We start from the raw sequence: 288,358 nt of genomic DNA, 5'->3' as shown, positions 1-288,358 counted from the left end.
AAGCTAATACAATACTGCAGATCCTAACCACTGAACTCTGTACAGAATCAAATATGTTTGACTGTTTGAACTCATTCTGTTAGTGTTACCTCCATCTTGATAAATGGCATGCTTATATAACCACTTATTGATTTTTCAGTTTTAGCCCTTATCTATGAACTTTGTAGCATAGAAGATGATAACTGAACTTATGTTTTCTTACCTCAATGTTATTCTCTGTCTCAGACAATTACACAGACAAACAGACACTCCAGTTCAACTTTCAAATGTAGTTATAACATATATTTAAAACAATATTGAATTCTTATTACTCTATTAGGTACATTGTATTTTGCTTACTATTTTTTCAAATTTTTAGTTTTCCCCTAGCACTTTTAGTAGCTGAATATATAATTATTCATTTAACCCTCATAACAATTATATGAGGTGGTATTGTTATATTTTTATGTGTACCTTATAGATGAAGAAAATAAGTCTTTATTAATTGTCCAAAGTCACACAGCTAGAAAATGGTATAACGGTATTGGAACACAAGAATTCAGCTCCAGAATCCACTTGCGTGCTTAACCACAATTTTATGCTGATTCTTAGTTGTGATAGCTTTTGCTGATATTGTTTTTTTATTTTCTTAGCTTTAGCAGTCATCCTATATTTACCTTAAATTGAACTCCAATTATGTAAATCTCTCTCTACTCTTCCAAACCCATTATGTGTTCTATTAATTTTATCTTCTGACTAGAGCCTTCTCATTGTCTTTAGTCAAAACTGGCTGTTCTTGAATTTTTCCTGTCTGTTATACATTCTTAAATTAAAATAATTCTTTCTCGTTATTTTTTACTTAAACCCTTTGCTCTATGTAAACTGCATATTTTTAAATTGTGTTTTTTAATGGTAACTCATTATTTCAATGAACTTTTATTTTTTATTCTATTGTGGTTTGGGTGTGTTTTATGCCATTTTTTATTAGAACTTGATAATCTTTCGCTATTTCCTCATATGCAAGGCGGGATTTCTGAAAGTTAAATGGAAGTTCTGGTGTGTCTTTGTCTTCCCTCTGGTCTCTGCTAATAGGTGATCTCCTTAAAGTTTTACTCACCGAAACTCTGATGTTACTCTCATTCCAGTGTCTGTTTCTGGGGATCTCAAGCTCTTTACACAGTATAGTCACTTTTACTTAATCTTCAGTATTGAAATAGTACCCTCTCCCTAAACTTGGCAACTTTGAACAATTTTCTATGAAGCATAAACTTTCTGCCTTTGTCTCAGTGGGTGTCTTCATTTTTGTGCTGCTATAATAGAATACTTAACATTTGGGTAGTTTATAAAGAACAGATTTATTTCCTATAGTTTTGTTGGCTGCAAAAACCAATATTAAGGCACTGACAGGTTTGGTGTCTGGTAACGGCTTGTTCAAACTTCTAAGATGGTGCCTTGAGCACTGCATCCTTCAGCAGGGAGAACACAGTCCCTCACGTGCCAGACAGCAAAAGGACTGGAGAAGGTAAGAGAGGCAGAATTCACCCTTTTACACCAGCATCAATTATACTTAGTTTTATGAATCACTTTTTTTCAACACTAAGATGTAGGTTATGTGTGGAGTTTCTTTGTTTCCCTTTTTTAAAAAAAAATTATCAAATTGTTTCTATACCTCTTGCTGAAAGAATTCTTCCTCTATTCAATTGCTCTTATACCTTTGGAAAATTCTTTGTCTTGTTTGTTTACCTATTTCTGGGTTCTCTATTACTATTCTTTGCTCTATATGTCTCTCATTTGTCCAATATCACTGTCTTGACTGTTTTAGCTTTGCAATCATTTATTAAATCAGATAATGTGAGTCTCTAAAATCTTACTCCTAAGAATTATTTTGGCTATTCCACTACTGATGCTATTCCATGTACATTTTAAAATCAAAATTTTTATAACTAAAAAAAAGTGTTCTGTAATTTTGAATATGATTTCACAGAATCTATAGAATAAATGAGAAAAACTGACATACTGACTATGTTGTCTTCCAATCCATGAACATGGTATGTATCTCCATTTATTTAGATCTTCACTGATTTCTTTTATTAATGTTATGTTACTTTATGCAAAAAATGTTTATACATATTTTGTTAGCATTATACAAATAAAGTATTCCATAGGTTTTAATGTCATTGTAAATGGTATATTATTTTCAATTATCTATTTTTATTTCTGGCATATAAGGATGTAGCTGGATTTTGTATATTGACTTTATTTTCTGTGACCTTGCTAAACACACCTAAATTGTTTAGATACTTTTAGCTGCCTTGTTTGTTTTACAGTATCCTCTTTCTCACGTCTGTATGATTTGTAATAATGTCACTTTTTCTTTTCTTATAGAAACTTTTTTCTTTTTCTTTTTTCTCTCTTTTTTCTTTTTTTCCTTTTTATACATTAGTGTTGCTTGAGGGTTATACCTTTATTAATTTTTCAAATAATTAACTTTTGACTGTGTTGCTTCCTCAGTTAAATTTTGGTTTTCTATTTTATTGATTTCTACTATCATCTGATTTATTGTTTCTTTCTAGTCTTAACATTTGATTTATTGTTGGTTTTTTTTAGATTTTTGACATATAGTTAAGTAATTGATTTTTAGTCTTTATTATTCAAGGCTACAGATTTCCTGCTAAACACTTTCTTAGCTTCATGCCACAAATTTTAATTTGCTGTATTAGTATCTAATTTGTTTATTTCACTACTGAAAATCCAAGTAAGATATCAGGTAAAAAGCTAGGTTCATAAATTTATTGTGTACATGAGCTGTCTTAACTGAGATATAAATTTGAAAGTCACCAGCATAAAATATTAATTAAAGTCAATAGAATAAATATGATTTTAAAACAGTACGTGTAGACAGAAAATAAATTTTTTCAAGCATTCATTCCTATAACAAATCAACATTAAAATGTCAAGGAGGTCAAATGAACCAGCAAAAATGTCTAAGAATGAACAGCCAATGAAGAAGGAGAGAAATCAGAAGAGTGTAATGTATTGAGAGCTTAACTGTAATTGTTTAAAAATAAAGCCTTATTACTTTTCTCATTAAAAAGTTCATCCTATTTTTCATCTGCTTATGTTTGAATTGGATCTGTGACTTGGTTTGACTACTGAAATTGGCAGAATTCATAATTTCAGGCTTTTGAAGGTATGTTTTAAAAGATTTTTGAATGCATCTTGATGGTCTTCAAATGCTTACCTTAGGACCATTGCCTTGAGACTGCCAATTTGTAAGAATACTCAAGCTATTTATAAAGAGAAACCATGTGGAGGTGACCTTATGCACTTCAGCTATAGTCCCAGCTATATGTTTGTGTATGTGTGTGTGTGTGTGTATGCATCACTTCCAATTTGCAACCTGGAAATATACATATGTATTTTGCTCTCCTTGGAAAGCTGTGGTATCTTTTTTAAAAATTACAACATTCTCTTTGTTTCACACCCTTTTGTGAAATTGTTGTGAAATTATCTATATTTTTAAAAGATTGTTCTTTGCATTTTATCTAGTGTTTCTAGGTATTTGCAGCAGGGATTTTCAAGTTATTTTGTCAATGATTTTGCCAGACATAGAAATTCTGTGTGTGAGAGATATTAGGAAAGTTATTTTTTATTTTGAGCCACTGTTTCTTAATCTGTGATATTGAGATAGCAATATAAACCAAATAGAACTGTTGTGAAAATTAACAAGATGATGCATAAAGATTAGTTCATTAAATGTTAGTTTATTTATTTATGAAAAATTTTGTTCCCTACATTTATACTAAGTGACCAGTAACTACCAAATGTGAATTGTGTTATATAATTTGCAAATCAAGAAAGTTAATACACTTTAGTCATGCCTTTTTTCTCCAAAGTCCCAATAGATTTATCTTGTCACAATATGAATTTTGAAATACACATCAAGTGTATTTGGATAAGACTTGGTAAAATTTGTTATAATAACCTTCTTAAGTGATTATTCAGATCCAATGACACCTGAAGTCACTGAGGTAGAGGTCTCCATTGCCATAACTCCATGTCTAATATCTGTTGTGTAACTGTCAATTTATAACATAAGAATGTGTGACACACAGTGAGCACCCTGAGTTTAATGAAGATGTGGGCACAGTACCACAGAATATTCATGAAATTTTATTTTAAATATGCTTTGAAAATATAGTGAAGATTACAAGTATAATGATAATGATATTTTTAAAATTCTGATTTTCTGTTACAGGTTTCCTACTACATTTACATAATTTAGAGTCAGATGATTTTTTTTTTTGAGGCGCAAATTTTATCACTTACAGTCTGCAATCTGGAAATCAATAGTGTTCTCTTGGCACCTCCTAACATCATAAGCAATTAAACACTTGAAATATAAACTTAGCTTAAAATTGTGTTGACAAGTGAGTTGGCCACAGCTGTCTTAGAATCTGCAGCCAACAACAGTAAGAACATATTTTTGAGGAAAGTGATCAGATGTGACTAAAGTGCAAGACACATCAGAAACTAAATTATTCAGTTACTGAACAGAGAAGTAAAATTTTAAATAAGTATTTTTGTCCCTCGAATTCATCTTGAAGAAATACAAATGTGAGAGGAAAGCATTACTGTGCATTCTCATACTCAAATTTCAAATGTCATCAAAAATAAAAGAAGCAACTCTGTCTCACAGTAAATGTTGAATAAACATGCATAAATTTATTTACTGAGCACAAACTAATGCTGTCTTTTACATAGGTAATCATTAATTTAAACAAATGTGAATTAATATTTATTTTACTTAATTTGTTTAAAAGTTAACAGTCACTCTGTGAGCATTGACATTTCATTTTCCGTGTGCCTTATTTCATTTAGTCCTCATTACAAAACTATAAGTTATATAATGAGGCACAAAAGTTTAAGTAATACATCCAAATTCATATAATGAATAAATCATAGAATAAAGATTTCTTCCTGGGCAATATGGCACTTACTGTCTTCACTTACTGTCTCCATATGAAAAGGAGATACAAAGAGAATAATGCCCTAGAGAAGCAGATACATTGCTAAATGAAAATGATGACAATATTTCTAATCCTGAAGATTACTGTTTACATTGGGAAACTTGGTATATGTATTGTGATCATATGGTGTGTGTGTGTGTGTGTGTGTTCGTGTCTATGTGTTTGTGTTTTGCTCAAGCCGTTGCTCTCAGGTTATCGGATTTTGACAGGAGGGCCTTTCCGTACATATACTGAAAGACAGACTATAAAAAAAGTACTCTCCCTTATGCAGCATAACGTTAAACAAGTTTTGCTACTAAACATGGGGTAGTGCCTTAAATTGAAGACCAGCCACGGAAAGTGGACTGTCACATGTTGAAATTGTCTTAGTATCTGTGAGGCTGGCACATGCACCCTAAGACATGATAAGGTTTTTCCTAGCAACAAGACTTCAACTAGCAATCACTCTGTGAAGAAGTTCATAGTGAGGTAGGGCAAAAGAAGAAAAAGATTTATTTTTCTCTCCCTGTCAACTATACATCTATAAGGCTTAGACTCCTTCCTAGCAATATGGAGATGCCAGGAGTATGCCTGGAGGTAGGTCTTTTCAAATTGGTAACATCAAGAGACAGAGAAGGAGCTAGAGATTCTGTGATCTCCAGATCACAAATTACACAAACGGGCTTCAAGAGTGACCATTTCTAGGAGTATATGAAAGCATTTATTAGATTTGTATGCCTACATCATGTTTTCATTCAAACTTTTGACTATTAGAGAATGCAGTTTTCCCCCTCTGAGTCATGCAGATGTGTTAGCAGTGGCCATTTCACAGGAAGTGTCTACGGGATGCAGAACTGTGACCACACAAGGACAGTGGCGTTTAGAAGCAAAACAACATTTAAATATTAATCTATTATATTTTAATGGAAAAGTACAAATGTTTGCACTTACAGCTTTTTTAAGACTTATTGACAATGTATTAAATACAAAAAAAAAGAAACTGATGTTCAGAAAATGTAATGACAGTCTAAGAAAGCATATGGATTTAGTAGTGGTGGGCCCATTAAGAAGGCTCACAGTACTCTTATCCATAGCCATATATTTTTATCGAAATTACTGAAGTTTAGATCTCTGGTGTGTTTTGAACTTATAAATTAATAAATCTAACATTGGACCTTCCATCAATAAGAACAACAAATCTCTGTCAATTCTAAGTTTGAGCTTTACTTACTACTCAGTAGGAAAGAAGGGGAATATAACCACTGACTGTTTCATCAATATTTAAAAATGCTAAAGTGCTGTTTTTACTCTGCTTTTAAACATGTCTAGGAGTCAATTTTTTTTCTTTTCTATTTTTTTACAATGCATCATTCAAAGATCAATTTTGTGTGTTAATAAAAGCATTTTAGATGAAATAATTTCTACTGGGCTTTAAAATTATTTATTGAATTTCACTAGATTTTAACAAAGCACATTGTGAATGATTAGATTATAGCACTTACATTATTGTGTATTTTTTGACAACTTCACTGCTAGCATAACCAGCATTTGAGAAAACCAACACACTAAATAAATCTATTACGGTAATTTTTAATCTAAATACCCTTCCCTTCATTGTTTGGTAGGCCCCCGAGTAGAATGGGAGAGCTCCAGATGCAACTGACTAACTGAAGATGTCACAAAGGCTGAATCTTCTATGCTACACTTTGGATCACTAGAAGGACCAGAGTGTAGTCAACGATGTGTAAACAACTGAGAAAAACTTTTCTCTGGAAACAACTGTGATTTTGAAATTCAGTGTTTCTTCTTTCTAGCTGAGAAACATTGAGCAAGTCACTGCAATAACATGGAATCCAGCTGCTTTATCTGGTGAATTAGGATAATTCATAGTGTACAACTAGGATTACAATTAATTTATCAGTTAATATTGCTGCAAAGAAAATCATTCCATAAGTTAATGGCTTAAAACAACGATTATTTAATACACTTTTTCTCTGTGGGTAAACCGTGTGGTTTCTCTAGTCTGGGTTAGTTAGTTTGGGCTTGGATGACTTAGAATGTTCTCAGTCACACATCTCTGGCCTCTGCTGGGGTGTCTGGGAAAGCTGAACTCCTTGTTTTCATGGGCTGTCACTCTGGGAGTTAGCTTAAGGTTATACTTATGATAGAAAAGTTCCCAGAAGCAAAAGCGAGTCAGCCTTAATGTGCAAGCACTTCTTAGCAACCTGCTTCCATTAGGGTTGCTAAAATCCCGTGGGCTGAAGTAAGTCATAGGACCAAGCAGAAATGAGGTGGGAAAATAAACTAATTTTCTTCACAGGAGCAGCCTCAAAAAGTTTGTGGTCACAAACTCTTCACTTTTTTTTTTTTTTTGCAGTTTCCAACAGGGTAGATTTGAGTATTAGTGAAAATGAATGCAAAGTGTTTGTCATGTAGTAAGAACTAAATACATTTTATAATTGTTAATGTGTTTTACCAGCCATACTTTTTATCATCCTATGATTTAACAAACATGCATTAAGAAAATGTGTGGGTAAGGCTGCTTCAATTATAATCACTTGAGTCCTTTAAGGTTCTGCTTATGTTATAAAGGATATAGAAAGTCATCCCAACATACTGACTCTCCCAAATGTATTTTGTTTTGGATTTCCCAACTATATCACAGCCTGTTACGAACACTTAGTTACATAAGTACATTCCATCTTATGTCTTCATTTACTTATTTCATGACTTAAGTTTTATACCAACTCCTCCCCAGTTAGATTTTAATCCCGTTGAGTAAAAAGACGGATTATATTTATCTGACATAATTAGGACTACCTAGTACAGCACTGGATCTGAATTTTAGATTCTAAACAAGAATATGAATATCAACTTCCCAACTCTATTATATATACCACTACATTCAATATATACCAATCTAGTACAGTTAACATCGTAGGTAGCATTGTGACATGAGCCCTCAAATAGGTAGACAATCCTGGGATTGAGTACTGGGTCTGTGAATAGCTTTGTGACCATGGACAATAGTAAGCTTCTCTGAGCTTGTTTTCTGTTATAGCAAGAAGAAAAATATATTTTATAATGATAATGTTAAAACAAAAATGTCTTGCTAATATGGATTGGATTTGTGTCCCTGCCCAAATCTCATGTTGAATTGTGATCCCCAGTTTTAGAGAGGTACCTGGTGGGAAGTGATTGGATCATGGAGGAGGATTTCCCCCTTGCTCTTCTCATGACAGTGAGTGAGTTCTCATGACATCTAGTTGTTTAAAAGTACATAGCACCTCCCCTTTTTCTCTATTCCTCTATCTCCAGTCATGTAAGACATGCCTGCTATGCCCTCTCTCACCACTCCTATTCAACATAGTGTTGGAAGTTCTGGCCAGGGCAATTAGGCAGGAGAAGGAAAGAAAGGGTATTCAATTAGGAAAAGAGGAAGTCAAATTGTCCCTGTTTGCAGATGACATGATTGTATATCTAGAAAACCCCATTGTCTCAGCCCAAAATCTCCTTAAGATGATAAGCAACTTCAGCAAAGTCTCAGGATACAAAATCAATGTACAAAAATTACAAGCATTCTTATACACCAATAACAGACAAACAGAGAGCCAAATCATGAGTGAACTCCCATTCACAATTGCTTCAAAGAGAATAAAATACCTAGGAATCCAACTTACAAGGGATGTGAAGGACCTCTACAAGGAGAACTACAAACCACTGCTCAATGAAATAAAAGAGAATACAAAGAAATGGAAGAACATTCCATGCTCATGGGTGGGAAGAATCAATATTGTGAAAATGGCCATACTGCCCAAGGTAATTTATAGATTCAATGCCATCCCCATCAAACTACCAATGACTTTCTTCACAGAATTGGAAAAAACTACTTTAAAGTTCATATGGAACCAAAAAAGAGCCCGCATCGCCAAGTCAATCCTAAGCCAAAAGAACAAAGCTGGAGGCATCACGCTACCTGACTTCAAACTATACTACAAGGCTACAGTAACCAAAACAGCATGGTACTGGTACCAAAACAGAGATATAGATCAATGGAACAGAACAGAGCCCTCAGAAATAATGCCACATATCTACAACTATCTGATCTTTGACAAACCTGAGAAAAATAAGCAATGGGGAAAGGATTCCCTATTTAATAAATGGTGCTGGGAAAACTGGTTAGCCATATGTAGAAAGCTGAAACTGGATCCCCTCCTTACACCTTATACAAAAATTAATTCAAGATGGATTAAAGACTTAAAGGTTAGACCTAAAACCATAAAAACCCTAGAAGAAAACCTAGGCATTACCATTCAGGACATAGGCATGGGCAAGGACTTCATGTCTACAACACCAAAAGCAATGGCAACAAAAGCCAAAATTGACAAATGGGATCTAATTACACTAAAGAGCTTCTGCACAGCAAAAGAAACTACCATCAGAGTGAACAGGCAACCTACAAAATGGGAGAAAATTTTCGCAACCTACTCATCTGACAAAGGGCTAATATCCAGAATCTACAATGAACTCAAACAAATTTACAAGAAAAAAACAAACAACCCCATCAAAAAGTGGGCGAAGGATATGAACAGACACTTCTCAAAAGAAGACATTTATGCAGCCAAAAAACACATGAAAAAATGCTCACCATCACAGGCCATCAGAAAAATGCAAATCAAAACCACAATGAGATACCATCTCACACCAGTTAGAATGGCAATCATTAAAAAGTCAGGAAACAACAGGTGCTGGAGAGGATGTGGAGAAATAGGAACACTTTTACACTGTTGGTGGGACTGTAAACTAGTTCAACCACTGTGGAAGTCAGTGTGGTGATTCCTCGGGGATCTAGAACTAGAAATACCATTTGACACAGCCATCCCATTACTGGGTATATAACCAAAGGACTATAAATCATGCTGCTATAAAGACACATGCACACGTATGGTTATTGCGGCACTATTCACAATAGCAAAGACTTGGAACCAACCCAAATGTCCAACAGTGATAGTCTGGATTAAGAAAATGTGGCCCATATACACCATGGAATACTATGCAGCCATAAAAAATGATGAGTTCATGTCCTTTGTAGGGACATGGATGAAATTGGAAATCATCATTCTCAGTAAACTATCACAAGGACAAAAAACCAAACACTGCATGTTCTCACTCATAGGTGGGAATTGAACAATGAGAACACATGGACACAGGAAGGGGAACATCACACTCTGGGGTCTGTTGTGGAGTGGGGGGAGGGAGGAGGGATAGCATTAGGAGATATATCTAATGCTAAATGATGAGTTAATGGGTGCAGCACACCAGCATGGCACATGTATACATGTGTAACTAACCTGCACATTGTGCACATGTACCCTAAAACTTAAAGTGTAATAATAATAAAATAAAATAGAAAAAAGAAAAAGAAAAAAAAAGACATGCCTGCTTCCCTTCAGCTTCTGCCATGGTGTAAGTTTCCTGAGGCCTCCCCAGCTATGCTTCCTGTACAGCCTGCAGAGCTATGAGCCAGTTAGACCTTTTTTAAATAAATTATCCAGTCTCAGGTAATTCTTTATAGCAAAGCAAGAATGGATTAATACACTGGCAAAGTAAGAATGGACTAATACTCTGGCAAAGTAAAAATAATTGATCCCACTACATATTTGTTCTCACATTACTTTTCTTAACATATCTTATAGTAGCTCATCTATTTGCAATTGTTCATATAATTTCTTCAACCCCAAATATGCACATTGCATCTCACACCCTTCAGTTACTTTCACATCCAAGTAATCTTTATGCCTCCTCTACATTTCAAGCTGATATTTTTTTTCTGCTTCCAAACACCTAAACATTCTAGTAATACTACTTAATGCTATAATTATGCTCTCCATATACTTTAACATTTAAAAATAAAGTTAATAAGGTTGCGATGCATGCTTATCTTAAAAGTAATGGATTAGAAGCACTTCCAGAATAATATAGTAAGGGCAATTGACTTACAAGCAATGAGAACACTAGCAAAAATTGTCAAAATTAACCTTCAGAACTCGGTAAACTAACAAAGACTTGCAATAGTCTGGTGAGCCTTCATTTAAGAAAAATGGCTGAACTTCAGTCGAAACAGTTTGCTTTTTAGTGTTTTAACTTGTCCTGATGCCAGCTCCTTCTCCTCAGCTTTGGGGTAGTTTTGGAAGCCAACAACTTTGCAACCACAGTGCTTGCAAAAAGAGCAAACTAGAAGCCAGAGGAGGAACTAGAATTCATATGAACCTTCTCCAAAAGCCAAAACACTAACGAATTGTGATTATTAATCCTTTCTGGAGTCTTCCTGTAACAATGACATTCATAAGACTTATCTCTATTTATCTTAACTCTGTGCTTGCCCAGTGCAAACAGTCCTATTCCCAGGAAATTTGTTGAAAAAAAATCAGTGGCAATTGTTTAATACTGTAACTTAATGAAATGGCAACCACTTGGGGCAGATGAAACATTGGCCATAAAACTTCAAACTCAAACTTGAAGACTGAGGTGTCCACAGAGGGCTTTGGATAACTCTGACATATTCCCGAGACTATAGAAGACTACTCACAAGTGCACAGGTGTATGCATGTCCTGAAAGACCTTAGGAGGCTGTAATCTCTCACCATGGGCTGACTTGAGGAGTTTCACACGAGAAGTGAAGGTTAAAGAATCGCAAACTGCTGGAGCACTGAAGGCATGCCCCAGCATCCACACAGAGCCCCTTAACAAGGGCTAGTGACTTACTGGGTCAAGAAATTTAAAAACGTTATTGTCTAACCATTATATGACAACTAATATAACAATTAGAAAAAAAAGGAAATAAAATACGTCTATATTGGAATGGAAGAAGTAAAACTGTTTGCAGATGACATGATTTTATACATAGAAAATCCTAAGAAACCCACAAAAAGAGTTTTAGAAGTAATACTATTAGACATATTAGAATAAATTATGTCCACAAGATTGTAATATACAAGATACATATACAAACATCAATTGTGTTTCTATATATTAATCAATTAACAACTTAAGATAAAATTAAGAAAACAATTTCCTTTTAATGCCTTCAAGAGATTTACATATTTGTGAATAATCTTAACAAAACAAGTTTAGTTCTTGTGCATAGAAAACTATAATAATCATCAAAATAAATTAAGAACCTATGAAATAGAAAGGCATCCCATTTTCATTATTCAGAAACAAATATTATTAAGATAACAATACTGCCAAAGTTAATACAAATTCATCACAGTCTCTGATAAAATCCCAGTTGAAATTTTTGCAGAAATTTCATAGCTGTCTCTAAAATTCGTGTCAAAACTTAAGGAGCACAGAATGGCCAAAGTAATTTTGACAAAGGATAGAGTTGGAGAAGTCATATCTCCAAGTTTCAAAACTTACTACAAAGCTGTGGCAATTAAGATAGTGACATATTGGCATATGGATAAAAATACAGAATAAAGAAATAGAATTAAGTAGTCAGATAAAAATCTTTACATTTTTGATAAATTAATTTATAACAAGGGTTCCAAGACCATTCAATGGGGGAAGAAAAATCATCTCAACAACTGTTGCAGGTATATCTGGATATCCACATATAAAAAAATAAATTAATTAAGTTGGACCCCTCACTTCATTCCTCAGACAAAAATTAACTTTAATTTAGAAGCAAATTAATTTTAAATTTAATTTAAAAGTTTTAAATTTAATTTAAAAATTTAATTTAAAAATCATATATTTGATAGTAAAATTTAGTATCCAGAATATATAAAAAACTCTTCTATTAAACAATAAGAAAAAAACTCAATCAAAAAATGAGCAAATACTTTGAAGAGATAATTCACCAAAAAAGATACACAAATGGCCAATATGCACATGAAAAGATGCTCAACATTATTAGCTATTAAAAATGCAAATCAAAACTACTATAAATTACTACTTCACACACCACTAAGTAATTAAAAAGAAAGCATTAACAAGTCCTGGGAAGAATGTTAAAAAGTAAATTCCCCATATGCTGCTGGTCTGAATGTAAAATGGAACAGTCACTTTGAAACACAGTTTGGCAATTCCTCATTAGAATAAACAGAGTTGTCATATAATAAATCAGTTTCATATCTCAGTATAGCCCCTAAAGGAAGTAAACTTTATGCCCACAAAGTTTTTCTACACAAATGTGCACAGCAACATTATTCATAATAGCCAAAAAGTGCCAACAACCCAAATTTATAAATTTAAACTAAACAAAATTGGGTTTATTAATTTAATAAGATTAAGCATAAAAATGAAGTACTGATACAATTACAACATATATAAAAACATTATACTACATGAAAGAAGCCAGTCACAAAAGGCCACTCATTTTATGATTCCATTTATATAAAATATTCAGAATAGGAAAATTCATAACGACTGAAAATATATTAGTGGTTTCCAAGGGCCATGGGGAAGAGGGAATGGGCAGTTACTGCTAATGGGTATGGGGTATCCATTTGAAGTAATGAAAACATTCTCAATTTAAATATCAGTGAGGTTGGCATAATTCTGTGAATATAGTTATACCCAATACATTCTCAATTATAACAGTGAATTTTATGGTATGTAAATTGTATATCAATAAAATTGTTATCAAAAAATAATAAGATTATTTATCTTCTGATCCAATCACTCCACTCTGGCTAAATTCATTCTAAAATATAATACTTTTTTTATATACACCTCCAATTTTTGCAGTTATAATATATGTAGACATCTTTCTATATATGTGCACACTTAAGTCTTCCTGCAGAAGAGACACTGAGAAGTGTACAAAGTTATTTTAAAATAAAGAATTTATAGGAGACAATATTCCTTCGTTGTTTTCTATGATTTCCCAGTATTTTTTCTTCTGAAGAAATATTTATTTACCTTTGGACTCATGACTGGCATGTATTCAGAAACTTTCTAAATAACAAAGGGTATCTTTTCAGGATTTTAAGAGTTTTAATGGTTGAAACTTGCAATCTTCATTGGGACTCCAACTTTTCCAAATCAATGTCATTTATAACATTAAAATCTCAAACTAAAAGTTACAAATGAAAGTTATTGGACTACTCATTCCAAATGGGTAGATGTCGCTGAGTTGAGTGAAATATTTTCTCCCTGGGTGATTTCACCTAGTCTCATGTCAGTAAATATCAGGTTTAGACTGTCCACCTCCAAATTTTAGTGTTAGTATAGGTATCTCTCCTAATATCCAGATTTCACCTAACTAGGCTGTACTATTTTTGAATTATGGTATAAACCAATTAGAATATAAACAGATAAAAAACCCTGAATGTTTCCCACTCATCTTTACTTCCACTAGACTACAGCACAGTAAAAGACACAATAATAGACCATTTTATATGATATGCTAAGCAGAAATATTTAAAATGAAAATTGCCTGAGGAATCTTTCTACCAAATTCCTTCACTTCAGTGATTTAAAGAGCTTCTAAGCTTTAATATCATTCCAACACCATCTAAAGTGACATTTCCTAATCTTGGCTTACAATCCTCTTTGTCATTTTGGTTCTTGCAAATCTCAGAACTTAATCTCTGATTTTGCCAAAGACTACTCTGCAGCTGGATTCTGCTACAGCCGAGAGACCAGATGCAAGAAGACACCCTGGCAGGTCTCATATTGGTTGGCTACAGAATCGATATTCTTTTCTGTAATGTTTTATTGCATACAGAAGTGTTTGTTCTTTCCTCTCTTTTGTGAGACAATTACTGCATTTTTGTACTTTGGATTGTTGCTTAAATATTAATATTGATACTGGATTCTTCAGCGACTTTCTTCATGCATATTTTAGTGAATGGATAATAACTACCTCATAAGGTAATGATGAGGATTATAGATAAATTAGACTCTGAATGTTACATTCTTCCTGAAATGATACAGTGCTTATATTTGTTACCTCAGAATTCATTTAGTAAATTCGTCTGAATTAACTTTACTAGTCAATTTCAGTGTAGTGAACAGCCCTGAAAATAAATAAATAAACAAACTTAAATACTATATCTCTTTCTTTGACGAGACTTACAGTTTAATAATCCATTAAATTGCATTAAATATCATCTCTTACATGCACTATCTAGTGAGCCCCTCCCAACGAATCAGTGAGGTGGACAAAACTCATTTCCCTTTATTGTTTAAAAATAGCAATTACTTACAAAAGATGTCAAATATAACATTACGTTTATATAGTATTAGACTATTGTATTTCTATGAAATAGATCTGTGCTTTATCTACAAGAGAAGACATACTTTATAAAAGAAAAATCAATTTTCACTTGAAGAAAGAATATTTAACATATGAATGATCTAAACAAGATTGCACTGTCGAAAAGGAAAAATAAATAACAAAAATAAAACCCCTTTGTTTTATTTTAGTATTTATCAGTTCTATATCCCATATCTAACTTGATCATGATTGCATTTATGCCCAACACTAAGTAAATTATTTATCTTTATGTTTCCAATCAGGGATTTAAACTGAACAGTTACCTGTTAAAACACTAGTTTATTCATCATATGAACCTGAGTAAATTGCATACTTTCTCTGCTCATTAATATGTACTTTTACATTTTTTGAAGTATATCTTTGGAAATGAAGATAATCATTTCCAACGTAGAAAAATGTTATGGTTTACGCAAAGCACCTGGTAAATTATAGTCACTCGATTCATATTTTTCCTAATTTATTCACTTCTCTCCCTCTCTTCACCCTCACTCCAAATATACAATGCATTTGTTTTGTATTTTGAGCTCCAAAGAGGAAGCTTATTATGCAAAGAAGTGAAATTTTGTGATAATCAGATGGGCACTATTTTGTTTAAACAACCTTTATGATAATGCAGGAAATGTATTTAATGGCAAAGCAATCAATAACTTTAATATAAAAACTTTCAGACATTTCAGTCCTACTGACTACATTCTGATAGCCAAAAATAAGAATAATGATTAGAAAAATATTTTTTATATATCCTGTGTCTCAAACCTGGTACATAGATACAAAACTTCTAGATCCAAGAGTTATATTTATATGAACTGCAAATGATAGAAATATTGACTTGGATTTGTGTCACTTCTGAACCATCTATGCGAATTGAGTAAACTGGCAGTCTCCATTCGCATATTCTGTAACTTAAAGTCTGATTTTAGAGACACATAATCCTTACAAGAGTTTACCAGTGTTGATTTGGTGATGAGTCACTACGATTGGTGAAACCTAATAATATCCCTCAAGAATCTGGTAAAATGCTCACCCGCTCAAGCCCCAAAACAAGTAAGTAAATAAACAAAGTGATCTTCAGATAGAAAGGACTACTAATTTATAACAACAACAAAACAATAAGCTAAAATTTCCACTGAAGTATAAGTTTTGAAGGCAGAACAGTCCAAGGCTAGAGACAAGAGACTTGAGAGAGTACACAGAGGAGGGAGCTATGGCTATCTATGCTCTGCATTCTAATTGGCAGTCTCCTCCCACTGCTCTGAAAAACTCAGATAAGCTTGTAAAGCTTCCAACACTCCTTAAGAGGCAAAATCTCACCCCACTGAAAATCATAGCCACCATTATAATCTCTGTCTTAATTCATGCCTCTGAGTCTGTTTAGGTGAGGCTAGGTATTTACTACGTTGTCTCAAAGAAATTTGCATAGATGCTTCTCTATGCAAGTTCACTAGAGATGAAATATCTGACAGTGTTCATAATAAATGGTTATTATTGATAATATTTAATTAAATTTTCTTCTTTATTGTATAATTTATTTAAATGAAAAAAGTGCCTCTCTGATGATTATGAAATCCCACTCCATTATCATACTGTATTTTTCAGTAAATCTTATATTTGAAGTAAAAATACCAAAGGAAATTATGTAGAAGTATCCCTAAACATTTAAAGTAATCCAGGAAACATTAAAAAAAAAACCCAAATATATAAAATGTCTTTTTTCATTTATGAACTACTCATATGTGTAATTATTTTACCAACATATTTTATTTTGGAAAGTAGAGCCAAAGAACAGAAACTTAAAAAAAAAGTGATAGTTATTATATTCCATTCATTAAGCATGGTCTTTGTACATTTCCTCTTATTAATCAATCCACACATAAAATTATTAACAAATGAAACAGCTCCAGGCTTTAATGCAATCTAAGAAAATTAATTTTAAGCAATAAAATTCCAGTAAATATAATATTTATTGAGTTCTTACTATGAACAAACACGGTGATAATGCCAAAAATAAATAAGACATGCTTCCTGACTAATTAAAATATATTTTTATATTCAGATGAAAAGATATTGGAAAACTATCAAAACTTAGGAAAATAATTGTTATAGACTTAATGTCAATATTAATTGTTTTGTTCAGACTAAAAACTGAAAGAAATGCACCTCTGAATGACATCAACCGTGTAAATGGGAGTTCTATTACTCATGAGAAGCTTCTTTTAACCTTCTCAAGGAAGATTTTATAGCTGTATGTATTGTCTTCTTGTCTGACTATACTAGATAGAGTCTCTGGCCAGGCCCCTTCCTTCACCGGCAGCCACAAGTAACACTTGCATAAATAGCCACTACCCAATTCTAAGATTTGTGGCAAGACGTGATGAACCATTGACCAGTTTCTCAGAACTCATATCAGACTCAAGATTTAAGCCTGCCTGAGGCATACTTCTGTACAACCAAAGTCCTTTCTAGTAGGAATCAAGAGGGAAGTGGAATGGGGGAAAGAATGGCTGTTTTTCTCAGTGAGCCTTGTGGAATTTTTTACTATTTAAGCTGCACATGGCTCTATAAGCTCTATAGCTTTGCTGAAAGAGACACCTTTAAAAAATCAACAATAATTTAAATATATTTAATTATTCTTCTAACATGCTTGTGTGAAAGGAAAATAAATCTTGGGACCTCAAAATCGCTAAGCTAAAGGGAAAAGTCAAGCTGGGAACGGCTTAGGGCAAACTTGCCTCCCTTTCTATTCAAAGTCACCCTTCTGAGGTTCACCTGAGACAAACGCATATCTGATTGCTTCCTCTCTCCTGTTGTCTATGTAAAAATACAGATTCATTGAGCCAGGCTAAATTGTGTATTCAGTGCAAGGCTGACGAAGGAATCTACCAAAGAACGCAACCAAAGAATGCAACCTTTTGTCTCTTATCTACTTATCTACTTTGTCTCTTATCTACTTTTGTCTCTACTTCTAAACTGGAAGCCCCTACTTCCAGTTGTCCTGGTCTTACCAGACTGAACCAATGTACATCTTACACATATTGATGGATGGCTCATATCTCTCTAAAACGTATAAAAGCAAACTCCACCCCCTGATCACCTTGGGCACATGTCTCAGAACTTACTCAGGCTGTGTCATAAATGTGTCCTTAACCTTGGCAAAATAAACCATCGTAAACTGATGGAGACCTCTCTCAGATATTTGGGATTCACACGTGTAAGAGTTTAATCTTACCCTGTGATTCAAATCTAGTTCCTCATACAAGGGCTCATAGGAGAAAAGTATGTATTTTATTTATTAAATTGCTTTGTCAAGATAAATGAATCATCCATTCATTTGTGTTATAGTTCACCATCACAAGTGACTTCAGAGGGAAAGGAATGCAGTGATTTAAGATAATAAACTCTAATCACAGACAGATGAATGTTCAAATTCTTTCTTTAACAACTACAAGTTGCATAATCCGAAGTTACTTAAACACGCTGAACTTCAATTTGATTTTCTGTAAAAACGACAACATATTATTTGCTTCAAAAGGTTTTGTAAGTGGAAAAAAAAATTTGAACTCATTGAGATAGAGAGTAGAATGATGGTTACCAGAAGCTGGAAGGGTAGTGGGAAGGGAGGAAATAAGAAATGGTTAATGGCACAAAAATAGAGTTTGGTGGAAAGAATGAGATCTAGCACTTGGTAGTACAATAAGGAGACTATAGTTAACGATAACTTATTGTATATTTCAAAACAACTAAAGAGTGTTATCAGAATGCTCCTAACACAAATAAATGATAAATGTTTGAGGTGATGGATGCCCCAGTTGCTTCGATTTGGTCATTACACATCGTACGCTTGTATCAAAATATCACATATACTTCATAAATATGGACAAAAATGGCTTTGTAAGAATTAAATTAAAATGTGTTTAAATCTTTTAGTTGATATATGACACAATATTTTGTCTGGACCTGCTTCCTCTTCTTTAGAATACACCTGCTATTGTTTTTGTACATGCCTTTTATCTTTAGTACATGCCTGTTATTATTGTTCTTTCCATTCCTTCTAAATATCCTTAAGGTACATTTTTGAAGTAGTATTAAGGTATTTACTTAGATTTATACAAATTTTAGTTAGCATGGATTTATTTCCTACATTCTGAAAACAAGGCATTATCAAGGAACTGACCTAGGCCAAGTTCAAATAACTTCTGCAAGCATGGCAATAACTTTCAAAAACTTAAATCTTTTGTCCACTTCCTGAGTCTATTACATTGTTCCTGTAAAAGTAAATAACATATACAATTTTATGTTTAAAAGGTTATTTGTGTCTACTTTGTATTATGTATGGGGCAAGAGGTGATTTACAGACCGAAAAATTATCATTTTTCAAAACGTTAACAGAAGTTTCTGGAAGAGAAAACAACTCTAGATAAATATTGTATCATATATTTTAGTAGAGATTCTGTCTTCTTCAGTGGTTTTCATCCTTGCTTTCACATTGGATTCACTTTGACAGCTTCAAAAATGCCGATGTTGTTTTTTCATCATCCAGAATTTCTTGTTCTGTCAGCCTAGTACATGTCCTGGACATTGGGCTATTTAATACTTTTTTAGCTGATTTTAAGCTGTACCCAATTTTGAAAGCATCAGCTTCCCCCTTTAAGTTGCATGCCATTTCAACAAGTGTTAAAATATTGGGGATTCTGAAAATCCCTAAGTCTTCACACTCTGAAATGTCGCTTTATTTATTTATGGACAGCTTCATCATATAGTTGGGGAGAAAGCATACGGAAATCAAGCACTAAATATTTTCATGCATATGCCAATAAATGTATGTATAGAGAGTGTTAAAGCAAACTAAATATGGCCTGAGAAGGATTGCATACTCCTATTTTTGAGCCCTTGTGGATGAACTGTAAGTAACCTAGCTTAATAGGCAGACAAGATTGAAAACCTAACTTAGTGGTATGCACCCGTAACAATAGCTAGGTCTCGGCCAATCCAAGCAGCCATACTTCAACCATTCATACACTACTGAGTGTTCAAACTGTGTTCAAATAAGGCATACGCCAAGCTGTAACCAATCCAGCCATTCTGTACCTTGCTTCCAATTTCTGTAAATCATTTCCCTTTTTGTTTTTTTTGTCTATAAATATTCTTCCACTATGTGGCTGTGCTGGAGTCTCTGTGAATCTGCTCTGATTCTGAGGCTGCCTGATTTATGAATCATTCATTGCTCAATTAAACTCCTTAAATTTAATTCAGCTGAAGTTTTTCTTTTATTAGATGGTGTCAGAAGTGGGATCCAAAGTGGAGCTTCCAGCAACCCCCAGGTGTGCAGAGTGAACACGCAAGGTAGCTGCAGGACCCGCTTAGGTCCATTGATTTCAGAGCTGCTGGGGATTGTGGGTAAGCTCCCTCTTGGATTTCAGAGTTCCACAGATTTGTGTTTTGAGCTCTCCAAGTTTCTTTGAGCAAATTTCTGATCCAAACTGGGTTTGGAGTCATGACAGAAACTGGACAGGGTCTAGGAATGGATTTGTTTTGGGAATTAACTGGCTTGGATCCAGTTAGAGGCCTCTTACATCTGACTGGGTCAGAAAGGAACTGGTAGTAAGCAGTAATATGGCAGGGGTTATAAAATTTGGCTTTTGAAAATTCACAGGGATTTTTGTGTTCTACCCCTTTGTTTCATTTTATTGTGCAGCTAGGTAGGAAAAAAAAAATCACTGGCTAAGTTAATTAAGAGAATCTAAGAGTAAAGCCAATATTTTAGGTAAAAATAGGATCCTTAATTTCTGGAAAACTGAGCTCTTTCCAGCTTATACATTAGACCTGGGAGGCAGTGATGTCTAAAGAAATGGCGACATCTTACTAAAAATAACTCACAGTGGAGTGTTCCAAATGAACAATGCACCACTGAAGTACATTTTTAAATGAGGACTCTCAGTAAAGACCTTTTTGGCTAAAAAGGGATTTGGTACTATGGGATGTTAACTGCTATTCTCTTTGAAATAATCTGCATTGCACTCTTTGCTGACAGCTGTGGGTAACAGAATTAGACATGTATAGGATCGTGGGACATGGGGAGATTTTTTTCTCCCTAAGTGGAAAAACTTGAGAGCTGATGGGACTGCAGGAAAGGATCCCTTCACTAGTAACAAGTGGCCACCTAAACTTTTCAGTGTTGCTGAAATGAATGGATTTTGCTTTGATCTCCCTGAGCTCTTCACCTTCTGCATCCTGCCACAGGCAATACTTTCCTTTTTCTTCTTTTCCTTTTCTATCTTTTCTGTTACTCAGGGTGGCCATCTTGCCCAAAGGCCATGTGTTAAAACTCCTAGTCAGAGGTTGGGTTAAAGATGACAGGGCCCATCTGAGGGCAAATCTAAACCTTGCCAGTTTGATACTGAGTGCTAAGCAGAGTGGCTAATGTCTGTGCTTTATCGCATGTATTTTGCTTTGGCCAGAACAAAAAAAGATCCTTTCCTTTATGATGCAGTGTGACCCCAGGGCGATGATGCAGCAAGCTGGGTCACCAGGCCGCTCAGGGAAAGGGAACCTGGAAGCCTAGCATGCAGGCAAAAGGGTAAGAATTTCTTACCAGTCAGATTTCTGGATTCTCTCTCTCTGTGCAAACTCATTGAATAAATGGCAAAAGTCACTGTGTACTTTCTCTGTCAAGTTTTAGTTAATGTGAAAAAGAATTCTGAGGCTAGTCTCAAGCTTTTGTGAATCTGGTGTATTTTGTGCTATGAATTTGTTTTTCTGTGTGGAGGGATACCTTAGGATAAAACATGCCCTTACGATAAAACATGCACTTAGGGCCCCATAAGATCTCTGCTCAAGATGGTCCAGCAATCTGGTCAGTAACAAACTTTGCTGCAGGTCCCTGAAACAAACAAAAAACTGAATGATGTCTCCATCTTGTTTTATGTCCTTGGGAGTCCGACCTTATAACCATGTGGAGATACTTTCTGTTGGTCTCTGCCTTCCAGGGAACAGGAATTTTAGGATTCAGGTATTAGTTATCTCTAAAAATTATCTTGAGTAGTTAAAAGTCTTTGAATGCTCAAAATTAACTATTCTAGACTCCTTCTGGGAAGTATGATGGCAATTGCCCTATGCTATGGCTCAGTAGTTATGGTTTTTGCCGTATCACAGGGGCAGTCTGGGTTCGATTCCCGGCACAGGAAGTAAGTCTTTTTTGGTTTAATATCTGGATAACCTTTTCTATTCTCTTCTCCTCAGCAGACTATCTTAAATTTTTCGTTCTCTGCACCTGGGAGGTTACCTTCAGTAAAGTTCAAAAGCCAGAAATATTGGCCATTTGGCCTGGCTAAAGTCAGGTAATAAGAAATTTTAAAAGGACTTTATTAAAGAGTGCTATGGTTAAAAATCAGCTTAATTAAAAGTGGATATTCAAGCTCTAACAACCTGTACTCCTTGGGAAAAACAAGAGGCACCAGAGAACTTTCCCTGCCCCTGTTATTCCAAGGACTCCACCCTAAAACCAATAACCAATTAGGAAACTTAAAACCTGGCAAATGAAAACTCTTACAACTACTGTACTAATCTTCCATCTGTCTGTGTAATTATACATATGTGTTGCGTGTAATGTTTATATAAACGAGCTCTAATTGGCTTAAATAAAAATAAGCACTTAAATCAAATTATTTTGTCAAAAAAAACCCGAATGCCTTTCAGTTCACGTGACGCTAGCAAGTTTTTGCAAATAAAGATAGTTTTAAAAACTGTTGGTAACATTTTTAAAAAGTCTTCAAAATTTAGACATCTGGTCTCACAGAGCCATTAGATTCTAGATAAGACCTGGGGACATGTGGAATTAGCCATGTCCCCTAGCTATACAAAGAAGGCTAGAAAGAAAGAAATTGTACATAAGAAAGAATCTTGTATGGTTAATTCTTGTCCTAAAGTAAAATGACTGATTGTTTAAAAAGAGGGATATTTAGGGCAAGTCAGAAAGTCCAAGAGTGTCTTAGATGATCTGTATAGTCAAGAAAGAATTTATGAAAGGAAATTTATGCAAAAAATGTTGAATAACTTAAAGGTGATTAGGCCTCCTAAATGCTTCATAAAATGCCACTGTGACTCTTAACTGTACAATTTGCCTGCTTTACAAAGTTAGGTAAGGCCTGAGACACGTGGAGTGAGATGCCGGAAAGGGTCAGACCTAATCTGCATTTGTGTCTGGGTCCTAGGCTCCACACTAGTACACAGTTAAAATTCTGAACTTTCCAAGGTTTTCACCAAAAGTCGCTAAAAGTTAGCATTGTAACATGTAATCGAGACTGCCGAAGAAACAGTTTTACATGCAAGGTGTGTAAGAAAAGTGAAATGTGTTTTTGGTAAACATTATAAGAAATCACGGGAATGTGAATTTTTTTTTCTGCCTAGATTAAAAGGTTAAAGGATTGTATTAAATTAAATAAAGCTAAAGTTTAAAAAAGTTGTGGAAGAATTTATAAAAACTAACCTTGTAAAAAATTCGATGTGTGAAAATATTGACTAATTTAAGGGGGTATTATTTGGTTTCTCTGTAAATTGAGCATTGAAATACAAGCACAACAGATTTTCTTAAAGCACTATTCTGTTCTTTAACAAAAATTGTAAGGAGTTATAAAAGGTTTATAAAATTCTTACCTTATGGTCAAACTGATTAAGATTGAATACATTTGTCTGTAATGTTTCATTAAGAATTGGGTTTAACATCAATAATGCACTAATGCAACAGTGACATTGGCTTATTTGGTATAAAAATCGTGAGAAGCATTGTCAAAATAAAAATAATGTTCAATCTTCAGGTTATATTTTAGTGAATGATATTAATATATGTTCCAAATTATATGAGATTTCTAAAATTCTAATATGTCTGAGTATGTGCTATCGGTCATAAGTAAGATTATTATGTTAAGTTATTTTAGACCATAGAAATAATCAAATTTCCTAGTTTATTGTGTTTTTAAATATAATTATTTAATTTCCACAGTTAATTGCTTAATGCTGATACAGTTTCTGAAAACTTCACAAGCACACAAAATCCTAGAATATGGTGTCTTTTAAAAGGTTCAGGAGGCTGGGCTCATGCCTGTAATCCCAGCGCTTTGGGAGGCCAAGGTGGGCAGATCACGAGGACAGGAGTTCAAGACCAGCCTGGCCAACATGGTGAAAACCCATCTCTACTAAAAATACAAAAATTAGCCGAGCACAGTGGCGGGCGCCTGTAGTCCCAGCTACTTGGGGGGCTGAGGCAGGAGAATCGCTTGAACCCGGGAGGCAGAGGTTGCAGAGAGCTGAGATCACGCCACTGTACTCCAGCCTGGGTGACAGAGCGATGCTCTATCTGGGACAAAAACAAACAAACAAAACAAAAAAACAAAAGATAAACAAAAAAGTTCATGAAAGGATGTAAAGGAACCTGAAAAGCACTTTTATCCTATTATGGGTAAGAATTCCCCATGAATTCCCCAATTCCTCTAGAATTGGACTGGATAAGAATTCCTGAAATTTTAATAAGAATACTGACTGGTTTATAAAACTGCTAACCCAAGAGAAACAAAATTAATTATGTACCAAGAAAATACTTTGCCAGATTATCATGTTAAATTAGCCAATACTAAAATTGTTTAGATATACAATTTGATTAAACTCCAAGGTCTAAGTCAAATTACCTATGATAATACATCAGTTATTAGTGCTATGAACCTAAATTGGAGAAACAACTGTCGCTCAAGAGGACATAAGTCCGATGTTAAGTATGGACTCATGGAGAACCAGGGCGGCCGCCTTGTCCTTCTCGAGTTCTTAAAGCTTTTGTTATTAAAGGTCTGCATTCCATGAGTCATCATGGAAAAGATAAAATAATCCAAATTAAATATATTGATGTAGTGACTTATACATTGCGGAAACAGTCTAAAACCAATGTTTGATTCCATATTCCTGGGAAGACAATCAAAGCTTCAGGTACATTTGGCTACTGAATGGGCCATTTAAACATTTATAAAGGGATTTCATTCAATTTTCATTTTCATTGCATGTTTTCTGGTTGTATAAAAGCTTTCCTATGCAAGAGGGCTGATGTTGTAACAGTAGATTATTATGCTACAGTGTATTTTCACCAGGTAAATAAAGCTTTCTATGGTTTACTGAGGACAACCCCTTCACAGTCTGGAAGCTGAAGATCCTATCTTCTGAGAACGTCAGAGAGAGACTGTCCTCGCCATCCACATTGCAGCACAACTTTGGAAACTTGAACTTTGGGTTCATAATCTCACAACGAAGAAGGGTCCCTCCACACTCTTGGAACTCTACACCCATTGGAACCTTAAGCTAAAACTAACCAGGGAAGGTAAAACTTCCCCAGGAGAAGATGGCATCCTTGATGTGAACAGCTTTTCCCAAGATCACGGATCAAGACTTTTCTATTACTATGAGACCTCTTAACTTTGAATATTTTTTTCTTCCTTATTCCCCTACGAACAATAGAAGTGGAGCACTTATGGGACATACTTTTATTTGTAAAGGAATTTGCAGCCAGCCTTAAACATGAATGAACTTATACTTTAATAGATAAAAGATGAAGGCCCAATGTAAGTGAGAAACTTTAGTGGTACTTATGTTGCCTCATAATCAGTCAAAACTCCTCTTAACCCACATCATGGGTTAAAGAGAACATTGCCAGGTGGCCTTCTCTCTTCTAGATGGACATCATTTGTTAGGTCCTTTTTCCATGGTTTAGAATAAAAGAGACAATAATTAGAAATGAATCCCTCATAATAGGCTCTATAGCAAATTCTACTATAAAGGCTATGGTTACACAACAGACTTTAAATTCTCTCATGAAAGTCTTATGCTGAATAATAGAATTAGCTAAACAGAAAAGTAACTGAACAGCCGCTGGCCCTTGTGGCCTATGAAGAAATACATCAAATGTAAATTATAAAAATTCAGTTGTAGGTGATTAATGAAAACACTACTTAGTCAAGCGAGTAAACTCTTCATCCAGCTCATTCTTTAATCTATTTATTTTTGGGTGATTTGGTTTACGGGGGCCCTGTGTAAGGAGCATACTCCAAACTCTTGGTATTTTCCTCCCCATAGTCATAATAATAGTCTCCCTTGCATGCTGTATTCTCTCAAAGGTTTTAAATGTTTGCATGCAGCCCTCTCTAAAATGTCAAATGGTCTCTCTTCAACTGGAATGACAAAAGCTGAAAGAAATTTGTGACCATGAGGACACCATAACATATGAATGACATGCTGAGACTGGAAACCCAAAATGATGGTAACTCAGGGTGGCGCTAAGGCCCTAAGGTCACACTCTCACCTAAGTATGACCCTTGCCGAAAAGGAAGGATTTTTTAAAAACAAAATTCTGGGAGGCCATTGTTTTGGACTGAGTTCATACCCTAGGCTCCAACAGACCAAACCAAACAAAATGGAGTCACTTGTGCTAAATGTGACATAATCAAACTAAGACTTTAAGGAAACACATAGATTCTGGAACAGATCAGGTTTTGGTTTTCTCCCATAAACAGAACATTCCAGCATGAAGACATACCCTCTACTTAGTCCTTTTTCCCTCCTTACAAAACCCACTGTTCTACTGAGTCCCAGTGGGTTTCAAGACCATATAAGTACATTTGCGATGGAGTTAGTGACATCAATGACTAAGGTTTTGGTCAATCTCTGAAAATTGAGAAAATGACCAAAAGTGGGGAACTGTTAAAGCAAACTAAATATGGCCTGAGAAGGATTCCGTACTCCTATTTTTGACTGCTCGTGGATGAACTGTAAACCTAGCTTAATAGGCAGACAAAATTGAAAACCTAACCTAGTAGTATGCACCTGTAGCAACAGCTAAGCCTTGGCCAATCCCAGCGGCCATACTTCAACCATTCATACACTGCTGAATGTTCAAACTGTGTCCAAATAAGGCATACACTGAGCTGTAACCAATCCAGCCATTCTGTACCTCACTTCCAATTTCTGTTTGTCATTTCCTCCCCCGCTTTTTGTTTTGTCTATAAATCTTCTTCCACCATGTGGCTGCGCTGGAGTCTCTGTGAATGTGCTGTGATTCTGGGGGTTGCCGATTCATGAATCGTTCATTGCTCAATTAAGCTCCTTTAAATTTAATTTGGCTGAAGTTTTTCTTTCATCAAGAGCTTCAGGAAAAAATAGAGAGCTTAGTTTCCTTGTTAGGATAGTAAAGGGAGAGGTCACCAAGAATATATGACTTGAACTGGGAGGATTTTTTCTTTTAATAACTTAATGGCTAGTTTCTTTTTTTTAATGATATATATTTGTTCCTTTAAAAAATAAACAATTTTTAAAAATAAAAATTAAAGTTAAAATAGGATGGGTGTCGTAGCTCACACTTGTAATCCCAGCACTTTGGGAGGCTGAGAAGGGAGAGTCATTAAGGCCAGGAGTACAAGACCAGCCAGGGCAACATAGAGATACCGTGTTTCTACAAAAGTAAAATAAAATAAAACAATGAGCTGGGCATGGTTGTGCACAACAGTAATCCCAGTTTGAAACTGCACATAAAAATCACTTTTTTGGTTTACCAGTCTCAGATTAGGAAAGCTAAACTACTATAAACCTCTCACTACGTAGGAGGAAGTGGGGAAGTTAGGTATGAAAGGGGAATTGAAGGGCCATAGAAAATTCATTCCCTCATATGAACAAGTTGGAGATGACAGAGAAATCTGGAAGATAGGCAGTTCCAGCCACCAGGTCAGCATCATCACGGGGAGCTGATGGAATGGCTCTTTGTGGCTGACGTTCAGGGTGAAAAATCAGGGCGGGCCTGGAGACACCTGCTTAGGAATATCAGCCCTCAGACAGAGAGCTCGATATGTAGCAAATGGAGCAAACATACAGGGGCCAGGCAGAGGATCTTTGTCCCTTTCTTACTATCTCTAATGAATTATGTTTCTCTGAGCGTGATGACTGATACTCTATTTACACCTTCCAAATCTCATAAACAACTCTTCGGCCACTTTAACTCAGAAAGATAACATATGGAGAGCTTTTCAGAAACACAGGGAAAGGTGATTATTTATTTTAACTGTGAAAGGTAAACCAAGAAACTTATGGGACTTATAATGGAAATTAATGATATTTGGATAAGCAAAGATTTCTCAGCTACAAAGAATGCTAATCATAGAGAAAAATACTGGTTGACTGGACTATGTTAACATTAAAAGATTTTATTTACCAAAAAACAACCTTAAGAGGGTGAAAGAAAACTTTGTGAAATATATTTATAATATTTATAACACATGAAAACTCATATTCAGAATATTTAGAGAATTTTTAAAATATAATAAAGAAAAGAGTCCAATCAAAATTTAAACAAAAACATCCCCTCATGTCACACAAAGAAGTAACATCAAACTGCCAATAAGTATACAAGAAGATGCTTAATCGTATTAGTCAACAAGAAAATGTAAATTAAAACTACAATAAAATACCACTACATATCCATCAAATTTTCTAAAATTAATAATAGTCTGGCAATATCATGTGATTGTGAGGATGGAGAACCTTTGAAAGTATAATATACTACTGTTGAGAGTGTATATTTGTACCACTTTGAAATGTTGGTGTTGTCTACCATTTTGCATGTCCACATACATATAATTCATCCAGAAACTTTAGTCCTGCATATATACTCCCCACAATGAGTGTATATATATTCCAAAAGTGTGTAAAAGGATGTTTCTAACACTATTAATGATAATAGTCTCAACTCACATATCAATCAATAGGGAGTGGAATGAATAGATTGTGGAATATATACATGATGGAATATTCTACAGCCATGGAGATGAACAACCTATTAATGCACGCAACAGTATAGAATGAATAAAAGAAATCTTCTAGAAGAAATACATTCTATGCAATTTACCACATAGAAAATTTAAAAATCCAAAACTACACTATGATGTTAGAAGTCAAGGTGGTGGTTTTCTTTTGACAGAAAGGAGTAGTATAGGTGGGGATTGAAGACAGCCTCTGGGGTGCTGATAATTTCCTACTTCATTTGTGGTGTTACACGGATTTGTTGACTTAATGTACTTTTATTATTTATGCACATATTACACACTTTAGTGATATGTTTGATACAAATATTATATCCAAGACTTAATAGTCCTAGAATCGGCCGGGCACGGTGGCTCACGCCTGTAATCCCAGCACTTTGGGAGGCCGAGGCGGGCGGATCCCGAGGTCAGGAGATCTAGACCGTCCTGGCTAACACGGGGAAACCCCGTCTCTACTAAAAATACCAAAAAAAAAAAAAAAAAAAAAAAAAAAAATTAGCTGGGCATGGTGACGGGCGCCTGTAATCCCAGCTCCTCCGGAGGCTGAGGCAGAATGGCGTGAACCTGGGAGGTGGAGCTTGCAGTGAGCCAAGATCGCGCCACTGCACTCTAGCCTGGGCAACAGAGAGAGACTCTGTCTCAAACAAAACAAAACAAAACAAAAAACACCACGACCACAACAACAAAACTAGTCCTAGAATCACACTCTTTGGACTTAAATGTCATTTCTCCAAAAATTGCAGGTGAGAAGAAATCAGCTGAAAAAGAATTCATTCAAAGACAAAATAAGCACGAATCCTCACCAGTAGAAAAAAGGCTTGGAAACGCCAAGGAAGTTCATAGAAGGCAGGATGATTAAATATAATTAAATGCGCTTTTCCAGAATAACCACGCTTCACTCAAATGTCACCTGCTAACAAAGAAATTGCTTGATTCTCTATCAAAAGTAGCACCTCTTTTCTTCCTTTCTTCTTGCTTTGCTCCACTGTTTTCTTCCTAGTACTCATAGACTAATAGCATTATAATAAGATAGGCTTCACTTCGTGTGGCTCTCATATGCATGGATTTTTCTTACTACAGTTTAGTTAGATAGCAGGAGTCCCCCAACTACATTGACCAAATTTCAGTTTTCATGGGATAGTCACTGAGAATAATTACGTAAATAAAAACTTCACCACTACCTCTTCATTGCATAAATCACGAAATCAGTGACATTGAAATAGAATAAAACAGATTTATAGAAGAAATAGCTGACCATGGAAATATTGATACTGAGTTGTTTCAGGGACCCTAAACACACAGCGAGAGGAATCTAGTGAAGGCAAATTTATTAACATAAGTGAGAAAAGTGGCTATGACAAAAGAATAAAGATGTCCCAGAGGAAGTGGTGCCAGGAAAAGAAAAAAAAGTTGAAACTTTGCATTAAAGGAATTCTAGAGACACTTCATATTATGGAAAACACAAAGGATAGCTTGATGGAAAATGATGCAAACTTAGAAAGAAACATGATAATTTTTCAAGGTGTAGAAACATGTTCACTCCATTTTGTAAATTATACAACTTGAAGAAAAGAACACTGTTCAAAACTACTTCTGGTAAGTTTTTTAAAAAGCAAAACACATTAATTCTCAATGTTTTTAATATTTTATAGCATACTAGGTGTTACATTTTATACTTTTTATTTTCCTACACATTTAAGGTGGGCAGTAAGACAGTTTTTAATGTTTAGACAAAATTTTTAAAGGTAATTGAATAATAATAATTTTTATATTAATTATTGGGGCTTTTTTCTTGTAAGGAGGAAGGGGAGTTGGCACTATCAGGAAAAGCAATTCTGCCTATAGTATACTTGTGTTTTTCTTGTTCTTTTGTTGTGCCTTTTGTCTCTCTATAATGTAAGTAAGGTACATAAAGAAAACTATGATCATCTATTTGGTGTACTGATGAATCCCAAGGCCCTGTAGTTAATATTTATTTTGTGGGAAAATAAGTGAAGGAAAGAGGAACAGTAGGAAGAAAAAAAGTAGATATATGATAATACAGAATTATCTAGATAATATAGGGTCTTGTCAAGTTTGAACTTTATTTGAATGAATGGGAAGTCAATGAAGGGATTTAAGCAGGAGATTAACATAATCTGATTTATATTTAAAGAGATACTTTTGGCTTGTCTTTAAATAATTAAGATGATGTGAACAAAAGTGGAAAAAATTGGAACAGTTAAGAGGTTACTGTGGCGGTCCATGGGAGGATGACAGTGAGTTGATTTAGCATGATATTAGTGCAGAAACAAAAAGAAAATGGTGTGAGCTTTTTTTGTGTGTCTGGCAAAATTAAAGACTTATTTATAAGTTGTAAATGAAAAGTAAAAAAAGAAAGAGGGATTAAGAATAACATCTAGATTTCTGCCTGACATAGCTGAATTAATGTTGATTGTATTTACCAAGATAGAAGAATCTGAGGGAATAACATGATTGAGGACTAATGGAGTGGATAAGAATGTCGATTTTATCTGTGTGAAGCCAGAAATATGTGGATGACATTCAAATGGAGATATCAACTAAACAACTAGATAAGTTAGCTCAGAGCTGAAATGTGCATTTGTGGGCATAAATTTGAGTATATTTTGCTGACATTGAAAGTTATAGGAATGGACATTATCTTGTAAGAAGAGGATAAGGCTCAGGCCAGCCTGGACTATTCCATAATTGCACCGTGGGTAAAGGAGTAATAAAAAAGTAAAATGATCCCTAAATAGGAAGTCAGTGTGGCGATTCCTCAGGGATCTAGAACTAGAAATACCATTTGACCCAGCCATCCCATTACTGGGTATATACCCAAAGGACTATAAATCATGCTGCTATAAAGACACATGCACATGTATGTTTATTGTGGCACTATTCACAATAGCAAAGACTTGGAACCAACCCAAATGTCCAACAATGATAGACTGGATTAAGAAAATGTGGCACATATACACCATGGAATACTATGCAGCCATAAAAAATGATGAGTTCATATCCTTTGCAGGGACATGGATGAAATTGGAAATCATCATTCTCAGTAAACTATCGCAAGGACGAAAAACCAAACACCGCATGTTCTCACTCATAGATGGGAATTGAACAATGAGAACACATAGACACAGGAAGGGGAGCATCACACTCTGGGGACTGTTGTGGGGTGGGGGGAGGGGGGGAGGGATAGCATTGGGAGATATACCTAATGCTAAATGACGAGTTAATGGGTGCAGCACACCAGCATGGCACATGTATACATATGTAACTAACCTGCACATTGTGCACATGTACCCTAAAACTTAAAGTATAATAATAATAAAAAAGAAAGCAGAGTTACAAAAATTAATAAAGATGTGTTTTTCAAGGAGAAGAAGGTCAACTCAGTCAAATATTGTTAAAACACACTCAATAATATAAACACAGAATAGCCCACTGGATTCTTAGATGACAATTTTAGTTGACAATTGCAAAATACAGACAAAAACAGTTTTAGAAGAATGGTATGGATTAAGCCAAGATGTAATTTAAATTAAATGTAATTAATGATTGAGCCAGTTTTATTCTCATATTTTACTATTTGTTTTCTATTTGTGCCATGTGTGCCTTATTCCTTTATTGTTTCATTCCTGCCTTGTTTTGCATTACTTATTTTATTTGGGGATGCTATTAGATTTGCAAGAAAATTGTGAAGATATTATAAAGGGTTTGCATACATCTGACATCTGCTTTCCTAACATCTGTTGCAAGGCTTAACATCTCGCATTGGTATGGTATATTTGTCTCAATTAAGGAACAAATATTGATACATTATTATTAACTAAAATCCATACTTTATTCAGATTCTCTTGGGTTTTATCTAATTTTTCTTTTTCTTACAGGATTCCATCCAATATACCATATTACATTTAGTCATCATGTCCTTAGGAGTTCCTTAGCTGTAACAGTTTCCTATATTTCCTTGTTTACATGAACCTGACGGTTTTGAAGAGTGCCAAGTCATGTATTTTGTACAATTTATCTACATTTGGATTTGTCTGATGTTTTCCTCATGATTTAGATTGTTATTAGATAGATATGTATTATCAACATGATTTATCGCTATTGATATTGATCTTGATAATGTAGATTAGGTAGTAGTATTTTTCCACTGTAAGATGATTCATTTTGAGGCAATTTTGAGAAATCTATGATGTCTGGTTTGAGAGTGTTTTTTTTTTTTCCTTCTTAAGCAAGCAGACCTCCAATCATTCCATCTTCGTTTGTTAAAAAGATTCTCATTTTTCCATTGAATTGCCTTGGTTCTTGGTCTAAGATAGTTGACTATATTTGTGTGGATCTCTTTCTGGGCTGTCTATTCTGGTCCATTAATGTGTTCATTATTTGTGTATGTATTATTTCTGCAACACTATGCTGTCTTGATTACAATAGTTTTACAGCAAATCTTAAAATAAGATCATGTGAATCCTTTTGCTTGGTTCTTCTTCAATATTATGTCAAATATTTTTAAGTTCTTGTTGCTCCATTTAATTTTAGATTCAGTTTATTGATAACTACAACATAAATTGGACTTTAATGGGGAGTACATTCAACAAAGACCTCAAGTTGTAAAAAAGTGAAGTTTAAATAATGCTGAGCCTTCTAACATATGAGTATGGAGCATCTCTCTTATAATTTACGTATTTGATTTCTTCCATCAGTTTTCCACAGATATGTCATTTACATTGTACTTCATTGTTTTTTATTCTAGCATATGTGATTCGTTATTACTATTTTGAATTCTAATTGTTCATTGAATTGTTTATGATCTTAAGGAAAAATCTATCTGCCCTCTGAAAATATTTATGGAATCATACATTTCCTTATGGACACACGACATTTGGCAAGCATGTATTGTCAAAAGCCCAGACTTCTGCAATATGTCCATGTAACAAATCTGCACTTGTACCCCCCTAAATTTATTTTAAAAATCCATATTTATTAACGTGGAAAGTAAGGTCATGGTAATTGTTCAATAAAAATAGTAATAAACAGCTTTAATAAACTTCCAATTTCTAAAAACATACAAATTTAAGAGTATGAACAAATGAACTCCAAATCATTAATAAATGAACTTTTGGAGAGTGGGATATGAGCTGCATTTTTCTTTGAGCTTCATTATAATTGATAATTATTCCATATCAAATAGCATTATTATATAATAAAAATTAAGCAAGAAGATATTTTTCATAAACTAGAATTGAGACTTATTTGTGCCACAAGCCTGAGAAATTTTAGCCCCATCATCCTAAATCAACTTACTACAGACAGCCAACACCAGACCATACAATACAGGCAAGAGGAAGTCCTGACATAATCATAACAGCTCCAGACTTAAGAGCAAAGAAGTTAGTTTGATTCCTTGTACCACCTATTTGATGTTCTATGATGTTGTCCAAGTTACTAAACCTCAATAAATCCTAGTGGATTGGGATCAGGAGGCAACTAGAATTCTTAGAAGATTAAGTCTTCTTTCAAATATACATTCAGTTTATGCCATGAAATAATTTAGGTATTCAGAAAACATCAATAACAACTAAGGTACTAAATATTCACAATGTGAAATGCTCAGGCAAAGGCATGCCAACTTTGTGTGGTACTGCTGCCAAATACCAGCTTAGCATATTGCCTAAAATAAGGCACTTTTTCTCTACCTTGTTTGTGTTTACAAATAGAAAATATATTACTGTCAGTCAGATAGACATCAAACACATGAGTACACATATTAATGTACACATCTTTTAAAACTCAGTATTTGTCCCTTATTATGTAAATATTTGTGTGAATTTCAAGGTATTTTTTGTCAGGTTTATAAGATTTACATACACAAAAATGCATTCTTTTAGGGTTAGTTCTATGAATTGTGACAAATGTATATAGCAATGAAAACACCCTCACAATCAAGAAATTGAGTATTTTTATTAGTACCTCAAAAACTTCCCTTTTGTTCCTTTATAGACAACCATTACATCATCTCCCATTCCCTGAGTATAGCTAAACTGATTTTGATCCTAACAGTTATGCCTATTCCAGAATTCCATATACATTGAATCACAGAGTTTGTCATTTTTTATATTTTGTTTCTGGCTTCTTTCACTTAGTATCCAGGTCTTGAAAATTAATGTTGTACATGTGTCAGTAATAAACCTCTTTTCATTGCCAAGTAAGTATGGAGGCGTTGAATTACTTCCTTCCAACCATGATAGATATGAAGATAGTTTCCAGCTCGTGGGGTGTGTGTGTGTGTGTGTGTGTGTGTGTGTGTAGTAGGGGTTGGGGGGTGTTTGTGTGACACTAACTAAAGCCCCTGTCAATATTCACGTAGAGATCTTTTTATGGACATATACTTTTCATTGTCTTGCATAAATATATATAAGTGGGACTGAGTTTTATGGTACATGTTTAACTTTATTAGAATCTATCCAAACACTTTCTAACATGGTTGTATTATTTCCCGTTCCAAGAACCAGTGAATGAGAGATTCAGTTTCTCTGTATCCTCATCTCCACTTAGTACGGTCAGTATTTTAGCTGTACTATGGTTTGGGTCTGACATCTCATCATAGTTATGATGCCTAATGATCTTATAATGGATAATTATTCCATATCAAATAGCATTATTATATAATAAAAATGAAGCAAGAAGATATTTTTCATAAACTAGAATCAAGACTTATTTATGTCACAACCCTGAGAAATTGAGCATGTTTTTTCTCTGCTTATACAAAATCTACATAATTCTTTGGTAGACTGTCTATTTATATATTTTTACCATTCAAAGGGGTTATCGTCTCATTATTTAGTTTTGAAAGTTTTTCACACAATCTGGATACAAGTGCTGTGTCAAGTATGTGTTTTGTAAATATTTTTTCATAATAGCTCTTATTTTAGCAATGTTATTTAAAGAAGAGAAGTTATTAAACATACAACATTTTTCTTCTCTTTCATACATGTGTTGGCTATCCAGTTCCTTTGCATTTATATATTCTATTAGTTTTCCGGGACTGTCATACAAAATATCACAAATTGAGTGGCTTAAAATAGCTTAAATTTATTCTACAATTCTGGAAGCCAGAAATCTGAAATCAGTATCGTTGTCCAAAATCAAGTTGTGGGCAGGGTTATACTCCATCCAGGGCTGTAGGGGAGAATCAACTTTTCCCTTCCTCCAGCTGCTGGTGGATGCTGTCCTTCTTTGGTTGGCTGTATCACTCCCATGTTGAAGGCCAACACCATCAAATCTCTCTGATATCATCTTTTTCTCTGTAGGTCAGTATCAAATATCTGTCTGTTCCCATTTATCAGGACACCTATGATTGCATTTAGGAACCACCTGGGTAATCCAGAATAATCTCTCCATCTAAAAATTCTTAATTTAATTTCATCTGTAAGATGACATTCCTCCATTTTTTTTTCTACATATGGTAACATTTCTACATTCCAGAAATAGGGCTGTGGATATTTGCTGAGGGACCATTTTTTAGCCTACCACATATACAAATTTTAGAATCAGCTTGTTTCTATCTAAAAAAGAGTCTTGATTGTTTTGCATTATGTCTATAGATCATGTTGGGGAGAATTGGCATAATTACTATATCTACCAATCATGAATATAAATATAATATGTCTAGCAATTTAAGTACCTTTGATTTTTTTCCATCAGTGTTTTGTAGTTTGTGGAATATAAATTTTGTATGTATTTTATTAGAGTTTACTTAATGCATGAAATAAAAGTTGAATTCTCAATCAAATATAATATGTAATAATTGAAACTAAAGGATAGCTGTGCACTTATCTAACATGTTGTCATATGTTGTAGTATAAAACCAGATGAATACTTCAGCATTATATAAGCAATAATATTAAGATACATTAGGCAATGCTATATTTTTGGTTGTCATAGCAGTATAATTTGGTTAATATTTATACAGAATCCAATAATTTTAATATATTTTGATGCTTTGACTTCTGCATCATTAATACCTGTGAGTAAAATAAGTATGTTTTCAAAGCAAATACCAATCTCTCTTTGGAATTAAATGCAGTAATAACAGAGGGTCTCTGAGGCTGTTTTCATTTTTTCTTGTACTTTCTACATCAAGAGAATAACACCTTTTTTCTTCTTTTTGTTTCTGTTTGCCTGCTTTTTTCCCTTTTTCTTCCTTTTTCATTTACTGTCCTTTCTGAAGAGAGTAGGGTGAAAATGAAGGTGGTCAGAACTCTTCTCATACTTAGATTCTGAGGAAAATACATAGCTCAGATAACCAGCAAAGAGACTACATATATGTACAACATGCACTAAAAGATATCATTTCATCTAGGATATGAGTCTCCAATTTAGGTTCTGTGGATTTGTTAAAGGTAGCGAGAAAATGGCCATGCACTTCCTGAAGGCTTACCTTGAACCTGGCATGTGAGTGAACATTATATAAGTATAGGAGGTTTTTAACGACTACTAGCAAAACTTGTATTTATAAAACATTTGTATTTGAAACATTTGTAACAATAATTTACAAATAACTGAAATAGGAAGGTTTTTATGTGGTAAGACAACCAGATGTAATTAATATGTGCAACTTCTTTGCTGTTTCCGGAATGGAATAAAATTACCGTTAACACTAGAAATATACTAAATAGAATTTTAGGTTTGCTTAAATATGTAAATTTAAAGGACAAAAGCAAACAATAAAAGTTGGCAGCTCACTATAGCAGCCATCTCCTATCTAATTTTGAGATCATCATTTCCTCTACTACATTTCTCACCATAAGCTTACAAAGCAGCAGTGGATGGATCTGAAGATTCATTAGATTAATTAAATTGATTAAAGTCACCAAGCCATCAAAAGTTCAAGCGAGAAGTCAAGTTCACCTCTAACACATTTTAAAGGCCAGACTAATTCCATAACAGCATGCCATTAGCTCCCCACAGATGTCTGCTATACAGAGAGCCTTACAAGTATGGTATATATAAAGGAAAGCAGAGTTGGAGGAAATGAGAATGAAGAAATTTATTGGTAATAAGAAGTTGGAAATTCTTCCCAAAGTCTTGATTTAGCTTTCTTCAACGTCTGCCAACCAAGATGGGAAATCAGATAAAAATGACTAAAACTAACTTCGACTCAGAGCAGCTTTTTATTCAGGCAAAGGAGTGACAGGTATATTTATTGCCTAACCAAAGAAGAATAGACTCATAATTGACCTTTGTTTAGAAAATAACTTTTCCTTTCCATAAAATGACTTCGTTTTGGATAACCATATACAAACACTGCTTTACATTATGTTCCTTATCAAAACTTAAAGCAATTTATGCCTGTACAATACATTCATAATTTACAACACATTGGTACACTTTTGTATTGATATTTTACTGTAAACAGCCTATTTCCAACTTAGGGTCTATTATTATGTCTGAAAACAAGTGAAATGAGAGCATTCAAAGTGGGGATTAGTGAGCTCTGAGACTCTTAGGAGCTGTAAAATGCCTTCTTAAAAAGACAGATCCCATATAGCACTGAATTACTCCAGCGACCTTGAGAACTTGCATGTTCTGTATTTCACATAATCTTATTCACAGCTCTTGTTTATATATAAAGTTGAGAGACTTATATAGCTAATATATCTGCCTTATTTAAAATACATAACAATTTTCTTTATTTTCTGTTAAAGTTAAGTTTTATCATATTAAATACACTGAAATAAAAGCCTTTGCTACTATAATTTCTAATATTTTTGTAAGTATTCTGATAGGTGAACAGCAACATCTTTCTCCCTTATGCACAATTACCACCTGAACTTTGTTTATTTTAAAAGATATTTTCTAATTTATAATAATTGTATGTTTAGATAAAAATTAAAAGAATATTTACTAATCAAAAAACTTTCCTCAAAAGTATATTTATAAATAGAATTTATTTTTAATAACCTCTTATGGATTTAGTATTTCAGAGTTTATCTCCACAATACTATGTAATGGAATTAATAAGAATATAAATTAAATAATAGCTAGATATACAAATCTAATAATGTAATCTAGTAATGCCACCTAATGCATTTACTCACTGGCCTTTGTAAGTTTACTTTAATGTGTCTGAAGTTCTAATATATGTATTTTTCAAAAATAAATAAATGTGCCCCTTAATTTTTTTTTTTACAATACTAGACAATCAGAATGCATCAATGCTTTTATCTTTCATTTTATTAGATATATCCATATCTGTTTTTCTTAGGCTCTTTTACTCTCAGTTTTGGGGACGTTCTCATTAAATCAGCCTCTCATATTAAATCCATACTGTTGATAAAACTAAGAATAAACATAAGTTCTTTAGTCTTTCTCATGAAACTAGGAGAATTTTTCTAAAATGTTCATAGATAAAACCACTGACCATTTTGAAAATGAGACCAATATTGAAATAAGAGATTCATTCTACTATAATGACATTAAACTTAATCTCCCATTTGAATTCACCCAGACCAAAGGTTTTTGTAATGAAAGACATTACAAAGTTAATGGTTAGCTGTCATTTTGGGGGCACATTTTCTAATAGAAGGTTAACAGGTAAGTAGAAAAATCAATATTTAATTTTTCTGACAGTCCAAGGCAATTTAAATATTTTTTTCTGAATGTACGATATGGAAATGCACTCACATAAAACATAGTTTGAAGATTGGGAAGCTGGAACTAAGAGTCACGAATGCACTGAGGCATGGTACCGAGCAAAGTTTAGGAAAGAAAAAATTAATGAGATTATCTTTACAAGTGGAAGTTATACAATTGAACAAGGGGAAGTTATAGCAATGTCATGGGAATGCTTTAATGTAGAGTCTCACCCCAAATATTGAGGACCATCTGGTGGACCATCAGGCCTCTTTCTGGCTTATGACTTTAGTGATAGGAAAGGTAAGAAGAGCTTGGAAGCTCAGATTTCAGTTCCCAGGTCAATAAGATAAAGACTCAGACAAAATTCTAACTTCAGGAAGAGAAAAGGTGCCACAGGGAAGCATCTTGGGATGTCAGAGTAGTCTCCGTGAGGGCATAAGCAGATGGCATTAGCTCATTTCTTCTTTAGAAAAACTTCCCTAGAGATTTTTGTTCATAGCCAAATTTCAAATGCTTTATTTGATATCTTTACAGTGTATCCAGTTTCCTGAATTTAAGAGCAGAGAGTCTATCCAGAGCTAGAGAAGAGAGAGACAATGGGAAAGGTGTTATCGAAGACAGGAACAGAAACCAAGTAGGTGAGAGAATGTTCCATGGAGTTCAGGCTAGAAATGGGAAGAGATGTCGACCGACAAGAACATGGTATACTTTTATTGTCAAAAACACATGGGAGCTTGTCATCTAAATTCATCTGCTCTAATCTTCAGAAGATGACAAGCACATCTTTCAGCCTAATTGTGTTCACCTGTTACCATATAGGTGGGAGGGCTCCCTGGGATTGCATGAATGGAATGGAGACTGGAGAAAAGTCATTACACTCAGTTCAAACAGCTGAAAAAAAGTTTTTTTGCAAGGGTTAACATTAACAGTGTAGTTAGAATAATTCAGAATGTTAATAGAAATAAGAACAATGAAGATAATATTTGCCTAATTAATTAACTCCTGCCAATCAGGCTTCTTCACAAATACCTTTAATTATGTAGCAGTGATATCTGTCCAACCAAATCATTTCCAGCTTTTAATTGCTCTGAATGTTGGAGAACTCTTAAACATACTGAGACAGAAGTTTCTTGCTGGGTCTTTTTATCGGCTATAATTATTATTATAATGTTTTACAAACACAAAAATTGGGCTACTGTGTTAGATTATTGTACGTATTTGGGAGAATAGACTAGTTGTAGAAGAGGAATTACTGGTAATGGATTTGTAAAATGCTCTTTCCTGGGAAGACAGGAGGAGAAGGAAGTGCTCTCCCCTGGTCCTGATTCCTGATAAGTGGCTATCCCCCCCGCCACCCCCAAAAGATGAAGACCTCTAGTTTCCATACCTGACTTAATCATATAGAATCAAGATCAGGGAGTCCAGACTGTAGTATGAATCCCACCAGCCCTTTGCTCACTGAGATTTCTTTTTTTTTTTTTTTTTTTGAGACAGAGTCTTGCTCTGTCGCCCAGGCTGGAGTACAGTGGCGCAATCTCAGCTCACTGCAAGCTCTGCCTCCCAGGTTCACGCCATTCTCCTGCCTCAGCCTCCCGAGTAGCTGGGACTACAGGCACCTGCCACCAAGTCCGGCTACTTTTTTTTTTTTTTTTTTTTTTTGCATTTTTAGTAGAGACAGGGTGTCACCGTGTTAGCCAGGATGGTCTCGATCTCCTGACCTCGTGATCCGCCCGCCTCGGCCTCCCAAAGTGCTGGGATTACAGGCGTGAGCCACCACGCCCAGCCTGCTCACTGCGATTTCTAAGCACAACATGTAAAAATGCAAATGTGAGTTTTGACTGAAAACAAAGGTAGCCCACCTATATTTCAAAACAGCCCAATAGGCTAGAAATACGTATTCATGTATTGCTTCTGCACCTAATGATAGGATTAGAAGGCAAAGCCAGTTGCCCCAGTATAGATCACTGGGGATCACTGGTATCACTGGGGTCCAGCGTGGTGGAGTGTTGGCTTTCCTGTTGGCTAAACTTCCAGAGGGAGCAACAGATGAAGGATCTGCTGACCATTACGCTTTTGTGACATGTCCAGACCTCCTTTGTGAAAATGTATCTTCCCCCTCAGGTTGTTCTGTTTCTTCTCTCTCTTCTTCATCAGGTCTTTATGTGCTATCGTCTTCAGCTTGCACTTCCTTTTCATCTAGTTTGCATATTGTGCTCTCTGTCCCAAGTAGGATAATCTTGACAGGAACTGTCAGTCACTGCTCAAGAGCCCTGCAGCTCCAAGGAGGTGCAGATGGATTTGGAGTTCATGGCTGTGTTCGCTGTTCTTTTGTAACTGTACATGAAATTTTAAGACACACAAATATATATTTGCACGTGTACCTTTCGAAGCGAAGATACTTGACTGCTTACATCTATTTATATAACATGTATTCTATGTGTTTATAAATAGTGCTTTTTTTCCTTTGTTCTGCTGTGAATTATTGTTTCCTTGTCAGCTTCCAACATAGCTGCCTTTTGTGCTAATGACTCAAACAGGCAAAATAAATATCCATATTTGTTTTATTTTTTGAGAGATGTATTTTCTAAGTGTTTCTCACTGTCATGCAGTTAAAAGGCTTGTAGAATTACTTTATGGAAAGTATTTTTTAAGACTTTGCTTAAATTTGCTAGGACTGAAAATTCATATCAACATGTCAGACCCATTCTTCATGCTCCACTTTGCTTTATTTGGTTTAGAATTTCCAGGTCACTACAAAGCCAGTGGGAACTAGTTCTACAAATTTTACTTGTGAGGCTACTGAGTTGAATTTTAACTATTTTTAAAAAGGGTAGAGGCATCAAATACATGTTACAAATGGACTAACTTCATGGCCAACTATTCATAAGAGATTAATTATAATTTGCAGCGAATATGCTGCCAACCTAGAGCTTTCACACGAGAAATGGTGCAGTACCTGATTTCACATGCACCTGATTTCACATGTCAGGCTCTTCTTCAAGGGTCTAAGTGGTCATGTTTCTCCTTCCACCTGTGCATCCACCTACCAAGAAGCCAGAAAAAAAGAGATTGCCATTTGGGCACTTCATTTTATAAACTCCCCATCCTTTTGGATTACCTTTGCACATTTAAAAACATAAATATGTGCAATACATTCAAAAACCTTTCCAAGGAAAAGGTGCAACAGCAAAATGTGGCCAAAAAGCAGCAGAATTTTCTGCACTATTTATATTTGGAAATGCGTGGTCTGGATGTCAAGTTGTAGCACCACTGTCACTCCGCATGACCCCTTGGTCCTAGTGCTCTTAGGAGCAAGGTATGGTGATAAAATTCCCTGGCAATATAACTAATTTTAAAAATCAGTTTGAAGTGTGCATTTTTGGAACAGTGAAAATCATTAATAATAACCAGAATTAACAGACATCTCTTTCTGTCTTAATGGCATTTAAATATGTCATTTAAATGCCAGTATAACATGAAAATCACTACTATTAATATAATTATAATTAAAATGGCTATCCTGTGCTATGTGCTGTGCCAAATTTATATATAAATATAAATACACATTTATTCATGCATATGAATTTATTTTACATTGTAAATTTTTGAGGTTACACACACATATACATATATACATTTAAATATGTATATGTATATGTATATATGTACACACACACATATATATATATGGTCTTTCCACTTTATTGAAGATAAAAACTGAATGAAAACAACATGACATTGGGCTCTTCAGAGATTTTATTATCTCCATTAATGAATGTGGAAATGGAGGCAAGAAAGGATACACGCTCATCTAAGCGCTGGCATCTAGGCAGCTGCAGAGCCGGCACCCAGCTCCTGGAGGTCCATAGACACAACTGGTAACTCCTCTCACATCCCACAGTCTTCATGAAAATTGTCCCCTCATACTTCCTAATGTGATCACTTGGATCAGTCCTCTTGGAAAACATTAAAGTAAAGGCATAAGACAACCTGGCTCACAAACTAGAATGGCTGATCTAAAGAGATCACTCTAAGGACAAAATGGGTTTGGCATTGACTAAGTGCTGCACAAGTGACTGCCTTAGGCAGGGAGCTATGGCAGCAGGAGCTGACAAAGTGGACTGCATACACAGGCCAACTCCTACCTCCTGAGGGTTTCAAACTGCTGAAAAGCCAAGTAATTATTTCAGGTGAACTACAGATATAATTAGGGAGCAAAAAGTGCAGGCATAAAGAAGATTTATATCATCCTAGAAAGAAATACATTCATTTGAAGAAGCATCTTGACAAAGATCTCAGATATACAAAAGAAAAAGCTTATTCATGGAGTTACTTTAAGTGAAATTGCACAAAGAATAAGACTTGTGACATCAGAAAGATGAAACTCTTTCAGTTAGAAACCATGAAAAGTAAGTGGCCTGAAGACTTTGTGGATAAGAATATGCATTCAATAATGGAGTCATATCAAAAAAAAAAAAGATAAAATAACTGCCCAGACCAATATCATAGAGACTTTTTCCTATGTTTTGTTCTAGAAGTTTCATAAAATTTGGTCTTATATTGAAATTTTTAATCCATTTTTAGTTAAGGTGTGAGATAAGGGGTTAATTTCATTCTTTTGCATGTGTATATCCAGTTTTACTAACATAATTTATTAAATAGAATATCTTTTTCTAAAATAGAATATCTTTTTCTAATAGTGTGTTCTTGGTTCTTTTGTTGAAAATCAATTGGCTGCCAATTTGTGGATTTATTTCTGAACTCTCTATCCCGTTCCATTAGTTTATGTGTCTGTTTTAATGCCATTACCATGTTGTTTTGCTTCGGTTACTATAGTTTTTTTATTATGTTGATTAATTTTTATTTTATTTTATTTTATTATTATTATACTTTAAGTTTTAGGGTACATGTGCACAATGTGCAGGATAGTTACATATGTATACATGTGCCATGCTGGAGTGCCACATCCATTAACTCGTCATCTAGCATTAGGTATATCTCCTAATGCCATCCCTCCCCCCTCCCCCAACCCCACAACAGTCCCCAGAGTGTGATGTTCCCCTTCCTGTGTCTATGTGTTCTCATCGTTCAATTCCCACCTATGAGTGAGAACATGCGGTGTTTGGGTTTTTGTCCTTGCGATAGTTTACTGAGAAGATGATTTCCAGTTTCATCCATGTCCCTACAAAGGGCATGAACTCATCATTTTTTATGGCTGCATAGTATTCCATGGTGTATATGTGCCACATTTTCTTAATCCAGTCTATCATTGTTGGACATTTGGGTTGGTTCCAAGTCTTTGCTATTGTGAATAATGCCGCAATAAACATACGTGTGCATGTGTCTTTATAGCAGCATGATTTCTAGTCCTTTGGGTATATACCCAGTAATGGGATGGCTGGGTCAAATGGTATTTCTAGTTCTAGATCCCGAGGAATCGCCACACTGACTTCCACAATGGTTGAACTAGTTTACAGTCCCACCAACAGTGTAAAAGTGTTCCTATTTCTCCACATCCTCTCCAGCACCTGTTGTTTCCTGACTTTTTAATGATTGCCATTCTAACTGGTGTGAGATGGTATCTCATTGTGGTTTTGATTTGCATTTCTCTGATGGCCAGTGATGATGAGCATTTTTTCATGTGTCTTTTGGCTGCACAAATGTCTTCGTTTGAGAAGTGTCTGTTCATATCCTTTGCCCACTTTTTGATGGGGTTGTTTTTTTCTTCTAAATTTGTTTGAGTTCATTGTAGATTCTAGATATTAGCCCTTTGTCAGATGAGTGGGTTGCGAAAATTTTCTCCCATTTTGTAGGTTGCCTGTTCACTCTGATGGTAGTTTCTTTTGCTGTGCAGAAGCTCGTTAGTGTAATTAGATCCCATTTGTCAATTTTGGCTTTTGTTGCCATTGCTTTTGGTGTTTTAGACAGTTTTGCAGTATATTTTAAAGTGAGGTAGTGTAATGCCTCCAACTTTATTTTTTATGTTCAAGATTGCTTTGGCTAATTGGTATAATTTTGTGATTCCAAATGAATTTTAGAATTGTTTATTCTTTCTATTAAAAATGCTATTTAAATTTTGATAGAATATTATCAAATCTGTATATCACTTGCATAGTATAGAAATTTTAATTACATTAATTCGTCCAAACCATGAACATGAGATATATTCCCATTTATTTCATCTTCCTCAAGATGTTTTCTTTTCTCCCTTTCTCTCTTTCTTTCTTTCTTTTTTTTTTTTTTTTTTTGACAGAGTCTTGCTCTGTAGCCCAGGCTGTACTGCAATGGCATGATCTCTGCTCACTGCAACCTCCACCTCCAGAGTTCAAGCCAATCTTACGCTTCAGCATCCCAAGTAGCTGTGATTACAGGCATGCACCACCACGCCCAGCTAACTTTTTGTATTTTTAGTAGAGATGGGGGTTTGCCATGTTGGCTAGCCTGGTCTTGACCTCCTGGCTTCAAGTCATCTGTCCGCCTCAGTCTCACAAAATGCTGGGATAACAGGTGTGAGCCACCACATCCAATCCATTTTCCTCAATTTATTTCATTGATGTTTTATAGTTTTCAGTATACAGTGTTTCATTTCATGGTTGAATTTATTTTAAAGCATTTTTCATAGCTATTTTAAATGAAATAATTTTCTTTGTTTTTCAGATCGTTTGCTGTTAACACATAGAAATGCTGCTGACTTTTGTATCTTGAATTTGTATCCTATAACTTGACTGTATTCGTGTATTGCTTTGTATAGTTTTTTGGTGGAGTGGACTGTCTATATTTAAGATAATGTGGTCTTCAGACAGTTAAATTCAACTTTTTCCTTGCCAATTTGGATGCCTTTTATTTTCCTCTTGCCTAATTGCTCTAAGATTTCCAGAATGTGTTTAATAGAAATAGCAAGAGGAGACTTCCTTGTCTTGTTCCAGATCTTAGAAGGACAGCTTTCAACTTTTCCTTGGTGCATATTAGGTTAGTCATCAGTTTATGATATATAACCTATATAGATTCTTAAAATTTTTCCAAACTGACCTACCTGCTTCCAGTATTATCACTTCCTAGGTATTCTGCAAAGTGGTACCACATTTGTCTTTCTTATAAAAAGTTTGATTTTTCACTCACTTCTGCAAATTAAATATATGCACACATATGTATATACACGCACATATATACACACACACAGACACACACACACATACATACCACACAAACACACACACACACGCACACACACACACACACTCTTTATCTTGTCTTAGGTGGCTTTTCATGATCTGATACCTACTTTTCTTTTCAACTTCCCTTCTTGACTTTTTTCTCCTTGCACTAATTCAATACCACTCTTTGAAGAATATTTGCCTCAGATGTATTTCCTTGTCCATCATCTCTCTACACCCAATCAAATAAACTCATTTTTCAAGGGTCTTAAGATAGGTGACCTCTTTAAACTCTTCCTTTACTCCAGATTTTGCATCCTCATGTTAGCTCTTTAAACACATTCCGTGAATAATTTTGTTACTGTATTTGCTAAATTATACTGAGTTGTATCTGCTTAGGTTTCTGTTTCTTTCAATAATATCTGAGTGCTAAAAAGGCTAAGATTACTTTATTCCTTTGTTTCTCAGATTAGCAAGGGATCTGACACACAGTAAACATTCAATACTTGCTAACTGAACAAATGGATACATGACAAAAATAAATAATAGCTGAAAACCACAACAATCCATTGAATGCTTACTCAGTGTGAATGGATGAGCCAGTCACTGCAGGTATAAATACCAATGGGGAAGGTAATTGAAGCATTTATGTAAAGGTTTAAATGCTTCAATAAATTTTTTTATTTATTTAAAATATGTTCCCAACTGAATGTGAACTTCGGTTAATTTGTACTCTATTATTAACTATGCTTTTTTCTTAGAATTGTCATCTAGGGTTTTCTAGATGTCATTGTATAAAAATCACAGAGACGAAAACAATTTTATTATGCGAGAAAATCCCTGCAAGCATCAAGTCTCAAGCTCATTATTTATTTACTTGTAGAGGATGTAATATTTTCTCTAAAGAACTGCCAACTCATTTAAGGACCTTAAATCCATTGCTTAAAATTAGCCTACAAACCAGGGATTGGGACCTGCAGGAATCAAATTTGGCTTAAGACAAACCTGGGTCTAGTCGCATTAAAACAACAAAGGAACAGGAAGAAACAGACACACTGATCTTCCCATTCCAGGCAAGTGATCCTGACCACCCTTAAGCATTGTTGCTAGACAGTTGTCTTAGTGACAGCTATATATAATTGTAAGACCATTGTGGTTTGTAACAGAAATGGCATGTTTGTGAAAGATGAAATATTTTGGTACTTGAGATTTCGAAGAATTAAAAAGTTTTCTGAAATATATTGCAAAGTTGTTGATGTAGCGTGGACAGAATCATCATTGTATTGAGAGTCATTGGCTTTAGAAACTGATGGTGTGATCTTGAGCAGTTATTTAAGCTTTCTGAACTTTAAATCATAATCTGGAAGATCACCTCCTTCTCTTAAAGACTATAATTGAAATGATATTACTCTTGTATTAAACACACACACACACAACAAAAAATGAACTAGCCGGGCGTGGTCACTTATGCCTGTAATCCCAGCGCTTTGGGAGACCAAGGAGGGTGGATCGCTTGAGCCCAGGAGTTGAAGACCCACCAGGGCAACATGGTGAAACCCTGGCTCTACAAAAAATAAAAACATTATCTGGGCATGGTGGTATGCACCTGTCCCAGCTACTCAGGTAGCTGAGTTCGGGGAATTGCTTAAGCCCCGGAGGTCAAGGCTGCAGTAAGCCACGATGGCACCACTGCACTCTAGCCCAGATGACAGAGCATGACCCTGTCTCAAAACATAAAAATCAAGAGAAAAGAAAAGCTTGAAGATAATAAGTATTTGGAAGTTAGAAATCGAGATGATAAAATGTTCCTTCGAATATTAAAGCTGTGTGTGTTCTTACTGTTATCATTAGAAATTAATTCTTAAACTCATCCACTCCTTTCCTATACCCAAAATAAGATGTGATTAAATACCCTTCCCCAAAACAAAGCAATGAATATTTTTGTATCTTTTGAGAACAGCTAAATCATTTATAATGCAATATGGATTATAAAGAAACATGATGTCTAGTTTGTGTCAAAAAGGAAATATGTACCTCTAAAAATATAAAGTGACATATGAAGAGAAAATTCCTCCTGAATATTGTGAGTTTCTTCTCCCTGCTAATTTTGGAGGTGTTACCACACTTAAAACCTGCCTTCATTCAAGACGCACTGATTGCCAGTGTTGGAATCAGATGGTGCAGATAGAAGTGTGATGAGTGTGTACCAATAACATATTCTAAAATGATTTTTACTAAAAATACCCTTTGTAAGACTTAATTAACAACCACAGTTCCCAGTTTATACATGAGATATAAACAGAGAATATATTTTGAAATTTTTATTGCAAGTTTGTATGGAAATTGGATGTTCTAATGAAGATGGTTGTACAAGGCAATATTCTAGTTGGACAGCTTGGCTGCAAGGGAAGTAAACCAGGAGAGGAGTGGGTGGCAAATATGATCCTTTATCACCTGTGACTTTGTGCAAAACACTTAACAACTCTATCAGTAAGTAGGCCAAGTCACCCTAGATTCAAATTCGCTCTGTCTTACATGGTTGGCTCTGAGAATGCGCTGTAATCAGTACTGTAACTAGGTTGTTATACCTGGGCATTTGCAACCTAGGAAAAAAAGGTAGGAAGAGAGCATTCAGCGAATTCTTTTTTAAATATATTTTATGTTATTATTATTATACTTTAAGTTTTAGGGTACATGTGTACAACGTGCAGGTTTGTTACATAGGTATACATGTGCCATGTTGGTGTGCTGCACCCATTAACTCGTCATTTAGCATTAGGTATATCTCCTAATGCTATCCCTCCCCCCTCCCCCCACCCCACAACAGACCCCAGTGTGTGATGTTCCCCTTCCTGTGTCCATGTGTTCTCATTGTTCAATTCCCACCTATGAGTGAGAACATGTGGTGTTTGGTTTTTTGTCCTTGCGATAGTTTGCTGAGAATGATGGTTTCCAGCTTCATCCATGTCCCTACAAAGGAGGTGAACTCATCCTTTTTTATGGATGCATAGTATTCCATGGTGTATATGGGCCACATTTTCTTAATCCAGTCTATCATTGTTGGACATTTGGCTTGGTTCCAAGTCTTTGCTATTGTGAATAGTGCCGCAATAAACATACGTGTGCATGTGTCTTTATAGCAGCATGGTTTATAATCCTTTGGGTACATACCCAGTAATGAGATGGCTCGGTCAAATGGTATTTCTAGTTCTAGATCCCTGAGGAATCGCCACACTGACTTCCACAATGGTTGAACTAGTTTACAGTCCCACTAACAGTGTAAAAGTGTTCCTATTTCTCCACATCCTCTCCAGCACCTGTTGTTTCCTGACTTTTTAATGATCGCCATTCTAACTGGTGTGAGATGGTATCTCATTGTGGTTTTGATTTGCATTTCTCTGACGGCCAGTGATGATGAGCATTTTTTCAAAGCTGGAGGCATCATGCTACCTGACTTCAAACTATACTGCAAGGCTACAGTAACCACAACAGCATGGTACTGGTACCAAACCAGAGGTATAGACCAGTGGAACAGAACAGAGCCCTCAGAAATAATGCCGCATATCTACAACTATCTGATCTTTGACAAACCTGACAAAAACAAGCAATGGGGAAAGGATTCCCTATTTAATAAACGGTGCTGGGAAAACTGGCTAGCCATATGTAGAAAGCTGAAACTTGATCCCTTCCTTACATCTTATACAAAAATTAATTCAAGATGGATTAAAGACTTAAATGTTAGACCTAAAACCATAAAAATCCTAGAAGAAAACCTAGGCAATACCATTCAGGACATAGGCCTGGGCAAGGACTTCATGTCTAAAACACCAAAAGCAATGGCAACAAAAGCCAAAATTGACAAATGGGATCTAATTAAACTAAAGAGCTTCTGCACAGCAAAAGAAACTACCATCAGAGTGAACAGGCAACCTACAGAATGGGAGAAAATTTTTGCAATCTACTCATCTGACAAAGGGCTAATATCCAGAATCTACAATGAACTCCAACAAATTTACAAGAAAAAAAACAAACAACCCGATCAAAAAGTGGGCGAAGGATATGAACAGACGCTTCTCAAAAGAAGACATTTATGCAGCCAAAAAACACATGAAAAAATGCATTCAGCGAATTCTAAAGTCCTGCAGTACCAATAGCTTTTATAACTCTGTAGTAAACCCATGTTAGTTTCATGTCATTCCCCAACAGCAGGGCCCTCTGCTCTGCCTGTTATCCCATTCTCAAGATGCCAAGCAGATTAAGAGCCACAGAATCACAAACACCTGCTTGGTAGTGGGAAATGCCCCTGCAGACCAAGAAAATATTCTTGTTCTCGTGGGGAAAGCATGTTTGAGGTCTTTCAAATCCTCCCTTCAGAAAAGTAAATTCTCCCTCAGTTACCCTACTAAAGTACTTATATATGTTCAACTGGCTTTATTTTCTAGTACACATTCTGTGGTCTTCTCAATGGTAGGAACCACTTAACTTCAGGCCTGGCATAAAATAGTACACAATGAATAGAGAAAAAGGAGAGTGAGAAGAAGAAAAGAAAGTAAGAGAAAAATGCAAAAATGAGAATATGGAGAGAGGAAAGAAGAAATTTAAGAAGAAAATACTTTAGTTTTGATGCCCAAATTGCCATTTCTTTTCCCCAAATTTCTCTTTCCTTTCTGCTTGTAATATTAGAAATATCCCAAAATAACATCTGTGTAAAAAGATCTTTTAAAAACCCTTTGTATGTCAATTACCAGATTTAATTTTAAACAATATAGCAACGCTATGCTGTATGCTATGCTATAGGTATTGTAGGGAAGGTAAGTATTATCTTCTTTATAAATAAAGAGACAAAAGCTCATGGAGTGTAACACTGGATTACATTTGCTGTGCTACTTGTGTCTATTTAGCCTTCAAGGTTCTTTTTCATCTCATCTCCATCAGGATGTTCAAACCAAAGTCCCAGATCACAATACTTCATTGAATATCTGAACAAACAATTTTAAAAAGAAAATTTAGTTCTGTTCCAAATATTGTTTCTTAGCTTTAATTATGTTTTGTATATATATCTTTTCTCCATCTAGATAACAAATCCCTAGGTTATGCCATATTTCCAAACAGCTAACAAAATCTGATAAGAAAAAGGTACTGAATAAATAGTCATTCTTTGATTGTTAAAACAGAGAGCAAAACGCGATAGAGAACTATGAGGGAAAGGTATACAATTTAAATCTATTCTGATTCAAATGCTTAACAGGGGCATGGAAACCAGCATGTTTTAAAGTTCAGTGAGGGTTTGCTCCCTTACTTATCTCTACTTTAGGCATATATCAATATCCATATACATATGCAAAGATTTAAAGTATGTTTAATCTCTGCCTTATGCTATAGGTTGAGTGTCTAATCCACAAATCTGAAATCCAAAATGCTCCACAATCCGAAAATTTTTGAGTGCTGACATGGCAACACAAGTGGAAAATTCCACATCTGACCTCATGTGACAGGTCTTAGTCAAAATGCAGCCAAATCTTTGTTTCATGAACAAAATTATTAAACATATTATTTAGAATTACCTTCAAGCTACGTGTATAAGGTGTATCTGAAACATAAATAAGTTTTGTATTTAAACTTGGGTCCCACCGCCAAGATATTTCATTACATATATCCAAACATTCCAAACATTCAAAGAAATATAAAATCCAAAACAGTTCTGTTCCTAAGCTTTTTCAGATAAGAGATACTCAACCTGTGTTATAGTTGTGTCCCATGATTCTCTCTTTAACTGTGTCTTCTATTTGGCTATCAGCATGTTCTTTCTATAATTATTTCTGCAATTCTCCCTTGCTTCAATATTCTCAATGTTACCGAGTGGGTAAAGGATATTTTAAATCCTTTGTTTATCATCCATAGAACTTGCCATTCTCAAAATATTTAATCTATTTCTACGCTTCTCTGCCTTCTTCCTGTGCCCAAGATATTTTTCATTATTTGGGAAACTTTTTCTATTCTTAAAGGTCAAACTTAAGTGTCCCTTTTTTTCCTAAAGATTTCTCTGGGCAAATTTTATCATTTTTCTCCTGTAATATAGAACTTGGTATAGGCCTTTATCATTCATCTTTTTTCTCTGGACAGATTAATACTGTGCTTGAAATATCATCCATCCTCAGTAGCTATACGTAAGTATATAAAAAGTGAACAAATTAACTAATTAATTAAGCAGTTTTCCCTTATTTGTGTCTCATTTTTATATGCCATGGAATGATAATTTCTTTAGAATATACTGAGTCCCTTTTAAGTGATAACATTCTAAGTAACTACATTACTAGGATGATAAAAAGGTTAGTGTAGTATAGTGAATTGTTTCTTACCCATCCTGCAAAGAATTGGGTTTAGCAAAATCAAGTAATGTTGAAGAAGATTACACACTGTATGTCCTATGTCTCTTCAGATGTGTCCATTAGTACATAAAAGGCTAGATAAGGCTTACAGTAGTGAACATGTTTAATTTCCTTACACTTTTTTTTTTTTTGATACAGGGTCTCCCTCTTTCACCTAGGATGGAGTACAGTGATGCAATTACAGCTCACTGTAGATTCAACTTCCTGATCTCAAGCAATCCTCCCACCTTGGCCTAGCCAGTAGCTGAGACTACAAGCACACACCACAATGCCCAGCTAATTTTATGATTTTTGTAGATATAGGGTCTTGCTATATTGCCCAGGCTGGTCTCAAACTCCTGGACTTAAGCAACCCTCCCACCTCTGCTTTCTAAAGTACTGGGATTACAGGCATGCACCACTGTGCCTGGCCTCATTAATTTCTACATCTGTTTAAGTATGTTATAATTGTTTCATATTACCCACATTAATGTGTAAAAGTCACACCAAAAATTTTTCTTTATTAATGTAAAGAAAAGACCAATTAAGTTGCCTTTAAGTTTTTAGTTAAGAAAGAAAATTAGACTGATAGATTCTAAGCTCTTATGTGAGCCAACGTTGGCTTAGGTACAGCTCATCTCATAAGGTAATTAACAACTCTATGAGGGACTCAAGACTGACCACTATAAAGAACAGGTGACCTAAAGAGAGGCAGAGAAACTCAGGAATTACTCAAAGTCACCAACTTTTAATTGGGGAGACTGGAATTGGTTGCTATTGTTTTAGATCCTGTTCCATTTGATACAGAGGTTGTTTTTGTTTATTTTCATGTTGCATCTCATATTTTAACAGTTTCCAGTGTGTCTTTGCATTTTAAAGTAATTTATTTGCATTTGCTATGTTTTTTCTTTTTTTTTCAGAAACAATCCAAATTAAGAGCCATTCTGGCTTTTTTTTATTTTCCAGAAGGGCAAAACTACATTAGGCACAAAAACATTTTTTTTTAAACTGTGGAATTATTGCTTACAGAAGAAAAAGTGACAACCAAGCATTTTATAAATCTTCAGAATAATATGCTTAAGACATTAAAAACAATGGGAACAGCATTTCAAACTTTGATGAGATTAAAACAAATTATAAATTCAGCATCTAAACAACATGCCTGTTGGGGATTACCTAGAGTGGAAATAATTTTTCTGTATAATAATAATTTTAATAAAACATACTGGGGAAGGCAAAGTTTTCAAGCTTAAACATTAATGGTGGAGATAATATGAAAGCTTTGATTATATTTGCATTTTTCTTTGAAAGTCTCTGCACTAAAATCACATTTGAAAGTAATATGTAAAAAGAAATAATAAGTTTAAAATAATACAAAATAATATGTAACAAGAATAAAATTCCAGTTAAAAGCCTTATTGGGTTTACTTTATTTTTGGAAAAATAAATTTTTTCTTAGTCTTCTTGTGGCGGTATAGTCTCTGGCTATGTCAGTCAAAGCCCAGCCTTCACCTGCGAACCTGCTGGACCATGCTGTACACACAGGTGAGATGCAGCAACTCTAGAGAAGCCACTTGAAAGAAAGCAAGCAAGCCAGGGGGTGGTGAAGGTCTTCATTCCTATTGATCTCTAGTCCCCTACCAGTGCAGTTGGCAAATAAATTTGGAAAAAATAAGTTTTGGGGGTCAGCAGTCCCCTGAAGAGCAGAATGGAGCGGAATGGAGAAAGGAAAGGCAAAAAATAGATCTGTGAGCAAACTCGTAAATGAGCAGCATACTTCCCTATCATTATAAAATTACTGTTCTGATCAATACGTGCTCATGATAGTAATAATCTGCATGTACCTAGAACTTTACAAAGCATAATTACATTTTCATTAATTTGTCCTGATAAATATGTGAGGTCATTGTCATTAACAAGCAAACATGCTCGGAGAGGGGATTTGATTTATATAAGATCACGCAGAGGTAGAGAGTGTAGGATCTTAATCCAGACCAATCTCTCCTCTCTCTGCCTGTGCTTCTCTCACACACACACATCTCTATTAGAGATCAATAGAGAGAATATCTCTATTCTCTCTCTCTCTCTCTGTCCCCCCCACCCACACATCTCTATCTCCATCTTTATCTGTATCATCTCTCTAAGAGTAATATTTTATGCTATCTCGTTTACTAATGGCCTAGAAGTATATGAAAAAATACTTAACATCAGTAATCATAAGAAAAAATGCAAATTAAAACCACAATGAGATATCATCTTATACCAGTCAGACTGGCCATTTTTCAAAAGTCAAAAAGTAATAACGTGTTGGTGAGGGTGCAGAGAAAAGAGAATGTTTATACATCGTAAACATTGGGAATGTAAATTAGTACAACCTCTGTGGAAAACAGTGTGAATATTTCTCAAAGAACTACAAATTGAACTACCATTTGATTCAGCAATCCCATCACTGGGTATCTATCCAAAGGAAAAGAAATCATTATATCAAGAAGATAACTGTGGCCGGGCGCGGAGGCTCATGCCCGTAATCCCAGCACTTTGGGAGGCTGAAGCAGGTGGATCACGAGGTCAGGAGTATGAGACCAGCCTGACCAACATGGTGAAACCAAGTCTCTACTAAAAATAAAAAGATTAGCCGGGCATGGTGGGGCGCGCCAATAATCCCGGCTACTCAGAAGGCTGAGGTAGGAGAATCGCTTGAACCCGGGAGGCGGAGGTTGCAGTGAGCCAAGGTGGCACCACTGCACTCCAGCCTGGGTGACAGAGTGAGACTCCGTCTGAAGAAAAAATAAAAATAAAAATAACTGCACTTGCATGTTTATCATAGCATAATCCACAATAACAAGATGGGGAATCAATCTAAATGTCCATCAATGTATGACTGTATAAAGAAAATGATATACATGTATATATGTGTACAATGGAATACTATTCAGCCATAAAAAAGAATAAAAACATATATTTTGCTGCAATATGGATGGAAATGGAGGCCATTATCTTAAGTGTAACAACTCAAAAACAGAACGTCAAATAAGATGTTTTCTCACACTTGTAAGTAGGAGATAAATAATGTGTACACATGGACACAGAGAGTGGAATAATAGACACTGGAGACTCAGAAGGGTGGAAGAGTGGGAGGGGATGGAAAATTATTTAATGGGTACAGTGTACTTTATTCAAATAACATTAGGCTAAAGCCTGGACTTCACCACTATGCACTATATCCATGTAAGAAAATTGCCCTTGGCCCCTTTAATTTCAACAAATACAAAATTAAATAGGGCCGGTCGTGGTGGCTCACGCCTGTAATCCCAGCACTTTGAGAGGCCAAGTCGGGCGGATCACCTGAGGTCAGGAGTTAAAGATCAGCCTGGCCAACACGGTGAAACCCCATCTCCACTAAAAATATAAAAATGAGCTGGGCATGGTGGTGCACACCTGTAATCCCAGCTTCTACGGAGGCTGACACAGGAAAATCGCCTGAATCCAGGAGACAGAGGTTGCAGTGAGCCGAGATAGCACCACTGCACTCTAGCCTGGGTGACAGAATGAGACTCTGTCTCAAAAAAAAAACCACTTAAATAATATTTATAACGCTATAAATATATCTCAATGAACTGTTTTAGCTTCATTTAACAATTTTTGTTTTGTTGCATTTTTATTTATTATAGCTGATCTTATTTTCTTATTTCCCTTGTGATTTATTTTCAACATGAGTTGTTTAAAATATATGGCTTTATTTCATGTTATAGAATTTTCTTTCTCTTACTAACTGATAGTTTAAGTGTATTCAGAGAACATACTGAAAATAATACCTATTATGTTAAATGTATTTTGTTTTATGGACCAAGAAGTTATCCGTATTTTTGTATATTCTATATGCATGTAAAAATGTATATTCTTTGTTGTTAAGTGAAATATTTATAAATGTCAATTATTTTAAGTTGATTGATACTATGGCTTATGTCTTTGCTATTGTTATTGATTTTGTCTATTGTCCTGTCAAGGAATCTTGAAACCTTCAACTATAATTCTGGGTTTCCTTATTTTTTCCTTTTATTTGCATCATTTCTTGCTTCAAGTATTTTAAATCTATGTCAGTAAGTACATGTACAGTTACAATGATTATACCTTTACTTTGTCGTTGTAAAATGTTCTTTTAATCATTGGTGATATTTCCTTTTCTGAAATATATTTTCTTCTAATCTTAATATAGCCATCCCAATGTAGTTTGATTAGTGTTTCTATAGTGGTTTTATTTTCATATTTTCATTTATAATCTATCTACACCTTTATGTATAAAGTAGAATTATTTTACGGATCATACAGTCTGACAATCTCTGCTTTATAATAGAAAGCTTAAATTATTTCATTACTTATTTATTGAGCGTAAATTTACCATCTTTCCATTATTATTTATTTATTTATTTATTTATTTATTTATTTGGCCCAATCTCATTTTGTTCCTTTACCCTTCTCGTATTGCTTTCTTTGGGGCTGAGTATATATCTATATTTCATTTTGTATATTATCTTATTAACTATAATTTTATATTTTTCTAGCATTTAATATATTATGTCTTATAGTTTAACTTAAATAACATTATGTAACTTTAGGATTTCAGGCATAATAGAAAAACTTACAACGCTATTATTACAACCTCTTTCACCTTGTTTGAGTCATTGATACATTTATTTTACTTCTATATATTATATAAAAGCTACAGTGCATTGTAATTGATTTTGCTTGAAAAAGCATTGTTTGTTCTTTTCATTTCTTTATTGTGGGGAAATACACATCATATTTACTGTCTTAACTATTTTCAAGTTTGTAGTTCAGTGGTATTAAGTACATAGGTAGGAATGTTTTAACTGCTGGGACTTAAGTTTATAAAATGGAGAAAACAACATATATATCATAGAGTTGTGGGAGAATAAAAAGAAAATATGTCAAATCTTTAGCATTTTATTTATTATTATTATTGTTATTATTATTATTTTGAGATAGAGTTTCACTCTTGTCACCTGGGTTGGAGTGCAATGGCACAATCTCGGCTCCCTGCAACCTCTGCCTCCTGGGTTCAAGTGATTCTCCTGCCTCAGCCTCCTGAATAGCTGGGATTACAGGAGCTTGCCATCATGGCCAGCTAATTTTTTAAGCATTTTATTAAGCTGGTATGATTTTTATTCACCCGATGACAGGTACTAAAATTATAGACACAATGTCTAAAATAAAATGCTCATCATTTTAGTTTCTAAACCATTATTAAGACTATCACAAAATTTTCTTTGACTACTTTTTCTCAGTTTTGAGCTCCTAGCATTTTTAATTTTATGATTTATATGAAATATAGTATAAATGCCTTGACATATTTTGTATGATTGTCTAATGTTATTTTATTTAATGTGTATATATCTTGTCTCTGTATCTAGATATTGAGTTCAAATACAAATTGATTATAATCTTACTTTGCATAGCTATAATCCTCTGAACGATATCTAATAACGTATTTCTCAAAGTGTTTTTCTGGAAACACCAGTCCCTGGTGAGGCTTTCTCTGAAAGAGATTCTGTAGTCAAATCTAAGTTTAGAAAGTTTTATGTGCTGTGAGTTTTATAGGTTCATAACATTTGTTAACTGATTAAAACTTTTGGCATACAGCTGTCCTTATAAGTAATGGAATCTCATGATTTATGTGCTTTTTAAATTGTTTCATTGTTTTCATAATTTATACATTTTATTAAGTTAATAAAACTAATTCTATAAGTAATATAACAAACTATTTTATTTTGCCTCTCCAAATGTACCAAAAAATTGTATTTTGATTCAAAGATCTTACTTGACATTAAGCTAAAAACCATATATCCTTTGATAATAAACTTACCTTCTAGTTTACCACTTTACTTAACATTAGGAGAGGCAAAGAAGGAGAAGGTAAAGCAGGATAAGAGCAATTTCTTCTTTATGGGAGACTCTGTGTTATATGTAAAATTAGTGTTTATTGGATTGAATGTAAATATTTACTGTATGCAATCTATCACATTATAAAGCAACACATAGAAAATGTGTTTTTCTAAGGGTTTCATCTTGCTACTGTTATGTAATTAGCAATGTCCTCAACAGTGTCACTGCAGTATTGTTACAATCAGCAACATTAATAATGACTCTATGTATAAACTGAAAACACTACACCAGTGCACAGTTCACTTAAATCAAAGAGACTAGCTTTTATGGTATTACTTTCTATATGTATAGTTGATTCATAATTTTATGTGATATAATAAAAAATATACTATATTGGACAAAGAAAAGCTTGATTTGCTATTTTTCAGTTATGTGACCTTGACTAGTTTACTTAACTCTACTCATAGGTTTCAATTTCCACATCTACTAAGTCATGGAGTTGGATTTCACCTGTAATTCTTCATTAAAGCCAAATACCAAGAAACTGGCCATAGTGAAAATGAATAGTTATTCCAAAATAGGGTCTAATCTAAACTATCATTGGCAAAGGTAGCTTTTTTTTTTGGTAGTATTACTTGATTGAGGTAATTAGTCATAAGAAGTAAATATGAAAGGTACTAAAATTTAAATAACTTGAAATTTTGGGTATCATATGTCCTCAGTATGTGACATGGATACATATGCTGGCAACTTAAAATTTTACCTCATTTTTATTGATATATAATAGATGTTACATATTTGGGGATACATGTGATAATTGAATGCATTCATATAATTATAAATATTTGTATTTTCTTTATGCTAGAAACCTTCAAATTATTCTCTTCTAGCTATTCTAAAATATGCAATAGATTATTGTAAAATATAGTCACCCTACTGATTTATCCAATACTAGGTCTTATTTTTTCTGTCAAACTATGTTTGTTTACCCATTAGACAACCTCTCTTCATCTGCTCCTCCCCCCAATCTTTCTAACCTCTAGTAACTACCAGTCTACTCTCTACCTTCATGAAATCCACTTTTTTAGCTCCCACATATGAGTGAGAGCATGCAATGTTTCTTTCTTTGCTTAGTTTATTTATAACAACTTCTAGTTCTTTTATATTGCTGAAAATGATAGGATTTCATTCTTTTTATGACTGAATAATATTTTGTATATATATATATACACATATATATGTATATATATTTATATATATGTGTATATATAAATATATACACATATATATGTGTATATATTTATATACACATATATATGTATATATATTTATATATACACATATATATTTATATATACATATATATGTGTATATATTAATATATACACATATATATGTGTATATATTTATATATACACTATATATGTGTATATATTAATATATACACATATATATGTGTATATATTTATATATACACATATATATGTGTATATATTTATATATACACATATATATGTGTATATATTTATATATACACATATATATGTGTATATATTTATATATGTATATATATTTATATATTTTGTATATATGTGTGTGTATATATATATATATATAACATATTTTTATGCATTCACCCATTGATGAACATGTAGGCTGATTTCATATTTTGGTTATTGTGAATAGTGCTGCAATAAACATGGGAGTGCAGATAATTTCTTCAACATATTGATTTTGTTCCTTTTAGATACTTATGTAATAGTGGAATTGCTGGATCATATGGTAGCTTTATTTTTAATATTTAAAGAAAGCTCCATACAGTTTACCATAGTGGCCATAATAATTTACATTTCCACCAAAAGTGTATGAGGGTTCCCCTTTTATCACATCCTCGCCAGCATCTGCTAGCTCCTGTCTTTTTAATAGAAACCATTTTAACTGAGATGAGATGATATCTCATTGTGGTTTTGATTTACATTTCTCTGATGATTAGTGATGTCAAGCATTTTTCATATACCTATCAGCTATTTATATGTCTTCTTTTGCAAAATATTTATTCAGATCATTTTTTCATTAAGTTATCAAATTATTTGGGTTTTGCTATTGAGTTGTCTGAGTTCCTTACATATTTTGGTTATTAATCCCTTGTCAGATGAATAGTTTGCAAATATTTTGTCCCATTTTGTAGGATGTTTCTTCATCTGATGATTGTTTCCTTTGCTGTGCAAAATTTTTTAGGATATAATTTCATTTGCCTATATTTATTTTTGTTGACTGTGCTTTTGCAGTTTATCCATAAAATCTTTGCCTAGACCAGTGGCCTGAAGTGTTTCCCCTATGTTTTCTTCTAGAAGTTTCATAAATAGGGGTGTAACATTAAATTATTTAATCCATTGTGGTTTGATTTTTGCATATAGTGAGATATAACAGTCTAGTTTCAGTCTTCTGCATATAGTTATCCAGTTTCGCAGTACCATTTATTAAAGAGATATTTCCATTCTATTGTATGTTTGTGATGCCTTTGTCAAATATCAGTTGGCTATAAGTTTGTGGATTTGTTACTGAACTTTTTATTATTTTCCTGTGGCCTATGTATCTGTGCTTATTCCAGTACCATGCTGATTTGGCTATTATGGGTTCTTTTCCACATAAATTTAAAAATTGTTTTTCCTATTTCTGTGAAGAAAGTCATTGGTATTTTGATAGAAATTTCATGGAATCTGTAAGTTGCTTTGAATTGTGTTATCATACTAACTGTATTAATTCTTCTAATTCATGAACATAGAATATCTTACCATTTTTTGCATGTCCTGCTTAATTTCTTTCATTGATGTTTTATAATTTTGCTTGTACAGACATTTCACTTCTTTGATTAAATTGATCCCCAGGTATTTTATATTATTTGTAGCTGTTGTAAATAAGATTGTTTTTATGATTTCTTTTTCAGATTGTTTGCTGTTGATGTATGTAAATGGTATTGATTTTTGTATGTTGATTTTTAATTCTGTAACTTTATTGAATTTCTATATCATTTCTAAGAGTTTTTGCTGGAGCTTTTTCTAAGTATAAGATCATGTCATCCAAACAAGGCTAATTTGACTTTTTCCTTTACAATTTGGATGCTCTTTATTTCTTTCTCTTTTCTAATCGCTCTGGCCAGACTTCTAGTAATATGTTAAATAAAAGTGGTGAAAGTGAGCATCCTTGTCTTGTTCCAGATCTTAGAAGAGAGGCTTTCAATTTTACCCCACCTGACATGTTGTTAGTTGCGAGTTTGTCAATATGTTATTTATTATTTTGAGATTTGTTCCTTCTCTACCCTGTTTGTTGAGGATTTTTATCATTAAGTGATGTTGAATTTTACTGAATGCTTTTTCAGCATCTATTGAAATAAACATATGGGTTTGTTAGTGGTTTTGTTACCATAATGTATCAAGTTTATTAGTCTGCATATGCACCATCCTTGCATCCCTAAGATGAATTCGATTTGATCATGGTAAGTGATTTTTTTAGTGTTTTGTTGAATTCAGTTTGATAGTATTTTGTTGAGGATATTTACATCTATGTTCAGTCAGTGATATTGACTTGTAGTTTTCATTTTTTGTTGTATCCTTATTTGGTTTTGGTATCAGGGTAATACTGACCTAATAAAACAAGTTTGGAAGTATTCCCTCCTCCTCATTGTTTTCTTGAAGAGTTTGAGTTGAATTTGTATTCGTTATTTTAATATATAGTAGAATTCAGCAGTGAAGACATTAGGTTGTGAGCTTTTCCTTGCTGGGAGACATTTTATTACAGTTTTGATCTTGTTACTCATTATTTTTGAGGTTTGTTTAGGTCTTCTATTTCTTTACAGTTTAATCTTGGTAAGTTGTATGTGTTTAGGATTTCATAAATTTCTCCTAGGTTTTCAAATTTGTTGATATACAGTTGTTTTTAATAGTCTCTAGTGATTCTTTGTATTTTTGTCGTCTTGTTTTCTGTGTCTCCTTTTTCAATCTGATGTTATTTATTTTGGTTTTCTCTCTTTTTTTTTTCTTAGCTTATCTACCAAATATTGACTCCTTTATTATTATAATATAGTGATATTCTTTGTCTCTTTTTACAGTATTTGATTTGTGTCCCATTTTATCTGTTGTAAGTACAGCTACTCCTTCTCTTTTTTGGTTTCCAGTTGCATAAAGCATTTTTTCTCACCCCTGCATTTTCAGTCTCTGTGTGTCACTACAGGTGAAATAAGCTCCTTATAGGTAGCATATAGTTGGATCCTGTTTCTTTATTCGGCCACTCTATACCTTTTAATTAGAGAACTGAGTCAATTTATATTCAGTGTTATTATTAATAAATGAGGACTTTCTACTGCTTTTTTGTTTCTTGTTTTCTGGTTGTTTGTAACTCTACTCTACTCGATTATTCATCCTTTGTGGTTAGGTGATTTCTCTGGTAGTACATTTTATTTTGTCACTTTTTATTTTCAGTGAATCTACTATAGTTTTTGCGTTGTTGTTACCATGAGGCTTATAAAATTCATCTTATAGCTATAACACATTATATTAAAGAAAGGACAACTTAGATTACCAAGAAAAGGATAAAAACAATGAATAAATTGAAGAAAAAATCTGTACAGTAACTCATATCCCTTCACATTTAGACTTTTTATGTTGTCTAATTTTATGTATTTGTATATTGCCTATCTCTTAACTGATTGCTGTAGCTATTGTTGTTTTTGATAGACCTGTCTTGTGGGCTTATTTCCAGAGTTATGAGCAGATTGCAGGCCACAATTATACCACTAGAGTATTCTGAGTATTCCTGTGTTCTTAATTTTACCAGTAGGCTTTATACCTTCAAATATTTTCCTTTTTCATAATAGTCCCCTATGATCCTTTTTTATTTTCAAGGGATACATTGTAATGCCTCCTCTTTGCTTCTTTTATTTAGAATTTTATTTATTTGAGTCATCTATATTTTTTCTTATTTAGCCTAAGTGTTGATTTATTTTGTTTATTAAATAAACTATTAATTTACTTTTTAAAAATATTTTATTCTTTATTTTATTTACTTCTCCTCTAGTATTTATAATTCCCTTCCTTATCCTCACTTCGGGCTTCATTTGTCCTTCTTTTTCTAGTTCCATGAGCTATAAAGTTAGATTGCTTATTTGAAATTTTTTTTTAAGCAGGCATTTCTCACTACGACTTTTACTCTTCGTATTGCTTTTGCTGAATCACTAACATTTGGGTATGCTATGTTTCCATTTTTATTTGTTAAACTTTAGAAGGGACAAAACACAATGGGAAAAAATAGTGTTGTCAGTAAGTGGTGCTGGGAAAACAAACATTTGCATGTAAAAACGAAATCAAACGCTTATCTCACATTTTATACAAAAATGAATTCAAGATGAATTCAAGATTTAAATGTAAGACCTGAAACTGTAAAATCTGTGGAAAAAAACATAAAGAAGAAACTTCCTAGCATTGATCTGGGCAATAATTTCTATATAGTACACCAAACACTCAGGAAACAAAGGCAAAAATGGACACTGGATTGGATCAAGCTAAAAAGTTTCTGCGCATCAAAGGAAAAAATAAAGAGAGTCAACCTGCAGAATGAGAGAAAATATTTGCAAGCCACATATCTCATAAGGGGTTACTATTCAAAATATGTAAGGAACTCCTACAACTAAATATCAACAGAATGATAATAATAGTCTGGTTGTAAAATAGGCAAATGTCTAGATAGAAATTTTTAGAAGAAATATTTATGACCAACAGGTAGATGAAAAGTGCTCGCTATCACTAATCATCAAGGAACTGCAAATCAAAATCACAATGAAATATCAATTCACACCTGTTCGAGTGGCTACTAACAGAAAGATGAAAGATAAGTGTTGGCAAGGATATGCAGTAAGAGGAATCCTTGTACATTGTTGCTGGGCATTCAAAATGGTTCAGCCAGTATACAAAACTGTATGGAAGTTTCTAAAAAAATTAAAAATAGAAACACGTTATAATCTAACAACTATAATTAGGGTATATTTCCAAAGAAAATATGATCAAGATGTAAGAGACATCCACACCCTCATGTTCATTTTAGTATTATTCATACTAGCCAAGAAATTAAAAAACCTAAATGCTCAACAATGGATAAATAAATATATGAAGAAAACTGGGCATATATATTAGCATTCCATTGTGTATACACACACACACACACAGACACACAGACACATGAAATAAGATTAATGGGCCTTTAAAAAATGAAGGAAATCATCCCATCTGCACAGTAAATCCTTGTTGAAGATGTTATGGTAAGTCTTCTGAGCTGGCAGACATTATGCTAAGTGAAATAAGATAAATGTAGAAAGACAAATACTGCGTGATCTCACTTATATGTGCAATCTAAAATAATTAAATTCATAGAAACATAGTAGAATGGCGGTTACCAGAAGCTGAAGGAAGGGACAAATGGTCGCTTCAAGGTGGGACAAAGATGTTGGTCAAGGTGAGGTGTACAAAGTTTCGGTTTTGCAAAATGAAGAAGTTCTAGATATCTAATTGTAAAACAATATTACTACAGTTAATGATATTGTATTGTATATATGAAATTTGCTAAGCCAGTACATCTTATGTGTTCATAACACACACATTCACACAAACATGCACAGAATATAGTAACTATGTGAGACATGAAATTACAGATATGTTAATTAGCTTGATTGTGGTAAACATTTCCCAACGTAAAGATACATCAAGTCACCAAATTGTGAACCTTAAATATATATAATTTTTAGTTGTCAACTGCACTTCAATAAAACTGGACAAAAGTCAATTTTTTAATTAAAAGATTGAAAAAAATTAATTTCTATCATATATTTGCCATTTCCAGTGCTCCTCATTCTTTCCTGTAGTTATTTCCCTGTTTAGTTCCAATGTTCTACCTAAACTATCTTTAACATTTTTTTTAATATAGCGGGTCTATCAACAATGAATTCATGTGTCTGAAAAAAAATGCTCATTTTTCTTCAGTTTTAGTATAAGTTTTCACTGGTAAGAAATTCTAGTTTGGCAGAGTTTCCCCCTTCCCCCAGCACTTTAAATATGTCTTTGTCTTCTGGCTTGCAGAATTTTTGACAAGAAATCTGTGGAAATTTGCATTTTTCTTCCGCTCTAAATAATTTGTCTTTTAAAAATCAGGCTGCTTTTCAGATTTTAACCTTCATCTCTATCGTTTAAACATTTTTAATATGAAGTGGGTGTTTTGTGACTTTTTTGGAGTTTATTCTTTTCATTTTATTTAACATTATGTATGTGTGCATTTATAGTTTTATCATTTTTTTAAAAATGTTGTAGCCATTATTCTTGAAAATTTTTTCTGCGCTTCCTTTTTCCCCTTGTGGCTCAAAATTGCTCAAATATGAGACCATCTAACATTATTTCCCAGGTCACTGAAGCTCCACTTATCTCCCATTCATTCTTTTCCTGTTGTTCTTCAGTTATTAACTTGTATTGCTTTGCTTTCAAATTAATTACTCTTCTTCAGTGATTACCTTATTCAAACTGTCAGTAAATTTTTCTTTCTTTTTTTTTTTTTTTTTGAGACAGAGTCTTACTCTGTCGCCCAGGATGGAGTGCAATGGCACAATCTTGGCTCACTGCAATCTCTGCCACCTGGGTTCAAGTGATTCTCCTGCCTCAGCCTCCCGAGTAATTGGGATTACAGGCGCCCACCACCACGCCCGGCTAATTTTTGTATTTTTAGTAAAGACGGGATTTCACCATGTTGGCCAGGCTGGTCTCGAACTCCTTACCACAGGTGATCTGCCCGCTTCCATCTCCCAAAGTGCTGGGATTACAGGCGTGAGCCACAGCGCCGGGCCAGTAAAATTTTCATATTAGATATTGTATTTTCAAATCTAGAAATTGTATTTGCTCCTTTTATGTATTTTATTTTTCTTCTCAATTTGCTTAGGATTTTCTTTACATCCTTGGACCTATTTTTTGTCTGTTTTAAAGTACTTGTTAATTTCATCATCTCTGTTATTTTGGTCTGTTTCAGCTGACTGGGTTTTCTCATGCATATGCATCATATTTTATTGAATTCCAGATTTTTTGAATCCTGTATTTTTGAGTGTTATAGTTGGTTGTAATAGTCGGAGGGTGTTGGTGTGTGTTCTAGCAGTCTCTGAGACTTGTTTCTAAAGTTTCTTAGGGCAAATCAAGAGCAGTCTTACTCCAAGGCAGTTTAGTTTCACTTCTAAGGCTTTCCCTGGGCCTCTACTGAGGGCACAAGCATCCAATAAAGTCTCTGCACACTGACTGCTAGAAACTGAAACAATCCCCTTCTCTGTGTGAACTCTAGAAATTTTTCAGTTTCATGTTGCCATACAATGTTTTTTTTGTTTTTGTTTTCTGCAATTGTGCTGTGATCATCCTTGGGGAATTTTAATCAAAGACCCAAGGAAACCATTTTGTAGATTTCTTTTATTCTTTCTCTGAATAATTTTCTCCTTTCCATTCCTGGGATCCATAAATTCTAACACTCTTAATTTCTATAAATTCTTATCTCTTGCTCCTTAATTTAGCAAAACTGTGGGACTCTGGATACCTCTTCTTTGCTAGGAAGTTAAAAATGTCTCAAAGCAAAGGGGTAAGTACAGACATCAGTGTCATGATTAAACTTTAAAAAGAGTATTTGTTAATTGAGTTTTAAATTTATAATTGATAAACTGCAAAACTGGAATAGATTGTCTACTCAGGAGAACTTGAAATCATAAAATTTTTCTTTTTTTATTTTTTGATTCTTCACTCTATCCCTTCTTCTTTAATAAAACTGATTATTTTTTATTTATTTATTTTTATTATGTTCTATGCTTTGAAGCAGCAGTTACTAGAAGCCCTTTAGGGTATTGTTCACTCACACTTTAAGGGCCTTTATTGATACTTAAATCAAACCATCTGCTTGACATTCAGAAGGAAGGTTAAAAAGAAAAAAGTCAACATTTATATTAGTTCTATGCAACATTATATTCTAGATGATAATGCAAGTTCATAAATGAATGTTGGCACTGCTTACAGTCATTTGAGTCAGATGTTTTAAATTACTTGTGGGCAATTTAAGAACTTTGAAAATTTTAATACATAAATATGATTAGCTTAACCTAGGAAACCTCATTAATAAAACACAATCAGCCTTTTTATGAGACAGAGCCTATGTAAGGAAACTTATTTCTGTTTTAGGAATTCTAATAGTTGGTTGGTTTAAAATACAGGATTGTCTTCCAAGGTATTAGTTTTCAGTTTGCCAGAAAAGTAATTTTTATCAACTCTCTATTTTAAATATAAACTATCATATTTGACATTTTTATATATTTTCCACGTTGGCCTTTCACTTCTCCAAGAAGGGAAGCATACAAAATAAAGGAGTTAAAAGCTAGATTTGTGACCGTGCTCAGTTTACTGACCTTGGCCATGTTTATTAAATTTTCTCAATACATTCTTCTCAACTGTAAAATGAAAATAGCATAACTCATAGGATTTGCCTATATCAGCTATAAAAAATAAATGAGGAAGCATTTTATAAAAGATAAAATAGTATCTATTAGGTATTGGTAATATTTATATATTTACTTCAATTAACCATCTTTTCAAAAATGAGTGAAATAGAAACATAAATACAAAATTATCTGTTTAATATGGCAGTATCATTCTCTCTGCTTGACTTCACAGTCCTCTACTTGGGAAAAGTATGAAAGGAGATATTGGAATACATTATTGCCTGCTGAGGTAGAGGCCCCAGACTCTTAAAGCTACTTTGACATAACCCTTCAAACTTTGTGTTTTCTCAACCTTACTTTAATTTTCACTAGCTTTTTAGCTAAGCATTCCCAAAGACAGAAAATGAAAGAGAGGAGCAGATTGACATCAACCCAAAAACAAAGGAAAAATGGAGAAAGTCTCAAGACAAAGGAAGCTTTTGAACCTTTTATCACTCATCTGAAAGCTCCAACTCCTAATACTATGGCCCAAGTCAGTCTTTGGCCAAAAGAGAAGCTCTTCTTGGGGGAGTTGTAATAATGGAGGGGAGATTCCTGGACATTTCCTGTCTGTGTCAATTGTTACAATTCCTTATATTTTGTTCTTTTGCTGATTTAAAGAGTTGAACAGTCAGTTCCACTGTCAGTGAGAACTATAAATAAAACTCTGGTAGGAGAACTTCAGTAGAGATTTTAAAAATTTACCTTTTAAGGTTCACATTTTCAGAATTGCAGTTAGCCTTTGGTAACTTCTTGAGACTAATGACAGACTAAAGCTCATGACTTCCTGTAAATTTATATTTAAAGTTACCTCCAAAAATCATCTCAACATATTACTTCAATTACAGTTTCCCCAAAGCCACCTTATGCACTGAGATAAGGACTCTTCTTCTTACCCATTTCTTTTTTTGTTTGTTTGTTTTTGAGACAGAGTCTTGCTCTGTCGCCCAGGCTGGAGTGCAGTGGTGCGATCTTGGCTCACTGCAAGCTCCGCCTCCCGGGTTCATGCCATTCTCCTGCCTCAGCCTCCCGAGTAGCTGGTACTACAGGTGCCGGCCACCGTACCTGGCTATTTTTTTGTATATTTAGTAGAGACGGGGTTTCACTGTGTTAGCCAGGATAGTCTCGATCTCGTGACTTCGTGATCGGCCCGTCTCGGCCTCCCAAAGTGCTGGGATTACAGGCGTGAGCCACCAAGCCCGGCCCCTTACCCATTTCTTAACTTGATGTTATCTAACTCAGTCATTTTACCAAAACGGGCTCAACAAACAGGTGTTATGCATGTATTCAGATAAGAGCGTAGCCCAAATCTTACAAAATCCAGCAACATAAAATATCTTCCAAATATGTCCCCTGTATATTCTTAGATAAATTATTTCTTCCCACAGGAAAAAAAAAAAATGGGCCTCCAAAACTATAAAGCACATTTGAGTCAGTCCTAGCCAGAGAATGGTCTTGAAAATTTGGAAGATATGAAAATTGTGTATTCTTTTAGATTTTCTTAGCTTTGCCTTTGTTTTGAGTCTGATATCTACAAATGTATGTGATAATGTGAGGCTGGAATCCGAAAGAATTAGCAATAATAGAAGCAAGCTGAAAAACTTGGCACTACTATAATCGAAACCGTCTATGAAAGCTGCTAAATATTTGTTATTGACAACTGTAAAAATTCCTCATATTTGCATAACCCAATTAAAAATTAGCAAAATAATTTCACATGTACTCGAGCCTTTTGAAGATGGTAGATAAAATGGATAGTATTATGACTACTTTAGACTAGGAAAAAAAAAAAGAACTGAGAACTTATGATGGCAAATGACTGTCAAAATAAAAAGCAATTAGAATGGGTTCTGGACTCAAAACCAGGGTCGCTGCCCACTCCTAGAGACCAGTAATAAAACAGGACTGTGCCAAGACTAACCTAATTCCCGGTAAGTGAAATTACTAGGGGGAAACTGAAAGAGGTTAGGCAGTAGAATGGAAGGAACACATGCTCGAAAATCAGACAGACCTGAGTTCTAATTCTAGATTCCTCTATTTACTCAGCTCTCAGATGATAAGTTTTCACATCATCACTCAATAAGTGTAAATATGAGAAATTTGTAAGATTATTGGCTGGGCGCGGTGGCTCACGCCTGTAATCCCAGCACTTTGGGAGGCCGAGGCTGGCAGATCACGAGGTCAGGAGATCGAGACAATCCTGGCTAACACGGTGAAACCCCATCTCTACTAAAAATACAAAAAATTAGCCGGGTGTGGTGGCGGCCGCCTGTAGTCCCAGCTACTCGGGAGGCTGAGGCAGGAGAATGGCGTGAACCTGGGAGGTGGAGCTTGCAGTGAGCCGAGATGGCGCCACTGCACTCCAGCCTGGGTGACAGAGCGAGACTCCGTCTCAAAAAAAAAAAAAAAAAAAAAAGATTATTAAGAATATTATAGTTACTAAAAATGTGTATTATACACACATAGTATTATGCTTACCAACTAAATGATAATATTGATGTGATTACCTTATTTACTTCCCTGTTCTTAGCACATTCATGTGGTGATATTGGGCTAAATGGTCTCTAAAGTACTAAAAACTCCAGGTCCAATTAAGCTACTTAAGAATTGTTTGGTGAGCATATACAGGTGAATTTTCGGGTACATGTAAATACTGCATTTAACTTGTCCAATATCATTTGATATTCAAATTCAACAAATATTTATATAATGCAATAGTAAATATAATTCAACAAGTATTTATTGAACACTTACTACATACTACAACCTGGAGGTTAGGCGGGGAACCCAACAAAACACCTGCCCTAAAGAAACCTGAATCCTAATGAGAAAAACAGATAATAAAAAGAATATATATATACATATATACACACATATATATACATATATATACACATATATATACATATATACACATATATACATATATACACATATATACATATATATACACACATATATATATCACATAGTGATAAATACTGTGAACTAAATGAAGTAGCGTGTGGCTAGTGAGTGACTGACATACTTGGGGGAAAGAGTTTTATGTAGGGAAGTCAAAGGAAATATCTAAGAAAGCAAAAAAAAAAATTTTTTTTTGAGATGGAGTCTGGCTCTGTCGCCCAGGCTGGAGTGCAGTGGCGCAATCTCTACCCACTACGACTTCCGTCTCCCGGGTTCAGGCCATTCTCCTGCCTCAGCCTCCTGATTAGCTAGAATTACACGTACCCGCTACCACGCCCGACTAATTTTTGTATTTTTAGTAGAGACGGGGTTTCACCGTGCTGGCCAGGTTGGCCTGGATACTCCTGACCTCAGGTGATCCGCCTGCCTCGGCCTCCCAAAGTGCTGGGCGTGAGCCATCGCCCGCAGCCCAAGAAAGTGAGAAATTAGAAGCAACCTAAGTGAAAGGATAGAGGGAGCTCCAGGGAGTGCTGGGGAAAAGAATACTCCAGGCACCATGAATGGGACATGCAAAGGGCCTGAGGAAGAGAACACGAATGTGGCCAGGCTGGGATAAACAAAACAGAGTGTTAGGAGATACAGCAGGAAATATGCCCAGGCCATGATGTATTCAGCCTTGTAGGCCATTGACTTTTTACTTTATCCTTCATGAAATAGCAACTGCAGGAAGGTTCTGAGCAGATGGCTAGCATCATCCGATGTATTTTTAAAAAATCACTCTGTTATGTACAGAATAGACTGTGTACAATCTGTGAACAGGGTGGAAGCAGGGAGGTGTCAAGAAACTATTTTAATTGTCCATTTAATACATTTTTCATCCAATATGTGCTGTTGTTTATTTTAAAAATGCCCTATTTCCACATATCCTTACAATGTTGTTTCAAGGAACCTCCACTAAATTCTAACGTGGCTACAATTTGGCCAAACGGAAATCCCTCACCTGGGAACTAGCTCTCTCCTATGTGATGATGCTTTCCTAACATTTTGAATTATATATTACTTTCTACCCATTTACTCTGGGATAACCAGAGACCCTCACAGGACTCCTACCAAGACTACCACAGCTGACCAATCCTGTCAACTCAGCATTGAGCAGTGAGCTAAATAATTTGCATTGACAGTGCAGTAGAGGAGAAGATGGAAATATCAAAAGGCAGGGAATGAAAGTGTATGCCTGCTAAATATCAGGAGAGGCCACTGACCCCACAATGAAAACATGGACAAGCAGATAACTTGGGCTAAGTTGGTTTGGGAAAGTTTCCTGTGGGCAATGAGGAATTTCATTGGTTTGTCCTCACCTCCTCCTCTTGAATCTATTTCGTAAGTGAAAAAAAAAAAATCAGAAAGATTTTTTGTTTTTCATCAAAGAATACATTTTTCTAGGACTACAAGTTACAGCTCACTGGATAAAGTGTTGTTTTAATTGGTAATGTCATCTATAGATAATATTCATTAGAAAATGTACTAGTTAGTTTTCTAGATGTGTTTGTAACAGCCCTCTTTCAGACATTCCCTGAGAAACTCTCTAAAGCTGAAAGTATTTTATAACAATTGATTTAAAATCATATACTATATTTAAGTTTCTTATTTTGTGTTTGATGTAATATTTTGGCCTCCATGCAATTGACTTTTTTCTCATACTGTATTCAAAATTTTTCCACGGCAGGGCCTGACCTGTGCTAATTCACATCCGCAGTGAGTATGAATTCTGTACTTTCTGTCATCCAATGGCCAGAATAAATCCCAAGACTGTATGATCTCTAGAAGGAGGACAACGTAAGGATTCCACGTAGAGATATTAGTGTCTGCGAACAGCTTTCGTTCCCACCTGGTCTGAGATGGTCTAGGTACCTGGGGACCCTGTAGCTCCACATACCCTCTTGATCCACAAAACACAGATGCTTTTACTAATGACTTTCATCCATGCTGTGGTTGTGTGATAAACCACTGCCAACTTAGTGGCATAAAAAACAAAAATAATTTTATTACGCTCAAAGATTTTCCAGTCAGCCATTTGGAAAGGGCATAGCTAGGGTGGCTGGGCTGTGCTTTATAGCACCTGTCTTTCTCTGGGGTGGCAGGGGTGACACAGTGTCTGAGGTTTGCATCACCTTCAGGTGCACCCTCTTACAGGTCTGGGAAGGTCATAGAGTCACCTTTTCTACAAGTTCTGAATTTTCTTTTTCTTTCAATCATGTACAATAAAACTAGGTTACTTTGCAATTGAAGATTACTATTTAGGACTTTTGAGAGATCCAATGATGGGAGCATTGTTAATGAATCTTACATTTATTTCGGCATTTTTTCATATATAGATTTTCTTGCTATCATGGGGTTACTGAAGATACAAAGAATGAATCATGCCAGTCATGAGTCTCAGACAGATGACAAATAAATAGTAAATTATCAATTTACCGATTCTTTCAAGTGATATTTTTTGAGCAACTGTTATATATCATATGCCTTTCTGGCCAATGGAAATACAAGGAGAACAAGAGAGGAAAGGTTTTGCTCTTATGGAATTGCATGCCTGTGTGAGAAGAGAGAACAAGTGAGCAACAAGCAAGCAAACAAACAAAAAGTAAAGAATGTTCTTAGGGAATTAAAATAGGATAGAGCAATAGCAAGTGAACAAGTCAGACATTAGATTGACAACAGAAGCCCCTGTGAGAATATGGTACTCAAACTGAGATCTGGTGATAAAGTTGAAAGCTAAGAACACTTCAGGGAAATATATAACATTAGAGCAAGGCTTAATGTTCAAATAAGCTTAGAATTTTTGAGAAACAGGAAAAATACTAGTGAGTCAAGAATATAGGGAATAAAAGATGAAGAGGAGAGTTACATAAAGAGAAATTGAAGAGATAGTCAAGGGCTGAATTATAAAAGGCTTTTTACTCCCCCAAAAATAAAGTGTCAGGATTTTTACTAAAATTTGAAGCCATCAGAGACATTAAAGAATGAGTGTTATAATCTTTATAAAAAAATAATTAGAAATCTGGTTGCTGAGTGAAAAGTGAATTGTAAGGATGAGGCCAAAACAAGATCAGGAGGCTATTGAAGGAGTCCTGATGAAAAATGGTGGCTGCTTTGACCAGCATGTGTGCAGTGGACTTGGAGTAAAGGGGTTTACTTCTGCATATATTTCAAGATAAAGTACATAGCAATTCCTAATGGACTGGGTGTAGGAAGAAGAAAAGAAAGATACCTAGTTTTTCACTTCAGCAACTGATTTGAAGAAGCTTTTGAAGAAAGGAAAAAAGATCCACAGGCAGATGCACAAATGTAAGTCTGGACCTACAAGTAAAGAGTGGGACTGGAAATAAATATCTTAGAGCCACAGACTGAATGAGGTTACTTATGTAGATAAATAAGGAAGAAGGATCCCTACTATGTCCTCAGATATTTCAATAGATGTTAAGCAGGGAGGCAAAGCCAGAAAAAAAATCTCGTGAGAAATTGCCAGGAAACTAATGAGACGTTAGGGCAATTATGTAATCCAGAAGCCAACGGCAAGTAGACAATATTTGTCCATTTTTTTCTGAGAAGCCAAGTAAGGTAAGTGGCTATTTGATATATCAAGGAGTAGGTTATTGATAACAATGCTGTGAACAATAGCTGTATAGTCGTGGGGACCCAGTGGAGAAGAGAACTTTAGACATTAGAAAATGAGGACATTTAGAAGCACTTTATTCATTATTTTTCCATGTAAACAAGTAAAAAAAAATGTGCATCTGAAGTCAACTAAGGAATATATTTACATATGTTTATAAGCTGTTAGGACAGATCCTATACAGAAAAATAAATTGATGATGCATGAGAGAGATGGAATAATTGCAGGGGCATTGTAGTTACTCAGTGAAGACGAACGCTGGATGTCTGAGGAAAATCTTCAGAAATAAATAGATATCATCCAGACCTTTAGGGAAGCAGAGATAATATGGCATGCAAAACTTCAATTTAAAATTCAGACTATAAAACTGTATTCCAGACATTCCAGATCAGTATATCCATCGATGTCTTTACTTTAAAACTGACATAGATGCGGCTGGGCGTGGTGGCTCATGCCTGTAATCCCAGCACTTTGGGAGACAGAGGCGGGCGGATCATCTGAGGTCGGGAGTTCGAGACCAGCCAGACCAACATGGGGAAAGCCCTTCTCTACTAAAAATACAAAATTAGCCAGGCGTGGTGGTGCATGCCTGTAATGCCAGCTACTCAGGAAGGCTGAAGCAGGAGAATCGCTTGAACCCAGGAGGCAGAGGTTGCAGTGAGCCGAGATCGTGCCACTGCACTCCAGCCTGGGCAACAAGAGTGAAACTCAGTCTAAAAAAAAAAAACAAAAAAAACAAAACAAACAAACAAACAAACAAAAAACCTGATACAGATGCTTCTTGCTTCTTATCCTTCAAAATGCAAGATGATTTTTATTTATGTTTAATTAAATGCTGCTTAATTTTTTATTGTGAAATGTCCATGTTTTTAAAATAATGCCATATATTTATGTCATACATAGGAATAAGCATGTTGACCTTTCCATCCTATTCAAGTTAATTGAAGTAAAAGAAAATATTTTATGTGTCATTCTGTTACAAGATTTGACTACATTCTACTCTCTTTCATAGAAGATAAAATTACTACTAGTATTTTAGTCACCAAATAGAAAAATCAACACTGAAACTGAGCTTGTCTATGCCCTCTTAGGCTGTTGGAAACATAAACTCCACCATTTTTTGTATTTTTATTGATATATCTTAATTGTACATATGTTTGGGGTACCTATATAAAATGTGTAATGATCAATGGGATCAAATTGGGGTTATTAGGCTATCCATAGCCTCAAATGCTTATCTTTTCTTAATTTGTGCTAATATCCTGAAGTACACTGCCCCATCACCAAGGTCAAAATAAGATGAGACAAGAACATCTAAGACCTTAAAACAGGCCCCCAGAAGCTAACAGATCTATCTTCATCAGATCTAGATAGAGCTGTAAAATTCATAGCCAAATATAAACTTGGATTAGCTCCTTTAAGAATAGAAGTTTCAAGAAACTATGCTTTTTTCCAACCTACTTCACGCAGGGAATACTAAAATTAATAATGACTTGAGGAGATCTCTTTGATGTTCAGTTTAGTGTGCCACGTGCTATGTAAGGCATACAACAATAATAGAATGCATACAATTCAGAAGCTTACTTGTGATAGTATAAGTCTAAAGTCATGACCGCATTAATGTATTCTCACATTTTCCAGGTTTATATTTATTGTTTTTTTGTTGTTGTTTAGTCTTGTTTTGAAAACTTTATTTGTCATCTATCTAGAACTGATAGAAACAGTCTGACTTGATTTTTCTCCCCTCCTTAATGGATACTTAACTAACCCAACGTCATTGATTCCATAATCGATCTTTTTCTGCTTAGTTGAAATATTGCTTATTTCATACATATTACTTACTACATGCATACTACATATGAATTTTATACATGCATGAGCCTAATTCTCAATTTTTTAATTAAAATTTTTATCCCAAATTTTTTATTAAAATCTGTACCATATTACAATCAAATTCATAGCATTTTAATATATAATCTATAATTAATAAGACAAGCCTACTGTCTATTCTTCTTTCTCAAAATTACCCTGACTCCTCTTGAACACTTATGATTTCACATGCATTTTAAGATCACCTTCTCAAGATCTACACATATTTGAATTTCTGAGTAGAATGGGTAGCATAACAGGCTGATTCCATTTTTGGCAAAAAGAAAGAACTAATTAAAATTTGAGATGAATCCAACAAGCATTACCTAAATTACTACTTTGTACCAAGTACTATATTAGGAATGAAGGCTAAAAAGTAAATTAAATAAGAAAACCTCCCTGCTCTCTTAAGGTTTTAATCTAATGAAGACACAGAAACATAAAAGGTTGATTGCTCTGAAAGCATTTCTTAGTGGTTACTTTCTGAGTAGTACTGTCAATTATTCCCCACAGCAAGTATCACAGCCACCCTCCCACCCATGAGACAGTCTACTGGATGTTTCTGTTCAACTCTTTCTCATCAAATTATGTTTTATGCTAAATGTTCATATGCACTATTTATTTTCTTAAATACTCTGTATGCTACATCTTGTACTTGAGTATGAAGGAGTTAATTCTCTCGAGAAGCTGATGATGATCTAGAGGTAAAAACACACCAACCGAAAACTACAATGAAGTGCAGTAAATACTGTGAAAGAGTCTAGGGTAGGGGGCCATAAACACCACACAGTGTGAGCAGAACTCTGCAATAGTTGACAGCAAGGGCTCTGTCTCAGACTCTTAAGGTCCAAGCCTCTGCTCTCCCATTTACCACAATGGAATCTTGAACATGTTACTTACACCTCCTATGTCTCAGCTTTTTTGAACTGTAAAATCTGTAAAATGAAGATAGTAATACAACCACAGAGAGTGGCTTGTGATGAATGTATGAGATAATTTGTGTAAAACTCTTGAATCTGTTGGGCACAGAGTAAATATTTGAGGAATGTTAACTGTTATTATTATTATTACTTTTATTGGCCAGGGAAACATTTTGGAAGGAAATGAATGCTTGATCTGAATCCTAAAAGAATGCAGAAAGAAGATGAAAGGAGTCTCTTTGTAAAGTGCATTGCTAGTCAGTCCAATGTTTAAAAGCCACCAACATTTCAAATGGGAAATACTTTTATGCATGTTTCAAAGATGAGGCAACAGACTCAAAGAAGTTAAGAAACTTTCCCAGAAATCCAATCTAGCAAAAAGTACAAATGGAAATCAAAGGTAAAAGTTTTGATGCCACTTGTGCATCTATAACTCTAAATAGGGCTGCCTGCTCCCTCCATTGCCTGTTACCTACTAACAATAAGCTGTGCCTTGCCGGGACTATTAAATCAGTGCACCTGCAAAAGCAGACGCTGAGCTTTTCTTTGCCCACTCAACTAAAATGCCTTGATTTGTTCTGAATGCACACTCTTTACAACTGGTAATGGAGGAGCAAGTAAAATGAACTCAACTCAATTTTATTTTAAATAAATGCTACAGTGAGTTTAGTTAGGAGGAAGAAACTTGTCTTTTAACCAGAATAGCTAGAGCATTTTAATCCAAAAGTCATTTTGAGAACACTGCCAGGTTCCTAAATAGCTAAGCCAGAATAAAGTCACTTCCCTTAATATGTGTTTAGGGAATGCAAGAAAAAAAATGAAAATTTCTACCCGATAAAATGCTGTTTGAATTATTGATGGTCTGACACTCTCATATGGGTTTTCACTCTTAGTGCGGAATCACTTGCAAATTTGGTAATATTAAAAATCACTTCTCATTTTAGAAAAGGGGTAGAAATTGAGATTCTGAGTTTATGATAATTGAATTCTAAATACTCCATGATTTTTCCTTCATTATCTTAAGGTTTCACATTAATATCCTACAGCTACCTGTAGTGTCTCAATGTAACAACCCACAAGCTGGATCTCAAGCCTATTCTATTCATGCCTCAATCATAAAACACGCCTATCTACTGTGCCATCCCAGAAAAATATTTCCTTTTGAAAAATCCAACTGGTTACTGTCCATTATTTGTGTACTACTAGCCTCTGGCCATGCACTTGAGCTAGGAAAGACCCCACTGCTTCTCTGGGGAGGCCTTCACTTGAGACTAATTTTCACTTCTGTATATTCTTGCACTATTTTTATTACCTGGAAATATATTCTGAGAATGCCTGGAGGAATACTAAGTTCCATGACAAATTATTCCCATTCATAACAAGGGAGCGTAATTACTTGTTCATATGTCCACATTTATAATTGGGTTTCATAACAGAACACAAATATTATTTCACAAAAATCTATCTGCATTATATTTGTACAATTAGCAGAGGCTGAAAGAAACTTGACAATTTCTTAGTTTGGTGAATTGAAATATAAGCATATTAGTATCTTATTATCATCCGTTTTAACACTAATGGAAATTTAATAAAAAATAACTGCATAGACCCATACCATGATACTTTTACTCAGCAAGTATATGCTCTCTCTCTAGGGATGTCTTTACATGGATAAATTACCAGTTACAGGGCAAATGTGCTACCAAAAATATTTTAGCTTTTAAATAATATTTTTTGAAAGAAAAAAATTGAAACTTTCTTATTTTCCTCATATTTGGTATTGAGTCTACCATTATAAACAAATGTTGGATCAAAAGTGCTAGGGAGGAAGGTGGTAACGGTAATTGTAACTCATTATTTCTCAATAATGAAGTGAGATTTGGCCCCCAAAATAATAAAAAAATTAAAGCACAATTCCATAACTCAATTCACCTTTTTTTCCAAGAAATACTGTCCTACCAATTGTTCTTGCATCATGATCAAACAAAAGATTCCGAATATAAATTTGTATAAGTCAGGAAACTTCGACAGAGCTAAAAAACCATTCAAATGAGGTTTTTATTTATTTAATTTTAATTAGGACTTTACTACTAGTGCCTATATCGTGGACTCTAAAATGCCATTTTCCTCTAAAAGAAACAAGGACTCCTGCTTAGAGTGAGCTAAACATAGGATAAGCCTAAAACATCTTTTCATTCTAGAAGGAAAGGGAGCTATCCAAGAGTAAAAAGGTCATGTCAGAAGAACTTAGGAGCTGGCCGGGCATGGTGACTTGCGCCTGTAACCCCAGCACTTTGGGAAGCCGAGGCAGGTAGATCACCTGAGGTCAGGAGTTCGAGACGACCCTGACCAACATGGTGAAACCCCGTCTGTACTAAAAATACACAAAAAAACATTCGCTGGGAGTGGTGGTGGGTGCCTGTAATCCCAGCTACTTGGGAGGCTGAGGCCGGAGAATCGTTTGAATCTGGGAGGCGGAAGTTGCAGTGAGCCGAGTTCCTGCCATTGCACTCCAGCCTGGGCAACAAGAGCGAAACCCTCTTAAAATGTTTTTAAAAATAAAATATAATACATAATTTTAGACAAATCTGTAATAATAGTAAAAATATAATTGGTCAACTTCTAAGCATGCTAAAATTGAATTCAGCATTTTTAAAACGATAAAGGAACAGAAAAAATAATATATAATGCCTTTGCTATATAAACTGTACAAGAGAGTAACTGTATAATTGATAACAGGAAGTTTCTTCTATTGTAGCTAAGTGAAGAAGGAATGATGGCATATCACCATCTAGCTACCTGCAATGGGCCAAGCGTTAATCAATGGCTGCTACCTTTCCAAAATATTCTGGAGAAAATTAAGAGTTTTCTGCATATTTGTAATGTATATGTATTCTAGGATTATAGTGTTAATAACTGAGGAAATTGGAACTCGGCGTTGTGAATCCAGAGTACTTTCTAGGAGTTTGCTGTGGTGGTTGTTCAAATATCTCTGCATAGTTGATCTGTGTTTTGTTCCTTTCTCCAGCCAGATTTCTACTTCAAAAAACACAGAATTTTTGTGTCATCATGAATAGATCAGGAAGCTCCAAAGAACGCAACCTAAATTGTAATTTCTAGTTTCTACAATATCTTTCCTGTCTGTTCCTAACTTTCCATCTCTCCTGACACTGCTCTGTTTTACACTCTTTATAACTATTTCTCTAAACAATAGCAATAACTGCCTAACTGTTCTTACGCCTGTAAGAAATCTACTCTGCCATGACGATTAGCTTCCTAAATTAGCTTCACTGGGACAATTACATCATTTCATATTGCAGGAATTTCCCAAGACTTTGTGGTGGCTATAGAATGTACCTGTACCAATTTTGTATGGACCCAAATCTTCCCATTTCCCTTCCCACTACATCCCATAGTGTAAATTTGAACTCAGTAGTGTCAACTATGCCTTGGTTTTTCAGCTTTCATGTGATTGCGTATGCTATTCTGTCAGTCTAGACTACTCATATGTGTAGTTTATGTTGTACTGGATTTCAATGTATTTAAAATATTTGAAAAGTATAGTTCATATATATGTGCATGAGTGCATATGAACTACTCTCTAAAATGTAAAAATGCTAGGTACTTGCAATGCGTAGGCATTTAATAATGGCCTTTAGTAAAGTCTGTTCTTCTCCAATACATGATTCAAATTAACTCATATTTAATTAGTATGGAAGGGGTTGATATCAATGTAACACAAATTCTAGTTGGTTCATTTATTTTTTTTATTACACTAACACTTTCATGCCATTCAAGTAAGAGCAATTGAATGCAAAGTTTACTAAGACAGCTGAACACATGTCATAGAGATATGGATTAAAGTACATGATGTTTATTTACCTCATTTCTTTATTTGTCTTGGCACAGTGTGGACATGTCCCCTTTCCTGTCTTGAAAGTGCTTTCTGCATGGTTCCCCTTAATCTATGAGCATTTTGCATTTTGTCCTTGTCTCTGTAACTTAGTAGCTTCAAACTTGCTTGTATCCTCTGGCATTGAGAACATTAACTTTGATTTTACTGGTGAAGTCCAATATATTACCTAGTAATTTGTTTTTCATTTGGCAGGTAACAGACTTTTTTTTTTTTTAACCACGCTGGTATTGATATTATATTGTATTACTGGATGTTTTTCATAAAGATGTATTGGTTTGGGGCAGTTCATTCATAATCTTATTTTTCTAAAAAGTTACTTTTTAATTTTTAGAAGTCAAAGTTATTCAATAATGAACATATCATTTTACAGTACTCAACTCAGCAATATTAAAGAGAAAAGTTAAATATATTAGGAAGGGGTTTCCTGTAATGCCTTCCTCTGCCGACATGAAGATGTTTGGCTTTACACTTACTACAGTGACTTTATGTTACCCCTTCATTTCTAACAAACAAGAAACTAATTTTGTTCCTGGTCTGTTTTGTCCTCACTTCATTTAGCATTCTTATGATTGCATTTCTAAATCTTTAATTTAGCAGTGACTTTCACATTATCGTCTATTTCTCTCCCATTGTCCTAATGTTGCCAATGTTATAAAAGTAATTGCCTTGTAATCTTTGATTAATAGAATGGTGCATTATGTGACTTTACTATCTGACAGGTTTTGATTATATTTAAATATGTGTAACGTTACAAGTTAATCTTCAAATGATTAGTGTAATGGTATATCACAAATACTATAAGGTTCATCAATACAAAAGTTGGGGATATTTCATACTTTATTGAATAAAATTCCAACCGTGTGCTGTGACAATGTCAGTCCCTGTCTATTTGGTCTTGCCCATCCGAGGGTTTTTAAAGGCCAGTGCTTCTGGGCTCTGATCTTTCCAGTTTATGGCTAGCAAGAACTCAGTGGTCACTATGCCTTGGCGAGGTCTGGAAATGGTCTCTTACCACATTCCCAAGGCCAGTGTGCATGAAGGTACCAGAACCCCGAGAGCCTCATGCATCATGCTTCCCTCTCCCTCTTGTATTCCAGCAATGTAGCCTGCTTGGGCTTCTCTCCTAATTTCAGGTTTTGTTACAATTTCTCATTGGAACTGGATGCCATTGTAAGCCCCAGATCAGTGTATTGGATACTTGATTCCCTAAATTACCGTTAAACATTCCCTCGTCCCAAGGTTTAAACTGGGATTTGTTTTTATAATTGCAAATTGTTCCACGTTGCTGGGCTTGAACTAGGAATTAGCCACCAATGGAAAGAAGCAGTTGCTTTCTAGATGCCCTGGAACTATGTATCCTCTTACTCCTACACCATTGTCAACACAGCAGGTTACAGGCATCAAACTTGCCTATAGGCTGTGCATTTGTGATTTAAACTTGTGCCTCCTCATTTGATGGGCTAATCTGTCTTCCTGGGAAGTTTCGTGATTATTCTTGTGGGTCCCTTTGGCCTTTTAATATCCATCATGATCTCCTAACATGCCTTTAAGATGTGTTAAGCACACCCTTATTACTCTAACAAACCATGCCCATCATTTAAGTGATTTCAGATAATATACGTAAGATTCTCATACATAACAGTCTAATGTGTGAGTTCCTGGTCAGCAGGTGTGTGTACACAGTGCACTGCTTCCCATAACACATTGAGACAGCCAAACTATCTTCTTCAGAATCTGGCTTCTAAGGTCACTCTACTCGTCTGCATCAAAATACGTCAGGAAAATTTTAATAGGCAAAGCCTGGAAGTTGTGTGTACCTATATTAAATTGTCTATAACAACCCCTCATGGTTAAAGAAGCTGGCAAATGTAGGCTCTGTGAGTGACCAGAAAATGAAACAAAACATAACAAAAGAAAACAAAACAAAAAAACGCAAACTAACAATAACAACCCTCCCTTCACCATCCCCTCAACAGGAATTTTTGAACAGCAAGTGACCTCTGTCTGGCACATGATAAAATACAAAAAACACTATAAGAATATGTATGGCACATTACATGCCATTAAAATAATAAAGTACTTTAAATTATCTGTAAATCGTGGCAGATAATTAAAGTAGCTTAAAAAGTCCCTTTAGAACAAGGGACAGGTTAAAAAAAAAAAAACCAAGCATAATAATCTTTTATCTGGGTATTTATTTATTTATTTATTTTGAGATAGGCTTTTGCTCTGTAACCCTGGCTGGAGTGCAGTGGCCCTATCTTGGCTCACTGCATATTTCGGTTTTTATACTTAGAAAATTTAAAGTGGTAAAACTACAAGAAGACTATAACAAATTCAATTAATTTCAAAAGTTATTACCTTAGTATTGTCTACATGGACGTGGAGGATAAGTACACAAATGATTAACAACTGAGGCACAGCTCAGGGGACTTGTTTTCTAATGTGGAAACTAACGGGTAAAGAACAGGCTGCATTATGAATTCCGAAGGAAATAACACAGGGAGGATAAATGAAAATGAATGTGGAAAGACCAGTGAGTTCTTCTGGGATTTAAATAGCCTAGCTTGATTGTCTCCTGGTCCATGCTTATGGCGGCAATTATCTTTGGCATTGTCAATGTGACACTTTCAAGGGTCATATTCTGGTAATGAACTTCTCCGTTTACTGACACGTTTATCAGCACGCACATGTCAACATTACAAAATCCCTTCCGTAATCTTCTATTCAAATAAATTACCTGTTCTTTCCAGGGTCAAACACTCATGTCTTTGAGATGAGCAATGACATTAATTTACTGAAAATAACAAACGGATAAACTAGTAAATTGAAATGGGCTCTGGGGAAATGTACAATGCATTAGTGCTGATTAGAGATAGACTCTCGATTTTTCTCCCTTCTCATCTTCTCAACCTTCCTAGGAAGTCTTACAGTAAGAGAATGCCTTTGAAGTTTACTTCCCACTGTCCACTTGTACCATGAATAAGTCTGTGGGATCCTTCCACAATTCATCGGGAGTCACATTGTGCAAGTTTTTGCTTTTATAGGGTATTTTTTATGAATTGCAAATTTATCAGATTTATCATGGCTTAAAATTCTCTACAAGCTAGCACTTTTTTTTTTTTCAGCTACATGCCCCACTACCTCTTATTTCCTATACAAATGTACTTGATTCTTTGTCATGCTGGACTCTGGACTGTTCCTTCCTCCACTTGCTTTATAGAGACTTATCTCTGTACCTAGAAAAGCCACTCAATTTATCTTGAAAACTCATCTTTCCATACAAGTCTCAGTTTAATATCCTCTTTTCCTAGAAAATATTTCACAAAATACCAGGCTGAATTTATTGCATCATTTTTGTTTGCATTTCATCTCAAACACACTTCTATTACAACACTCAAGCCAGGCTATATGTAGCTTCTCTCTATATAAGTATTTATTCACTACACCATGAGCTCCTTGAAAGCAGGAAATGTGAATTTTTTTCTACATTTTAGACCCAACCAATCCCTAATGTCCCCGACCTTTTTGGCAATCTCCAATTCCTAATGTTCCCAACCTTTTTGGCACCAGGGACCAGTTTCATGGAAGACAATTTTTCCATGAACGAGGGGTGAGGGGGCAGGTGATGGTTTTGGGATGAAACTCTTCCACCTCAGATCATCAGTGATTAGCTAGATTCTCATAAGGAGCGTGCAATCCACATCCCTTGTATGTGCAGTTAACAGTAATGGTTCTGGTTCCTATGAGAATCTAATGCCACCACTGATCTAACAGGAGGCAGAGCTTAGGTGCTAATGCCCTCCTCCTGCTCACCTCCTGTTGTACAGTCGAATTCCTAACAGGCCAGGGACCAGGACTGGCCTGGGGATTGGGAACCCCTGCCTTATATAATAGCAACTCAATAGTTCCCCAATGTATAAATCAAAGGATAAATCAAGAGTTTTTCTCATAATTGAAAGACATAAAGTATACATACAAAAATGAATCTTTAATTTATTTGTTCACGTATTTATTTACTCTCTTTCTCTTTATACCAATGTTGCACTTTATAAAAATATGCAAAAATGAGTAGCACCTGGTGCGTGACCTGGAGGAACTCATGCTCTTATGGGGTAGCAAACATTTAAAGACCTTACTTCAGTGTATCTAGAACATCATTGACTGTAAAATGTACCATTATATTATATGCTGCTAAGAAATATGGAGTACTGCAAATGCAACTCTGACATATTATTTTTATGATATAGAATTCTTACTCACTTTCTCAGTCAACCTTCCCAGGAAGTCTTACAGTTTCTAAAGAGAATGCCTCTGAAGTTCTGTTCACACTGTCCATTCATATCATGAATAAGCCCAAATATAAAAAAAAAAGATGCAATAAATTCAGCCTGATACGTTGCAGAAAAAGCTCTTTGAGACTTAGTAAAAAAAATAAACTGGTAAGATTATTCTTAAAACTTCTGCACACTTGAAGTTTGCTTCTTTTGAACACTTTTCAACTCAGAGTTGTCAGTCTTATGTTTTATCCATGAAATATAATTATTTCTGCTCAACAGAGTTATTGATGTTGCTAAATTTGCTTTTTTAAAATCACAAAAAATAATAGCTATTCAGGAAAATTTGTAGTGTGTTCTTGTTTTTTGAATGTTGCCCACAACTTCTGATTTGTCATCTCCCTTATCCCCTCTGCAGTCAATTTGATAGTAGGAATTAAAAGTATTTTCCGCCTTTGTTTCTGGAAGTTTCTTTTGAATTCTTATATTGCTGCATTTAATGTTTGTGCACGCATATGCCATAACGCCTATCTTATGGCTGATGTCTAATTTACAGCAACTATAAGATGACATTGTCTAGAAGACACATCCCAAGTTTAGAGAAGTTAAAAGGTTAAAAAAAAAGTGCATGCTAATTTTGCTAGATGAATACAAGAAACCTCTACAAGGGTAAAGAATCAGTAATGTTTACAGCCACATAGTGGAATTTGAATAAATTGGAGTGCAGAATGATTGTGATATAATTATATTATGTCTACACAAGCCTTGTGGAAATAGATGACAACTTGAATTTCCAGGACTCTAGTGTAGTTTACACGAACAGGTTAAAGATGTCATAAATATTTCAAAAATATCATCTCATGTTTAGGTAGTATCACATATATTAAATATTGACTACTGAAAATGTTAATTCTTAATGTTATTTTTTACAAAATGAATGTTTTATGATCAAGAATATTGTACAAAGGCACATATTTGTTTGCAAAATATATTTAATTTTTAATGGTATCAGTGAAGGTAACTGTTCAAATTGGAAATACAATCCAGTTTGAAATGCAAGAAATTATAAAAAGAGCAAACTTTTAAAAAATGTTTATAATAGAAAATAACTACTACAGTTCTTAATTTGTAGATATAATCAAAGAACAGTCAACTATCTCTAAATGCACATATGCCATTACCATTGCCACTTGTTCTGCAAAAAAATTAATAAAAATAACAATAACAACAACTATCATTTATTGAGTGCCTACTATGTGACAGACACTGATCTAAGGTTGTACAAGTATTTAACTCATTTAATCCTCTCAGAAACCCCACAGATGCTATTATTTTCCTAATACTAAACATGAGGAAATGTAATGGAGCCAAGTTGTGTGACAGCAAAGCAGAGGAGGCTCATGCGAATGCAGGACAACTGGCCAATGGGCACAGCAAACAGGTTTGTGAAGGACAGCATGGCTTGGCGGATAAACAGGGGCTTTCTAGTCAGATAAATCTGTGCTAAAATTTTGACTCACCACTTAATTATTCTGTGATTAGGAGCAATTTCTTAATTTAGCAGAATTTTAGGGACTTCATATAAAAGATGGGTTATAAGATATCAGAAAGATGGCAGAAAAAGCAGCTTTTTATTTTTATTCCCATGCAGAAGCATTAATTTTGACAACCACTCACGGACAAGAATACTTTTGTAGGAGTGTGGAAATCCAGCTGAGAAATTCTAGCTCACAAATAGGGGGAAATTATAAAAATAGATACACTGAAGAGAGTAAAAGAACAACCTTAACTTTACCCATGCCACTCTTCCTCTAAGGTGGCACAGTTCACTACACAGAGAAAACCCTCACTCAATGATTCTTCTACAGAAAATAATAAATGAGATTGTGTTGAATAAATGCCCAGACCCCTAGCCATAAGGTAACTTTCCAAAAGGTTCATGTATTTCTTAATCCATCCAGAATATTGATATAATTAGCACAGCTGAGAGGTTGAGAAAGGCTGGGAGAAAAAAATAAAAACAGAGAGAGAGAGAGAGAGAGAGAGAGAGAGAGAGAGGAAATGGACCCTATTACCTACTCCATGGACTTAATCAGAAATTTTGGGATACTTCACCTGTGGACCTTCCCACAACTGGATCACAGGCACCCCAAATGCTCACTGTGTCTCACTCCTCATCCCACAGGCAAGCTCTTCAAATGCATTTTTGCAGAGAGTGCAAGCCTCCCAAGTGGATGGCTGGCTTGACTCTGCAGGATTGGGAGAAGGCACACAAATTTCAGCACTTCAGAGCACTGCTTTAGGAAAAACAAGCAGGAGGCTCTTAGCATCTGTCCTGAATTTCTAAGATTAAGAGAAGACAAAGGCTCTTCTCTCAATAATAATAATAATTATTATTATTATTACTTCCAAGGAGTACCAGGTGTGAGAACATTCAAAGGAAAAGTCTCCGATAGCCTCAGATTCCAAAATTGGACTGAGTAGTAAAGGCATGTCTCTCTCAAACCTAGTCAGTAAAGAGTGGAAGCGGCAAGTCATTCTTCGAATGTGAAGACAACAATGCAAGAGTTCAAGAAAATGAAGAACATAAAGGAAGCATGACATCGCCAAGGGGACACAAAAACATTCTAGTAACTGACCTCACAGAAATGCAGATCGACTAATTGCCAAAACAGAATTTAAAATAATTGTAAGGAAGCTCTGCAAGCTACAAGAAAACACAGATATCATGCAACAAAGTGACACAAAAATTGCATGATCAAAACTGAAGTTTATTAAAAGGAAGAAATTTTTTAAAAAGTACAAAATAGAACTCTGGAGTGGAAGAATACAGTGAGTGAAATGAAAAATGTCACAGGGAGCATCAACAGTAGACTTGATTAAGCAGATGAAAAAATATGTCAATTTAAGCTGAATGCAGTGGTAATCTGTAAATGTAATCCAAATTACTTGGGAGGTTGAAATGGGAGGAGGCCAGGAGTTAAAAGCTGAAGCGTATTATGATGATTCCTGTGCCACTCTACTTCACTCTGGGGAGCAATAACAAAACACAACATGTGGAGTAAAACAAAGGTCATTTTATAATATTCAGTCAGAGCAGAAAAAGAATACAAATATAAAAAGAAATGAAGACCACCCATGGGATTTACAGAACACCATCTAAAGAGCTAACAACTTGTATTAGTCTTCTCTCACACTGCTCATAAAAACATACCTGAGATTGGGTAATTTATAAAGGAAAAAGGTTTAATTGACTTACAGTTCCACATGGCTGGGGAGGCCTCACAATCATGGTGGGGGACGAAGTAAGAACAAGATGACATCTTACATGGCAGGAAAAGAGAACGTGTGCAGGGGAACTCCCATTTATAAAACCATCAGATCTCATGAGACTTATTCACTCTCATGAGAACAGCACAGGAAGACCTGCCCCCTGATTCAGTTACCTCCCATCAGGTCTCTCCTACAACATGTAGAAATTATGGGAGCTAAAATTCAAGATAAATTTGGGTGGAGACACATCCAAACCACAATATTCTGCCCCTGGTCCTTCACAAATATCATGTTCTCACATTTCAATACCAATCATGCCCTCCCAACAGCCCCCCAAAGTCTTAATTCATTTCAGCATTAACTCAAAGTCCACAATTCAACGTCTCATCTGACACAAGGTAATTCCTTTCCAGCTACGAGCCTGTAAAATCAAAAGCAAGTTAGTTACTTCCTAGATACAATGGGGGTACAGCCATTGAGTAAATACACTCATTCCAAATCAGAGAAATTGTTCAAAACAGAAGGGCTACAGGCCCCAGGAAATTCCAAAATCCAATAGGGCAGTCATAAAACCTTAAAGTTCCAAAATAATCTCCCTTGACTCCATGTCTCACATCCAGGTCACGCTGATGCAAGAGGTGGGCTCCCATGGCCTTGGGGAGCTCTGCCCCTGTGGGTCTGCAGGGTACGTCCCTCTGACCCCCAGCTGCTTTCATAGGCTGGCACTGAGTGTCTGTGGCTTTTCCCAGTGCACAGTTCAAGCTGTCAGTGGATCCACCATTCTGGGACCTGGAGGATTGTGGCCCTCTTCTCACAGCTCCAACAGGCAGTGCCCCAGCGGAGACTCTGTGTGGGGGCTCCGACCTCACATTTCCCTTCCTCACTGCCCTAGCAGAGGTTCACCATGAGGGCTCTGACCCTGCAGCACACCTCTGCCTGGACATCCAGGCATTTCCATACATCCTCTGAAATCTAGGCAGAGGTTCCCAAACCTCAATTCTTGACTTCTGTGCACCCTCTGAAGCAACAGCCTGAGCCATACATTGGCCTATTTTAGCCATGGCTAGAGTTGAAGCAGCTGAGATGCAGGATATCAAGTCCCTATGCTGCACAAAGCAGAGGGGGGGCCTGGACCTGCTCAACGAAACCATTTTTTGCTTTTAGGCCTCTGGGCCTGTGGTGAGAGGGGCTGCCATGAAGGTCTCTGACATGCCCTGGAGACATTTTCCCCATTGTCTCGGTGATTAACATTTGGTTCCTCTTTACTTATGCAACTTTCTGCAGCCAGTTTGAATTTCTTCCCAGAAAATGGGGTTTTCTTTTCCATCGTATCATCAGGCTGCACATTCTCTGAACTTTTATGCTCTACTTCCTCTTGAACACTTTGCAGCTTAGAAATTTCTTCTGCCAGATACCCTATATTACCTCTCACAAGTTAAAAGTTCCACAGACCTCTAGGGCAGGGGTAAAATGCCACCAGTCTCTTTGCATAGTGAGTGTAACCTTTACTCCAGTTCCCAACAAGTTCCTCTTCTCCATCTGAGACCACCTCCACCTGGACTTCATTGTCCATATCACTATCAGCATTTTGGTCAAAACCATTCCATAAGGCTCTAGGAAACTCCAAACGTTCCCATATTTTCCTGTATTTTTCTGAGCCCTCCAAACTGTTCCAACCTCTAAACTATTACCCAGTTCCAAAGTCACTTCCACATTTTTGGTATGTTTACATCAGCACCTACTACCCAGTACCAATTTACTTTATTAATCTGTTCTCATGCTGCTAATAAAGGCATACCTGAGACTGGGCGATTTATATAGGAAAGAGGCTTAATTGACTTACAGTTCCACATGGCTAGGGAAGCCTCACAATCATGGCAGAAGACAAAGGAAGAGCAACAGGACATCTTACATGGTGGCAGGCAAAAGACAGTGTGTGTGGGGGAACTCCCCATTATAAAATTATCAGCTCATGAGACTCACACACTACCAAGAGGACAGCAGGAAAAGACCTGCCCTTATGATTCAATTACCTTCCACCAGGTTCCTCCCACAACACATGGGAATTATGGGAGCTATAATTCAAGATGAGATTTGGGTGGGGACACAGTGAAATCATATCACATCTGAATTAGGAAATTAAGAAAAAAGAAAAGAAAAAAGGAGAATAAGTTTATTTTAAGGAGCAGCAAGCTTATTTTAATGGCTGAAAACTTCCTTCTCTTCCTGGAAGAGATATGGACATTTAGGTACATGAAGCTGAAAAGTTTCCAAACAGATTCAATCCAAAGAAGACTTCACCCATTTGTCATTTTTTTTCAAATGGGTAAAGTCTTCTTTGGATTGAATCTGTTTGGAAACTTTTCAGCTTCATGTACCTAAATGTCCATATCTCTTCCAGGAAGAGAAGGAAGTTTTCAGCCATTAAAATAAGCTTGCTGCTCCTTAAAAATGCTCATCATCACTGGCCATCAGAGAAATGCAAATCAAAACCACTATGAGATATCATCTCACACCAGTTAGAATGGCAATCATTAAAAAGTCAGGAAACAACAGATGCTGGAGAGGATGTGGAGAAATAGGAACACTTTTACACTGTTGGTGGGACTGTAAACTAGTTCAACCATTGTGGAAGTCAGTGTGGTGATTCCTCAGGGATCTAGAACTAGAAATACCATTTCACCCAGCCATCCCATTACTGGGTATATACCCAAATGACTATAAATCATGCTGCTATAAAGACACATGCACACGTATGTTTATTGCGGCATTATTCACAACAGCAAAGACTTGGAACCAACCCAAATGTCCAACAATGATAGACTGGATTAAGAAAATGTGGCACATATACACCATGGAATACTATGCAGCCTTAAAAAATGATGAGTTCATGTCCTTTGTAGGGACATGGATGAAATTGGAAACCATCATTCTCAGTAAACTATCGCAAGAACAAAAAACCAAACACCGCATATTCTCACTCATAGGTGGGAATTGAACAATGAGATCACATGGACACAGGAAGGGGAATATCACACTCTGGGGACTGTGGTGGGGAGTGGGGAGGGGGGAGGGATAGCATTGGGAGATATACCTAATGCTAGATGATGAGTTAGTGGGTGCAGCGCACCAGCATGGCACATGTATACATATGTAACTAACCTGCACAATGTGCACATGTACCCTAAAACTTAAAGTATAATTAAAAAAAAAAAAGAAAAAAAAAAAAGAAGAAGACTTTACCAAGACACATTATAATCCAACTGTCCATTCTAGGACATTTTTGGATGAGTCTTTATGGATGAGTCTTTAGAGTTTTCTAGGTATACAATCATATCATCAGCAAACAGTGACAGTTTGACTTCCTGTTTACCTATTTGGATGCCCTTTATTTCTTTCTCTTGTCTGACTGCTCTGGATAGGACTTCCAGTTCTGTGTTAAATAGAAGTGGTGAAAGTGAGCATCTTTGTCTTGTTCTAGTTTTCAGGGGGAATGCTTTCAACTTTTTCTCATTCAATTTAATGTTTACTGTGGGTTTGCCATAGATGGCTCTTATTATCTTAAGGTATGTCCCTTCTATGTTGATTTTGCTGAGGGTTTTAACCATAAAGGGCTGCTGGATTTTGTCAAATGCTTTTTCTCCATCTTTGAGATAATCATGAGATTTTTGTTTTTAATTCTGTTTATGTGGTATATTACATTTATTGAGTGTGTTAAACCATCCCTGTGTCCCTTATATGAAACCCACTTGATCATGGTGGATTATCTTTTTCTTAAATGCTGTTGGATTCAATTTGCTAGTACTTTGTTGAGGATTTTAGCATCTATGTTCATCAGAGATAATGGTCTGTAGTTTTTGTTGTTGTTGTTTGTTTGTTTGTTGTTATATCGTTGTATTGATATTAGGGTGATATTGGCTTCATAGAATGATTCAGGGAGGATTCCTTCTTTCTCTATCTTTTGAAATAGTGCCAATAGGATTGGTACTAATTCTTCTTTGAATATCTGATAGAATTCAGCCGTGAATCAGTCCGTTACTAGACTTGTTTTTGTTGATAATTTTTTATTATCATTTCAATCTCGCTGCTTGTTATTGGTCTGTTCAGACATTCCATATCTTCCTGGTTTAATATAGGAGGTTTGTATGTTTCCAGGAATTTATCCATCTCCTCTAGGTTTTCTAGTTTATGCACATAAAGGTGTTCACAGTGGTCCTGAATAAACTTTTGTATTTCTGTGGTATCTGTAGTATTATCTCCTGTTTTGTTTCTAATTGAGCTTATTTGGATCTTCTGTCTTCTTTTCTTGGTTAATTTTCTTAATGATCTATCAATTTTATTTATATTTTGAAGGAACCAGCATTTTGTTTCATTTATATTTTGAATTGTCTATTTTCTTTCAATTTCATTTAGTTCTGTTCTGATCTTTGTTATTTCTTTTTTTCCACTGTGTTTGGGTTTTGATTGTTCCTGTTTTTCCAGTTTCATAAGGTGTGACCTCAGGATACAAAATTAATGTACACAAATCAGTCACTCTGCTATATACCAAGAGCGACCAAGCTAAGAATCAAATTGATATCTCAACCCCTTTTATAATAGCTGCCATAAAAAAACCACATAGGAATATACCTAACCAAGGACATGAAAGATCTCTACAAGAAAAACTAAAACTACTGAAAGACCGCTACAAGAAAAGACCTCTACAAGGAATACTAAAACTGCTGCAATCATAGATGACAAAAATAAATAGAAAGTGATATAGTTTGGCTGTGTCCCCACCCAAACTTCATCTTGAATTGCAATCCCCATAATCCCACGTGTCATAAGAGGGAATCAATGGTAGGTAATTGAATCATGGGAGTGGCCTTCCCCATGCTGTTCTCATGATAGTGAGTGAGTTCTCTCATGAGAGCTGATGGTTTTATAAGCTTCTGGCATTTCCCCTGGTGGCACTTATTTTCTCTCCTGCTACCCCAAGAAGAGGTGCCTTCTGCCAAGTTTCCTGAAGCCTCCCCAGCCATGTGGAACTGTGAGTCAACTAAAGCTCTTTTCTTTATAATTAACCCAATCTCAGGTATTTCTTCATAGCAGAATGAGAACGGACTAATACAGAAATGCCTCCCATGCTCACAGATGGGTAGAATTGATATTGTAAAATTGACCATACTGCCAAAAGAAATATACATATTCAATGCAATTCCCGTCAAAATACCACCATCATTCTTTACAGAACTAGAAAAAAAAATCCTAAAATTCATATGGAACCAAAAAAGAGCCCACATAGCCAAAGCAAGGCTAAACAAAAAGAACAATTCTGGAGGCATTACATTACCTGACTTCAAACCTATACTATAAGGCCATAACAACAAAAACAGCATGGTACTGGTATAAAAATAGGCACACAGACCAATGGAACAGAATCAAGAACCCAGAAATAAAACCAAATACTTACAGCCAACTGATTTTTGACAAAGCAAACAAAAACATCAAGTGGGGAAAGAACACCCTATTCAACAAATGGTACTGGAATGACTGGCAAGCCACTGTAGAAAAATAAAACTGGATCTTCATCTCTCACCTTATACCAAAATCAACTTATGATGGATCAAAAACTTAAATCTAAAATCTGAAACTGTAAAGATTCTGGAGGATGCCATTGGAAAAACCCTCCTACACATTGGGTTAGGCAAAGACCTCAAGACCAAGAACCCAAAAGCAAAAGCAACAACAAAAAAATAAATAGACGGGACTTAATTAAACTAAAACCTTCTGCACAGCAAAAGAAATAACCAGCAGAGTTAACAGATAACCCACAGAGTGGGAAAAAAATCTTCACAATCTATACATCTGACAAAGGACTAATATCCAAAATCTACAAAGAACTCAAACAAATCAGTGATAGAAAAACAAACTAACCCATCAAAAAGTGAGCTAAAGACATGAATAGGCAATTCTTAAAAGAAGATATATAAATGGCTAACAAGCATATGGAAAAAAACGCTCAACATCACTAATTATCAGGGAAATGGATATCAAAACCACAATGCAACACTACCTCACTCCTACTAGAATGGCCATAATAAAAAAATAGATGTTGACAGACATGTAGTGAAAAGGGAATAATTTTACATCGTTGGTGGAAATATAAACTAGTGCAACCACTATGGAAAACAATGTGGAGATTCCTTTAAAAACTAAAAGTACATATATTTGATCCAGCAATCCCAATCCCTACATGATGAAAAAAAGCCATTACATGAAAAAGATAGTTGCACATGCATGTTTATAGCAGCACAATTTGCAATTGCAAAAATATGGAACCAGCCCAAATGCCCATCAATCAACAAATGGATAAAGAAAAATGTGAGATATATATACACATACACCATGGAATACTACTCAGCCAAAAAATAATTGAAATAATGGCATATCCAGCAACCTGGATGAAACTGGAGACTATTATTCTAAGTGAAATAACTCTGGAATGAAACACCAAACATTGTATATTCTGACTCATATGTGGGAGCTAAGCTATGAGGATGCAATGGCAAATTGAACTTTGGGTGCTCAGGGGTAAAGAGCAGGGTGTGGTGAGGAATAAGAGACTACACATTGCATACAGTGTACACTGCTGGAGTGATGAGTGCATCAAAGTCTCAGAAATCACCACTAAAGAACTTATTCTTGTAACCAAACATGACCTATTCCCCTAAAACCTACTGAAATAAAAAAATTTAGAAAAAAAGAATATAAATATTACTTTATAAATCAGTAATAAACTACTGATGCCCATACAAAAAATCAAACTTTCAAATATCAAAGACAAAGAGAGATATTTAAATCCAGCAAGGCAAAAAGGAATACAAGAAATACAAAAGTGGCCATAGGTTATTAGATATTTTAGCAGAAGCCTTGCAAGTCAGGAGAGAGTGGGGTGACATATTGAAAGTGCTGTGACAAAAAAAAAAAATGCCTGTCAAACAAATTTTACCTGGCAAAGATTTTCTTCAAAAATGAAGAGACAGGACAATAGAGCAACTATAGTTAATATGAATTCATTATGTATTTTGAAAAAGCTAGAGAGAGGATTATGAATGTTTGAAACACAAAGATGTGATGAATATTTGGGGTGATGGATATTCCATTTATCTTGATTGGATAATTACACATTGCATGCATATATAAAAAAACTCATGTGCCCCATAAATATATGCAGCTATTATATATCAATAAGCAATGACAGAGAGATAAAGACTTTTTGATTTTACAGAAAAAGAAAAGCTTAGGAGTTTATTATCATTATATCTGCTAAACAAAAAAATGCTAAAGGGAATCATTCAAGCAGAAACAAAAAGATGTTAATTAGTAACACAAATCATATGAAAATATAAAACTCACTGGCAAAGACAAGAACATAATCAAATTCAGAACACTATAATTCTGTAATGGTGGTGCATAAATCACTTACAACTTCAGCAAAATATTAAAGACAAAAATAGTAAAATAACTACAGCTACAATAATTTGTAATGGGACAAACTGTATATAAAATGTAAATTGTGCAAAGTAAAACAAAATATGGAGGCTGAGGTAAGTAAAAGTGTAGAATTTTTATGGGCAATTGAAAATAAATTGTTATCAGCTTAAATAGATTGTTATAACTATAAAATGTTTTGTGTAACTCCCATGGTAACCACAAAGCAAAAGTTTATAGTATATATACAATTTCTTTTAAAAGGAAATAAAGTATACCACAACAGAAAATTATGAAAGCACAAGGGAAAATGGAGGGAGAAAGGAACAAATAATCTACAAAACAGAGAGAAAACAATAACCAAAATGACAATAGTAAGTCTTTACCTATTGATAATTACTTTAAATGTATAGTAATTAAATTCACCAAAAGACTGAGTGGGTGAATGAATTTTTTAAAAAACCAACTATATGCTGCTTACAAGAGACACATTTCAGCTTTAAGAACACACGTTGAAAATGAAGGGATTGAGAAGAGATTACCTATGCTAATAGAAACAAATGGTGCAGAGTTAGCTACACTTATGTAAGATACACTAGACTCTAGGTAAAATATTGTAAGAGTCAAATAAAGTCATTATATAAGGATAAAAATCAACTCATTAAGAATATCTATGTAAATTAGTTCAACCATTGTGGAAGACAGTGTGGCGATTCCTCAAGGATATAGAAACAGAAATACCATTTGACCCAGCAACCCTATTACTGAGAATATACCAAAAGGATTATAAATCATTCTACTATAAAGACACATGCACATGTATTGCAGCACTATTCACAATAGCAAAGACTTCAGACCAACCCAAATGCCCATCAATGATAGACTGGATAAAGAAAATGTGGCACATATACACCATGGAATACTATGCAGCCATAAAAAAGATGAGCTCATGTCCTTTGCAGGAACATGAATGGAGATGGAAGCCATCATTCTCAGCAAACTAACACTGGAAGAGAAAACCAAACACTGCATATTCTCATTTATAAGTGGGAGTTGAACAACGAGAACACATGGACATAAGGAGGGGAAAATCACACACCGGGGCCTGTCGGGGAGTGGGGGGCTAGGGGAGGGATAGCATTAGGAGAAATGCCTAATGTAGATGATGGGTTGATGGGTGCAACAAATCACCATGGCACGTATATACCTATGTAACAAACCTGCACATTCTACACATGTATCCCAGAAGTTAAAGTATAATAATAAATAAAAAGTAATTATGACTAACTAAACGCTGAGGGGAAAAAGAGTTTGAAGAGAAATGGGTAGAATTTATTCAAGTTATAATTTTTATTTAAAAGTTGCCATTTGCTCATTGCCTTCCCCAGTGGAAGGCTGATAAGTGATCCTATATCTCCACACATGACCACTAGCAGGATCCCACTTAACAGTCAAGCTGTTAGATGTTGCATTGTACACTTGAAGTTTTCATGGGTCACTTTTGGGAGCTGAAAGAAGATTGTTGAAAAATAGAGTAAGCAGACAGAACAATGCCTCCCCCTAAAATACACAGAGTTCCCAAGGCAATCAGAGAATTCTATGCCTCTGGGTTTATCATTAAATTTGACCCCTTAATAAAAATGGTTATTAATTCTTAAATGAAAAAAAGAATATATAGTCATTATATATATATATATATATGCACCTAACATAAGAGTAGCTAAGATATAAAGCAACTATAAACAAATCTGATGGGAGAAATAGACAAAAATACAATAATAATAGGGAAATTCAGTACCTCACTTTAAAAAATAGATTGATCACCCAGACCTCACTTTTAAAAATAGATTGATCACCCAGACAATATTACTAAGGAAATATTGGATTTGAACTACACTCTAGACCAAATGAACATAATAGGCATATACAGAATATACCATCCAATACCAGCAGAATACACGTGATTCTTAAGTACACAGAGAACATTCCCCAAGATAAATCGTGTTTGGTCACAAAATAAGTTTTAACAAATTTTAAAATATTGAAATTGCATGAAGTGTATTCTCTGACCACAGAGGTATGAAACTAGAAATCAACAACAGGTGGAAAGTTGGAAAATTCAAAAACACTAGAAAATTAAACAACATACTCTCAACCAATTAGTCAAAGAAGAAATAATGAGGGAAATAAAAAACATATTAAAACAAATGAAAATAGAAACCCAACATACCAAAACCTATGGGTTGAAACCAAAGCAGTTCTAATAGGGAATTTTATATCAATTAATGCCTACTTTAATAAAAAGGAAGAATCGCCAATAAACAATTTACTCTTCAAAGAACTTTAAAAAATAAGCCCAAAATTTGTAGGTAGGAGGAAGGAAATAAAGATCAGAGCAAAAATAAATGAAATAGAGACTAAGAAATAATAATAGGAAAGATCAATGAAACTAAGAGTTGTTTTTCTTGAAAAGATGAAATTGACAAACCTATAGCTTTGGCAAACCTTTTTTTCTCCACTAAAAAAGAAAGAAAACTCAAATAAATAAGAGACACAAAATCGAAGACATTACAACTGATACCACAGAAATATAAGGGATCATGAGAGATTGGTATAAACAATTTTATGCCAAAAAGTGGGTTAACTCAGAAAAAGCTGATAAATTTCTAGAAATATAAAACTTATCACAACTGAATAATATAGAAATATGAAATATGGACAGGCTAATAACAAATGTCAGATTGAATCAGTAATAAAACATCCTCCATGAAAAAAGATTAGGAACTAATGACTTCCCTAGTGAATTCTAACAAATATTGAAATAAGAAATAATATTACTCTTCTCAAACTTTTCCAAAAAAGAAGAGAAGAAAACCCTTTTAAACTTATTGTAGAAAGTTAGCATTACACAAATACCAAAGCTAGACAAAGATGTTATAAGAAAAGAAAACTACAAGCCAATATACCTAATGAACATAGATGCTTAATACTCAACAAAATACTAGCAAAACACATTCAATAGCAAATTAATGTTATCCTTAGCGTGATCTAATGTTATCCCCTGTGTGACTGCATTACAAGATAAGGCCTTTGGAAAGTAATTAGGTTCATACACTATGATCAAATGGGATTTGTTTTAGGGATGCAAGGATGGCTCAAAATATACAAAGTGATAAATGTAACAAAGCACATTAATGGAATGAAATCACATGATGATGTCAAAAGATGCAGAAAAATCATTTGACAAAACTTAACATCTTTATATGATAAATACTCCAAAAATTAATTATAGAAGAAATGTACCTCCACACAATAAAGGTCATATATGACAAGCCCACAGCTAACATTATACTCAATGGTGAAAGCTGAAAGCTTTTCCTTTAATATCAAGAACAAGACAAAGGTATCCACTCTCACCACTTACATTCAACATAGTGCAGGCAGTCCTAGCCTAACGATTAGGCAGGAAAAAGAAAAGCATTAAAATGAGAAAATAAAAAGTTATGTCTATAGATGATGGAACTGTGTGTATAGAATATTCTAAAGACTCCACCCAAAACAGTTAGAATTAATAAACAAATTAAGTAAAGTTGCAAGATACAAATTTAACGTACAAAAATTAGTAGAGTTTCCATACACTATCAATGAACTATCTGGAAAATAAATTAAGAAAACAACTCCATTCACAATTGCATCAAAATACTTGAACTACTTAAGAATAACTCAAATAGGTGAAAAATCTATACCCTGAACAATATAAAACATTGGTGAAAAATCTATACACTGAAAACTATAAAACATTGGTGAAAAATCTATACACTGAAACCTATAAAACATTGGTGAAAGAAATTAAAGAAGATTTAAGTAAATGGAAAGATACTCTATGTTTCTTTATTGTTAATATGTAAACATTAATGAAAGCAATCTACAGATGCAATAAAATCCTTATCAATATTTCAATGGTATTTTACACAGAACTAGGAAAAAAAATTTTAAATTGCTATGGAACCAGAAAAGATCTTGCATAGCTAAAGCAATCTTGAGCAAGAAGAACAAAGTTGGGAAGATAAAATGTATTGATTTTAAATTACATTACAAAACTACAATAATCAAAAGAGTACAGTACTGTCATAAAAACAGAGATATAATCCAATGGAACAGAACGGAAAACTCATAGATAAACCCAAGCATATATGGCCAACAAATTTTCAACAGGGGCACTCAGAAAACACAATGGGGAAAAACAGTTTCTTTAATAAATGGTGTTAGAAATATAGATATTCACATAAAAAGAAAATTGCATTCTTATCTTACACTATACACGAAAATGAACTCAAGATGGGTAAATGATTTAAATGTAATTTCTGAATTCATAATACTTCTTGAAGTAAACTTAGGGTAAGAGCCCTATGACACTGGTCCTGGCAATTGTTTTTTGAATACAACACAAGCAATAAAAGCAAAAATAAACAAGTGGGACTATATTAAACTGCAAAGCTTTGCAGCAGCAAGGGAAACAACAGAGTACAAGCACAACCTATGAAATGGGAGAAAATATTTGCAAACCATATACTCCATTATGGTTTTAATAGCCACAATATTTAAATGACTCATAAACTCAATAGCAATAAAACGAAAAACCCAATTAAAAAGTGGGCAAGGATGTAAATTGATTTTTTTCTAAGAAGACATAAAAATAGCCAACAGGTATATGCAAAGGTGCTCAACATTGCTAATCATCAAGGAAATGCAAATCAAAGCCCCTATGATATATAACCTTACAACTACTAGGATGGCTATTGTCAAAAGATATCAAGTGTTGGAGAGGATGTGGGGAGAGGGGACACTTATACATTGTTGGTGGAATGTAAATTGGTACAAACATGAGAAACAGTGTGAAGATTCCTTATAAAATTAAAAAGAGAACTACCGTATAATCTACCAATTGTCCTTCTTGGTATATATGCAAAGGAAATGAAATCAATATATCAAATATTAAATATATGTGTACATACACAGAGTGGAATGTTATTTAGCCTTAAGAAAGAAGAAAATCCTGCCATTTGCCACAATGTAGATAATCTTGGAGAACATCATGCTAAGTGAAATAGAGACACACAAAGACAAATATTCAATGATCTCATTCACAGTAAAATTTAATAAGTCAGACTCATAGTATAGAGTGGAAGGCAGAGGGTGGTTACCAGGGCTCAAATGGTGGGGAAAATAGGGAGAATTTGGTTAAAGGATACAAATTTTTAGTTATAAGATGAGCAAGTTCTGGCAACCAAATGAACAGTATGGTCATGATAGTTAGTAATGTTTTATATATATATATATATATATATATATATATATATATACACACACACACACACATATATACATATATATATATACACATATATACATATATATATATACACATATATATATATATTTCAGGTTTGTTAAAGGGTAGATATTAAGTGTTCTCACCACAAAAATAAAAGTATGTGAGGTGATACTTATGTAAATTAGCTTGATTTTGATAAAATTATCAAAATGTATAGATACATGAAGACATCATGTTGCATACTTTAGATGTATACAATTTGTATCAATCAATTATACCTCAGTAAAGCTGGAAAATGGCATATTTGTCTTGCAGAATTGTTAGGATAATTAGAAACAATGTTTATATAAGGTAGGCAAGTAGAAAAAGCAAATTACTATCTGCAAGTAGTGGTAAATTCCAAAAAGGATGAGGATCTACAGCAGAGGTTGGCAGAGAAGCAGCCAGATGGAACAAGACAAAAGAGGAAAATGATAAACTGTGAACCAGAGTCGTTGGTTTTAATTCACTCCCTACCACTTACTCCCTAGCAGTGTGACCTCAAACAAGGTCCTTCAACAACTTGAGTCTTAGTTTTTTCCTAAGTTGAGATAACACCTGTTATGAGTTGTCAGATTGAATAAGCGATCTGAATAAAACATCAGTATCACAATTAAAAAACATTAGGTCCTATTCCAATTCTCCACCACTCTTCCCCATTAAATTTAGCCCAAGACATTATTACGACTTTCCACTTGTGAATACCAACTAATTTAAAGGGATGGTGGCATTGTTCATGAATAGAGTCAAAGACCCTTCAATGCAGATGAGACAGACCCAAGTGTATAATGCAACCCTGTGCTTTACTGGAGAAGAAATGTGGGGTTTAGGTGGTGAAGAGATTTTCACAAGGATGTGAAACCAACCAGTGAAGATCAAAGAATGTTTTCCCAATGGAGATACCAATTCTTTTTCATAGACACTCCATCCAGACAAAGTTTAAAAATACACCTGAACAGGAAAAACTCCCCATGCCTCCTGATTAAATGCAAAACAAAAACCAGTAAAATAATAATGCCATTAACCCATTCGTTAATATTAACATTCTCTTATAGTTTTTAAAAAATTTCTTATAGTTCTTAATTCTTAAAAATGTAGCCTCAAACCTGCCCCATACATAATACAGGAGGAGAATCATTATACTTACAATTCAGATCAACAAACTACCTTTCAGTAGTTAGAGATGTTCCCCAAACTCAAATTTACGAGTAAGTGCTGGAGCAGGAACTTGAGCTCTTGGTCAAGTTATTTTGTCCCCTACAAATTGGGTATCAGTCACCTTACACAGAGCTAGCTGAATCAAGGTTTTTTTTTTTTTTCTTCAAAGACACGAAATACATTTAAATGCAATTTTTCTCTCTCTGTAACTTCCTGGAGCTACATCTTTAGGAGAAGCTTTTGCTAAATCTTGCCTAGCATTTTAAATAAATGACTTAACTCTATTGAAAGTGAAGTGTAATTTGTACACATTTTCCATTTAGAAAATTTCTAACATGATAAAAATGAATACTTAAGGAATTAAACTTAGAGAACTAGGAGCTTTCAGTCTCTGTGAGTATTTGGAATCAGAAAATAAACAGGAAAATTTGTCACATAATTTAAACTATCCTAACGGCTCTTAAGAAGACAAATAGGAATCTTTGTGTCAGCATATACCTTTTATTTTATATTTTAAATGTGCACAATACCTACCGGTAGACAAACAAATATAGTGAAAACAGTATAAATTCCACAGAGCGTGTTGTTTATACTTTGTGACTTATCCTCCAAGAATTGTAGCAAGGATATTCACAAATAATGTGTTTAATAAAAGAAAGTATTCCTTTTCATCTCTATGCTGTATAGGGTACATAAATATTTGGAAGGAGGTATTGAATTGGAGTAACCTAATAAAAATAAAAATGCGATCAAACACTGCAGACCACAAACCAGTGTTAAAAATTTTAAAATGATGTTAAATTCTCTTAGAAAGGAAACTTGGCTCCTTCAAGGAATAATGGGTGTTGTATGTGAGAACAAGTTGGAAATACACAAAAATCCCACTGCCATCTGCAGTTTTTAGTATTGTACAAGACACAAAGTTAAAGGTAGAATTCCAATTAATGTTCAGGTCACAGGATGGTGAACACTGTCTGTTTATTATGACTTTAAGACAAATTTCTTATTGTTAGAATAAATAGTAACAGAGCCAGCGAGAGGGAGGGTGTGAAATGAACCAATCTAGATATTTTGTAAGTTCCTGTGAAAGACTGAGAGTTTTTAATTCTTTTATGTATACCCAATTATAAATATACTAAGTATTTGTCTCTAATTCTTAGAAAAAATATTTTGATACAAAAGTAAAATATATAGAATACAAATCATATGATCATACACATATATATGATCATACATGAACATACATATGCATATACATATGTACTTATTTGTATATACATACGTACATATGTATATGCATGCGTATGTTTGTGTGTGTATAGCCACTGCATGCTTCTCTCTTTGGTTTCTTCTGCAGCACAGGCTGGGCCTTACCATTTGCCATATAAAGCAAAAGGACACTATGGAAAAAGCAATGATATGAAAGTTCAGTCCCAGTCTTTCTATTTAACAATCGAATGGTAGATTGGAAAAGGGCTTTAGGGTTAATGTTCTGAGTGAGAAAGATTCTTGTTGAAATCCAGGCCATATTAGCAATGCAACTTTAACCTTCCACTTCTCAATTTTTCCATCTGTAAAATGATAATATATTAAACAAGTCTATGAATAATATTTGTATAAGAATTAAATGGTACAAAACAGGAAAAAATCCTTTGAAAAATATGTGCCATGCAATAGACACTCGTTAAAGGTACGCTATTATTATTATTGTTATTTTAATTATTTTTAAAAGCATAAATTCCAGAATGTCTTCACCTCTTTCAGTTTTACAGTCTTCATCTTTGTAAATGTGGTTGTCAACTTGTGCTTTTCCTTTCATAATTTATAATTCCCAATGGACACGACTTAGAAAGGATCACAGAAAGTAGTATAATATGAAACAATGTTATGCAAATGGTATAATCATAGAATATTATATCATATGATCTTAAACTAACACAGAATGAGCATGACCCTCAGAATATCATAAAGCAAGTCTGTTTTTTTTTTATCTCTCTGCTTTCAATAGAGGTCATTTTACCTTGCCCCTAGATAGAAAGGTAGGTAGACACTATAAATGTTCTGCACAATATTAGATAATACAGAGTCTTGTGACCACATTATCATAGAACTTATAGAGAGATGGTCCATATGATGGAATATTGCTCAGTAACATAAAGAAACAGACTGGTGATATGTGCAACAATACGGATGCATCTCACATTATGGGAAGGAAGCCAGATACAAAAAGGCTACATATTGAATCTGTATGTTCCCCGCCAAAGGTATACATTGTGGGACAGCATTAGAAGATAGGGCCTTTGAGAAGTAATTAGGTCCTAAGGGCACCCCCCTAATTAATGGAATTAGTGCTTTTATTAAAGAGATCCAAGGTAGACAGACAGCCCCTTTCACTATGTGAGAGCAAAGTCAGAGGGTGCCATCTATGAACCAGGAAGTGGGACACTCAATAGACTTTGAATCTGTCAGTGGCTTGATCTTGGACTTCCCAGCCTCCAAAACTATGATAAATACATTTTGGTTGCTTATAAGCTACCCAGTGGGTTAGATTTTGTTATAGAAGTCTAAGTGGACTAAGATAGTTCATTTATACTACCTTCTGGAAAAAGAAAATGAAGGGGAACAGAAATAAGATCAGTAGTTTCCAGTGGCCAGGTGATGGGGAGATGGGGGATTGCCATAAAGGGGCGGGAGAAAACTTTCAAGGAGATGAAAATGTTCTTATTCTGATTTTGTTTGTGGTACAGGAATGTATGATTTTACAACATTTATAGAACTATACACCTAAAAATATTAATTTTCCTATATGTAAACTATCACTAAACTTGACTTACACACATACACACACAAAAACATGGTTGAGAAATAACTGTGTCAGTCAAAGACACCCATCAATGTTCTGAACTCGATTTAAAGTAAAATATTTACCCTCTCTCCCATCCCCTTATCATAGTTAGAATTTGAGCATAGAACATAGAGGTATGGTTGAATTATTCGGTTTCTTCTGCCCAGGAAATTACATCCTCCAGATTTAAAAAAAAAAGTGAAAGAAGAATATATGTTAAACTTCTTAACTGAACTAGTATCTTCATACTAATTCTGAGAGATAATTCCTATTAAAATATTTTCAAAGCTTTCAGAAATAGGGTAGGTAGGAGTTTGGGGCTTAGAAAAGTCTGAATTGGACTGATATTATGATGATATTATTGATTTCTTACCATGTATTAATCACTGGAACTTTTATTATAACCATTTCTTGGAAGGAGAAACTGAAGGCATAAAGGATTACAGATTAAATCATTTTCAAGAGTCACTCAGCTTTTCCTTGGTTTTTGAACAAAATCAAAGAGCCAGTATTTGATCCCACAGAATCTGACCCAGGAGTCCATGCTTTTGCTGTGCGTCATACACTGCAGAGCTTTAGGTTTGCTAATGCTAGCAGATGTTGAAAACTGACTTTCTTGTAGGTGATTTTCCATAATTTTGAAGTGTCCATTTGCAGATTTTCACTTATCCATTTCCCAGAAATCTGCTCGAAATGACTTTTCATCTCCTAGGGCATTCTCGCTGTTTCTGGATGACTGCTACCTCTACCTCTCTGAGACAGGATGATCCTGTGAAACATGCATGCATCTCTGCCCTTCATGCCCTGACCTGCTCTAGGGGAGCCCCCATCCCCTGCTTCCACAGTCTGTTTTAGCATTATTAGTCAGGAGTCAGTGCTAGCTCTCCGTTTTTTTCAAAGAAGGAGGCATATTTAAATTCTGAATGATCCCAATAAAGCCTCCTCACAAGATTTTCTGTGAGGTAGGTAGATTTCAGCCCCTCCACCCCCACCAAGCATGCACATTTGTGCATACGAGGCTTGATCTGAAGAAGGTAGACCTCTCCTCTCACCCCCACACTCTTCCACCCCTGAGATCAGCTTAATGGGCTGTGGCCAGTGCAGTTGTACAGGACACAATGCTCAGGAAGGGTTTCAAACCAGGATTTAATTCTCTATGTTCACCATTTGAAATGTTTGATAGTTTTGTTTGTAATTTGTGTTTTGCAAGTGAAGTCAAATGGGACAATAGAATATGTGCTGGGAGATTGAAGGCAGACGTTGGAAACTGACTTTTTCATAAGTGCATTTATACGAAGAGATTGGAGCCTCAAGTAAGTTCCCACGTCCCCACCCCCTCCACCTTCCGACCTCCTTGGCATGGGTCCTTCAACTCCAGCAGGGGCCTGAACAGGTACAGGGAGGGTCAGGTTGACACAGGCATCCCAAGAACAGTCATCACCTGTTCTTACTCAGTGATATTGCTATACCTGAGAGAACGCAGATAAAATACTCTATGATGCATCAAAAAGAAGAAAGTAAAAAGAACAAAACCACTTTTTTTTTTTTTTGCTTCTTAAACAAGATCCCTACCTATTCATTTTGTATTAGGCCCTGAAAATTATGTAGCTAACCCTGTACCCACCCACTCCTTCCTTTTGGGCAGCGAAAGAGCCACACAGTCTGGCTACAGCCTTCTCCAAAAACATTCTTATATGAGTCTAAATACTTTTTTCTCTTCACCCTTTGATTTTTTTTTAATATCCTTAATCTGTCTTGAGGTACAAGAGTTGTGGAATTACTTCTAAAATGTATTTTGGTTTACAAACTTCACACCTATTCTATTTGATCTCTTGTTCAAATTTCCATTTTTACATTCTGTTAAAAAATGTGAAAGTATTATTTTTTTCTGTCTTTAACATGTCTCATTTTTTAGCTCAGCTCTACATCTGGGGATGCCGTTGTTATGTTTTTAGTTACTGTTGGTGAGCTGGAGGTTGAAGCCCTGTCTTGAGAAGGTTATGTTAAGGAAAATCAATGTTTGTCGTTGATTTCTAATTAAAATTAACATAGTAACCACTCATGAAGTCCTAATGCTGTGCATTTTCATATTTTAAGTAATGATAAAAATGCTTTAAAGCTGCTGAGCTAAAATTATAATTTTATTTTTTCTCTTTTTAGTTGAAATGTAATAATTATACATATTTATGGGATACAGAGTGATATCTGGATACATGGAAAAACGCATATCCATCAGACAAAATTATAGTCACGTAGGAGGAATAAATTATAGTGTTCTATAGACCTGGAATTGTTTCTTAAAGGGAAACTCTGTTGTATAAAGAGTAACAATAATAACAAGCACCATTTTAAGTGCATTACATATCTTAACTCATTTTAACTTCACGATGATTTGATGAGGTAAGTATGATTATTAACTCCATCTTGTAGATGAATTTGAGTGAGACAGAGGTCAATAAATTGCCATTTTACCAGATTAGCAAGTGGTCTAACCAGAATTTAAACCCAAACGTTTTAGCTCCAGAATCCAGGCCCTTGTTTACCTGGGTACACTACTAGTTGAAGGTACTAAAAATGTTTCTCTTTCTAAAAAATGTTTATTTATTTGATGTAAGAGTATCAGGGGAACCAGCCCCCAGTATTTCAATGTAAGTTCTTTTCTATTTTCCCTAAGTGTCAGCCAGTCTCAGAAATAAAGAGAAAGAGTACAAAGAGAAGAATTTTACAGCTGGGCTGCTGGGGATGGCATCACATATCAGCAGGTTCCATGATGCCCACTTGAGCTGCAAAACCAGCAAGTTTTTATTAGGGATTTTAGAAGGGGAGGGGATGTATGAACAGGGAGTAGGTCACAAGGATCACATGCTTCAAAGGGCCATAAAAGATCACAAAGCAGAGGGCAGAGCAAGATCACAAGGCAAGGGCGAAATTAGAATTATTGATGAAGGTCCATGTCTCACTGGGCACGCATTGTCTTGATAAACATCTTAACAGGAAACAGGGTTTGAGAGCAGACAACCAGTCTGACTAGAATTTACCAGGCTGGAACTTCCCAAGCCTAGTAAGCCCGAGGGCACTGCAGGAGACCAGGGCTTATTTCATCCCTTATCTCAACCACATAAGACAGACACTCCCAGAGCAGCCATGGATAGACCTACCCCTGGGAATGCATTCCTTCCCCAGAGTTATCAATTATTAATATTCCTTGCTGGGAAAAGAATTCAGCAATATTTTGCCTACTCACACATCCATCTATACGCTGTCTGCAAGAAGAAAAATATGGCTCTATTCTTCCCGAGCCCGCAGGCAGTCAAACCTTATGGTTATCTCCCTTGTTCCCTGAAAATCACTGTTATTCTTTCCTTTTTCAGGTTGCACTGATTTCATATTGTTCAAGCACACATGTTTTACAAACAATTTGTACAGTTAACGCAATCATGACAGGGTCCTGAGGCGACATACATCCTCAGCTTACAAAGATGACAGGATTAAGAGATTAAAGTAAAAACAGGCAAAGGAAATTATAAGAGTATTTACTGGGGAAGTGATAAATGTCCATGAAGTCTTCACAATTTATGTTCAGAGATTGCAGTTAAGACAGGCATAAGAAATTATAAAAGTATTAATTTTGGGAACTAATACATTTCCATGAAATCTTCGCAATTTATGTTCTTCTGCCGCGGCCTCAGCCAGTCCCTCCATTTGGGGTCCCTGACTTCCCGCAACATGAGAGACCAAAACATATGCCCCCTTTATCAACTAAGATAGTCCCTAAGATAAGGAAACAAAAGTAGCCTAAGGGTTCAGGGTTTGGGGCCTGGCTGGTATGGCAGCTTCCTAAATTCCTAAGGTATAGCTGGTATGGTAACTTCCTAAATTCCTAAGGCTACAAGAAAAAACACATTCTTTCTGAATTTCCTAACAATAGGAGCTATGGGTCAAATTCCTAACTCTAATTTACAAGCCAGACCACTAGAACAATGTTCTTTAGCACAGGAAAATTTCTTGCAGATTTATAAAGAGTAACAATAATACTATTTATTTATTCATGGAGGGGTGATTATGCAAAAAGCAATGGAACATGCTTTTCATATTTTATCTTTTAGTTTTCAAAACAACTCTCTTAAGTAGTATTAGTCCCAGTTTAAAATGAAGAAATTGAAGCTTAGAAAGGATGAGAACTTGAGCTCACTCATACAGCTACTAAATGTGGCAGCAATTTATTTCAAATCCAGGTCTGCATGAAACACTGTGCATGTACTATAGTGCTGAAGAGCATTGCATCTTCACTATTACTGTGGCTTGCAAACAGCTTGCATTCAACCCCAACCAGCTCTCTCCTGAGATCCCATTTTGTGCATCTATTACATCAGGTTGTTATCTTTAAATTAGTCACGGTGAGGGTATTTACACTACGGCAGTCCACAAAGACTACAAATCATGGTTCCCCCACTGCCTTCAGAGAGCTGGCTTACCAGCACACTATTGTGTATGACCTAGAGCAGATTACTTAGCATTTATGCAGTCTTTCAATTTGCCACCACTTCCTGATTTACTTTTGTCATTTATACTCCCTAAGCTCTTTCCCACTTGACTAGAAAATTTTTCTCCATTGATTTCTTGTCTGGACTGTTGATACAACTGAAGTTAGTCTTCCTATGTTTCTGTCTGTGCTCCACACTTCTGCCAGAACCATTATTTTTTCGGATTCATTTGGTTGGAAAATAAAAATTAAAATATCATGAAATGTCAAGTTTAATGTGTCAATGTCCATGTGGTTATGATATGGACAGGAGGCAGGAAAACACTGGGTAAAAGAGGGTGGTTCCCCAGCAAAGGTCCCACTCTCAAGCCTGGAAACCACAGCCCTAAGTAAGAACAGTTATCCCTGTTTTCCCACCCAAATGTTGCCTTTTTGACCCACCCCACTCCTGTATTCTGTGCCCATATGAGCCCCAGACCTCAGCTGGCAGAGAGATAAGTGGCTGAATGTTGAGAGGGGAAGGAGCAACTGAGTGTCGGAGACTACAGAGAGATGCGGCTCAACTTCAGAGGACATGACTTCAGAGTGGAGCCCAGCTGGAGCTGGCCGGGCTTTAGAGGAAGATCCCCTTCTTCCTGCACCATCTCCTTTCCAGCTCCGCTTCGGCTGAGAGCCATTTCCACTGTTTAATAAAATCCTCTGCATTCATCACCTTTCGAATTGTTCATGAGACCTGATTCTTCCCGGATGCCGAGCAAGAACTCAGGTGTCAAAAGGGCAGGTGCAGAAGGCTGTCACACTGATTCTTCACTGAGCTGTTTAACACTGAAGCCATCAGCCGAGAGCAAAGCTAAAAGAGCATTAATTGTAACACATCCCTACACACTGCCATGGGACTGGAGGCCAAAAAAGCTCACCCCGCCCCGGCACCCACTCAACTGTGTGCTGCCTCCCGTGAGGGGTTGAGCACAGTGGGTTTGAGTGAGTGAAGTTTGTCCCTGCCAGTGTTGAAATGGCTGGCTGGACCCAGAGCTGGTGCACTTCAGTTCTTGTCTACAAAAGGGTCAAGGAGACTCTCCCATCTCAGTTATCCCCAGTACTGTGATTCTTCACTAACGCAGAATGTATCACAAAATGTCTTGAAAATAAACCCTTTATTGACTCTCAATCTCAAGAAAATAAAAAAGAAGCTCAGTGGAATATAAAGACTCATTATAATCTGGCCCCTGTCTACCTTCAATCTGATATCCTGGCCGACCCTTCCACACTGACTTTCTGTGGCTGTGTTGCTTAATGGTTCAGAGCTCAGGCTCTAGAGCCAGATAGAGTGCTTGGGCTGGAAGCACTATATCTGTTGTGGTTTAAATATGCTTATAAGTTTTGTGAAGTTTAATCAACCCAGGCAAATGGACTTGAAACAAACCTTAGCACATACTAAGTTATGTAAATGTAAGTCATTATTTTGTTTTTAGTTTTATTATCATCATTGTGAATAGCCTTTTCTTATTTGGTTTGATCATTTAAAATTGGAGGTAAGATATTGTTAAATACTTTCTGAAATTTAACCATATGATTCAATTGAATTGAGTGTTCAATACCAGAATATTCATTTAATTACCAAGCTTTTGGAAAGATAATAGATCTATTTGACAGACATAATGAAAAAGAAGACAGCAGCACAAAATGCTGGCCTCACTCTTCATACCTATTAAGCTCCTACCTATGATACATGGATAGTTGGGGAGTGGGGGGTGGTGAAGGGAGAGAAATAGAACAAAACAAACCCAAACCAACTTTATATAAAACCATTTCATATGAAACTCTTCATAAGAATTTCCCTTGATAGCCCATGATCATACCATGTCTTTGGACATTGTTACTTGCCTCCTCTCTAATCAGAACAGCCTGTATTCCTCACCTTCTTTGGCTTTTATCTGACAAACCCATTTACCTCTCAAGCTCCAGTTCACGAGTAAACTATTCTTGGAAATCACCTCTGATCTCCTTAGATGTAGTATATCATTCCCTCCATCGTGTGCCCTGCACCAGGGGCATACCACTAACTTTAATTTATTAATTTGTATTGTGAGTTATTTGTAGGTGATCCAGTTTGTAAATAACAGAATGTGAGATCCCTTAGGACTGGGTTGTTTTATCCTAATGATCTAGAACAGTGGGGATGGATATACTCAACCAACATTTGTTAAATTGCATTGCAATACATCAAATGGTGTTTAAGTGAGAAGCAATCATACCACATAGGGGTTTTGTGTTCTGTCTATACCTAGGGAGCATTATATGTATGTAGGACACCAATAATGTATCTTCAGTGATGGGGTGATAGAAATTTACTGAGTTAAATGCATACTGACAAGTTGGGGGTTTTCCCCAGATATATTTATCTTGAGGTTCTACCTCCAGCACAAAATAGTAGAATGTTAGAGATAATTTATTTTTACTGACTAATTTTATAGAACAGAGACTGACTCAGGTTAATATATTGACAATTTTTACAGAGCTAAGTAGGAGAAGATCAAGTAGTTGAAACCAATTCTACCTGTCTCTAAAAAACACTTTAGGTTGTAATCTTTTGTTTCCCCCAAACTGTAAGTTTCATCTCAAATGGTTCACTTGTTTTGACTAGCCTTTTTTGTGAAATTCAGTACTGAATTTTAGACATCATATGTCTCATACCTAGCTCCAATCAGCTGCTATCTACTGTTATGTAATAAGTAGTGTGTAATATGCAATACATAGATATTGAACTTTCTTGACCCGTTGTCCAAATATAATTTAGATAATTTTCTCTAATGTATTTTTTCCTCAGCTTTGACTTTGACTCATCAAATTATTTCATGATTTTGTGGGTTTTCTTTTCCTTTTTTGAAGTTTTTGTGTCAAGATTATGATTCTTAAGTCAATACTTAGACAACTGAAGATACATGTCCTTACAGGGCAAGCTGTTTATCTCAACTTTTTCTCCCATAAATGAGAATTATATGATTTTGAAATGTTTGCTGAAAAATAATAAGAATCCACAACAGTTAAGAGTTCAAGAAAGACTTAAAGCAGGTAACAAGATGATGCTAAGAGAATGTCAATAATGCGATTAATACTATTTCTTGTGAAACATGTTTTTTTCCTGACCAAAAATCTTTCATTTCCTCTAACATACACTCTGAAGAGATGAGAAAGAAATAGATATGTATCTAAATCTATGCACAACAGATTTATTGAAATATTATATACATCCCATAAAATACATCTATTTAAAGTGTACAATTCAATGGTTTTTAGTATATACATTGAGTTGTGCAGTCATAACCACAATCAATTTTGGAACATTTTTATCGCCCCCCAAAAAACTCTTTATACATTAGCAGTCACTCCCATTACTCCTCCTACCTACCTGGCCCTAAGTAAGCACTAATCTACTTACTTTTCTACAAATCTGCCTATTCTGGATATTTCATATAAAATAAATCATATAATATGTTTTCTTTTGTGAGTTATTTCTTTCAGTTAGCATAATGTTTTCAAGTTTCATTCATATTGTACCATGAATCAGTACTTTATTATTGCAGAATAATATTCTATTATATGGATGTACCCAATTTTATTTTTCTGTTTATAGACATTTGGGTAGTTTTTCACTTTTTGACTATTATGAATAATGTTATAGACATTTATGCACAAGTTTGCGGGTGGATAGTTTTTTGTTTTTCTTAGATATATACCTAGGAGTTGAATTGCTGTCATATGGTAACTCTATGTTTAAACATTTGAGGAACGACAGACTGTTTTGCAAAGCAGCACTTTACATTCCAACCAAAAATTTATGAGGGTTTCAGTTTCCCCACATCCTTGCCAATAATTGATACTCTGTTCCCTTTGTTACAACAGTTCTAGTGTGAGTGCAGTAGTATTTCATGTGATTTTGCTTTGCATTTCTTTCTTGGCTGACGATGCTGAGCATATGTTAATTTGCCTAATGGCCATTTGTATACCTTTTATGGAAAAATGTTTATTCTGCTCCTTTGCCCATTTTTAAATTGGGTTATTTGTCTTTTCTTGAGTTGAGTTCTAAGAGTAGAGTTCTTTATATATCCTGAATCTAAGTACCTTAACAGATATATGATTTGCAAATATTTTATCTCATTCTTTCGCTGCACTGTTTCTACTTTCTCAATGGTACTATTTATAGCATGATGGTTTTTAATTTAGATAAAGCACACTTTATTCTTTTTTTATTTTCTCAATTTCACGTTTGGTAGCATATCTAAGAAAGCTTTGGCTAACCTGAAGTCACACGTATTTACTATTACGGCTTGTTATTGTGATTTTTTAGTTGTTTCAGCTCTTACATTTAAGTCTATTATGTATTTTGAATTACTTTTTGTGTATAGTATGGGAAAGGTATTTTGACTTTATTCTTTCACATGTGAATATCTAGTTGTCTCAGGACTGTTTGTTGAAAAGATTATTTTTTCCTTAGGGAACTGGCTTTGTACTCTTGTTAAATATCACGCAATCTTGAATAAATAGAAGGAACTAATTTATTAAAGGAGAATATTTACAGATATATACTAAGTATATTAAAGATAACTGGTTAAAATATTTTAAAAATGCCAAAATTATGTTTGTAACTTGTTAACATGATCAGGATTCTGAATTCTACTTGTATTAAAATAAATATTTTAATGCATACATCATATTTAATAATTATAAATTAATATTTATTTCTATGTTTAGCTGATGACATTAGATAAACACAAAAGATTATATTTCTTAGTCATAAGTACTAAAAAATGGTTATGTTAAAGACATGGTTATGTTAAATTTGGGCTTATTTTAGGCAGCTGGTTCCAGCACAAAACAAAATTAAACTTAGCAGTCCTCACAATGTATTTAGCTTTTCTGATAGTATAATAGCCATGTTAAAGGTCACATAGTGACCAGAAATTGAATCAAACATCCCTGTTGTTTGCTGATTAGATCTGGGCAAGTTTCAAATTTGCTGAACCCAGGAGAACTGGAAGAACATTTTGTGTGACTTACTTCTGCTTTGAGATCATAAGGGATCAGGTAGTGGCAACTGCAAACATGGGAAGGGAAGTTAACTTAGAGGGAGGCGGGAATAGGGAAAACGAAGATGAATCAAAGTAGGAGAAACTTCTTACAGCAGACCTGTATTCCAGAGCAGGCTACCCACCCACTCTACACCTCCTTTCTCCTTCCACAATCACAAGTTTAGCTGGGCACTTTGCCACCCATAAAGTAAACCACATTTTCCAGGCTCTCTTCCAGAGAAGTGTGGCCATGAGACTGAGTTCTGGCAAAGATTTAAGCATTCTTAATACATTTATTTAAGCAATTATATAAAGATAATGGGAGATTTTTAAGAGCCCTCTATAAAGGAAGTGATACATTAAAGAAGGAAAGTAGTCATTAATATTAATGAGAGAGAGGGAGAGAGAGAGAGAGACAGACAGATAACAAGAAAATATAAATGCAACAAATTACAGGTGGTGAATCTGGACAAAGGATATGCGGAGGTTCTTTGTACTATTCTTGCAATCTTCTGTAAGATTGAAATTACCTCTAAATAAAATCATGTTAAAAAAAGAAGTTAAAAAAAAAAACAAAAACAAAAGAAGTTTTACTGGTAACTAAAATTCTTCCTTCCCAAAAACCCTAGGAAAAAAAAAAAGTTTCCATTTAAAATAATTCAAATTTACAGGAAAGTTGCAAAAATAATACAGAGTTTATGTGTATATTTTCTCTGCTTGCTCTACTACTCACATCTTGCATAATCATAGGTACTTGTCACAAGGTGTTAATACTAGGACAGCACTACTAACACAACAGCAGATTTTATTCAGATCAATTTTGCTGGGTTTTCCACCAATCTACTTTTTTTTTTTCTCCTTTTTTTGGAGACAGAGTCTCACTCTGTCCCCCAGGCTGAAGTGCAGTGAGTGGCGTGATCTCGGCTCACTGCAACCTCCGCCTCCCGGGTTCAAGCAATTCTCCCACCTCAGCCTCCCAAGAAGCTGGGATTACAGGTGCCTGCTGCCACACTCAGCTAATTTTTTTTTTTTTTTTTTTTTTTTTTTTTGTATTTGTGGTACAGATGGGGTTTTGCCATGTTAGCCAGGCTGGTCTTGAACTCCTGACCTCAGGTGATCCGCCTGCCTCAGCCTCCCAAAATGCTGGGATTACAGGAGTGAGCCACTGCGCCTGATCCTCACCAAACTACTTTTGTATCCCACATTTATTATGCCTTCTTACTGTCCTCTAATCTATAAACATTCCTCAGTTATTCTGTGTTTTTCCTGACCTCGACACTTTTGAAGAATACTGGTCAGGTCTTTTAAAAAAATATCCCTCAGCTTCGATTTATTTGCTGTTTCTCATGATTAGGCTGGACTCATGCAGTTTTGGCAAGGAATACCCAAAGAGTGATGTGCTTTTCTCAGTGGCTCATGTAAGGAGGTATGTGGTGGCAACCCAGCTTAATGCTGGTGATATTAAGCTTGATCACTTATCTAAGGCTGGGAATGTTGGTTTTCTCTGATGTAGAGTTATTATTATTTTTCCTTTGTAATTAATAAATATCATGGGTAATTGTAGACTACATCAGGAGTTACACCTCAAAATTACACCCACTAATTATAGGTTTCATTGGTGGATCCATCTTGAAACAATTGCTACTGTAATGTTCTAGTGTTGATTTTTAATCCTCCTCTTTCATTTTTTAAGGATGAACTGATTTTTCTCACTCATTTATTTGTTTACCCAATTATTTATTTAGATCAATGCAAATTCATGTACCTTGATTTTAACCTATTTTAAATGCTCTTTTTTGTGAGTTTAAATAATTATTTAAAAAGCAGATTTCCTTTGTTTTATGCAACGTTTTATGGACAATAAAAATTGAGAGTAATTTATTTAACTCATGTTATGAGCCAGGCATGACTCCAGAGAGCCTGAGGAGACTTCCAGCTTTGCTAACATTTAGCTGTGGGCTTCTCATAGGGTACCTATTGCCTTGAGTGCATGAAGGAGGACACTATGACACAAATCTCCCTCTGACAGGTGAATGGGAGTCACCCCAGCCCTCAAGGAACTCATGGTCTAGTCTGGTGTGAGTGAGACATAAAACCAAAACAAGTTACCAGAGATTTGGGAGAAATTTTGGTGTCAAACTCCTACAAAAACTATTTTGATTTTTTTCTGAGCACTTTTTTTTCCTGTAATTTTGAACATCGTGAATTATTAAATTGACTTTAAAAATTCCTCTCATTGATTGCTTGAGCATGGTTCGTGATTCCATGTCAGCAAATATATTAGATCATTACACCAAGGTTTTTATTTTTATTTTTGTGACTTATTTTCCATCACTCCCCCTTTCTTTTTGCCGCTTCAATTTTTTTACGAATTTGAGACTTTTTTATATTTAATGTATTTTCATAAGCTGACAATTATTTTGTGGACAAGAGGTGTGATCAATGAATAGATACTAGTATTACTATAATGATTACAGTGTAATATATTAACAGTAAGCTAAATGTTCGTAAATGATAATGGATGATAAATAGATGAAGAAGATGGATGTAATGAATTTTCTGGTGACTCTAAAGAAGACTTGACAAAGGTTTAACTACAATTTGGACCTGGAATTGTAACTAAGAATTAAGTGGGCTGACTGGGGGCTGAGGATGTCTCTGATTTAAGGGCAAAGTCACAGTGCAGAACAACACAGAAAACTTCCTTTAATCCGTAATGAAAATATTTTTCTTTTTCTTACCTACCTAATATATTTACTCCAAGACCAATAATTAGAATGTAAACAAAGCATATCGAGCACTTTTATAAACATTATGTAGCATTATTAGCACATCTTTTTTTTTTTTCCAAAAATGTGCTTGTTTGCAGGCAAACAATTTGTAGTTGGAAACACAAAATCTGACCTTTTATTTCTGTAAAATACAACTACAAACTTTTAGGGATGCATTTTTATTAAAAAAAAAGTAAGTGACAACAGTCAGTATCTGATTTACTTTGACTCTAATTTTGAAAAATATTAATATTCAAATAAAAAAAAGATTTGCCAGTCTCTAAAACCTGGAATACATGTAATTTGACTCTCTTCAAATTTTTAACATTCAAAATAACTGAATTATTGGCATCAACAGTTGAATGGTGACTGCTCTATTTCTACAAATTATTTGATTACACGCCCTTAAGACAGCAAAATCAATTTGTCCTCTGACACTGTTCTGACGGATACTGTCTGATTGGTCTCACCTTGTCAATGGACAGCGCCTTTCTCTAAGAACAGACTTAATAGGAACTTCTTTGAATTCACTGAATTTCTTTCCAGCAAAAACACATATTCTTTCAAACCTTTATGGGGAGTTAAATATTTTTTGTTTTGTTTCTTTGTAAGTTTTTTTTTTCTTCCTTTGTTTTTGTTTTGGAGCATTCAAATTGTATTCTCCTTTGAAAGAAATTGCCCTACTTAAATATCAGATTATTGATGTAAGCAGGTAGATAAGGCCAGTGCTGCAGTCATCTGTGTATCTAAAGTAGTCCATTTGATAGAAGAAGAAACTGTTTAGCATGTGATGGTGAGAACAAGGGCCTTATGTTCAGACAATTTGTATTCTGGCTGCCTCTCTTGAAAATAGCCCCAGGCGCAGTGGCTCACACCTGTAATCCCAGCACTTTGGGAGACTGAGGTGGGTGAATCACCTGAGGTCAGTTTGAGACCAGCCTAGTCAACATGGTGAAACCCCTTCTGTACTAAAAATACAAAAAAAATTAGCCAGGCATGATGGCACATGCCTGTAGTAGGAGGCTGAGGCAGAGGGAATCTCTTGAACCTGGGAGGCAGAGTTTGCAGTGAGCTGAGATCACACCACTGCACTCCAGGATGGGCAACAGAGGGAGACTCTGTCTCACAAAAAAAAAAAAAAAAAAAAAAAAAGGAAAAGAAAAAGGAAAAAGAAAACAATGTCATGTTCGGAAAATCACTTGCTCTACGTTAGCATTGGTTTCCTTATTTATTTAATAAAGATTCTACATGTAGGCTGCCTGGCTAACAGGCACATTATTAGCAATTCTTTTTAAAATTATTATTAAATTGTCATGTTGAATCTGGTGCCTTAAAGGGTCAAAGATATCAAGCTGAGTTATACAAGTCAATTTGAAAATAAAATTCATAGTTATTTCATTGAGCTTTCCTTTCCCCCATAGAGAAAACTAAACCCCAGAAATAGCTGTAGTTAGTCAGAAGGCTCTTATCAAGCTGGGGCCAAAGCGAAGGCTCAAAAATCAATATGCTTACCCAGGCCAAAGCAACGTTGCACAGATTTTGTTGTGTTTCAATGTATCTTTTCTTTTCAGATTGTGTGATATGAAAAGAATGACCAAATGTACAGGTAGATATGTAAGTGGCATTTTGTAAGTGACAATGAAGCACTACCAGAACTCTGAGAGTTAATGTGCCAATGGATTCATCCACGACACGGTGAATGAGACCCTAGAGCTACAAAAGCTCTCTTAGAGATACACATTATCGCAATCCCAAAGCAAAGGTAGGAACACAAAACCTTATGTATATCGTAAATCAGTTTTGAGACAACTATACAAATAATATATCTAAAAAAGAGAGATCTTTCAGCACATAACATAAAAAGCAGTAGTGTTAGGCATGCTGGACTGTTAATGGAACAGCTCTTACTTTTGTTATTTGTTTTATATGGTTGTTGATTTTGATTCTAGGCATAGATGCATCAGGTTATTTTACTGGTATGTCACTAGCTATTCATCTCTTCCATTTGACACTTCTTGATTCATTTCAGGGATCATCCAATAACCATTTGATCATCGTTAGGCATCCTGTACAGCTTTTCTACATTGTGAGGCCTGTTTCAAATGGCAATTGTTTTCTCAATGAGAAGTAATAATGATCACCTGGATAAATAAATTATTAACCTGTTTTACTAGGAATCGATCTCCTTAAATTTAATTACTGAGAGAAGTAGGTGACTAGATATGTTGGAATAGCTGAGCATGTCAGAGAACAAGGGCATTAGACCAGGCCAGAGAACACCAAGACCCTACTGTGAGGATTCTAAGACAGCCTAGGAGGGCCTGAGAATGAAGTCTGAGATTCCTCCTCTGACCAGCAAGGACAAGAGGTGGACTGGGTCACTGAAAAATGTGCCTCTTGTCTATGATTTAAACTTGTGGAGCAGATGGGGTTTAGGAAAACAACATTCTGGGCAAATTCAAGGTCAGAATCAGGGAAATGAGTAAAAAAATTACCTCTAAAAATAAGACCAAGTGAAGAGGAGTAGCCTCTGTATAAAGATAAAAGTTGTTTAAATCAAATTGTGCAGAGAAAATTTCTAGTTTAATATATGAAAAATAAAAGTATACACAGTGGTTAAGAAAATAGACAGAAAAATAACTGTGAGTTCAAAATCCAGCTCTTCAACTTTTCTACATACTGAACACTTACCCATGCAACTCTGTTATTATAGATATATGTGTATATCTATAATAATATATATTATATATATATACTTCCCCATTTTTAAATAGTTCTGACTCATAGTAAATACTTAATAAATGCAAAATGCAGAAAGAGATGTGTGCATGGTTCTCTCAGCTGCTGAGTTATACATGCTCAAAACTTTTAAAGAGGTCAAAGTAGAACAGATGGCAGCCTGGAAATAACTGAAAATAACAGGCCACAAACAAATGAAGGTATAGAACTGGGCCAGTACATAATTGGACCAGATTGGAATGATTATAATATGACCCAAGAAGCCAGCTTCAGGCCTCAAGGCTTAGAGGGAACAACCAACTATGAGTGAAGATGAAATGAACAACATGTATATTTCTTTATGTTCACACAGTGCTTCTTTATCAGTTATATCTGTTAAGTGTCATATATTAAAATTTCCATTTCATGGACAAGGAGTCTAACCAAGAGAAAATAGAATAACTTGCCCAATATTAAGAAAATTATTTAAGAAATGTAAAAAATTAGCTCTGTTGTGGTAGAGAAATAATACAGAAATAATATTCATTCATTCCACAAAGAATAAGAATATATAACATATACATGTCTGTATGCATATTATATATGTATGTTTGTATGAAAAAAAAAAAAAAGAATAAGAAAAGCATCTTAGTAAACAAGGCAAATTAACTCTCTTCCCTTATAGATAATATTTCTCTGCTGTGATGGCACAGAATATAAACACACAGTCATTTGAAAAAGTAGTGCCACTTATTTTCTAGATGACATTTATTGGGCAGAATGAGGTTGGGACAGGAGATAGTTCTGTGATCATTCCTGTTCGTTAAGCATGAATTTAAATGCATACATTGCTAAGTTTTTAAAAATTCTATTGTATAAAAGGAATCTTTGTTTTTTCTATTATAGAACTAGGGAAAAGCTTAAGAACCATTTAAGGGCCTTCCATTCAGAGAGAATCATCAGTTAAAAATTCTTAACATGTTATTTCAAGCTGCCTAGAGTTGAATGTCTACAAAATATGATGTTTGGGGATACCACGTAGCTTTGGCAGTAGACAGTTATGGCAGAAATACATTGTACTGGTTTTCTGAGATAGGTAGCTGCTTGTGAATATGCTGAAGATCTTGGAGAACAAAAATGGCAAACTTGGGTGTTTATAGTTTCAGTCCAAGACATATATAGAAAATAGACATTTTCTATGACAGCTCTGTTATATCGACATAGGATTTCATGAAACCAAATTCTAAGTTGTACTCATCAAGTGTCTGAATTACAATGTTAATTGAATTTATAGCCTCTTCAGGTCTCTTACGTTCAGATCAGAAATAAATGTGACTCTAATAATTGGTATTGAGATCTTAAATCCCAAAATCCCAGTGGTGAAGGAAGAAATCTTTTCTCCCCATAGGAGGAGATTTGCTTCCCCAAGACCAAAAAGCTTAATAATAAATCTCCCAGAGGCAGCTGCCTTGCACAGGCAAGTTGAATCTCCTTAACACTCACTGTATCCCTCTCACTTTTCAAAACCTATGTTGAGATCCAAATCTGAGTAGATACCGAAGAGTATAAACACAAAGTCTGAGAAGCGTTGCCATACATACAAAAATATTGCAAAATTTACCAACTCACATATGTAGAAAACTGGGAAATATGTATTAGAATGGACTCCAAAGGCATTTGATGAAGGCGAGAAGAATGTAAGGTTGGATTAGCATCACAGTTACCAGAGTGTTGGGATTCAAAGTTTATGGAAGCAGCTTGAATGAAACCCAGATTGAATGGCAACATTGCTTCCATTGTTTCAATCACACCCTCCCACTTCTGCCACTGGATTGCTTTAGCCGTATTCTGCTGTTTTTGCATGTTTTGTTGAGTCTCGGAAATTCTTGTTCTACTCTCAGTATTACTGAAGCAAATTTCCTGTTGGAGATACTTTGACAACATCCGTATTCCATTGGAGGTCTGAGAATTGTTGGTTGTTTCTCAGCAGGCTTCTCATGTTGAAATCATTACAAGAATATGCAGGTGTTACTCATGATTTGTGGAATGTGTTTAAGAAATTTTCTTTTAAATTATTCTATTTTTTCTCTAGTTCTGTTTTCTGTGTGTTTTAACTATATAGGGTAATAGTGGATTTATTCTGCTGGCTTTAACTACATGATATTTTAAATAAGAACAGAGGCTTAGTGAGATTAAATAGTTTGACTAAACGCACATGGCAGCTGAGAATTAAAAACTTGTCTCTCTGGATCCATAATATTTTTTATTAGAAAGAAAATAACCCAGTCTTTCGCCAAGGGAAAAAAGCTTATATACCAGCATGTGACAAGACTAGGGATCTTTACTAAACTTTTTGGCATGAACATTGGCAATGGGAAATGTCCTAACCTCACAGATAATGCCGTCTAGCTCAGCATCTCTAAACTTGCATTCGTGGTGGGACTTAAATTTCAAGCTTAATAAGATTAAGAAGAAAAGATTTAGAATTAAAGTAATGCTAGTAACACAGTGACATGAAATTTAAAATTTCTTATTTTGAACTCTAGCTTATCTACTTATTTATTTTATAGTACTGTTCTCTGCTTCCTACTATATCTTTTCCTCCAAACAGGATTGCACAGTGTAGCAACCAAATATAAATATAATAAATTTTATATGCAAATCCACCTTTACCTGTGACTATTATCCACACTACATGAAGCAGCATGGATTTGAAGAAAAATGATGCAAATGGGGAAAACACCTTACTGCTTTTTAGCTTTGCTTACCTCAGGCTCAACATCTTTAAACTCCTGTTTTAATTAGTCTGTAAAATGAGAATAACATTCTGCAGTGTTGTGGAAGATTAAACATGCTTGGTATAAAGTATTCACACAACATTAATATTAACACTGTACTACATATACAATCTTGGGCACCTTGACCTTTTGGAATCTGTTTCCTCACCTTCTAAACATAAACAGTCCCATTTATGCGTAGAGTGTTGTCGTGACAAATGCAACATAACCAGCACTCTCATGAACTAAGTGTAAAATTGACACAAACGCCCATTACTATCTCTATCCAACTCACATATCTTTCACAAGGAAGTGAAAAAGGAGAGCAAAATATTAATTTAACCCAGAGGGGATTATTTTCATTAAGTGTTGTCTCCAAATGATGAGGTTTACATGTCATTCCTGAAACAGGTGTAGTTAGAGGTCTTGCTGAAGATAAAAACAAAACATACAGTAGATGCAGTGGATGAGAGAGTAATTCACAAGCCATGCCTCCTTGATGTAAAAAGCTCTACAATATGTCTGTTGGGGGGATATAGAAAGAGTAGGTACTTTCATTGCCTTTTATAAAGTAGTTAGGAGGCAAATTAAAGTGGACATTTTTATAACATTTATGACAGGCATTATGGCAAATTATATCAGAAGCCTTCAAGAATGTATTACCTTTAACCCAAGAAAATTTTGTCAATCACTAAGAAAATAATCAAGGTTTTATGCACAGATTCACTTCAATGTAACTAAATAAAATTATTATAAAATTTAAAATATAAATGTTATAACTTAGAGTGTAACATAAATATCCGTACACTTAAACTGAGATAAATAAATACTTGAATAAACATATAAATAGGGGAGGATAAACAAATTTCCCATGTAGAATCATTCCAAATAATTTTTTACCTCAGAAACTATCTTGGGAGCAATGATCAAGGTTAGCATCGCTAGTGACAAGTCATGGTAATAGTATAGACCCTTGATATGATGTGATGGAATGACACTTTACCTCTGTGGTCTTCCTCCCAAAAGCCCATTACTCAAGTCTAATCATAAGAAAATCATCAGACTCATTTCAATTCAGGGACATTTTACAAAATATCTGACTAGTGCTGCTCAACATTGTCAAGTTCATCAAAAACATGGAAAGTCTGAGAAACGGTCACAATTATTAGCCCTTTTAATCAGAGGACTGTTAGGCTCTAATTAATTAGAGTCTGTTTAGGCTCTGAATAAGAGTTTAAATACTAAATACTATATAAAACATTACATACTAAATGTCATGTAGCATTCTAGATGAGGTCATAGAACAACAAAAATACATGAAGTAAGGTTTAAGGAAGTTAAAATAAAAAATGGATGTTGGTTAATAGTAATAATAATTCAATATTGGTTAACTAAATGTGACATATGTACCTTAATAGTATCAGAAGTTACTAATAGGAGAAACTGTATATATGGAAATTCTGTACTATCTTCACAAGAATTCTGTGAATGTAAAACTGTCCTATAATAATAAAGGTTATTAAAAAACAAAAGCTAGAAAAATTGAATTATAAATAATATAGTCTGTTCGCTAGTAGAAAAAATATTTGTCTTCCAAACGTTTAAGAGTGATAAATCTGTACTATAGGATTATGAATAATTTTAAACTTTCACATATATATATGGATACACTATATATATATGCACACTCTATATATATACACTCTCTCTCTCAATATATATATATACATACACTCTCTCTTATATATATATATATATACACAAATGCAGGAATATAATTTTAGTTAAAGTCTATACTATAGGATTATGAATAGTTGTAAATTTTTCATATATATAAACATATAAATAGGATTTTGTTAGTCAACAAACTTAATAACTTTACTAATTTTGACCCATCAAGTCAGTTTACAGGAATTTATTCTAAGGAAAAATAAAACATAAGTATAAAGTACATGCTCATATACGATTTCTACCACCTTAACAATTAGAAATAATATAATCTCAAAAAATTTGATTTTTAAGGTAATATATTGAGAAAAGACAGTCATTAAAATATTTTTTCAGAAAAATCCAGAAATTATGGTAGAGAAGAATGCTTTCAACAATTTTAAGATACAAAGAGCCTTCAAGTATATACACTAAATGCTTACAATGAAAAATTTTCACATATTCATATTAAGCACATAGAAGAAAAGGTAAGGTTTTGCCTACCTATCAGCTTGTCAACCCTTCCTGGTTTGCTTATACCTCAGTGTCGTGGGGGAGGGAGTCTGTCATTACAGATTAATTTTAAAGGCTTCCAAATGGGTTTGGCCAATGGGATGTACTGGTGGGAAATTGGAAAGTGGGAAGGGAGGTAAGGCCAAAGTTATTTCTTCCCTTCCTTTTCTGTCTTGCACAGCATCTCAAGTTGCCAGTAAATCTCCTCTTCAAATCCTGGTTGTGCCAGGGTTCTGGGCTCCAGTAAAATCTCCCCCTTCCCTATATCCCTCCAATCTAAGGGTAATACTGTCTTCTGCTATTGTTAATCTCTTGTTAGCTTAAGATCTGCTGTTTCAAACTCTTTCAACTTCTGTGTAATTCATCCAGTGCATTGAATTCCTCCTTTTTAAATACTCAGAGTTAATTCTGTTTGATTGTGCCCCTACTTATATAGAAACAAAATTACACTTGTTAATTTGGGGTGATCTGTTTACTGATATAAGTTCAAAAATGGCGTCATTAAAGACACTATTGTATTTAACAATCCATTGTTTCTCAATAAGATTTTGGGGTATTTCTTCCATCAGAACTGCATGTTGTTCTCATCTCTGTGTATATATGGTTATTGTAGATGGTTGTCTTCTCATTAGCTGTTATAACAAGCTATTATATATACGTATGTGTGTGTGTGTTCAGAATTCTCAGAGTAGACTTATTTTTCTTCCTCTGGATAGACTATTGAGACAGGTCCACCTCTCATCTGTCTATGTCTGAGGTACAGAAATTTATTTAAAGCATTTTCCTTATTGTTGTATATCCTTATATATATGTGTGTGTATATATGAGAAACATGTGTATTATATATATATATTTATATATATAATAGAAACCGATTTCTTTTGATTATGTATGTCAAACAACTTACTCTTTTGCAATAAAGTTTTATTTTATACTCTAGGATTCTGAAAAATTTCTGTCCTGCCACCCACCTGCCAATTTTCAACATAAATTATAGTTTAAGAATATAGGTTTGGAGTCAAAGATGCATAAATATGAGTGTCAGTTTGGGCACCTTATTGATGAAGCACTTGGTAGACAACCTCTTCATGTTTGACTTCTACCTATATAACTTGATAATTTCTATTAGTAGATATCCTAATATTGTTCATTTTTAATCTCAGAAAGATTGAAATAGATGTATTAATTTCTTCTAGTTAAAATGCATATTTGTTCTTTTTTATTTATAATAGCTTTTCTCTGTAAGCTTATATTCTGTAAAATTCATTCACACATGTTTAAGATGGTAAAAAGCCTGTAAGTTATTTGATGCCTGCAAAACTGCTCTCATAGATGTTTCATGAGGCCTCTGTGTCCCTTGCATCAGTACATTTTTCTGCATGGACATCAGGACATGATTTCTTTGTATCAGTTGTAACTACTCGATATTAAACATTCATTCCTCAAGTATTTAATAAATACTTAATCAGTGTCAAAGATTGTCTTACACATTGGGAATACACCAATAAGAAAAATACCTTAAAAATTTCTATACCTCAGGCACAGACAGAGGAGATATGAACAGGTCTCAATAGTCTATAAAGAGGAAGAAAAAAACGTCCACCCTGAGAATTCTTAAACACGTACTCAAGTTGAGTTTTCTTTTTTTTTTTTTTTCTGAGACACAGTCTTACTCTGCCTCCAGGGCTGGAATGCAGTGGTGCAATCCCAGCTCACTGCAACCTCCGCCTCCCGGGTTCAAGTGATTCTCCTGCCTCAGCCTCCCGAGTAGCTAGGATTACAGGCACCTGCCACTATGCCCAGCTGATTTTTTGTATTTTTAGTAGAGACGGGGTTTCACCATGTTGGCCAGTCTGGTCTCGAACTCCTGACCTCGTGATTCACCCGCCTTGGCCTCCCAAAGTGCTGGGGTTACAAGTGCAAGCCACCGCACCCGGCCTCAAGTTGAGTTTTATGATTGAATTCACATTACCCATATGCTCTTACTCTCATGCATAAAAATGGAAAATTAAGTTTAGAAAAAGTCTCAAACGAGTTGTATCAAAGTAATCAAGTGCATTTTTTATCTAAAGGCAAACATTGAATACTGGGTCTAAAAATAAAGTTCTATTAAATGTAAGCTCATAATTTCATAATTTTAAAAAATGCTAGGTAGGCTCTCAAGGTAGAATTTCCTCAATCCCATGAATGATAGTAAACAAATAAACTGCAAGATAAATCTCAAAAGCCTGTACTTATCAGAGTTCTCAGACATAAAATATTAATATTTCAAAATATGTTTAAAATTACATAAGCAATAAAAGGATGATGATAGAGCAGAGAATTATCAGAAGAGTTCAGGTATATTTTAAAAGTTAAAAAGAATTTCTAGAAATTAAAAATTAATATTTGACATAATACAGTCATTGGATTCATTAAATGAGCAAATTAAACATATATGAAAAATAGATTACAGCAGAAAAAGTACTTTAGAATGTAGCAGAAAGAAGCAATAAACAGAAATTATGAAAAACATCAAACAAATGGACAATTAAGTAAGAGTCTTCAGGATATAATTAAGTAGGATCCAGAGAGAAAGCAAATACAGAGGCAATAAATAGAAATTGACTATATTCCAGAATTGATAATAATAAGCAACCCTGAAATTCATAGTTTAGTCAAGTTTAACAAGATAAATAGAAAGAAATTCGTAAATAAGAAGTTTACTCTCAGGCTATAGAACATAAGAAAATAAACCTTGGAGGAATAGCAACTAAAATTCTATCAGTATAGACATTGAAAATGCATGAATTTTAGAGTTATTTTAAAATGTGAAGTGCACCTGACTATATGATGATTTGAACATGGAGTGTTAGAAAGACTGAGGTACCAATGGTGGCAGTTAGGTTTGTAACTTGCTTCACCGACTGGATGTGGAAGCTACGCTATGACATGAGAAACAATGGGAAGGAATCCAATCTGGCATGCAAAGCAGGAGAAGAAAGCAAATAAATAGGGGTCGAGAAATGTTGTCTTTGAGGTACTTATGTTTATTCAAATTGAGAAATCAAGCAGTCAGGTAGCTAGACAGCTAAGGGATAATCAAAGGAAGCTCTTAAGTGTGGATTTATATTTGAGAGTAATCAGCATCAAGGTGGTGATTAAAATGTTGGGAAAGCATAAAATTGTCTGGAAACAGATTATAGAGAAGGAAAGTTGAAGGTCTGGGGAAAAATGTTAAGGGACTCTAAAATCTAATGGCTAAATTTTGGAGAAGCCTATAAAGATAATCATAATATGGGAACAAACAGAGATGGATAAAACAGTGACATTTTCATTCTGGTTAAGCCTGGAGTGCATGGTGTAATTGAAACCAGGTGTGTTTAGAGAAAGACGAAATAGAAAAATCAATATGTGGAATAAAAAAGATGTCCTTTGGATTTAGCAAGCTGGAGGTATTTCAAGAATTTATCAGAATGTGTTTCAGTTGGGTGGATCAGGGAAATAGCCACACTGGAAAGAGATGAGGGGTTAGAGGGAAATGAATGAATGTGGACAATAGATTGGAAAATTATTTCAAAAAAATTACTTGTCAAAGGGAGATTTATGAAGGGTATTGGTTCACAGAAAAGTTTGTTTCAAATGTCCATATATAGGTATGTTTATGGGGTTGGAATAAAGAAGAGTAATAAATATCCTGATAATCCTAATAACGGGAAAGGGTTGGAGTCCAGGGCACAAGGGGAGGGATTTTTACTACACCACTCAGTAATATGTTCTGTATCACAGTAATCCTCAAAATAGTTTTCAGACCAGCAACAACAGCATCACTTTGGAATGCTTTAAAAGTTAAAGTAGGGACCAAAAATCAATAATTTAACAAACTCTCCAGGTAATTCTGATACATGCTAAAGTTTGAGACTTACTGATCTACTGCAACAAAACAGAAAAATGAAAGGATGAGTGTGACGTAACCAAGGTTTATGTGTTTGCTGAATGGAAGTAAAGAGATTTCCTATCTGATAGGTTACATGTTCTTAGTTAAGAAGGAGATATCAGTAATATTGAAAGAGGAAATGAGTTGGTCACATATCAAGGAGGAAAAGAAATGTTTCATTCAGAGAATGAGTTGACTCAACTATTATAGTTTCCTGGGAAACTGAGGTCCTGTTTGAGGTTTGCAATCATTAAATAATAGTGATACTCACACTGTTGTGTGTGTGAACTTTTCCAGTACTGTTAAGAAGTTAATTTGAAAATGGGAAAATAGACACTATTATCTGTTACTATAAAATTCAAATGTCAATGATAAGAAGGTATGTCCAAGAGCAATAGTGGAATGATAGACTCTAAAATTTAAGTTGAATAAGAAAATAATTAAAAGTAAATAGTGCTGGAAATTGAGCAAATGTATATTTCTTTTTTTATTATAATTTCTGGGGTACACGTGCACAAAGTGCAGCTTCGTTACATAGGTATACATGTGCCGTGTTGGTTTGCTGCACCCATCAACTCATCATTTACATTAGGTATTTCTCCTAATGCTATCCCTCCCCCAGCCCCCACCCTCTGACAGGCCCCTGTGTGTGATGCTCACCTCCCTGTGTCCATGTGTTCTCATTGTTCAGCTCCCACTTATGAGTGAGAACATGCAGTGTTTAGTTTTCCCTTCTTGTGTTACTTTGCTAAGAACGATGGTTTCCAGTTTCACCCATGTCCCTGCAAAGGACATGAACTCATCCATTTTTATGGCTGCATAGTATTCCATGGTGCATATGTGCCACATTTTCTTTATCCAGTCTGTCATTGATGGGCATTTGGGTTTGGTTCCAAGACTTTGCTATTGTGAACAGTGCTGCAATAAACATATGTGTGCATGTGCCTTTATAGTAGAATGATTTATAATCCTTTGGTTATATACCCAGTAATGAGATTGCTGGGCCAAATGGTATTTCTAGTTGTAGATCCTTGAGGAATTGCCACACTGTCTTCCACAATGGTTGAACTAATTTACACTCCCACCAACAGTGTAAAAGCGTTCCTATTTCTCCACATCCTCTCCAGCATCTGTTGTTTCCTGACTTTTTAATGATCGCCATTCTAACTGGTGTGAGATGGTATCTCATTGTGATTTTGATTGAGCAAATGTACACTTCTTAATATGAGGAGTTGATTAAGTAAAATTTAAGGAGAACTGGTTGAATTAGACAGCTGATTAAGTGAATTGGTGATCTTATAGTTGGAATTTTTTCAGATTTTTAGAATGTAACCTGCGAGTGGGTGCTAACTTGAAGTAAAGAAATCCACTGAAGATGGCCAGGAAATTGGAAGAATTATTTGTAGTAGATAAACAGCCATGACGATGGATCCTGATGATTCTTGATTTCTGGTTTTTACAACCTTGTGTACTTTCCTCCTGATATGGTTTGGCTGTGTCCCCACTCAAATCTCATGTTGAATTCCCACATGTTGTGGGAGGGACCTGGTAGGAGGTAATTGAATCATGGGGGCAGGTCTTTTCCGTGCTGTTCTCATAATAGTGAGCAAGTCTCACAATATCTGATGGTTATAGAAAGGGGAGTTTCCCTGAACAGGTGCTCCTTTTTTGGCCTGCCGCCATACACGTAAGATGTGACTTGCTCTCCTTGCCTTCTGCGGTGACTGTGAGGCCTCCCCAGCCGCATGGAACTGTAAGTCCAATTAAACCTTTTTCTTTTGTAAATTGCCCAGTCTCAGGTATGTCTTTATCAGCAGCATGAAAACTAACTACAATACAGTAATACAGTAAATTGGTATCAGTAGAGTCAGGTGCTGCTGAAAAGATGCCTGAAAATGTGGCAGTGACTTTGGAACAATTTGGAGGGCTCAGAAGAAGACAGGCATGCAAAAAGATTAATACACCTCCCATATTGAATCATGGCCCATCTGCATGACCAAGTGAATATTGAGGAAGTGATAGTGTGTGATTTTTCAGGTTTTGCCTATTTTTTATAATTTATTTTGCCTAACTTAAGTTAGCCACTTGCCATGTAAACAATCCAGCAGCTCCCTGGAGAGGTCTGTAGTGAGAAACTGACATCTCCTGACAAACGCAGGAAGGAACTTGCCAGTCATATGAGAGATCCCCTTTGGAATTAGATCCTCCAGCCCCTGTCAAGCCTTCGAATGACTGCAGCCCCAGTTGACATCTGACTGAAATTGATGAGAGCCCTCAAGCCAGAACCACACAACCAAGTTCCTCCCTAATTTCTGACCCACAGGGAATGTAAGAGATAATGTATGTTTATTGTCATATTATGCCACAAAATTTTGGAACAACAATAGAAACTATTTCTATTGTTGTTACACAACAATAGAAAATGAATGCAGCATTCATGTAAATATTGTGGTTGTATATTATGATTACAAGGAAAAAATGGAATAAAAAGAATTAAGCAGTTTCTAAAATCTTTGAAAAATATTACATCTTGCATAGATTATTATGGAAAACCAGGAAAGGGAAGGGGGAGGGAATGGTATTCAAGTTAATTTTATAAAGTGGGTGATGAGAATTCTTTAGATTTCTGTTTTCTTACCCTTGGTTAAATGCAGTTGACAAAATCTACAAACTAAAGCAATCTTATAGTCAGTTTTGGCTGAGCAGATCAAGACAATTATATTTACTTTTTTTTTTAAAGAATAGTTACTGACAATAAACAAATCTGTTGTTCCCTTCTTTTCCTCTCATAACCAAAGGCAAGATGATACCAAATATTGCAATATATTAAGTACTTATAGTAAGCTCTTCCAGATCAGGGTAGTTTAATCTGTGCTATGAAAAGGATATATTTTTCAGGCTGGAGTCAGAGAGAATATTAGAGAAAATGCAGCAGCATTTTTTTCTAATCTGCACTTTTGCCTCTAAGACCAGCTTCCTGCAAAAGTATTTGGGAATTAGAGTGTAACATCCTGGAGAGGGAAAGAGGTAGAGTGGAGATGGTGGAATGGAAGCCACTGACCATGCCACGCCTCTTCACTGGGATGTACCTAAGAGTGAACACTTACTTTAGCTCCTGTGCTTTATTTAATTTTTTAAGTGTGCCTTTAATTTTTAACAATGTAAGATATATCGTGATTTGACTTTATGTTTAAGCCCCTTTATCTTTTTTAGCCAGTTGGGTTTAATAAAACGCCCCTTTATTCTTGCACAGTTAGCATTCTTCACAGACTTCTGAAGATAACTCTGAACATCAAAATCAATATGATGGAAAGCTTGGTAAATTAATACTCCCAAAATTCTAAACCTTAATTAAAATAACCACTATGTAAATTAAAAATGGAGGTGAAGGGCAAACGAGTTTTTATGCATACTTGTTTCTGTAAATTCTAAAATAAATTCTGATAGCCGTTGCCTTCCAAAAATGAACACCTATTGAAAAGTTGAAAATCAAAGTGTTTATATGTTCTAAAATTGTAGCACTGAGAAAAAGAAGGTGAGAAATTAGTTTCATAAACAATGTAATGACATTATAAGGGATGAGGTGAAAGGAATGACACTGATCCTTGTAATTAATATTTATGATACGGTTATATTTGTTGTCAATATGGGAATAATGAATTAATCTTGAAAACCTTAACCATATGGATATGAGAAATAGGAAATCTCTTGGGCATTTATGAAGGAGACCTTGCTAGAATTGATAGAATACTGTTATTTCATTATTATGTCAGATAAATATTTATGAGGATAAGCAAGCATTAAACATGTGAATTTAACAATGGAATTTTGAAAAGTGTGTCTACCAAACAAAGTTTAAAACCAAAAAGACAGGCAAAATTCTGTGACTGTCACAGGAACAAAATACATATTTAAACAATTTTTGTTCACAAGAAAATATTTCAAAGTTTTGAAGATGTGATCTTTTTTTAGGATGCTCAACAGGAAGTTAACATGTATTTCACAGATGCCTCTTGAAAATATCCGTTATATACAATATGAGGAAACAGAGATATAGATATGAATTTGATTATCTGCTGTCCCCAAGGCACCTGTAATCCAGTTAGAGGTAGACATGAAAATAATTAAGGATAAAACCGAACGGAATAAGAGATACATAAAGGAAAAAGCGAAATGCTACAGAATGCAGGAATAGCATACATCAATAGTCAAGTAAAATCGCATAGAAAAATAGACATTTGAACCTAAATTACAGAAAACAGAAAATAATTGTTGCTGTTTTGTGAATTGCTTCTTTTATAGTCTATACTTGAAAGCAGGCTTCTCCATTCCTGTCTCATGTCCAACTCCATCTTAGCACCATCAGTGTGTGAAATTATCTCAACCCTGACACTGAAATTCTCATCTTATTTAATAATTTGAGTCTTTTTATGCATGCTTGCTTTATTATGAATGAAATTTTGTATTCCCTAGACCTTCCTTCGTACTCCTTTTATTCAAGCCTGAGATTACACTTATTTCTATGAAGAAAAGCACTCTTTATTCACTTATCTTTTTCAAAGCAAATAGCAGCTTTATTTAGTAGTATACCTTTCCCACTTAATCCTGATGAGAAAAACTGTAGTTTCTGTTGAGAGAGGGATCTAGATTTCCTAAAGGAAGATGAATTTACGGATTCATGAACAGAACGGACTAGTAGAGATAGGAGTTTCAGTGCTTTAAAATGTGTTAAGCTACCAAAAGTGGCCTGCAGATTCAATGCAAGCCCTATCAAAGTCCCAGTGCCATTTTTTTTTTCAGAAATAGGAGAAAACAATTCTAAAACTCATATGGAACTACAAAGGACCCTAAATAGCAACGATAATCTTATGTTCTCTGCCTCAGTTTCCTATGTTGATGTTTATGCAGGGCACGTACACCTTACATAATTCAGGGAAAGTATGAGAGCTGACTTAACATTCTTGTTTGCCAACTGTAACAGCTGGGTCATCTGGATTGGTCTCAGTTTCTTATCTTTTATTTTGAGAGGTTCATGTTTTCCTTTTACTTCACATGTCAGATAATTTTGGTTTGTATCCTGGAAATCAAAAATGTAGATTCTGTTATTTTTCTGTTGTGAGTGTGCTGCTTTTGTTTTATAAATAATTGGCTTGGTTGGACCCAGACTACAAACTATTTCTTGGGTGGCAAACACAGTTCAATCTTTTGTCTTTAACTGAGCAGCTGGGTCTGCTCCATATGTGCCTTGATCTGACATCAGTCAGGAATGTGAAAGACAGAATTTGGGGAATCCCTCTCTGGCTAATTTACTTCTGAAATCCCCCATCTCTTTCAAAACTTCCATAACTTCCCTGAAGAACACATTCTTCGTGAGGAAACCCCATGGTTCTGTGAGTGGTAACTTATTCTGTCTCCCAAATGGAAGAGACAAAAACAGACAACTTAGTCCTGAAAGTATTTCTGCTCACAAGAGGACTCTGTGTCAGATTATAACTGCTTCTCTTTATTCTTCAGGTAGCTGCTTTTTGTATTTCAAGATCTGCAGAGGGGTCATTTTAGTAGACTCTTAGTCATTCTCTGAGGACATTTAAAAACCCTTCTGAACTTAAATTGATATCTTTTTTTTTTTTTTGGTCTTGCTCTGTAGGAGCAATGATGCCTGTCAAAACAGATCTGTTAATATTTTGTCAGGAAAATATGTCCTTAGGGAAAGACACATTTTTCTATTTCAGGTGTTAGAAAAGACTTCATATGTATTTAATATTTTAGTAAATGTGAAATGAAGCCTGCTATTTATTAGATATTTTTTCTAAGTCCATGCAGATATGACTGGGATGGTGTAGAGATAGAAAAGTAAATTACATGCACATTTTGTTTTCAAATAGTTTTCAGTTTAATACACCAGAGAAGAAATATGCTTTGATATAGATGATAAGTAGGTAGGTAGGTAGATAGATAGATAGATTTAAGTGTAAAAAGAATAGTTCAGATGAGCTGAGCTCAGTGACACATGCCTGTGGTCCCAGCTACTCAGGAAGCTGAGGCAGAAGAATCATTTGGGCCTAGGAGTTTGAGGCTAGCCTGAGCAACATAGCAAGACCCTGTCTCACACAAACAGAATAGTTCAGATGAAGTGTTGTAGGAAAGCAGAGAAGAATGTGATAAGCAGAATAGAATCACCTCTTCCTGTGTCAAGATGCCTATTCTCTCATCACTGGAATCTGTGAATATATTACCTTAAAGGACATAAGGGATATATATATATCCCTTATGATATATATGTAGATATATAATATTATATGTAGATATATATATCATATATATGTATATATGTATATCATATGTATATGTATATCATATGTATATATACATATATGTATATCATATGTATATATACATATATGTATATCATATGTATATATACATATATGTATATCATATGTATATATACATATATGTATATCATATGTATATATACATATATGTATATCATATGTATATATACATATGTATATATACATATGTGTATATCATATGTATATATACATATGTGTATATCATATGTATATATACATATGTGTATATCATATGTATATATACATATGTGTATATCATATGTATATCTACATATGTGTATATCATATGTATATCTACATATGTGTATATCATATGTATATCTACATATGTACACACACACGTGTATATCATATGTATATCTACATATGTACACACACGTGTATATCATATGTATATCTACATATGTACACACACACGTGTATATCATATGTATATCTACATACGTACACACACACGTGTATATCATATGTATATCTACATACGTACACACACACGTGTATATCATATGTATATCTACATACGTACACACACACGTGTATATCATATGTATATCTACATACGTACACACACACGTGTATATCATATGTATATCTACATACGTACACACACACGTGTATATCATATGTATATCTACATACGTACACACACACGTGTATATCATATGTATATCTACATACGTACACACACACGTGTATATCATATGTATATCTACATACGTACACACACACGTGTATATCATATGTATATCTACATACGTACACACACGTGTATATCATATGTATATCTACATACGTACACACACACGTGTATATCATATGTATATCTACATACGTACACACACACGTGTATATCATATGTATATCTACATACGTACACACACACGTGTATATCATATGTATATCTACATATGTACACACACACGTGTATATCATATGTATATCTACATATGTACACACACACGTGTATATCATATGTATATCATATGTATATCTACATATGTACACACACACATATGTATATCATATGTATATATACATATGTACACACACATATGTATATCATATGTATATATACATATGTACACACACATATATGTATATCATATATATCGTATATATCATATATATGTATATCATATATATCGTATATATCATATATATGTATATCATATATATCGTATATATCATATATATGTATATCATATATATCGTATATATCATATATACGTATATATACATATATATGTATATATACATATATATATCATATATATATATGATATATGTATATATGTATATATATCATATATATGATATATCATATACCATATATATGATATATAGTGTATATATGTGTATATATGTATACATATATATGTATATGTATATGTACTGTGTATATATGTGTATATATATGATATATATAATATATATGTATATATACTCAGATATATTAAGATTATAGATCTCAAAATGGGAAGATTTCACTGGATTTTATATGACCCCAATTCCCACTGTAATTAAAAAATCCTTACATGCACAGAACTTTTCTTGGCTGCAATCAGAGAGACATTTAAAGGCAGAAGAAGGGTCAAAGAGATGCAACATTGCTAGCTCTGAATATCACTCTGAGATATTAACAATTGAGCTGAGATTTGAAGGAGGCAATTTGAGAAGGAAATAGCATTGCAGGCAGAAAGAGGATGCACAAACACTCTGATGTGGAAGAGTACATTGAGCTTTCCAATAAATTAAATTCCAGGAAAACTAGAGATCTGAAAACAAAATTGTGAGAATTACTATGGAAGAAGGCAAGGGTCTGGCATACAAATGCTTTTGTCTACATTAAAAATTATGTCCCTTATTCTTAGAATAATGAGTTTTATTTTTCAAGATATGAGCAGTCAAAACTGGAGGATAGGGTCAGTTCAGGAATGACCCTCATATTCAGACTAGAAACACTGGGTCCAAAGGAAAAGACTGGCTTCTTATGGGCCACCATAATGTTCTTTTTATTAAATCTGTTCCTCTAGTTATCTTTATTCAGAGAGAAAGACAGGCTGTAGTAGTCAAAACTATATTTTTATTATGGATGGATTTCTTTATGTACAATGAAAGAAACAGACTGGAAGAAAAAACCCTAGAATCTAGGAGAGCAATCAGGATGAGGTTGCACTAATAGAAGAGAAAAACTGAAATAATGGAAGTGAACATAGAGAAAAGTGGATAAATTTTAAGAAGATATTTAGCAGACAAAACCATAGGACAGTCCATTTGATTGGATAAGGTGCATTACAAAAATATGAAAGGGTTATTTGCAGGTAAAAACACAGTTCAGAGGCTGGGCGCAGTGGCTCATGCCTGTCATCCCAGCACTTCAGGAAGCCAAGGCAGGTGGATTGTCTGAGCTCAGGAGTTCGAGACCAGCCTGGCCAATATGGTGGAACCCCTTCTCTACTAAATATGCAAAAATTAGCCGGGTGTGGTGGCTGGCGCCTATAATCCCAGCTACTCGGGAGGCTGAGGCAGGAGACTCTCTTCAACCCTGGAGGCCGAGATTACGGTGAGCAAACTTAACAAGGATAATGAGAGGGATTACAATTATTAAGTGTTGGATGTTCACATCCACAGAGTCACTGAGACATTTAAAAGTAGATAAGGTTTACAAATCTAGAAACAATCCAAGAATGTACTATCTCACTTGATTATAGATGATCCTTATACAATGTGATACTCTTAAAACAGAAATGCTTACAGTATACCAATAGAAGCTATGTTTCTCAGAGTAATGGCAAAGACCAAAGGGTAGGGTGGAAGTTCCACAACTGTCTGAAACCCAAGCCTAGGCTTCTGCACACTGCAGGAAATTTTTGACCCTATTACTACTTGCCAATTAGTGAGTGATTTGGCAAAAGCAAAGTGCAAAGAACTCAGAACTGTAACTTCTTTAAGTGCAACTCAGAACTGTAACTTCTTTAACTATAAAAGTGACCTTTTGCCTCAAGTCAGGAGTAAATTGTGACAGGAAGATGCCTGGCTATCAACCTCCAGACAGTTGTTTTCTAGCCTGGACTGACCCAGCTTCACCAGAGCCAGGCCCAGACTGAAATCAATTACAGATACTGTTATGAGAGAGGCACTCAGAGAGTTTCAAGTCCTGAAGAAAAGAAGGCTAAAGATGAGCTGGTACTTAGTGCAAGTGACAGGGCTGAGATGTTTCTTTAAAAGGGGAAAGTGGCAGATATTAAGAAGCCAGGGAGCTTCAAGCATCAAAGGAAAAGAGTGGTTAATAAGAGAGCAGAGGTCTTGAGACAAGGAGCAAATGGCATCTGAGAAAATTGACAGTACTCATTTTAAGAGACAGAAAGATTTCTCAATTGCTAGTGGAGAGGCAGGGATGGGACCAAACAGGCAGAAATGGCACAGCTCAGAGGAGGGGTTGCAGGTGGAAAACACTAGGAGGAAAATTCCACTCGCTCCCGTTTGACAGGCACAGTGTAATGTAAAAATATCCCAGGCTAGAGGACAGCTGCTACCTCTGGTTCAGGGTTAGAGAAAAATGCCTCTATTAAGGATCTTTAGTAGGGTATGCCTTTGCCAAATGTGTGGAGATTCCAGAATTGATATGCATGATCCATGCTGAGATTTTAAAAACAGATCCACGTATGTATTCATTTGTTTAGGTATTAATCCATTCATTCGTAAACATATGCTGTGACACTGTTATGGAAGACAGACAAATACTGTACATCTCAGTAAGAATAGATACGCTGTTGAGGGAACACATATGAGTTGTAGCCTAGGGGGTGGGTGTCAGAAAAGGTTTAGAGGAGGAAATTTGCCTGAACTGAAGGTTAAGAAATGTACAGAAGTGAGAGAAACAATGGCAAATGCCAAGACCCAGACAGGTGAAAAGAACAATTGACTAAGCTACCTACATAAAGTAACATTCTGGTGACATATTTCCGAAAAGCAGTATTTCAGTAGTGGAACGTCAACAGTGTATATAGTCAGATGAACATGAATTTCATCTCTTGTCCTACCACTTACGAGCTTGTTAACTTTGGTCTTATTAGATAAAATAATTGAGTCAATTCTCTTATCTCTAAATAAGAATGTTCACATTTTCCTCACTAGGTTGTACGAGGAAAAATGAGATTTTGTATATCTAGACTCTTGGACGCTACTTGTGGACAACCACTGTGATCCTAGCCATCAATGTATGGCTTTGATGATGATAGAAGATGCTTAGGGAGTGTTTCCCATAAGCCCACTCTTTGCTTCCAAATGACAAGGGTGGAAATTGACGGCTGCAGCTTTCAGTGCTGCCCTCTGTACAAGGACGTGAGTTGGATTGATTGAAAACAGGAGAATCTGGCTGAGTGAAATGCAGATCACGATTCCAGTGACTATCAGAAAGGAGCAAAGGGTGTCCAGAGGAACAGTAGGATTAAGATATTGGGATGAAGGGCTAAAAGAACAAAGGGGATTGTTATGGCAATGTGGTTTTGACTACCGCGTGTTGGAGTAGTTGTCAGATTAAGCAACTTTGTGGTATTTAGGAAAAAACGGGAGATATTTAACATAGGGTGTGGAAATGAGGACTCAGTACTTTGACTTTGGAAATTTGTTTTTGTTTCCATTGAACCTATCTGGCACAAAGGACCCTAGCATTCAGTTGATGGAAGAAATAAAAGTCCCCTCTGTTTTATATCATTACAACTTAAAAGTATTTCCCAAGTACGAGGACAGGTTGGAGCCACAATTCCACAGAAAGCTTTTACTAAAGGAGCTGTGGCACTTAATACTTGTAGAGGTAGCTCCTGAGAAACTGTGCCTTGTACAGCTTGAGGAACTGTGCCTTGTACAGGATCTTAGGTCCTCACAAAGAATTTATGGCAGTGGCCTCTGAGGAACACCAAGCTAAACCTGTGAGGGCCCTAGAGTCCACTTAGTGTCTGGGGTAGGAGGACAGGCTCTTCAGGGATGGAACAGGTGAGTGGCAGGCTGATTGGGATACAATCCGTGCACTCCAAATTAGGGAGCTTTGAGTGAGAGGGAATCTACTACCAAGGCCCACAGATATCCCTCCCATTAGTGAGGAAAATAGAAATCCTCCTGAAACATAGGTCCTTTTATAATTTACCGGAGGCATTGCCTCCAGGTATTGTTTCCACTTCCCTACTCCCATTCTTTCTCAATATCCTGTAATTGGACTTCTATTCCGTCACCGAAATGTTTGCTGGCAAGGTCACTCATCATTCCAGCTCTCCAAATTCAATGATAGCTTCTCTGTTCTCATAAAGCTCTTGCAGCATTCAAACTGAAGACCAATTTCTTCTGGATTTTATTTTATTTTCCCAGCTTGTATGATGCTACCATTTTTTTAACTGTATTATAATCTTTTCAAGCTGTTCCATCCAGTCTCCAAGAATTCAGTAGAGGAACAATCCCTTCCCCTTCTCTTATTATATGTACTCTTGCTAGGTCAGTTAATTAAGACCTGTGACACAAATTATATCTCAAGCCTTAAACTTTCCCTTTTCTCCAGTTGACTTGTCACACTGCATATCTAGGTGTTTCAGAACCTCTCAGTTAACATGTCTAAACCAGAGCTCTCAATTCTCTCCACCTGAAATGTGTTCCTTTTCCAGCCTTGCCAGTGGCACCAGCATGCTTCCCTTTGCTTAAGCCCCAGACTTTTGATGATTGTTCTTTTACTAATATTCCATAGCCATTCTATTTTGAAATATTATTTTCTTCATCTCGAAAATATGGCAAAAACCCCATAGTCTCACTCTATCTTAGTTGATATAATAATGTCATTTCCCCTTATTCCAATGACTTCCTAATAGCACTCAAAATAAAATTACTGTTCTTTGTCATGCTTCCAAACCCATTCCAACCCATACCATTTTCCTCCTTAGTCACTCTAGAAAAGTATTTCCGTCTATTTGCCAACCAAACCTCTAGTGATTTTTCAAGTTTTTATTAAAATGTCCCTAACTGGGACATCTTTCTTGGACACATAAATTTTGTTAATTTTTATTGCTGACTAATATGATAGAGTTAGAGTATACCACAGTTTGTTTCTTCATCCATTACATACTAGAAGTTTGGGTTGATTCAAATTTTTCACTTTTATGAAAAATAGTTCATATGCAAATTCAAATACATGTCTTTATGAATACATATCTCTTTAATTCTTTTGGCAAAAACCTAGAAGTAATATTTCTGGGATGTACAGTGATGATATACTTAACTTCTCAAAATGGCTCAACTGTTTTTCAAAGGGATGGTACCATTCTTGCATGATGGTTTCAGTTGCTACTTATTCTTGCCAGTACTTGAAATTGGCAGTCTTTAATTATAGCAATTCCTGTGGGTGTGTATTGGTATGTTATTTTGGTTTTAATTTATGTATAACGATGAATAATATTAAACATCTATTTTATGTGAATATTTTCATTTATATATTTTCTTTGGTGAAATAAATGTTCAAGTATTTTGCTTCTTCTATCATTTATTTAGTTAGTTTTTACTTCTTGATTTTAAATTGCTAAAGTCCTTCAAATAATCTAGTTATAAGCCTTTGTCAGATAAATATTTTGAAAATATTTTCTTCATGTTTGCTGTTTTCCTTTTAATTTTTTAGTATTGATTTTGATGATTTAAAAAAAATTTGGTAAAGTTCAATGTGCCTAATTGTTTCTTTTATACTTTATCATATTTGTGTATTTTAGCAAACTATTGCTGAACACAATGTCACAAAGGTTTACTCCTAGATTTTCTTCTAGAAATGCTTTGGTCTTAGCTCTTAGATTTAAACCTTTGAAATACTAGAGTATTAGAACATATCTTAAAATCGAATAATACAAATCCTCACTGTTCTTTTTTAAAGATTGTTTCTGCTATTTTAGATATGTTTTTATTATATTTAAGTTTAAAACCAGCTTGCAATTTTTTTATTATTTATTTATTTTTTGAGATGAAGTCTCCCTCTGTCGCCCAGGCTGGAGCGCAGTGGTGCAATCTCAGCTCACTGCAACCCCTCCTTCCCGGGTTCAAGAGATTCTCATGCCTCAGCGTCCCTAAGTAGCTGGGATTACAGGTGCCCGCCACCCTGCCCACCTAACTTTGGTATTTTTAGTAGAGATGGGGTTTCACCATGTTGGCCAGGCTGGTTTCGAACTTCTGACCTCAGGTGATCTGCCTGCCTCGGCCTCACAAAGTGCTGGGATTACAGGCGTGAGCCACTGTGCCCGTCTGCCAGCTTGCTAATTTTTTAAAGAAAGGTTGCTTAAGTTTCCTGGGAATGGGGGAAGATTGCATCAAATCTATAGATACATTTGGGAAGAATGCTATATTATCAATATTTAGTCCTGCAATTCAACAAGACGTAACTCTCAATTTATTTTGAACTCTTTAATTTTCCTTTGCAATATTTTGGACTTTTAAGTGAAAAGTCTTGTATATATATTTTTTAATTTGACAAGTAATACTGCATATATTCAAGGTGTACAATGTGTTTTGATATTTATATACATTGGAAAATGATTTTCATTGTCAAGCTAATTAACACATCCATTACCTTATACTTGCACATCTATTTTTAAAGTGTTTCTTAAGTGTTTTAAATGCTATTTTAATTTTTCTAAAATTTATTTTTCCAATTGTTCATTTTAGATATAGAATGTCAATTTAATATTGATTTTTAATATGCAATGAGTAAATATTCTATAGATTCCTTTTCTTGCTATTCATACACAATCATATCTTATGCAAGGAAATATGGTTTCATTTATTTCTTTCAAATGTTTATGCATTATACTTCTTTTTCTTGTTTTATTGCAAGAGTTAGAAGCTCCAACACAATTTTTTTTTTGCTTTTACGTTCTTAAAAATTTGTTGCATATTTTCTTTTTTAAATTTTTTTTATTTTTTATTTATTTTTTATTTTTATTATACTCTAATTTTTAGGGTACATGTGCACAATGTGCAGATTAGTTACATATGTATACATGTGCCATACTTGTGTGCTGCACCCATTAACTCGTCATTTAGCATTAGGTATATCTCCCAATGCTATCCCTCCCCGCTCCCCCCACCCCACAACAGTCCCCAGAGTGTGATGTTCCCCTTCCTGTGTCCATGTGTTCTCATCGTTCAATTCCCACCTATGAGTGAAAAAGCGTGGTGTTTGGTTTTTTGTCCTTGCAATAGTTTACTGAGAATGATGATTTCCAATTTCATCCATGTCCCTACAAAGGACATGAACTCATCCTTTTTTATGGCTGCATAGTATTCCATGGTGTATATGGGCCACATTTTCTTAATCCAGTCTATCATTGTTGGACATTTGGGTTGGTTCCAAGTCTTTGCTATTGTGAATAGTGCCGCAATAAACATACGTGTGCATGTGTCTTTATAGCAGCATGATTTCTAGTCCTTTGGGTATATACCCAGTAATGGGATGGCTGGGTCAAATGGTATTTCTAGTTCTAGATCCCTGAGGAATCACCACACTGACTTCCACAATGGTTGAACTAATTTACAGTCCCACCAACAGTGTAAAAGTGTTCCTATTTCTCCACATCCTCTCCAGCACCTGTTGTTCCCTGACTTTTTAATGATCGTACAATGTTAAATAGAAGCACTGATAGTGGACATCATGGTTCTCCAATCTCAGGGAGAAATCATTCAGCCTTTAAAAAAATAAGTGTATTAATGTAGATGTTTGCCCTTTATCAGGACAAGAAGTATCTATCCTATCCCTAGTTAGTTGATAGTATTTATTTTCTTTTCTTAAGCCTAAATGGGTGATAGATTTTTTTCAAAGATTTTCTACACTTATGGAAATGATCATCCACTTTTGCTTCTTTATTCTCTTAATATGGCAAACTGCATTAATTGGCTTTTAAATGTTTAACTTTCTTTCCCAGAATCCACCTCAATTTGATTTTCTAGCCATGATTTTAATGGTTATCATAAAGATTACAATGTTATTAATTTTCCACTACCTCCTTAGAATTAGTATTGTACTGATTCATTTAGGTTTGTATTTTATAATGGTTAATGCTGAGTGTCAACTTGATTGAATTGAAGGATACAAAGTACTGATCCTGGGTGTGTCTGTGAGGGTGTTGCCAGAGGAGATTAACATTTGAGTCAGTGGACTGGGAAAGGCAGACCCACACTTAATCTGGGTGAGCACCACCTAATCAGCTGCCGGCAGGGCTAGAATATAAGCAGGCAGAAAAATATGAAAAGAGAGACTGCCTAGCCTCCCAGCCAACATCTTTCTCCCGTGCTGGTTGCTTCCTGCCCTCGAATATCAGACTCCAGGTTCTTCAGATTTTGGAACTTGGACTGGCTCTCCTTGCTCCTCAGCCTACAGAAGGCCTATTGTGGAACCTTTTGATCATACGAGTTAATACTTAATAAACATGTCTTTTAAATCCTTCAGAATAATGTTGTCATTTTTGCTACAAGCAGTTCACTTAAGAAGAAATTAATACAAAAACAAAATATAAAGAAAAAATAACTGTTTGCATTTACTGAGATATTTACCATTTTTGATACTCTTTTTTCTTTGTATGGTCTGAGATTCCATCTGATACACTAATCCTTAAAGCTAAAGAATTTTCTTTACGATTTTTTATAATGCATGACCACTTAGTAGAAATTCATTTCATTTTATTTTGTATAATATCTGTTTTTCTCATTTCTAAAGGATATTTTTACTAGATGTAGAATTCTGAATTAATAGTTTATATTTTCATCTTTTAGCCGTTTTAAAGTGCAGTTACATTCTCTTTTAATTTTCATGATTTCTACCGAGATGCCAGCATATAAATATATTGTCGTTCCTTTCTGTTTCATACATAATTTTTCTCTTGCTGCTTTCAATAGTTGCTCTTTATATTTTACTCTCAAAGATTTAACTATGCTGTTACGTTTTTATTTTCTGTGATTAACTAAATTTTTATTTGTATGTTGTATGATTATTTATATTTATTTTTCTTAGTATCCATTAAGCACGTATTATATCTATAAATGACTCTTAAAATGTCTCTCTTAAAATATAGAATTTTTTTTTACTTTTTTTAAAAATAATTTTTAAACCCAATTCTTCCTAACTGCTGCTTTGGAGTTTCACATATATGTATGTAGGGCCATCTGAGATGATATAATAGGCATTTGAGGGTTTGTTCTTTATTTTATTTTATTTTTCAGTCTTTTTTGTCTATTCTTTATTTTGGAAAATTTCTTATTGACAACATCAAGTTTATTTAATCTTTTTTCCATCATCTCCAGTCAAATGAAAAATCCATTATATTATTATTGTTTGAATTTTAGCCACAGTGTTTTCCAATTCTAGAATTTCTGTTTTGTCCCTTTTTCTATTTATATGCTGATATTTTCTAACTTTTATTACATTAAAAACATATTTTGCTTTCCTTTTTTAAAGGTAATTTTAACAGCCATTTTAAAATTCTTGTCTGGTAGTTTTTATGTTTCATTCATCTCAGGGTCAGAGTGACTTGATTTTATTTCCCCTTGAGATTTTTTTAATGTTTTGTGTTTTGATTACTTTTGATTTTATGTTTGACAGTATATAAGTTATATTGTAAATATTTAGAATGCTGTTCTTTTTTTTCTCTAATGAGTATTTTTTTAGCAGGTAATTTTCTTGCTGTATTTAAAATGCAAACCTTACAGCATAGGCAGCAACTCTTATCTTTGATATGTGTTATTTAGCAGAATAAGTCCATTCTGCAAACACGTGGTTCAAAGATTAGTCAGAAATGTCAGTAGACAGCATGGAAGAATTTTCACTGGCTCTTTCCTTTTTAAGATTCCCCCATTCATGTTACTAATGGTTCCCCCTGGCCTTAGGTTTCTAATTCTTCTCATCCAAAAGATCGTGCCTTTTCACACTGATGCCTCCTACATTTCTGGGCAGGGCATGTGGCTGGCACTTATCCTCTGGCCTAAATCTGTGCAGCTGGGGAACTATTTTATTCCCACATCCCTCATCTCATTGGAATCTGACACCTTCTGTTTTCTCCAAGTGACTTCAAGTGGTTACCTTTCATTTAACGTTTGAATTTTATAGGGTTGATACCTATTTGGGAATTACTCTTTAGTCAGCATGCAGTAAGTTTTACTCAAAAATATCTTGATACTACTGAAAAAGGCATTGTTTTCATTTTAATTTCAATTTTCAACTGTTTGTTGTTACATGTAGTAGCACAACAGATTTTTGTATATTGAGCTTTTATTCTACAACATTACTAAACTCATTTATTAGATGATACCTTCAGATTTTCTGGAAACAAAGCCATGTCATCTGCAAATAAATTCAGTTTCATGCCTTGTTTCCCTAATGTGTACTTTTTTTTTTTTACCTTATTGTGCTGAGTTGAATCTCCAGAAAAATATTGCACAAAACTGGTGAGTGTGAACATATTTGTCCTGTTTTCAATCTTAGAAAAAACATTTATTCTTTCACATTTAATGTTGTTATGTCCTCTCAATGAACTCATGCCTTTTCATTATGAAATTTTATCTCTGGTTCTAAAATGCACTTTCTCTGATATCAACATAGCCAGGCTACTGTTCATTTCAGTAGCGTTTGGAGAGTATAGCTTTTTCCATCCATCTTTACTTTTAACCTATTTGTGTTTAGGTTGATAATTTCCACTGCCCACCCCCACTCTGGTGCCTTTTAGTACTCTATTTTCTTCTGGCTTTCATCATTTTTTACTTAAATACTGCTCTAACTTGAATCTTGTTCCTTTCTATGTAATTGTTCTTTCCATTGCTGGCTGCTTTCACCCCCCCCCCCCTTTTTTTAATCACTGATATTAGCAATTTGATTTTAATGTGCCTTAGCATGGTTTTCTTTAATTTAATTGTACTCATGTTTTATGGACCTTCTTGGATATGTTGGTTTATGTTTGCCATCAAATTCTGAAAAGTCTCCACTATTACTTCTTTAACTGTTTTTATTGTCTTACCTTATCTTCATCTCTCCATTCATTCTCAGACTACAGTTTCACAATTTAGATTGTTAGGTACTGTCCCAAAGCTCACTGATGTTATGTTCATTTATTTTAGGTCATTCGTCTCTCTATGATTCATTTTTAATAGTACTATTTCTGCCTTCAATTGTGCTGAATACTTTCTTCTGCAATGTGCAATTTGCTACTAATTTCATCCAGTATATTTTCCATTTTAGATAATGTATTTTTATATCTCAAAGTTCTGTTTTATTGTTAATGTCTTTATTTTCTTTCTTCAATGTGCTTAATTTTTTCCTATAGTCTTAAACATGTGAAGTATCTTCATAATGACTGTTCTTAAAGTTCCTATCTACTAGTTCTATAAACTCTGTTGTTCCAGTGACTTTTCTGTTGGTTGTTATTTTGTTCTGGATATGGGGCATATTCTCCTGCTACTTTGCATATCTGATCATTTATTGCATGCCATCTCTTTTAATTGTGTGTATTGTATTTATTTATGGATGTTAAGTATTTTTGTGTTTTTTTAAAAAATAAATTTGTATTTTGTTTGGATGCACAAATAAATTACTTTTAACCAATTGGCTCCTTTTGAAGTCTGCATTTAAGCTTTCTCTTGGCTGGTCCAGAGTGACCTTTAGTGCTGACCTACTAACATAGGCAGTCTCTGAGGATTCCACTCAATGTTTTGAAGATTTCAAGATCTTTCTACTCCGGCCGATAGAGAGCATTTTCTTCCCTTGGTAAAATATTCCAGCCTTGCTTAAGTTCCAGGAATTTTAAATTTTTCGACCTATTCCTCTGCTGTGGTTCATCTTCTGGCCCTGGATAGTTTCTTCTCACATTTGTACATATATATAAATACAAAGGAGGGATCTTCAAAAAGTTTGTGGGAAACACATATTATCATAACAACTATGCATGGATTTTAATATTTTTGCACCATTATAAACTCATACTGACTTGTTAAAACATGTCTGAAGGATCTAGTTTGAGGCATTAAGAAGGATAAGATATAAGTTTGAAAAGAGCCCCTATAAAACCAACATGAATTCTGCTAACATTGACATGAGAACAAATATCAAATTCGTGGGCAGACGTGGGTGAAAGAGTGTTAAAATTATTGATGCTCTATGAAAAGTTTATGAGGCTGATGCCCCAAATAAATCAGCAGTTTTGTTACATGGATAACTTGTTCTAATAAGGAACAAGACAATTTTAAAGATAAAGCCTGAAATGACAGATCATTCACATCGATTTGCAAAGAAAAAATTAATCTTGTGTGTGCCCCAAATGAAGAGGATTGACAATTAATAGCAGAAACAATGGCCAACACTGTAGACATCTGAATTGGTTCAGCTTACACAGTTCTGACTACAAAATTGAAGTGGAGCACACTTCCCATTCAATGGGTTCCAAAACTATTGCGTCCAGATTAGCTTCAGATGAGAGTAGAGCTTTTAGTGAAAATTTTAGATAAGTGAAATCAAGATCCTGAAGCTTTTTTTTTTTAATTTCCAACTTAATTTTAGGTTCAAGGGGTACATGAGCAGGTTTGTTACAAGGGTAAATTTCGTGTTGCAGGGGTTTGGTGTACAGATTATTTTGTCACCCAGGTAATAAGCATGGTACCAGAGAGGTAGTTTTTTTGTCTTCACCCTCCTCCCACCCTCTGCCCTCAAGGCCCGTGTCTATTGTTCCCTTCTTTGTGTCCTAACGCATGTCTTCAAAGAATTATAACAGGAGGTGAAATGTGGCTCTACCAGCAGGACCCTGAAAACAATGCACAGGCGAAGCAATGGCTACCAAGTGGCGAAGGTTGTCCAATCAAAGCAAAAGCAGACCAGCCAAGAGCACAGGGCATAGCAACAGTTTCTTGGGATGTCCCAGGCGTTTGGGTGTTGAGCAGCTGGTGGGCCAAATAATGTTAACATTTGATTATTATGAGAGTGTGTTGAGAAAGTTAGCCCCAGCTTTAGCAGAAAAACACCCAGGAATGCTTCACTATATAGTCTTTCTCCACCACAACAGTGCTTTTGCTCATTCCTCTCATCAAACAAAAGCAGTTTTGTGAGAGTTTTGATGAGAAATCATTAGACATCCAGCTTACAATCTTGATTTGGCTCCTTTTGACTTATTTTTGTTTGCTAATCTTAAAAAATTTGTTAAAGGGAAGCGATTTTTCTTTAATTAACAATGTAAAACAGATTGCATTGACTTGGTTTAATTCCCAGAACCCTAAGTTCTTTAGCAACAGACTAAATGGCTGGCATCATCATTTACAAGTGTCTTGAACTTGATGGAGCTTATATTGAGAAATAATATTTATATTTTCAAAATCAATTTTCTATGAAGTTTTTGAAGTCCCTTCACACAGTATCACAAAACTACATAATCTGTACATATACAAAGAATAATATACGGTATATTTTTATTAGCAATATTCTCCATGTTGTATAATCGATCTCAAAAATGTATTCTTCCTGTCTCACTGATACTTGTACCCTTTGACCACATCCCCCCATTCTCTCTCCTCCCACACCCAACCCCTGATAATCATCATTCTACTCTCTACTTACATGAGTTCTACATTTTTAGATTCCTTAATGTCTTACCAGAAAAAAATAAGTAGATGAAATTATGGATATATTAATTAGATTAAAATCATTCCACATTGTATACATATATCAAAACATCACATTATACCCATAAATGTATATAATTATGATTTAATTAAGATATTAATTTTAAAAAGAAAAACAATATATAATCATATGGAAATATTGGCATTACGAATTTTTGATACCTATTTTTTCTCCATCCATCTACAGTGTTGGACAGAGAAGAGGATCACTCTCTCTCTAGCAAGCCAAGTAGTTCCCTGATCTTCTTTCCCCAAGGCTGTCACTGTCAGTAGAATCTAGAGGACTGAGCCATGAGTTGTCCACAAACCTAATAACATCCTTATTGTCTTCAGCACAACAAGTTTACTTGCTTTGCAATGTCAACAAAGTTTTATGATAAAATATTTGGACTGAAATAAACACAGTGTCGCCTGACTTTTTCAAACAGTTGTTTTTCTAATATGTTTATCCAAATAGAACTCTGCTTTAAGGAAAAGGGTGAGTACATGGGTGGAAAAACATGTTATTACAGTAATTAGGATTGTTTTCAAGGACTGCCTCATACACAGATACAGTAGAATACTGCCTACCTGCTGATATTTTAGAAGAGATGAATAGTTTCCCTTGCCTGACAAAACACTCTCACCTACTAGTCAATCCATTGAATTATACTTTTTAAGGTCACTTAAACCTTTGAGCCCAGGAAGAGACTATTAACCTGGGAAATGTCTCAACCCTGGCCATTATTAATAAGGATATACTTCCAAAAAATAAAATTTTAAAAAGGAATCAGCAGAGTCTTATATACCTGAAAATTTAAAAACATTGGTTTAATATTTAACCCTCAGTACTCATTCTAATACTCAGTGTTTCTTTAGTGATGAAGCCTGATGATCTTTTCTCCGCTTTGATCTATTACATCTGACACATCTTCAGCCTACTGATTTGGGTCCTGGCATTAATAAAAAAGGCCCTCTCTCCTGTAAGTGGGGCAGAAGTCCAGACATCAAAGGGATCAGTCATCAGAGAAGTGGTCTGAAACACTAAAAAGAAAAATGCCAGGTGCAGTGGCTCACACCTGTAATCACAGCACTTTCACAGGCTGAGGCAGGTGGATCACTTGAGGTAAGGAGTTCGAGATCAGCCTGGCCAACATGGTGAAACCCTGTCTCTACAAAAAACACGAAAATTAGCCAGGTGTGATGCTGCACACATGTAATCCCAGAAACTTGGGAGGTTGAGGTAATAGAAATGCTTGAACCCGGGAGGTGGAGGTTGCAATCAGTCGAAATAGCACCACTGCACTCCAGCCTGGGTGACAGAGAGAGACTGTCTCAAAATAAATAAATAAATAAATAAATAATTTAATAATAAAAAGAAAATATCATGTATCTTAGAACTTTTCACATGAAATTTTACTGTTTCATGCAATTCAAGTGAGTTAATACCTGGTGATACGGTCTAATACTTATGTTTATTTATGGTATATTTCAGTTGTTTATGAAACAATAGCGCTTTTCAGACTGTAAATTTCAAAGTTAATACAGTTTCAGAGGTTTGTGTTTTACATCATTTTGCATAGCAATATTCTCCTCTCTTCTAGACCATTATGCCTCAACCGTGGCTGTGTAGTGGAATCACCTGGAGAGGCAACAAGTTCTCCAACTTACACCAATCTTTGAGCACCTCCATTCAATATATGCAAAAGCGTCTGGTGTATTGAAATGAGTCAGAAAAAATATAGAAATAAAAACATACATATCAATGACGGTGACATGACAGCAGGCGGGAATTTCCAATCATTCTTAACAGAATGTAAAAAGCTTATATCTGGACAATGCCCCGAGAAAGGCAGTCCAAAGAAAGAAATTAACAGATAGCTGAGACCTGATTCTATGAGAAATATGCAGTATCGCACAGGGATAAACAGTGAAGGTTCTGAAGTTCTGCGTCCTGGGTTTGAATTTGGTTTCTAGTAGTTAATAACAGTATGTTGAACAAATTATTTAATCTCATGTTTTTATGTTTTTAATCTGTAAAATGGTCGTAGTAATAATAGCACAGATATCATACTGTTGCTGAACGATAGGTATTGAAATGACTTGGTAAACATGAACGTTCAAAACACATCAGCCATGTGTGAAATGCAGAGAGTAATATTAACATATTTTATCTTTTTGTTGAAAACGTGTCATTGTATAATTTGTTACCATTACAGTCCATAATTTTGGTGATCCAGAGCACCTTTTATATTAAAAATGCATAAATGCATTATTTTTCATATGAGTCAATCCCTCCTCACCATGATATCTGTCATGTCATGTATGTATCAAATATAATATGCCTTAATTGAGATGTATTTTTGTTTAAATAGAAATACTACAAAATAAGTTTGCAATATCTCACTTCTAATTGGATACTAATATTATAATTACTTTGCAGAAATAGATTACAATATAGCTGATAAAATGATACAAAATTTCCATGAAAAATTTGATGTTGTTCCTTTGTTTTTCTTTTGTATACAAGAGTTGCATCAAGTCTTTGGATCCAGTGTTTACATATCTAGCATGTAAATGTCTAATTGACTTTATCTGAATTTGTTTGTGGCATTTCAAGATTGGTGGATATTATGCCATTCAAATGTTCTAATTAAATAGTGATAACAGTAAAAGTTTATGCTGTATCTAAGATGGAAGAAAAAATGGGTATCTATGACAAGATGAAATTAAACCAAAAGTAAAAGAATTTTAACTGGACAATTAAGCATTGATAATCCACTTACTTATTAATTATTTAGAATTATGCTCTTTCATGTAAGTATCCACATGCACATACCAACAACAGGAAGACAGATGCCCAATTTCAAAATGGGTAAAGAATGTGTATTGACATTTTCCAAATAAATAAATAACAGGCACTTGGTAGGATGCTCAACATCATAAGTTATTAGGGGTTTGCAAATAAAACCACAATTAGGTAACTCTTCACATCACTAGCTGTAATAAAAAGAGAGACGATAAAAAGTAAGTGTTGTTGATAATGTGAAAAAACTGGAACTTTCACTTACATATATTTTTGGTTGCAATGTAAAATGTTGTATCAGTTCTTCAAAGGTTTACCCATAGAGTTAACATATAACTCAGCAAATCCACTCTTAGGTATATATCCAAGAGAAACATATATACCCACGAAGACATAAACAATAATGTTCCTAGCAGCATTACTTATAACAGCCAAAAACTCAACCTAATGATCTATCACCTGATAGATGGACAAATAAAATGTAGTACATCCAAACAATCATATATTATTCAGCGATGAAAATGAATGTAGTACTAATTGATGCTACAACATGGATCAACCTCATAAACACTAGGCTAATGAAAGGGACCACTTGCAGAAAAGCACATATTGTATAATCTCATTTATATGAAATGCTCAGAATAGGAAAATTGATAGAAACAGATTATTGGCTGCATAAGATTTGATGTGTGTGATTAGAAGGTGACTACAAATGGTACAGGGTTTCTTCTGGGGGTGACAAAAATGTTATAAACTTTGATTATGGTGATAGTTGCAGAACTCTGTGAATATAGTAGAAAAACGGTATTGTACCATTTAAATGAATGAAATTCATTTTAAATGAAGTACATTTTAACAAACCTGTTTGGAAAGTATATTGTTGATAATTAAATGCTTTTAAACACTTCTTTTACATCTCAGCTAATGCAATTACCATTCATTTAATTATGCAAAATCAATACGCTATTGGATTTTCCCATTTTTGTCATTTTTGTCACCTCATTGTTGATTTTATCTTCTACACTTCTCTTAATCCTGCCTTCTTTTCTCTGCATTTACACCTCCCCACAGGACTAATCCCTCCTTTATCTGAGTTTCTGGTTCAGAAACCTATTGCTGTGTAAGAAATCACTACAAAACTTACAGATATAAAACAATAACCACTTATTTACTCATGATAGCATATTGGGCCAGTCTCAAAGGGGAAAAATTATCTCTGGTCAATTCCCCAATGTTACTTAGGGAAGTCTGGCTATAGCTAAAGGATCCAACATGTCTTTACTCCCTTCATTGGCCCCTCAGCTCAGGTGAAGTAAATGCCTCAGAGTGCCTAGACCTCTCTCTCCACGTAGTCAGATTTTCTTTGGTGATTTAGGTAAGGAACAAAAGTGGAAGTCTCCAGGATTCTGCCAGGCTAGGCCTAGAACTTGTACTAAGTCAAGTCTGCCTCATACTATTGGTTATACATTGTAAGACCAGATCAAAGTGGTGGAGGAATAGATTCAACTTTTTAGGAGAAGAGTTAAAGGGATGAGGGGAATTGTTGGCTTCCATCTTTGCAGACAATCAGCCATAGCTCACTTCACAATTGTACTCAATTTAACTAAATTTTCCAAGAGTTATTATGAAAACACACTCAAGAGTCTATTTTTAAAAACACACAAATACTCACACACACCTTTCTGTCACATCCTTAAGAGAAAGTTTTGTTGAATTTTGTTTCTACAATGCCTAAGAAAGTGACTAACATAGAGCAAGCATTCAATAAAAATCTGTTGACTACAATGCATTAATAAATGCTCTCTAGGTGGCAAACACTAATCTATCTTTGGAAAATGCATTGGCCACACCTCACAGAGATAATATTTAAAAGAAAATACTATATATATATTTTATATATATATTACATATATTTTATATATATTATATATATTTTAAATATATTATATGATATATATCATATATCATATATATGATATATCATATATCATATATATGATATATCATATATATTATATATGATATATCATATATGATATATCATATATATTATATATTATTACATATATTATATATTATATTATATATATTATAGAAAATACATATATTATATTATATATATTTTATATTTTATATATTATTATATTTTATATATATAATATATATTTATATATTATATATTATATATATTATATATTTATATATATTATATATAATATATATTATTATATTTATATTTATTTATATATATTTATATATATAAATTTATATATTTATATATAAATTTATATAGATTTATATATATTTTATATATATTATATAATATATATAATATATATATATTTTATATAGATAGATAGATAGATAGATAGATAAAGGTTGTGATAGAAGAAATGTCAGAAGCCAGCACAGTATCTTACTCCATTTAGTGTTCTATAACAGAATACCTGAGATGGGGTAGTTTATAAAGAAAACAGGTTTATAAGGTTCACAATTCTGGTGCTATAAAGTTAAAAACTGTGCGTCTCCATCTGGTGAGGACCTCTGGGGCTGCTCCAATTGATGGTGGAAAAAGAGGTAGCACTGTGTGCGGAAATTACACTTGAGGGGGTGGGGTGTCAAACTGATAGAGTGAGAACTCCCCCGATGGAGGGCTTTCACCTATTTATGAGGGATCAGCCCCAAGGACCCAAACACCTCCCACCAGGCTCCACTTTCCACTGCTACACTAGAGACTGAATTTCAACGTAAGGTTTGGAGAGGACAAACAACCAAACCACAGCACATATAACAGAAAGTAAGAGTATACATCAGGCTAGTCAAGAAGTGATCGGTAAGATTTCCCAGAGGAGTTGATAACAAAGCACCAACTAAAAAGCTGAGTAGAATAAGCATTATATTGTATGCTTGTTCACGTCGGCTGAATGTGTGACCTCTAATCGACATGTTATAATCTGATCTGTATCAAACTTAGTTTATTGTCTTCAGTCTGGTCTAGCCTGACATAGCTTTATCCTCAACTGTAGAATTCATTTCCAGCTACTTTGGAAAAATACCCTGACAGAAAACCTAGCTTATGGCTATTGTCACCTAACTTGGGTGGAGTGATCAGAATTTTGGTCACTAAAAATGCAGAAAATATTAGAGCCCAGGAAAAAGAAAGTTGAGAAAAAGAGATTTATAAATCATCCTGAAATTATGTATCTGAAAAATTGCATATTTTTGTATTCAACTAGTATGTGTAAGAAACAAAAAGAAATAATTGTTGTATTTTTGCAAAAATCCCCAGTAATTATTTGTGATAAATTTCCTAGAGACAAGGTGAATAAAATCCATTTTTCTATCCTATGAAGTTGTTATTTCAATACATCTAAAATGTCAGACCTAATTCATATTTCATTTGTGTCAGAAGTGTCTAGCAGTCTCCTTAAAATGTAATAGGAGTATCAGTTATTTGATCATGTTTTCAAAGGAGAATGTGCATGTGTATATGTGTGTGTATATGTCTGTACTCATACTCACTTGTGCACCTTGTGTGGGAAACTGAAAAAAATGGAAACAAGCTATAAACTTTTGAGTCCTTAGAAAAATATGAAGTTGAGCAGGTTATAGTTCATGATTCCTATGAAATTAAATGTTTATATCTTTAAATAACAGCCTGCTATTTATATTTAGTATATTTTTCTATGATTGTTTTAATTATATAAATAATTATAACAGATTTAAATTTAAAATATGGTTAAAAACTAATAAAACAAATACCATGTACTACCACCAAATATTAACAGCTGTTAACATTTTGCCGACTTGCCTAATATTATTTTTAACTAAATGGTTGCAGATAAAGGTGAAATAACACTCTACATTTTCTCCTTAATTTACCAAGATTAACTGCTCTTATATACATGGTAACTCCAAAGCCTATGCATATTTTAGATGATACCATATAAGGTAGTTATCAAAAACCAATAGTGAAATAATATTAGATTATGTAAAATTTTCATAAATCTTATGTAGAACAAAACTACAGCCACATACTAAAAATACACATGAAATATTTCAACATAATGTTGATCAAAGGAAACAAGATATGTAAGGACTATATACTGGATATGATTAAAGAATATGTTCTAAAAAATGTCTCTTTCGGGCTGGAGTTTCTGGAATGGTGTGATAAGGAGCACAGCAAGTTTCCTAAATAACAATGTTAAAACTGAACACAATTATTTAAAACAGGCATGTCTGAATTTGATAATTGAACTAAAGGATAGACACATTGAGAAGCATTTCTGCAAGCAAAACTATTAAAACTTGGATAAGAACAGTGGGAGTCTAAGGTATTTTCAATGAAATCTGGTCAAATAAATCCTCCGCCCCCTTTCCAGCTCTGGAAAAACAATAGTTTTACCAGGGCAAAACAAGACAGAAAAAAGCAGCAACTGAGACAAATGGTTAACATAGACAGCAAAAATGAAAGAGAAAAAGCTCTGCAAAACCATTGCTGCCCCAGGGTGACTATGCACATACCCAGAGCTCTGCCAGCTTGAGCAGTGACACCAAAGACTTCACGCTATAAGAGAAATAGACTTTACCAAAATAGTACAACCAGAACACTAAAAAAAAAATGCAAGTAAATAACAGTGGTAGATGGAAGAGAAAAACAGCATCCAGACATTTTTTGTAATGTCCCAATTTCAATAAAGTATACAAGATGTAAAAAGAAGCAGAAAATTGTCACTAATACACGGAAAAAAACAATATAAAACAGACAATGCAAACTGCCTGTGACAGGGCCTAGATTTCAGAGGTAAAATTTTTTTCAATATCACTATTACAAATCTGTTCAAGAAATATATATATGTATACATATATATATACATATATATATACATATATATATATATAAAACAAGTAAAGGAAGGTTTAACATCAATGTCAAAACACACGGAAATCATCAATAAAAAGACAAATTATTTTAAACAAGAATAAAGTAGAAATTGTGGAATTTAAAAATACAATACCTAAAATGAAAAATTCACTAGGGGGATTCAACAACAGATTGAATTGGTGGAAAAAAGAACTAGTGAACTTGAAGATAGATAGAAAAGATCATGCTACCCAAAGAACAGAGAAAAAAAAGAATGAAGGAAAATGAATGTATCATCAGAGAAAGGTGAAACACTATTAACCTTACCACTTCACTAACATAAGTATAATGGGAGTACAAAAATAGAAGGCAAAAGAGTATATATTCATATATATACACACATATTCACACACAGAGAGACATGGAGATATCTATATATATAGATATAGATATCGATATAGATATCAATATATATTTTAAAATTCATATGGAACCAAAAAACAGCTCGTATAGCCAGGACAATCCTAAGCAAAAAGAACAAAGCTGGAGATATCACACTACCATACTTCAAATGGTACTACAAGGCTACAGTAACTAAAACAGCATGGTACTGGTACAAAAACAGGCACATGGACCAATGGAACAAAGTAGAGAGCTCAGAAATAAAACTGCACATCTACAACCATCTGATCTTTGACAAACCTGACAAAAACAAGCAATGGGGAAAGGATTCCCTGTTTAACAAATTGTGCTGAGAGAACTGGCTAACAATATGCAGAAAGTTGAAACTAGAACGCTTCCTTACACCTTATACAGAAATAACTCAAGATGATTAAAGACTTAAATTTAAAACGCAAAACCATAAAAACCCTAGAAGAAAATCTAGGCAATACCATCCAGGACATAGTCATGGGCAAAGATAGTGTGATGAAATCGCCAAAAGCAAATGCAACAAAAGCAAATATTGACAGATAGGATCTAATTAAGCTAAACAGCTTCTGCACAGCAAAAGAAACTATCATCAGAGCAAACAGACAACCTACAGAATGGGAGAAATTTTTTGCAATCTGTCTATCTGACAAAGATCTAATATCCAGAATCTATAAGAAACAAGCAAATTTACAAGAAAAAAAACAAACAACCCAATTAAAAAGTGAGCAAAGGACATGAACAGACACTTCTCGAAAGAAGACATTTATGCAACCAACAAATGTATGAAAAAAAAAGCTCAACATCACTTGTCATTAGAGAAATGAGAGGTTGTGGAAAAACAGAAATACTTTTATACTGTTGGTGGGAATGCAAATTAGTTCAACCATTGTGGAAGATAGCATGGTGATTCCTCAAAGATTTAGAACTGGAAATACCATTTGACCCAGTAATAGCATTACTAGGTATATACCCAAAGGAATATAAATCATTCTATTATAAAGACACATGCATGTGTATATGTGTATGTTCATTGTAGCACTATTCACAATAGCAAAGGCATGGAATCAACCCAAATACCCATCAATGATAGACTGGATAAAGAAAATGTGGTACATATACACCATGGGATACTATGCAGCAACAGAAAGGAATTAGATCACGTTCTTTGCAGGGTCATGGATGGAGCTGGAAGCCATTACCCTCACCAACCTAATGTAGAAACAGAAAACCAAATACCACATGACCTCACTTATAAGTGAGAAACAATGAGAACACATGGACACAGGGAAGGGAACAACACCCATTGGGGCCTGTCAGGGGAGGACGGGGTTGGAGAGAGCATTAGGGAGAAGAGCTAATGCATACCGGGTTTAATACCTAGGTGATGAGTTGATAGGTGCAGCAAACTCCCAGGGCACATATTAACCTTTGTAACATACCTGCATATCCTTCACATGTACCCTGGAATTAAAAAAAGAAAAGAAAAGAAAGAAACAAATGCAGGCCAGAAAACAGTAGTATGACATATTCAAAGTGCTGGAAAAAATAAAAAATAAAAACTGTCAGAATTGTCAGCCAAGTATTCTCATATCCAGCAAAACTAACTTCCCAAAAGAAGATCAAATAAAAATTTTAATTGACAAATGAAAATGAGACAATCCATTGCTAGTGGACCACTCTTAAAAGAAATACTGAAAAATCTCTTTAAGTAGAAAGCTTATGACCTCAAACAGTAATTACGGCAAGTCAATACACATGAAAAAACACAAAACACTGATAATGTTAATGATGTAATTAGAAATGACAGTCTAAATGCATATTTCCTCTCCCTTTTTATCTGATTTAAAAAGTAACTATGTAAAATAATATGTACACAATTTATTGTTGTGACTATAACATATAGAAATGTAACAAATTTGACAGCAACAGCACAGTGAAGTGAATGGAAGTAGAGCTACAGTGAAGACGAAAAATGTCACTGGAAAAATAAAAGGAAATGCAGTGGAGCAAGGAAGTGATGGTAACTCAAACTAACAGAAATAAATGAAGAACCAGAAATGTGAATATAATTAATATAACAAATTTTATAAATAGGAAATATATCTTTGATTTTCTCTCAACTTCTTTAAAAGATATAAAACTATATATTTATTATAAGGTATTAGATTTAATATGTATAAAGTATATTTTTAAATTATAGCAAAAAAATAGGGAGGAAGGAACCATAACTATATAGAAATAGGTGTTTACATTTCACTGGAAATAAATCTGTACATTTAAAGCGCATTCTGGATAAGTTAATTTATATATGGTGAGCCCTAAAACAACTATAAAAAAAACTCAGCAATTGTGTGAAAAAATAAAAAAAATTATGTTACACTAGAAAATATTTACTTATTGTGGAAGAAATCAGGGAAGGAGGCATAGAGGAGCAAAAGGACATGAGACACAAAGAAAATAAAAGTGTGTGTGTGTATATATATATATATATATATATATACACACACATACACGTATACACACACACACCCAACAATATGGAAAACAGCATAAAATGCGACTTGATTTAACAATGAAAAACAGAGATTTTCACACTGAAGTAGTAAACAAAAGCCAACTCCATGCAGTTCACAGTAGAAAAACCATCTCAAAAGCAATTTTAATAAACATAAATAAGTTGAAAGACATCCATGATCATCAATTAGAGGACTTAATTTATTAAGATGGCAATACTCCTAAAATAGATCTATGGGCTTAATGAAATCTCTATCAAAATCCTAAATCAAGTACTGCAGAAATTAACACACTGATCTTAAAATTCATATGGAAACTCAGGGACTCAGAGAAGACAAAACTATCTTTAAAGAGAACAGTTGGAGGACTCATATTGCCCCATTCTAAAAACTTGCTACAAATACACAGTGATAAATACAACGTGGTAGTTACATAATTATATTTATATAGATCAATGGGATAGAGTTGATAGTACAGAAATGGTCCCATACATCAGTGGCCAACTGACTTCAACAAATGTGCCATGAAAATTCGATAGGGAAACAAAACCCTTCTCAAAAAATTGTTCTGTGGCAGCTTGATATCTATATGCAAAAGAGTGAAGTGGAATGCCTACCTTACATCATGTAAAAAATTAGCTCAAATAGTCAAATACCTCATTAGAGCTAAAGCTATACAATTCTTAGTAATAAATATTTATGACTTGGAATAGGCTGGTATATGTATAAATATATATTTATTACTATACTTTTTATACTGTATACTATATATACTATATATCTGTATACTGTATGTATTTATATATGGTTTATATATAAAAACAAGCCCCATATATGGCTTATATAAGTCCAATTGATCTATATCTATATATCTATAAAGCCATACATGTGGCTAATATTTTTGGTCATATACACACATATATATGAGAAAAGATTAATTGGACTTCATCAACATTTAAAGATTTTCTGCCTCAAAGGACACAATCAAGACAATGAAAAAGGAAGTCACTGAAAGGAAGAAATTGTTTTCAAATCCTATGTTTCATAAAAGACTTGTCTAGGATATTAAAAACATCTCTTATGACTCAATAATAGAGGTCAGATAACACAATTAAAAAATAGGCAAAAGATCTGAATAGGCATTTCTCCCAACAAGATATGCAAATGGCCAATAAGCAAATGAAAAGATAATCATTATCCATTGCAGAATATAAGTCAAAACTACAATGAGATTCTACTTTATACCTACAGGACGGTTACGATAAAAATTATAGACAATAACATGAATTTGCAATAGTTCAGAGAAATTAGAACCCTCATACATTTCTGGTGTAAATGTAAAATTGTGCAGCTACACTGAGAAAATGTCTGAAAATCTCTCAAAAGTTTAAGCAAATAGTTACCATATGATCCAGCAATTCCACTCCTAAATTTATATTCAAGATAAAATACTCGCACACACAAAAACTTTTACATGAATATTCAGAGTGACATTATCACATCAAAACATTTGAAACAGAGTCAGACATGGTGGCTCATGCCTCTAATCCCAGCACTTACAGTGGCCGAGGTGGGCAGATTGCTTGAGCTCAGGATTTCAAAACCAACCTGGGCAACATGGCAAAACCCCATCTCTACTAAAGATAGAAAAATTAGCAGGGCGTGGTGGCTCGTGCCTATGTTCCCAGCTCCTTGGTGGGGGCTGAGGGAGGAGGATCACTTGCACTGGGAGGTGGAGGCTGCAGTGAGCCATGATCCAGCCACTGCATTCCAGCCTGGGTGACTAGGCAAGACCTTGTCTCACTAAATAAATAAATAAATAAATAAATGAAACAACCCAAATATTCATCAACTGAAGAAAAGAAGTGAAGTGTGGTATAGCAGCAAAGTGGAATATTATTCTGCAATAAAAGGAATAAGATACTGATACGTGTGACAGTATGCATGAACCTTGAAAATATGCTATGTGCCACATAACCATCACAAAGAACCGTATATGATATTGTTCCATTCACGTGAAATGTCCAGTGTAGCCACATCTATTGACACAGAAAATATATTAATTGTTATCCACAGCTTGGGTGGTAGGGAGGGAAGTATTGAGAGGTAGAGGGTGACTTCTAAAGTGTACAGAGCTCCTTTTTGGGGAAGTAAAAATGATCCAAAATTTATTGTGGTGGTGGTTGCATAACTGTGAATATAATATCATTGAATTGTGTAATAGGTGAGTTGTGTTGTTTTATATGTGTATATATATATCCAGCAATTCCACTCCTAAATTTATATTCAAGATAAAATATTTGCACACACAAAAACTTGTACATGAATATTCAGAGTGACATTATTTATCACATTAAAACATTTGAAACAGAGCCAGATATGGTGGCTCATGCCTGTAATCCCAGCATATCTCATATGTACGAGATATTTCCATCTCAATACAGCTCTTATAAAAATATTTCATGAACATTCATGTAAAGGTTGTTGTGTGGGTATTTGTTTTCATTTCTCCTATATAAATATCTGAGTTAGATATTTGGGTTGTATAGATAGTGTTGTTTAACTTTATAAGAACCTAGGCTGCTTCTCCATGTAATTTTACCATTTATGTTTCACACAGCAATGTGTAAAGTGTCCATTTACAATCTTAGCCACACTTTAATCCATTTTAGTTATTTTGTTTGTTTGTTTTTTCAGGGTTTTTTTTTTTCAATGATAGAAATCAGCTCCAAAAATGAGTAATATGTTCATCAGTTTCTCATGTATTTACTTGAGTTAGCAGTTATATTGATTCAGCAATCATTTTTAAACCATCTATTGTATTCTAGGAACTTTGCTAGCCTTTTGAGATATAAAAATAAATAACATGTAGTTCCTGTTTCCAAGGAACATATCGTTTTCTAAAAGAATAGACAACAAAGCAAATGGGACAAAATAAATTATGTTCAACAATTGCTGTGCAAAGAATAAACAAATAGCTCAGAAGAAAGAAGAATAATTTCTAATCGCATTGAATGGGAAAATTTTATGAGACTCTTGTGTTGGAAAATAACTAGATAGAAATAAGTATACAAAAGGCAAAAAGCATGAAGAAAGTAACACAGACAAATAATAATGTTTAAAAATCAGTGTGGCTGGTATATTCACAGGAAAAGATAAATTATTACCTAATGGAAGCATATTTATGCAGAGGAGCCTCATCAGATTCATTGTATATCACGATTCCTGAATATTCATGCTATCCTTTTGAGATAAGGGACAACTAATTGCTCTGGTCTGGTTTGCTAGGTTTCCTATCTGGGGGAAGGAAACTTAACGATGGAGGACACATCATTAGGTTAGCTTCTAGCCATGCATCCAAGTGGACGAAGGATCAACATGTCCTTTTCTTAGCAGTGAAATAGGTTGGTAGAAGCTCACTGAAACCTCAGTCTCTCGTAGGAAGTCAGAACTACACAGCAGACACCGTAATCTAAAGTAGTGCATTCTGAAACATTTTTCCATTTGCAAATGCTAAAAATGTACATGTGTTTTCTAGTTTATTCCATTCCCTATGAAATTGATTAATAAATCCAATAAATCCCCTTATATGCAAAGAATCTGTGAAGTAGTTGGGTATACTGGTTCCCAATTAATGGTGACATTGAGTCACGGGGAAACCCCAAAAGTTACAGTGGTGTGTATAAAGATAAAAGTATTATAAGTTCTGGGGAGTTGAGTAAAGGGTTTAAATAAGAAGAAAGTTTTTAAAAAGAGAGTAAAGAGTTTAGTAATAAAATTTAATCTTAAGGCATAAGAATCCAAAAGTTTATGTTTCCATTAGCTTAAAGAAAAAGCATGACAATCCAGTTAAAGGATTCAAGTAGTGTTTTACACACTGTTGCTGTAGAAGTCTAGATGAAGAAGCAGAGTTCATCTCTTCCTGAAAGTAGACAGTGAACCTCATTCTGATGCCACATCACTTTCAGTGTCCTTTAGGTGGGGTTTATGCTACATGCTACCATAATGTTTTAAAAAATACCAGTATGTTTAAACATGTATTACAGAAAAAGAAACCTAATATATATCCATGTAGGAAAAATAGATATTTTAATTATAATCTCTCCTTGAAGTCTGCCTGTTTACCTGAAACTTTGATGAAATGCTGAAGGGAATATTTATTCAGCTAGCTCTAATTTAAACATCGGTGAACTTTATCATTTTTAATTGGATCTGTTAATAACATTCATTTTAAACTTGGAGAAAATTAGAGCTGAATACATAAGTCTTATACACATGGAATCCTCAGCTTTCTGGATGTGAAGTGAATACTATTAATAGGAGGAAGTGGTTTAAAATACAAGAAAATCTATACCTTTTCCCTTAAATGTTTGGATGTGAATGAAAGATTTCCTTTAAGTATTTGTATGTGCTAGTTGTTCATGTGAAAATGAGCAGAATATTTCAAATTGGCTTTCCAAATTAAGATGGAGGAAAAAGAACATTGACATATATAAGAAAAGATGATCTATGCCTAATTGAAGAATATAACCAAAAATTTCCTTCCCTGCACCTTTTCAGTCTTCATATTCTTATTCTGAGAGATAGTAAGTGACTTTAGTCCCTCATGACCAAATGATTATTCTCTTATAGTCAACTTCTCCCCCAAATTGTCTTGGTTTTACATTATTCCCTAAGATCCATATTACTTATAGTTTTATAGTTATATTGATTTACAATCATTCAAAAACCAAAGCCACAGTAAAACCTGATCTAATTTTGGCTTTATAGATTTGCCTATTCTGGACATTTCATATAAATAGTATCATACAATACATAGTCTTTTGTGTCTGGATTTTTTCATTTACCATAACATGTTCAAGTTTAATCTATATTGTACTGTGTATCACTTTATATCTTTTCACTGGCAAATTAGGTTCTATCAGATAGATATATCATGCATTATTTATCCATTCATCATCTGATGGACATTTTTGTTGGTCATACTTTTTTGGCTATAAAGTAAAAATCAAACAAACTGCAGATATAATACTTACGCAATGTGGAACATTGCTATTAACCTTTTAAGAATGTGGACAGCAGGATTTCAGGGTTTCTGTTAATTCTAGAGTGATACAGTTCTATATTTTTTCTAAATAAAGAAAATCTTAAAGTAATGAAATTATTTATTAAAATATTTTACTTAAGTCAGACGGCATGTGTGTTGCAAGTTTCAGTAAGAATAGCAAACGGGTCTTCTGGAAGCCCCATCAAAATACTACATAAGGAATAAAATAAGTATTCAGTATATTAGTGATTTTTTTTTAACTAAAATAGGCCAAACTGATCATGCATATTATAGAATGTGTCACAAAGCCATTGAGAGCTAAAATACTGCCCTAATAATGTCTAAATAATTTTACTAATTTGGACTTCGAATTTTAGATCTTTAACTTTCTTTAGAAAAGATACACTTTTACTCTAAATAGTAGAAGGTGAATAACCTAAATTTACATATCTAGTTTGCATCTACAAAGGGTATCTGTTGTTTTTTTCCTGCCCATCATTTATTAATCCTTTTAATCAGAGCACTCTAATTTTTCTTTGAGGAACCACAAATTTCTCTCTATGTATTTCTGCTTGAGATAATGTCAGCTGCTGAAGCCAGGTATGGCTAATTAGATTCATAGTGAATACATCAAAAAAAATTCAAATGGCCAAATTATTATACCAATGCCATGCTCAGAAATTTGTTGCACTTTTTAAGGAAATGGATACCAGATTGGTGCAAAAGTAATTGCAGTTTTGCCATTACTTTCCCACCAACCTAATACATGTTTACATAATGTTTTCTAAGCTGCTAAGATTTTATAAGACTAACAATGTTAGTGGTCATTTCTGTCACAACATAGGCAGAGCCTGCCTGAGAACGAAGCCAAACCAGAAAAAGTTGGCCCAAGTAAATCCTGTGGCATTATTTGAGCACCTCAATAAACTTTGCAGGGAGCCAGTCTATCATTAGACTGCAAATATCAAATATGGGAACTATTAATTTCTTCCATGTTGTCTAAGGAACTTTCTCTTTGTTTTCTTTCACTTACATTAAGAGGAGTCTCTAGTTCCTGACAATGTCAAATCTAGAGTAAAACTCACATGTTTTGATTCTCAGATTCTGAGCTCCATGGTTTTCTTCTACGTCATAATACTTAGACTAATTGACTTGCCTTTGTGATTGCCAGAATGAGACCCAATTCACACAGCACTTAATAGACCATATGTATTGAAACAATATATTTCATCAACAAAAACAAGCCCTTGAGGTATTGTGATATCAAACATGTTATGATTCACAATAGCCAAAGTTTTCTGTTACCAGATTCAGAAAAATATTCTAGTATTTGATTTTACATTGGGTGAGAGTCAGGGTCTCTTCAATTTCCCATCAGAGGATATACGAAATATCAGAAAACTTCGAAAATAGTATTATTAATTGTCAGGCTTTGATTCATTAGTGGGTAACAAATTCAATTTCAAAGGTCATGACAACTGCTTGTTTTCTTAAGAAAATTTTCCTAGTGATATAGACGCAATTAGAAGGGTAGATAAAATATTCCATTATTTTAGTTACATATGTGTACAGATACTGAATCAGGAGCTATTTTTAAAAATTTTTAAATTATTCTTCTAAAAAATTTATTGAATTACATACTATTCCATTTTGTTTATATGATATTTTCAAAATGCTAAATCTATAAGAATAAGAAAGCTATAGGGATGTTTTGTGTATACATATGAATAGGTATGAGTGTACATATGCCTGTGAGTAGCTGTGTGTATTTGTGTGGTTGTGTATGTGCAGAAGACGAAAAGCCAACCAAAAGATAACAGCATAGGAGAGTTTTTGGTGTGATGGAATTTTTCTGGACCATGATGATGGTGGTGGTTTTATAAATCTCTACATGTGTTAGAGTTCATAGAATTGTACACTGAAGGTCAATTTTACTGTATAATTTGAAAGATTAGTAGAAAAGACTTGAGTTATTTTGACAATAATTCAGACCTTTCCCTTACTTAGGAAAGATGTCAAATTGTCCATAAAAATGACAGAAAGAGGAAATAGAAAATGTTTTCATGTTAGTTCCATTTGTTAGAGTACTTAGGCCTAAATATTTCTTTCAGCTCAGTTCTCATGTATTCTGTAGTTGTGAAAATAAATTTAATTTTCCTGATTTATCAGGAAAAAAGGCTTTCATGTTAAGCAGAGTTTAGATAGTTGGTGAAAACACATTTCATATGTTTTATTTTTGATGAAATAACTTGAAAATGGGATTTTATTCTTAAATGGTCATGGTAATTTTTCCCCTCCCAAAAAAATCCTACTCTAAGGAACGAGTATGATATACCAGGGCATTTGTGTTAGTCATCATTTAAAATTTAATGTAACTTAGAATTTAAATATCGAGGCTCTGAAAACATTTAATTAGGTCCAAATTATATTCTGACTATAAAATTGGGCAAGTCTATTTATCTCATTAGGTTGCTTAAATGTGATAATATATAAAGTGGCTTGAAACAACATCTGATATGAAGAATTCAATCTGCATTTGACAGATGAAGAAAATCAAATTCAATTATAAGTACGAAGCAGATGGCCTAAATTCACCCAACTAGTAAGTGACACAACTGGAGTGAAAAATAGCACTGGGTGACTTTGAAGCCAGTGGCCAGGCAGTTGTAACTTCAGCTTTATTCCCCTGACTTCTCAGATCTATCCTGAAACCATATAAAAGAAACTGCAAATGATTCCTTTGTGTTTCTGAGCTGGCTTCTGAAGAGTAAGACACAACCAGCACCCCCGTCACAGAATGTCCTGTGTCTCCTGGAAAACAATCAGCAGTAGCTATCTCATTATGTTTCAAGGCTCTTATATTTTAATTAATCCATCGTTTAGTTACTTCCACTTTTGATCATTGTTCATCCTAGCAAGATCTCCAGCCTCTGACTACAGTCAAGGAGCTCTGGTGAAGAATCCATGTCAACAAGGAAACACAATCTGAAACAACAACAAAAAAAATACTGTCCGGGAGCGGTGGCTCACGCCTGTAATCCCAGCACTTAGGGAGGACAAGGTGGGTGGGTCACAAGGTCAGGAGTTCGAGACCATCCTGGCTAACACAGTGAAACCCCATCTCCACTAAAAGTACAAAAATTGGCCGAGCATGGTGGTGGGTGCCTGTAGTCCCAGCTACTTGGGAGGCTGAGGCGGGAGAATCGCTTGAACCCAGGAGGTGGAGGTTGCAGTGAGCTGAGATTGCACCACTGCACTCCAGCCTGGGCAACAGGGCGAGGCTACGTCTCAAAAAATAAATAAATAAATAAATACAAAGATGTTTGCAGTAGAGGTGGACCTCTCACTCTCTTCACCTTCATTTCACAAGTGGGATTAAGCATCAAGACTGACTTCTCTTTTCCTCGTTCTCTTCTTCCTCCTCCTTTTCCTCTCCCTCTTCCTCACTATTTAATTACATAGTGAATATACAGACAATCCTAGACAATTCCTGATGGTACAATTTGTTTTATTAGAAGCAGTTATCTAAAGGAAGAAATTTTTATTAAAAAGACAAATAAGAAATTGTATAGGCCTCTTCCTCAAGCAATGATACCAGGAATCAAGATGCAATCTGCTTTAAGTAAACTTCAGAATGAAATAAGAACCAATGTGTTTCATTTCAAAATATAATAATTTGTTAAGTACATGTATACGCATCACTGTAAAATGCATCATAACTGCATCTGTTCTTTGTATAGAACCTGTCCTCGGTACCTGATGACTCTTATGATCCCAAAGTAAGGAGAAGACAAATACAAGTCTAATCTGTATAGATTATGTATACTTTGTTATACCTAAGTACTATGTATAACAAAGTATGGAAATCATTTTGGCACTATGTTAATCAATACCAATGCAACCAATCTTTTCAAACAAGAAAATGAAGAATACTCCATAAAACATAAGCAAAGCATTAATAAGTAAATTGCTAAATAAAAAGTAGACATAATAAATGAAGACATAAAAAACACATAGAAGTAATTCAAAATAAATCTATAAAGTATCTCCATCTTTTATATTAGATTTCAGTTCCAACATGAGCAATTTTTAGTTTATTATAATTTTCTCTATTTTATAATTTTTAAAAAGTCATTCTATATTAATGTATTTTTCAAAGTTATTTTGTAAAATATGTTTTAAAATATACAAGAGATTTGGAAATTATAGAATACATTTCATATTTTCTTTACTAAAAATTCGGTTTCTATTTATCAATCAACAAAAATAAGAATTCTATAGATTAAAGTAGTACAAAACTCCTGCATTTTGAGTTTTAAACAATTAGATATTTATAGCGGATTCTAAAATATTTTTTCTGTTTATTTGATTAATCAGCATAAGCAAAAACTGAGATTTTATTACTAACTAATAAAGACTTATAAATGTCAAGGAAAAATATCTCACTTGTACATAATTTCTCAGAAAGAAGAGAAGAAAATTTGTATATTTTTATTCTGTCTCAAATAGGAACATTCAAATAGTCCATTACACATCCAGCATTATTTTAATGAACTTTAATGAGTCATTGATGCAGTCCAACAGTGCACAATAAATGCCAAAAATATTTGTGCCTGCTAAATTCACATATCTATTTTTTTAGTTTCTGAAATGATACTTCTATTTTTAATATGCGCAGTTCCACATTTAAATGGGATACAATGAACTAAAATATGAAGCTTTCAAAATGAAATTAAAGGATATGTAAAAATCAGATGTGCTAACTTTAAATGGAAGTATTATTTTCATCCTAAAATTCTCATTTAATCAGGTTTAATTTGCTACAAAGTACATAGTCATTAAACTATATTAAGATGAGTCATAAGACTCTCAAGACTAATGGAAATTTTAGAGATAATGTTGCAAACGAAAAAAGCAACTTGGAAAACAGGAGAAAGAGAGAGCAGTATTACAATATTAAAATGATTCCTTAAATTTATCACACCCCCCACAAAAAAATTATTCTTATATAAAGTTCAGATGATGTTTAAGATTATTTTTTAATTGAAATGTTTTTAAAATTAAATGTTGGAGAAAATCTTGCCTCATATAACTAAAAACTTTACACTCAATACAAAACTTTAATCTTGAAGCAAGTTTCCTAAAATTATTTTTTTATTAATTTATATTTATTCCACCTCTCCTACAGTAAGTTTAAATTAAATTTAATATAATGCTAGTTTTTCCTTTAAAAAGAAGGGAAAACAGTAAAAATTAAAGTATGAAAATCTCCAAGTCCCCACTGAAATGAGTTAGAAATTCTGACATAAGGAGATCGGATTAATTTATTTAATTGAAGGTGTTGTATCCAGATGATACATTTCAGATATCAAATATACTCCTTAGGTGTATTCATGAACATGCAGACCAGGGTGAGGTGCAGATGCCATTAATACCCATTAAGATGTTTTGTCTTTAAACCAAATGGAGGTTCAGCAGAAAGGAGTAATACTTCAAGATTTTAACAGGGACAAATGGAGACTCATTGGAAGTTGTATCTCTGCCATAGAGAATGATCTTCAGTTTCTTCAGCTCCTTAAGAGTCTTGACTACAAATTTTCAAAAAATTCACTTCCTGAGCATTTATTCAACAGCATCATACTAGGAAATGCTGTGGATGTGGGTGGTAGACAGGTATTGCTGCATGTGGTTTTTTTCCCTCATGCTCACAGTATACCAGGAATAACAGGGAGTTATAATAAGTAACTACTGTAGAGGATAACGCACCTCTATCTTGGATGCCTATCTGCCATGTTGACTTCTGATTAACCTCAGCTTCGGGAATGCCTTTAAGATTTCTACTTTCCTGTACTTACCATAAATCCCGTCTGTAGGTAAATCCTTGCCTTTCCCTGAAGAGGCGACTGCCCCACACATTCCTTCCCTGTGGAAGGAATAAGCTTTGGGTCTGGAGGATAACAGTGCTAGGATCCACCACCTCCTCTCGAGGCTGCCAGGACATAGCTTCTGTTCCTAAATCTCTATTAAATGTTTCTTTCTGAGAAACGGGATTTGTCAGCCTCTTTCTTAGGCCTCTCAACTCTCTCAGCCTTTGAGGGTAGTGTTGTGTATGTCTGCTCACCGTGGAACAACTACATATAACGGAAACTGACTCGAAAGTATAAGGGCATACACATGATATTCTAAGAACAAAGAAAATTAAAGACTGTATTCTGCTATTGAGAAATGGGAAGCCAGATGCCCTGTAATTCTATGTGGCTGGAAGAGGAGTTCCCAGACTTACTTAGCAACAGCATTGTTTTACCTCATTGTCTCTGTTAATACCTGACAAAAGAAGAGTTCTTAGGTATATTTTAGGAACTAATACATAGGAATTGCTGTTCCCCAAACTGGTTGACCATTAGAAATGCCAAGGTATTTTTCAGACTCTTTCTGGAGATCCTAATTCAATGATTCAGTGTGTTTTTGGTAGGAACGCCTGTAATCCCAGCTACTCGGGAGGATGAGACAGGAGGATTGCTTGAATCCAGAAGGCAGAGGTTGCAGTGAGCTGAGATCGCATCACTGCACTCTAGCCTGGGTGACAAGAGCGAAACTCCATCTCAAAAATAATATTAATAATAATAATAATAATAATGAAAAGAAAATAAATAATATGAGAAGAGAAGGGATTAAAGAAACGATCCTGAGCACTGGATTCTAATCATTAGTCATAGTCATATTTTGAGCTAGTAATCTCAGTTGAAAATTGTATGGGAAAGAGTGACATGTAATCAGATTCTGCAGCTGGTTGGGCTCAAATCAATGAAGAGTCTTAGTTATCATAAAGCGTGAAACGTATTCAGTAAATTTTTTTCAAAAACATGGTTTAATCAAGGGATGGTGTGATTATATTTGTTCTCTGGAATGACTGTTATGGTAATAACAAGATAGGAAGGGAGATGTATTGTAATAATCTTTGTATACTATGAACAACTTTTGGACCAGAATTGAGTCTGAAGGAGCTGAAAAAAAACAGCAGATTTCAGAAGCAATTCTGAAAAGGAATCACTAATATGGATAATTTGGATTTCAGGGATCGCACAAGAGATTTCAAGTCTTTAGCAGGAGCAAAAGAATTAATGGTAATGACATTGAGGAAAATGAAAGATGAAAATTTCAGTTTTGTGCATAATGATAGTTATTAACATTTATGGAGGGGTTTATTGTATACTGACTACCTTTCTAAGCTCTTAACATGTATTAAATTACCTATATCTGTCCTATGATGTGAGTACTATGTATAATACCATGTACTATGTTTCTAGGATATCAGTAAAGAAATTGAGCACTTAGGGGTTTACTAATTCACCCAATATCAAGAGTTAGTAAGCGGCAGAACAGGAATTGAAACTCAGTATAACTTTAGAACCTGTGCTACATATTATACTGATTCAGGGGTTGTTGACTTTCAGCAGACAATTTCCAACAGACAAATGTACATACTGGTTTTTAACTTCAGTTGGATATATGGATGTTAGTAAGATTTTATAAACTAAAGACACTTCTCATGTCCATAATGGCAAATCTGTGTTTTGTTTGTTTGTTTGTTTGTTTGTTTGTTTTGAGACGGAGTCTCGCTCTGTCGCCCGGGCTGGAGTGCAGTGGCGCGATCTCAGCTCACTGCAAGATCCTTCTCCCAGGTTCACGCCATTCTCCTGCCTCAGCGTCCCGAGTAGCTGGGACTACAGGCTTGCACCACCATGCTCGGCTAATTTTTTGTATTTTTAGTAGAGACGGGGTTTCACCATGTTATCCAGGATGGTCTTGATCTCCTGACCTGGTGATCTGCCCACCTCAGCCTCCCAAAGTGCTGGGATTACAGGCGTGAGCCACCGCGCCCAGCCCTTATAATGGCAAATCTTAATCTCCGGTGCTAGGATCAAGGCAGCATTAAGTCTTGGAGATATAATAATAGTTAATTTGCTTACAATGATATTCAAATAAGGGAATGGTGATACTTTCACTGATAACTGAAGACTTGGAAATGAATAAGTTTGGCTACAGAGCATGTGACAACTCCTCTGAAAGATGACAGCCATCTTTTTAATGTTTTTCCTGCCAATATATCGATGCCATTCTCTCACTGACAGGTAGAGTTTTTCTTCTCTTCTTGAATCTGGGCTGGCCTTACTGACTTGTTTAATTAACAGAAAGTGGCAGAAGATACTTCAGAATCTAGGATATCAAAGCTGTACAGCTTCTGTTCTTGTCTCTTAAAAATCAATATTTGGGAGAAGCCAGCGCATTTATTCATCCTTCTCTTGCTCTTCAATTTTTCTTACATGCCTCTCTTCCTTTTGGCATTAACTTTCTGTCTGAGATCATACTTCAGTGATTGTTTATTGGTGATAAAGTCTGTTTGAGGTGTGTTTCTTTGCTTTCTGAAAATGAATTCATTCCTGCAGTATAATTTAACTTTGTATAAAATCATTGGTTGAAAAGTATTCTCCTATAACTTCTTAGAATTTTTTAAAAGGATCCCATTGATTCTACTGAGAAGTCAGTTGCCAAGCAATTTATTCTTTGTAGAAAAAATAGGATATTTAAATATCTTTTAAGATGTGCTCTCTTTTTTTTTAGCTGTTTTCCCATTCTATGTCTGTCTTAGTATGTTTTTATTTGCATTTATATGGCTTGTGGTTCATTGCATCATTTGAAACTGTAATTTTATGACTTTCATAAGTATGAGGGAATTCTCAGGCATTATGTCATCAAATATTTCTTCCTCATTCTCCTCTCCCCTTTCCTTCCAGGAAATGCAATATGTACAAACTTCACCTTTCAGTTGTTTCACAAGTATCTTAATAATTTTTTCTGCCTTTGCAACAGTAATGACTCTATGCTTCAGTATGGATATTATATTCTGTTTGACTAACTCCTTTTTAGTTGGCAAATGCCTCTAGAATAAAAGTGATGGCAAAAGTAATTCTTATTTCTTGAGGCTTCTGTTCTCTCCAGGAACTTGGCATCGTAAGTGTTTCATAAGTTAGTGACTTTACAATGTCTTATAAAATGGTTTTGAACATGTTTCAAATTCTATTAATAGGAAAACTAATTAAGAAGATCAATTAGTCTAATATGAAGTAGAGGAATTACCTAAAACAAGTTTCAATGTCATATCAAAAAAACAGTAAACTTTCACTTTAAAAACATTTATTTAATGGGAAATAGAGAAATAGACATATCTGCTGTTCAAATGAAACATGTTCATAAAAAGAAAAAGGAAAATGTAACAGATAACCTTACACCAGGAAGTAGCAACTATCATTAACATTTGGTGAATTTTATAATTTTATACCAAGCCCTCACTATGTATAATTAAATGTAGAAATATAAAAATGAAGTAATTGTTAGAAAGTAAGATAAAATGAAGAAATGGAAGATATTTTAAATTGCATTTTATTATATATACTATTTTAATTAAAATAATTATGTTTTGAATTTATTTGAATTTACCCATAAGAAGAAAAACTAAAATATAATGGAAGGAATTTCAAAAGTTCATATAAATGCTTTTTCATCATTTTCACTTCACATTGTCAACTTTTATAATTTTTATATTATCTTTTTAAAGTTACTTGCATAGTTTTAATCTTCCTCCTATATTTCAATGTATACCTTACTTGCTGGTTTTCTTTAGTGAATATCTTATTATTTGTGAGTTACTTAAAGATGTATCTGCTGCTACAATTTGTCATTTAATTGTATTTTAGGTGATAGAAAGGGTTTATTTTTAAAATTATTTTTCATTCAAGGATGCATTTATATGTATTTTTGTGTTTATGTTATATATTTGTGCTTTTTTTTCTTTTCTTCTTCTTCTTTTTTTTTTCTGAGACGGATTCTCCCTCTGTCACCCAGGCAGGAGTGCAATGGCGTGATCTCGGCTCACTGCCACCTCTGCCTCCAAGGTTCAAGCGATTCTCCTGCCTCAGCCTCCCGAGTAGCTGGGATTACAGGCGTCTGCCATGATGCCCGGCTAATTTTTGTATTTTTAGTATAGACGGAGTTTTGCCATATTGGCCAGGCTGGTCTTGAACTCCTGACCTCAGTTGATCCAATCAATACTTGAAAATAGTTTGCAAATTGTCTGAAAACAAAACAAAACAAAACCCTTTTTCTTTTGATGCTCAGTCTTTTCCACTCTTTATCTTACTGTAAATACTATTTCTTTAAATGTGGCATTAGAACAGCCACATGCTATGTACTCGTAGATGTGTATAAGAAGATTAGGAGAGTTCTTTAATGGCAGATACATAATAGGACCCTCTGAAAGATTCAAAATTCATCCTGGCTTCTTCATCCTTAACTCTATTATATGGATAGCAGCTTCTGTGAATATCTGTGGTATAAGATTGGCCATTCTGCTACCTGAATTTCTACTTTCTGGGACCTTTGATTCTGTATTCAATACAGTTACATAAATTATCTTATAAAAGTATCACTACAAATTTTTATGAAGACTTCCTATATTAATAATATTTTCCACTGGAAATATCTCAAATATCCAAATAATTATGCAGCTGATTGTCGCACTAGATTGCCATGTTTTATGAAAATGAAAATTCAGACAGATTAATTTTCACAAATGTTTATTAAGTGATTCCTATGACCAAGGCACAGATTTTTGTTGTTGTTGTTGTTGTTAATATAAATTTCTTTATTAAATGTGCGGTAGCTACTAATCCTGACCTGGTCTATTTCTGTCATGCGTTGGCCAAGAAGCTTTTGGCCTAATGAGGAGAGTTAAGTCATTGGTTTTTGGAAAACTTTCCCTTTCCCTAAAGGCTGATTCTTAACTTTCTGTCTTCCGTCTTCAAAGATAAGAGAAATAAGTTAAACAGAAAATGAAAGATACCCTTCCACCTGCAGCTATAATAATAAAGATTGTTTAGTTCACTCTCCTCTTGTTACTCTTTCAATCATTGAATCCCTAGTTTCTTCAACAAACAAGGGTATTTTCTTTTGACAACATGTCATTGACCTACTTGTACTGTATCAGCCATATTTTTCAGGAAAAAAAGTAAGAGACAAAGAGAGATAAAGTAGTCAAATGAGAGCAAATCAAATGAAAGGAGGTCTTTGTTTCCATTCAGCTTCGTTTGTAATCATGTTTCCTCATGTCTAAAAGCCCTGTCTCTAGTGTGGTGAACTCACGTGGTCTTTAATTCATATCAAGAGCTTTCTTGAAAAATTTAATTTTGTTTTTGCTTTTCATCTTTGCTACTTTCCTTCTTCTAATTGCATGCTTCTAGATAGTATTGCTAGTTAGCTTTTACCAAACCATTCTTGGATGCTAATTCTGAATGCTTTTCAGAGGCAAAGTTAGAGTTCTATTGGCCAAAAATGTTTAACTTCCACTCTATACTAATAAATTATTTTTTAGTGATAGCATTTCATTTTCTTAAAGCATTCTGAGCCTGTTTACTTCAGGACAAATATATCAAACATTTTCTTCCATAAAATGACCTCTCCAAGAGATCTTCTTTGAAATACAGACTAATAAGTCAGCCAGGTCTTTCTTGACACCAATAGCTTCATTCTTACTAACCTCAAGTGTTACAAAGTACCGTAAGAGGTCTACAATTGGGAAAATAAACTTTGTCAAGGAGTAGGCCAGGGAAGACTTAGCAGAAATCCCATTTTATACCGACCTTCAGAAAAGATGATGATATTGATAAAAATAACAATAGAGTAATAGCAAAACATTATAGGTTGATAGTGAAATCATATGTAGACCTAGACACAGAAGCAGCAGGATGAGAGTAGAGAAGCACAATTATTTTGATTGGATGAAAAGTTAAGTCGCATATATGAAAAGATAAGAAAGTAAGGCTGTATTTATGTCACCAACTAACTGCTAGTTTAATCAGTTCCTTAGTCCAAAGCAAAACATTATTTAAATTTGGAAGAGCCATGCATAGCTAGTGCATTAAAAGAATGTCACATTTTATACCGTAAAAAAGTGTTTAATTTATCTGTGAGAATAAGTGTTTAGCTTAGAAAAACTGAGTAGCAGAGAATAATTGTACTTTCTGAGTCCGTTGTTGACCTTCTTTTGGGAAAACCATATGAAAATCTCTAGTTTCTAATAGAAAGGCTGTTTATGTAGTTCTGATCTCAATTATTTAGGGCCCCTATTTCATTTTATCGCATTTTATGCCTTGTACCACATGGTCACTTTTCTTGGCCATATGAAAATATTGTATAATAAAAATACTGGAATGTTTGACTTTCAGATTTAGATCCTTCTCAAGAAAAGTAGAAATTTAGAAAAAAGACATAGAAGGGCATTAATGTAACTATTCTATTATTCTATTTTTTAAAGTATAAACTGCTGATGGAGTGAATTAGATTTTTTCAAAAATCAAGAAATATGAAGTTGAATATAATTCTCATTGATTAATAGCTGTGGTTCAGTAAACTGTTTCAAAATCTACATATATAAATATTACTACAAATATGTATCAAATACATATATATTTATATCTATCTATATATCTATATTTAAATATGACTTATTACATTTATCATATATACTTATCAACTATATCTACTTATTTATATATTTGGTATATTTATATCATATATTATATAACATATATTTAATATCATATATTATATATTTAATATAAAGTATATATTTATATATATTTACATTTACCAAATACATATGTATAAAATTACCAAATACATATATGGTAAATATTTGTAGTAAGTCATATTTTATATAGATTTTATATACATATTATATATATATTTATATGTGCCATATCCTTCAGGGGATATTTTAGTACCTAATTGGTATGCTTGATCTCATACAATATATACATTATGCATCTATATCAGAGTATTTTACACAAAGTACACAGAAATAATTATAACATTGTTATTCAATACATGTATAATGAAATTAGGGACACTTTTTTGTTAATTTTAACATTCTTGTCACAAGATAATATATCAGGCAGAGAGTATGTTTCAGGAATGGAAACTAAAGACAGAGAACAAGACAGAAATAAAAGGATAATTCAGTATCAAAAACGTCCAGTTTTTAAAAAATGAGAGATTAAACAAAACAGACAGGCAACTGCAACCCATACACAAAGTAAATTAAATAGACAATAGAAATTGCCTTTGAATGGGCCCAGATGGTGGTTTAACCAAACAAACCACCAAATAAGCTGTACTTTGGTGTGAAGAAGTGTTGATGGATGAATAAGTCAAGGTTCTTCAGAGAAACAGAACCAATAACATATATATGTGTGTACACACACACACATTATGAAAGATACATATAAAAAGTATGTATATAAATATTTTCTATCTCTTTCACACAATTATGGACTCTGGCAAGTCCAGTATCTGCATTCTGTTTACCAGTTAGAATTCAAAGGCTGTCAGGCACTTATAGAACAAAGAGGATCTGGTGTCCCAGCTTGAGTCTGAAGGCTAGATAACAAAAGAGAGTCAAAGTTCAAGTTCAAAAGCCATCCTCCAGGAGAATGCTATTTTATTCTGGGGAGGGCTCACCTTTTTTTTTATTCAGGTCTTCAGATGATGATATGAGGCCCACCCACATAACGGAGGTTAATTCTCTCTCTTGTTCACCACCCTCTAGCTTTCCTGAATTCCTTTTGGACTCTCAGACCCCAGAGACTTTTCCATGTGTATTCAGATGCAATGGTAGCTGCCTTTCCACCCCTCAGAAATATACTAGTTTGGCCCTGGATCAATCCACCTATTTTATCCCTTCACTTGTTTATCTGTAGCACAATCCTATCTATCTTCTTGAAAATATATAATTCAGTTGTTGATTTGTTTTACTTCCTTATGGTCTGTCACTTCACTTGAATGTAGGCTCATGAAGGCACAAAACACACGCTACACCCTGATTCACCTTGTTTTTGTTTTTGTTTTTGTTTTGAGTCAGGGTCTGGCTATGTTGCCCAGGCTGGGAGTGCAGTGGTACGATCATAGCTCACTGCAGCCTCAACCCCCCAGACTCAAGCAATCCACCCACCTCAGCCTCCTGAGTAGCTGGGACTACAGGCATGTGCCACTGCACCTGGCTACTTTTTTAAACTTTTGTAGAAATGGGGTCTCACTATGTTGCCTAGGCTGGCATGCTTGCTCACCTTTGTATATCAAAGATATAGCACAGAATCTGCCACATAATATTTGTACAACAAATACTTGTTAAACAGATGAATACGAAAGCTTCTGGTTGCCAAATACGAAAGCTTCTGGTTACAGCTGATGGACAACTTTCATCAAAGTCTAATCAATTACTGATTCACAATAATTCCATGCCTAATAATCACTGCAAATATATTAAATGCTTAGGCTGGCTAATAACTTTCCCAGGGACACTTTTAGTTCTGTGCTTTAGCTATCTATATACATTTTTGGAGAAGAATGTCTTCATATATCTGATGAAAAAGAGTCACTAGTGAGCAGGATAACCATGAAGTTAATTGAGACAAACTAGTTTAATTGCTACAAATCCAAAAAAGCAACATGGTCCTTCCAATTCAAATATTTCAATCAGTAAATAATTATTGAGCATTTTCCAGTTGCAAGATCCTAGAAAATTATTCAGAGATAAAGAAAAAAAATACTACTACTTTTCTTCAAGAATGATTCAATCTATATAAGATGGAGGTGAGTATAATAATGGTGAAAACATGATTGAGATATTAATATAAACATATGTATGTGTGTGTGAATGTGTGTGTGTGTGTGTGTGTGTGGTGGGGGGAGCTTTAAAGGAAGGAATTATTTTGATGTGCTTAGGTAAAATGTTTTCAGGTCAATGAAATATGTGGCTTTTGCACTGGGCCTTAAAAATTTGAATTTAGAGATGCTGAGACGATTAATAAAGGAAATTTCAAGACTGAAGCTACAATGTAAAGAAATATTGGAGTAAATCGCTATTTTGACTGATGAGTTATGGTTCTGGATTCTGACTTACTTTTCCTAATCAAAGAAAAACAAGCAAAAAGGGTTGGGGGGAAGAACTCTTAAGAACAGATCCAAGAAGTGAAAATTTAAATAATACTACTTGATATTTCCTTCACTATTTTTGAGTAAATTCTTCTCTGAGATAATCCTGAGACAATGAAGAACCTCATGATTAATAATAGTTTTAAAATTACCGAAAAGGCAAATTAATTAATTTTCCAATAAAACCTATGATACATGCCTATTTCTTCTTAACTCGCAGCCAAAATCTTTCTTAAAGCAACTACACTTTCAGGGTTATTCCAGGTCTGTAGTTCTTGATCTATGAAACCAGAAATAGAAGCCCTCTCTGTGTCTTTTTATAATTTTTGTCTACCAGTAACTTTGGAATATATATGAGTTTATTCCAGAAAGAAAGTGAATGCATATCATTAAGACTTTACATTCTAGTACATTATGTGCCATCTTTGTGATATGTGTTAAATATGTCACAAGTTCTTATGACAACCAGTGTGAAGATTAGTGGATTATCATCATTTTTAACTGATTGTCAAGAGCAAAACTGATCTATGAGATTCCTTTTAGCATTGTTTCCTTCCTGTTGTCATGTATTTCACGTTTGTAGGAGCCAAGTCATATATTCTTTAAATTTCAACTAGTAGCATAACATATCTTCTTTTAAAAATAGTGCATTTAATATACAATTTATCAAAATTCTTATGTCTGACTTAAAGATGTGGAGGAAGAAATGGAATAGTAACATTACCAGTGTCAATCGAGGAGGGAAGGAAATGAAGCGCCCATTATCCATGAATGAATGAATGCGTGGGTAAAAATAGAATTAGATATGTGTGAATGAATCAATTCAGAATTCCAGCATACTAGGAAATCTTCATGTGGTTTAGTGATGGTTGATAAATTCAGGGTAGAAATAAGTAAACATAATATCACCCATCTTTCTGTAGCTCTCTGACTACCCAGTTCCTCTTTTCGTGTAAATAGGAAGCATATTATCAAATACACTTAAATATATATCAGAAATTAGATAAGAATTCCAGAAAATGAAAGTGTCCACAATTTAAATAATTCTGTAGAAAAAGAATGTCCTAAAAATTATATGTCTTTGCATATACTCTTGAAAATTCTAATGTCCTAACTTGTTCTGATAAACTTTAAAAAACATTATCTCATTTAATACACAGAGAAAATAGCTAGCTTGTTCTAGGTTAGGCTGATGGTAAAAGGCAAAGCAAAGATTTAAGCCAGTATCTGATTCCAAAGGCTATCCTTTGTTATACAAATTAACAAGCTTCCCCACTGGGGGAAAATATTTCCCCTCCTAATCACTTATAGGAAAGAGACAAATCTGCTACCAACCTGTGATGAGTATTGCTTTATCTCTTCAATTCAATTACATTTATAGCTTTATCTGAATACACAAATGCAGAAGTCTCCACAGGCATCATAGTGAAGTATTATTGTTATTTGTTGTTTCTATATAGTATTAAATGATCACATCTTGATAAATTAAAACCTGCTCCTGGAAGTTGTAAAATAATGTTTGAAACATCAGTGTTCATGCTGTCAGAAAGAATTTTTGAATTCCTAGAGGGTAACTAAATGTAAAATAATAAGTAACTGACTTAGAGATCTCAAACTTTTCATCAATCAAAAGAGCTGTTCTCGCTTCTGTGACTCTTCACCAATGGGCAGTCCTACATGAAGCAGGAAACATACCACTCCTATTAATATATCAGAATGTGACTAATATTGATTTAGCAGTCTATTCATTTCATCATCTCCTAAATCACAGGAAAAGCTAACTGGCAAGGCCAAAAAAAGGCATTAAGCAAAATACTATTGTATTTTTGCAAAGAAACAATACAATTGTTTATGCAGACAAAGAATCTTCAGAAGTTGACATGCAATGCATACTTCCTGAAGAAATATATTCTATCCTGGCTCTAGCACTGAAATACTATGTGGTCTGGGGAAGTCATTTTATTCACTCTGGTTTTACCTTTTTAAAATGAAAGAATTGACCTCTAAGTGTCTTCTTACTTTATATTTCTCAACCTGTGAAGCAGAACAGTGACTTAGAAATAAATATTCTAGATTAGTGCTCTCTAAAATAAATTTTTGTAATAAAGTAAATGTTCAATATCTGGGCTGTCCAGTAAGATATTCACTATCTTAGATAGCCCTTGAGCATTTGTAATGTGGTTAGTATAAGTGAAGGCTTGTATTTTAAATTTCTTTTAAATTAAACTAATATAAATTTACATATCCACATGTGATTAGTTGCAACTCTATTGGCCAGTAAAGTTTTAGATGGGAGTGATTTTATGGATTGTTGAATTTCCATAGAGTGTAATTATGATGATTATTAAGGTCATTTATTTAGGGATCATTCTTTGAAAGGCAGCTGACTGTGGCTGAAGGGCAATAGAGTAAGAAGCTGAGTTTTAGTTTTAGCTTTGACTTTAACTTGCCATTTGACATTAGCAAACAATTTTATCCCAGTGGTTTATAATTTGTTTACAATTCTTTTTAAGAGGCCACACCCAGTGACTATGGCAGTACAGCGAACATTGAACATATATTTTTCCTAAGAAAACAATAAATAAAGTGGTAAAAACTATTAGAATCAACTTTTTCAGAACTCTGAAAACTAATGAAAAGCTTCAACAAACCAAGGGAATACTTAATATAGAAAAACAATTGGTAAAATAGCTGTGTAGCATTTTAACTTATCCTCATACCTTTTCTGAATCCCTCTGAAGAGGACTTGAAGACAATAGTCCATACACCCAGTAAAGGTACCTGATACTAGAGTGAGCAAGACACAGCTTACTTTAAAAAAATTGGGGTTTTTTGTTTTGCCTGTTTGGTAGATTTCTGAATGACTCATACAAAAGCCTTGCCATTTTCTTCCATACCTCAGGATTCTCCCAGGGTTGAGGCAGCTTTCCAAGAAGGATTTGTTTAAAATATTCAAAGGCAGCAGGGCGGGCAAGATGGCCAAGTAAGAGCAGCTCCAGTCTGCAGCTCCCAGCAAGATCAACGCAAAAGGTGGGCGATTTCTGCATTTCCAACTGAAGTACCAGGCTCATCTCATTGGGACTGGTTAGACAGTGGGTGCAGCCCATGGAGGGCGAGCCAAAGCAGAGTGGGAAGTTGCCTTACCCAGGAAGCACAAGGGGTTGGGGAACTCCCTCCCGTAGCCAAGGGAAGCCATGAGGGACTGCCTGAGGAACTGTGCACTCTGGCCTAGATACTACACTTTTCCCACGGTCTTCACAACCACAACCTACAGACCAGGAGATTCCCTTGGGTGCCTACACCACCAGAGCCCTGGGTTTCAAGCAGAAAACTGGGTAGCCTTTTGGGCAGACACCGAGCTAGCTGTAGGAGTTTTTTTCATACCCCAGTGGTGCCTGGAATGGCAACTAGACAGAACCATTCACTCCCTGGGAAAGGGGGCTGAAGCCAGGGAGTCAAGTGGTCCAGCTCAGCAGATCCCACCCCCACAGAGCCCAGCAAGCTAAGATCCACTGGCTTGAAATTCTTGCTGCCAGGACAGCAGTCTGAAGTTGACCTGGGACATCTGAGCTTGGTGTGGGGAGGGGCATCCACAATTACTGAGGCTTGAGTAGCCAGTTTTTCCCTCACAGTGCAAACAAAGCCACCAGGAAGTTCCAACTGGGCAATGCCCACTGCAGCTCAGCAAAGCTGTGGTAGCCAGACTGCCTCTCTAGATTCTTCCTCTCTGGGCAGACCATCTCTGAAAGAAAGGTAGCAGCCCTCGCCAGCAAGGGAACAAAACTGGATGGAGAATGAGTTTGATTCATTGACAGAAGTAGGCTTCAGAAGGTAGGTAATAACAAACTCCTTAGAGCTAAAGGAGTATGTTCTAACCCAATGCAAGGAAGCTAAGAACCTTGAAAAAAGGTTAGAGGAATTGGTAACTAGAATAAGGCAGTTTAGAGAAGAACATAAATGACATGATGGGATAAAAACACAGCACGAGAACTTCGTGAAGCATACACAAGTATCAATAGCTGAATCAATCAAGCAGAAGAAAGGATATCAGAGATTGAAGATCAACTTACTGCAGTGAAGCATGAAGACAAGATTAGAGAGAAAAAAAGGAAAAGGAATGAACAAAGCTTCCAAGAAATATGGGACTATGCAGAGACCAAACCTATATTTGTTTGGTGTACCTGAAAGTGACAGGGAGATTAGAACCAAGTTGGAAAACACTCTTCAGGATATTATCCTGGAGAAATTTTCCAACCTAGCAAGATAGGCCAACATTCAAATTCAGAAAATACAGAGAACACCACAAAGATACTCCTCAAGAAGAGTAACCCCAAGACACATAATCATCAGATTCACCAAGGTTGAAATGATGGAAAACATGTTAAGGGCAGCCAGAAAGGTTGGGTTACTTACAAAGGGAAACCCATCAGACTATCAGCGGATCTCTTGGCAGAAACCTTACAAGCCAGAAGAGAGTGGAGGCCAATATTCAACATTCTTAAAGAAAATAATTTTCAACCCAGAATTTCAAATCCAGCCAAACTAAGCTTCATAAGTGAAGGAAAAATAAAATTTTTTTACAGACAAGCAAATGCTGAGCGATTTTGTTACCACTAGGCCTGCCTTACAAGAGTTCCTAAAGGAAGCACTAAACATAGAAAGGAACAACCAATACCAGCCACTGCAAAAACATACCAAATTGTAAAGACCATTGACATGAAGAAACTGCATTAACTAACGGCCAAAATAACCAGCTAGCATCATAATGACAGGATCAAATTCACACATAACAACATTAACCTTAAATGCAAATGGGCTAAATGTCCCAATTAAAAGACACAGACTGGCAAATTGGATAGAGTCAAGATCCTTCAATGTGCTGTATTCAGCAGATCCATCTCATGTGCAAAGACATATAGGCTTAAAATAAAGGGATGGAGGACTATTTACCAACAAATGGAAAGCCAAAAAAAAAAAAAAAAGCAGGGGTTGCAATCCTAATCTCTGATAAAACAGACTTTAAACCAAGAAAGATCAAAAGAGACACAGAAGGGCATTACATAATGGTGAAGGGATCAATGCAACAAGAAGAGCTAACTATCCTAAATAGATATGCACTCAATACAGGAGCACCCAGTTTCATAAAGCAAGTTCTTAGAGACCTACAAAAAGACTTAGACTCCCACACAATAATAGTGGTAGACTTTAACACCCCACTGTCAATATTAGACAGATCAACGAGACAGAAAACTAAAAAGGATATTCCGGACTTGAACTCAGCTCTTGACCAAGCGGACCTAATAGATATCTACAGAACTCTACCCCCAAAATCAACAGAATATACATTCTTCTCAGCAATATATCACACTTATTCTAAAATTGACCACATAATTGTATACAAGTTAAACCCTCCTTAGCAAATGCAAAAGAACAGAAGTCATAACAAACAGTCTTTCAGACCACGGTGCAAACAAATTAGAACTCAGGATTAAGAAACTCACTCAAAACCGCACAACTACATAGAAACTGAACAACCTGTTCCTGAATGACTACTGGGTAAATAAATAAATTAAGGCAGAAACAAATAAGTACTTTTAAACCAATAAGAACAAAGGCACAGCGTACCATAACCTCTGAGACACATTTAAAGCAGTGTTTAGAGGGAAATTTATTGCACTAAATGCCCACAAGAGAAAGCATGAAATATCTAAAATTGACACCCTAACATCACTATTAAAAGAACTAGAGAAGCAAGAGTAAACAATTTCAAAAGCTAACAGAAGACAAGAAAAAGAGGGACTCCTTCCTAACTCATTTTATGAGGCAAGCATCATCCTGATACCAAAACCTGACAGACACACACACACACACACACACACACACACACACACACACACACACACAAATTCAGGCCAATATCCCTGAAGAACATCAATGTGAAAATCCTCAATAAAATGCTGGCAAACCGAATCCAGTAGCACATCAAAAAGCTTATCCACTATGATCAAGTTGGCTACATCCCTGGGATGCAAGTCTGGTTCAACATATGCAAATCAATAAACGTAATCCATCACATAAACAGAACCAATGACAAAAACCACATGATTATCTCAATAGATGCAGAAAAGGCCTTTGATAAAATTCAACATCCTTTCATGCTAAAAACTCTCAATAAACTAGGTATTGATGGAACTTATCTCAAAATAATAAGAGCTATTTATGACAAACCTACAACCAATATCATACCGAATGGGCAAACAAGGATGTCTTCTCTTAACATTCCTATTCAACATAGTATTAAAAGTTCTGGCTAGGGTAATCAAGCAAGAGAATGAAATAAAGGTATTCAAATAGGAAGAGAGGAAGGCAAATTATCTGTTTGCAGATGACATGATTGTATATTTAGAAAACCCCATTGTCTCAGTCCCAAATCCCCTTAAGCTGATAAACAACTTTAGCAAAGTCTCAGGATACAAAACTAACATACAAAAATCATAAGCATTCTTATATACCAATAATAGACAAGCAGAGAGCCAAATCATGAGTGAACTCCCATTCACAATTGCTACAAAGAGAATAAAACACCTACGAATACAACTTACAAGGGATGTGAAGGACCACTTCAAGGAAAACTACAAACCACTGCTCAAGGAAATAAGAGAGGACCCAAACAAATGGAAAAACATTCCATGCTAATGGATAGGAAGAATCAATATCGTGAAAGTGGCCATACTGCCCAAAGTAATTTATAGATTCAATGGTAACCCCAGCAAGCTACCACTGACTTTCTTCACAGAATTGAAAAAAATTACTTTAAATTTCATATGGAACCAAAAAAAGAGCCCATATAGCCAAGACAATCCTAAGCAAAAGGAACAAAGGTAGAGGCATCATGCCACCTGAACTTAAACTATGCTACAAGGCTACAGTAACCAAAACAGCATGTTACTGGTAACAAAATAGATATATAGACCAATGGAACAAAACAGAGGCCTCAGAAATAACACCACACATCTACAACCATCTGATCTTTTACAAACCTGACAAAAACAAGCAATGGGGAAAGGATTGCCTATTTAATAAATAGTGTTGGGAAAACTGGCTAGCTATATGCAGAAAGTTGAAACTGAACCCCTTCCTTACACTTTATACAAAAGTCAACTCAAGATACATTAAAGACTTAAACGTTAAGACTTAAAACCATAAAAGCCCTAGAAGAAAACCTAGGCAATACCATTCAGGACATAGGCATGGGAAATGACTTCATGACTAAAACACCAAAAGCAATGGCAACAAAAGCCAAAATTGACAAATGGGATCTAATTAAACTAAAGAGCTTCTGCACAGCAAAAGAAACTATCATCAGAGTGAACAGGGAACCTACACAATAGGAGAATATTTTTGCAATCTATCCATCTGACAAAGGGTTAATATCCAGAATCTAAAAGGAACTTAAACAAATTTACAAGAAAAGAACAAACAAACAACCCCATCAAAAAGTGGGCAAAGGATATGAACAGACACTTCTCAAAAGAAGACATTTATGTGGCCAACAAGCATATGAAAAAAGCTCATAATTACTGGTCATTAGAGAAATGCAAATCAAACCTCAATGAGATACCATCTCCTCACAGTTAGAATGGTGTACATTAAAAAGTCAGGAAACAACAGATGCTGGAGAGAATGTGGAGAAATATGAATGCCTTTACACTTCTGGTGGGAGTGTAAATTAGTTCAACCATTGTGGAAGACAGTGTGGCGATTCCTCAGGGATCTAGAACCAGAAATACCATTTGACCCAGCAATCCCATTACTGGGTATATACCCAAAGGATTATGAATCATGCTACTATAAAGACACATGCACATGTATGTTTATTCCAACACTATTCACAATAACAAAGACTTGGAACCAACCCAAATGCCCATCAATGATAGACTGGATAAAGAAAATGTGGCACGTATACACCATGGAATACTATGCAGCCATAAGAAGGATGGGTTCATGTCCTTTGCAGGGACATGGATGAAGCTGGAAACCATCATTCTCAGCAAACTAACACGGGAACAGAAAACCAAACATCGCATGTTCTCACTCATAAGTGGGAGCTGAACAATGAGAACACATGGACACAGGGAGGGAAACATCACACACCGGGACCTGTCAGGGATGGGCGGCTAGGGGAGGCATACCATTAGGAGCAATACCTAATGCAGGTGATGGGTTGATGGGCGCAGCAAACCACCATGGCAAGTGTATACCTATGTAAAAAACCCGCACATTCTGCACATGTGTCCCAGTATTTAAAGTATAATAAAGAAAAAATTATTAAATAAAAAATAAAATATTCAAAGGCAAATGTATTGGTTGTTACCCTGTAGAGTAGGAAATAGTAGTTATAACAGACAGTAGACTAACGAAAACATTTGGGAGGAAAGACTGGATAGTTAGATTATTTTATAAAATTAAGTGAGTTGTACTCTTTAATTAAATGGCAGAGATTTGCAGAATGAATTTAAAAATAATAATCCAACTATATACTGTCTATAGGAGATTCACTTGAGATCCAAAGACAAATAGGTTAAAGGTGAAAAGATGGATAAATGTGTTCTATGCATGCAGTAACCAGATAAAAATTGAAGTGGCTATATCAGTATCAAAAAATACTGAAATTGTTAAGCAAAAATTGTTAGAAGATACCAAGAAGAACATTATATGATGGCAAAGGGATCAATTCATCAATATAATATAACAAGTATAAATATATATTCGCCTAAAAACAGAGCCCCAAAATATATGAAACAAAATCTGATGGGATGGAATTTAGGAATTCTTCTCATATCACCAGCTGACCACCAAGCTAAGGGAACAAAGATATCAGTGGCCATATATGACAAAGAATACAGACTTTACAAAATTATTTTAGAAAAGTCACTAAACAATAACAATAACAAGAAAAGTAAAATTATTCGGGAATAGAGATAATCTAATCTCTGAGACAGCCACATTATACCTTTCAAAATTTCCAGGTTTCAACAAAAAACATGAGGAATATAAAGAAACAAGAAAGCAAGTCCCAGAAAAAGGGAAATATAAAATAGATAGAAACTGTCCCAGAGAATGAATTGTGATTTACTAGAAAGACTTAAAATCAACTACTTTATCTATGTTCAAACAACTAAAGGAAACCAGAACAATACTTCACCTAATAGAAAACGTCCGTAAAGAGATAGAAATTACAACAATAAACAAACAGAAGTTCTGAGGTTGAAGAGCACAATACCTGAAATTTAAAAATTACTGGAGGGGTTCAACAGCAGGCCTGATAAGGAAGGATATCATGAAGGATAAATAAGCTCCAGATATTGAATGTATAGTAGGGTGACTATAACTAATAATATGTATTATATACTTGAAATTTTCTACAAGAATAGATTTAAATGTTCTCACCACATACAAAAAAGGTAACTATGTGAGGTGGTGGATAAGTTAATTAGCTTGATAATAGTAACCATTTCACAATAGTTTCATTTCACAATACATGTACATTTCACAATGATACATTTTATAAAACATTTATCAAATTATCATGTTGTACACCTTAAATATATATGATTTTTATTTGCCAATTATTCCTCAAAAAGTTGGGGAAATATATGTCAAAAATATTTAGAAATAAATTATTTGCCATTTTTTAAAAAGAGGATGCAGAATGGAGTTAAGAAAGAAGAAAAACCCATAATATATATATATATATATATATATATATAAAAGTAACAGAATGACCAAAATCAATTCTCTTTTACCAGTAATAACACTATATTGTAACAGATTAAATTCTCCAATTAAAATGCAGAGATGAGCAGAATGTATTTTTTAAATGATTTCACACACTGTCTTTAAGAGGCTCCTTTAAAATCCAAACACACAAATAGATTGAATGGTTGAAAATGCAATTATTGCAAACGGCCACCGAAAAGAACTGAAGTAGCTATACTAATAACAGAGCAAATAAAATTTAAAACAAAATTTTTAAATGAGACAAAAACAGATCACATATAATGGTAAAAGGTAAATTCATCAAAAAGATAGAACAATTATAAACATATATTAACCCAACAAGAGTGTCACTACATATATAAGAGAAAGTGGGCAGAAGCGAAGGGAAAAATAGATAATTCAAAAAGAAAAGTTTAAAAATGTGAAACCCCACTTCCAATAATAAAATAACTGGATAGAATATTAGCAAAAAATAAAAGGCTTCACAATAACATAAGCCAAATATTCTGTGTGTGTATGTGTGTGTGTATGTCTAGACAGATAGATATATAGATAAATAAATGATAGATAGACAGATAGATAGACAGAGATATATGAAAACTATAAAAACAACAGCAGAATGAGGATCCTTTCTCAAGAGCACACGGAACATGCTCCAGAATAGATCACATGTTATGCCATAAAAAAAATTCAATATATTTAAAAATACTGAATTCATATAAGGTATATTTCCTGGAAATAATAGAAATAAATTAGAAAAAAAAGAAGCACACTTGGAAAATTTTAACAATATGTGGAAATTAAATGATACTTTTTAAACATCCAATGGCTCAAAGAAGAAATCACAAGAAAAATTAGAAAATACTTTGAGATAAATAAGAATAGATTAGAAAAATACCAAAAATTATAAGATGCTATGAAAATACTCCTTAGAGGGATATTTGTAGCTGTATATACCTACATACAAAAATTGAGGAAGATCCTAAAATCTCGAACTCAATCTTTTTTTTTTTTTTTTTTTTAAATTGAGACAGGGTTTCACTCTTTTGCTCAGGCTGGAGTGCAGTGGCACGATATCCACCCACTGCAACCTCCACCTCCTGGGTTCAAGGGATTCTCCTGCCTCAGCCTCCTGAGTAGCTTGGACTACAGGCGCACTCCACCACGCCCAGCAAATTTTTGTATTTTCAGTAGAGACAAGGTTTCACCATGTAGGCCAGGATGGTCTCGATCTCCTGACCTCATGATCCACCCACCTCAGCCTCCCAAAGTGCTGGGATTACAGGCATGAGCCACAACGCCCATCCAAGAACTCTATCTTTTACCCTAAGGAATTAGGAAGAGACTGAACTGATATAAAGGAGCAAATCAAGTGATCTTCTAAATAAAAGTAGGATACAGTAAAATTGAATGTGAAGTGCAAAAGGCCAGAAACAGAAAAGATTTTGGTATGTTTAAGAAGCAAGAATCAAGCCAGTATGCCTAGAGCAAGATGACTACAGGGAAGAATATTAGGAGATGGAGTTGCAGAAGTAGGCTAAGGATAAACTATGAGGGCCTTATCACCCATACAAAAATTTTAAACTTAGATATAAATGTAATAGGAGTTGTGACATAATCTATTGATAAAAATGACATTAGATATGGGATTCACACTAAAAATATCCCTTAAAAAGATTATATATTCAAGTTTTTTAAGACACTTTTCTAACATTAAATTACTTAAGCAACAATCGTGAAAATAACATATAGATTCATTACAAAGCAGTCACACCTTCAACCTTTCATTCATTAATTTATCATGTGTTCATAAAACAAAATTTATTGAGTCTCCATTAGATACTAAAGTCTGTGCTCAATACCCTGATTTAAAAGAAATGATCCTTTCAAGAAATGTACATAATATGGGAGAAAAAATATACTCAATGTGTAATTAAAATATAAAATGTGTTACAACAGAGAAATAGTGGATGATACAGGAAAACAAAACATGATGATTCTCATGAACCAGTAATAATTCAACTGAAAATTAAAGAAATATTTTGTCTTGCCACAGAAGTGTTTGAAAAAAAATTCCTTGAAGATGTTACTACTACAGGATGCTGAATTTCTCAAATGCTTTCTCCTACATCAATTAATATGATCTTATGTTTTTGCCTTGCATTTTCCTAACGTTGTGTATGACACTGATTGATGTGTGTAGGTTGAAACATCCTTGAATCATATGGATAGATCCTACTTCTTTATGATTACGATCTTTTAATATGCTGTTGAATTCAGTTTGCTAATATTTTGTGAAGAATTATTGCAGCTATGATTATCAGGGATATTGATCTGTGTTTTTCTTTTCTTATGGTGTCTTTGTATGGCTTTGGTATCAGGGTGATGCTGGCCTCATAAAAAGAGTTCAGAAGTGTTCCCGCTTATATTTTTTGAAGAGTATATTTTGCATTGGTATTCGTTCTTTCAATCTTTGGGAGAATTCGCCTGTGAAGCCATCTGGTCTTGGACTTTTCTTTGTTAGAAGATTTTTGATTACTGATCCATTCTTATTTATCATTAGTTTTTTCTGGCTTTCTACTTTTGGGGATACATCCACAGGAACTAGAATCAGGATTTCAAAGACACATCTGCACTCCCATGTGCATTGCATCATTATTTACAATAGTCAAGATATGGAAGCAATTAAATGTCCATTGATAGACAAATATGTAAAGAAAATATGGTATGCACATAAAATGGAATATTATTCATCTTTTAAAAAGAGGTAAATCCTGCTATATGTGACTGCATGAATAAGCCTGGAAGACATTATACTAAGAGAAATAAGCTAGATACAGAAGGACACATACTACATGACACTATTAACACTTATTTGACAAATTTAAAACAGACGGACTCATAGAAGCAGACAGAGGAATAGTGGTTGTCAGGGCCTGGGGGAGAGGAGAAAATAAAGAAACATTAGTTAGGGGGTAAAAAGTTTTAGTTTCATGAGATGAATAAGTCCTAGATATCACATACATGGTATAGTGCCTATAGTTAACAATATTATACAGTATACATGTTTGCTAAGAGAGTGGATATTATATTGTATTCTTATTACAAACAAGAATAAGAAGCCAAAATATTGCGACCCCATGGCTACAAAAAAATTAGCTAGGCATAATGGCACATACCTGTAGTTGTAGCTACTCAGGAGGCTGAAATTGGAGGATAGCTTTAGCCCAGTAATTGGAGGCTGGCGTGAATTGTGATCATGCCAATGCATTCCAGTCTGGGTGACCAAGCAAGTTCCTGACTTAAAAAAATACGGGAAGAAAAGAGGGAAGAAGGAAGAAGAAGAAAAAAGAAGGAAGGGATTAGGGAGACGGAAGAAAAAGGAGAAGAAGAAAAGGAAGGAAAAAGAAAAAAGGGAAAGAGGGAGGGAAGGAAGAAAGACAGGAAGGACAGAAGGAAGGAAGGAAAGAAGGAAGGAAGGGGAGAAAGAGAGACGGAGGGAGAAAGAAGGAAGGAAAAGAGAAGAAAGAAGAAAGGAAGGAAGGAAGAGAGGGAGGAAGGGAGGGAGGAAGGGAGGAAGGAAGGGAGGAAGGAAGGGAGGAATAGAAGGGAGGGGGCGGTAAAAATCTTGGAGGTGATGAATAGGTTTATGGCATACATTGCGTTGATGGTTTCACGGATGAATACTTATCCCCAAAAATATTGACATGAAAGAATATTAACTGGAAGCCTCACGGAAAACAAGTTTCAAATCTTTTAGGAGAAGTTGAAGATATAGGAGTAGGAGTTCAAGTCTCTGAAAGAATGGAAGTTAATTAAATTTAAAGAATAAGAAGTTTTAGCTAAAGGTGGAAGGAAGGGTTTATTTCTGTTATTTATTTTGGTTTTTTGTTTGTTTGTTCATTTTTAGAATGCAATGAATAGATAAGGGTACATTAAATCAACTTCTTTTTTCTCCAAAAGTATGAGGCCTTCAAGCTTCATATGGCTTAACTTTCAGTTTCTAGCATAAATGTTTCTTGAATCTCACCCATTTTTATTTTCCTTCAAGGCTCAGTTGAATTATTTCTCCTCATCCACACAAGCAAAAACTTTGTTTGCATACTTCACCCCATCATTTCTCAGTCTTACTTCTTTATTTTCCCCTTTATTTCCAACACTATCACTTCCATGGCCTCCTTAGTTTAGTACTTTAAAGTACTATTGACTGAGGAGGCCCAACTGCTTGTGTTCAAACCCTCGCTCTACCATGTATTAAAACAGTAACCTGGGGAAAATTATTTTTTCCTTCAATGCCTCAATTTTTTCATCTGAAAAATAGAGACAATAGAATCCATTCATTTAAAGTGTTTAGAAAAATATTTATCACATAATAAAATCAATAAATATTTTTCACTAGAACTTATTTTTGTCTTCAAATTTCTTGAAGTTACCCTAAATTTGCTCAAAATCTTTCATTCAAAAGTCGAATTCTAGCCACCAGTGAAATGAACTTTCTCTTTTTGTTCAACCTTCCTACCTGTGTATTCTTCAGCAATGTTTGCACTGTCTCAACTCACATTCTGATGAAATTCTCTGCCATCTGACTTACCTTCACCACCTTATTTAAGCTACGTTCACTAAAGATACCAGTTAATGCTTAATTTATGTTTTCATTTTTCATAGATCTCTGTAGCTTTTGACAATGTGGCCACTTTATTTATTTATTTATTTATTTATTTATTTATTTATTTATTTATTTGAGACGGAGTCTTGCTCTTTCACCCAGGCCGGAGTGCAGTGGCGCTATCTTGGCTCACTGCAAGCTCCGCCTCCCCAGTTCACACCATTCTCCTACCTCAGCCTCCTCAGTAGCTGGGACTACAGGAGCCCACCACCATGCCCAGCTAATTTTTTGTATTTTTAGTAGAGATGGGGTTTCACCGTGTTAGCCAGGATGGTCTAGAACTCCTGACCTCGTGATCCGCCCGCCTCAGCCTCCCAAAGTCCTGGGATTACAGGCGTCAGCCACCGCTCCCGGCCGGCCACTCTCTTTTTACTTAAATTGCTAACTCTGTTAGATTATAGCATAACACACTTTTAGTTCTCCCTACCTATCTCACACTATTTGTGCATCTTTGAAAGATACTCTTCCTTTGTCCATCACATAAATTGCTGTGATCCTTATAACCCATTTTATCTGATTACGCATCGTCTAAAATCACATATATCCCTGACATTAACTGTTAACTCATTATTGCATATTTTCACTCCAGACCTCTCCCCTGAGCTTCAAACAAACATGAGAATAACAGTAGAAACTACCTTCTCACATTCCCATTCAAAGAATCATTAACTTTTGCCAATTTCTGAATCTTCAATATTTAAAAATGAAATTCATCCTTTCCTTTTCTATTAACATTGCTCTAAAACATGCGTTCATCATCTGGCCTAGACATTTTCATATTTTTAAATGTCTCCTTTTCTTAAACTGCACAACTGAATTTCATTCCCTCTCAGATAGCAAAGTATGAAATTGAATCTGATTGAGTCACTTTCCTGTTTAAGATGTTGCTGTAGCTACAGCAAAAAAAATAAAAATAAAAAAGACAATCAAAGGTTTTAATTACATGTCCCCTACCAGTCTTTCAGGCTGAATTTGCATTGTCCTTGCTGAATTACAAAGGTCTTGAATTCTCATGTTCATGTTGTATTTAGAGTTTGTGGTTTTACTCATGCTGTTGTTAATACCTAAAATGTTCTTCCTACTCTTCTTTTTTTTAAATTAATTTTTTAATCGTATTTTGAAATGCAATGCAGGTATCACTCGCTTGAGGTTGCTCTCCGGAGCTAATCTTCTTTACAGGCCAATCAAGGAGCTCCTTTGCAAAGCGCCCATTCTTTCTAAAAACAGTGCTAAGAAGCACTTGCCGTATTGGTTTATAACTACATGTTGCATTAATATCCCAGGATCCCCACAGAAGCAATTATTATAACCTATTCAGTTTTGTACTTACAGAATTTACTATAGTGTGTGGTGTATGTTAGGGCTTGGCAAATATTGACTAACAATATGATATAATGCTCTAATCTATCTGTTTAGAAATGATAAATTTTGTTAAATAAGAAACAAAGTTTCACAAATTTATAATTTTTTTTAAATTTGTAAATCTCTGAGAAAAGCCCAACATTTTCATGACATATTATTTCTATAGGACGTTGCTAGATTGCTAAATTTTTTGGATTTTGTATTTGTATTCTTTGAGGGGTATTAGTATGTAATTTGTTTTTATTGTTTTTTTAATACCTTTGCTGGAATTTACTAGCACTGCCCTTAAAACCTTTGTCATGTCTGAACAAGTATGCAATTTTATTTCTTTCTGTGCGTTAATATTTTTACATACACATCTAATTTTTATGGGTTATGTATGGTTCTATGTATTTATGCAAATGCTTAGTTGTGAGTACAAATCTTCTTAATGTATATACTGGTTATTTAAGTATATTCAATTTTTCTCTGTCCCATTTCCATTGTGGAAGTATGCATTACAGTGTGTGCATATATGTTCACATGTGAGTTTGCTTATGTTTGTGACTGTGTGCATGCATTATGCGTGCTTGTTGTATGTATTTACTGTTGTGTGTTTTAAACATAAGTTGAGGGGCACCACCTATTTCCTGGAGTGAAAATTAATTATCCGCTTCAGAGGAAAAAATAATAATAACACGAGATGTAAAACAGTCCTTTCTGAGTATAAACTACATGCTCCCCTTGCTGACTCATGTTTGCATCTTTTATTTTTCAGTGCTTTATAAACCTGATGCTGCCAGTACTGTTTGAAGAATTCTTGCTACAGGTCCCTTGCAGCAGTCTATAAAAAATTCATGCCCATGTCTTACAAACGCCAAATTTTGGCAAAGATTTTGCTAGGCAGGAGTTGGCAGCTGTGTCCTGATGCGCACCTGTTTCGGGATACTATCTAAATACAGGGAAAGAGTTTTCCAAGCACGTCAATTTTGATTCTCCAGTAGATCCTACCTTTCCAGCCCAGAAATATACATGTTATTTTATTCAATAAGGCAAGTAGTTTCTCATCTTTAAATTTCCATTTCTTAGTTTATACAATGATCTTTACAATTTTAAAAGCATTTTCACACATCTCATTTGATTTTATGTGACCTTGGTAAAGTTATTTTATTTTTCTGACTTTCAGTTTCTTTTCCATTTCTGCAGAAATATAATAATAATGACAGCCATGAAAACGGAACACGGATGCTATGAGGATGCAAAGAAGCAGATACATTCAAGAGCTTGTAAACTGTATGATAAATATAAATGTGAAAATGATCACTTATTCTTTTTTTTTTTTTTTTTTTTTTTTGTGAGACGGAGTCTCACTCTGTCACCCAGGCTGGGGTGCAGTGGTGTGATCTTGGCTCACTGCAACCTCCACCTCCTAGGTTCAAGCGGTTCTCCTGCCTCAGCCTCTCGAGTAGCTGGGACTACAGGCGTATGCCAGCACGCCCAGCTAATTTTTTGTATTTTTTTTTTTTAGTAGAGACAGGGTTTCACCATGTTAGCCAGGATGTTCTGGATCTCTTGACCTTGTGATCCACCCGCCTCAGCCTCCCAAAGTGCTGGGATCACAGGCATGAGCCACCGCTCCCAGCCACTTATTCTTATTATTGTCATTATTATTATTTCTCCCAGGAGGACTACAGAAAGGAAAAGACATCACAATATACTTAGTTTATAGGCTCAAAAACCAGTTTTATATTCTCTGCTGCTATACTTGGAAACAGAACAATAAGCTAGTTTTCCCTAGATAAGTAATGAGCAATCATGAGATAACAGATTATTTTCCATTATATTGATAATAGTGAATTGAATTAACAATCACTGTTAGCAAGTGCATGGGTAGTTGGCATTCTAATACAATGTTGACACGGTTTATATACTCTATTTTGCAAATTATCTGACTACATCTATCAAAATTTAGATTCTACCTAATCTTTGGCCCATCCATTTCATTCTTGGTATCTAAGGGAAAAATCATACGTAAAAACACACATACACATATATGCACACACACACAGGCATATACATATTTTGATAAGGATTACAGTTAAGATATATGTATATAAAAGGTGCATGTATTTGTAAATATACTATTTGATAATATGTATGAGATATGCATATATATTAAAATTTTAATAGATAATCATTGAAAACAAACTTAATTTCTATCTGTAAGTGAAGGTTAAATAAAGTGTGCTATATGCCTACCACAGGTTTCTGTGAGCCTAAAGAAGAATAAATTAAGTCTACTACTGAAATGGAAAAATAACTATGACATTGTCCTAAGTTAACAAAGCAAGTTACAGAAAAATATACTTGGTATAAACTCATTAATTAAAAATACGTTTATAAATATACTGATGTAGAGACAAAGGTGGTGTTTACCTCTACATAATTTTGCATTGCTTTATTTTTTGACTAGGTATCACTTTTGTAATTAAACAAAAGCCTGTCTATGTAATGAGGAAAGCATGAACTAAAAGCATTTACATTTTTACGAGATAAAAAGTAAGTATATTAAGACTCTTTAGAGAGCATTCTAATGCACCGCTAACTAAAAGCAATTGTGTGATCCAGTGGTTGGAAATGAATATCTAATAACTGTATTCTAATTCTGGCTTATTCAATGATGCCCTGTGGAATTCTCTGGAGGCAACAGTTTCACTGTTGTCTTTCCTTTAGAGCCTATTATGATATAACAGCTATAATTTCCTTACTTCTCTGGATTTTGATTCTAAATTAAAACTATTTTCTTGATTGGAAGCAGTGCAGTGTAAAATGAAGGCAACTATGGGAAGAATTCTCTTGGGGAATGCAGGGGGTTCACCAATGTGCTTCGTTAACACTGAGTGTTCAGGCTGTAACGTCTTCATTCAGAAGAAACTGCATTAAATTTTATATTCCTGTGGCCTTAAAATTTTACAAAGAAAAATATTATCTCTAATAGGCAAAACAATGAGCAAGGCTTTGTACTTTGCCATGTATCCTTTTCTTTGTGTGTTTTGAGCTTTAACCAGAACTAGCTAGATGATTTCAGTGCTAGATCCCTGAATCCTGGTTCCTCAGGTGATCCAAGATATATCCTGGGGTGCTCTGTCCTTGCTCTCAGGAGTAGGCATCTCCACAGAATTTAGATGGATTTATAAAATATAAATTAAATGGTGATTTGGGGAAGCGGAAAAGTGTAGAAGTAGAAGAAGTAGTCAGAAATCATAAATTTTCAATCTTGTCTTTCCAATTACTAACTGTGTTAACTCTATTAAGTCACATGCTCCCTGAAACATAATCTTGTTTTCTGAAATAGTATCTATAAAATGCTTAATATAGAGAATGCCACATAACAAGCACTCAATAAAGACCAGCTACTATTACCATAATAAAATCAACACACTAGAAAAAATCAACAACAAACATTGTCTTCTCCATTCTCCCTTTTCCTACAGAATAAATTGTAAACATTTTAGGAGCATTTACACTGATTTTCACCAAATGACCTAAGAGTATTTTTTTTCATGTATCACTGGCCATACAGACTTAATATTTGTCTTCTGGTCAATCATTCTTGGAATATTCCCTGGTGCCCTTTGAGATGAAGGCCATTTTTGAAATACATCTGGCTGTTTGCTTTCCATTTGTAACAATCTCATTTAAATGTCATCCCCTTGGGGGTGGAGAAGGGGTTATTTAGTCTCACAATTCTATACAACAGTTATAACAAACAGCTTCTCCTCTGTGTTCCCATACCATCACACACCCTACTTGATCATCAATGTACTTCTAAATACTAGCTTTACTCACCAGCCTAAGACCTCGAGAACTATCTTCTATGACATTTAGCAAAGACTGATGATTAATAAAGAGTAGCTCTGGGTGGAGCCAAGATGGCCAAATAGGAACAGCTCTGGTCTACAGCCCCCAGCGTGAGCGACACAGAAGACGGTTGATTTCTGCATTTCCATCTGAGGTAATGGGTTCATCTCACTAGGGAGTGCCAGACAGTGGGTGCAGGACAGTGGGTGCAGCACACCGGGCGCGACCCGAAGCAGGGCGAGGGATTGCCTCACTTGGGAAGCGCAAGGGGTCAGGGAGTTCCCTTTCCTAGTCAAAGAAAGAGGTGACAGATGGCACCTGGAAAATCGGGTCACTCCCACCCTAATACTGTGCTTTTCCAATGGGCTTAAAAAAAGGCACACCAGGAGATTATATCCCGCACATGGCTTGGAGGGTCCTACGCCCACAGAGTCTCGCTGATTGCTAGCAGAACCGACTGAGATCAAACTGCAAGGCGGCATTGAGGCTGGGGGAGGGGGGCCTGCCATTGCCCAGACTTGATTATGTAAACAAAGCAGCCAGGAAGCTCGAACTGGGTGGAGCCCACCACAGCTCAAGGAGGCCTGCCTGCCTCTGTAGGCTCCACCTCTGGGGGCAGGGCACAGACAAACAAAAAGACAGCAGTAACCTCTGCAGACATAAATGTCCCTGTCTGACAGCTTTGAAGAGAGTAGTGGTTCTCCCAGCACACAGCTGGAGATCTGAGAATGGGCAGACTGCCTCCTCAAGTGGGTCTCTGACCCCGAGCAGCCGAACTGGGGGCACTCCCCAGTAGGGGCAGACTGACACCTCACATGGCCTGGTACTCCTCTAAGACAAAACTTCCAGAGGAACGATCAGGCAGCAGCATTTGTGGATCACCAATATCTGCTGTTCTACAACCACCAGTGTTCTGCAGCCACTGCTGCTGATAACCAGGCAAACAGGGTCTGGAGTGGACCTCCAGCAAACTCCAACAGACCTGCAGCTGAGGGTCCTGTCTGTTAGAAGGAAAACTAACAAACAGAAAGGACATCCACATCAAAAACCCATCTGTTCATCACCATCATCAAAGACCAAAAGTAGATAAAACCACAAAGATGGGGAAAAACAGAGCAGAAAAACTGGAAACTCTAAAAAGCAGAGCATCTCTCCTCCTCCAAAGGAATGCAGCTCCTCACCAGCAACGGAACAAAGCTGGATGGAGAATGACTTTGATGAGTTGAGAGAAGAAGGCTTCAGATGATCAAACTACTCTGAGCTACAGGAGAAAATTCAAACCAACGACAAAGAAGTTAAAAACTTTGAAAAAAAATTAGACGAATGGATACCTAGAATAACCAATGCAGAAAAGTCCTTAAAGGAGCTAATGGAGCTGAAAGCCAAGGCTCGAGAACTACATGAAGAATGCAGAAGCCTCAGGAGCCGATGCGATTAACTGGAAGAAAGAGTATCAGTGATGGAAGACAAAACGAATGAAATGAAGTGAGAAGGGAAGTCTAGAGAAAAAAGAATAAAAAGAAATGAACAAAGCCTCCAAGAAATATGGGACTATGTGAAAAGACCAAATCTACATCTGATTGGTGTACCTGAAAGTGACAGGGAGAATGGAACCAAGTTGGAAAACACTCTGCAGGATATTATCCAGGAGAACTTCCCCAATCTAGCAAGGCAGGCCAACATTCAGATTCAGGAAATACAGAGAATGCCACAAAGATACTCCTCAAGAAGAGCAACTCCAAGACACATAATTGTCAGATTCACCAAAGTTGAAATGAAGGAAAAAATGTTAAGGGCAGCCAGAGAGAATGGTCGGGTTACCCACAAAGGGAAGCCCATCAGACTAACAACGGATCTCTCGGCAGAAACTCTACAAGCCAGAAGAGAGTGGGGGCCAATATTCAACATTCTTAAAGAAAAGAATTTTCAACCCAGAATTTCATATCCAGCCAAACTAAACTTCACAGGTGAAGGAGAAATAAAATACTTCACAGACAAGCAAATGCTGAGAGATTTTGTCACCACCGGGCCTGCCCTAAAAGAGCTCCTGAAGGAAGCACTAAACATGGAAAGGAATAACTGGTACCAGCCGCTGCGAAATCATGCCAAAGTGTAAAGACCATCGAGACTAGGAATAAACTGCATCAATTAATGAGCAAAATAACCACCTAACATCATAATGACAGGATCAAATTCACACATAACAATATTAACTTTAAATGTAAATGGACTAAATGCTCCAATTAAAAGACACAGACTGGCAAATTGGATAAAGAGTCAAGACCCATCAGTGTGCTGTATTCAGGAAACCCACCTCACATGCAGAGACACACATAGGCTCAAAATAAAGGGAAGGAGGAAGATCTACCAAGCAAATGAAAACAAAAAAAGGCAGGGGTTGCAATCCTAGTCTCTGATAAAACAGACTTTAAACCAACAAAGATCAAAAGAGACAGAGAAGGCCATTACATAATGCTAAAGGGATCAATTCAACAAGAAGAGCTAACTATCCTAAATATATATGCACCCAATACAGGAGCACCCAGATTCATAAAGCAAGTCCTTAGTGACCTACAAAGAGACTTAGACTCCCCCACAATAATAATAGGAGACTTTAACACCCCGCAGTCAACATTAGACAGATCAACGAGACACAAAGTTAACAAGGATACCCAGGAATTGAACTCAGCTCTGCATCAAGCGGACCTAATAGACTTCTACAGAACTCTCCACCCCAAATCAACAGAATATACATTTTTTTCAGCACCACACCACACCTATTCCAAAATTGACCACATAGTTGGAAGTAAAGCTCTCCTCAGCAAATGTAAAAGAATACAAATTATAACAAACTGTCTCTCAGACCACAGTGCAATCAAACTAGAACTCAGGATTAAGAAACTCATTCAAAACCGCTCAACTACATGGAAACTGAACAACCTGCTCCTGAATGACTACTGGGTACATAATGAAATGAAGGCAGAAATAAAGATGTTCTTTGAAACCAACGAGAACAAAGACACAACATACCAGAATCTCTGGGACACATTCAAAGCAGTGTGTAGAGGGAAATTTATAGCACTAAATGACCACAAGAGAAAGCAGGAAAGATCCAAAATTGACACCCTAACATCACAATTAAAAGAACTAGAAAAGCAAGAGCAAACACATTCAAAAGCTAGCAGAAGGCAAGAAATAACTAAAATCAGAGCACAACTGAAGGAAATAGAGACACAAAAAACCCTTCAAAAAATTAATGAATCCAGGAGCTGGTTTTTTGAAAAGATCAACAAAATTGATAGACCGCTAGCAAGACTAATAAGGAAGAAAAGAGAGAAGAATCAAATAGAGGCAATAAAAAATGATAAAGGGGATATCACCACCGATCCCACAGAAATACAAACTACCATCAGAGAATACTACAAACACCTCTATGCAAATAAACTAGAAAATCTAGAAGAAATGGATAAATTCCTGGACACATACACCCTCCCAAGACTAAACCAGGAAGAAGTTGAATCTCTGAATAGACCAATAACAGGCTCTGAAATTGTGGCAATAATCAATAGCTTACCAACCAAAAAAACTCCAGGACCAGATGGATTCACAGCCGAATTCTACCAGAGGTACAAGGAGGAACTGGTACCATTCCTTCTGAAACTATTCCAATCAATAAAACAACAGGGAATCCTCCCTAACTCATTTTATGAGGCCAGCATCATCCTGATACCAAAGCCGGGCAGAGACACAACCAAAAAAGAGAATTTTAGACCAATATCCTTGATGAACATTCATGCAAAAATCCTCAATAAAATACTGGCAAACCGAATCCAGCAGCACATCAAAAAGCTTATCCACCATGATCAAGTGGGCTTCATCCCTCGGACTCAAGGCTGGTTCTACATAAGCAAATCAATAAATGAAATCCAGCATATAAACAGAACCAAAGACAAAAGCCACATGATTATCTCACCAGATGCAGAAAAGGCCTTTGACAAAATTCAACAACCCTTCATGCTAAAAACTCTCAATAAATTAGGTATTGATGGGACATATCTCACAATAATAAGAGCTATCTATGACAAACCCACAGCCAATATCATACTGAATGGGCAAAAACTGGAAGCATTCCCTTTGAAAACTGGCACAAGACAGAGATGCCCTCTCTCACCACTCCTATTCAACACAGTGTTGGAAGTTCTGGCCAGGGCAATCAGGCAGGAGAAGGAAATGAAGCGTATTCAATTAGGAAAAGAGGAAGTCAAATTGTCCCTGTTTGCAGATGACATGATTGTATATCTAGAAAACCCCATCGTCTCAGCCCAAAATCTCCTTAAGCTGATAAGCAACTGCAGCAAAGTCTCAGGATACAAAATCAATGTACAAAAATCACATGCATTCTTATACACCAATAACAGACAAACAGAGAGCCAAATCATGAGTGAACTACCATTCACAATTGCTTCAAAGAGAATAAAATACCTAGGAATCCAACTTACAAGGGATATGACAGACCTCTTCAAGGAGAACTACAAACCACTGCTTAATGAAATACAAGAGGATACAAACAAATGGAAGAACATTCCATGCTCATGGGTAGGAAGAATCAGTATCATGAAAATGGCCATACTGCCCAAGGTAATTTATAGATTCAATGCCATCCCCATCAAGCTACCAATGACTTTCTTCACAGAATTGGAAAAAACTACTTTAAAGTTCATATGGAACCAAAAAAGAGCCCGCATCGCCAAGTCAATCCTAAGCCAAAAGAACAAAGCCAGAAGCATCACGCTCCCTGACTTCAAACTATACTACAAGGCTACAGTAACCAAAACAGCATGGTACTGGTACCAAAACAGAGAAATAGATCAATAGAACAGAACAGAGCCCTCAGAAATAATGCCGCATATCTACAACTATCTGATCTTTGACAAACCTGACAAAAACAAGCAATGGGGAAAGGATTCCCTATTTAATAAATGGTGCTGGGAAAACTGGCTAGCCATATATAGAAAGCTGAAACTGGATCCCTTCCTTACACTTTATACAAAAATTAATTCAAGATGGATTAAAGACTTAAATGTTAGACCTGAAACCATAAAAACCCTAGAAGAAAACCTAGGCAATACCATTCAGGACATAGGCATGGGCAAGGACTTCATGTCTAAAACACCAAAAGCAATGGCAACAAAAGACAAAATTGACAAATGGGATCTAATTACACTAAAGAGCTTCTGCACAGCAAAAGAAACTACCATCAGAGTGAACAGGCAACCTACAAAATGGGAGAACATTTTCGCAACCTACTCATCTGACAAAGAGCTAATATCCAGAATCTACAATGAACTCAAACATATTTACAAGAAAAAAACAAACAACCCCATCAAAAAGTGGGCAAAGGATATGAACAGACACTTCTCAAAAGAAGACATTTATGCAGCCAAAAAACACATGAAAAAATGCTCATCATCACTGGCCATCAGAGAAATGCAAATCAAAACCACAATGAGATACCATCTCACACCAGTTAGAATGGCGATCATTAAAAAGTCAGGAAACAACAGGTGCTGGAGAGGATGTGGAGAAATAGGAACACTTTTACACTGTTGGTGGGACTGTAAACTAGTTCAACCATTGTGGAAGTCAGTGTGCTGATTCCTCAGGGATCTAGAACTAGAAACACCATTTGACCCAGCCATCCCATTACTGGGTATATACCCAAAGGATTATAAATCATGCTGCTATAAAGACACATGCACATGTATGTTTACTGCAGCACTATTCACAATAGAAAGACTTGAAAGCAACCCAAATGTCCAACAATGACAGACTGGATGAAGAAAATGTGGCACATATGCACCATGGAATACTATGCAGCCATAAAAAATGATGAGTTCATGTCCTTTGTAGGGACATGGATGAAACTGGCAACCATCATTCTCAGCAAACTATGGCAAGGACAAAAAACCAAACACCGCATTTTCTCACTCATAGGTGGGAATTGAACAATGAGAACACATGGACACAGGAAGGGGAACATCACACTCCGGTGACTGTTGTGGGGTGCAGGGAGGGGGGGAGGGATAGCATTAGGAGATATACCTAATGCTAAATGACGAGTTAATGGGTGCAGCACACCAACCTGGCACATGTATACATATGTAACAAACCTGCACATTGTGCACATGTACCCTAAAACTTAAAGTATAATAAAAATAAAATCGAAAAAAAAGAGTAGCTCTAAAAATAGATTAACTAAATTAATACTTACATCTTAAGCTTACTCGGAAGGCAAACTTGATACCTAAATTTAAAAGCCCACAAATGATGTAAATATGTTGTCTATTCGCATTAGTGATTGTTGAGAGGGAAAATTTTCCATGACATTATCTAACATAACAGTGTTTGTAAATACAACTAATATCCTAAGATCCTGTATATCCTCTTTTCAAAATACTATAGCATTCATTAAACTTATAGAAAACAATGCATTCTTAAAACGAACACTTATAAGCTCTTCATTGGAAGCCAGAAAAGACAAAGACCCTAAAATAAATAAGAAAACCTCTCTATAACACATCTACAGAGTAAAGTTGAGTATCTAGAAACACAATTCTCAAAATTGAATGAAGTTGAGATTTCATCTTTGAGTTCAACATTTTTTCAAAAGTTAAAACAACTAAAATTAGTTAAACTTTTAAAAATAGAAAATGGTCATACTATAAGATTATTTTAGGTCATAAATAAAATTCCAGAAAAATCCACAATAACATTTTAATTCTTTAAAGAAATTAGATAAATTTACAGGGATTTAGACACAGAAGGCTTATTTTTGTACTATTTTACTTTCAATTACTCAATTAAAAATAGAACTCTTGTCAATAGAGTAAAATTTTTATTTACCTCATTTTTGAATTTGCTTTCAGGATTCATGATGAAATGTAAAATATGTCTTTCTGTGATAATTTCTAAAAGCCTCATTTTATTAGAATAGATGAATAGAATAGAATACTTTAATTTTTCAAACTTAGTTTTCGTACCAAGCATAGTATAGCCAATTGCTTGGCATCATAAAATATAATAATATCTATGTCTCCAATTTGCTATTAAATAATACATAACACTTGGTTCTTTGTTGCATAAAATATCATGTTTTAAATCATACTGAAATTTTAATTTTTTCTTAAAATCTTAATTATATTTATGCATTAAAAGTAAATAAGAACTTCTTTATAAATTAAACACATCATGGAGAAAAATATATCAATAATATACAGTAGATTTCAAAAAACTGAAAAAAGCTATTTAAATAAATTTTGAGAAAAATCATTAATGTATAACATATATATTCATGCATTTATATATTTATTATGTATTAACCATATCTAGATATGGTGCCAAGATTTTTACATAGTTATCATAACTATTTTCATACTTTATAACTCTCAATATTTTTTGATGGTAGAGTTAAAAAAAACTATTTACTTTGGATTTAATTTTCATAAAAACTGTTAACATTATCTGTGAAAAATTTCATGTTCCATAAAAAATGGATAAATTTCCAGATTTAGAATAAGGAGGAACTTAGAGATCTTCTATACCTGTTATAGACCCTCAAATTTGTTAATAAAAACTGAAGTCCAGAGAGTTTAATTTGCTTGACTATCAAGCATTTTGTTACTTATTTTATCATTTATTTACATAAAGGAATTCAATACAACTATAATGCAACTAGTAGTGGAAGTAGTACTCAAACCATTGTGTCTCAACTCCCAGGCCAATGCTCTGTCCAACATTTTACATGGTATTTTATTTATTTTAAAAAATCTTCATTTTGAGATAATTTCAGACTCTTACAAGAGTTTAAAAAGTAATACAGTGTTCCCATATACCTTTCATTCAACTTCCTGTAATGTTACATCATACCCATATTAAATTAATATAATTAAGGGAAAACATTAATATAATATAATACTAGTGCTAAACTACAGACTTAAAAATATCAGAGTAGGCAAAAAGATAGATACAACAAATAGATTAGTTGCCAGGGATGGTGGGAGGGGAGAGTGGTGAGTGACAGCTTGGTATGTATGGGGTGTCCTTTTGGAATGATGAAAATGTTTTGGAAGTAGAGAGAGATAATTGTTGCACAACATTGTAAATGCACTCAATGCCATTTGCGTGTACCCTTCAAAATGGCTAATTGTATGTTGTGTGAATTTTACTTCAATTAAAAAAATGATGGAGGGGGCTGTTGCAATAGGCTTTTACAGTAGTTTAGATGAGAGACATTGATAGCTTAGACTCCCCTGTGAGGAGTGAAGGTAAATAAATTGAAGAATTGAGCGCTGTTTAGGAAAGAAAATTGTGATAATTGGTGATGGCTTAGGTATGGTAGTACAGAAAAACATGGGTTTAAAAACATGGAGTGAGTGACTTCTTCTGAATAGATTTTGGTGGCTTTATTGATATTAGCATCATCAATGGAAAATCAAGTTAACAGACAAATACTGTGGGTCTGGGTTTGGACAGTTGGTTTTGAGGAGTTTTTGACACATCTAGGTGGAAGTAATGAATATCTAGGTGAATATAGAGGTCTGGTGTTCAAGGGAGTCACTGGTATAGTTGGAGAGTTCTAGCAATATTCAGTGAAGTTAGGGACACTGAGCTCATTGATTGGTTTAGTAAAAGATGTTTTTTCTTTGTCTTCATGTGAGAGGAGGGGTGACTGGACTAGACTGAGGAGTGAAAAAGAGTTGATAATTCAAACATTATAGTATGAATATTTCTTAGATTCACATGCTACTAGCTACCTTCTTCTCGACAATCTGCTACCACTTTGAACATAGTTCTAGGAATACATGTATCAGAGGAAAAAAAAGATGGATTGTAGATTTGTTTACCTTGATATACTGTAAGTTACTGATATGGTTTAGATTTGTGTCCCTACCCAAATCTCATCTCAAACTGTAAGCCCCATGTGTCGGGGGTGGGGCCTGGTAGGAGGTGACTGAATCTTAGAGGTGGACTTCCTCGTGCTGTTCTCGTGCTACTGGGTGAGTTCTCAGGAGATCCAGTGGTCTAAAAGTGTGACAGTTTCTCTCTCACTCTCTCTCCTGCTCTGCCATGGGAAGATGTGCCTTGGTTCCCCTTTGCCTTCCACCATGATTGTAAGTTTCCTGAGGCCTCCCAGTTATGCTTCCCATTAAGCCTGCAGAACTATGAGTCAACTAAACTTCTTTTCTTCAAAAATTACCCAGTCTCAGGTAGTTCTTTATAGCAGTGTGAATATAGAATAATATAGTTATTGAAGCACATATTATATTAATCTATGCATTTTTGTATTGCCTCCACTTGCTCAATGATTGGGATATAACAGACACTCTGACTTTTGGATGGATAATGATTATACATAATCAGTTATGTCTGACTATTATACATAATCTGTATATGTCTGATAATGCATTGAAAGTTCTTAGCTAGTCTTTTTCTCATGAGTATTTAAAACATCAAATGTGCGTCTCTGAATTAGGCAAAATGCAAAATATCTCAGCTATAATTATAATTAATAATGTTATTATAATATTCTGTAGTGACAAATACTATATCTATAGGCATGTCTGAGTTGATAAATAAGTAAATATATGTAGAAAATTTCTTTGCCCTTGTGATGACTTACTGTATGAAACAAATTTATACCAAATTCCAATTTTTGCATTTCCCTAAAACAGTCTGATTACTCATTTTTCAGAGGACAAATGGCTGGTTAGAAATGAGAAGATTTAATATTGTTAATATTTTAGCTCTTTTGAAATTAGTCTGCAGGTGCAATGTAATCTTAATCTCAAACTATAGTTTTGAAAATAGACAAACTATGATTTTCTTTCGTTGTATATTTTTAAATAGAAACATCTTTGTTGCTCTTTAGAATGATACACGATTGTTATAAAAGATTTGAATTATGTAGAGAGAGACAATGTTTCTCTGTAAATTATCTCTAATCATGATTCACAATGTACTCTAGTAACTGGGATACCAAGCTATTTCTAAAATAAATTATATTTAACAGCCATAATAATTTATATGGTCCATGACCACGTGAGAACAGACAGGCACATCAATGAAAAAGCATAGTAAATTCTTTAAAGGACATTGTACATATATTTTTAAATGTTTTAAAATGTCATTTAAAATTGGTATTCAAGTAATGAATAATTCAAAAATGATGCTGGAACATCCACTGTTTAGCAGAAAAATGACTGATTTTGCCAGATGTGTATTTCATATTTAAGCTAAAATAAACAAAATGTAGTTTATTTTTAAAATAAAAGTATAAAAGCAGTAAATGAAAATATAATGAATATTTCTGTTACAGTCTTGACATACGAAAAGTTTTTTTTTCTTTTTTCTTTTTTTTTTTTTTGAGATTGAGTTTTGCTCTTGTTGCCCAGGCTTGAGTGCAATGGTGTGATCTCGGCTCAATGCAACCCCCACCTCCTGGGTTCAAGAGATTCTCCTGCCTCAGCCTCCCATGTTGCTGGGATTACAGGTGCCTGCCACCACACCCTGCTAATTTTTTTGTATTTTTAGTAGAGACGGGATTTCGCCATGTTGGCCAGGCTGGTCTCAAACTCCTGATCTCAGGTGATCCACCCACCACAACCTCCCAAAGTGCTGGGATTACAGGTGTGAGTCACCATGTCCGGCCACAAAAAGTTTTTTAAAGCATATCAGTAAAAGCAGAAACCATGAAGGAAATAGCTGATGGGCTTTATAGTTTAGTGTTTGTGATTTTTTAAAGTAAATAAATAGAACAGCCAAACTGAAAAATAATGAAAAATTAAGCAAAATATTGCTACATATGTAAAATAAGAAAGTTTGTTACCCTTTACATATCAAAATTATAAATCAATAATAAAATTCCTCTTGAGGATAATTTTAAAAATTACCTTAAAAACCCATATCCCTAAGGTATAAGTACCTAATAATTCAACTTACAGATATTTTTTCTAAAGAAATTATTAGATAAGCAGAAGAAGACATAGAACAAGTATTTCCATCATAATGCTGTTAAAGTAGCCAGGTAAAATTGGAATCAGCATAAATGTCCAAATGGTAGATTACATGAATTATTACATAATCATAAGAAAGTGAGAAAATATAAAATCATAGTATAAATATACATTTATATATGCAAAGACAGATATCATTTATATTAAACAGTAGAAGTCAAAATATGTCCTGTATGTTCACGTATGTGTGTTTACAGATGTACAAAATAAATGAAAATGTATAGACCAATACTGACTATTAAATATGTGCCTATATTTATATAGATATACAAAAATAAATGAAGATGTATAGGTCAATACCAAGAATTAAAGGTGTACATATATTGATATGTGCCAGTGTGTGTGTGTACATATATATACACACACACACATATGAATATATATAAAGCAATAGCCCAATATCATAAATTAGAATGTTATATATGCTTATGTCTGAGTGATAAGTTTAGAAGTGATATTTCCATTACTTTTATATTTATAGAACACTTGTTAGTCTGTTTGTAAGTTAATTTTTAATTATTCAGCATTGAAAGTGTGATGTATATGCCTTTGTTAAATTTTACAGTTAGTTACCTAAATCAACATTACACACTTCAGGGATAATGAGTTAGTATTTTTAAACTCCCAAGAAGAAGCCAACATTTTTGAAGTAGCTTCTGCAAAAAATTTCAGCTGTCTTTAACTGTGAACCACACTAGAGATGTAAAATAAGAAATAATAATGACTTTTTTGGTAAAATAGATGCTTTCAAGAGAAGAAGTTATGTCTTATCATAAAAGAAAGTTAGAAAAATCTATGCCCTTTAGAATGTGAATTAATCTTGATATCAAAATCAGAAAAATATTGGTTGAAAAGAGAAAATTTCCAGGCATTTTCATTGATGAATATACATACAAAGATTATAAAAATAATATTGGGAAACTGAATTTTTAAATGTGTGGCCACATATTATTTATATGAGAAAGGCAAGGAAGATTTAACACTAAATAAAATATATTAAAAATCATGGGCCGGGCATGGTGGCTCACGCCTGCAATCCCAGCACTTTGGGAGGCCCAGGCAGGCAGATCATGAGGGCAGGAGATGGAGACCACCCTGGTTAACAGGGTGAAACCCCGTCTGTACTAAAAATACAAAAAATTAGCCGGGCATGGTGGCAGGCGCCTGTAGTCCCTGCTGCTCGGGAGGCTGAGGCAGGAGAATGGCATGAACCTGGGAGGCGGAGCTTGCTGTGAGCCGAGACCGGGCCACTGCACTCCAGCCTGGGTGACAGAGTGAGACTCCATCTCAAAAAAAAAAAAAAAAAAAAAAAAAAAAAAATCGTTCACTACATTAATAAGTTAATGTCAAAAATTTAATAATATGAATATATGCATATATGTAAGTGTGTGAGTATACAGGGAAAAAACATTTTTCTAAATGGTTTTTAGAAAAATCACTATATGTATATAGCACCGTCAGTAATCGTATGAGCTTAGAAATATCATCCTTATTATGGGAAACAGGAATCTAATCCTTCTGTCTTTACAAAATGGCTATGTCTGGAAGAAAAAACTAAAAAGTCTCTGCTGGAAAAGTGTAACCAAAACTCAAACAGACTTCAGACTTCAATATTGTCCAAAAAACTGTAAGAATAGATCTATTTTTAAATGATCCTGGGTTGTTAGGGTCCACAGACATCTTTATAAGGCAAAATGAATAGCTTTCAGGAAGAAGACAACTTAAAGATGGCCATAAATGAATAAATTTAGACCTAAATATAAAAAATCAGGAAACACATAATAAGAAGTCATAAGCAAGATCATAAGTAGAGAAAAAAATAGTAATTTTAAATTCCATCAGATTTTTAAATTACTGGATTCAAATGATGAGTAAAGAATTATAAGAAAAGATCAAAAGAATCAACAAGGATCTAGATACTATCAAAAATGACCAATTAGATTTTAAATGAAACTCACAACAAATTTAAATCTTAGAAATGAAAGGAGAAAAATTACAAAAATGTGAAACTCCATGGAGGAGTTAAGCAGCAAATTATACATAGCTGGAAAGAAAATTTGTAGCCTGGGAAATATACCTGAAAAAATTTCACAAACTGTAGCACAGAAAGACAGACAAGGGTAACATGAGAGAGGGCTAATGCATAATTGAAATTTCAGAAGTGGTAATTGAGACAAAAGATGAAAAACCAAAGAGATAGAAAACAATTCTAGACTCAGTGAACTCAGTGAATCACTAGTAGACACAATGTAGAAAAGATTTCTTTTAAAAACCCAAACAAACAAACAAAAATCATGATAACTATGGTTAAATTATTTGGTCGTCCTGGTTTTATTTGAGATGACAGTAAATATGTCATTAACATATCTCACCACAAGAAAGAAACAAAGTCCAAGTGTTTTCACAGGTTGGCTCCATCAAATATTAATGGTAAATTATATTAATTATAAATTAATTCCATTCTTACAGAAACCACTTAGAAGTAAAATGAGTAAAAAGTAATGAACAAAAATAATTCCACAAATTATTCTGTGAAGATTGTAAGAAATTTGATATCAAACTTAGATGTGGACCATATAATAAATAAAATTTAGAGACTACTTTCATAGACATGGACGCAAAACTCTTAAAAAAAAGGTATAGTCTATTATATACTGCCCTTATATAAAATTATCCCAATAGAATGCCTATGATTTTTTAATCCCTTAATTTCACAGAATGCACATTTTTCAGCACAATGTTTTATGGTCTGTGTTTATATAACATAGTAAACAATGTTCCCCCAAATTAATACAAAATTTTGAACAACACCTACGTATTAATGTATTTGAGCTATATTCCAAACACAATTACTAGTCCTACAGAACGGTATGTAGAAGTTTTTAAAAGTCTCTCATATGTCAACAAAGGTGACACAGATGTCACGTACCCTTGGTGCTAAGATAGCATCAGAGTATCATCCTCATTGTGAGTTAATTCCCAGTCATAGATTCTTCTCTTGCATGTTTCTATAATTCATTTTATAATTAGTACTTATTTTTGCCAATATCTGTAGACTAAAATAACAAGAAAACATAAAAGAAATTTTTGGGAAAAAAAAAGTAAAGGAGGTGTTAAAAGTGATATAATTAAAAAAAGATAGTCCTATATACAAAGTGAGCATATACTTATAATACACCAGACTGAATCAACCCAACCTATCAGATTTCATCTCAGTGTAGTGGGCAGTTCCAAGCACTTGCCAGCATCACACAAATATGTATGTGCTGCTCTAGTCTGTGTTCTCCAAAGCCACAATAGGCTTCTCAGCCATGAGCAATACAACACAAAATTATGGGGGAGTTAATCCCCAGGGGAGTAACTCACAACAGGAAATTCACCCTCCAAACCCATCCAAATCTGTGAATAAATAAAATATGCCAGGCTCCCCATCCTCAAGAGGAGCAATTTTGAGGAAGAACTCAAATAAAGACACAAAGAAATATCTTCTTAATATCCATTCAATTGTTTGGTTATCAACAAATAGTTTTTAAAGATATTTTTATACCCTAAATTGAGAGGGTTTTTTTTTAAATAAAGAGAGTTTTATTCTACATTATTATAATAAGGAAAAGGGTTGTCGGTTTGGGGCTAAAATATTATGCATTATAATTTTGCATTTATAACAAGACTAAATAATACCCCAGGAAATGCTGTTATGAAGACAAACTGACATTTGGAAAAAGGTTCTGGTGGTATGCAGAGGTTATTTACGTTAAAAAAAAGAATTAAGCAACGTATACAATGGATAACATAATTACTAATAAACATTTATTACAGAAATGCAATTTTTGTTCTATTATTAGGAAACATATTAATGTAACTCGTCCATTAACAAATTAAAAAGCAAACAATTTTAACATTTCAATACATGCCAAAAAGGCACTGAATAAAATTCAACACACATAATTTTTTTAAAACTAAAGAAGTAGAAAATAAAAATACAGTAACTTGATTATCTGATGTATGTAAAAAAATTTCTAAAATATTCTAGGGATAAATTATAATGAGGAGTAGATTTTGGCAAAGTTTCTTAACAAAAAGTTTGTTAACGAGAGTTGATTTCAGATCTACACATTTTAACCGAAAATAAGAATATGTAATCTGAAACCATATATTTTCGATAGTGACAGAAATATAGGGTACCTAATAGTACACCAATATTAGGTACTTAATATTGCTGTAAGATTAGTAATATTAGGTACCCTATATTTAGTAATATTAGTATATTACCTAATATTAGTTAATATTACCTAATACTTATTAATATTACTAATATTAGGTTCACTAAAGTTACACTAATATTAGGTACCTAATATTACACTAATATTATGCTAATATTAGGTACCTAATATTATGCTAATATTAGGTACCTAATATTATGCTAATATTAGGTACCTAATATTATGCTAATATTAGATTATACATTATGTATCAATTATGATTAATTTGTAATTATGATTAATTATAACATGTTATGTATCAATTAATACATTATGTATCAATGTATTACATACATTATGTATAATGTAATACATTAATATTAGGTACTTAATATTAACAAGCTACATAAAGTTTCTTTAGGAATTATGTCTAAAATTGCCCATATTTTTGAATAGGGCATCTTAGGGTTGTAAAGGTGCCTATTCTCTCTAAATCTACAGACTCAATGTAGTGCTAATAAAAGTTACAAAATTGTAAAATATGGAAAATTATAAAAACTACCGAAATGAAAAGATATGAAATGCTCATGGGAGGAAATCCCAATATCAAAATATCCTAATGTGTCTCTATGCCCACCTATACATTTGCTGTAAATGTGTCAAAATAGCAAAATAGAACTAATTAAATTAATCCTGAATCCAAAAGAATTGTGTAAATAGCCAACACAGATCATTTTGAATGAGAACAAGGAACGTTTACATTCCACAGGTATCTGTTCTCTATCTGTTCAATTTTTTCTTTCTTCACTAATAGCTTGGTTGAGGACTTTACACAGTGACATATTGTCAAATTCACCTCTGGTGTATAGTTATGATTGTTAGGTCATATGCCATGCCACAGAGCCCAGATCCAAAATGCTTTTGACGGGCTTGAACAAGAGGTTATGTTTCGTTGAAATGTAACATGGAAAATGAAAAATTATACATCTGAGTCTAAAAATCCTATGCAAAATTGTGCAATAGGGCAATTTGATGACTATGCCAGTGTCTCTAACTTTACAGGTTGGAAGCCGACTTAAAGGTCATTTGAAATGTCATTTCTCATCATCCTGCACACAGTTCTCCATACTGAGTTCCTTGGGAGGCGAGACGCAATAAAAGTTCCAGTCAGTTACACAAGTCTGATTCCTGATTTTTGCGACTTTTTCTGTCCTATGTAACTGAAACATACAACTTCGATTTTAAAAAAAGTGTCTAATTTTACTCTCTCCAAAATGAGAACTCAGCATCATCCGAAGACCCTGCTTTCTTTAAATTCTGCCATGCACAGCTCCCTTCTCAAGCAGCTAGTGAGACAGAGGTCCAAGGTAGAAAGAGAAAGGGTGAAAAAAAAAAATAGAGTGGAAAACAGGGAAAAAAAGCCCAGATAGACCCAAAGATCCCTTGGACTTAATCAGATAAGACCCTAAATGCGTTTTCTTTCTTTCTTTTTTTTTTTTTTGAGACGGAGTCTCGCTCTGTCGCCCAGGCTAGAGTGCAGTGGCGCCATCTCGGCTCACTGCAAGCTCCGCCTCCCAGGTTCACGCCATTCTCCTGCCTCAGCCTCCCAAGTAGCTGGGACTACAGGCGGCCGCCACCACGCCCGGCTAATTTTTTGTATTTTTAGTAGAGACGGCGTTTCACCGTGTTAGCCAGGATGGTCTCCATCTCCTGACCTCGTGATCCACCCGCCTCGGCCTCCCAAAGTGCTGGTATTACAGGCGTGAGCCACGGCGCCCGGCCCCTAAATGCATTTTCTCCACATATCCTTCAGTTTGTGGTACCTTTATTTCCTTTGCTTTTGAGTCTGTGCTGCAACATTTCTACTTGTGTGTTGTGAAAAGAGAAGAGGGAGGCCTGCCTCCTTGACCCAGAACAACAGTGAGGTCTGATTGTTCAACTTCGCTAGACAACAAATTATTTGCTAGCATAGAGGGGCTAGCTAAACATTCATTTCTTTTATTTGGGAGGATTTTTAATTAGATGAGATTGCTAATAACATTAATTTTTAGAATAATATTTCCTAGTCATTCACATACAACCATTCATAGTGGTTTCTCAGATATCCACAAAATTGGGATTTTCAGCTTAGGATGTGCCCTTGAAACTGATAATTTTTGGTTTGCAACAGCACAAAATATTCCTGTGTCTTCAATTCAGTAATTGCGAAGGAGTTCTGTTGCTATAAATTAAAGATTCTGTTATCTTCCCCACAACGTGAGCACTAAACTTCTGGCTTGGTGATGCTTCATGCTGTTTATTAGGCACTGCTTTAGAAACGCAGATAAACACAAGGAGGTTATCATATTTAGCAAAATATAATTAACTCCCACCTTATTATAATTTCATTCAATTCAATTGTTTTAGACTCAGATGAGACTGTTTAAAATTTCAATAAAGAATGCTCAAGCATTGGGAAGAACCAAAGCATTTGCAAGGAAAACCTTGCCTTACCTTTCCAAACTTCCAAACAAAACTCAGAAAGTGGGCTGGCCCTTAGTATGCATCAGACATAGCTAGTCCCACTGCTTTATGTTTTGATAACAAACTGGATATAGGAGCTCATCAATCTCACATTAATAATGGTAATTCTGTAAATGTATGGGCATGACAAGCACACACCTGCAACTCTCACAGTGTAAGTCCGCTGGTATTCTAAATTCACTCAGTGCCTACTTGGGGTTACTCACATACAGGTCAGTAAATAGGATTGAACAATTCATTTCTGTGCATTTTTAAGCTCTAATTCCACATGCCTGGACACTATTATTAGAAAAGTGGCATGTCTAGAAGCCATTACCTAAATTCTAAATAGAGATGACTATATTATTATTTAATATTAAACTTTATTCTTTTAGGAGCCACGTAGCCCTGGATTTGCATCTTGACCTCAATTTGTCAAGGTTTTTCATTTTGAGAATTTAACATAACCTCTGCATGCCTTTATTAACTCAACTATAAAATTTCAAAAGTAGTATATAGTTCACCAGCATTGAGATGAGGATTAGATAAAATTATGTACCTCGAGTTCAAAGCACAGTGTCTGGTACAAAGAACACTCTTAATATGGATTCATTCCATTACAGACAGCATTGCTATAGAAAAAGGTCATTTGAAAAATATACATCTCTACAACTTTGGTAAACCTGTAGAAGCGGAGAGTGATTTCTATTTTGCAACATCTATTATAAACTAATTCTAGCATGAAATGAGCAGTAGTTTTCTTTCATTTTCTAGATAATAAAACCTTGCACATTAATTCATCTCTCTGGTTGTGGTTGTGTTGGTTGTTATTTATTTATTTTTATTTTTCCATAGACAGCCAGGAATCTTAGAACCATAAAGTATGATAAATTGTATCAAATATATCATCTCAGATTCTTTGCAGCTTATTCTTCTCCTCCTTATCAAAAATCTTTTCTTCTTCCCTCTGTCTCGTGTTTATGTATTCATTTTTGTAAGTTACCTCAGATGGGTTTCATAAACCTTAACATTAGGAAAAGTCTAACTTACAACCATCAGAACAAATTCACTCCCCCGTAGGGGTTGGAAGTCCCAATGGACAGAGATTGAGGAAACAACACTAGTATTTGTGGCTGACTAGATTAGGAGCTCCAACTGGGTAGACATGAATCTTTGCGTAGACATGAATCCTTGTTTACAAGAGGCTGCCCTCTGTATCTGTGAGTTTCACATCTGCAGATTCAGTCAATAGTGGACTGAAAATATCCATAAAAAATAAAAATTAAAATTAAAAATACAGTATAACAACTATTTACATAGCATAGTTTATATGAAAACATTATACTCTTTTCTATAAGGGATTTGAGCACCTTTGGATTTTTTTTTTAGGTGGGGGGTGGTCCTGGAACAAATGCCCCTTGTTTAGGGAGGGCCATGAGTCCTGCTCTCTGCAGCTCCCCAACCTGGAGGGAAAGTTTCCCCAGATTACGCCAAAGCTAGTTTCCTTAATAGTTTGGTCAGCTACACCAAACTAGTCCTCAGCCTATAGGTTGCACGTTTTTACTAGCCTGAGAAATTATTCAAACAAAGCAATCACATTCTCCTGTAGAAACCAAGGGTTACCTCACCCTCTTGTCACTACAATGCCTCCCTCTAATAATATCTTCGGGTTCTCTCTGCTTCTGAGTGTCCCACTGCATTGCTCTGCATGGCATGCAGTCGGCTTCCCTGAGGCTGTGATATGTGACTAGCAAAGTGCTGTTAATTGCATACGTCCAGAGTCAGGAGCCATGGATTTGGCCATCCTGTTCTTTAGGGCTGGGGTTCCTCCTTCATCAGCGAAATGAAGGGAGGCCGTCAAAGTAGTCACAAGTGATGGTAGGTTGGATTAGGTAAAAAATGAAGAAAGGGAAGAAAGAAATTGGCTGATATCCCCGATGTAGCATTTTTAGATCCTCTCTCAAACAAATATTATTGGTGTTGGAGAGACCAGTTCTTGGTGTCTTTATTATTTCCTCTACTGGCTTGGAAGTTAAGGTTTGCACTTTTGTTATTTTAATGATCTCTGTTAAGTTTCAACTCACATAAGGACATATCATTACCTAGATTTTATTCCCATTTTCTGGAAAAAATTAAAATGCCTTATGGCCATTTTACAGAGTTTATCTTAAAAAGTGTGATCTCTATATGACCTATATATTGTTTCACATATGCAATACAGTTTATGAATATGTTATGCCTAATGAATATGTAATTATACAGTTATGATTTGTTATTGTTATTTTATAAATGTATTATTTTCTCCTCTTCTTTTCCCTTGTCTTTCTGATTTCATGGGGGTGTCGAGTTGTCTGCCACCTGCACAGTCATTGAATTCTCGGCCACATCTCCCTGTTTCCTATTCCAGAGCTGAGCTGACTGATGATTTGGTGCCCACTTTCCAAGGAAAGTATCTGTTATGTTTCTTGACATGAGAGATATAATTTTCTTATTTATATTATCTTAATCATAGCTTTATCTTTATCATAGCTTATCTTTATTGTAGCTTTCTTGCTTTATTATCTCAATTTACTGTATATTCTATTATATCCACTTCTGGATAAAATATAATAGAAGTTTTGGGTTTTGTTGGTTTCTGAGGCTAGAAGACTGATCCTGTCATAACTAACAATGCCATCTGAAGAGGAAATCAGCACTGAGTTAAGAGAATTTTGCGATAATCTTTATTGGAATATTTTGTGTCCCACCCCTAGTTAAGGATCAAATCATTCACGTAACAAATGTCTATGTAACACATCTTATGTGCCAACTCAAGTGTTGGGGAGAATACAGAGAAGCCCCAAAATATGATTAGTACTTAGTTCCATGCTCCAAATATCCCATAATCTTCCTGAGAAATAGGTACGTTAATGTGTCATTATATTGGACTATAATGGGTATAATAATACTGTCACATACTGAATGTTGTTTGTGTGTTTTGAGGTGGCAAGTGGAAGCTATTATCTCTATCTTGCTGGGGAATGGTTGAAAAGTTTCATAGTGAAGTTGACCTTTAAACTGCTCCTTGAAGTGTTGATAAGATGTAGCCAGGAGGAGAATAAAAATAAAGGAATGCTAAAAGGAAGGAAAGGCCACAAGTATGAGAGTTCATTCACTCATTCGCCAATTAATTGATTGGTTCATTGACACAATAAGCATTAATTGATAACTTACCTTGGGGTAAATGTTGTGCAATGTGTCTAAGTGAGAGACAGCCCTGGCTGCCAGATATGCCACACATAACGGGGGAGGGGGGTAAGTAAAACAGTCAAGGTCTAATTAGTTACCTGAAATGATACAGACGTACACAAACATCTTGGTGTTGGTGGGATGGCAAGACACGTCCCGAAGCATTATTTTGTTTAGACAAGTGCTTTTCCCAATCAAGAAAATAAAGGAAAAGTGAGGGAGAATCAAAAGAATCACTCTTTCCAAACACTAGCCTCACTATTTGACTTCCTACCTCTTTTTTTTGTATTAAAAGTGCATTTCATTAGTCCTAATTTCATCTCATCCCCCCATATTCCTCTTAAGTACTCTCAGTCATTCCACTTCATAGCCCTCTGTGCACTCATTTGCTGCTGGCATCAGGTTCACCTTCAATCCTGAGTGACAGATTTGTGAAAGAACCCAATTAGAACCCAGCTAATGAGCCCTCCGCGGGCTCCCCTAATAGCCAAATGACTGTTTATTTTCATCTTTTGAATTAAGAAAGAGACTGCAAGTCAAGAAAATAGTTTAGAATAAAGAAGCGCTAATTGAATCAGAAAAACACCTGTGCTCCTCATTCTATATTTATTTATGTACTTTAATCTGATGTTGTTTAAAAGATGCAAAGTGTTTTAAACATGTTAATTATGTGCTATAGGAAAACAGACTCTCGATAAAAACTAAGAATTAGCAGTAGTAAGAAAAAAATAATAACATCAAGGCACGAAGTAATTTTATAGCCTTTTACCCTGGAGTACTTTTCATACGAAGATACCATACGAAATATGCTTTTAAAAATTGCTTTTATCATATTATGATGCTATAGTAAAAGTGAGACATATTCATAGGGTGTTATTTGCAAACATTTACATATTTGAGTGAAAAACATTACCCAGTAAATGAAAAACCCTAGATTGAAAAATCATAAAGTGTGCATATCATCTTCCTTCCTTCCTTCCATTGTCTTTCTTTCTTTCTTTTTTTTCAGTTCCAGAGAAGCAGCTGTTAGGTGTACATTTGATGCTAGAGTAGCTGGCTGCACTGACAAGCCACTGGGATTCCAAGGTGACAATCGTTTTATTTTAATTGTTTCTAAATGTGCAATGACTGCAGGAATCCCTAACAATGTGAATTTTTAATAACCTATGATTACCGTGTACTCCTCTGCCTTTTATCCTCATCAGAAACATAGACACCAGCTGTCTCCTTCTAATAAGAGATCTCCTATTATTGTGAAGGAATAATCTGTTGTTGATGATGTTAACACTATAATCCAATAACAGAATCTCTTCCTATATAGAAGACCACGAAACCTTTTTGGATTTGACCTAGGTGAACACAAGACTATTTCTATTCAGCTTCAATTTGCCCAGCTGAATCTCTCACAGCTATCTGACTTCTAACCACATGAAACCGAGAAAGATTTACAGCACCACTATCAATCCCTATTTCTCCAAACCCCTTCTATATATGTCTCCTTCCAAAAATTGTTTTTATTTTAATGCATCGTGGGTACCATTTTCTTTCTTTTTCTTTTCTTTTTTGTTTTTTGAGATGGCAGCTCACTCTGTCACCAAGCTGGAGGGCAGTGGCACAATCTCGGCTCACTGTAATCTCCACCTCCCAGGTTCAAGCAATTCTCCTGCCTCAGCCTCCCGAGTAGCTGGGACTGCAGGTGCACAACACCACGCCCAGCTGATTTTTGTACTTGTAGTAGAGATGGGGTTTCACCATGTTGGCCAGGATGGGCTTGATCTCTAGACCTCTTGATCTGCCCGCCTCGCCCTCCCAAAATGGTGAGATTACAGGTGTGAGCCACTGCACCCGGCCGTGGGTACCATTTTCAACTCCACCACAGAAGTGCCACTTGATAAGACACTTTGATATGTTTCCATAACTTCTTCCTACATATCCCATTTATGCCATTATCAGCATCCTAATCTGTAGAATGAATCTTGCAGGATGGTTATTCTAGAAATACATAGCAACAATGTGACCAATGTATATGGCAGTTTGGCACAGTGAAAAGAAACACAGCATGTAAAGACAATTAGTTTGAGTTCATAGAAAGTTTATAATTTATGGGATTTCATTGTGAATAATACCAAAATTCTAGATCGCAGGGGTAGACAGTGCCCAAGGCACACGCAAAAACACAAATTTTATCAAAAATATTCACGTATACAGGCTCAGCTTAAAATGATAAATTGTCCTCATTTTACTTACCAGGGCATTCTTCAACAGAATTGACCCAAATGGAAATGACCCTTAACTAAGAAATGGCCAAAGTTGCAGCATAAAACTTATGCATGTAAATAATGGAGGAAATAGGAGTCAAAGAAATGAAGAAAGGAGGCCGCCATGTATCAGAATGGTTTGTTCTATGGCCTCAGAAATATTACAGATGAGATACATTATCTGAGGATAATATTCAAGAATAAATAAAGTAAGAGACAAGAAGCAGATAAAGAGAGGCAACTTTTGGTGGCAGAATGCAGGAAACAAGAGAAAAATACAGTTGTCCCTCGGTAAAGCAGAGTGAGGTGGGGAGATTCCAGGACTACTTGCAGTTACCAAAATTCATGTACCCGCATGGCCCTCAGTCAGCCCTTCAGAACCTCTGGATATGAAATGCCAGCCCTCCAGAGGGATGAGTTTCATAGCCTGGGAACACAGTAGTTTCAATATGCATTTCGTTGGGAATGCAGAACCTGCCAATACGGAAGGTTAATTGTATTTATTGGGAAAAAAATCCCCATATAAGTGAACTGTGCAGTTCAAAATCATGTTGTTCAAGAGTCAACTGTAAAATAAATATAAAGGTAAAGCCACATTAGAAGCAATAAATTTGCCGGGCACGGTGGCTCATGCCTGTAATTCCAGCATTTTGGGAAGAATTTTTTTTTTCTTTCGAAAACGAACTTTAGTTTCTTAACCTTTCACATGGCAAGAGAAGTTACACAGTTAATTAGCATGTGAGCAATAAACAGAACTAAAAATTGTTTTTCTAAACTTAATCTTGTATTTCAGGTAAGCTGTTTGAAAATTTAAGATAGAGTAGCATAGTTTGACATTGGTGTTTATGGCGCTTTTTATGATCACAGTTTTTTTGGGTTTTGTTTTGATATGGGGTCTCGCTCTGTCACCCAGGCTGGAGAGCAGTGGCACAACCATAGCCCACTGCAGCCTTGACCCCCCCAGGCTCAAGCGATCCTTCCATGCCAGTCCCTCAAGCAGCTGGTATCACAAGCAAGCACTACCGTGCCCAGCCAGTCTCTATATTCTCTATAGAGAAGGAGGTCTCACCATGTTGTCTAGGCTGTTCTCGAACTCCTGAGCTTGAGCAACTCTCCTGCCTCGGCCTCCCAAAATGCTAGGACCACAGGATTGAGCCAACACACGCGGCCCACAGATTTGTTTTTAACGCAGTACTCACAGACAGTATTTTAGCAAAGTGCCTGAGTATGCAGTCGAACCAGTTACATGGGTTTAGCTCATTGCATTATACATTAATGGTTAGTATAATAAACTGTGTATAAAATAAAAAATACTAGTAAATGTTTCAAATACCATATATATGTACATATATATGATATATTTGATATCATAAGAACATGTTTCCACCTGGAAATACTAACAATTTAGTTTGGGCTTGGAGTCCCACATACAATTGCTTGTGCTCTAACTTTTCCTAATTGCACAATCTTTGGTAGGACAAATAATCTTGCTAAGCCTCAGTTCCTTGACTGCCCTGGGCAATGACACAGATCAACTGGATCTGGAGTTAAAATATTTATATAAACATCTTAGGCTACAAGTGGGAAAGATTATTTACTTTCATTATTTCTGCTCACATAGTGAGCAATAAAGTAGAAGGACCCAGATTATTTCTCCAAACAAAGAAATTCTGTCAAGATAAAATATCTCAGACAAATAAATGGAGAATGTTATGTTCTGAGCAATATGCTCAACTTTATCAAAAGCTTTTTACCTCATAGCTAATATATCACTATTCCCTTTGAAGGCTTTTTGTTCCTCTAGGGAGTTCCACTCTTCAAAATTCAGCATCCTGAACTTCTCTTTTCTTTCACACCAAACATCAGGTATATTCTAACAATCTACCCTTATATGATAATATCAAAAGAAACAGGAAATCTTAATTTTTGTTGTTACCCAAAGGGCAAGACCTAAGTGAGACTTCATGCCATCAGAGACACCTTGGTAACCCTAAAATAATAAGTTTAATTACCCATTAAAGAAGGGGATTCCAACCTCTCTGTATTCTTTCATTTCATGCTGCTCCATTTCTTATAACTATCTGCTACATTCCCAATCATAATTGCCACTCCAATCCTAGACCTCAGACCAATCTCAATTAAATCATTCCTGGGGCACAAAATATTGAAAAAGGATCTTACCTCCCCTGCCTCAAGTGAATAGTCATAGAAAGAGTACACATTTATTGAATGCCTACTGTGCGATGGGCACTTTACTTCCCTTATCCCTGGAAGGTAGATTCAGTGTCCATTTAGCTAATGACACAACTTAAAATCAGGGAGTTAAACAGCTTGTCAAGCAGCTGTTACTGCAAGTCAGCAGAGCAGGGGTTCAAACTTTCATCCACCTGCCTCTGAAGCCTGCATTCTTCCATTCTACTTTATTACAAGTTAAATGTTATGGCTATCTCATTATTTACTGTATGAGAGAAGTTTAAAATAATGCAGACTTGCTGAGTCTCATTTTCTTCATTTGTATAGCAGACCCTATAATACCTATACCATAGATAGATTTTATTATGTAATCACATACATACAATATTTAAGCACAGTTTCTGGCATATATGAACTACTCAATAAATGTTCACTATTTTTCTTAACTATTTTTATTGTTCTCTTTATAGGTTTATCTGAAAATTTAATGAATGTGATGTGCCAGCCAAAAAAGGGTATTCAATATATAAGGCCTTTCTCCATGCTTACAATGCCTACAAATGTACACAAGCTTGGCACCCATTCATGTAGTGAGATTTGGCTGCTCAGCTTTTCCTCCAGAGCCAGACTTTGTAGCCGTGGCAGTTTGCTAAGTGTCTGGTTATCCCTAGGTAATGGATCTCATACCAGGAATAGATGTCTTTTCCTAAAGCCCCATGCTATAAATGACAGAACAGTGTGCCTCACATGCTAGCCTCCAGGTATGTTCTAGGCAAATACAGGCTAGAGAATCATCTGGCCTTGAGGAATTAACCAAGGAAAAGGAAAAAAAAAATGTTCAATGTTCTCTCGAGTTGACTGTCAAACTAGAATAACATGAATAACATTTTCTATTCTGTTGCTCCAAAAAAAAAGTTTAGATAAGAAACTCATCCAGTCCCAGCTCTGTGAAAAATCCCACATTAACTTCCTCTGGTAATGCCCACATCTGTTAGCTCGTTAGAGACAAAGTTGAATGTTACTTGGAATCAGTGTTGGGCAAATGTTTGGATGAGACACGCAATCCTCATGGATTTGTTGCTAATTTATCTTTGCCAATCTTTACTAGCTTTAGCTCAGCAAACAAGGATACAATATCTGAGCTGGCGGCCAGGAAATTCCCAGGAAAGTTCTTGTGTCCCAGCTGCCCTTCTGAAGGTTTGGCGAGTTGGAGATGACTGGCAATAATCCTGCCCAGCAGAGCCCAGCTGTGTTGGGGATGTAGATAGACTGCAGATGGAGAGATTCAGGCTGCAAGAGCTGAGGCTCCAAGACCTCACTGCTGGAGGTCAGAGAGAGGGGGGCGTTGACCCCTGCCAGCTACTAAGGATTGTGGGCACTGAGAATTGGATTCAAGCTCCCTGTGCATGTATCACAGAAAAAGAGGGAAGTTATGGGTTTTTCCAAGTTCAAATTGACTTTATTTCTATAGGCAAGAGAGAGGAGAGGAAAAATGGCTGGGTGATGGCAAAACTGAGTAGCTTGTCTTCGCTTCTTCACCCAGTCATTGAAGAGGAGATCATTTCATTGGGATTATGTAGGATAATGTAGCTAACTTCTTAGTGGTTCTGTAGTCCACAAATTTAGAATTCTAAAATAATCAAAGGAAATAATTTAAACAAATAGATCAAGTGAAAACACACTATACTGATATGTATACTTTATTTTTCCTCTCTAGAAAGCATGCTTTTACCTGGGCTACAGTTGAGAGCAAGGTATCATAATGAAATAAAAACAATATTGATGTAAGACAGACAGGTGTTTGCATTTTAATTTAGGCAATGAGCTTAGCCTTTCTCAGCATTAGTTTCATCAATAGTAAAATTAAAATGCTAAAAATGGCATTGTAAGGTTTATATTAAATCAAATTAATATTAAGTAGTTATTAATTATTTATAATTAAATAATTTTAATTAAAATATTTTAATTAATTAAAATTTAGTTAAATTTCATTTAAATTATTTAACAATTATAATTGAATATCAAATAACTATTATTTGATATTTAATTTGATTTAATGTAAACTATTTATATAAATAGTTGTCATAAGGTTTAAGTTAAATACAGCTTAAAGACATGGTACCTATTGTGGACTGAATGTTTGTGTTCCCCCAAAATTCATATGTTACTATATCATCCCCAATGTGATGATATTTGTAGCTAAGATCCTTGAGAGATAATTAGGTCATGAACGTGGAACGCTCATGAATGGAATTAGTGACTTTATAAGAAGAGGCCAAAGAGATAGCTTGCTCTTTCAATAAATGAGGATACAATGAGAAGTCAGCAGCCTGTCACCTGGAAAAGAGCCTTCCCTAGAACACTACCATGATGGTACTCTGATCTCAGACTTCCAGCCTCTAGAACTGTGAAAAATAAATATTTGTTGTTTAAGTCACCCGATCTGAAGGAATTTGTTATAACAGCCTATATTAATCCATTCTCACACTACTGTAAATAACTTATAATTACCCAGTCTCTGTGTAATTTATGAAGAAATGAGGTTTAATTAACTCACAGTTCTTCAGGCTTAACAGGAGAATCCTCAGGAAACTTACAATCAGAAGGCAACTTACAAGCAGAAGGCAAAGGGAAAGCAAGCACGTCTGACCATGGTGAAGCAGGAGAGAGACGGAGAGAGGGAGGAAGTGCCACACACTTTTAAACCATCAGATCTCATAAGAACTCACTCACTATCATGAGAACAGCAAGGGGGAAGTCAGCCCCCATGATTCAATCACCTCCCACGAGGCCCCTCCTCCAACACATGGGGATTACATTTCCAGATGAGATTTGATTGAGGACGCAGAGACAAACCATGTCATTCCACAGAGCCAAACCATATCATAGCCCAACTGACTAAGACATTACCTAACATTCATTTAAAACATAATGTGGAAAAAAAAATAAGATGAATGTGTTAGTCTATTTGGCATTGTCATAAAGGAACATCTGAGACTGGGTAATTTATAAAGAAAAGAGGTTTATTTTGGCTCATGCTTCTGCAGGCGGTATTGGAAGCATAATGCTGCCATCTGCTTGGCTTCTGGTGAGGTCTCAGGAAGGCAGAATCATGGCGGAACGCAGCAGGGGAGCAGGCATGTCACATGGGGAGAGAGGGAGCAAGAGACTAGGCAAGGTGGGAGGAGGGGGAGGTCCAAGCTCTCATGAAAATTAACAGAGTAAGAACTCATTTGTTACCATGGGGAGGGCACCAAGCCATTTATGAGGGATCAGCTCCTGTGACCCAAACACCTCCCACCAGGTTCTTCCTCCAACATTTGGTATCACACTGCAACACAAGATTTGGAGGGGACAAAACATCCAAATCATGTCAATAAATATGATTGTCTACAACAATAATTTTATTTTAAGTCAGCATGGCTGTTATTGCTTTGTTATTATCATTGTATCATAAGAGAACAAAAGGCTTTGCCACTTGCTAAAGAGATCCTATGTATCAATAAAGAGTCGAAAACAAAATAAGAATGGAGCTTTATTTTATGTCCCTGACATCACATCAGGAATCTATCCACCTTCACATTGGGGTAGCCCTCCCTGCCAAAAAATTACTATATAAAGTATGTGTGTGTGTGAATACACACACATACATTTATACATTCATATATATAAAATATTATAAATGTTATATGTATATAAAACCTATGGATATATATATCTATGTCTTGATCTATCTGTATCTATCTATCTATCATTTATCTTTCCAACCCAGCAGCAGTAGTGCCAGCATTAATCCCAGGAATCCTGCTCATATAAAAACTGAGATCAGGAGTTCAAACAGCCATGGGGCCACCTGGGGTCATTTTAACACAGTTGGCCATCACCCTTGCATACCAAAAAGATGTGGAGACGGTCAGAATAATCTAACACGTAGCATTAGTTTTGCTCTTTCTTAATTTCTTCTCTCTTCCTGACACTCCATACCCTTTTTGAACTTGGAGATTATAAAAAAATCTTTAGAAACGTTCAACAAATAAGATATAACACAGGTGAAGAAGAATTTTCTGCTAACTTTTGAGCTAACCTTTCCAAAACCAGTATGCTGTCTGATTATACAGCCTTCTGCTTCTGCAGCATTGACATAAATAAATGCATGAGAGATAAGAAGAGATCATCCACAGGTTGGAGTTTCTCCTGGATAATTTATAGAAGTGTTTATCCATCACTGTTCACCTCATAGAGTGAACTTCATAATTCCGTAAGCTCAGAACAAAGATTCAATTCTGGGGCTTATAGAAGATGTGGATGTGCTGACAGGCTTAGCTGGGTTCTGTGGTGGATGTTGGGTTTCTACAGCCCAAGGCGATGCTGAAAAGGCAGGCTAGAACTCACAGATGCTCCGTTCAGTTCAGTGTTGCCCACAGTGCACAGCAAATTGAGGCGCTTACATAGATTTTAATCTTTTCCAAAGAGGGGAGCAGTGTTCATGATGGCTGGACTCATACAGAAGGGAGCAATATTGCAGGTGAATTCATTTCTGTCCTTTGGTTCTATAAAAGTCCTGGTGCCCATTATCAAGGCACTCAGCCTCTCATGCCTTCTATTGTAGTCCCTAATAATGAAAAGAATATGTGGGGGGACCTTTGGTAATACTATTTCATACAAGATGCCCCTTAAAAGTTGTTATGGAAAAGCATCCTGTATGGGGAAGGGGAAGGAAAATGCAGTGAGTCCTCATACATACACACACACACACACACACACACACAGACGTGCACACACACACACATCTCTTAAGATCTCAAGACTCTGGCCACACAGCTCTAAGAGGCCACATGAACTCTCATGAAGGTCTGAGTTTTGACAGAAAAAAATACTACTGATGAGTTACCAGGGTAGCGTTTGTGAAAAATAGAAGCAGGAGAGATATTTGTGGATGCACAAGGTAAAGGCAATATCCTTAAAGATCAGCTCCACGGTAGTCACCATGAACTACCTGCCTTGGAGCTCCATGTGTCTCTCTGAGCTCGCTTGCACAGAGCTTGGCTTATGGTAAGAATTAAATAAGTTTGTTTAAATAATTGTTATGAAGCATCACTGTAATGTTGGCACCCTGATAATATCTATTTTACATATTCCACTCTTTTTATCCCAGGTTGTAGACAAAGAATTACCTGTTGACATTACTTGTTCATAAATCCATTCAATAACGTCATAAATATTTCTCAATCTGAAAAGAGTTAGAGGTGTCCCTTAATGAATAGACAAGATTTTTAGGTGAGTGAAAAAGAAATAGAAAAGAATTGCTGTTTTTATTATCTATTCTGGCTGGTCATTGCCCTAGACTAGCTATTTTATAGACTACTGTCCACTTAAACTTCACAATAGCGCAGCAAGCCAACGGTTACCATCCCAGGGGAGGCAAAATCTAACCTGCACCTCTGCAGGTTGTTACACATTACTTGTTATGCATTATTGCAAATACATTCATTTAAAAAATCATTCTTATGCTTATACATTTGGCAATGGAAAGGAATTGAATAGTAGATAAGACATTCTTAGAAAGTATGTTCTGTCTTCCTTTGAAATTAATAGCGAGGTAGAATTTTAATTAAATACAATTTTAAACTGTCCTGAATTCAAGCCCTCTCATAAGTCTTCTGAATAGAAATGTAGAATCTTAACAGTACTATAAGGGTGAAAAATAAGAATTTTTAAACACCACCTCAGATATGTGTCTAGGTTTTTTAAAACTCTATCTATTATAACAACAAATAAATCTAGCTTATATAAAATATATAACCAAATATTTCTGGTGAGTCAAGTGTTCAAATTTATTATCTTTCAATCAAAACACATTTGAGATTAATTGTTTGGACTCAGTTGAGAGACATAGATTCAATCTATTGTACAATTCTAATGGGGGAAGATACATGAAGAACAATGCTAAGAGCAACAAGTTAAATCCACAATGAGCTAGCTCCCTAGGCAGAATAGAACCCCAAATTATGTTTCAACTATCAGAGGAAAGAATGTTGTACTGCGCATGTAGAAGCAAAGATATTTAACCATCTTTACCGCTATCTTGCAGCATCACATTGGCCCAGCCATCTTTGCTCTCTAAGTCTCAGGACTCTTTTCCACAGAAACTTCTATATCAGTTCTGAGGGCCTTTTGAGTTTAAGCTCTACATACTTTCTACTTGACCAGAGTAGACATTTTTAAGGAGTTCAGTTGCCTTAAATAGTTGAGATGAGACATAATTCAGGAAACCCTAACTCCTCCAAGGCATTCCATTCACTTAGAGTAGGTGACCACAGTTCCAGGCTGGGTAGACTAATACGGATGGTAACATTCATGCCCTGTAGTCTTGGTAAGACAGCTGGACCCATGGCTGGGGGGCCTTGAATAGTGGTGTTGGATGAGTTGTTCAGGCAAATTAGATTGTGGCTCTAACTGAACCAAAAGTTATTTCTAACTAGACATGAGTTTACAGGCATGCAAAGTAGAGGCAGCTACAGCATGGCAAAAGAGCAAAACATCAAGATACCTGGCTTCTTTGTACAACAGTGACTCATAAGAGCCTCCAGATCTTGGACAATAAAATCAATTTCCTCAACCTCAGTTTTCTCACATACAAAATGAAGGTAAGGATAATGGGTTTTTGGGTTGTTTGTAGAGAGCAAATTATCTATTATGGCAAAACTATGTGCTCTTTTTTCAGACATTATTAAGCAGTCAATAAACACTGGTGGTGAATGTAAAATTGCAGAGATGATGAAATGAGGGGTGAAAGGAATATGCTGTATATTCATGAATGGGCAACTAGAATGGCGAGGCCTTGTGAGAGAATCTGAAGAATTTAAAATTAAAAATTTCATAAGGCTGAAAATAATTATTATATATTAATTTATAAATCAGAATGCAAAACTATGTGGAGGAGCTAAAAGCAAATTGTGCTCCATATAAACAATGACTTTATAAACAAGAAATATATCCTGAAATAATATGCTACAGAATGACAACCAAAAATTAAAACCCCCTCTCTCTAAGTGTAATTACAGATAAACTTAAATATTCTAATATTTTGTGTACCTTACAAATGTCTAAAATAAGTTATTTCTAATTTTATAAGTAGAAAATATAGTAACATCATATGTTCAAAATTGCTATAAAAATAGATATTTAACATTCTCACCACAAAATAAAAGAGTAAGTTGGTAAGATGATGGGAATGTTAATTAACTTCTTCTAATTTTGCTACAATGCATACATGGATCAAAACACCACATTTTGCCCTGTAAATACACATGGTTATTATTTGTCAATTGAAAATAAATTTATTGAAAAATTACATTGAAAAGAGAGAGATGCAAAGTAATAAAAACCTAAGGGAGAACAGATAGAGCAGCTACTGAGTTTCAAACAAATAATATTTCAAACATATAATACTGAAAGGAGAATAGTATACATTTTTGACAGATAATCTTAAAAAATAATTAGTATGTGCATTTAAATAAGTGATCATATATTTTCCCAGGTCATTAATTGGCAAACTGTTTTGTGAAATAGTCAAGATGCTACTTTCACTTTTGATCTAAGAAAAGACACCATACATAATTAACAGTACTGAGAGGTGAGCGAAAATAGCACACTCCAATTTTTACACCTGCCCTATCATAGCCCTTATATACCTTTGTTATTACAATCTCCCCTGTTCCCTGCTCGTCCTTAAATCCTAAATCAAGAATCCCTTATTTCTAAAGTATTTATGTAACCTCCTTCTTCCCCTTTCACATAAAGGTAGGAGTTCAGGGCTTAATGGCATATTCCTTGGGTAAAGACAGTTCATTGTTTTCAATTCACTGTAGTGTATGGGCTGAGCTGTATGACTCCCAAATTCATATGTTGAGGTCCTAACCCCTAGTACCTCGGGATTCGACTGTGCTTGGAGACAGATCCCCTAAAAAGGTAATTAAGTTAAACTGAGGTTATTTGGGCGAGCTCAAATCCAACCTGACTGATACCTTATGAGAAGAGATTGGGAGATAAGAAGAGACACCACAGATGCTCACAAAGAGGAAAGACACTGTGAGGATACAGTGAGAAGGCAGCCTTCTGCAAATCCAGGAGAGAAGCCTCAGAGGACACCGAGTCTGTTGACACCATGAACCTGCTGTGTGAACAACCCACTTTGTGCCATTGTGTTAAGGCAGCCCTAGCATGCCAACGCAAGTTACTATAAATCACTGATATCAAAGCCCTTTGCAAGTAAAGTTCATAGAGGTAGTGTATTAATCCGTTTTCATGCTGCTGATAAAGATATACCCAAGACTGGGCAATTTACAAAAGAAAGAAGTTTAATGGACTCACAGTTCCACGTGGCTGGAGAGTCCTCACAATCACGGCAGAAGGTGAAAGGCATGACTCACATGGTGGCAGACAAGAGAAGAGAGCTTGTGCAGGGAAACTCCCCTTTGTAAAACCATTAGATCTTGTGAGACCCATTCATTATTATGAGAACAGCACAGGAAAGAGCTGCCCCCATGATTCAATCATCTCCCACCACCAGGTCCCTCCCACAACACGTGGGAATTATGGGAGCTACAGGATGAGATTCTGGTGGGGACACAGAGCCAAACCATATCAGGTAGGGAAGGGCAATGGGTGCTAGGAGGAGGAGTGTCATGCCAGAGGAATGAAGAACGGAAGGAAGTACAGAGGGCATTGAAAGCCAGTGGAGCTCTTCAAGCATTTACTGAGCATGGATTCTGAGGCACTCATCATATCATGCTGCAGAGGAAAAATAATGCTAGTCTCTATTCCTAGGAAACAATGGGTATCACAAAGGAAAATGCATGTAAGACAATTAATAGATTTCAGAAGAAATAACAGTACATCAATCAGTGTAGCAAATGCGTAAAAGAGTTTTAAGCAGGAAGAGATTAATATTCCCAAACTCCAGACTTAACAAAAATGTGCTCCATTTCCTCACAGCACTGCTGCATGAATGACTGTAGTCAAATAGTTCTATTCTTTTATAAAACAATTATATTTTAGCAGGAGATAATGAAGCTTCAATCAGTACTGTCAATAATAAGGATACTTCTAGATAGATAGATTAGTTCAAAAGAGGGACAAACTCCCAGTACTCCTAGTACCAATGTATTTATACAACTCTATATCTTATTTAATCATAAGGCTAAACCTGATTAAATCTGGAATCACCTGAAACATGTAAAGACATATAGATTTTTTTTAAAAAAAGATTGGACATTGATGGGAAACCTATGTATTAAGTAATCATTTAGTAGAAACCTATGTATTAAGCCTTAAATAAAAGACATCAGAATAAGAAGAAATACAATAAAACAGAAAAAGCAAATGAGAAAGGGAAAGAGGAAGAAATGAGAGAAGGAAGGAAGGAAGGAAGGAAGGAAGGAAGGAAGGAAAGAAGGAAAGAAGGAAGGAAGGAAGGAAAGAAGGAAGGAAGGAAAGAAGGAAGGAAGGAAAGAAGGAAGGAAGGAGGAAGGAAGGAAATTAGGGAGGGAGGGAGGGAGAGATTGAGAGAGAGAGAGGAGAGAAAGGGAAAGTAAGAGAAAGAAAAAAAGAAAGAGAAAGAAGGAAATTAAAAGAAAGAGAGAAAGGAAGGAAGCAAGGAAGGAAGGAAGGAAGGAAATTAGGGAGGGAGGGAGAGATAGAGATGAGAGAAAGATAAAGTAAGGGAAAGTAAAAGAAAGAAAGAAAGAGGAAGGAAGGAAGGAAAGAGAAAGAAAACAGAAAATACAGAAGAGCAAAACGTAGAAAGGAAGGGAAAATAAGAAAAGAAAAGAGGTCTGTGGAAAATAAAGTAACAAGTGACCTATTCAGCACTTAACTTATTGACAATTGCATTCTATTAATCATATCTTGTTGTGTAACAAACTGCCCCAAAACTCAATGTCTTAAAATATCAAGTTGCTATTTTCTTTTTTATTCGTGGATCTGTGAGTCAGTAAGGACAGCTCTGATTTAGACTGTAGGTCAGCAAGGCTTGGAGCAGAGTAGAGCTCAAGGTCATTTATTGCAGAGTTGGCTAAAAGATCAACAGCTGCTTGAGGCATGTTTTTCTGTGACAAATCATGAAAGCAAAAAATTCAAGCCAATGCTTCTCTGGTACAAATGGCCAAGTGCACCTAATGCTTCTACTCACATCACATCTGCTAAAATTCCACTGGCTAGAACAAGTCACACGGCAAAGCCCAACCTTAATGTGTGTGAGAAGTATTCTCTACCCATAGTGGGAGGGGTAGCGGGGTGGCAGCGGTGGGTGGTTTAAAAGCATTCAAACCACTACAATGAGCACTGCTTCCCTCTGGAAATAGGCAGAAATGAGGATCTCACTAAGGGCTATTCTAAGCAGCAAAAAAAACTTCCAAGAAGTCTATATTACACTTTACTTAAGGTGAAAGTTTTAGAAATACACTCAGAAACTATTTTCTCTCTCTTTGTGCATTTCTTTATGAGCTGATCTCTAAAGCCTTGCAGATTATAAGCAGGAATTCAGTGAGAAATAGGTATGCTCTAAGAAAATAAACTAGAAGCCACAGAAATGACTGACCCTTACTCCCATACTCTTCTTAGAATGTCCTGACACTTTCATACAAACACAAATGGCCAAAATACGTACAGGCATAACTCGCTTTATTGGGCTTCACTTTGTTGTCATTTGCAGATACTGCGTTTTTTACAAATTGAAGGATTGTGGCAACCCTTCATTGAACAAGTCTATGGGCACCATTTTTCCAACATCATGTGCTTATTTCCAGTCTGTGTGCCACATTTTGGTAATTCTCACAATATTTCTAACTTTTATTATTATTATTATCAGATGTCTTATGATGATCTTTGATCAGTGACTCTTGATGTTACTGTTGTAATTCTTTTGGGGCAGCATGACTCGAACCCATATAAGATGGCAAATGGGACTGATAAATATTATCAGTCACATTTTGATTTCCCACTAACTGGCCAACCTTCACATCTCTTTCCCTCTCCTTAGGGCTCCCTATTCTGAGACAAAATAATATTGAAATTAGACCAATTAATAACCTTACAATAGCCATTAAGTGTTCACATGAAAGAGTCACACGTCTTTCACTTTGAATCAAAAGTCAGAAATGGTCAAGTTTAGTGAGGAAGGTATGTCAAAAGGTGAAAGAAGCCAAAAGCTAAGCCATTTGCACCAAATAGTTAGCCAAGTTGTTGAATGCAAAGGAAAAGTTCTCGATGAAAAGTGAAAGTGCTGCTCCAGTGAACACAGGAAGGATAAGAGAGCAAAACAGTCTTATTGCTGATATGACAGAAGTTTTATTGGTCTGGATAGAAGACTAAACCAACCGCAATATTCCCATAAGTCAAAACCTAATCCAGAGCAAGGCTCTCAACATTGAGGCAAGACCCTTCACCAGCAAAAAGATTACAGTTGTGAAGGTGCAAATGATCATTGCATTTTTTTTTAGCAATAATGTATTTTAATGTAAGGTATGTGTATATTTTTAAGGCATAATGCTATTGCATACTAAATAGACAACAGTACCGTGTAAACGTAACTTTTATATGCACTGGGAAACCAAAAAAATTGTGTGACTCAGTTTATTGTGATACTTGCTGCATTGTGGTGGTCTAGAACTGAACCCACAGTATCTCTGAGGGATGTCTGTACCTTGAAATAAACTCACTGTCACACAAAATTCTTATTTTCTTAGTAACACCATAAGCTATAGACTCAATATAACTTTGACTTAATGTCTTCTCTGTCACAAAATTTTAAACCCTACTCTATGCAATGAAATTATGTGAAAAAAGGAAACTCTCATGCAAACGCATCCTCTTCACTGAATGCCTCCTGCACCCTTCCCGCTCACACCCTTCTTTCCCCTAAGATGATAACTTAATGTGCATCCTTCAGGCTGTCAGCCTGCACATTCTTATACACTTCACTCTCTTCTCCTTTTTTCACCATTTGCCTTTAAAAATGTGGTCTTCCAACTTCAAAAGAAAAAATAATCCTTTGAAATGCATGCCCTTGCCCTCTTTGCTTCTTCTTGTTCCAGGATCACTACCTTGCAATAAACTCCTCTGAACTCACTGCCAACTAAGACACGTGGGCCATTTCTTCTCTTTTCCTGTCACCCTTCAGAACTGATTCACTGATAGAATACATATGTATCATTCCTACAAATATTTACAAAGAAATGAAACATCGCAACCTTTCTGGGTTCTCATCAAATTATTACTTTTTTTTTTACTGTTTTTTGATTGCATGTTAATTATTGTTTTGTCCCTAGTAAACATCTCACTTCTTCCTTCCTTCTGTGGATTGGTTCCATGATCTTTCTCACTTTAACCATATAGTAGCCTCATTTTCATGAACTTACTCTCTCTCCAACCAACCCAAAGGCAAAATCCAAGTTCAGAGTAAGTGCAAACACCTCTTTTCTCTACACCTATATCTAGGTTATAAAAACTTCTGGAAAGCCCGGCGCAGTGGCTCATGCCTGTAATCCCAGCACTTAGGGAGGCTCAGGCGGGCAGATCACGAAGTCAGGAGATCGAGACCATCCTGGCTAACACGGTGAAACCCTGTCTCTACTAAAAATACAAAAAATTAACCGGGCGTGGGCGCCTGTAGTCCCAGCTACTCTGGAGGCTGAGGCAGGAGAATGGCGTGAACCTGGGAGGCGGAGCTTGTAGTGAGTCGAGATCGCGCTACTGCACTCCAGCCTGCAGCCTGGGCGACAGAGCGAGACTCTGTCTCAAAAAAAAAAAAAAAAAAAAAAAAAAAAATCCTTCTGGAAAAATCAGAAAAGTCTTTGAAATTAGTGCCATTATAGATTCATGGCAGAAGAATATAAGAAAGGCTCTGGAGCTGCAGTATGAACTGATTGCAATGCTTCCTGCTCTCTACTGACCTCTGGGGACAGAGGCTGCTGTGTCTCCTGAAGCCTTGGCAACACAGTCCCCTAAGACATCTCAGCAGATGAGCATCAGTGAATAACAAGTGAAAACAATATGACACTAAAGAAAAGCCAACAGTCAGAGACAGTGGATGCAACACTTAGAACTAGTGCTGTAATAAGATCACTTAGGAAAATTTAACTGGTGTATATACCAAATAAAGCACCTTTGACACAAAACAAATACAATTTCCTGATATAATGTCAATAGACACGTTGAAGGAGAGTACGGTTGGTCACTTGAAAAGGTTTGAATTAATGGACTTGGTTATGAAATAAAAGAAATAGCTAAAATGAGAAAGTAAAATTCAATGAGATGAAGAATAAAATGATATATTTTTAGCATAGATTCAGTAGACGTAACACAAATACTAGCAGCACACAAAATAAACATTTTAACTTATGGAAGAAAGATAGTAAATAATAATGTAACTGAATTAATTTTTCCTAAGATCTGACTTAGGATATTGAGAGATCCCATTAAGTCTAAGCAGGATTGCTAAGAAAGAGTAAATATCTAGACTTATGATGGTAAATTTCCTGAATTACAACAAAGAATAAAATTCTAAAATCTTTAAACGAATAAAAATGTTTACCAAAAAACAAAAAAAAAATCTGACTAGTGTTTTCATTTCTTATGGACTTCTCATAGAAATCAGAATAGAGAACTATAGAATTGAAGAGGAAATGACTTCAACCAGTGTCCGAAACCCAGTCAAGATAGCATTAACTTGTCTTAGTGGGAAAAAAAAAAGTTACTATGTAAAGATTGTCAGAATATATTATCCATAACACATATTTTAAGAAAAAAAAATCTTTATAAGGCTCTTGCCAGACAACAAGTGAATCAGGATTCAAGGTAGTAGGAAAAGAGGAGACGAAACACTCATGATCAATAAATTTAGCAAAACATGTGTATTCATCTGTTTGTGTATTATATATAATAGTTATATATACACATGTGTACATACATGTATATAAACATGTATACAAAATATTAATAGATTATTTTATATACCACTAAATAATTGCTATACAATTGATAAATAAATTAGGAGATATTTATATTTTAAGTTCAGGAGCAGGCATTTTGTGAAACTTCTTCACTGATATATCCTCATCACGTAGTACCTAACAGCACATGATAGGTGCTTAATAAATACTATGTATTAATTCTATTAGTAGTCTGGTTCATATCAGCAAAACCAAAATATATAATGATGATAAAACATTACAAAAATCTAATTTGGAGTAGATGGCCTCAATTATCGGTTTTGATTGTCCACACTGCCCTGCTTACTATGGCTTTATTCTGTTCAGAATGTAGGTCCCTTAATAATATAAGGGATGATTCGTCTGGAAGGTAAGACTGTTACAAATGTATATGTGTGTCTAATGACAGAGTTCCTAAATACATAAAGCAAAAATGGACTGTTTTAAAGAGTGAAGTAAAAAATTCCACAATCTGAAAGAGATTTTATTACTTTAAGCAATTGTTCAAACAACTAGATTTAAAAAAAAAAAACAGAAGATTTGAACAAAACTATCAACAACCTTAATCTAATTGATAGATGTAGACTATCTGCCATAACAGCAAAATATACATGTTTTTCAGTTGCATATGGTACATTCACCAAGATAGATCAATTACTAGCCCAGAAAAAAATGTCAATAAATTTCAAACGAATGGAAATACAGAGGACATATTCACTGACATTAGTGGAACTAAATTATCAATTAATTTCAATAAGCCATGTAGTAGAACTGCAAATATGTGGAAATTAAACAACACATTGTAAGGAAGTCATGAGTCAAAAAATACAAGGGTAATTAGAAATATTTCTAACTGAATACAAACAAAACAGAACACAAAATATCTGTGGAACTGTAGCTTTATAATATTAAAAAGAAAAGAGTATGTCTTTTTATTTCTTAAGCTATAAAAGACCTAAGATTTTACATTTTATAGAAAAAAAGTAAAAAAGTAAAGTGAATATAAGGTAAATGAAGCCAAGATAAGTGAAAGATAGGAAATAATAAGACTGAAAATCAAAAATAGAAAGAAAAGACTCAGAATTTAAAATGCCAGAAAAACAACAGAAATTAGGAGAGAGGACTGGAACAGTTTTTCTCACACATCCTTCAGAAGAAACCAAAGTTGCTGACATCTACATTTGGAACTTCCAGCCTCCAGAACTGAGAGAATAAATTTGTTCTTCAAGCCACGCAGTTCGTGGTACTTTGTTACAGCAGCCCTAACAAACAAATACACCTGAAATCAAGCTTTACTGTGAAGTTCAAGAATACAGGCATGTAAAGTCTCAGGTAAAACAGAGAGATCTGAGACACCCCGCTGGGCTCCGCAGGCCGTTGTTTCTCCTGCCAGATACTTACTCTCCATCTCAGAATAACAGATGAAATCTCAAAGTGGAGTTTTGCAGGTTATTATCTCACACAGCAGGGAAAATTTGAGTTATGAATGTCTTCATTTTATACTGCACAGAGGTATAGAGCTTCTGCGACAATTTTCAAGGAATGCACCTCATCGCGTTTGAATTTATTTACTGTAAGTGAGCCTTACTTAAGGACATTCTATAGAAAAGAACTCTTTCTCTTAACAAATATCACTCTTAATTTAAGTGGAGTTTCAATTGGCAAGGAGGTTAGACGGATCACTTGCCTTCTTTCCCCTAAGGATGCCTCCCATAGAGAGAGTAAATGCAGGGAAGACCCTCTGCTCTCCTAGTGCCTCTCCCTGTGTGTGCTGTTGCATGTGTGTGCTGTTGCGTGTGTGTGCTGTTGCCTGTGTGTGCTGTTGCGTTTTCTTTTTTTATTTAGCTCCTGTCCTTAGAAGTTGGGGTTCCTGGGGCTTCTTGCATTTTGATTGTTTTCTGTCCTTTTTATTTCAAGCAAGTGGTGCTTCAGCTACTACATTTCTCTTACATTGCCAATTTTTATGAATTATAATGCTGTTGGCTTGATCAAACAGAGATTAATATACAGTTCTCTGAGACAAACATCTCTATACCTTGGGCTGAGATTAAAGCCATTTTAGGACAACGCCTTTATGATACCAAAAGCATTTTGTCAAATTGAAAGAGTCTACAAGACATTCCTTTAAGCTTCTTAGAAGTCCTATTCCCTAGGAGAGAAGTTTTAAAAGCCATGAGCTTCAACACCTTAGAAACTGTACTAGGTATGTGGTGTCAACACAATGTGTTACAGAAGCTTTTTAAGATTATGTTTTACTAGGTAACATCATAGATTTCATAGTTCTTATGGGATTCATTACCATGAGAGTTTTTTTCCAGAAGATACTAGAGATGAGAAATAATTTTAGTTTTGAATGCATCTTATCCTAAATGCTTTATATTTTCTAAAAATTATACTTTAAAGGTGAACAGTTCCTTTTTCAGTTCATCTCTCTATTATTGCATAGGAAGTTAGAAGTTACCTGTGAGCCTTTTCAACATTATTCCTGGAAATCTCAGATTTGCAATATAATTTGATAGCATTTTTATTTTCCATTTCATTGTAGGCATTTTTTTCCTCAAACTTTCCACTGCCATATTTTATGTGTCACCTTTTCCCCATTGTCCAATAAAAATTGTCTTCTTGCCTTCCAGTTTCTACTAACGGGAACTTTAGGGCCCTTCCAGTTTCCCAGTTTTCAATAAGAGTCGCCTCAAGATCCTTCAAGATTCCGCCTACCTCCAAGTCCCAAAACCAATGCCTCATATTTAGGTTTTCAATACTGCAGCATCTCACTTCCAGAAATCAGTTTCTAACCCAGGTACCTATTCCTGCTGTAAACCCACACATAAACTTAGAATAAATCTTTACTTTATGAAGTTCATAGGTCTAACAGGAATTCACAAAGGATACAGTGGTGACTTCTCATGTCTGCTTCCTAGTCACTGGAACTCAGCTGGGATAGCCCCACGGCAGGAAAACAATACAGCCGTGCTTTTAAAATAATAAATGCATATACCTTCTATGCAAAATTTGCTGGGAATCTGTTTGCTAAATCAGTCTGGAACACAAAGATATGTTTATAGGGAATTTTAAGGGAAATACCATAACAAAATTAATGCTGGTTGAATATACTATCTTAGATCTAAAAATAGACTGTATCTTGCAGATATTAAATAGCATATTGTGGAACTGCAACTGTCCCAGGAGTCTCGGAGAAATTTTCATGAGATAATATGGAGTAAAAAAACATTGATATATAGAGAACTATATTAAATTTAAATAAATTTTCTTCAGCATACTACAAAGAATGCCATATATATATATATATATATATATATATATATATATATATATATGAAAACTTTATATATGCAAACTTATGTTTTATGAACAGGTAACGGGTGTCAGGTGTTTTACATGTGTAAGAAGTGAAGGCAGTTATTCCATGAGTGATGGGGAAGAGAGGAAAGAATGAGACAAGCAAAAGATAAAAAGGTAAAACCAAAAAAGGAATGCACTAAACACCCTAATCACATACAAAGCACTTATATTATATAATCACATATAAGCTTGCATATATTTAAACACAATGAAATCAGGAGAAAACATATATTTATACCCTTGTATGTTCACTATTTATTATTTAAAAAAATAAATATCCACTTTTATTATTGTCTGTGAAAAAAATCCCAAGTGTGTGTATACAAACGCAAATACACACACACACACACACACACACACACACAAGCTTGTATTCATTTGTACAAGCAAGGATAAATATGCGCAAATTTTGTTGCATGAAGGGAAAAGCACTAAGGCAGGGATAGGGTGAAATTTTATAAGTACATATTGGCTAAATTTGTTCTGGGGTGTCTGGAATTGGCTCTCTAATCTGATTAAAGCGCTAATGACTATTTTTAGTAGTAAAGAGAGTACTGATAATTCATGGAATGAGCTGTTTATACAGATTTACAAAGTATCTGCATTGGATACTCAAGCATTATTAAGAGTCAAGGAGCTAAGTGACTTATGTATATAATATATTTAAACATTTTTTGTAAAGTATGGAATATAATTGAATTTGATGGTTGCTCCTAATGTAGTTGGCTACAGTGGTGAAAGAAAAGTATGAGCTCAAGGATTTGAATGCTTAGCTAAGGCACTCTATAAAAATGACCTGAGAGCTTCTAGGTGTAAACTAAAAGAAAGGTTTATCTCCTATAGTGACAAGGCTATAATTGCTGAAAATTAAAAACAGAGTCTTATCCCAAGAGTGACCAAATTATAAAGCAGTTTGAACTTCCAGCTTCACCGGGTGCCTATTGGTAAAGTAGGAGGACTAGTTCAGAAAGATAGGATCCTGTAATTTGAAATGGAGATGTGTGGGAAGACTCTGATGAAGCTGGGGGACATTAAGTCCCTAAACTCTGAAGAGTCTTCTTTGCTAGTAGAAGAGGTGTCTCTGACCCCAGTGAAATTGGCCTTTCAACATGCAGCAAACATCCATCACATTTGTCATATTGTATTGCCAAAACACAGTTACAATTTCTGTCCACACTCATTGTGAGGGTGTCACTCATTTGTAATTTTCATTGTAGAGATATTTCACCTTCCTGGTTAGCTGTATTTCTAGGTATTTTATTTTTTTGTGGCTATTGTGAATGGCACTGAATTTTTGATTTGGCTTTCTGCTTGGATATTATTGGTGTATACAAAATGCTACTCATTTTTGTACATTGGTTAAGTATGCTGAAACTTTGCTGCAGTTGTTTATCAGATTTGGGAGCTTTTGGGCAGGGACTATGGGGTTTTCTAGGTAAAGAATCATATTGTCTGCAAATAGAGATAGTTTCACTTCCTCTCTTTCTATTTGGATGCCTTTCATTTCCTTCCCTTGCCTGATTGCTCTGGGTAGGACTTTCAGTACTATGTTGAATAGGAATGGTGTTCTAGTTTTCAAGGGGAATGCATCCAGCTTTTGCCCATTCATTTTGATGTTGGCTGTGAGTTTCTCATAGATGTCTCTTACTATTTTGAGGTAAGTTCCTTCAATGCTTAGTTTGTTGAGGGGTTTTTTTTTTTTAACATGAAGAGATGTTGAATTTTATTGAAAGCCTTTTCTGCATCCATTGAGATAATCATGTGGTTTATGTTTTTTTGTTCTGTCTATAGGGTGAGTTGCACTTATTGATTTGTGTATATTGAACCAACCTTGCATCCCAGGCATAAAGCCCACTTGATCATGGTGGATTCTCTTTTCAATGTGCTGTTGGATTTACTTTTCTAGCATTTTGTTGGAGATTTTTGCATCCATGTTCATCAAGGATATTGGCCTGAAGTTTTTTGTTGTTGTTGTTGTATCTCTGCCAGGTTTTGGTATTAGGATAATGCTGGCCTCATATAATGAATTAAGGAGGAGTTTCTCCTCCTCAATTTTTTGAAATAATTTCAGTAGAAATGGTACCTGCTCTTATTTATACATCTGGTAAAATTTGGCTCTGAATCTAACTGGTCCTGGCCTTTTTCTGGTTAGTAGGCTTGTTATTACTGATTCAATTTTGGAACTCATTACTGGTCTACTAAGGGAATCAATTTCTTCCTTGTTCAATCTTGGGAGGTTATATGTTTCCAGGAACTTATCCATTTCTTCTAGGTGTTCTAGTTTGTGTCCATAGAGGTGTTTGTAGTAGCCTGTGAGGGTTTTTTAAAAAATATATCCCTGTGGAGTCAGTGGTAATTTCCCCTTTGTCATTTCTGATTGTGTTTATTTGGACCTTCTCTCTTTTTCTTTATTAGGCTAGCTAGCAGTCTGTCAATCTTATTTATTCTTTCAAGTAAAAAACTCCTGGATTAATTGATCTTACATGGTTTTTTGTGTCTCAATATTTTTCAGTTCAGCTCTGATTTTCTTTATTTCTTTTCTTTTGCAAGCTTTGGGGTTGCTTTGCTCTTGTTTCTGTGGTTCTTCTAGATGTGTACATCACATTTATTTAAGACTTATGCCTACTGCAGCTGTGCTTCCCAATATGGTAGCCATTAGCTATATGTAGCTGTACACATTTAAATATAAGTTAACTAAAATAAAATTAAAAATGTAGTTTCTTATTAGCCCAAGCCACAAGTGCTCAATAGGTACTGAATAGTAGCTACCATTTTTAGACATCACAGGTACAGGATATTTTCAGCACCACAGAAAGTACTATTGGACTGTGATATTCTAGAAAGCATCTCCTTCACTAGAACTAGCATAATGAAAGACTTATATTTAACAAGAATATATTCATTATCCACTATGAGATAAATGCTGTGAATTTAAATTTCATTTCTGTGATCAACTTCAAAGTCACAGTTTGCTTGCATTTTACATTCTTCAAGCATTTGATGTTAAAACAAAAATATATAAATAAAACATTCCTAAATTGTTACTTCAGAATATCTTTATTTCATAAGTTGGTATTTTATCCTTGAAAATAACATGGTAAAAAAATGAAGAGGATGAGCACAGATCATTTTTAGCACTACATTTTTCATTTTCTTTCTCAACTGGCTTTGCTTAAGAGAGAAATATGGTGCTGTTCTAATGTCAAGCAAATCCCCATTTAAACACATTGGCTTGAGCAATGACAGATAGGCATGTCTAAAGTACCTGATTATTTCTGTGTAAAGTCTGTGAAATAAGTATTGGTTTGATATTGTAATCATCTCCTCACGATTACAGTTCAGAGTGTCTAAAATAAGTTTTTATAAACAGTAAAGCGTAGATACTACTCATACATCAACTTACACAGAGTGGTTCTTACGTGTATTTTGGAAATCATCTTTGTGCCATAGCATAAATTAAAACTACCTGCTAGTGTCTAGTACATTCCATGCAAAACCTCAAAAAAAATTCTTAGGTGTTCCCTCTATTTATGCTAACAGCAATACAAGTCTACTCTAGTGGTTAAGAGCATGACAAGTCACTTCCTTGCCACTTACTACCTGCGTGGGCATGAGCATGAGACTTAACTTCTCTATAAAACAGGGATGAGGCCAGGCAAGTGGCTTAGGCCTGTAATCCCAGCACTTTGGGAGGCTGAGGCGGGCGGATCGCAAGGTCAGGAGATCGAGACCATCCTGGCTAACGCGGTCAAACCTCGTCTCTACTAAAAATACAAAAAAAAATTAGCCAGGCGTGGTGGCGGGCACCTGTAGTCCCAGTTACTCTAGAGGCTGAGGCAAGAGAATGGCATGAACCTGGGAGGCAGAGGTTGCAGTGAGCTGAGATCATGTCACTGAACTCCAGCCTGGGCGACAGAGTGAGACTCTGTCTCAAAAAAAAAAAAAAAACAGGATGAACATTTTGTTCATAAGATTGTTAAAACGAATACATGGGTTATGGGTTAACACATATAGAGAAACAGGAAAAATGAACAAAACATATAAAACACTTAACATGTTAGTTCATTTTATTATTATTATTGATAGTATTCTTGCCACTATCATTTTCATTATTATCATTTTTCTTTTAAAGTCCTGTCGACTCTTTGTGGTCCAGATAATTTTTTTTCCCCTGTGAGCCATTTCCAGCTCTCTCCAGTCACAAGAAAAAAATGCCTCCTGTTCTATGCAACCTTGGCACTTAGTACCTCTTGTACATCAATTCTCACAGTAATATAATCGCCTCCTTTTATACATAACCTTTCTTATTTAATTGTTCTGTACCAATTCTGTTGGGTATTTTGGAGACGAATAAATATTTCCAGCTTATATAATGTTGGATAATCAGGAGCCATTCTGGATCTGTGGAAAGGATATATCTTCTCCAGAGACTATGGACTTTGGGTTGAATGTAGAACTTGTGTAGGACCACGGAGATATTTGTTTAGGGAGGCAGGGAAGAGGTGTTCTATATTTAAAACAGGCGAAGATTGTTAGATTGTTAAAGGCAGCACTGTCGCAGACACAGCTAATTGCCTAATCAATAACGATTCTACTTTTATGTCTCCAGTAATGCCCAAATTTTGGCAGAGGACATTGCCTCCTTGCATATGAATGCTTTCATTGGTCCTAGGAACTAGACATGGCCATAATATGACTGAGTTTTATCCAGTGAGTTTTAAGAAGAGGTGTTTTGCAAGCCTATCAAAAGGGCTTTTAAAAAGAAAAGAATGAGATCTTCTCTTCCTTCCTATTACCTGGAATTTGGATATAAAAGCTGGATCTTCAGCATCACTTGTACCCTGTGAGGTTACCTTGAGGATAGAAGCCAAACATTAAGATGGTAAAGCAGCAAGATAGAAAGATATCTTGAAGGCAATAGAGTCACGTGCCAACCCTGGACTGCCTCTGCCAAGACAGATTTTATGCCAAGACAGATTTTATGTGAGCAAAAAGTAAATATTTATCTTGTTAACCAACTTTTCCATACCATGGAAATAAACCAAACCCAATGTCATTGATATACTTGTCTTCCAAAGCCAAGTTCAAGTCCTAACACTTCCTTGAACCCTTCCCTGGGCACATAGATTAGCAGAACTGATTTTCTTCTAAATTGTAGAACCACTGTCATTCAAATCTTTCTTTTGACACATAAAAAGGCTCATTGTTTATGTTAGACACTTTTATGTATGATTCTTTTCCTCGTTACATGCTAATCTCCAAGCGTTCTAAGCCTGTCTTTTATAACATGGAATCCTCTATGTAGTCTGATACTGGGCTCAAATAAAACCAATGGTAGTTACTGGCCTTCAAAATAATGATTAAAAAAAACTGTGTGTTTTACAAATTATTAGTAAAAATCACAAATAAAAAGGGCATTTAAAATATTTTATAAAATATTCTATAATTCTACAATAATTCTCTGTAGGAGTGTGTGTGTGTGAGCATATATACATATAAAGTACTTTCAGTTTTATTCTCTGTGTGAGTGGATGTGTGTGTAGATGAGTGTGTGTGTTCATTATGTATATTTCATATGTATATATTTGTAAATATATCACACACAAATATAGATGGCCCTATGTATCCATGGGTTTCACATCTAAGGATTCAAACCATCTCACATCTAAAAGATTTTGGAGAAAAACAATAAAATAACAATACAACAATAAAAATAATATAAATTCAACACCAATGTAGCATAACAACTATCTACATAGCTCTTACATTTTATTAGGTATTATAATTATCTGGAGATAATTTAAAGTATACAAGAGGCTGTGCATAGGTTATATACAAATACTATGTCATTTTATGTAAGGGACTTGAGAATCTGTAGATTGTTATCCATGGGGGTCCTGTACCAACCCTCCAAAGTGGGAGAGACTCTAAGTATCAAGTTTCATTTCTTCTTTAGCACTTAGCATTATATTGTAAACCAGTATTTTTCAAGATTTTTTAAAATATCACTGCTTTAAGAAGCATTTCTCAATAGTTTTTTAAAAAATCATATTGTTAAAAAGGCAGTATGAATTTTAATATCATAGGTGTGCCATTTATCTTTTTATGTACTGTATGTATGTCTATGCTTTACACATAAAAAGAGTAAGATTTTTGGCAGTCCTCCAAAACCAACTTTTCACCCCCTTGGGGATGATGAAATATTGCTCATGTTGGAATGCATGCTGTAAACCCACAGCTTCTGGTTAAATATCCTAAATATTTTAATGTAAACAAATCTGCAGCATATTTAATTTCTGAAACATATGTTTAGCATGAATGTAACATCATAACATAAAAAGCATTCTCTACTGCTGAGCATGTACATAAGAAATAGTGCTACATTTCTTATGCATGCAAGGAAAGTATACTTTCCAACAGGTAAGAAGGGATACAGGCAAGTTCAAGCCCGATAATATTTTACATAAAATATATACTAAACCTGATAAGGCTAAGAAAGATATCTTAAAGATCAAAATGCATTTAAATACACTAATAAAAATAAATACTGGATTGTATCCATGTACATATACTTCAATACACCTCTGGTTACTTCTTTTCTTAACATCTACAGTTGAAATTGGTAATTCAACAATGAAACAAGGTATCTAATATCATTAACATATTGATAGGTTTTACCAAAATAATATATAATAGTGTAAATTTAATTTCCATGAGCCAAAAATCATATATCTGTTAAAACTAAAAATAAAAATGCAATTAAAATTAATGCATATGATACATTGAGGAGAGGCGATGTTTCATTTTGGTAATGCACATTTTGTGAGACTGAATTTTTTTCATGTGTTTATATCTGGAAAGAATTGTTGGTTCTTGATCTCAAAATCAGACATGTAGAAATTCCAAAAAATACAAATACCAAGTCAAGTGCCATGATATCAATAAGATAAATGTGAATTAATTTTTTATAACCTAAATGACTAACAAGAACAATAAAATAATTATAGGAAAATAATGCTTGGATAAAAATTTCTAGAATTACAAATATCACTTTAAGCTTGATTAATTTTATCTGCTCATGGTCCTCTTTAAAGTGCTGCTTTAGCATTTTCCTCATTTTTGTCTAAATTACTTATACCTTTAAAATTTAAAATAACAAATATATTCTAACTGAATTGTCAACCAGTAAGGCCATGGGAATTTTAAAGAGACAGGGAAGACATAAACAGTATTAATTACTCTTCATTTAGTCTCCTATATAAAGCACAAAAATGAAGTCTAGCTTTGTTTATACTTGATTTTAATCCCCATGACTAACATTTTAAATTTGCATGATACAATTCCCATTTTACAGAGAAGGAACTATGATTCCATAAATAAACAGAATAGTTGACAGAAGTCAGATAACCAAGAACTGCCAAAGCCCTGACCCAAAGCCTGGCCTGTGTGGCTCCAGAGGAAGTGTGTTCTTTGCGCTACTGTCTGGAGACTGTCATCCTATCAGCAATTGAATGACATATACACACATGAGCACACATGTCAAAGAAGCATGATGAGTGAACAAATTCTTCCAAAAAAAAAAAAAAACCCTTAGGACAATCATATTAATTTGTTTTGTTTTTACAAACTAAATCATAAAACTTGGAAACCAAAAGTGACTCAAGTGATGATAAAACTTTACCTTCATTTTATAGAGAAGGGGAAGTAACTAGCAAGAAGAGTATTTGCCAAAGTTGATACAAACACTGAATAACAATGCCCAGATTAGAATCCAATTCCTCAGACTCTGTAAGTCATGCTTTATTTCATATCATTTGATACTTCCATCTAATATTACACTGGGTTCCAAAAATGCCCTTGGAGACTGGAAAACTTAGAGTGGTTTGTGCCATGTGAAATGGCCTCTGTCTGCTTTCTTATTTATTTATTTGCTCTTTTTCTCACAGAGATTTTATTTTTCTTAAGATAAGACTGTTGTGGGGTGGGGGGAGGGGGGAGGGATAGCATTGGGAGATATATCTAATGCTAGATGACGAGTTAGTGGGTGCAGTGCACCAGCATGGCACATGTATACATATGTAACTAACCTGCACATTGTGCACATGTACCCTAAAACTTAAAGTATAATAATAATAAATTAAAAAAAAAAAAGATAAGACTGCCAGGGATCACTTTTTCTACTTTATGGGTAACCCTTCCACTGAGACATATTTAATGCTACAAACTATAATCTGCTATAAACTGAAAGCAGGTAGGTCCCTGGCGTTGTTAGAATTCTCTGTAAATTGGGACCAAATAGACATTGCTTAATGGCCCAAGGAACATTATGATGAGGCAGATGCGCTAAATTTTGACTCTTACCTATCTCTTAAAACTTTATTTTACAAATTCTTGGCTTAATACTGTGCTCTACTATAGTAGAGGGGATCCAGGGAAGCAACCTTCAGATAAGCAATGCCTCATTCCAAAAGTAGCTTGAGATATTATTTCAAACAATAGAAAAGAATACTGTTCAGAGATGATTTGGTCGTAAGGAAAATTTATGTCATCTCTTTAGCCTTAGAACTTATGCTAAACTTACTGGCTAAAACTTAAAAACTAAATTTGGTATAAGATTCCACAATTTACAGGTAATTTATGCCGCTCTGCTAATTCTCTAGCATGTTAAATTTAGAAATAAGTCTTTGAGGCCAGGTGCCATGGTTCAAGCCTGTAATCCCAGCACTGTGGGAGGCCGAGGCGGGCGGATTGCTTGAGGTCAGGAATTTAAGTCCAGACTGGCCAGTGTGGTGAAACCTCTCGTCTCCACTAAAAAGACTAAAAAAAAAAAAAAAAAAGGCAGGTGTGGTGGTGTGCACCTGTATTACAGTTATAACATGGAATAATATTATTCAGTTATTCAGGAGGCTGAGGCAGGAGAATCACTTGAACTTGGGAGGCAGAGGTTGCAGTGAGCCAAGATTGCACCACTGAATTCCAGCCTGGGCAACAGAATGAGACCCTGTCAAAAATAAATAAATAAATAAAAGAAAAAAGAAAAGAAAAGAAATAATTTTTTGAGACATAATTTTAATAAAGTAAAAATATTTTGTCTTGATTACTAGAATGGTGTTTTGAAAATTTCATAAACAGGTTCACTTTCAGATTTTTTATATCAATGTTATATAAATGAATTAATACCCATCATTTAATCCATCAGTTATTAAATTTTTGTTAAGTGCCCAGATGTGTCTAACACCTTGATAAATTGAGAATATATAAATGTTAATGGGACATGTTTGTCTTTGTGCAATATCTCATTTTATCTTCAGTTGGCCCTATGATCTAGGAAGTGCATTTATTTTTATTAGTATAATACAGATAAAGCAACCGTGTCTAGACACATTAATAATGTAAGTGATTTGCCAAAATCCCTACACCACATAACTTGATATGATTCCTATTATTTCTAATTCCCAATATAGGCTTTGTTTCTACTATATTAGAAGTTAACATTCCTCAGCATCCTTTCAGCTGTAATTCTCAAACTGGATTTCTGTATTTCAGAAAGCACTCAGAATTCCTGAGCAACAAGAAACCACCAGATTATTTTTGGCCATAGTGTGACTTGGTAGATCTTTCTTTTTTGGGGGGCAGTGGGGGGACAGAGTTTTTTTTGTTGCCCAGACTGGAGTGCAATGGCATAATCTCGGCTCACGGCAACCTCTGCCTCCCGGTTCCAGCGATTCTCCTCTCTCAGCCTCCGAAGTAGCTGGGATTACAGGCATGCACCACCATGCAAAACTAATTTTGTATTTTTAGCAGAGATGAGGTTTCACCATGTTGGTCAGGCTGGTCTCAAATTCCTTACCTCAGGTAATCCACCCGCCTCAGCCCCTCAAAGTGTTGGGATTACAGGCCTGAGCCACTACGCCTGGGCCGATTTTGTAGATCTTTCTATGATGATGGAACTGTTCTATATCTGCACTGTCCAATGCATTATCCACTAGCCATATATGACTATTGAGCACTTGAAATGTGGCTAATTCACCCAAGCAAGTGAACTATTAATTGCATTTAATTTTAATTATTTTGTTTGTAAATTTAAGTAGCTACATGTGGGTAATGGACGCCTTAAGAGGCAGCACAATATAAGCATCAGTTTTAGTAAAGAATCATAGGAGAACGAAGAAAGTACCTACTTTTATACAAAACAATTGGATAAATTACAGCACAGGCTAAGCACATTGGATTAATGTTCAACTTTAAAGCCAGAATGTCAAAGCAGGTTCTTTCTTGCTGCTGCTTTAACTAGTCCCCAGGTTCATGAGGACTCTCCTTTGACCTTTAAGGTAGTTGGATGAAAATGTTTAAGGAAAGTTGGATAAAATGAGAATTAGATTTCCCTATATATAAATTTGATCTCTTACTCTTCATAATTAACAGCAAGTATATTCAGAAATCATAGAATTATAGATTCATTGGGTCAAAATAAGTGGGGCAAGATTAAAACTTGGACATTATCAAGTTCAGTGGCTTTATATTTTGGAAGTAGAATGCCAAGCTCAGAGAAGTTATTGACTTTCTCAAGTCGATGCAGCTAGTAAGCTTCAAAGTCAAGTTGAGAGGTCAGGTTTCCAAGCTCTCAAACCAGAACTTTTTAGATTATTCCCAGCACTTTACTGCTTGTCACACCCAGTTAGGCTTATCCTCAATACTACTTTCAAAAAAATAAAAGGCACACTCATCCGTCGTCTTTCTTTTATATGTTATGGCAGCTGAGTACAGCAATGGGGAATCTTTAAAATGTGAAATGTTTTAAGTGTTCTCCCTACCACCAATAAAAAGAATCAATAGTGTATGTAGATCCCCCAACCCATGAGTGGGACTTCCTTGCTATAAGCCCACTTCCACTTCCATTTGTACTGTGGGAAGTTTAGAAGTCTCATTAGAACTCAGAGAACACTTCTGAAATTTCTGCACAGACTGTTTTACAGCATCTTTGCAGACATTAGGAAATAAAAGTGATCATTAGCAGATGTGATTTAGCTACTTTAGAAATGGGCGCCATGTTGTTTATGTTGCCCACTTGATGGGCATGTCTCAAGGCCATTGCCTTGAATTTCTGAGATAATATTTCTAATAAAGATTACCATAGTATCTGTCCCTAAAACATGAGACCTAAAGTTAAGGGTGCATTTCTCTGTAAAAGGGCATGTTTTTAAAAATGAAACTATCACAAACATAGATAACTTAATGTGCATTTCACAGGAAAGACAGCATTAACACCTTGTTCCACCCCATCTTATTTCCTTTCAAAATATCAAAATGTCTTTGTATACAAGAAGGCAGGAAATGATCTAGTACCATATTCACAGGCTAATTGCTCCTTTGGCTTCTTTTACCAACCTAGGTACCGGTTTTTATATTCCATGGCTATTAGGATAAAATTAAATATTGCCCTTTGTTCCACTTCCAACCTAGTTCTTTATTTTAGCAAAGCAAAATATTCAAAATACTCATTGGCATCTAAGCTAATACACAGGATAGGGTTGTCAAATCAGGCTCAAACATATCAGAGATTTTATCTGGGGTCAAATTTTACCAATAATCCCAGGGATACAGTCAATAAAGAGGCTCTGACACAGAAGGCAGATGCCTGGGACATAAGAAAACCTCCCTTGATGTGTCTTCCCATGTTAGACCTACGCTGTCCGGTCAAGGATAAGAGAGAGAATCTCCAGGTGAGGATTTAAAGGTCATTATTGAACACAATGAGAAGCATTTGTGTTATGATACATCTTCCATTTTATACTTCAGAAAGTTGTATCACTTATGTTACTTTTCCCAGGGAGTCAGGCCTCATAGTTTTTTGTTTTGTTTTGTGTTGTTTTGTTTTGCACTATTAGTAAATCTTTGGTAAGGGAAAACCCTGCTAAGTGCACTCACTAGATGAAGCCTCTTCTATCAAGCCAATATTGTCTCTTTATCCAGAGATAACGAGTGGTCCAGTTGACAAGAAGAGTAGACCAGGTCACCTGTCTTCTTTCTCTTCACCTACTCCAGGGAACTAAAGCAAGTGAATGGCTCACAGGTTAACTCTTTTAACTCCCTCCTGCCGTGGCTGAGAAAAGCAAGGTACATGGAATACTATAACGAATATTTTTACTCAGAGATCTATGTCAGAATCACTTACACATTTAAAAAATATCACCTATCAATACCTAATAGCCAGACATTATAATTAGATGGGACTCCAATGGGACCAGTTCTTTTTTTTTAATGTGACATTTTAAAACTACCATAAAATCTAGGAAATAAATCAGCACTCACCCATCTTTTGACCCTAGCCTAATCTTAATGTATTCTCAGTTGACCAAAATCATTATGAATCTCACCTTGACAGACACTGTGCTCTTGGAAAACTATCTGAGTATGAAAGTGGTCACTTTGCTCCAGTACTTCAAATGCATCACAAAGTCAAGCATAAATCCAAGGACAAATTCCAAGGCCTGTCTTGTACAAAGACACTGTTAATACTGTCTAATGATGCACTTATTTTATTCCAGGTAGACAGAAAATATAGACTTGAGCTTGAGCCCATAGGATTTGAGAATGTGTTCCAAGAGTCACAAAGATGTGCTGAAAAGATGGACTTTATACAGAAGAATGGAGAGGTGAGAAGTCAGCTAAGCAAGGAATAATCTTGTCCACCCTTCATTCTGATTAAATCAACAAACAGTCACAGTTTGATCAATTTGTATATTGGGCATTCATACCAGAATGTATTTAAGCAATATCTAACTATGTCAGGACTAAAGTACTTGGTATGAAACAGGGCCCATTTTAGATTACTTTAAACACTAACTATGTGCATCTCCTTTACTAGTCAGGGTTCCCCAAAGAAACAAAAGCAATAGGCTTTTTCATATAAATACATAAACAACTGTCTGTGTATATATATATACGAGAGAGAGAGAGAGAGAGAAGGAGGGAGAGAGGGAGAGAAAGAAGAGGGAGAAATGGAGAGAAAAAAAAACAGGGGCTGCTAAGTTTGAAATTTGCAGGGCTGCTAGCAGCCTAGGAATTCCGACAGGAGTTGATATTGTAGCCATAATACTGGAGGCAGTCTGGAGACAGAGTTTATTACTCTTTGAGGACTGCAATCCTTTCTCTGAAGGTCTCCAACAGATTGGATGAGGCTCACCCACACTGTCCAGAGTAATCCACTTTACTTAAAGTCTACTGATTTGTTATTTACATCTTAAAAAGACCTTCACAACAACACCTAGACTAGTGTTTGACCAAGCACTTGGTATCATGGCCTAGGCAAGTTGACACATAAAACTAGCCATCCTGTCTCTTTTAATCCCTCCAACAACCCTTTGTAGTTAGTATTATAATGGTATAGTTCCTAACTAGAAATTAAGCAATTGAGGTATGCAAGTTACTATAAAGTTATGCACGGTGTATTCACGAGGTTCCATGGGTTCCTACTTCTGCATAGGCTGTCCAGAGGCTTTACCGGTGAGGTGGCATTAATCAAGTCCTAAATGATTATAAGGAATTAAGCAGTAAGAGAGATGGAGGCCGCATACTTTAGCTATTAAAAAAAAAACCCTGCTTCTGAGTCTGATAGTTTGTGATGTTTCTTAGAAATTTTAACAGTTATACATATTGGGATACAAGACATGTTTTGGTGAGAAGGAGGTGGGAAGAGAGAAATAAATTAGGTCAGGACGAGTTTTCTATGCCATGTTAGTAAGTTTGGTATTTTTCAAATAGGAAAAAGATTTCCATTGAAGTCTATTTCTAAAATATGATTATTGGAAGAAACAGTTATTTAGAAGGTGCAGCCATCTTTGTTCATCAAAGAATATCATGCTTGTAGCAACATAGAGTTTAAGATGGAGAGAGAAACCAGAGTTAGGGAATTAATTGGAAGGCTGTTGCAACATTCAACTTTTATTTTTTAATTTGAAAAATACAAAAGAGTAGAAGATGACTCTCAGTTTTCTGCCAGTGGCCTGCACATAAGGCAAACCTGCTAATGGAGATGAAGTTTACACAATGGACAGAAATACTTTGGAGGAAAGGAAAATAAACTAACTTAGGTCATACTGAGTTCAAATTGCCTCTTGAAGATTCAGAAGACATCTACTAGAGAGGGGAATACACAGCTCTATTACTCAGGAGTGAGAGCTAGGCACTAAATATAGGCTCTAAATATGTGGCAGAAATGATAAAAGATAATCTTTTATGAAACTGTGTTATCATAATGCCACCAGAGAGTAGAGAGTTAAATCTTGTATAAAAGAGTTGGAAAAGCTACCTTAATTTACCATGGATGCACTAGGTCTGCATACCAATGTCCTGGGAGCTGCTATATCAGCTATGCTTTGTCTAGCAGGAGAATTAAATCTTCAGTGACAGGAAAATAGGTTAATATACTCAATTCCCCCCGGTTCATTTTAACCTTATTTGCCAACATATTTGCATTCTCTTTTTATAGAAACACTAGAACAAAGTTATCTTAAAAAGAGAAGAAAAAAACCAGTAATTTCTGGGGGAAAAGAAAATATCCACTACATTAGCACAGCATAAGAGGAAAAAAAAAAGAACCAAGGTATTAGAGTCAGAGAAATAATAGTAATTATTAGACTATACCGGGAGACTTCCATGTCCCAGACTGAAACATGCTATGTTATATGAGCATTCTATTTCTAAACACTTTACATGGATTCAATCATTTGCTCTTCACAATAGCCACGTGACAAAATGACTGTGTTTATCCCCATCTCACAGATGAGGAGGGTGAAGCACAGAGAATTTCACTCGACCAAGTTTATCTAACTAGGAATTGGTGGAACAGTTTGCTTTATCATGAAATTTCACTGATTCCTAAAGAAGAAGCACAATTTATGGATTAATTTTCATTATTTCTTGATTAACTTTGGAGTAATAAAATGGGAAAATATGACAGGAGAAGATACCAGTTGAATCCCAACTGAGTCATATTCCCACTATGTGACAGGATTCATCACCCTATGGAGTCTCAAGGTTCTCATTTCTAAAATATATGGCAGCTTCTATGAGATGTTAGTTATAAAATGGTACATGATATTGAGGAAGTGCTCAATATACATTTATACCATATTTTTAATATTTCTTTTTTTAAAAACTCTTTGATTCAAGATTCCTGGATATATTTTGTGTACTCCATGCAGTTGTATATAAATATGCATGTACACATGTACTTCCACTTATCTAATAAAAAGGACCATTCCAGGATCTTTCTATTAATAAGATTAAAAAAGAAAGAAAAAGATATAATCCTGTAGCATTATATTTTTAACAAGACATGTGACCAAATACTCTGAAGATATTTTAAAGTACAAGAAATCTCCTGAATTATTTGAATTCAACTTCATGGGAAATAATTTTAGATGTAAAATTTACATTGCAGATGTAAATAATAATAGCAAAAAGCACTATAAGCTGTAGTAATAACTGATAATTTTCTGAAAATTTGTGTTTATATGTGTCTGTGAAAGAGAAAATAAGAGTGTGGGGAAGAGAGAGAGAGAGAAATCATTAGAAGTGTTTTTCAAGTTATTAAACTCAAGGAAATTATTCAATTTTCAACCTAATTGGTAGCATCCTGAATTGTTGAGGGAGTTTTATATTTTGTGTTTGATTCTGTACATGCCTGAACAAATTTATGAATTGTCATTTCTATTATAAATCAAAATAAAGTTGGTCCTGTTTTATGGGAAATGAGTGCAGTGTGTGCTGTTTCTTTATGGCCTTTATATTTCTGGCTGGCCAAAAGCATCCCTTATTTCATGCCATACAGCTGTCAGCCTAGAAAGAACTGAGAAGAAGAATGACAGAATAAATGTGCATTGCATCTGGCATTTGTGTCCTTTTGCTAGAAAAGTTGAACCTGGGTTAAAATCTCTTCTCTTTTTGTAATGAAGAGCTCAAAATGTGTCTTTTTACAACAGCAATACCTCAGACATCCTCTTTACTGAAAAGCCATTTCTTCTAGAGTGGCTCTACCCTTAAGAGGATTAAAAAAGAGTCCAAAGAATTAGATGCTGATGAAAGTTAAAAATAAATCAGGGAAAACTTTGAAAAACTAGAGAAATAATCCAGAAAGCACCGAACTAAGATTGAGAAGCTGTTCTCCTCATTTACCTGTTTTCAAATTTAAAATATCATAAATCTGAAAAGATGAAGAGAGTTTGCCTAGTTTCATAGCTTACAAATTCATACCAGAAGCACTGTTTCACAAATGTTTTTTAAAAATGGATTTTTTTGCCTAGGTTTTCTTCTAGGGTTTTTATGGTTTTAGGTCTAACATTTAAGTCTTTAATCCATCTTGAATTAATTTTATATAAGGTGTAAGGAAGGGATCCAGTTTCAGCTTTCTACATATGGCCAGCCAGTTTTCCCAGCACCATTTATTAAAAAGGGAATCCTTTCCCCATTTCTTGTTTTTGTCAGGTTTGTCAAAGATCAGATGGTTGTAGATGTGTGGTATTATTTCCAAGGGCTCTATTCTGTTCCATTGGTCTATATCTCCGTTTTGGTACCAATACCATGCTGTTTTTGGTTACTGTAGCCTTGTAGTATAGTTTGAAGTCAGGTAGCCTGATGCCTCCAGCTTTGTTCTTTTGGCTTAGTATTGTCTTGGCGATGTGGGCTCTTTTTTGGTTCCATATGAACTTTAAAGTAGTTTTTTTCCAATTCTGTGAAGAAAGTCATTGGTAGTTTGATGGGGATAGCATTGAATCTATAAATTACCTTGGGCAGTATAGCCATTTTCACAATATTGACTCTTCCTATCCATGAGCATGGAATGTTCTTCCATTTGTTTGTGTCCTCTTTTATTTTGTTGAGCCGTGGTTCATAGTTCTCCTGAAGAGGTCCTTCATATCCCTTGTAAGTTGGATTCCTAGGTATTTTATTCTCTTTGTAGCAAATGTGAATGGGAGTTCACTCATGATTTGGCTCTCTGTTTGTCTGTTATTGGTGTATAGCAAGGCTTGTGATTTGTTCACATTGATTTTGTATCCTGAGACTTTGCTGAAGTTGCTTATCAGCTTAAGGAGATTTTGGGCTGAGACGATGGGGTTTTCTAAATATACAATCATGTCATCTGCAAACAGGGACAATTTGATTTCCTCTTTTCCTAATTGAATACCCTTTATTTCTTTCTCTTGCCTGACTGTCCTGGCCAGAACTTCCAACACTATATTGAATAGGAGTGGTGAGAGAGGGCATCCCTGTCTTGTGCCAGTTTTCAAAGGGAATGCTTCCAGTTTTTGCCCATTCAGTATAATATTGGCTATGGGTTTTTCATAAATAGCTCTTATTATTGTGAGATATGTCCCATCAATACCTAGTTTATTAAGAGTTTTTAGCATGAAGGGCTGTTGAATTTTGTTGAAGGCCTTTTCTGCATGTATTGAGATAATCATGTGGTTTTTGTCTTTGGTTCTATTCATATGATGGATTATGTTTATTGATTTGCATATGTTGAACTAGCTACACAGCAAAAGAAACTACCATCAGAGTGAACAGGCAACCTACAGAATGGGAGAACATTTTTACAATCTACCCATCTGACAAAGGGCTAATATCCAGAATCTACAAAGAACTTAAACAAATTTAGAAGAAAAAATCAAACAACCCCATCAAAAAGTGGGTGAAGGATATGAACAGACACTTCTCAAAAGAAGACATTTATGCAGCCAACAGACACATGAAAAAATGCTCATCATCACTGGCCATCAGAGAAATGCGAATCAAAACCAAAATGCGACACCATCTCATCAGTTAGAATGGCGGTCATTCAAAAGTCAGGAAACAATAGGTGCCTGAGAGGATGTGGAGAAATAGGAACGCTTTTACACTGTTGGTGGGACTGTAAACTAGTTCAACCATTGTGGAAGACAGTGTGGCGATTCCTCAAGGATCTAGAACTAGAGATACCATTTCACCCAGCCATCCCATTACTGAGCATATACCCAAAGGACTATAAATCATGCTGCTATAAAGATACATGCACATGCATGTTTATTGTGGCACTATTCACAATAGCAAAGACTTAGAACCAACCCAAATGTCTATCAATGATAGACTGGATTAAGAAAATGTGGCACATATACACCATGGAATACTAAACAGCCATAAAAAAGATGAGTTCATGTCCTTTGAAGGGACATGGATGAAGCTAGAAACCATCATTCTGAGCATACTATCGCAAGGACAGAAAACTAAACACCGCATGTTCTCACTCATAGGTGGGAATTGAACAATCAGAACACTTGGACACAGGGTGGGGAACATCACACACTGGGGCCTGTTGTGGGGTTGGGGGAGAGGGGAGGGATAGCATTAGGAGATATACTTAATGTAAATGATGAGTTAACGGATGCAGCACATCAACATGGCACATGTATACATATGTAACAAATCTGCATGTTGTGCACATGTACCCTAAAACTTACAGTATAATTAAAAAAAAATTTTAAAATGGATTTTTTCCCAAAGAACCCTACATTACTTCCCAATATTTTAAAATATATATAATTAAAATTTGTGTATATATATATATATATATATATATATATATATATAAAATTAAAATTTTACTTTGAGTAAAATAATAACATGGTATTCCACGAGATCAGTCTCCATTTTCATCTTCAGCTTGGGGCTTTGAGTCAATTTTTTAAAAATTTTGTTTTTCTTTTCTAAACCCAGTTTGAAAAATCACCTATTGTCTTAGTCTATTTCTGCTGCTGTAACAAAATATCTGGGCCTGGGTAATGTATAAAGAAAATACATTTATTTTCTCAAAATTCTGGAGGCTGAGAAGTTCAGAATCAAAGTGTGGGCATGTGGTGTCTTGTGAGGACCTTCTTGCTGTTCCTCTAGAAGGAGGAAACACTGTGTCCTCAAATGGCAGAAGAGCAAGTTAGCTGAATACTGCTTCAAGCTTCTTTTATAAGGACCTTAATTCTATTCATTAAGGAGGAGCCATCATAACTTAATCATGGTGGCTTAAAGGCTCTACCTCTTAATACGATCACAATGGCAACACCTAAATTTTGGTGGGGACAAATTCAAACCACAGAATTCATTTAGTACAAAGTTTCTCATCAAGTTGTTATTAACACTAATATGCTGATTGAGAGAAATCTTTAGATTTCAGGAAATATTTAGATTTCAGCAATACCTTATATAGAAATACTGACAAAAGACTGGTCTGCCTCTGTTCTAATACCAACAAGACAATATTTAATAGCTGTGTTTCATTAGTGAAAAATTTTAATCCTTAGAAAGCTCTGGTATTGAATTCAAATAAATTTTCATGTCACAAACTCTAAATTTTGCCTTGTGAAAAGAAAATGAATGCTTATTTTTCCAAATTTTGAAATCTTCTCAGTTCTAGAACTCTCCCTATGCTTAGTTTTCAGAATTATATCTATGTTGGTCCCACATCTCAGAATTATATTTACTGTATTTATATATTTTAAAAAATGTCATCAGAAATATTTTTAAAATGTAATAAGAGCTGTTTTTATTTAACTTCGTTCATATAATTTTAAAGAAATTATATAGGGGTGATATAAATACTTAACAAATTTCTAAAGAATTTAACAGAATTTATTACATTTGAATTATTAATATTATTCCTTATATTGATATATTAAAGCACTCTCACATATGTTATTTATTTTTCCTTTAATCCTTTGAAAACAGGTAATATCTACATTTGCCAAGTTACAAAAAAAGCTGTTCAAAGCAGAAGGCAGTCAATTCACTATTTCAGCAATAATGATGTAGTATCAAGCCTAGAAATAGAAGGTTAACTAATATTCTTTCAAGTATATCTATTCAAGATGTGTAGACCTCAGATGGCTGCTATTTAGTATACATAACAGTTATTTAGTAAATAGCAGCTATTTGATAATTAGGAAGAATTGGGTATTCAATAGGATGGTAGATTTGAACAAACAAGAGAAATAATTAGTAAACATGAATACAGATTGATAGAGATTATGTAATCTAAAGAATGGAGAGAAGGTAGAGGGAATGGAGATGCATGGAGCCTCAGGGAAATATGGGACACCATTAAGTGCACCAAATATGCAGAATGAGAGCACCGGAAGAAGGTGAAGGAGACAAAGCATTAGAAAAAAATATGTATATGCATGTATTTGAAAAATAATGGCTGAAAACTTCTCAAATTTATTTTTAAAAATTCAATCTACATATCCAAGAAGCTCAACAAAATCCAAATAGGATAGCACAAACAGATATACAAAGAGGTATATCATAAGATGCTGAAAGTTAAATACAAGGAAAAACTCCGAAAGCAGCAAGAGAAAAAGGACTCAGCACTAGAAGGTGGTGGAACAGCATATTCTTAGAGCTCAAGGGAAAAAAATTAACGAACAATTCTATATCCAGCAAAGCTATCTATGAAAAGTAAAGATAAAAGACTTTCCTAAAAAAGAAAAAAATACAGACTTTATTGCTTCGAGACCTGCCTTACAAGAAATACTAAGAAACTTCTTCAGGCTAAAAGCAAATGACCCACACATGGTAAATCATCCACATGAAAAAGCAAAGGGCACTGGAAAAGGCAATTCTGTCATTTTTTTCTGTCTTTTTTTCTCCTAACTGATTTTACAAAGGTAGTCATAGAAAATAAAAGAACACAATATATTGCTGGCTGTAGTAGTTCTCATGCTGCTAATAAAGACATACCCAAGACTGGGTAATTTATAAAGAAAAAGAGGTTTAATGGACTCACCATTCCACATGACTGGGGATGCATCACAATCGTGGTAGAAGGCAAAGGAGGAGAAAGGCATGTCTTACATGGTGGCAGGCAAGCGAGAGCTTGTGCAGGGGAACTCCCATTTATAAAACCGTCAGATCTCATGAGACTTATTCACTACCGCAAGGATAGTATGGAGGAAACTACCCCTATGATTCAATCATCTCCACCTGGCCCCATCTTTGACATGTGGAGATTATTACAATTGAAGGTGACATTTGGGTGGGGACACAGCCAAACCATATCATTGCTCATGTAACATATGGAAATATAATATGTGTGTAATATAGTTGCTATTAAGATCAAAGTTGTTTTGTGTTAAGGGAATGATGCCAGAGGTTAACTGAAATCCATGGAAACAAAGAAAACCAAAGATGAAAAATAGGAGGATTAATATAACAAAAGCTGTAAATATATATTTGTTAGTCTTTCTTCTTTCAGCTTCCTTAGAAGACATAAAATTACACATAGTAATCAATATAACAATGCATTGTTGGCTTTGTTGCATGCCTAAGTTTAATATGAATAACAATAATATGAGGAAAAAAGGCAAAGAGTCATGTTTGTATGCATAAGTTGACATTACTATAAACCAACTAGACCCCAGAGACATCTGTAGAACATGCCACTCCACAACAGAGAAACATTCTAATCTCAGTCATATTTTCTCTCTGTCTCCCTCAAAGTATGCAGAAACTTAACGTTTATGTTTTTTTTTTTTATAATTTCAACTTTTATTTTAGATTCAGGGAGTACATGTGCAGGTTTGTTACATGAGTAGGACGTGTGATGCTTAGGCTTGGAGTACGATTGATCCGGTCACTCAGGTACTGAGCTTAAATTCCAATAGTGTTTCAACCCTTGCCCCCCACCTTCTCTCCCTGCTTTAGTAGTCCCATGGTGATTGTTGTCATCTTTATGTCCATGTGTACCCAATGTTTTTATATGTGAACATGTAGTATTTGGTTTTCTGTTCCTGCATTAATTGGCTTAGGATAATAGTCTAGCTTCCAGCTGCATCCATGTTGCTGCAAAGGACTTTATTTTATTCTCTTTAAAGGCTACATGGTATTCCATGGTGTATATGTGACACATTTTCTTTAACCAATCCACTGTTGATGGGCACCTAGGCTGATTCTATGTGTTTGCCATTATGAATAGTGCTGCATGTATCTTTTTGATAGAATAATTTATTTTATTTTGGGTATAAACCCAGTAATGAGATTGCTGGGTCAAATGTAGTTCTAAGTTCTTTGAGAAATCTCCAAACTGCTTTCCACAATGATTGACACTAACAGTATATAAGTGTTTCCTTTTCTCCATAACCTTACCAGCATCTATTGTTTTTTTGTTTTTTGACTTTTTAATAATAAGGATGCAAGAAGTTTACACCAGTTTCATTCAGTGAGTCCAAATCTAGTTTCCTAAAACACATGGGGATATGCAGACCTTCTTTACCCCACGGCAGCTAAACTTTCAAGTACCTCCATCTGCCTTTGAACGGAACAGCCAAGTGATTTATGACATGTCACTTACCACTAAGTTTTTTATCCCCAGATATGATATTTTATCCCTGATAAGGGCCATGCATTTAAGAGTAATATTATCACTTTTACTGTGATTAGATTAAGTTGGAAATGAAACCAAGAAATTAAAAAATTTATAGTGCCATCTTTCCCACAACTCTCCTCCATAAATCAATGATCCCAAACACACACATTAACTTTTAGCAAATAACAGATATGTTATTAATATTTTTCTTATAAAATCTCAACTTGAAATTACCATTTCAGGTTGTTTTGAAGGTTCATGCACCAAATGTATTCAATCAAGTATACATTCTGCCATGATTCAGTGCTCAAGTAGACCATGTAAACAATACTATTTCAGCATGGAACATAATTACACTGTCAAATTCAAAATATTCTAATACTGCAATAGTCTCAGCACCAAAAGCTCTATTATATAAATTTCTTCATGCATCTGTCTCCACCGTTTAGAATGTCAGGCCTCTAAAACCAAGGAACATATCTTATGTGAGCTCACACATTAAGCAGAACTTAATGTTATATTTAATTCAAATTGGTTAAATATATGTAGATGTACATAAAAAGGACAATGTGTATATCCTCTACACTATAACACTAGAACAATGCTGATGGATAAAAATCTTAAAGTTTTGTGAATAGTATTACCTGGAAAGAGAAATTATTAACTGGTTAGGTATTAGAATTTAGAAAAATTAATTTCTGATCTTCCAAAATTATCAAAATGATCACTGAGACCTCCAGGTTACTCAGCAAAGGCAGCACTGCTTCTTTGAAACCCATAACCATGGAAATGCTTTGACAGCCTTTCTTAAACTCCCACCAAGACAGTGAGTATCCAGGCAACATCTTCAATGAGAAACTTTTCTTGATAATTCTGGAAGTGGTTCTACTCTGTTCTAGAAAGACCTCAAGTATACCTCTATCAGACCACTTACCAGGACATATACTAGTTTTCTTAATGGTTTTCTTTTGTAGTTGACACTAGTTTTCCCTGTAAACTATCGGTTGGGGAGAAAAAAAGAAATTATTTTTCTACTCTGAAAATGTAGCTTTCTCAGGGCCATTACAGAAGAGGTCAACAATTATTTATGGTATTAAACAGAACACGTTCTGATCCCAGCTCATTTACGTAATTCATCTACAGTGCCACTAGACGATATTACATGTGCATTTGTGTCCATTGGGTGTGCACACACAGGGCTGTATAGACATAGAGATGACACTAGAAGTTAAGAAGTATTCAAAACCATGATATGTGTTCATCATTATTTGCTATCTGCACTGCATTACACTAGTCACATTAAATCTCACAACGGCCATTGTAATTTGTCCACAATTTCATAGAAATATTTATAATCTCACTAGAAGACGTTTTGATACACATTTTGATTCGGGTACTTATATTTTGATACGTTTGTTAGAAAGACCCATTACACTGAAGTCACACTTCAGAGAAATAAGCTTCATTTGGCTTTCATTTGCAGTTAGAAACCTCAGAAAAAACTACTGAAAATATTTTCAAGACAAAGTAGAATAGACTCAAATTAGTCATATCAACTTTTTATGGGTTCATAGTGCCCATCTGTGGAAAATTATGGCCCATAAGAAATGAAAATTAGTTAGTTACAGAGTAAAGGGATACTAATATCAAATATTCCAAAAACAAGAGCAAAATCTCTGAGCATTAATTTATTTACAGCATGAATAATTTAATATCCACCTTAGATTTAATTACAAGTCATGGTCAATTAACTAATTTAGTAACAATGTGCAAATAATGGATAATTTCTGTGCACAAGAAAAGACTTGAAGAATTAATGTCATATCAAAGGAATTTTAAATAATGGACTGTTTTTCAAACATTTCTGACAATAAAATATATTATGAGAATGTAGGATAAATTTTTTGTCTTTTTAACTTTGTAACTTGGGTTGAATATAAATATTGTCCATAGAATTTTCTTATACATTCTGCAAAAAGTTAGAACAATAACAATAAGTTCATTTGTCTAAATTGTATTTTGTTGTAACTATCTATTTACATAATAAAGAAAGCCAACATTCGACTTACAATCTACAAAACACTGTTCTGAGTGCTTTTCTTTATAAATTCATTAAATTCCTACAATAACACATTAATATATGTATTATTCTAGTATTAATTCAGTTTGCAGCTCAGAAACTGAGGCATAGAGAAGATACAAATGTGCCCACGAAATAAAAGGCTGGTGCAAACTCAGTCTGACTTTAAGGACTGCCATTGAAAATGTCAGACTACATGGAGCTCAGCTTAACACCTGTACTTAGAATAGATATACTACTACTAATAATAAAATGATAATATGCTGGTTAACATTAAGAGATACTTTCAGATGGGCAGTCACTGTAATGGGCAATTATCACTCTAATGAAGAACTAAGCTGTCCATTTTGAAACTTCATTATTTCCTAAGCGGAACTCAGGGCACCTGGGAAAGGTCTCTGCTTCGCTGAGTATGAATCTTTGACCTCTAATAAATACAAGTGCTAATTTCTTTGTCTATGCAGCAATTGGAGCAAGGAACGTTTAGAAAGTTAGTAAGACCAAAATTTGAATCCTGGTATTATCACTTGGTAACTTTGAAATTTATGTAGAACTGTTTTTTTAAATACCTATCTGCTTCAATCTTATTCTGCTAAGTGGGGATAATGATACCTAATTTATAGTGTGAATATTATGTGAATCGCATAAGTAACTCTGCCTGGTATGGGATCTAGCTGTATACATTTTAATTTGGTGTTCAATATAATTTAGTCTTCTCCACACACAAAGAAAATATTTGGGGAAGATAAACAAGATTTTTGCTTTGCTCTTTACATCTTGCAATTATGAAAATATAAAATGCAATTATTTGCCACAATAGGAAAAGACAGTTGTGGCTGAATTTTTAACACTATTTTGATTTTCAATATGGTTTTGTTACATAGTTTATACAATAAATTAAAATGAGTAAAAAATCATTTTCTTATTTGTTGGTTTAGTTTTTATCCTTTTAAAATTAATACTTAATCCATTTAGAAAAAATCAATGGGTTGCTACTGAAAAGAGAAAGTGCCTATTAAATGCTCATATGAACCACAGCTTCAAAGCAGAATTGAGTTAATTTGGTAGTTAATTCTTTTTTTTAATCTATGTTACTCCTCAAGGCACTTTATAACCAAGAACTGAGTATTTTGTGGAAGCTTTTTTGTCCATAATAAGTAAATATATCTCTTATGCTTTCAACATAACTGTAGCTAAGAGCAGTTTGCCCAGTCATTCCCTCTAATAACTTGTGTCCCAGTAAACTAATCCCAAGAGCCTGCAGGAGAGAAAATGTGTCTCAGTGGCATTACTGAGCCTTGGGGGAATTCTTAGTGAGGAGGCCCCTGATTCCTGCTGAAAATACCTGCCTTCCCTATAGAACAAAATTACAAGTCCTGAAAAGAAATGTGATACATGCTAGATTGAATTTCTTCATCATTGCATATATAGTTAACGGATGTTTTTGCCAAGATGGCAAGTAGAAAATCAAATACCATGTATTGAACCATAAAAGCACACTACCTTGGGCAATACCGTGTATTGGGGCACTTGTTCAAATAAATTCAATTAAAAATGTATGCACACACACATAGAGCAAGTAAGAGAGGGAAAGAGAGAGAGAATAAGAACTATTTGTTTTTACTTCTAGAAAATGTGATTTTGGCTTTTGTATTTTTTCATAGGTTATGTGACTAATATCCAGGTTGATTGTTACATATAACTAGAACCCTAATTAGACTTTGTACATTCTAGTAAAGTTTACATCAAGAGAAGTCAGAAAATATATAATTCAGTTTAGAATAGAATTTAAGAACATGGGCTTTGGAGTAGAAACTATTAGGTGTGTGTCTCACTTTTTCTTTTATGAAGTATTTAAATATAGCAAATTATTCAACCTACATAAATCTCAACTTCATGATGTATACAATGGACATAATGATATCTCATAGTTTTCTTATAAAAATAAATCACATGATTATGTAATTAGCACAGTGTCTTTCATAGAATCAATATTCAATAATTATTAGCTATTCAATCGTAGAAGGAGAAATAAAAAACCTCCTTAGAGGTAATATAGCCTTTAAACTAATTGGGCCAGAGTGGTCATACAAAAATGTTAGGAAAGGCTTTCAAGAAAATAAAAGCAATATTGGCAAAGGCTAAGAGAAAAAGGTTTATGTTGAATGTATGCAAAATATAAAGATTTTAATTAGGCTACATTGTTAGTGTATGAGTAGTTTTGTTAACATAATATGGCATATTGTTCTATCAGTTACCAAAAGACATTTTAAAATTCTTCAGTGTGATTCTGCATTTGCCTGTTTCTCATGCTCTTTCTATTTTGCCTTGTATATTTTGCGGTCGTGTTTTTAGAAGCATATATTTTAGTGTTTTTATATCTTCTTTTTGAGTTTAACCACCATCATTATATTATCTCTCATTGGAAGAGCTTTTCAATTGCATTATTCTTTACACATGCTGAACTATTAAACATGTCTCAGTAAATTTAGAAAGGATTGGAATCATACAAGCAAATGAACTCTGAAAAAAATTGAGTTAAAACTAGAAATCAGTATTGAAAATATACCTGGAAAATTCCCAAATACTTAGAAAATAAGCCCCATACACTTAAGTAATCCACGAGTCAAAGCTATAGTCATTAGGTAAATTACAAAGATCAATTATACTCCTATATATTAGCAAACAATATTTGAAAGCTGAAAAATTTTAAAACCAAATCAATCACATAGAATTAATGGAAAAATATAAGGATAAATTAAATAAAATATATGCACATTCTATACAAAGAAAATGACCAAAAAATTTTGATATACATAAATAAAATTAGAAATACGTCAAGTCCTTGGATCAGAAGACTCAATATTGTTGAGATGCCGATTTTCATGAAATTGATCTTTAGATCCAATATTATCTCAATCGAAATCTCAGCAGGCCTCTTTACGGAAACTGCCATGAAAAAGCAAAAAACACTGGCAAACCAAAACAGTTTCTCTATACCAAAGTTGGAGGACTCACATCATCTGATTTTAAGATGTATAGTTATATATTATCGACATATAATTGATGTAGAGATTAATGGAACTGAAAAAGAGTGCAGAAATAGATCCACACATACATGGTCTATTGATTTTCAAAGATGTTGCTAAAGTAATTTTATGTAAAAAGACAGTCCCTTCAATAAATGGTACTTATACAATGGTACATTCATATAGATTTCAAAGAAATGAAGTAATACATAACGTATTTTCCAATTATAATACAATTATGCTAAAATCGAAGATTATAATTCAATGTTTGAAAATAGAAGCATAATTCTAAATAACCCTTCAGCCAAAGAAAATATTGGGTTTAGAATATTAATTTGAACCTTATTATAAGTTCTGTCGTAATGATCTACAGAAATAATTTAAAGAAAAAAATTTTTAAGGCTGACCTGACAAAAAGAGAGTCTCTTCTTAAGACTGTATCCAATTAACACTTAAAACATCTTTAACATATGCTACAATATTTCATGTTTCTTTCATACTTTACTGTTCTCCTGATTGATACTAAATAGTAAGAGTTTAGAATTAATATATCATGTCTGTAAAAGAGAAGGTTTAGTCTTTCAGTTTAGGAAAACATTTGATTGGTAGATAAAATCATTCCAGATAATCCTTCCTTTGGCAGATAATTGAGCATCTAGTAGATTTAGTTGGAGTCAAGGTTATTTTATACTTGAATATGGTGCTTACTGTATAACCTACAGAAAATGATTTAACTCATCTATATTTCAATGTATCCTTTCTAAAATTAGTATGATAGACTCTGCATGTTTTATAAGGTTGTGTCTAACATAAATATGACTATAGGTGTGAAAAGACTTAGTGGTCTCAGAATAACGGTATACACATAAGCATTAATCATTTGCATAAAATCATCATATAAAAATAATGTGTGAATGTAAGTTAAAACAATTAGCTTTTATTTTGGAGTACTATGAACTAATAGAAATCAAAGCCATCCTGCTCCCATCCCTCCAATCCCTGGGGGCAATACTGTCCAATTTAATCTAATAACAAGGATAAGGGAGTTTCCTTAAGGAAAATTATAAAATGTATATATTTTTAAACTTCCACAGAGATCTATATATATTTCATAAAATATTTATATCTACATTTTAGTAACTGTGTATTTACATGACACATATAGAAATATTAATATTTGATGTAAACTAAAATGGATTATAAAAATGAAACCATTAGAAGAAAGGCAACTACAAAGTATAGAAGAGAGCACCAGGGAGCTACTGGAGCTGGTATCTAATGCAAATCTCTGCCTTCTATAGAGCCTCAGTGCCTGGCAGTTCACAGGTTTTGAGAGATTGTTCAAGAATAATTGAATGAATAAACTTAATCTCATAAGATTGTTAGCAAAAACTCTTGTGACAAGCTTTAACTCCAAAAATGCCATACGGAGAACATGCACTCATTATGTGACGTTTGGAAAAAACCTATCTTCTTATTTTATGGTTAGAATAATTTGATGATTCTAGAGCAGGCAGGTAGATACTCAAATAAGTAATCAAGTACAGAGAGAAGAGACATAGGGAGACATAAGGCAAAAATAATTTAAAATGGTCCCACAATAATGAGAGGCAAGAATATCCTAGGACCGACATCTTTAGAAAATATTAATATTGCCGCAAACCATTAAAATTCCACTTTCCACTTAAGCATTCAGCAATGGATACAATGGTAACTAAATATTCAAGCTTAGAAAATGATGATGGGTTAGATCTCGTTTTTTTCCCTACATGAAATTCACATATCTTGGAGGAGTTATGCTGATAATGGGAACTTTCGATGGAACAATTTCAGTACTGTGAAACAGTATGTGGGGCAAAACCTACAAAAAATCAAGAAATAGAATATCTAGATTTCCAGTAATGTATCTGCATAAAAATAAACATATCTGAGTGAGGAATCTGCATATTTTCACCATGCTTTCCCCCCTTCTTTCTATGACATTAGAAGAACAAAAATTGGTGAATTAATCCGACATATACGTTATTAGAAATTCTAACAGATTTATACATAATTAACCAAAAATGTTGAAAATCAATGTGCAGAAGATCTTGACTTGGGCAAACATGATCTGTGTTCTTTCCTCCAAAACAGCTTTTCCAAAAATGCCATTTGTATCTGTCATAAGGATATAACTTGCGTTTTTTTAAATTATCACTTACGTCTTTTTATTTGCCATGTATTAGTGGCCCCTTCCAGAAATCTCCAAAAACAATCATATAATTTAATCTTTCTTTTTATCTTCTTTTTTCCATAGAGTAATAAACATTTCTCCAAAATATGTCTACTGCAGAATTATATCATCATACATCTGTTTCACTGATCATAATAACACAATTTTCTCTTACATTGAGAAATTTCTAAAATGTCCCATCTCACTGAACAGAATCTTCCACTTTAATCCATAAAAAAGTCACACTTTTAAGCAGATTGATGCTGATACCCTAAGGAAGCTTAAACTTAGAATAAGAGCAGAGTCATTGCTTCACTTACTGATGGAAAAATGTGTGGGCTCTCTCATCATTTGATCTTTATAAAGTCTATGTGATAAACATAACAATTCAATCAAATTCATTAATTACTAGGCTATAAAATAATTTGGAACATTTGAAAAAGGATCATTTTTTCACTCATTTTGAAGTGTGTATTAAGTCATATAACACTATTATAGCTACAATTTGAATATATAATGGTCTCATCGTCAAAAATCTCATACAATGGAAAAGAAGATACAGCAGTAACTTATGAAAGTTCTATTAAAAATAAAGTACTATGAAAAGGAGAAGAATACATAGGGCAGTTCCCTTAAAAAACGTTCATGTTTGACCTAAAGCCAGAACATTTCGCAGCAGTTTACTCCATTCACTCTACATGTATACTGAATTAACTCTTTGGTTGATTATGAAAGTTAGATATCTGTTTAGACTATATATCCTCTTCATTGAACTAGCACATACTTTTAACAGATTTACAAATTACAGATAATGTACAATGTATATATACTTCATTTATTGCCACTGGGATACTTTATATATAAAAGCTGTATCTTTATGATTCTGTGTGTAGGTGTATTACAAACCTCTTCCTAGTTTTAAAATTTGGATGGCAAATAGAATATGTAGTGAAATAAAAATAAGTATTTATGGATATGGAAGTAAGAGAGAAAGAATGGTAGAGAAAGAAAATAAGGCTAAATGTAAATAAATGGACATCATAAACTCTTATATAGAACAAAGATAGGCTATAAATGGCTTTAAATTCCCTAATAGCCACATCAAAGTGTCATGTGATCATTTAAAAGAACTATTATGTCTAGAAAGAAAACAAGACATAACAAGAGAGAAATCTCAATAGCTCAGAAAAAGCATAAATGCACTTTTATCATGCATGTAGATTAAGTTATTTGCTATTAAACTAAAAGATGAATATTACCAATTTTGCAGAGACTATTATTCTTCTATATACTAATGCAAGCATTTCCTGACTCATGTGTTCTAACTTAAATAGAAAATGTTTATTCATGTATACAACCATTCATTCAACAAATATTAAAAGAATGGCTACTATGGTGCCAGGTGCTGTTCTATGTACTGAGGATACTTAAAGCTCCTGCTCCATTCTAATGAAAGAAAACAGACAACAAACAATCAAATAATTACATGACAGGTAGTAAGAGAGCTCTAAATAAAAATAAATTAGATGAAGTGGAAAGAGAAAAACAGACAAGAAAATGTGTGGTAGAGCACATTATTATACTGGTCTGTTAGGGCTGACCTCACTGATAAGAGAACATTCGAATCAACAGGACAATTGAGACATATATGAGGAGAGAAAAAGCTACATAAATGTTTGGTTTCAATTGTTTCAAGCAGAGGTGGGATGTTAAAGAGATTTAGAACACTGACCAATGGCTGAGACAATACTATGTTCCAAGAGCTATAATGAGAATCTTATAAATTATATGTAATTTATATTTCTCAGCACCCTCAGAGAAATGTACACTTATAATCTTTTTTTATGGTGGAGAATACTGGTACTTATAGAATGGGAGGAATATATCTGATAGAAATGATGAAGTAGATATCATATATACCTAATTCAGAAGCTGGTGATATCCTTTAGGCAGATAGCTGATTTTAAAAAAAGGCTTTCAATACAGACAGCCTATCTACAGACAGTTGTGTATGAAAATGCTTAAGACTGCCTAAAAAGCAAATTATTTGATTCATAACTGCAATGATACACACAAAAAGAGATAAAGCATATATCTCACACATCTCTCAATGGGTAGAGAAATAGAATGCCCATTTTAAAAATTAGAATAAAAACAGCTAGTTGAAAGCTACTACAGCTGTGATTCAAATTAGAAGTGCTTATCCCTGTCATATGTCTTTTTAATCAATGTTGTATACCATTATTGCTATAGGCTGAAAGGTTCATTTTGTTACATATTATTTTGTAATTACAGGAGGGTTTTCTTTTCCTTGTCTTTGCTTTAAAAATTATTTTAGAATACGATGAAAATAATAAATTGGAATAGCACAACTTAAAATACCACACTGATTATTGACTTGGACTTAATTATTTTTACCTATTCTGTAGACAAATATATATATATATATATATATATAAAATATGTATTATATATGTATAGTGCATATGTATATACTATGTGTACAGATAGTGTATATACTATACATTATATATAGTATATATAATGTATATGTTATATATAGTGTATATATATAATGTGTACATGTAGATATAATGCAGGTGAAAAAAAACTAAGACTGATTTGATCTGAAAGTTATACTTTAGGAAAAAAAGTAGTCACTGACCATTTTTAAAGGACAAATTTTAGAGTTAAGAATCAGACCTAAAACAAATATTCGACAACCATAACACTCTGGCTCTACACATTCAGCTTAAAAGCAGGAATTATGTTGCCACTTCCGTCACTACTGTTCTTTTCAAAGAAAATGATCACTTTACCATCATAGAGTAAATGTACAAAACTGCAATCAATATGTCCATGAAAAGAAGTATATGGAAAAATTATAAACTTCATTGAAGACATAATTTTAAAACCTAAGGAAATGGAGAGTAATAATATCATTATGGATTATGAAATAGGAAGTTTCATTATTGAATATGAATTCTCACTAAATTCATAGTCTCCCCAAATTAATCTATAAAATCAATGCAATGGCAGGCAAAATTCCAACAGGAATTCTTAGGAAACTAGAAAAGATAATCAAAATACTTACACAGCACAGCAGTGGGCAAGAATGCATGAGACAATTTTGCAGAATATAAGTGGAATGAATAACTTTTCTAATCCGATGTAAATATATATGATAACGCTATTAAGTTAGTGTAGTTGTTGGAAAGGGTTAGACACATTAAGCAATGAGGTAGAATAAAGAATTCAAAAGCAGACTCACTTATGTCAGGAAATAAAGAATAGGAAAGAAAATTCTGCAGATCATTGGTAGAGGAATAAATCAATAGTATTTTTGCTATCTGAATGAGAAAAAAATTGTCCCTAACTTACACCGTACTGAAAAAATCAATTCCAGGTAGATTAAAGACAAAAGATAAAGATTAAATACGTAAATATTTTTTTAAAAAATACATAAGAATATGTGTGGAACAGGCAGTTAATGAACTAGAAGAGTTGATCATTTGAAAGTGGCCATTGGATGGGAGAAAATTTTTGCAATTTACCCATCTGACAAAGGGCTGATATCCAGAATCTACAAAGAACTTAAACAAATTTACAAGAAAAAAAATCAAACAACCCCATCAAAAAGTCGGCAAAGGATATGAACAGACACTTTCCAAAAGAAGCCATTTATGCAGCCAACAGACACATGAAAAAATGCTCATCATCACTGGCCGTCAGAGAAATGCAAATCGAAACCACAATGAGATACCATCTCACACCAGTTAGAATGGCGACCATTAAAAACTCAGGAAACAACAGGTGCTGGAGAGGATTTGGAGAAATAGGAACGCTTTTACACTGTTGGTGGGACTGTAAACCAGTTCAACCATTGTGGAAGACAGTGTGGCGATTCCTCAAGGATCTAGAACTAGAAATATCATTTGACCCAGCGATCACATTACTGGGTATATACCCAAAGGATTATAAATCATGCTACTATAAAAACACATGCAGATGTATGTTTATTGTGGCACTATTCACAATAGCAAAGACTTGGAACCAACCCAAATGTCCATCAATGATAGACTGGATTAAGAAAATGTGGCACATATACACCATGGAATACTATGCAGCCATAAAAAATGATGAGTTCATGTCCTTTGTAGGGACATGGATGAAACTGGAAACCATCATTCTCAGTAAACTATCGCAGGAACAAAAAACCAAACACCGCATATTCTCACTCATAGGTGGGAATTGAACAATGAGATCACATGGACACAGGAAGGGGAATATCACACTGTGGGGACTGTGGTGGGGTGGGGGGAGGGGGGAGGGATAGCATTGGGAGATATACCTAATGCTAGATGACGAGTTAGTGGGTGCAGCGCACCAGCATGGCACATGTATACACATGTAACTAACCTGCACAATGCGCACATGTACCCTAAAACTTAAAGTATAATAATAATAAAAAAAAAAAACTTCATTGGTGTTACAAAATCCTCTCATTACTAACGCCTATTAAATTTGCATTTTTTCTGAGAAATTTGATTTCTAGTGTTTCAAAATGTAGCTGTTAAGAAAATTTGAAATGTTTTTGATTCAAAATGAGATAAAGACCAAGATATTTATATTTTTGTTCAATATATAATCTCCTTCCCCTACAGATTTAATATTAAGCAAGTTCAACAATACAGAAAAGTTGAAAATGGATTGTGGCTTTCTATGGAATCACAGTCGTATAAATTCACATATCTTCGGTATGGGTTCTCATGTAACCAGAAGCTTTTAAAATCACACTAAGATTATGTCTTCTCATAACATAGACATTTGTCCACAAATTGCCAACATTTAGAACATTTTCTGGTCAATGAAAAGACAGCAATAAAGTGCTTTTCAAATAAGCCTCTATTGTTAAATGATCAGCAGCCTCAGAGAGCTTTGTTCAAATTCATATTTGAGAATAATTGCAAATTTCTACATGGCATGGACTGTGGTTTTATAGGCGAGAGATCTTTAGGACCTGTATTAAGACTTTGGTTATGGTGAAAAGACGAGGAGGAGCTAGATTAAAAGATACTAGAATATAATGAATCCTTTGCCCTCTAAGGATCTGCATATTAAATCCCTATGCTAGTATTCCGTTCCATCAGTAAGTCTGACAATCCTGCTTCAGTTATTATAATTCTGTGTGAACTGCTGCAGTTTTATGGTGCCACTGATATTAAGAAAGGGATTGTTCTCTCATACTTCTGTTTTAAAATAGGTAGGCTTTATTTTTCTTTTCATTCACAGAAAAAATAAACTAACAAGGAATTTAACTTTTCAGGACTATAGTCCTCCCTCCATTCACCTCCAGCAATGATTACTACAATTGTATTGAATGCTTAGTAATTTGGAAACTAATTTGGGAAGAACTGACACCTTTACAGTTGCTGCCCAAGGTCTTGATATAATTCAAAGTCTTTAAATAAATTTTCGTAGTTTACCTCCAAAAATGTATCTTTTGAGGTTAAGTTTTTATAGCTTGTGATTCCTATTGACAATGAGATATTTTAGTATATATTTTACATATTATATACACATTATTTTACTTTGAAAAAGCAATTTTTTCAATTTTAGAACATTACAAAGTACTGAAAGTATACAAATATATAGTGGCATCTCAGAAAAAACCACTAAAGTCACCTTGAAATGTCTGTTTCTGTTATCCGACAGTACTGGTAGGTATTGTCCTATGATCCCATTTTACTGGCTTCATTGTCCTTTATATTATGCATATACAGAAATTAATTTAATATTCAATTTTTGAATATCTATGAGATTCCCTAGTTTAGCGCTTATAAATGAAAATGTCAAAAATAAAACATTTATTTAGATCTATGTTCACATTATGAAATATTTGCTTTTTTAATCTCTAAAATGTAAAATTATTAGTTTAAATGATATACAGGTATTTATAGCTCTGGGTACGTATTTCCAAACTCAACTACAAAGGTAAATGAGAGTGCACAGCTTCCTAGATGGTTGCCCAAACTTGTTATTACCACTATTTTTCTTCTTTTTTTAATCAATTCATTATTCTAACTTGCATGTTTACTAATAAAACAGACTGATGATCTACTCATCATATCACTTTCATTTTTAAAATTTCCAGTTTATGTATAGATATAGACGACTTTGTAGCTTTTAAAAAACATATAATGAAGATCTTTTCATAGCAGAAACCTAATTCCTTGGCTTAAGTAACTGTTCTGCCAGTTTTTGCCATGTAGAGCTGAGAATCCTCACGGACCCAACCTCCTGACTCCTGCTCGGGTCAGTCTGAGACTGAGAAACAGTGGGACAGCCAGACGCTGATTATCGCGGTGCAGATGATCCCAGGGACAAGGAGTACAGTCTCAATGTCGTTTTGACATTTGTAGTTCCATAGGAGAGGGCGGATTTTGGTCACAGTGACCTAGACATGCACTTTTGAGAAATTTCTGTGCAGATGAATTTTGCAACAATAGTTCTATAATAGAATCTGAAGTTATTAATTGCCAATTATAGTTTGGTCTTCATTTCGCTTCAGCATGGGAGTAAGAGAGATAGGGCTGACAATCCTGGCCTGTTCAATTTTAAAAGTGGAAGAATTTAATTTGTTTAAATCACATTTCTCCTAGGGAAAGGCCAGAGACAACCTCATCAGTGACAGAGTTCATTTTTCAAAAAATGGATTTGTTCAGTAGAGAATGACTTAACTTAAAATAGGAATTAATACACTAAGGTGCAACTTTTAGAGATCCAAATCCTCCCTTAAATGTCTCCTCCAAGTTTATTTACTAGCTGTGTCTGGTTTAGATGATCAGAAACGTTTATCTTACTATACTAAATTAATTTATTTCCTCCCAGGAATCAAGTTTTATTATACAAAAAATTCCGTACTCTTATCTTTTGATAGGTATGTCCAATAATGCTAATCATAATGAAAACAACAAAGGGTTTTAGGACAGAAAGTAATTCTAAAATTCACCTTGTCTTACCATCTCAGTTTGCAGTTAGCAAAACAAACAAACAAACAAACAAAAAACCTCAGTGAAGTGTATTGAAATGCCCTTTGGTTACATTTCTGTCTTCCACAATAGATAATGGTACATCTCAGAAAAAACCGTGCTGTGTTTATGTATACATTCCTAAAACCTAACATGACACTTTTTACCCACTTAAAAGGAATTATTAAATATCTAACAAATACAAGGCTTTCTAAAAGTTGAATATAACTTCCCAGGCAATCTCAAACTTATAGTACTCCAACAGCAATTACTTTTATTACTACTATAAAAACAATTGCTGATATATGTAAAAATTGGAAGGAGGGAAGTGTGTTTAATATGCCATTTTATTATATTTATGTATTGATTGGCTTGTAAGATACATTGTAGAACAGTCATAAAATTATTATTAATTAATCAACAGATCAAAGCATAGTGCAGCAAAATAGCAAACCTTTTTACATCATGTCTAAAAAATCTTTTTTTTTTTTTGAGATGGAGTTTTGCTCTTGCTGCCCAAGCTGGAGTGCAATGGCATGATCTCGGCTCATTGCAACCTCCACAACCTCCACCTCCCAGGTTCAAGCGATTCTCCTGTTTCAGCCTCCTGAGTGGCCGGGATTACAGGCTAATTTTTTTGTATCTTTAGTAGAAACAGGGTTTCACCATGTAAGCCAGGCTGGTCTCGAACTCGAGAATCTTAATGCTTAATGTTATTTTTCAAATTTCAAATGAATAGTAATATTTTTGCATGAACTCACTCATTTGGTCAATAAATGTTAACTGAGCACCTACTAGTGTCAGAGATTTCATGAAGCGCTGAAGAAGCAGAAGTGAATAAAGCATGTTTAACAACCTCAAGGTCAGCATATTGTGGCAGCAGGTAAACAGACAAAAAAATGATTACATAGTGTCTGAGAAGTGCTGAAATAGCAAAAAGTAGTTATTATGGCAACATCTAATCCACCTCAAACGTGTTAGCAAAGTCTACTGAGAAGACTTTGGTCTTGAATGAAGGGAAATGACCACTTTACTTAAACCACGACTAGGTCTACATAATAGGCTCACATCCTGGGAGACAGTGTAATTCAGTAGTAAAATTAAACTAAAACAAAACAAAGTTTAAAAAATTACAACTGGACTAAAAGTCTGTTAGATTGTATTTAAATAGAAGCTCTACTACTGGCTTTGTGAACTTGGGCAAGTCACACAGACGCTCTGAGACCCTGTTTCTTCAACTGGCAAATATAGATAATAGCATAGATCTCACAAGGTTGTTGAGAGGATTAAGAAAATACCAAATTGAAAGGAACTAGCATGATTACTTCTACTGGAAATATGGTACTAACTGAATAAAACACATTAAACATTAAACTGAATCATGTAATCAAAAGGCAAAATACAATAAATATATAAGGAGTTATCTTTTTTTCCTGAGAATATACACAATAAGTCAAGAGATGTATAGTGATACAGTAAGAGAATATAAAATTGACATATAACAATATATAAATATAATTAACTTATGGGTAGTACAATTTGATATTAGTCATATACTATCATATATTAAACACACAAAATATATTACATATTGTATCATTGAATTCTATTATGTAATAGAAAAAATATTAGAAAAAATCAATAATACTGTCAATAGCATATCAAAAACAAGAAAAGTAATAACTACCATTTACTGAGACCTCAGCATGCACCAGAAACTAAACTTGAAAACTTTATGACATGCAATGTCTTCATTTATTATCACAAATAATCTCGTGAAAGAAGTTTTCTTCTTATGCCCAATGTTACAGATACAGATATTGAAGTGCAGTTTGATTAAAAATGCAATTTAAAACCTATAGCTAATAAATGGTGGAGCCAGGATTAAACTCTGGACCACTTCTTTAGCATTCTACTATGTGTTCATGGAAATAAATAAAATAAGGGCATATAACTGGCTGGTGAAAGAGGTGGAATTCTTTCCTAGGTGTTGAAGAAAATGATTTCCCCTCTCCCTATGTCTCCCTTTCTTCATCTTTCCTTCCTTCCTTTCTAAACATATGTTATTGTTCATTTAATAGAGCTATGGTTTATAATTTTTGAGCATATGTTTTGTTTAAAATTTAATCTGGGATGAAAATATCAGGAATCCCAAATTAGAATGAAGGAAGTAAGGTTCCAATCTCAGAGGTAGACTTTAGACAGGTACCAAATAATTCAGTAATTAAGATAAACAATATTTAATGCAGCCTTTAAAAATATAAAAATTAATGAAACTCTATAATTCAAGATGAACAAAATATTGAGATTTTAAATAAATACAAGATTCAAGACTGTATTTGTACAACCTAAACCTACTTGCCTTACCCTCATCCTGTCTAGAGTTCCAATAAAGCTTTATTTACAAGGCATGTGACCAGCCTGTGGGCCAGAGTTCGCCTATTTATTTTTTAAAAATTGCATTAAATATTACTTAGGTCGAGTACTAAACATGAGAGGAACTTTGGGAAAACCACTAAGACTGCATGGCATTCAATCAAGGAAAATGAAGCACTTTCATATAGAATTTTAAATTTCTAATTAAGAAAATACATCCACATTTTATCAGAGTAGTTGAATTCCTGTATTACCACTGAAGGCAGCAGAAGGCACCTCTGGAGTGGTTACTGTCACTGTGCCAGCTACAGCATGGAGGTGTGAGAAGTGGCAGCAAGAGTGGCTGCAGGAGCAGCAGTGGCAGTGGTCGGGGGGCCACCAAGCCCCACATCCCCGAGGCAGCCGACTGTGTGAGCCCACCCTTGTGCAGCCGGTCAGAACCTGCCCCAGGCCCAGAGCCTCTGCCTCTCTGGACCCTGGCCCTTCGTCACCACTTTTGCCCACTGCCACTGCAGTGCTGTTGGGAAGAGAGGGGTCCCAAGGCAGAGCCAGGCCCAAGGTGGAGCTGGGCCTGGGTGGTGTTATGCTTGCACACAGAGAGCAGGGTCCAGAGCAAGGGGCTGGGCCTGGGGCATGCAGCTGGGGCCACACTTCAGGGAAAGTGGGAGTAGCCTTTGCTTCTGGACCCAGCCAGCAGCATGGTCACTATGCCCACCCCGCCAAGGGTGCCAGGTTCCTGTACCCTGGGAGGAGGCTCTGCTGCAGTGCCGCCCAGGTGCCTGGGGTCTGCCCCACACTGGGGTGACTTCTGCATCTGACACTCCCAATGGCTGGGCCAGGGCTGATGATTCACTCCTGGAGCCTTCCCTCCACTCACAGGGCAGGGCCATGAGCCAGACAGGCTGGGCACAGGGCCCGGGCATCTCTGCAGTCTGCACCCTTGGGGGCCTAGGAAGGCCCCTCCCCCTTGCAGGCTCAGGGGTTTCTGCCCTGCTGCCTGACTTCTCCCCACTTTCAGTGCCTGCTCCAATGCTGGAATAGGGTTGAGGCCAAGCCCTGGTGCTATCACAGCCCAGCCAGGTGTGTGCATGCTCAGGGCAGTGCTGACATCTCAGCCCTCTGCCACCTCAGCCCTTGAATCCCCCAGTGAGGCCCCACCTTCAGGCCAGGGAGAGCCTGAAGGCTGGGGACTGGGCTGCCAGTCCCATGGACTGAAGTGGGGACTTGTGGTGCCTTTCCCAGGCCACCCGTGGCCGCTCATGGGCCAATCAGCATGCACTTTCTTCCCTCTGAGGCCCGTAAAAGACCTGGGCTCAGCCAGAGCACAGCAGAGGATGAGGAGAGCAGAAGACGGAGAGATGATGGGATATACAGCTACAGAGAGGAGCTAACCTCTCTGCTGATAGCTGAACACTTGTTCAGAAGACCAGCTACAGAGAGGAGCTACCCTCTCTGCTAGGAGCTGAACACTCAATGGGACACACTGGCTGCAGAAAGGAGCTACCCACTGTGGGGTCCCCTTTGAGCTGTTCCATCATTCAATAAAGCTCCTCTTCCTCTTGCTCACCATCTACTTATTTGCATATCTCATTCTTCCTTATTCTTCCTGGCCACAGGACAAGAACTCAGAGCCCACCAAATGGCAAGGCTAAAAGAGCAATAACAGAAACAGGGCTGAGACATGCTCCTTGCTCACCACGTTTCAGGTGAAGGAAAGAAAGAAGAGCTGCAGTCCTTCAGGGAACCCCAGACCTTGGAGCACCCAGAGCTAAGGCTGTGACTCCCTCCTTGAGGCCCTGCAGTTCCTGGCATCTCCAAGCTTCCAGGTGCCATCATGTTCCCTGGTGCCATCTGTGGAAACTTCTTGCAGTACACCTGGTCCAGCGGTAGCCTCACAGACAGCTGGCACTGGTGTTGGCACCTGAACCTGTCTGCCCCACTGCAGCAGCCACACAGAGGTTTCTGGCCAAAAAAAGTGACACTCCAAAGATCCCATAACACTACTTCACAATATGACAAAGTTAAAATTTAAATTAAAGCTAAATATTTGCTCTTCAGATATTTCTTGAGTCTCAAATTGCTGTTCATTTTCTCCCCATGGCATTATTTTTAGTTATACATTTTCATTTAAAATGTAGTAACTGAGAAAGATTACATAGATGGACAGATGGATGGATGGACAGATAGATAGTAGCTATATAGACGATAGATAGATACATAGACACACAGGAAAATAGACAGATGGATACATAGATAAGTGTGTATTTTACTAAAACTAAGATTTGTTCAATCTCCATTAAGTTGGTATCTACTGGATTAAAATGTAAAGAAATAATAGAATTACAAATACATTTTCTTTTCAAAAATTTCTTCTTGGAAATAAGTGAACAGTGGTTCTAAGCATAGAAAAGAGGTGAGTGTATTTTTGCCTCTAGAAAACTGTAATTTTTTTTATACTTGACACTCAGGACCAGTCTTTACTTCCTCTGTTTGGGACTGGTTTACACTAGTCCTTTCCCATTTCTCTTTCACTCAGTCCCCTTCCTCACCATATCAGTTCCCAAAGACAGCTATAAATACAAGATCATTAGTTAAAAGACGATCTGGGTTTATTCTTTGTCTGAATGTGATTTTTCTGGACCAAGAGTTACTTCTGTCTGGTCCTAGGACATCTAAAATTTAATTCCTGGGAAATTTGGGCAACACAGTACCTATAATTAGGACAAACTTTCCTCATTCTTCCCTTTAAAGGTCTTACCACAAGAAAATGATACCCAGTATTCTTAAACAGAACTATAATAATGTTGGGAACTTTCATTTGCAACTTACTACAGGACACAAATTTCTTCAGTTTCATGGGCAAGTAGTGAAATCTTTTTTCTTGAGCTAAGACTGATAAATCTCTGACCTAATGCCCACAAAATGTGGACATATTCAATAATATAAACACAAGCGACACTGAAGTTGAATTTTTCTAGTAGTATTGAGAGGGACACGTGCTACTCAGGTTTCCTTCTTACAAACTGTGAATTTGGAAAAGTCACCTAAGTTCTCAGTTTTCTCAGGCCAAAGGAAAAAAAAAAGCTACACATGTTTCTATATACTTCCCACAAAGGAAAGGATTATTATAAGTACTTATAAGTGTAAATTGGGGTCATGAATATGTTTCAAGGGCTAATCCAGTATTAATCGAAGATACTTAAACTTGTGTCCCCATCTTCAAAGAGGACAGTGGGATGGGACACTAAGTGTATATGCCATGGAGTCCTGAAATGATGGGTGCACAGCCTAAGCATTTTGCCCATTGGAAGGCTTTATAGCTATTTCATATTGAGTGTTCAGGGTTGTCAGATGCAGAGGCACAAGAAGAGTGTAGAGCTGGTCAACAACCAAGAGTAACTTCTAATCACTGAGTGGCATAAAGGTTCAGATTATTTTAGTCTACACATTTTGGGGTGAAGTGAAAGTTATTATTTTGAAATGGATGTACAGATTACATGCATTAAATGGAAAGATATGGAGCAATGAGAAACATCTGCAAGTATTGACTTCCCTAGGTGAGTAAAAGTTGTTCCTAAACCATTGCTACACTTAGTCTGTAAAATGTGTATATCTCATAGTAAACATGATCCTCTTTTCCCAGTTTGGAGTTGGAGAAAACATAACTTGTTGTTTAGTTGTCTCTAGCCAATTAATATTTTCTTAACCTCTTTATATGTCATACTGTTAAACAGGTATGGGAATATGATGAATAATGAAGCATTTTACCATTTACAAAGGACTTTCTCATTGGCTAACTTGATGATGACAGCAACCCTATGAGGTTGGATATCCTTCCATTATTTGTGGAGTTCTCCTTGTGTGTGTCCTACCACCTGCTTTCTGCCTGGCCTCTTTTGCAGCTAAATCTTAATCATGTGATCAAGATATCAACAATCATAGGCATGCATGCAGTTGGACTTCAGTTTGGAGCAATAAATGAAAGAGAGAGTTTTTGATACAGAGTAACAGTTTCAGTGGAGTTTCTGGGAGGAGTGCAATACATGGGACCAAGTATTGAGTGTGACCAACAGTCTCCTCACTAAGCTTGTTGTGGGGTGGAGCTTTGGAATTTGATCGTTGCATCTTAATCTGGGCAATTTAGCCTGCTTTTCCAATGTTTCTACAGCTCCTCAGTATTATTTTAATATGTTAATTGTATTAAAGAATTGCATAAATCTCCATTGTGGATTCTGTTGCTTGGAAATAAGAACTCTGACTGTTACACCCATATATTACAAATGAAGAAGCTCGATTTCAAAAGTGAAGAGAGTTATTCAAGATAGTGACTTAGAAAATGACAGAAGTTTAATTCAGCATCTGACTTGTGGGACACTTAAGCCCTTTATCATTTTCACCACACAATGTTTTCTTATATTGTAATGCATGTCAGTCTTATGGCATGGCTAACAAGACAATCTATGAAGGATATTAGTATCTGTATACTCAGGGTCTAGTTTAGTTAGGGCAAACCTATGCACCAGGCTGCCAGGGACTGTCCTAGTTTACACTTCCATCCTCCCTCCCAAAGGTTTATGTTAAGCGCTATGGTGAAACTAAAATATCGATTCATTCCTTCATTAAATTTTCAAAAATGTGCTAAACACTTACTCTGCCCTTAAGGGAAGTGCAAGAAAAGACATTTGACATAGATCCAGGCTT

Source organism: Pan troglodytes, chromosome 12 (genome assembly GCF_028858775.2).
Source record: "Pan troglodytes isolate AG18354 chromosome 12, NHGRI_mPanTro3-v2.0_pri, whole genome shotgun sequence".
Taxonomy (NCBI): Eukaryota; Metazoa; Chordata; class Mammalia; order Primates; family Hominidae; genus Pan; species Pan troglodytes.
This window is presented reverse-complemented; position numbering follows the sequence as displayed.